Source organism: Panthera tigris, chromosome E1, assembly GCF_018350195.1.
Source record: "Panthera tigris isolate Pti1 chromosome E1, P.tigris_Pti1_mat1.1, whole genome shotgun sequence".
NCBI classification, from domain to species: domain Eukaryota; kingdom Metazoa; phylum Chordata; class Mammalia; order Carnivora; family Felidae; genus Panthera; species Panthera tigris.
The window spans coordinates 3,131,945-3,416,103 of record NC_056673.1 but is presented as its reverse complement, the minus strand read 5'-3'; the positions used below and the strand labels follow the sequence as shown (position 1 = coordinate 3,416,103).

Sequence of the window (284,159 nt, the reverse complement as noted above, 5' to 3'; positions counted from 1 at the left end):
AGAATTCTATACCTAGCAAAACTCTCCTTAAGATATTTCCAAACAAATATAGAGAACTCATCACTAGAAGATCTGCTCAGATATACTGAAGGGAGTCCTTAAGGCTGAAATGAAGGGGCATTAGACAGTAACTTGAATACATGTGAAGAAATAAAAAGCACTAGTAAAGGTAATTATATACATAATGATAGAAGATAATACCAATGTATTTTTGTTATAACTCTTTTCTTCCATCTCATTTAAAAACAACTGCATAAAGCAATAATTATAAAACTTTATTGATTGGCTTATGATGTATACAGATGTAATTTTCATGACAATAATAGCATAAAGAAAGAGTTAGGGATTGGAGGTATACTGGAGCAAAAGTTTTGTCGACTATTGAAATTAAATTATTATCAATACAAACTGGATTGTTTTCAATTAAAGTGCTAATCATAATCCCCAGGGAAGCCACTAAGAAAATAATTTGTTAAATGGTTTCGAAGAAAGTCTTGGGGCCCCTGACTGGCTCAGTTAGAGGAGCATGTGACTCTTGATCTCGCAGTTGTGAGTTCAAGCCCCACATTGGGTGTGGAGATTACTAAAATAAACAAATAAACTTAAAAAAAAAGCAAAGAAGGTCTTGAAGTGGTAAACCCCTTGAGGATATATGTGCCTGACAATATCTTTAGTTCATGGCCACGTTTAATAACAGCTAAAATGCATAAAATAATTCTAGGATTTGAAAAGTACTTTTTTTTTTCAAAGTTTATTTATTTTGGGAGAGAGAGAGAGCAGGAATAGGGGAGGGGCAGAGAGAGAAGGAGAGAGAGAATTCCAAGCAGGCTCCACACCGCCAGTACAGAGCCCAATGTGGGCCTTGAACTCATGAACCATGAGATCATGATCTGAGTCAAAATCAGGAGTCAGACCCTCAACCAACTGAGCCACCTGGCACCCCCAAAAAAGTTCTTAAGTCCTTTGAAAATATCACTCCATTGTTATCTTGCATCCAGTTTGATGTTAAGAAGTGTGATGTCAACACGTGTATTGTTTCTTGTAGGTGATCTGTTTTTTCTTGGGAAGCTTTTAGAATTTTCTCTTTCAACAACAAAATAATAGAATATAGGAGAATACATTTACAAATACAAGACCCATATAAAGAAAACTTTAAAACTCTGTTGAAGGGACAAAAGGAAAAAAAAGACTGGAACAAATGAAAAAGCATACCGTGTTTTTTGGTGGGTAGACTCAACATCACAAAGAGGCCAGTTCTCTCTATGCAGCAATGTCCCCACCGCAATGTGAGGAGGAGAAATGAAAGGCTATGACCCCTATTCTAGGTATCAGCTCTCTTCTGCTCTAGACTACCGAAAGAGACAGAGACAGAGAGAGATATATAGAGATAGAGACACCCGATCACTTTGTGCCTCCCTAGGGTTTTCCTCTCAGATTTTTGCTTTGTTGCTGTTTGGCTTAAACAACAGAAATTTGCAATAACGTCTGAGTTCAAGGTGTTGGCAGAGTTGGTTTCTTCTGAATCATCTTTTCGTGGTTTGCAGGTAGACTTCTTCTCCCTGAATCTTCCCTTGGTCTCCCCTCTATGCACACCTGGGTCCTGATATCCTGTCTTACAAGAACACCATCATCCTCAACTAGGACCCACCTTAATGACTTTATTTTACCCTAATCTCTTTATTTTTTATTTACTTTTTTTAAAATTTGAATAGTGTTGACACACACTGTGACTTGAGTTTCAGGTGTACAATACAGTGATTTGACAAGTTTATGTGTTATATTGTGCTCACAAGCATAGCTACATCTGCCACCATACAACGCTATGACAATACCACCGACTATATGCCTACGTTGTCCCTCTTACCTTTGTGACTTCATTCTTCCATCATTGGAAGCCTGTATCTCCCACTCACCCAATTTGCGCATCTCCTCAACCTCCCCTCTGGCAACTGTCAGTTTGCTCTCTGTACTCATAGGTCTGATTCTGGGTTTTTTTATTTGTTTGCTTATTCATTTGTTGTGTTGGTTTTTTTTTTTTTTTTTTTTTTTGGATTCTACATAAGATTGAAATCCTAAGGTATTTGTCTTTTTCTGTCTGACCTATTTCACTTAGCCTAATACCCTCTAGATCCATCCACATTGTCACAAATGGCATGATCTCATTATACACACACACACACACACACACACACACACATATACATAATCTTACACCTTCTTTATCCATTCATCTACCAATGAACACTTAGGTTGCTTCCATATCTTGGTTCTTATAAATAATTATAAATAATGCTGTAATAATCATAGGGGGTGCATATATCTTTTTGAATTAGTGGGGTTTAGGGGGGTTGTTTATATATATATATATTTTTTTTTAATATTCATTTATTTAAGTAATCTCTACACCAAACATGGGGCTCAAACTCATGACCCCAAGATCGACTTGCAGGCTCTTCCAACTGAGCCAGCCAGGTGCCCCTCAAATTAGTGTTATTGTATTAGTGTTTTCCTTTTTTTTTTTTAATTGTTTAATGTTTATTACTTATCTTTGAGAGAGAGAGAGCACAAGCAGGGGAGGGGCAGAGAGAGAGGAAGACACAGACTCTGAAACAGGCTCCAGGCTCTAAGCTATCAGCCCAGAGTCCCATGTGGGGCTTGAACTCATGAACCGTGAGATTGTGACCTGAGCTGAAGTCAGATACTTAACCGACTGAGCCACCCAAGTGCCCCTAGTGTTTTCATTTTCCTTAGGCAAATACCCAGTAATGGAATGGTCAGATCATATGGTAGTTCTCTTTTTAATTTTTTGAGGAAGCTTCATACTGTTTTCCACGGTGGCTGCACTAATTTACATTCCCACCAACAGTGCATGAGTGTTGCTTTATTCTCCACATCCTCGCCAATGCTTATAATTTGTCTTTTTTATTTTAGCCATTCTGGTACCTGCAAGGTAATATCTCATTGTGGTTTTGATTTTCATTTTGCTGGTGATCAATGATGTTGGACATCTTTTCATGTATCTGTTGGCCATTTGTAGGTCTTCTTTGGGAAAAAAAAAGTCTTTATGGGTCCTCTACCCATTTTTTAATCATATTGGGGTTTTTTTTGGGGGGTTGAGTTGTATAAGTTCTTTATATATTTGGAATATTAACCCCTTATTGGGGTATGTATATCCTTATTGGGGTATTGGTATATCATTTGCAAATATCATCTCCCATTCAGTAGGTTGCCTTTTTTGTTTTACTAATGGTTTCCTTTGCTGTGAAAAATCTTTTTATTTTTGATATGGTCACAATAGTTCCTTTTTTATTTTGTTTCCCTTGCTCTGGGAGACATATCTCTAAAAAATGTTGCTATGGCCAATGTCAGAGACCACTTTCTTATTGCAAGAAAGTGGTCCGGTTTCATACTTTTGCATGCAGCTGCCCAGTTTTTCCAGCACCATTTACTGAAAAGACTATCTTTTCCCCCTTGTGTATTCTTCCCTCCTTTGTCATAGATTAATTGGCTATATATGTGTGGTTTTATTTGTGGGCTCTCTATTCTGTTCTATTGATCAATGTGTCTACTTTTGTGCCAGGACCATACTTTTTGATTACTACAGCCTTGTAGTAGATCTTAAAATCTAAGATTGTGATACCCCCAGCTTTGTTTTTCTTTCTCAAGATTGGTTTGGCTATTTGGGGTCTTCTGTAGTTTTATACAAATTTTAGTCTTATGTGTTCTAGTTCTGTGAAAAATGTTGTTGGCATTTTGAGAAGGATTGCGCTGAATCTGTAGCTTACTTTGGGTCGTGTCGACATCTTAACAATATTAATTCTTCTAACCTAATTCTTCCATTTGTTTATGTTATCTTCAACTTCTTTCAGCAATGTTTTAAGTTTTCGGAATACAAGTCTTTTACCTCCTTGGCTAAGTTTATTCCTAGGTATTTTATTCTTTTTGGTGCAATTATAAATATTTTCCTCTTAGTTTTTGTGTTCAGTTTAGGGAAGCTTCAGCCTCCCTCCCACCTCAACAGCATTTCCAGGGCCAGGAGAAAAGACCTTCTCCTGGTTTTCAATCTTACGGGAAACATGAAGTCAGCCTCATTTGGAATCCTGGCTTTACTGTTGCTGAAAGTGAACGGAAATCTCCAAGTGTCCTTTTTTTCTTTTTTTCTTCTACACGATGAGAAGTTTGGAACAGATGATCTCAAGTGGTTCTAGCCTAACATTCTGTGATTCTGTGCAGTAAATGAAGAGGCGGCAGGTAAGAGACATCGGTATTTTAAGACTACGCAGTTTCCAAGGAGATAAAGAGGCGTAATGGGGGAACACCCAACGAGAGCATTATTAGCAAGAGAGGATGTCAAGTTTGGAGGCTGGAACGTCAATCACGTTTCAAGGAACAAGGGGAAGAGGGAGGACGCTGGCAGAGGTTCACAAGAGAAAGGGGAAATCAGTGATCAGAAAGGAGGTTAAGAGGAGAACCAAGTGTTGAGAATAACAAACACCATTAACCACCATGGGAGCAGAAGAAAAAGCATTTCCTTTCCAATTTATTATTAAAGGGGCACCCAGGTGGCTCAGTCGGTTAAGCGTCTGACTCCGGCTCAGGTCACGATGAGTCTGAGCCCCGTGTCGGGCTCTGTGCTGGCAGCTCAGAGCCTGGAGCCTGCTTCTGACTCTGTGTCTCCCTCTTTCTCTGCTCCTCCCCAGCTGGTGCTCTCTCTCTCTCTCTCTCTCACTCAAAAATAAACATTAAAAATTTGTAAAAATTATTATTACATATTTCTGACACAACAAAAGTACCCGGAATAATACAACGAACACTGTGTCCCCAGTGCGCAATCTAAAATGTTATTCTCCACCAATTTCTAGTAACCCTCCCTCATCAGCACCAAGAGGTAGTAACTGAATTTGTTGACTACCATTCCCCATAGTTCTTTATGCTCTTATTACATATGTATGTATTCAAAGGCAATTATTTTACCTCTTGAAAACCAAGTTTGACGTTTGAAGACGACTGAAATTCTTTTTTTTTTTTTAATTTTTTTTTAACGTTTATTTATTTTTGAGACAGAGAGAGACAGAGCATGAATGGCGGAGGGTCAGAGAGAGGGAGACACAGAATCTGAAACAGGCTCCAGGCTCTGAGCTGTCAGCACAGAGCCCGACGCGGGGCTCAAACTCACGGACCGTGAGATCATGACCTGAGCCGAAGTCGGCCACTTAACTGACTGAGCCACCCAGGTGCCCCATGAAGATGACTGAAATTCTTGTTTGAAGTAAAGCTAAGTGTCCTTGATGAACAGATCCCAGCAAGGAGGATAATAAAATGAGTGGCATAACTTGGATCCCAGCACGAGAACCTTCTTCCTACTCAGGTAGGTGTCTCCTAGGTGACAAGGTCACTGGGGAAGCTCCCACAGATGGACCAAGAGCATCGGCCGGCATCCCGCTGCAGGGAGAGGGCCACAGTCCTAGAACATCAAGGTCAGAAGGGAAGGGCCGATTTCAGTTACTGCCAAGCAGGGCTGTTGGTTTGGACCAGTGGGGATTCTGTTCTCAGAAACACAAGCGTTGGGAAATTGGGCATCAGAACACAGCAGGGAGTCATTTACTATTTCAAGGACAAGCCATGGAGCAGGCTGAGGTTTGGGGCTGGGCTCCAAGATCAGGGTTGGCTGGTGACTAGCCAGTGAGAGGCAGAAGCTCTCTGCAAGACTCACTTGAAACCTCCACTGTTGGTGCCCGTCACGCTCAGCCTCAGAAACTGCCAAAAGAGAGTAACAGAATCTCTCCTGGGTTCCGCGAGGCCGCTGCCTTGCACAAGTCTGTGAAGCGAAACCTCCCCCCCCTTCTTTAGAAACCCAACCCTACAAGGAACAAAACAATTAAGGCCTAAACCCCGCCATAGCAAACAAATTAAAACGCACTCCCGTCAACACTAAACACAATTTGGAGGAGGGGGGAAGTGAGAAGATCTTTACAATTTCCCTTCGGCAATTGTCAACGAGTAACCGATTTAGTTCGCAATTTGCTTTGATTTTTCTCCAAAAATCTGTGCATAATTGGACATTCTTGAGAAGTGAGAAAATCAGAGGCACAGATTACTTTCAAATGTGTGAAATGCTTATGGATGCTGAAGTCAAAAACCCATGAAGTTGGAATATTACATTTGTATGCTTTTAATTAAACATTTTTTTCTTTATTTCGTGGCTTCCTTTTTGTACTTTAGAGCCAATAATCATTTCCTGGCTTCAAGCATTGTTTAAGCTCTTGAAACGCTCCTAGACCCTGGGTTCTGTGTCCACGGGGCCTGGAGGATAGACAACGCAGTGGGGGAGTTTTTATGGGGCGTGGCTGGGTCTGTGGGCACTGACTGGTTCCTTTGTCCCACCTCCTCACCCCTCCTCCTCACCCACGGTCACCCATGGTGGTAGCAACGGAAGTGCCCTGAAGACAACAGCCCCAGATGTCATCACTAGAGTCCGTTTATTCCCTGCTTCCTGCCTCAACTGCTGTCACAGTGGGGACTTTTTATTGTTCACTGCTCTATCCCCCCCCCCCCCACCTAGAAGAGCGTCAGCCACATCACAGGTACTCAACATAAGTCTTCATTGAGTGCACGGTCCCTCTGCGAAACGAGGTTGGATGGTGGATAGATTGGGCTCCAGCTGTATCAATAGCATCGGAATGATGTCTAACAAGAATATACTCGTGTATTACTCCTCTAATTAACAGATGATATAATTTCACAAGGAGATATCACCTCACAGCCCGTCAGGGTGGCTACTATCGAAAAACCAGAAATAACAGGAGTTGGTGAGGATGCGCAGAAATTGGAACCCTTGTGCGCTGCTGGTAGACATGTAACATGGTGGGGCCGCTATGGAAAAGAGTACGGTGCTTCCTCAAAATATTGGAAACCGAATTGCCATATGACCCAGTGACCCCACTTCTGGATATGTACCCAGAAGAACTGAAAGCGGGTTCTCAAAGAGGTATCTGCACAACCGTGTTCATAGCAGCCTCGTTCGCAACTGGCAAAAGGTGGACCCATGTCAAGGGTCTCTCAACAGATGAATGGAGACATCAAGTGTGGTATATGTATACAATGGAGTATCATTGGTCCTGAAAAGGAAGGAAATCCTGTCACATGCTCCAATACAAATGAACCTTGAGGATATTATGCTGACTGAAATAAGCCAATGACAAAAGGACAATGCTGTATAATTCCAGTTATCTGAGGCCCCTAGAGTCAAATGCATGGAAACAGAAAGTAGACTAGTGGTTGCCAGGGACTGGGGAGGAGGGGGAACTGGGGAGATGTTGATTAATAGGTACAGAGTTTCAGTTCTGCAAGATGAAGATGTTCTGGAGGTTGGTAGCTCCATAATATGAATATACTTCGCAATCCTAAACGGTATACTTAAAAATGGTTACGATGGTCAATATTTTTTAAAAATTCAAAAAGACTTTTTTAATGTTTTATTTATGTTTGAGAGAGAGAAAGAGAGCATGAGTGGGGCAGAGGCAGAGAGAGAGGGAGACACAGAATCTGAAACAGGCTCCAGAATCTCAAGCAGCTGTGCTGACAGCTCAGAGCCCGATGCGGGGCTTGAACTCGTGAACGGTGAGATCATGACCTGAGCCAAAGTTGGATGCTTAACCGACTGCACCACCCAGGCACCCCAAGATGGTCAATTTTATGTGATGCATGCTTACCACGGTTAAAAATAACATTTCGTTTTATTATTTTTTTTAAATTTTAGCGGGGGAGAGGGGCAGAGGGAGAGAGAGAACCTCAAGTAGGCTCCACACTCAGCACAGAGCCCAACACGGGGCTCGATCCCACAACCCTGGGATCACGACCCGAGCCAAAATCAAGAGTCAGACACTCAACTGATTGAGCCACGCAGGTGTCCCCCCAAAGCAACATTTTAAAATAAGCATAATTCTAAAAGTAAATGGGTTGGCATACACTTGTAATTTTGAGTTTGGAAGACTTTTTTTTTAATAAGTGTACTTTTTTAATTTTTAAAATTTTTTTTCATGTTTATTTATTTTTGAGAGAGAGACAAGAGCACAAGTCAGGGAGGGGCAGAGAGAGCGGGAGACACAGAATCCGAAGCAGGCTCCAGGCTCCGAGCTGTCAGAGCCCGACGCGGGGCTCGAACTCAGGAACCGTGAGATCATGACCTGGGCCGAAGTCGGATGCTCAACCGACTGAGCCACCCAGCCACCCCTGAAAGACTTTTTTAAACAAAAGATCAAAGCCCTCCCCACCCCCCGCCAAAATAAATGATCGACAGATTTGGCTGGATAAATGTTTTAAATTTCTATGATAAAAAACCCCCAGCACATTAAAAAACAACCAATAAGCTGGGAAAAAAATATTTGCATATATATGTTGGGCAGTATTGGTCCTAAGAGGAAGCTATTGTATGCCAGGAGGGAATTGACTGTGTATAGTCAGTAGATGTTGAATGACCAAAGTCAACGAATTCAGAGGAGAGACTGAGAGACATAAACAAGATGACAAGGAGGAGGAGAAGACTACAGAAGGTTGAGGTTTCTGTACCCACCAGAGTGGTTGAGCCAAGAACCCGGTTATTCAAGCTGGGTGGGTCCCACTCCAGCCTGGTTCCATCACAGGACCCCTCCCGGAGTCCCTGATACCATAAACCGCGTGCTGAGGAGGCAAGTAAGGTCTCACGGAAGTTTGGGAAGAGTCTGTGCGACGCCAACGAATGAACTCACAAAGGAGTGGACTTAGGCTTGTTAATAAAAGGGTCCGCCCCGAGCCTAAGCGCTCAAAACGTTCTTGGGGACTGCACATCTTGTACCTCGTGTGATGGGGGCACAGGGTTGTCCCCTCCTCTCCTGCTTGGTGCTGTCTCTGCTTTTAAGAAAGTAGAGCTCATTCTCCTGGTGATTTGTAAGTCAGCTTGGGTTACTAGCCGTTGGCCAGCTGGGCCCTTCGTTGCCTTCCCTGCCTCTTGTTTTATCGAATGCCAATCCAACTGACTCGAAAATATTAGGATTGGTGGAAAAGAGCATCCAAAATGTAAGATCGCTATCCAGAGTTGATACAGCCTATATAGTCAATATATCTGAAATTTTACATATAGAGTATGTCCTATAAGCCAATGAAAATACAACACAACCATGTGCATCAAATGCAAGTAAGAAACACACAGAAGGAGAAATGGCTCTGTGTATGAGAAGGTGCATAGCCTCACCAAAAATTAGAGGAAATTAATTTAAAACAACAACGGAGTATCATTTTCACCCGGCTGGCAAACAATTCAAAGATTGGTAATATACGGTGTTGGTGAGGATGCGGGGAAATGAAGGCTCCAAATGCTTCTGGTCAGAACTTAAACTTACAGAGTGTCTGGAGACTTACGTGTGGCTTACGCATCTCACCGAATCAAGGCTACATTCTGGCAGACGCAGAAAACAGAGCCATGCCGCCTTCACTGGATATCCTGCTACGTCTCTTACTTTTACATTTAAGTTGAATAGCCATCTGTAACTTAAATTTGCAGACTCTTGAACAACCACTAGGTCAAAGGAGAAATCAAAAGGAAACTTAAAAATTATCACGGGCGCCTGGGTGGCTCAGTCGGTTGAGCCTCCGACTTTGGCTCAGGTCATGGTCTCGTGGTCTGTGAGTTGGAGCTCCGTGTCAGGCTCTGTGCTGACAGCTCAGAGCCTGGAGCCTGCTTCAGATTCTGTCTCCCTGTCTCTCTGCTCTCTCTCTCTCTAGAAAATAAATAAACATTAAAAAATTTTTAAAAAAAATAAAAAAGATAATGGCCTATTATGAACAATTACATGTATCTAAACTGGCTAGCCCAGAAATGGATAAATTGCTTGAAACATACAACTTACCAAGAGTGACTCAACAAAAAATAGACACGGGGCGCGTGGATGCTTCAGTCCCTTACGCATCCGACTCTGGGTTTCAGCTCAGGTCATGATCTCCCAGTTCGTGGGATCCAGCCCGGTATCAGGCTCTGCGCTGACAACACAGAGCCTCCTTGGGATTCTCTCTCTCCCTCTCTCTCTGCCCCTGTTCTGTTCACACCTTTTCTCTCAAAATAAATAAACTTATGGGGGGGGGGACATTAAAAACCTCCAAACAAAGAAAAGCCCAAGGGAGGAGCCAAGATGGCAACACAGCATGGAGGCTTTTCGTGTGTCTTGCGTCCATGAAATACAGCCAGACCAACACTGAACCACCCTACACACCTAGAAAACCTATTGGAAGATTAACACAACAATCGGCACAACCTGAACCACAGAATTCAGCAGGTACGCGACACGAAGAGCTGAACTTGGGGAGCGAGAAGCCCCGAAAGGTAGGGAACCCATTTTGTGGGCGGAGAGAGGACGGAGACTGGGGGGGGGGGAGCATCCGGGAAAAGCACCCCTCCCCAAAAGCAGCTGAAAGTGGAAAATTGGAAAGAAAAGCCCAAGACCCTCATGGTTTCATGGTTGAATTCTACCAAATATTCAAAGAACTACCAAACCATCTCAAACTCTTCCAAAAAATAGAAGGCAAGGGAACACTTCCAAACTCATTTTATGGGGCCAGCATCACGCAGATACCAAAGTCGGGCAAAGACACCACAAGAACACTACAGGCCAGTGTCTCTGATGCACGCAGATGTCAAAGTCCTCCATAAAATACTAGCAAACTGAATTCAACAACTCTTCAAAAACAGGGTCCCCCAAGACCAAGTGGGATTGATCCCTGGGGATGCAAGGTAGGTCGAACATGTGAAAATCAATCCGTGTGAGACACCGTATTCACAGAGCGAAAGATAAAAAAAACACAGGATCATCTCAACGGGGGGGGGGGGAGCACTGGGCAAAGTTGGACCTTGTTAAGCCATTGTTTATTACAGCAACTAACAAAAATATACTTGACCCATACAAGTTCTTCTGTAACAACCGTTTTGAAACATATTTAATACAATTCGCCCCTGTGATTCCACTTATAGGGAACCTAAGACACACATGGAATGGAATACAAGGTAGACAAAAAGTGTTTTCTTCCCATCCAGAGCTTGATTGTGCACCCAGCACTATGCTGTTCTGCCTGGCGGGATAACATTTTTTAAGACATTAACCTAGATCTTTTTTTTTTTTTTCTCCTGATATTTTCCTCCTCTCCTTTTCAAGCAGTTAATTGTCTCAGAGGGAGGATGGGACTTGACCAAAAACACAGAAATGCCTAATTGTTTTCCAACAACCTAAAGCCAACAGGAGATCCTGCCAGATGCCTCAAAGGCAAACATCAAGAGGGACGAGGGCTGGGCGCAGGGGGGAGGGGAAGCTGGGCTCACCCAGGCAAGGAATCTGTGAATCCCAGACAGCCCTGCATCTTCCCCAAGGCCCCTGGGAGGGCAGGGGGAGCCCAAAGAGGGATGGGTAGTGGAGAGGAAGATTCCCGTGCGAGGTACAGAGGAAGCAACCAAAAGGGCTCCCAGACAGGCGGGGTGCACGCGCAGGAGAGGATGCCTTAGCAGCTGCCTGTAGGCGCCGACCTGGCCCTGGGCCACCTGATGCCATAGATGCAACCAGGCACGTGCCCATATACCAGGGCAAACAGGTGACTCGAGAAACAGGCAGCCCTCGAGGAGGGGGAAAGAGGGTAAACCCCAAACGAAGACCGTGCTGGCTCTAGGAATAAACAAAGAGAGAAGCGTCCCCTTTTGCGAAGCGTCGCGTCCTTACTGGCGCTCTTGTCATCCTGCTGTGGGCCTGTTTCTTTGGGGGCGCTCCCGGTGAGAACCCGTATTGGCTGAGAGGCTGGTGGGGGTGGGGGTGCCGTCGTGTTCCCCCTCATCCCCGCCCCCACCCCCCAGCGGTCAGCGCCAAGGCGCTGGGGAAAAGGTGCGGCGTCAGGCGGCCAGCAGGGGGCACCAGAGGACCGGCAGTGCCGCGGGGAGGGCTCGCCCACTGGGGGGCGCCGCCCTTCCCTGGAGGGAGCCCCGTCCCCAGACCCGGAGGGGCCGAGTCCGCTGCAGGCGCCGGCGGGGAGCAGAGGGGACAGTGCGGAACCGGGAACCGTGTCCCGCAGCAACGACTCGAGGTCGCCGCTGTCGCCCCCCACCCCCACCCCGCCCCGGATTCCTCGGCGCCCGCCTCCCCACCCCCCCACCCCCCAGTGGGCCTCCTTGGTCCCCAGGCTCCCCGCCTATCCCCACGCGCATCCCTCCCTCGCCCACCACTTGGTTCTCAAGCTCGGGCCTCCTCCCACCCTCCTGCAGGCCCCCACCCCTGCCTCCTTTTCTTCTGGGCCATTTGTCCCAGCTCCAGTCCCTCCCTCACCCCCCTCACTCTCTCTCTCTCTCACACAAACACACCTGAACCCCCAAGGACACCCGTCTACCAAAACCCCCTCTTGGGCCATGGCCACCCAGACCCTCCCTCCCAGGCCTGGACACCAGCATCTATTCAGTCCTAACTTCTTCCCCAAGCTCCTCGGGGGTAAATGCAGGAGCAGGGGGGTGGGATTCCAGCAAGACTGGGGTCAGGGGGGACAAGGGTCAGAGAGCAAAGCCTGAGTTCCAATGGGTGGTCCACAGAACCAGGAGATCCGTTGCTAGGTAACCAGATCTCCCTTCACTTCCCAATACATCATCCTGAGCTGCCCACCGCAGGTGTCCAGCCGTCTTTCCGGGGTCTCAGACACCCACCCTCCGGGGGACCCTGACAAGCAGGAGGAAGGGAGAAGCAAGAGCCCAGCTACCGCCCCACCCCCCCCACCCCCCCCCAGCCACCCCCAGCCACCGGTTCACTGCGAGGATCCGGCCGCCTGGCCCATCGGGTCACACCAGCATGAGCCTGGGCATCATGGAGGAGGACGAGCTGGCCGAGTACTTCCGGCTACAGTATGGGGAGAGGCTACTACAGCTGCTGCAGTGAGTGCCCCCCACACCCCCCACGCCCCCCCTCCCAGCCCGTCCCCTCCACTTCCTACAACCCTGCGCCCCTCCCCCCCCCCCCCCCCCCCCCCCCAGTCCTCATCGCCCTGCCCCAGCGTGCTTCCCAGGCGCCAACACAGCCCTGTCCCCTCTCAACACACCGTCCCTTTCACTCCCGTGGGGGACAGGACCCCCTTCCCCCTCCGTGTCCACGGGTTACCGCCAGCCCCGGCCGCCCCAGGCGCTCGGAACCCACCGGCCTGTCTTGCCCGTGTCTTGGGCAGGAAGTTCCCCAACATTGAGGAGCAGTCGGAGTCCCCATCCATCCGGCTCCTGGAGAAGAAGAAAGAGGCCAAGATCATGCACATTGCTATGGAGCAGAAGAAGGAGGTGGGGGACTGGAGGCACGGAGGGCAGGAAGGGCCCCGGGGCTCAGAGCCCCGGGACAGTCCTCCTCTGTGTGGGCGGCCAGAGCTGGGAGTCCCGGCGAAGCTTCTGTGTTCCCAGGGAGGAGAGAGGAAGGACCTGAGCCTCGAGGGGAGCAGGGTCCCGGGACCCTGCGCTCCGAACCGGGCAGGCCTGGGGACAGAGGCGCCCGGGAGGGAGGGGCGGGGCGGGGGGAGGGGCCCTCCTGACCTCTCTGCCCTCCCCAACCCCCAAGACGTTCCGGCGCCGAATGGAAACCCTGAATCTGCGTTGGGAGGAGCTGGGTACCAAGGAGGCCCAGCTGAAGGCTCACATCCAGAAGTTCGAGCAGTTCATCCAGGTGTGAGGGGCCGGGGGGAACCCACCCTCGCAAACTGGCCTCCTCCTCCTTGCTCTTGCCCACTCGTCACCCCAGTTGAAAGTCTCTTCGCGGCTCAGCGACGCCTGGGGCTTCTCCCTTCGCGTCCTCAATACTGTTCGTAATTTCCTGTTTCCCTGGTGCACACAGTGTCTCCAGTGAACGAATGAATGAATGGATGGATGGATGGGTGGATGATGACGAATAAACGAGTGTGCGGCGGTCAGGGTGAGGCACATGGGGACACAAAGGGGAACCAGGCAGAGTTTTATTCCCCGCCACTCAGCCACCCCTCCGTCCTTGTACTGAAAGACCAGGCAGGGGTTGGTTGAAGGACCAGGTCCAGGCATCACAATCCAATTCCTCTCCATCCGTCCTCAGAGGAGGATTTAACCATCCGGATTTGTCCAGACCAGCTCCAGCCAGCACGAATGGGGCCCTGAGGGGCCTGGCCCAGCTCCCAGGGGTGATCCCACGGGGGACCCCTGCTCGTAAGCATTTCCAGTCTTGCTCTGTGCGTAATCCAGGTGGGAAAGAAGCTGGCGGCCTGCGTGTATCCTCCAGGGGTCCAGTCCTTCCCAGTGGCCAGAGAAAAGCTAGTGGCGTGTGGTTGGGGCGGCAGGAGATTTGGGGGTGAGAGGTCCTCCAAATGGCTGCCAGACGCTCCACAGCTTGGGAATCCTAAAAAAAAAAAATTGTTACAAATATGGACCCCTGGGTGTCTGTTTGCTTGCAACCCCGGGGGGACGAGGGGGATCCTGGGCAGCTGAGTTGGTTAACTTTGGCTCAGCTCATGATCCCGTGGTTTGTGAGTTCAAGCCCCGCGTCGGGCTCTGGGCTGACAGCTCCGAGCCTGGAGCCTGCTTCTGATTCTGTGTCTCCCTCTCTCTCTCTGCCCCTTCCCCGCTTGTGCTCTCTCTGTCTCAAAACGAAATAAACATGAAAAAAATATGAAAATAAAATAAAAAGCTCCCCAGGGGATTGTGATACGCAGCTGGACTTGAGAGCCGCTGGTTTAGGGGACCCTTGATCCTCTGGGGGGCTCCCGGGGCACAGGGCAAATGTCACGCGTGCCTTCACCTGCTTCCAAACACCTTCCATCCGTGTGGAATCCCGGGAGCCCCCGAGGAGGGAAAGGAGCCACATGGGGGCACTGGGAGGGGTGGGTGTGGCCCCTGATCTCTGGTGGGGGGGAGGACTTTGCGGGATGAAGAAGTGGGGTCAGCCGGATGGCCAGAGCTGAGCCTCGTGTCTTTCAGGGCACCACCTCCTGGGCCTCAGTGCCAGCTATAGGAGCGCGCTCTGGCCCCGCCCGGCCTGCCTCCTACCCCAGCCCCCTAGGCTTGGACCCCCAGCGTTTCCAAGAGAGGGGCGAGGGCCTCGCCGGGGGGAGGGCAGCGTCAGAGTGTGACAGGTGCCACCTCCCCTCTTCCCGTCCCCCCCCCCGCCCCCAGGAGAACGACCAGAAACGGATCCGCGCCCTGAAGAAAGCCAACAAGGAGCGCGAGCTGAAGAGGCAGCGGGTGCGCGAGCTGGCCAAGGTCAAGCAGGAGATGGGGGCCCTGTGGCTGCAGCACCAGCGGCTGAGCACCAGGATGCAGGAGTTCTGCGTCTTCAACAAGTACCTGGAGAAGGTGGTGGAGCACTCGGAGGTGAGGGGGGGCGGGAGCGGCTGGGGAGGGGTGTGTGTGTGTGTGTGTGTGTGTGTGTGTGTGATAAGCTTTGCCTGCGGCCGGATGTGGCCTGAGCCCAACCCTCCCTGCCCTCGCCCCCGGGTGCGTTTTGTAGACCCGAGAGGCGGTGGAGACGAGGGGGAGAAGGTAGCAGAGGCCAAACCCAGCACAGAGCTACAGAGGCCACTACCGGCCTGCACGGGGCTCCCCGACCTCCTCCTCGAACAGGGGCTCCCCTCCTGTCTCCTACTTTCCTCCCGCCTCTGGGCCTTCCTCCTCAGCCTCCTCCCGGGCTCCTCCGCCCAGCCCCTTCCTTCAGTGGTCCTCCACTTTTCTCCCTGGGCATCCCTGCCCCCCTCAAGGCCTCCCACGGATGCCTCCCAGGCCACCGGTCTTCCCACGCCCCCCTGGTGACAGCAGCAGGCAGGGCCCCCTCCCCAGAGGGAGCCAGTCCTGAAGTGTGTCCTCCGTGGGGGTTGTGGATCCGGGTCCTGAGGGCAGAGCCGGGAGGCAAAGGATGCTCCGCTTTTTAAAGTTCCAGCAGCTTCCTTGTAGAACTAATTTATCTGTGCGTGAGGCCCAGATCTGTGTTACGCCCTCCATTCTAAGGTGGATCCATTGTGTAGTAAATGGTTCAGTTCGTCCCCGGGGGAGGGGGGGAGGGGGGGGCTAGTGAGGGAAGACCACATATCAAAGCAGCAGATAAATGATAAGATAGGACTTATCCTCCCCCCTTCCCCTCCCCCCCTCCTCCCTGCAGCCATCAATCAGCAGATCTGGCCTATCCTGCCTCTGAAATATTTCTGGAATCTGGCCCCTGTCCCTTCCCCATCCAGACCCCCAAGGTACCTCAATCCCTCATCCAGAGGAGTTCAACACAGCCTTACTCCTGGTCACCAGCCTGTCCCTCTTTCTACAGCCAGCGTGACCCCCCTGCCCCTCTTTCTTTCTTTTTCCTTCTTCCGTTCTTGTTTCCTTCTTCCGTTATGTCTTCCAAAATATTCTAAGCATACTGAAAGTACAGAGAAATATAGCACCCAAGTAGGCATCACAGCTTTGCAAATCTTAATATTCCCCCCCAGTTCTGTTTCCTTAAATAAAACCCTGTCTTTAATTGAAAGCCCTTGGGAGCCCCCCGCTCCTTCCAAGCCCCATCCTTCTTCCCCTCTTTGCGGAGGTAACCAGTATCCTGATTTTTAAACTGCTCATTCTCATGCCTGCTTTTATTATTTTGGTGACGTATTACGTATCCAAAGATCCAGGGGGCTCAGTTGGTCCAGCATCCGACTTAAGCTCAGGTCATGATCTCACAGTTCGAGCCGCAAGTCAGGCTCTGTGCCGATGGCTCTGAGTCTGGAGCCTGTTTCCGATTCTGTGTCTGCCTCTCTCTCTCTGCTCCTTCCCCTGCTTGCGCTCTGTCTCTCTCAGTCTCTCAAAAATAAATACACATTAAAAAATGTAAAAATAAGGGCGCCTGGGTGGCTCCATTGGTTAAGTGACTTCGGCTCAGGTCTTAATCTCGCAGTTTGTGAGTTTGAGCCCCATGTCGGGCTCTGTGCTGACAGCTCAGAGCCTGGAGCCTGCTTCGGATTCTGTGTCTCCCTCCCTCTCTGCCCTTCCCCTGCTCTCTCTCTCTCTCTCTCTCTCTCCCTCAAAAATAAACATTTAAAAAAATGTAAAAATAAATATAAAATTAAAAACCCTAATCTTTTTAATTATGGAAAATTCTAAACGTATACAAAAATAGTCTACTGAATGCCCGTTACTCACCACATAAGTCCAACAATTATGAACTCATCCTATCATCCCCCATACCTTCTTCCCACCTCCGCCATTTTGAAGCAAATGATATTTTTTTTAGCCTCTAAGTATTTCAATATGTGACTCTCCAAGATAAGGGAAATGCCATTGTCACACCTCGTAAAAATGTGACAGTAACTCCTTAATATTAAATATCCAGTCAACATTGAAATTTCCCCAACTGTTGCACACGTGCTTTTTGTACAATTGGTTCGTTCCAATCATGGTCCAAACAAGGTCCCCACACGGCATTTGGTTGGGATGTTTGTTTTTCAAGTGTCACATACATGATTCTGCTGATCAAAAGAATCCAAACTGGGGCACCTGGGTGGCTCAGTCAGTTGAGTGTCCGACTTTGGCTCAGGTCATGATCTGGCGGTCCGTGAATTCAGCCCCGCGTCGGGCCCTGTGCTGACAGCTCGGAGCCTGGAGCCTGCTTCGGATTCTGTGTCTCCCTCTCTCTCTGACCCTCCCTCAGTCACGCTCTGTCTCTCTCTCTTTTTCAAAAATAAATAAATATTTTAAAAAATTTTTTTAAAAAGCCGAACAGAAAAGAGGACATACGTATGATCCTGCTGATATATTTAAAAAGAGGCACAAGTGAATCCTTGGTGATAGAATCCACAATTCTGGTTTCTCTGATAGTGGGCGGGCAGCTACTGAACCATAAGGGGGTGGTTCTGTTCTGGAAGGAGCTGGAAATGTTCTGTCTTCCCTTCTTCACGTATTAGTGAGAAAACTACCACCGGGAGAAAGATATCATAGACGGGCTCTTCCTTTCATCAGCTACCTTTGATGACCTCGTGAGTCCTAAGGGAAAGGCTTGTTAAGTGCCGGACTCTATATTCCAGTTTTCACCTTAATGAACGGATTCTCTGGCAGCTTCCAAAAGTGACCTGTAATGTTGTCGGTATCGTTACAAATTCGTGGGTTGTTGACACATTTGGTGTGCTGTGATCCTTTGCGCTCACTCTGGCTGATGTTTCAATGTCCTGTCTTTACTTGTTTATTTTTTAAGTTTATTTGTTTATTGGGGGAGGGGCAGAGAAAGAGAGAGAGAGAGAGAGAGAGAGAGAAAGAGAGAGAATCCCAAGCAGGCTCCACACTGTCACCACAGAGCCCGACGTGGGCGGGGCTTGAACCCACGAACCTCGAGATCACGACCTGAGCCGAAATCCAGAGTGGGACGCTTAACCGACTGAGCCACCCAGGTGCCCCCAGAGCGTCCCATCCTTGAACAGCGGGAGCCTCTGCAGGTGGGCACCCCAATCCCTTTGACATCAGCACTGAGTACCCTTGGGAGCTCCGTTCAACTTAACTGTCATGTGCTCTTGGGTCGTGGACTCGGGGAACTTCCGGAAATGCAGACGTAACGTTCTCTCTCTGCTTCTTAGAATCCTTGAATGGAGGAAGTCCACTCTCCTCTTCCGGGTTCATGGGGCACTTCTTTTTTTTTACTTCCTGCAGGTGGACCTCTCCGTCCCCACCTTGAACCCAGGCTATTCGTCCTAAACCTGCCACACACCCCCGCCCCTCCCCTGTCATCGTTGGGCTGGCTGCTCCCTTACCTGTCCTCGCCTTCCCCCACCTGCCCCCGCCTGGCCGGCTATGTTCATACCTCTGGCCCCACTTTGGCCACCCCAGGAAACCTTTGCTGGCTGTCCCCGCCTCCTCTAATGCCGGGTTGGGTGGTCCCTCCCCCACAGGGGCATGCTGATGGAAAGGCCAACAGGGCACTTCCCGGAACGCCAGTCTGTCGCTGGGAATGTCACGAGATGGAGAAGGCGCTCAGGGCATGTCCCCTGGGCAGCCGGAAGGCCCACTCCGATAAACCCCTGGGGAGGTGAGTTGGCATCCCGGATCGGGTGCCCACGCCACCTTCTACGGAGAGAGGGCCACAGGGCTTCTGTTCTGCTGCCCGTGGTCTGCAGGGTGGGGTCAGAATGTCACGGCCCGGCACCGTGCTGGAGGGGACAGCCGAGCCCGGCAGGCCACCCGCCCCACCGGTGCCCTCTCCAGCCCCCAGCTGGAGGCGGACCTCAGCAAGTGTGAACAAATACCAGAGAGCCTTGGGCTGAAGATACTACCCTACAGTCTTTGGCCGGCCCCATCCTCCAGTCCTAGATAGGGCTTATCGCTCGGAGTTGTAACTCTTTCCCTGTCTGTCTGTCCTCACTCTGTACCACCCCGAGTTTCAGGCTTCCCAAGAGCAGGGTCTGCCTTTCTTATCTCCTGCTCCGGGCCTAGTGCTTAGCATCCGGCCTGGCTTACAAATGGTTCTGGGTACATTCTTGTTGGATACGGTCATTACTGCCTTGGGAGACATCTCAAAATGCATTTCCCCGCCCACCCCACCCCCCCCAAGCCCCAGCCACCAGGTCCTCTAGAATCCAGCTGTGGGACCTTTGTGCAAAATTCGGGTGCCAGGGACCCCCTCAGACCCCCTCGTGTTTATTAAAACGAACATCTTGGTGGAAGGGAGCCTGGGTGGCTCAGCCTGTTAAGCCTCCGACTCTTGATTTCGGCTCAGGTTGAGATCTCACGGTTCGTGAGTTCCAGCCCCACGTCAGGCTCTGTGCTGACAGTGTGGAGGCCGGTTGGTATTCTCTCTCTCTCCCTCTCTCTCTCTACCCCTCCCCTGCTCGCACTCTGTCTCTCTCTATCCCTCTCTCTGAAAAATAAAATAAACATTTAAAAAAATGTAAAGCTCCCAGTGATTGCAACATGCAGACCGAGGACCTTAGCTCCCGATTGCACGTGCCCCCGACACCTGTCCCATGGCCCATACCAACCCAGGAGGGCCAGCGGGGGGACTCCTCACGGCCTCTGCCCTTTGCCCTTGGCCGAGGGTCTCCCCACTAGACTGAGGCATCCAGCCAGGGACCTAGCAGGCGGCCCTGGGGGGCGGCCGTGCCGTGATGGGAGCCCCCTCTGCAGTTCGAGGAGATCCACGAGGTGATTTCACGCTACAAGACGCTGATAAGCATGCACCACGACCTCATGCAGTCGGCGCAGGAGGGCCAGGAGAAGATCGAGCGCGCCAAGGCACGGCTGGCACGCTACATGGAGGAGAAGGACGACGAGATCCTGCAGCACAACAACGAGCTGGCGCGTCTGCAGATGCGCTTTGACCGAGCCTGCAGCGACGTCATCGTCTGGGTGAGCGCGGGGGTGGGGGCTTCTGGGTGAGCAAGGGACACACACGCACACACCTGCTCATGTCCCGGCCCCGTCGCCTCCCCAGGAATCTCGCTGGGCACACATCCAGAACACGGCCGCCAAGAAGACCCTCTTGCTTGGCACCATCAAGATGGCGGCACTGAACCTCTTCCAGATCGTGAGCAAGCAGCTGAAGGAGACCCCTTCCGTGTCCCTGGATGACACCCACAAACAGCTGGACATGGTAAGAGGGGGTGCAGGTGCCCTGGCCAGCTGCCCCGACTGAGCTAAGATGGCTGTCCATTGGTCCAGTGGAAGAATGAACCCCACAGAGCAGTGGTTCTCAAATTTAACAGGATCAGAGTCACCAGGTCAGGGGGGGTACTACTGGTCACCGCCTCCAGAGTCTCTGACTCGGTGGGTCCGAAATGAGAACCCAGGGATTTTCATTTTTCAGCAGGTTCCCAGGTGATGGTGCTGGTCTGGCTTCCACGCTTTGAGAACCACGGCGTTAGCGCTGAGACCCTTTTGGCCCCAGTGAACGCGGGCCCCAGCAGGGACCCACGATTGAATTCATCGCTGGTGCAAAAACAGTCTTCTTAGATTCTAGAGACGTGCTGAAAGCTCCGTGCCTGGGGCCCACGCTTTGGGAAAAGAGGAAATTGGGGGTGGGGGGAGTCAGCACGTCTAGGAAAGTGTTGGTGTCTGTCTTATTAGGGGCACCCTGAGATTTTTCTCTTTGAAGTAACTAAAAGGAAATTGGAAAGGAAATAACTTTCTCACTATGCTTCAAAGCCGTGTGATGCTGTGTCCGTGTGCCACCCCAAATCGTCTCCCTTCCGTAAATTTTTTTTTTAACGTGTATTTATTTTTGAGAGAGAGAGACAGAGCGTGAGCCGGGGAGGGGCAGAGAGAGAGGGGGACACAGGATCCGAAGCAGGCTCCGGGCTCCGAGCCATCAGCACAGAGCCCGATGCGGGGCCCGAACCCACGAACCGCGAGATCAGGACCTGAGCCGAAGTCGGACGCTTCACCGACTGAGCCACCCAGGCGCCCCAGAATCATCTCACTTCCCACCAAAGGCACAGATATCCCGCACTTTGGGGAGCTCTGTACCAGAAGACGGGTTAGCCATACTTCCTGTCAGATGCACAGAACCATGACTAATTATTTGTTCCTTTGGCAAAAGCCTTGAGTGCTGCTGTCAAATAACAGAAAGCTCCTCAAGACTGGACTCTGTTTGTTTAGTTATTTGCTGTATCTCGGTGTCTAATACAGTGCCTGGCACACAGTAGGCGCTCAATAAGCGTTTGGTGAATGAATATCAAATCCAAGCCAACGAAAGCAATGGGCCAGAAGGCATCTCCCCTATTTAACAACAACAACAAAGTAAAACCCGTGAAATCTAAAGATTTCACCCCGCTGACCAGCCAGGAGGAGGGATTTATTTCCTCAACCCGGAGAATCAGCCTGCAGCTCAGAGCACATAGAACAGAATTATCGACAGTTCAAAGACTTCGAAGGCAGTTTGTAAGAAAGCTTGCTCCGGAAGCCACAATTCTCAAATTTTCTGCGAGCAGGAGGCTTGTGCACCCTTCACATTTGTTGAAGACCCTCAAAGAGCTTTTGTTTGTATGGGTTATAGCTGCTGATATTTACCGTAGGAGACATTCAAACAGAAAAATTAAAAATCCTTAATTCATTATTCAAGGACAAGAAGAAGCATGTTAACGTAAATGGCGTTCCTGACGCAAAGCACATTTCCAAAAGAACGCTCTGTGGGACAAGGAACATTTCTGCAAATCCACTTAATGTCTGGCTTCCTGGAGGACAGGTGGGTTCTCCCTTCAGCTTCAGCATTCGTCTTGTTGTGACAGCCTATGTCACAGAAACGTCCCGCTCTGGTAAAAGCCACTGTTCGCTCGTGAGCGAATAAGAGAGACAAAGACAAATGATGTCTTAGTGTTATTGAAAAAGGAGCTTAGGGGCTCCTGGGTGGCTCAGTCGGTTAAGCGTCCGACTTCGGCTCAGGTCACGATCTCGCGGTCCGTGAGTTCCAGCCCCACGTCGGGCTCTGGGCTGATGGCTCAGAGCCTGGAGCCTGTTTCCGATTCTGTGCCTCCCTCTCTCTCTGCCCCTCCCCCGTTGATGCTCTGTCTCTGTCTGTCTCAAAAATAAACATTAAAAAAAAAAGAAAAAGAAAAAGGTCGTGACACACAGGACTTTGCTGGGGCTCTGCCCCAGCCTCTCCAAGCAGATAACATTTCCAAAGTTTACTTGACCACAGAACCCTCTTGGGGGGCGGAGTGTGATCGCTTATGATAAGAACATAGTTGGAGGAGTGCTGCACTTGTCTTCTCCGTGATCTTGGGGAAGTTACTTTCCTTCAGTGACTCTGTTTCCTCATTTGCAAAACAGGAATTGTATCTGCAATAGTAACCGTATGGGGAGGGGAAGGGGGCTGTTGAGAGTTTTGGACGGTCCGCGTGGTCCCATCCCCAGGAACATCCTTGAAAAGGAGACATTTAATTCGATTTTATTTTTAACGTTTATTTATTCTTGAGAGACAGAGAGAGAGGGAGGGGCAGAGAGAGAGGGAGGCACAGAATCCGAAGCAGGCTCCAGGCTCTGAGCTGTCAGCACAGAGCCCGACGCGGGGCTTGAACCCACAAACCATGAGATCATGACCGGAGCCGAAGTTGGACGCTTAACCGACTGAGCCACCCAGGCGCCCCGAAAAGGAGAGACTTTAGAACTGAGATCGTAGAGGCCATCTAGGCCAACCTGTTCTCCCCCTTCCCTTCTTAAAGATGAAGAAGCTGACTACCAGAAAGATGAACCGATTTCCCCAGGGCCGCGTGAGGAGGCCAGGTGCCCACGTCGCACGCCTTGAAACAGAAGCTTGCGAATAGAACTCAAGCTTCCGTCGATGACTCAAGATGATCATAAGGGGCGTCAGTTCTGGGTTCCGAGCAAACGCCCACCGTGAAGGCTGTTCACTTGTGGAGAGCCGTCTCCCCCCACGCTGCTGGCCTCTGCCCGCCGGAGGCTTCTAGTACCAGGGTCTGCTCCGGCATCCCCTCGCCCCTGCCCTCCCCAGACGGTCAGCTGGACTTCGTACTTTCACCGTGTGTGCCTCCAGGAGTTCCCTGTTTGTGCCTTCTAGTCTGCCAAGCCTGAAGCTTCAACTAGAATAATTGTCAAATAAGGGAAAGTGGCCCCGAGAAATCAGTCACAGGGAGACAGTGACTCCTTACAAGCTCTGCCCGGCCGTGCTCCGTTTGGGGGTGGGGTGGCCTGCCGCTGGCTGGGCTGAGCCCCGGTCCCCTTGCCTTGTTAGATCCAACAGTTTATCCAGGATCTGTCAGACATCTGGACAGAGGTGAGGAGGAAGGAACAACAGCAAGTCCGGGTTTAAGGAGCACCGGTGGTTCCAGAATGTTCTGAGACAGAGACTGAGAGAGCATAAGGCCCTGGTGAGCTTGTGGCCCACCCAGTCAGCTCCGTCTAGCCCTCTGGGACCCCAATGCCTTCCTGCTGGCGAGCACCCCACCATTTACCCCTTAAGGCCTCAGTCCCTCCCATCCCCAAAAACATTAAATCCTATAAGACGTTTGTTCCTAAGCTCTGTCTCTTTTTGGTTTATTCAGGGGGGAAGAAGGTCCACCGAGGGGAGAAAGACACCCCCTCTTGAAGCTGGCCACTTAGGCTGCCCAGGGACCAGAAAACGAATCTCAGGTCTGGCAGCTCCTAGGCTTTGGACTTGCACACGGAACTAGACCAGCACAGGGTGAGAACGTAGGACCCTTCTTTCCCCTATCACTTCAAAGAAAAGATTCTTTTTTTGAAGTCGGTGTTTCTAACCGGGGTGCAAAGATTCACTAGAAACTATGGAGGCAGCTTCCCGAGTGGGAGTTCAACAGGTGGGGAGTCAAGAACCCTCCCCAACCCAGGGAACGAGCCCTGCCCTGCTCCCCCTGAGGACCCACAACACGCAGTGTGGTACCAGCAGCACTAACGTGGGTATCGCAGGCAGGCTGCCCGAGGACGCGTCTTAGCGGACTGGAATGAGAGTTGAAAACCAGCAAAAACTGAACTAAATGCGGACCAATGCAAAGTCTTGCACTCGGGGCCCCAAACTCAAAACCATCAGGGCAGGTCCGAGACCAGACAAAGAGAGCGTTTACGGAGCCTAGACTTGGCGCACATCATCCGGGTGAAAACCCCGTGTGGCACCACCGTCCCCGTCCTACGGGACAGCACGCTTGCTCAGGGACAAGGTCGCCATTCACATTCGGTCTGCCTGCCCTGGGCAGGTGCTCAGCTCAGCCTGGCGCCTCTCAGAAAGCCAGAACACCGATGGCTTCCCCTCCGAAGCGGGTAGCAGAACAGGACTGAACAAGGTGATGGGGGGGACGCTGGGATCCCCAACTGTCAACACTTCGGCAGCCTCCTCTCCGCTGGGGTCCTGCGGGAGGCCCCGGCCAGCCCCGGATTTGGAATCACCCTCTGCATCGGCCAGGTGGTTCTCAAGGCACGCTCCCCAGACCCGCAGAACCAGCAGCACCTGGGAACTTACTAGAAATGCAAATACTCGGGCCCCGCCCCCAGACCCGAAAATCAGCAACTCCGGGGGGCGGGACCCAGCCACGGAGGGGGTTTAATAAGCCCGCCAGGTGATTCGGTTGCCCGCTCCGGTTGATTGAGGGCCGCTGCTGTGCCGGGAGCCGCTTTCAAGGACCTGGGCTCCTTCCGGCTCCTCCCGCGTAACAGTACCGGGGATCCGGCCTGTGCCAGTCGGGGTGCGAGCAGAGCCTAGAGCCCCCGGAGGATGCTCACGGATGTGTGTAAAGGGCTACAGTACAGGGATTTGACGTCAGGCAGGTGTCAGTGGCCTGTACAAAGCTGACGCTGGGGCTCGGAGCCCACAGCGGGAGGCAGCCGGGGAAGAGACGGGGAGGGTGAGTCCGAATCCACACGCACAAGCCGGAGTCCGTGAGGACGGACAGAAGCCGCATCCCGCCTGGGGGAGCCGAGCACGCACACCTGGCCCAGGGACCGAGCCCAGGAGCCGGAGGAGGGGGGCCCGGGGAAGGGGGGCCGACTGCCGAGCTTCACTTCTGCTCCCCCAGGCCTCCCACGGAGTCTCTCTGGGACCCCCAGGCCCCCTCCCCAGAGACACCCAGGGAGAGTGGCTCCGGGAGCTCCTGCTGCCCGGGGCCCCAAGCGCCCACACGGCCATCCCCTCCGTGTCACGTGGCCCCGGCCAAAGGGACTTCTCCGTGGGAGGGGCGGGGGGAGAGGCCATCTGGAAAACCCAGGGCGGCCGGTTCTGGGGGTGGTGCTCGGAGGGAAAGGGTCCAGTCTCTTACTGGAGGGACATGGGCGTCAAGGGCCCTCCCGGAACGGGTCTGTGGGCAGAGGCCGTGCCTCTAACCCAACTTCCCCGAACCTCTGAGCCTCCTGGGCTGTGTCCGGGGAGGCGGGAGAGGGTGTGGGACCCACAGTTCCCCCAAAACCCTGTGTCTGTGAGGTGGGGGTTGAGACAACCAGCCGGCAAGGACTGAACCCAGGTCCTGGGTGGCCTAGGACCCCCTCAGCCCTGCCCCAACCCCCTTCCCCTCTCTTCCTCTTCCCCTTCACCCTACCTTTCCCATTCCCCCTCCCTCTCTCCTCCCTCCCTCCCTCTCTCCTCCCTCCCTCCCTCTCTCCTCCCTCCCTCCCTCTCTCCTCCCTCCCTCCCTCTCTCCTCCCTCCCTCCCTCTCTCCTCCCTCCCTCCCTCCCTCTCTCCTCCCTCCCTCCCTCCCTCTCTCCTCCCTCCCTCCCTCTCTCTCCTCCCTCCCTCCCTCTCTCCTCCCTCCCTCCCTCTCTCTCCTCCCTCCCTCTCCCCTCCCCTCTCCCCTCCCCTCTCCCCTCCCCTCTCCCCTCCCCTCTCCCCTCCTCTCTCCCCTCCTCTCTCCCCTCCTCCCATTTCCCCTTCCCTCCCCGTCTTTCTCCCCCTCCCCTCCCTCCCCCCTGCTCCTCATCTTTGGACTGTCCAGTTTCCTGCTTAATTGAACACGCTCAGGTTTACCTCCCCCGCACGTGTGTGCACATGTGTGTACAAATCACTCCAACACTACTGCACTTTTCAGGTTTCCAAACGGGCCCAGCCCCGGCCGGGGAGAAGAAATTCTGTGGGTCTAGGCAGATTTCTTGATTACGAGCAAAGCCACAAACCCACAAACTCCTTCCCAAGCCCACAGAAGGGGGCAGAGCACATGTAGAAAAGCCCAGGGATCCTCACAAGGACTCTCTCACTGAAGAGCCCCTGGGGCAGCCAGGGACAGGCCCTCCCCCCTCCCCCAGCCCCTCGGCACCAGCTGCCCTGGGCCCTGGACCCCCAGAAGGAAGTCCAAGGCCTGCCCGATTAGGGGAGAGCTGGGCTCCCAGATGCATGAGATCACCTTCCAAGGAAAAGCTGGAGTAAAGGGCCTGATTAGAGCGCTCCCAACCAGAAAAGACACCAGCTCGTTAAAGCAGAAAGAACGGATTGGTTCCAGAAATGAGTGGTTCTCATCAGCCAAGGCAGGAAGCAGGGCTCCCCGTGTTTTCTGGGTAAAGGGAGGCAAGAGGAGGGGAGACCTTCACAGACTTCCTCTCAATGCTACAACACCCCGATCCCCATGGAGCCTGTTAGCCCTTCCAGCCGGAAAAGGGGGAGGGGGCTGGAGGGGCTCTGGAACCTTCTTATTTCAAGCCAGCTGTGGGTGGATCACTCAGGTACCTGAGCAAGCTCCCCGACTCTGGCCTGGGAAACTCCCTTCCAATGGCCTGATGTTCCCACGTGCTTTCCCCCTTTGAAACTTTTTTTTTTTTTTTAAATGTTTATTTACTTTTGAGAGAGAGACAGACAGAATCTAAAGCAGGCTCCAGACTCTGAGCTGTCAGCACAGAGCCCGATGTGGGGCTCAAATTCATGACCCTTGAGATCATGACCTGAGCTGATGTCGGAGGCTTCACTGACTCAGCCACCCAGGTGCCCCTCCCCCTTTGAAAATTTAACATTTTGACATTGAGACCGCTCCCCATGTAGACCAGGAGTGATCGAGGGCACAGGGCCATGGGCTGGATCCAGAAACAGCCAACGGAGCGAAAGCCAGCAATCTGTGCACAGGCCGGGAGCCTTAGACCAACATACACTAGTGATCTCACAGGTAGACCAGGAGTCCGAGGACGCACCGGGTTCTGCCCTCAGGACTGTTGTCACAATGTTGGTTGGGCCAAGCTCTTTCCTGGACAGTCTAGGGAACAACCCACTTCCGAGCCCGTTCGGGTTATTGGCAGAATAACTGTGCAGCCGGGAGCCTGAGGTCCACATTTCCTTGCTGGTTGCTGGCTCTCTGACAAGAGGCTGCCCACATTCCTTGTCCTATGCCATGTCCTCTATCTTTGGAGCCAGCAGCGGAGTCATTGTCCTGCTTTCCATCCCTCTGGCTTCCTCTTCTGAACCCAACCAGAGAAACTCTGCTTTTATAGGACTCGTGAGGGGCACCCCGGTGGCTCAGTCGGTCAAGCGTCAGACTTCGGCTCAGGTCACGATCTCGCGGTCCGTGAGTTCGAGCCCCGCGTCGGGCTCTGTGCTGACAGCTCGGAGCCTGGAGCCTGCTTCGAATTCTGTCTGTCTCTCTCTCTCTCAAAAATAAACATTAAAAAAAAGTAAAGGGCTCATGATATTAGGTTAAGTGCATCCAGATCATCTCCCCCTTGCCATGTAACATGGCAGTTACACCAGGGGGTGATGGTCTTAGCAGCCGTGTTAAAACTTTGTCTTCCGCACTAATCAAGAAAAGACCTCAGAACAAGAGGGACTGTGACAAGGCGGGGTGTTGAAGGCCCAGATGAAGCACGGAGGGCAGGAACCCTTTCAGATGTGGACCTGACCTCCCATTCATGCGCTAGTGATAGCTTTGGGGTTCCTCTGGGGCTTATTGCCTTCTTGGGGGGGGTCAACGAATGGACTTGAGTCAGTCTGGGAATTCCTGACATTTCATGAAACTTTTACATACATGTATGGATTTTTCATGAGTGAGGGATGGGGAGGGCAGGAGAAATTCCCTACCTTTCGATAGATTCTCCCAAGAATCTTAACAAGACTAGGAAGTACTTTTTTTTTCTTTTAATTAACAGTTTTATTGAGATAGAATTCCTATACCATAGAACTCATTCACTGAACGTATACATTTCAGTGGCTCCAGTCGTGGAGCCATCGACACAATTTCAGAACCTCTTCATCACTGCGCCCCCCAAAAAACCTCCATAGCCGTCAGCAATCTTTCCCATTTTCTCTCAAACCCCCAGCCCTCAGGAACTACTAATCTACTCTTTGGATCTCCTATTCTTGGCATTTTCTGAAAATGTTTATTTTGAGAGTGGATGAGGGGCAGAGAGAGAGAGAGAGAGGGAGAGAGAGAATCCCAAGGAGGCTCCACACCGTCAGCGCAGAGCCCGGCACGGGGCTGGATCTCACGAACCGTGAGATGAAGACCCGAGCTGAAATCAAGAGTCGGATGCTCGACCGACGGAGCCACCCGGGGGCCTTATTCTGGGCCTTTCGTATAAGTGGAGTCACTCTATTGCCTTTTGCTTCATTTACTTAGTATAATGTGTTCAAGGTTCGTCCACGCTATAGGATGGGTCGGTACATCACTCCTTTTTATGGATGAATGATATTCCATTGTATAGACACAGCACGTTTTCATATCCAGCCAACAGTTGACAGACATTGGGATTGTTTCTCCTTTTTGGCTTTGTGAATAGTGCTGCTGGGAACATTCTTGTGCAAGGTTTTCTGGGGACATCGGTTTCCATCTCTCCTGGGTTACGTTCCTGGGAGACAAATTGCTGGTTCCATGCAGGAACTCTGTTTAACCTTTCTAGGAAGGGCTAAACTATTGGGAGCTACTGCATCTTGAGATACCGGGAGTGCTTTCGTATCAAGGAGTAATGGAAAATTAGCAAAAAGGAAGACCAGCTGGCCAGGAAGAGTCAGAAGAAAACCCAGAATTTGGTGAAACAATGGCCCAGGACACAGTTGGAGATCAACGAATGAGATGCCCAATTATGTGCCATCCAGAATCCAAGGAAGGAGGCTGGACTGTGAGTTAGGGACCCGGAAGCCACCCTCCCCTACCCATAATTCACTTCACAGCCACCCCAGGCAGCATCCCTGCTCCCACCCACCTCCCCCCTCACACCTGGGCTTCTGTCAATCAACAGTGGTGACATTGAGTGCCTCCTATGTGCCAATCCCAGATAGAAGTGAAGGGGACAGATGGGGAAACAACTGATGTGGGTTCTACCTCTTGGAGCTTATGGTCTGTTGGGAGGGACATTAAACCAGTGGTTAGTCACACGACGGTGAGGAGGAGGAGGAACAAGGAGAAGAAGGTTGTCCTAACACAACGTGGGGACACCCTGGGTCTGGAAGGGCTGGGGTCGCTGGACCAGAGACAGCCAGGACAGAAGACAGGCAGGGTGGGATCGCGCTGGGGCTGGTGGGGAGGTCTTTCCAAGGATCTTGTGTTTTATTCTAGCCTGAAGGGCACGTAGAGGGTCTTATTAAAGAAACACAATAAAGAATACGAGGCCAAAGACTGTGCTCTGAGCAGAAGTTTGCTTGTTTTTTGTTCTAGAGTGACAGGCTCAGAAACCCAGTTTGGCACCCAATCTAGGATCTGGGGAATGAGGTTTGGGCAAGGAGAAAAGGAGTAGGTCTTTAAACCTGAAAAACAAAACCAAAACTCACAAACCATCTCTGTCCTGTGCCGGGAAGGCAAGTCTGGTGAGATCCGAGCTTCGTCAGGTGGGCACGGGGTCCTCACCATTTGATGGCACGCAGGGCGCCCGGCCCAGGGTGACGGCTCACACTCGTCTCAGCGCACGCCAGACCTGCACTTCTGTGTGTGGTCTACACAGCATGTCAGATTTAAGCTGGGGAAGAGCATGGTCGGATTTGCCCTCGGAAAAGATGGCTCTACCTCCCGAGTGTGTAGAATGAACTGGATGGGGCACGAAAGGAGGGGGCCCAGGGGGGCCCGGGTGGCTCCGACAGGTCATGAGCTCACGGTCCATGAGATCCAGCCCACATAGAGCTCTGTGCTGACAGCACGGAGGCTGCTTGGGATTCTCTCTCCCTCTCTCTCTGTCCCTCCCCTGCTCATGCGCTCACTCACTCTCTGTCTAAATAAATAAATACACTTAAAAAAAAAAAAAAGGTGGCTCGAGTGGCCGCAGGAGACCATGTTACTAAGGGATAATTGTTTTTAACTTAAAATTTTTTAATGTTTTTATTTTTGAGACAGAGACAGAGCAGGAGCAGGGGAGGGGCAGAGAGAGAGAGGGAGAGAGAATCCCAAGGACTTGCACGGGAACAATAATGCGACAGATCCAAGTGGGGTGTTGTGGGTGGACCGGGGTGCGGAGGGTCCACAGATCTTCCCGGCTCCCGACAGCAGCTCCTGAGACGCCTCAGGAAGACTGGGGCTCTTCAGAATCCAGTTGGAAACTCTTGGCTTCAGTATTTTGAAGGCTCCTGCCTGCTTAGCATTGCACGTTACCTGGGATCTCTGGGTTCCCAAATCTTAACTTTCGATTATTTATATACTATTTAAGTTCCATCTCCTGCTTGAATTTTTATTACTTACAACGTTAAGAATGCAATTTTGGGGGTGCCTGGGTGGCTCAGTCAAGTGTCCGACTTCGGCTCAGGTCATGATCTCACGGTCCGTGAGTTCGAGCCCCGCGTCGGGCTCTGTGCTGACAGCTCCGAGCCTGGAGCCTGCTTCCGATTCTGTGTCTCCCTCTCTCTCTGCCCCTCCCCTGTTTGGATTCTGAACCTCTTTCAAAAATAAACATTTAAAAAATTTTTTTAAAAGGATGCAATTTTTAAGAGGCAATCTAGCATCGTGGTTTTAAATGCAGACTCATAAACTCTGAGCGCCATGACCTCGAGCATGTTTCTTAATCTCTCTGTGCCTCTGTTTCCCCATCTGTAAAATGGAGAGCCTCGCAAGCAGCTCATAGGATTGCTATGACAACCTATGCTATGCTGTGCTATGACATATGCAATTATGCTATGCCATAATTGACATAAATCAATTAATGTACGTACATCGTATTACGTACCTGGGACGTAGGAAGTCTGGAATATTTTCTGTCATTGTGATTCCAGTGATTGAAAGAATTCACGAGCCATCATTCTGTTTCACTCTGCTCCAGAGGAGCCAGGAGGTTGGGACCAGGATGCCTGTCTCCATCAACACTGTGGTCCTTCACTAACAAGCGAGCGTCAGGAGTGAACACACAGATGGGAAGATTCAGCCGCGTCAACAAATAGCAAGGGTGAGAACTTCCAGCATCGTTGCCATCATACGCATGTTGAGTGCCTGCAGTCCCCTCCAAGTGTGGGTCTGAGGCACCAGAGAGGGGATGCTGGAGACAGTGAGCACCCACCTCCCCATGCTGCCCCAGCCCTGCTGGGGGAAGGAATCACTGAAAACGTGAAGGTAACTCCTAGTGGCCTCTTCCTTCTTGAGACACAGCAGGAGTGATGAAGACAGAGGGTAAGGGTGGTATTTATGCCAAGTTTTGGCCCATTCTTTTCTCCTTCCCCACAATTTTTTCCTGCATGTGCCCTCCAGGATCCCCTCTGCCTCTTAGAGAGAGAGAGCAAGCTGAGGACTGGTTAGCGGATGGTCCACACAGTGCCCCTCCTCATGGGAGGTACCAGCAGAGTTTAAAATACTCCTTCTAATAATCATTATAGATACAAAGCTTGTATAGCACTTGCAAAGAGTAGGCTTTGATACTCTGCTCTACAAAGAGGTGGAGCTAATTCCCTTCCCCTCGAGTGTGGGCTGGGCTTCCCAGCTCTCTTGGGAAGAAAGGAATATGGCGGGAGTAAGGGTTTCTGCCATCCAAGAGTAGGTCATAAAGAGCACTGTGGTTTCCTCCTTTCTCTCTCTCTCGGTTCCATTCAGTCTGTGGAGAAGCCAGCTGCCATGTCACAAGGACACTCAAGCGACCCTGGTGGAGAAGTCTACACGGGGAACAAAGTCCTCCCCCACCAATAACCATGTGAGTAGATCTCGGAAGTGGGTCCTCCTACCTCAGATGAGCCATCAGATGCCCGTAGCCTTGGTCAATATCTTGACTACCCTTCATGATACACCCAGGGCCAGAATCACGCAGTTAAGCTGCTCTAGATTTCGGATCCTCAGAAATCATATTATTGGGGTTTGGTTTTTTGTTTTTCTTTTGTCGTGATCTCCCTTTCTCAGCCCTTTCTTGGCTGACAGCCAGTCTAAAGCAGCCACTCCATCACTCTCTACTATCCAAATCCCATATACTCTTTTATACCACCTATGACTACTTAACTTTCCTCTTTGTTCATGGTTTTTAGCTAGCTCCAGTGTAATTTAAGTTCCACGAGAGCAGGAATAGGTTTTGGCGTATTCAGAGGTGTGTGCGCATTGTCGGCAGCCGTGCCTGGTACACAGTAGGTACTCATTAAGTGTTTGGGGGGGTGAATCAAATGAATGAAAGGTATATTCTTTCACGGAAGGATCTGTGTTGACCTTCGCATCTCCACGATTCTGAACGCAGTAGCTGGAGCGTGATCAGAGCTCGCTTAACGTTCCAGGACAAAAATAACTTTGTAAGACAGTAACGAAGTGAAAAATGAACAGTGGTGATCCGCGAATCCCTCATAAAATACGTGTGATATTCTTTTACGCCCCTAAGTCTGAGGTAACGTATTACCTAGACCTACCGCAGATAATTATGACAAAGAAGTAGTTTTCTTTTTCTTTTTTTTTCCTACTCACTTGAAAACAGGTTGCGGACATCGTGACCCTTTGGGCCCAGATACTTTAGCGTGTTTTTCTAAGAACAGTAACACTGGATAATTTTATTTCAGTTTATTAGGATTTATGACACCCCTTGTACTTGCCACGGCAGCACATACACTAAAAATAGGAATTATCGCACCCATGAATTCGATATGGGTTAATATCTAATATACAGTTGATGAATTTCTCCAACTATCCCAATGGCTCCCGGCGTCATTTAGAGCAAAAGACAAAGTCCTCACGGAGGCCACAAGGCACCACCAAGGTGCGTTGGCTGTTCCCTGTGTGTCCAATTTGCTCTCATCTCCTTTAAGTCTTGGCTTAGATGGCTCCTCCTCTAGGGGGTTGACCATGACTACCCGTTCTTGAACTTCAGTCCCCCCCCCCCCCCCCCCCCCCCCCGGCTCTCCCATCCCCTTGCCCTGTAGATGTTTCTATACAAAGTATCCTCTTGGAACCTCTTCAATTCTGAGTAGTGTGTGTCTCCCCCACTAGCATGGGAGCCCTGGGAGGTCAAGGGCTGTGGTCTGTGTTCTCTGCAACGTTCTACCGCCTAGAACGGCGCCTGGAGCAAACATCAGCGGCTGGTTGCAGGCTGGGTGCGAGCCTAGAGATGTGCCTCCCACCGGCTCTGGCAAAGGGGACCTTGGGTGGTGTAATGATAATGGGCCACGCGCCATCTCTGCTGGAGAACTTGGCCACATTTCGGGGAGACCCGGACAGGATGAGGGCGAGCCCTGCTAGCCAGAGAGGGACTGAGGGATGACGGTATTTGCTGGACTCTTATCCCTGACACCACGATGTTCTGCCTCACATCCTGTATCTCAGAACATCTCTCTTACCCCGGAACATTTTTATACTCCCCTTTAAGAAAGAGTTAATAGGGGTGCATGAGTGGCTCAGTCCGTTAAGCCTCTAACTTCAGCTCAGGTCATGATCCCACAGTTTGTGAGTTCAAGCCCCACGTCGGGCTCTGCGCTCGGAACCTGGAGCCTGCTCCAGATTCTGTGTCTCCTCCTCTCTCTGCCCCTCCCGCCCCCCCCCCCAAATAAATACACATTTAAAAAAAGAGTTAATAGTACTAATAATCAGTGGCATGTCATAATAAATGCACCCTGTGTAACAGTCATGATGCCAAACCCTTTAAACCTGGTGTCTCTAATGTAATCCTCTTAATAATCCTGCCAGGCGGGTTTTACGGTAAATCTCATTTTCTGGACAAAGATGATTCAGAGGTTTAGCTGACTTTTAAAATTCGTATTTAATTTACTGAAATTACAGTTCAAAACATCTAGCTCTCTTCCTTAAGCTCCGGCTTACAAATCTCATTCTATTTATGTCCAACATATTTTAACTCTCACTTCTAAAAGGAGTTTGAACGTTTGATTCCAGTGACCAAGTTAGGCTCCCGTAAACATTTTAAATTGCAGGCAAACATCTATTGTGTTCGGTTTCCTCTTATGTACTTTAATGGTGTGACAAGACAAAACCTTTCCAAGTATTTAAATTTACATTATTCACCCAATAAATTAAACTCAAATCAATAAATTTGAGTTGTCAGAAATGTTCCAATACTATGTATAAGTTTAAGAAATTCTCAGTTTAAAATTCTAAATCCAGAGGTGCCTGGGTGGCTCAGTCGGTTAAGCATCCAACTCTTGGTTTCAGCTCAGGTCATGATCTCGGGGTTCGTGAGTTCGGGCCCCACGTCAGGCTCGGTGCTGACAGCTCAGGGCCTGGAGCCTGCATCTGACTCTGTGTCTCCCTCTCTGCTCCTCCCCCACTCGTGCTCTGTCTCTGTCTCTGTCTCTCTCTCTTTCTCTTTCTCAAAAATTAACATTAAAAAATGTTTTTAACAACAAAGAAATAAAAATAAAAAAAGATTAGTCAGGTCATTTCTAAAGCTAAAGATCTCTGAGCCAGATGGAATCCAGCATTCTTCCCTACTTGACGGCCGCTGTGGACCAGGCAAGGCTTAGAGATATTAAACTGATGTGTGATTGAATCATGGTTTAGGAATCAACTGTTTTTCCACCGAGTGGTGGAAATTCAGGCGTCCGCCAACAACGGGAGGGGACCTGGGGAGGCCGCCAGTTTCTTCCCAGGTCTGTGACATCACACCCCATTCTTCTGCCACCTGGGAGGTCAGCCAGCAATTAGGGCAGGAAATGGGGAGACTTCCGTCAAGAATCCTGTGCTGCCTTCTCTCCTGCCCTAAAGGATAAAGGTCACACGGGTGGGACCAGAAGACAGAAGCAGCAGAGAGAGGTTCCTCCCGAGGCAGCACAGAGACGCCCAAACACCTGTTTATTGATCTCCTTTCGAGTTCCATTAAGCCCAGGTAGGCTGATAGGGCGGATGGATTGTTCCCATTTTTCATTCATCCAACAAGTATTCATTGCGCGTGTATTACGGGCAAGGCGTTGCCTTCAAGGAGCTCACGGTCCCCATCGGAAAGCAGTGGCCGGAGCTGGGGCCGAATGTAATCTACGTCACCGGAGGCTGGGGAGGGAGGGTCATCTCCCTCCGGTGGAAAGAGATCGGAGCTGGCTTCGTGAAGGAGGGGACATTCGATATTCGGCTGTGTTTGCTGGGCACCTACTATATGCCCGAGGGGCTTGGGGACGGACAAGAAAGAGCTAAGCAAGGTACTGCAGGTTACGAGGAGCTAATGTTCACTGAATGCTTCCGTCCCGCTGACCCTGTTCTAAGGGCTTTACCCAGACTGACCTGTTTAGTCCTCCCTGCCCTCTGTGAGGCAGGAAACCCTCGACGCCCCCATTTTGCGGGTCAGGAGACTGATTTCGCTTGCCTGTTGCCGCACAGCAGTCCCCTCCCGTCCGAAATGTAATGGCTTCGCACAGCAACCGTTGTATCTTACTGTTTATTCGGCGGGTCAGGAACTCAGGGCTCAGCGGGGACAGCTCATCTCTGCTCCACTGGGTGACACGGCATCGCGTCCGCCACATTCACAACGCTGGTCAGCGACTGGCGCAGAGCCAGCCCGGGTTCGAGGGGAAGGGATTCGGTCGACAGGCCAGGAGCGGCAAAGTCACGTGGCAAAAGACACGCGGGATGGAAGGGATTGCTCTGGTCGTCTTTGGAAACAATCTTACGCCAACGTGGGGTTTAAGTAACTTGCTCGACGTCCTACCGCTAATAAGCAGGCTGTGGGCGGTCAGCGGGGTGCAGGTGAGACGTGCAGAAGCGTGGAGAAGCTTCGCATACGACGGAGCCTGGAGCGTAACCGTTCAGGTCGCTGCTTGACGAGAATGAGGCAAAAACGCTAGGCCGCGGATGACCTTGAGTGCCAGGCTAAGCTGTCTGGACTTGACCGTGTAGGCAGTGGGAAGCTGCGAGAAGGTCCGGAGCGGAAGGACTTGTCCAGGACCGTGCCCTGGGGACACTGGGACACTGCCGGAGTGATGCTCTCTGATCTGACCCGGAGAGCACAGGAGGGAAGAGAGGGGCGGGTGTGTATGCAGGAGACATCCGGGGTGGATCCCACCTAACCCTGCAACTTGGCATTTAACAGGTGAGGAAATCGTGACTCCGAGAGGTCAATGCTCCGGGATGTCCTAGCAAAGCCACCAGCAAAGGCAGAGGGTGAGAGGCCCGTGGGTGAAAGTGTAAGCGGAGGGTGGGGGCCCGGGGTCCAGGTGTCACGACCCCTAATGCATTCAAGTGCAGTGGGAGCGTTCGTGGTGGGAAGCCGGGAAGTCGCGGCTCCGTTGACCTCAGTGTGGGACACGTGGCACCAGCCTGGCATGGCTGTCGGTCCAGTGCGCTGTCCAATGAGGGGGTGACTCGGCTTGAGTCAACAGAAAGAACCCGCCCCGGGGGGTGACAGGGTACCCTTCCGTGCTGGCAGCTCGGAGCCTGGAGCCCGCTTCAGATTCCGTGTCTCCCTCTCTCTCTCTCTGCCCCTCCCCGACTCGCTCGCTCTCTCTCTCTCAAAAATGAATACATGTGTAAGAAAATTTAAATAAAACTTTTTCAAAGCAGCAGGGAAGAGACAAGAGGGGGTGGGATACACAGGGCTTGCAAAGCTCTCACTTTGAAAAGATACTGACTTTAAAAAAAAAAAAAAAGGGAAGGAGCCTGGTTGATCTCATTCTCAGCATCGTTGGCTGAAAGGGGGTTCCCCACCCCCCTCTGTACCGGTCGCTCCCTGGGATCTGTATTTTCTATTCTCCTGACACACTTTGTGCACAGAGAGTGCATTTTGGCTCCCTCCAAAATCGGGCTCTAAATTTAGAACTGGCCTCAAAACTTCTGATCTTTGAGCTCGACTCGTCTGGCTCGGCCCAGCCTGCAACAGCCACTTCTTATCGCCATTCACGTTCCTCCTATTTGGTTCTCCGGTTGTCTTAGAAACGGGAACGGGTATGATAGGTCGTGGCCAAGAAGCCTCAGCCAGAGCCTCACCAGGCTACCCGGGTCGGACCCGGTGCCTGCTCTTCGAGTAAAGAACCTTCTCTCCGAGCAGAAAGCGTGTCGCCCTCACTATCTCCGAGCTGGGCCCCTTGGGCGCCTCCCAAATTCCTCTGGTCTCTCTTCCATCTGTGGCAAGTTCCTGCCCTGTCTTCTCATCTCTGCAATCGCCGGGAAGGGGAGGAAGCCGTCCTTGGTTTGTGCCTCGGCCAGCTGCTTGCCGTCTGGACTCAGGCCGATTAACCCCCGACCTCCAGCCAGCAGCCTTTCTGTCGCCTCCTTCCACGTGCCCAGGCTGGGAGAAGGAGCTAAGAACCTCCTAGTCCCTCCTAGTCTAAAACGAAGAGTGGGACGGGTGGGTCTCCACCCCCACGGTGCGCCCCGCTTGAAACGGCCCGTGCCTGCGGGGCGCCTGGGTGGCTCGGTGGGTTAAGCAGCGGGCTCTTGATTTCGTCGGCTCAGGTCACGATCTCACGGTCCGTGAGATCAAGCCCCACACTGAGCTCCACACTGGCAGTGCGCGGAGCCTGCTTCGGGTTCTCCCTCTCTCTCCCCCTCTCTCTCCCCCTTCTCTCCCCCCTCCCCTGCTCACATTTGCTCTCTCTCAAATAAACTTAAAAAAAAAAACTTCCATGCCTCTACGAGCGTGCCCATTTTTACCCAAGAAATGGTCCTTTAATAATTAAAGAGAGGAGCATCACAGAATGCCATCCACGCATCCCTGAGAGCAGCAGTGATGTCACATACCGAGTTCCAGCATCCCTCGAGGAAATCCAGAGGCATAACCCTCCAAAATCAACCCAGAACAATTCTGCAGGAGACCAGGCCCATCTGGATCCCATCTGCAGTCGTTCTGAAGGTCCGTCCTAACCTTCTAGAGCAGGGTTTCCCGAATTGCTCTCCGCGGAACACCAGGATCGCAAATGCACTTGGCCTTCGTCAACCTGTTGTCCGATACGTTTGGGGAAAGCGAGGTTGCTTTGCTGCAGGACTTCTCAGAGCCTTTAAGGCTAAGGTGCCTTGAGTACAGAGCCACAGACATTTTGCTTACCCTTCATAGCACTGTGGTTTTGCCATTGTGCTATTTCCATTCTACAGATGAGAAAAGGCGTCTCAGAGAGACTCGCACGTGAAGGAGTTGGGATCTGAATCTAGAGGCCACGTGCCTAACACGACGCTCCATTTTTCCTCCCCATGTTAGTAAGTTCCAGAAAGAAGTTACGGGCCCTGAGAGGCTGCCTTTGTCCCAGCTGAAACATCTCAGAGGAAACCGAACAAAGGGCGGGTTTGGCGGGAAGGAGAGGAGAGAGTAAGGGGACACGTTAGGCATATGTAGAGTCAGGTGTAAAGGCTCACAGCTGTGACGGGGACGGGGACTCACACACATCTCCGCTGCTCCTCACGACCGGAACCAGTCTCTGGGGCCGGTCAGGTGGAGGTCACAAAGGAGAAAGACACACAAAGACTTGTGGAGGTTCAAAGATGCCCATTCTAGAAACATCCACCGTGCACCCAGATGCGTACCGCTCCACTGCCCTCCCCAGCGTCACCCCCGGGTGGCCAGACTGCTCCTAGGGCATTCGGAAAGTCTGGATCACTGAGGCAACACAACGCCCTGCCTGGGAGACACGGTGGCAAAAGAATCTATTGTTCTCTGGGAGAGACACGCCTTAAAAATAATGCTCCCGAGTGGTGTCGTTGCAGCCAAAGTAAGTCCTCTGAAGGGAAAGGACAGGGTTCTGTGACGGTACGTTTCAGAGGAACATGATCTAGCGTAGGGAGCCGTGTGGCCACGGAGGGGAACCACTCGCCTGTCCCTTCCAGAGGCCCTCTTGCGAGGGACGTACTTGGCTGGTGGCCCCCAGCTGCCACACCTTCAGCCTCAGTGTTCATACCGAGTGCTCCCTCCCCAGGCAGCTGCTAACCAAGGAGGGAGCACAGGGGGGGGACACCGTGGCAGGGCCACCTGCCGGCGGGGACGCTCTCAAGGCTGTAGTGTAATCTGAAGCTCATCCTTCCCTCTCCCCACTTAGAGGCTCCCCACCCCTCCCTGCCCCCTTCACATCACTTGGGGATCTGCCTTTTGGTGAACAACAGAGTTCAACGGAGTAAATCTGGAAGGTCTCGTTGGCTGCAGTCAACAGTTCATGAATCCAGCAGCGTCCCATCTAGCAGAGAGAAAGGAGCTCTGAGTTGCTGTACAAAATGAAAGACTTTTATACGCAGAGGAGCGCAGGCAAAAGGAAGTTCTGTACTGGCAAAAAATAAATAAATAAAAAGTGGGTTGGTTATTACCGGGTCACTTTCGTTTAATGGATGGCTGGGATCTACCAGGCAGATGACCATCGGTGCTGATTAGGTGGTTCTTGGCTGACTGGCCCAAGATTCCATTTCTGGGAGAGCCGAGACTGGAATTAAGTTGAATCTTGGGGGGCACCTGGGTGTGGCTCCGTCGGTTAAGCGTCTGACGTCGGCTCGGGTCACGATCCCACGGTTCATGAGTTCGAGCCCCGCGTCGGGCTCTGTGCTGACAGTGTGGAGCCTGCTTGGGATTCTCTCTCTTTCTCTCTCTCTCTCTCTCTCTCTCTCTCTCTCTCTGCCCCTTCCCCACTTGCACTCTGTCCCTCTCTCAAAATAAATAAGGAAACTTTAAAAAAATTCTTTAAAAAAGTTGAATCTTGGTTCGGGGACGCGGGGCTTAGCATAAACGGCTCAGTTTGGATGGAGCCTGTTGTCTTGTGTTTAAGACAAGGAAAATAAGAAAATAAATATTTTGAGCTGAGTGATACATGGAAAGATAGTCCATCAAAATTTGTAGTAGAGAGCTCAAGGGGTGCTTAAGGGAACACACTTGGCTTTATTAAAAAAAGAAGAAGAAAGATATAAAATCAGTAGTCTGAGATTCTACTTCAAAAAGCTAGAGGATTTGATGAAAAGCAAAGTCAACCCACAGTAAGTAGAAGGAAGGAAGCAAATAATGATAAGAGCAAATATTTGTGACATAGGAAACAGATGAACAGGGGCGCCTGGGCGGCTCGGTTGGTTAAGTGTCCAACTTCAACTCGGGTCATGATGTCGTGGTCCATGGGTTCGAGCCCCGCGTCGGGCTCTGGGCTGACAGCTCAGAGCCTGGAGCCTGCTTCGGATTCTGTGTCTCCTCTCTCTGTCCCTCCCCTGCTCTCTCTTGCTCTCTCTCTGTCTCTCTCTCAAAAATAAACATTAAAAAAAGAATTAAAAAAAAGAAAACAGATGAAAAGAAAATTAACAAAGCCAAAAGTTGATCCATTGAAAATATCAAGAAAATTGGTAAATTCCTAACTAGATGGATCAAGGAGAGAGATAGGAGGAGATCTCGCGGTTTGTGGGTTTGAGCCCCACGTCGGGCTCTGTGCCGACAGCTCAGAGCCTGGAGCCTGCTCCGCATTCTGTGTCTGCCTCTCACTCTGAACCTCCTCTGTTCATGCTCTCTCTCTCTCCCTCAAAATAAATAAACATTAAAAAAAAATTTAAAAAACAACAACAATTTACAATCTCTCAAAACTGATACAAGATGAAATTGAAAATCCAAATAGTTTTATCTATCGAAGAAATTGAATTCATGATCAAAACCCTTCTCACAAACAAACAGAAACAAAGAACAACTTCAAGCCCGGATAGTTTTACTGGTGAATTCTCTCAAATATTTAAGGAAGAAATAACACCAAACTTACACAATCTGTCAAGAAAAAAAAAAAAAGGAATAGGAGGGAGCACTTCCTGATTTATTTTTATTTCCTTTCATGTTTATTTATTTTGGGGGGGGCAGGATCAGAGAGAGGGAGATAGCAGTGAGTCTAATGCGGGGCTCGAACCGGTGAACTGTGAGATCCTGACCTGAGCCAAAGTCGGACGCTCAACCGACTGAGCCACCCAAGCACCCCTTCTGAATTTATTTTATGAGGCCAGCAATACCCTGACACCAAAACAACAAAGAGATTATAAGTAGATAGATGGATGGATGGATGGATGGATAGATGGATGGATAGATGGATGGATGGATAGATGGATGGATGGATGGATGGATAGATGGATGGACAGAATCCAGGTCTCCATATCTCAGTTCAATAAGATTTATTTCTTCCTATGCTACCTATCCAGAAATAGGTTATCAGGAAGGCTGTGCTTGTCATAGACACTCAAGGATCAGGTTGATGAAACATCCATCTTGATGCCTGCTTTCACGAGGATCATGGCAGAGAAAGGAGACATGGTGAATTGCATACCGATTCGTAAAGCTTCTGCCCTGAAATGACCTATTTCACTTGTGCTCATGTTCATGACCATGTCCCAAGGAGATGGGGAAGTCCTCACATGTGCTCAGCCAGGGAGAAAGGACAGTGACTCTCTTAGGAGCCACAGCCCTATACATAGTGACAGAAGAGCCTAAATAACCCAATGAGAGTGACTCGCCCAGTGAGAGAGGACAGAGTGGACAACACGGGGACCCTGGGACCTGGCCTTAAGAAATGCCACCACCCTGAGAGAGGGGATGAGCCCATGACAGAGGCCGAGATGGGGTAACCAGGGGTGGGGTTGGGACCGGATGTGTTCGTGATGAGATGGGCCAACTGCGTCCGATGTGACCCAGGGGTCACGTAAGACGAGGGTGAGAACAATGAGGACGTCACCAGACGTCACCAGTATGTCAGTGGAGCGACAGAGGAGGCAGCCAGAGTGGAAGGGGTAAGAACTGAGCGTGAGGCGGAGACAGGAGCGCGGAATATGTTCGGACACCCTTTGAAGACGCTGGCAGGGAGGGGAAGAAGGCTGTCTACCTAGAGGGGAACGATGTGTGTGTAGAGACGACTCATGTGCTCTTTTGGCGGGAGAAGCTAGAGAACGTTCAGATGTTGACGGCAAGGGCTGAAATGCACAAGAGAAGGCGGTCAGGGACAACGCGAGGTTCCTAGAAGGCGGGACCTGGAAACGGGGGGTGGCAGAACGAGGAGGGAGGCGCCGTGCGATGGAGACAAGCCAGCAGAGGAAGCAGGGGAGAGGCAGTGGAAAGGAGGGAACAGAGCGGGGCAGCGGCGGGAGGGGGAAACTCTGCAGCGGAGTCTTGGTGGTCCCTGGGGTGGCTTCCAGTTCTGGAAGCCCTTCCAGTTCCATTCGGACTTCCAGTTCCGGACCCTCTGGAGCCTCACAACCCCCTTTTTCTTGAAAATATTTCATGCATCCGTCCAACAGATATTTATGGAGTATGTGCCATGGGCCAAGCCTGGTCCTGAGCATTGCAGGTAGAAGAGTCAAGAAGACAGATGTCATCCTTGTCCTCAGACTCTGTCCCAACCTCTTTGGCGAGGCAGGTGCCCTCGGTTTGGAACGATAGACGTGACGGATATGGGGGCCAGGGGGGAACGGACTTCCCATATCAGGAAGAGGGCTGTTGGGCAGGGTTTGTCATGGGGAACATCTTGGGGACTTTGGGGAAAGGGGGTGTGTGTGTCCAGATACGTCTCTGGGGGCAGCTCAATGCAGAGAACCTCTCTGGGCTTTGAGGGCTGTGACCTGCAGCTGAGTGCGGTCGATCATATGCGTGCAAAGCAAGAGAGACGGATCGAGAAAGTGACGCCCTTGTAGGAAGTGTGCCCTCTCTGATTTCTTGTTGCCCCTTTTCACTTTCGTGATAGACGCTTGAACACGCGGAGGACGACGGAGAGAGTAGCGCCGCGAACTTCTGAGAACCCGTCATCCTCTCTAGGACTGACCCCTCCTTCCACCGCACACCTCTGTCTGTGCGCGCCCACCCCCCGACGGCAGTCCATCGTGCGTCTTGTCACAAAATCTCAGTTTCAGCTACTCCCGAAACCACGACTACATCTCTGGGCTCTTCTGCAACGTGAATCCATAGAGTTCTCTCGAAACTTCATTTCGAAGTGAATTTTCTTCCTCTGGTAATGGAAAGAATCCTGCCTAATTATAGAGACCCAGAGTTTCACCCCACCCAACCTTATCTGCCTGTCACCCTGGGCCCAAGTACCCTTTCAAGGGCATCCCGTTTGCTTATCTATGGCTGCATAAAGAGTTATCCCAGACTTAGTGACCAGCCTCTAAGATGGCCCTTAAAGATCCTCACTGGCTGGTAACCATGCCCCTGGTGCAGTCCCCTCCCATATCCTATCAAGGTGACTTGCTGAGGCCAACAGAATACAGTGGAAGTGATCACGTGCGACTTCCAGTCGGGGTCGTAAGAGACATCGCGCTTTGCCCCTTGTTCCCGCTGGGTGTTTCCCACTGCACAGCCCTGGGGGGCTTCCTGGAGGAAGCACCGATCGAACCATACCCTAAAGTCTTATTCTCCTCTCCGAATGCTCAGTGGACACAGGTCTCTGAAGGCATGTTCGGTGATGAGACTCACCCCTCAGGACGGGCTCTCGTGCTTTCTAGGATGCCCAGGGACACTTCTCGTCAATGTATGCACCCCCGAGGGCAGAAAGCCAGCCAAGGCCCCCAGCCCCAATTTTCCTGCAGGGCCACACCAGAGCAGCTCCTCGGGGACCCCCTGCCTCTGCGGTAGCTCAGAGAAGTGGAGCTGAAGGAGGGGCCACAGTCCTCAGGGCCAGGAGCGGTGGCCGTCCCAAAGCAGGTGCCCACACACAGACACACACGTCCTGAGCTGAACCGTCAGTGTCAGGAGATCGAGCTACTGGCCTCCGCTCGGGTCCCCCACCCCACCTCTGCTGACCAGCTGTCTCCCTCCCTGTCTGTGCCTTCTCCAAAGGGGGAGCCCAGAGCCTGCTGGCACGTCCACCCCCTTCCGACGACTCCTGGCCTTCCCACCCACACGCCCCGTTTCCTGGCAGAGCGACTCCCCCAGGCCTGCCTTCTCTCCCGTCCTCATTTGGACTCCAATGTCCTCTTCTTCCCTTCTGCTAAATTTCCTTGTTTGTGTCACGGGCAGTGGGAGGGCAGGCGCGCCTGTCTCTGCGCGTATGCCTGTGTGCGTGCGCGTGCCGGAAGCCGGTGTGCGGGTATGTGCCCGTGTTGCGGGGGGGATGGGCTCAGATGCCACAGGAGGCTGGGGCCGGAAGGGGCCTCCCTGCTCTGGCCCCTGCCCACCCCCTGCCTACATCACCCCACACTCCCCCAGCTCTTGCCCCTAAGCCTGGAATTTCTGTTCCCAATCCCCAGCCACTATTAGGCAAATTACTGCTTGTCCTTTAAGGCTCTGCTGTGTGTCACCTCCTCCCAGGACCCTCCTTGAGCCCCTGAGTCTGGGCTGGGTGTCCCCTACAGCAATGGCTAGGTTCGGGGGGGGGGGCGCGCTGCTGGAGGGCCATGCTGTAGCCTGTGCTGGTGACCGTCCCCCCCCAGCATCCAGAACAGCACCTGGCCCAGAGTGGGAACTCAGGGCACAGGGGGTGAACGTAGCTGTGGGATTTGGCTGCTGGGGACAGGGCACTGGGATTAGAAAGAATTGGAGAGGGTAAAAAAAAAAATTTATATATATATTATATATATATTATATATAATATATAAATATATATAATATATATCTATAAATATTTATATTTTATAATTAATATTTATAATTTATAATATTTATAAATTTATAATATTTATAAATTTATAATATTTATAAATATATATAATATATATATATACATATATATATATAATTTTTTTTTCTTTTCTTTTCTTTCCCCCCACTAAACAGTCTAGCCTAAACTTTCTCCTGGTGTGTTAAGGTCAAGGCCACCGTAGGGATGTCTGAGGAATGAGGGTTCATTATATCCTTGGAGATGCAGGGGGACTGTGCCCCCCACCCCGCTACCCACATACACACCGGCACCCTCTCCCTCCCCCCCCCCCCCCCCAGGCTGCTTTCCGGAAAGAACGTGGGTTTATCACTCCTAAATTCTAAACTTGCTGGTTTGGGGCCAGGATCAAACGCACTGCAGCTCGGAGCCTCCCCTAACCGTCCTCAATCCCACCCCAAACTCCCGGGGAAGTCGGCCCCCCCCCCCCCCCCCCCCCCCCCCCCCCCGGGGCCTGGGCGAGCGGGGCGGGGCCTCCCGAGCCCCCGCCCCGCTCCCCCAGCCAATCGCTGGGCCCCTGGGGTTTCCGGAGCAAGGGGTGGGGGCAGGAGTCCCAGAGCCCGGCCGCGAGGGGTTCGAGCCAGGCAGGCCGCATGCTCCGGGGGCTGACGCAACTGGAGAACTTGGCTTCTTTTTATCACATATATCATTTTGCCATATATGGTCACCAAACGCTACTGGCAGCGAGGCTCGGGCCCAGATGGTGGGCTCCCAGAGCGAAATGAGCTACATAGCAGCTCAGAACAAACAGACCATCGCTCACTGGGCCGGACAGGTGGGTGGGCCAAGAGAGGGGTTATATATAGTTCTGGTCACATTCCTTCACTAATGCATGTTGGCCCCCAAATGCGCAAACAATCTCCATTTCTGGCTCTTTTTACTGAATTTGCTAATTGCTATTCTATAACCAAGGGAACTGAAAAAAAATCCCGGCAGGAATGTGGGGGGAAGAGAGCCGCGGGCCATTTCCCTTCCTTGATCCTGTGACCCTCCCCGCCTCCTCTCGCCTTCTTCCCTCCTAGCCTCCTGAAGTCTTTCTCACGCAGCCACCGCCACCGCAGAGGGGCCCCCCTCTGCTGACTCTCCTCGTTCACCCCCCACCCCTGCCACTCCCCACCCCTCCAGCCCAGGTGAGGCTGGCCAGGTGCAGAGGAGCCCAAGGCTGGGCAGGCTTCAAAGTGTGGACACAACCCCCCCAGCTCCCAGAGCCTGCCCTTGCCAGATGTTGGAGGCTGGTCCCCCCCCCCGCCCCCTCCCCCCGCCCCCAGACTGTCTGACCAAGCAGGAGGTGGCACTCCAGCCCTCCTAGGGACCTGAAGGTCGCTTTAAGGCCAGCACAGGAAGCCAATCCCCGAAATTCCAAGAGACCCAAATAAATAAATACTGGGATTCCCCCAAAGCCAGTGTCAGGACTTCACTTTCTCCATCCAGCCTGAGGTCTCTGGATTTCTGAGGTTCGCACCTCCAGCCCGGATCTCCTCCGGGGCACCAGGCTCGCGTCACAGGTGGGGACCCAAGCCTAAAAGCCTAAAGCAAAGACAGACGGATCAAGGTTAGACCAGCTCTTGAGTGGTGGGTGCACGTTTGAGGGTGTTCACAGGAGTGGCCGAGCCCCCAGTGTGAAGAGACTAGCTTCAGAGCACATGCACTCTGGGTGAAGTGTGGCTTTGGTGACCCCCGTCTTTAAATTCGCTCCAAATCCCAGGGACGTGTTGTTCCAGGATATAAGCACTGCCTTCTGCATGTGAGAAACCGGAGGCAACTTTTATAAACCGTGGGTGTCCAGGCCCGATGCCTTGTGACGTAATGGTCTGGGGTAGGTCTCTGGCGTGTGATCTGATATATATCTGTTTCCCCAAGCTGTCCTGGTGACCTGATGTGTGCGTGCCACAAAGCAAGCTGGCACTTCCTGGGGCAGGAGCCCCTCCACCCCCAGCTCCTGATCGCGGGCCAGGCCATTCTTAGGTCCCCCAAGCAAAGCCACTGACCAGGAGGCAGACGGGACCTAGCTGGTCAGGAAGGACGAGCCCCAGCCTGGGAGTAAGAATCCTGACTCCCGCCCGTCTCTTCCCTAAATCACCAGAGCCCATTCCTCGACCCTCCCAGTTTCTTAAAACCCCAGTCTCTTCCACCACAAGGTCTGGAGCCAGGCGAGTTTTACAAAGACCAGTGAGATCATTTACGCAGTAGGGACGTAACTGGACAACGACGATGCTGGGTGCTGAAGACGTGTTATTTCACTTGCTTCTGCTACCCTGCCCACTTTAAAGATGAGAGAATTGGGGCCCAGAGAAGCTAAGTCCCTTGGCCAAGGTCACTAACCGCATGCGGGAACTGGAATACAATTCCAGAGCATGCGTGCCTATAAACCACAATTGGTGGGCACCCACCAGACTTATTCCTGGCCGTCTTTGGGGGATGTCAAGGCCAACCCAGGCAAGACCAGTTCTGGGAGAGTGCTTGATGAGGCCGTGCAGAGAGATGCCCTCCGAGACAAGTGGGTCTCAGAGTCTGCTTCTGAGTTGTTGTTTTTTTTTTTTTTTAATGTTTATTTATTTTTGAGAGAGACAGAGACAGAATGTGAGTGGGTTAGGGGAAGAGAGAGAGGGAAAGACAGAATCCCAAGCAGGCTCCACACTGTGAGCCCAGAGCCCGAGGCGGGGCTCGAACCCACAAACCGTGAGAGCATGACCTGCGCGGAGATCAAGAGTCAGACACTCCACTGACCGAGCCCCCACCCCCCCCACCCCCCCCCCCCCCCCGGCCAGGTGCCCCTCTACCTTCTTTTGAGCAAAATCGGAAGGAGGAGGAATTTAGGTTGGGGGAGGGTTGGCAGTGAGCTTCATGTCAGGAGGGGGTGAAGGTAGCGGCAGTCTGGGGGGTGGTAACTAGAACGGGCTATTCCAGGAAAAGCCAAGGGGCCCAGGGAGGGAGGTCAGAGGAATGGTCTTGACTGAGTGGACTTAGACGTGACAGACAGGAGTTCAAGAGGCTGATGATGGTCGCTGAAGGGCTTGGCCAGAACGTGGGGTGAGCCGCCACAGCGGGACCTTCGTCAGGGTGTTCGAACGGTCCGGTTGTGAAACCAGCACCCTCCCCTCTCATCGTCTCTATGAGGCATGCACACACACACAACAACACTTACGCTAAAAATCAAGAAAACCAAGTTTTGGGGCGCCCGGGGGGCTCTGTCGGTTAAGCATCTGACTCGATTTCAGCTCATGTCACGGTCTCACGGTTCGTGGGTTCGAGCCCTGCCTCGGGCTCTGGGCTGACAGCGTGGAGCCTGCTTGGGATTCTCTCTCTCTCTCTCTCTCTCTCTCTGCCCCTGCCCCACTGGCTCTCTGTATCTTTCTCAAAATAAATAAAAACAAACTTTAAAACAACAACAACAACAACAAAAAACCTGTTCCCGTTTCATGGAGGCCAGACTCCCAGGGTTCTTGCCTTTCTTCCCTGTGGTGAACCCTCGAGCCTCGAGATCGTGACCCGAGCAGAGAAGGAGAGTCAGATGCTTAACCGGCCGAGCCACCCAGGTGCCCCTTTGGAATTTTCAAACATGGACAAAAGCAGAGAAAACAGTACAGAGAACCCCCTCATACCAACCACCCTGTTTCAACACTTAGCAACACTCGAGCTCTTGCCTGATGACCCCCTCACATGCGGGTTGTTTGTTTTGGTTTTTTTTCCTGGAATATTTAAAGGGAATTTCAGATATATTATTTCACCCATTAATACGTCAGTTTTTATCTCTAGCAGATAAGGACTTTGTTTTGTTTTGTTTTGTTTTTAACACAACCATCATACCATCATCACATCCAACAAAACCAACCGTAATTCCTTCAGATAAAATAATCTGTGTTCTGTTTCGTCTGGTTGCCTCAGAAATGCCTATTTTGGCCTTGTTCGGCTCGGGGTCCAGACAAGGTCTGCACGCGGCCTCAGGGTGACATGTTTTGGGTCGTTTCATTTATGACACTTTCCGCCCTCCTGCTCTGGTTTTCATGTCGTTCTGTTGTTGTCGTTGAAGAAACCGGGTCATCTGTCCTGTAGAATTAGCCACATCGGCTGACTGTATCCTCACTGAGTGCCTTAGCTGTCCCTCGAGGGTTAAAGCATACGTTCGGATTCAGGACCTGGGTTTTCTCAGCCCTCGAGGCACATCGGCGTCACCTGGGGAGATGTGCAACATTTCAGAATCCCTGGCCTTGCCCCTGGTGGTTCTGGTTCGGCAAATGTAGGGTAGATCCCGGAGCCTCTTTTTTTTTCAAGTTGCTCTGTTGATTCTGCTGTGTATCCCCTGGTTGAGAACCACTGACCCCATAGTTGGGCTTTTCTCAAAAAGGGCTGCTGATTATCCCAGAGGAGGAGAGAGAGCAGGGAGAGGAGGAGGGAGGAGAGGAAGGAGGAGAGGGGGTGGGAGGGGACACAAGAGGGGAGGAGGGACAGGAAGAGGGATGGGAGGAGGGAGAAGGAGGAGAGGAGGTGGGAGGAGAGGAGGGAGAGGAAGAGGGAGGGGTGGAGGGAGGGGAGGAGGGACAGGAGGAGGAGAGAGAGGAGGGAAGGGAATAAGGAGGAAAGGAGGAAGGTAAGATAGGAGGGAGGGAAGGAGGAAGGAGAGAAAGAAGGAAGAAAGAGGGCAGGAGGGAGGGGGGCAGGGAGAGGAAGGGAGGGGGAGGAGGAGTTGTTACCAGATAGCTACTGAGCACCTAGCACTAAGTTAGACTAGAACGGCATTGTTGGGGGGGAAATAAAAGAGGTTCAACTTGCCGGCTTAAAAGTTTAGACCGGGGAGCCAAGAGTCTAACTGTAAGAGAGAACAGACTTCTATTACAAGACCTAAGCCTGTTGTCCCACAGGTCACTTTCATCCTTTGTGAGTCTATCCGTGAACAAGAGAGGACTAACGGACAGATGATGCTTAAAGACAAAGGTGCTCTATGACATCGGGACCTAGGATAAGTCCCTTACGTGGTTTATAAAGCAAGCCTCGTTCCACTGCAATGAAAAGAAAGAGAGCTCCTTTCTGCCCTCTTAAGTAAAAGTCTATAGTCAGTATTTAAAGACTATCATCTGTGGGGAGCCTGGGTGGCTCGGTCGGTTGAGCGTCCGACTTCGGCTCAGGTCATGACCTCGCAGTTGACGAGTTCGAGCCCCACGTCGGGCTCTGTGCTGATGGCTCGGAGCCTGGAGCCTGCTTCGGATTCTGTGTCTTCCTCTCTCTCTGACCCTCCCCTGTTCATGCTCTGTCTCTCTCTCTCTCAAAAATAAAGATAAACATTAGAAAAAAATTTTTTAATAAAGACTATCATTTGAAAACATAATCTTTATGACTGAGTGTGAAAATATTTTTTAATTTTTTTTTTTTAAGAGAGAGAGTGAGCAAGGGAGAGGGGCAGAGGAAGAGAGAGAGAGAACCTAAAGCAGGCTCCACACTCAGCATGGAGCCCGATGCAGGGCTCCATCCCATAACCCTAGGATCACGATCTGAGCCGAAATCGAGATTCGGACGCTCAACTGACAGAGCCACCCAGGCGCTCCCTGAGTATGAAAATGTCTCGTTATCCACAGCGGTGAGTCTGATATTAGGACAAGATGCAAATTGGGGGACGGGGAAGCGTAAAGGAAAAACTCACAAGTTTGACTCATTAACATAGAATGTATTTAATGCGGCGAAACAAAATTAAGTTAAAAGCTACAGGTTAGGAGCAAATGCTGGCCACGTGTTTTTCCAAAATAAAGAAAAATCTCCAAGTCCGTAAGAAAAGTACAAGCAATTAACAGGGGGAAATGGGAACAGTAGTTCGCAGATAAGGATTTCCACGTGGCCAAGAAATAAAAATATGGTCAAAGAAGAACAAGTCAGAACAGCAGTAAGATACCTTTTTGTTTTTCACTCATAAATTGAACAAAGAGTCAAGTGTGTTCATGGCAAATGTTGGCCAGAGAGGAAGCGAATTCTCTCAGGTATTACTGGAAGTGTAAATTGGTCGGACTGGGGGGTCTGGAGATATTGGACAGTATCTACTGAAGTTGTAATGCCTGCCCCCCGCCCCCCACCTTGAGATCCCCGCCGCTTGGTACGTAATCTGAAGAATCTGTTCATCCAAAGAGCCGTTTACAAAAATGTCTTTCGTTCATCTGTTTATTCCGTGAATATTTCTTGAGTGCCTACTGTGTACCAGACACAGTTTTAGACACAACAAGAACAGGGCATCAGGAAAAGCGTTTTCAGAGGCGCCTGGGTGTCTCAGTCGATTAAGCGTCTGACTTTTGATCTGTCGGCTCGGCTCATGACCTCGCAGTTCGTGAGATCGAGCCCTGTGTTGGGCTCTGTGCTGACAGTGTGGAACCTGTTTGGGATTCTGTCTCTCTCTCTCTCTCTCCCTCTGCCCCTCTCTCCCTCTTGCTCTCTCTGTCTAAAAATATGTATATTAAAAATACCCATACTATAAATTATCCTAGGGATGTCTGGATGGCTCAGTCGGTTAAGTATCCAACTCTTGATTTTGGACTCAGGTCATGATCTCATGGGTGCGTGAGTTCAAGCCCCAGGTCAGGCTTCGTGCTGACAGCACAGAGCCCTCTTGGGATTATCTCTTTCTCCCTCTGTCTCTGCGTCTCTCTCTCTCTCTCAAAATAAATAAACTTAAGGGGCACCTGAGTGGCTCAGTCGGTTGAGCGTCTGCCTTCGGCTCAGGTCATGGTCTTGCAGTTCATGAGTTCAAGCCCCACGTTGGGCTTTGTGCTGAGAGCACACAGCCTGCTTCAGACCCTCTGTCCCCCTCTCTCTGCCCCTCCCCTGCTTACACTCTCTCAAAAATAAATATTTTAAAATAAATACATATATTCTATAGAATCTTAAAAGGATGAAATGGGTCTCTATGTACTCACATCATGATGAGTTCTCCAAGATATAATGTTGTTAAGTAAAAACAAACAAAAAAACACATAAAACCTAAAGCCTACAATCCAGTATGTAGAATTTAATCCTATTTATGTAAAAAAAAAAAAAAAAGGCACCATGTTATATATAGGTACATGTATGGATGGAAATGAAATGTTCTGGAAGAAAACCCAGCAAATGGGTAATGTGGTCACTTCTGGCAGGGGCTTAGGATTTGAAGGGAGAGTCAAGGAGAATTTTTGCTTTTTCTGTATGGTTTGAATTTTTCACAGTGGGAATGTTTTTACAAATGCCTCGCATATTAAGAGGAAAAGAAAGCACTGTTACAGAACATAAAAAAAGATGGAAAGCTTCCCAATTCAATTAACAAAACTAGCACACCCCTGATATCAAAACCCAACAACGTTAGCACAAATACAGAAGGCTAGGGATCAATGTCACTTCTGAATATGGATGGAAAATTCCTATGTCGAACATTAGCAAATGGAATCCAGCAGTATATAAAAAAGCATGACTAAGCAGGGTTCATTCCAGAATCACAAGGATGGATGAATATCAGGAAATCTATTCATACAATCTATCGAGACAATCAGTACTGCCCTTGGGCCAAGACAACAGCCCCCCCCCCGCCCCCCACCAACCTCCAGCCCTCCTCCCAAAGGTTAAAGGATTCCTCTCAGCCAAGAAGACTTGTCCTTCCCTCCTCCCTAGTAGACCACACTTTCGGTACTGGGACTCCAAAATGACCCGCCCAGTTGGCCCCAAGCCCACGTCAAGGACTGCCTGGGTCCGTGCCCTCAAGGGTGGCACATATTTTATTGAACAGTTTGACATGCTGGTTTACAATTTCTTTTTTTATTTTTAATTTAAAAAGGGTGTTTTTTAATGTTTGTTTATTTTTGAGAGAAAGAGAGAGACAGAGCATGAGTGGGGGAGGGGCAGAGAGAGAGGGAGACACAGAATCCCGAGCAGGCTCTGAGCTGTCAGCACAGAGCCAGACGCGGGGCTCAAACTCACGAACCGTGAGATCGTGACCTGAGCCGAAGTCAGACGCTTAAGCGACGGAGCCACCCAGGCGCCCCTGGTTTGCACTTTCTAAATAATTAGACATATAACAGACCAGGCCTCCATTTATACTCTTGGCCCAGGCCCCAACAACAAGGGCCACCCAACAATAACAGAACCCAGGAGAAGAAAAGGGTGATACCAAAAATAGAACCGACATTGGAAAGATGGATTGAGGGGAAGAAGGGACAGACAGTGGGATGGGGGGTGGGGGTGGAATTAGAGACATTCTAAAACTCAACCACTTGGTCCTTGATATATGTTTGCCATTGCCTTCCCTCTGCTAGATGCAGTGAGGAATACCAGGGTAAGGAGGGGTGGAGAAGAGAGTCTATGAATTTAGAAACTTTGAGGGGGTGGCAGCGGGGACTGCAATTTAAAAATTGGGAACAACTTTTCTGTTACCGAAGAGGGACTTTGCAATTTCTCTTTAAGACCAACTGCTTTTTATCATCATTTGTCTTGGCCAAACAATGCTAGAATTGACCCTTTGTCGCACGACTATGACGCAGGTACGCACCCACTCTTCTTAGACATGCTGTGCGGTCAACATGCCCTGAGTGCCTTTGTTAATTGTGGTGGGTTCCTCGTGCCATTCTCTTTGTCTGCTGAATCAGAGTGTGTAAGAATGTGGTAGTATTCTGGCCTTTTCTACGGAGAGGTGGTTTGGGGCTTAGTTTTTAAGGGAGATTGACTTCTGGAGACGAGAGTCTAAAGCACCAGAGAAGGTACTCTGAACTCTGAGACTTCCAAATCGTCTTCTATCTTTAACTCTGCCCCCCAATGATTTTTAAATATTTTTTCTTTTTAAGTAGCTTTATGAAGGCATAATTTACATATCGTAAAACCCACCCATTTTAAAGGGACGGTCAGACAAGTTTTAGTATAACTTATACAGCCATACAGCCATCACCAGAGTCCAGTTTCTAGAATTTTTCCCGTCACCCCAAAGATTTATTTCGTGCTTTGCTCCCGCCGCCAGCCCTAGGCAACCACTGATCTGCTTTCTGGCTCTATAGTTTTGTCTTTTCTAGAAATTTCATATCAATGAAGCCGTACCCTATGTAGTCTTACATAAGTGCGGTTTCTTTCGGTCAGCACCGTATTTCTGAGGGGCCTCTGTGTTGTAAAATACATCAGTCCTTCACCCTGACATCGTGTTCATACCATTACTGAGTCGTCTCACATCGTATGCTTATCCCACGTTTTGTTTATGTTTCATCAGCTGACGAACATTTGGGTTGTTTACAGTTTGGGGCTATCACAAAAGTCGTTGCCATGAACTTTTGATACGAGACTTTGTACGAGCACACGCTTTAATTCCTCTGGGGTGTATGACCTCAGAATGGGATTGCCAAGTCATCTGGTGAGTTTGTTAAGACTTTTAGGATCTGGGGTGCCTGGGGTGGCTCAGGCAGTTAAGCGCCCCACTCTTGATTTCGGCTCAGGCCATGAGCCCACGGTTGTGGGATCGAGCCCCACGTCGGCCTCTGTGCTGAGCATGCAGCCTGCTTGGGATTCTCTCTCCCCCTCTCACTGCCTCTCTCCCCCGCTATTACTCTCTCTCTTTCTCAAGATAAATACATAAACATTAAAAGAAGAAAGATGTTTAAGAATCTGCCCAACTGTTTGCACAAGTGACTGTATGGTTGTAATTCTCACAAGCAAGGACTAAGGGTTTCATTTCCTTCACGTCCTTGTCAGCACTTGGTTATCGTCACTCTCTTTCATTACAGCCATTCTGGTGGAATATTTCATTGTTGCTTTAATTTGTATTTTTGTAACGCCTAATAATGTTGAGCACCCTTTCATATGCATTATTTGCCATCTACGTATCTTCAGGGAAGCGTCTGTTTAAGTCTTCTGCTCGTTGTTAAAATTGGGTTATCTTCTTATTAAGAATGAGGGGCGCCTGGGTGGCTCAGTCAGTTAAGCGTCTGACTTCGGCTCGGGTCACGATCTCACGGTTTGTGGGTTCAAGCCCCGTGTCGGGCTCTGTGCTGACAGCTCAGAGCCTGGAGCCCGCTTTGGATTCTGTGTCTCCCTCTCTCTCTGCCCTCCCCTGCTTGCTCTCTGTCTCCCTCTTTCAAAAATAAACAAACATTAAAAAAAAAAAAAAAAAAGAATGACCTGTTGTGGGGCGGAGGAGGGGGGCGGTGCGCCTGGGTGGCTCAGTCGGTTGAACATCAGACTCTTGATTTCGGCTCAGGTCATGATCTTACGGTTTGTGAGATCGAGCCTTGCATCAGGCTCTGCACTGACAGCATGCAGCCTGCTTGGGATTCTCTCTCCCCCCTTCTCTCTGCTCCTCCCCTGTTCATATTCTCTCTCTCTCTCTCTCTCTCTCAAATGAACATTAAAAAAAAAAGAACGATCTGTTAAAAACATAAATTGTGTCAGGGTGCCCGGGTGACTCAGTTGGTTAAGCATCCACCTTTGGCTCGGGTATGATCTCATGGTTTGTGGGTTCGAGCCCCGCGTCTGGCTCTGTGCTGATAGCTCGGAGCCTAGAACCTGCTTCGGATTCTGTGTCTCCCTGTCTCTCTGCCCCTCCCCCACTCATGCTTGCCTCTCTCTCTCTCTCTCTCTCTCAAGGATGAATAAACATTAAAAAAAATTTAAAAAGGTACTTTTAGGGGCGCCTGGGTGGTTCAGTCGGTTAAGCATCCGACTTCAGTTTAGGTCATGATCTCAGTTTGTGGGTTCGAGCCCCGCGTCGGGCTCTGTGCTGACAGCTCAGAGCTTGGAGCCTGCTTCGGATTCTGTGCCTCTCTATCTCTCTCTGCCCCTGCCCCTCCCCTGCTTGCATTCCCTCTCTCTCTCTCAATAAGCATTAAAAAAACATAAATTGGGTCACGTAACCTTCTTTGTGGAAAACCTTTTCAGCGATTCTGTGTTCGCCTCCCTCTCCTACACCCCCCGGCTAACTCCCCATCATCCTTCTTCCCTCCCTTCTGATGTCTCGTCTTCAACCTAAGTCAGGAGCCTCTCACATGATACTTTGTCAGGGCACCGGCTACCCTGGTAATGAAATATTGGAATGTGTGGTTTAAATCTTGGCCTCCCGTGCCCTCCAACAGGCCCCATGAAGGGGCCACGGCTACGGGCGCCATCTTGTTGCCCTGCAGCAGCCTCAGCATTTCGCCATCGCCAGGCACGCAGAGGGCTTCCCGAACACATTTGCCGAATGAAAAACTGAAACAAAGAGGCCCTGCTTCCCTGAGGAGCGAGGTCCCTGAAAGGCCAAGCTGGTTCCCAGCCAGGGGATGACAGCAGAGTGAACTGGCAGGAGGGTCAGCCATGATGGGGGCCGCAAAGAGGAGCCGTGCAGTGGAAAATCACAGGACGTGTCTGAGAGGAACTCGTACACCAGGAAGCGTCTGTACCAAGAGCCTGACCTAGAGACGGGCCTCTGACGGGAGAGAATTTGCACACTAGGCATTCCTTCCTGAGGAATGGTAATTTGGCTCTTGAACTGGGAGTCAATGAGACATCACCACAGATGAGGTACAGAGAAAGCTCTACTGTGGGAGAGGCTGTGGGAAAGGCCTCCGTGACTCAGTCTCAAAAGGAGAAATTCCCTCTGTCCACACCCCAGGTTACGGCACAAGAAGCCAACGGGAAGCCGGTCCTGTCAGGACAGTTGACAGGGCCGCTGGCCTCTGCGGATGTGCCGGAAATTTTCTCTCAACCTTTTTCTCTCTCAGCCCTGTTTCCTTCCTTGTCTCTCTCTTCACTTGGAGTGAAAACTTGTTCGTGGGTGACTCTATCTGTTTCAAGCAACCTAATGTTATTCAACGTTTGGATACGTTGAACCCTTTGAAATATCACACTCAAAAAAAAAAAAAACTAAGTGTCCCTCCGTGTCCCCAAATGAGGTTCTTCCATGTTATATGTTTCCCGTGGGCTGGTGGCCTTGAACCGATGAGCTATATGAGCCGGAGTCCCTTTCATTTCTGCAAAGCTGTGTGACTTTGGATGACGGAGGAGAGAAAGAGCGCTAACCAAGAGTGCAGGGTGACTTGGAAAGGGTCAGCTGTGAGCCAGATGTTTCACACGCCACATTGGGAATCCCCAAGGGCCATGGGGATAAGGGACAAGGTACCCAGGACTGGGTCTTGAGCCCCGGCAAAGTTTTAAGACCCTCTAGCAGATTGTGATTCAGAGAACCTGGTAGCAAACAGTGCCTCTTAAACCATGGGCATTGACTTCTTCATTCTTACATGTACAGGAGAGAGAAGATCTCTAGAGAATACACCAGGATATATGGTTACCTACTCTTGGGGAGGGGGAGGGGGTCAGGGATCAGAGGCCACATTTCTACCAGGTAGCTTCAAACAATTGTTTTTATTTTGAAACTATCTCCATTTTATATGAAAGCGGCAGGTATGGTAAAAACGAAAAACAAATGAACAAAAAAACCAGAGCAAGACAAAAAAAATCAAAAAGCAAAAAAACTTTTTTTTTTTTTCCTGAGCCATTTGAGAATAAGTTGCCGAGGGGCGCCTGGGTGGCTGAGTCGGTTGAGCGTCCGACTTCAGCTCAGGTCATGATCTCGCGGTTCCTGGGTTCGAGCCCCGCGTCGGGCCCTGCGCTGACAGCTCGGAGCCTGGAGCCTGCTTCGGATTCTGTGTCTCCCTCTCTCTCTGTGTCCCCTTCCTAGCTGTGCTCTCTCTCTCTCTCTCTCTCAGAAATAAATAAATGAACTTAAAAAGAAAAGAGAATAAGCTGCTGATAGGATGCCTCCATCATTCCTGGTGGATCCCCTACAGCCGGGACCTTCTCTGACATAGCCACAATACGATCAATAAAAACCAGAAATTAACATTAGACCCGTTTCCGCCATTCACGTTTCGCCAAGGGCCAAACAACGTCCTTCCTAGAAATGAAAGGATCCGGTTCATGATCACGCATGACTGTTTAGTTGTCTTTGGTCTCCTTCGGTCTAGAACAGTCCCCGAGAGCCTAGAACAGTCCTCGAGAGCCTTCTCAGCCCTCGAGGACGTGGAGATTATAGGCCAGTAGCCCTAGAGAAGGTCCTTCAACTTGGGTGCGCCTGACGTTTCCTCACGATCAGATTTGGGTCCTGGAATCTCCGGCAGGGCTGTCACCGAAGTGATCTGTGATCTTCTCACATCTCATCCCATCAGGTGGCACGTGATTTTGATCTGTCGCATCGCTGATGATGTCATCAACTCTAACGGCTTCATTAAGGTGTTTTCTGCCAACATTCTCCTCTGTAAAATTACTCTTTATCCCTTTGTAATGAACGGGTGTTTTGTGGGGAGGTCCTCTGAGACTGTGTAAAATGTCCTGTGCCATCTCAGATTTTCAACGCATTCGTTTTTTAACGTAGAGACTCGTAGGTCCCTATTTTATTTTCTTTAGCTTCTTAAACTTTACTTTTTTTTCGAACCGTGTGAATGTATTAACTATTTGAAAACTATTTTTTATTTTTATTGTTTTTAAGTAATTTCTTTTTTTTTTTAAATGATGATGTATTTATTTTGAGAGAGAGAGCAAGCAAGGGGGGAGCAGAGAGAGAGAGAGAGAGAAAGAATCCCAAGCAGGCTCTACACTGGTAGCCCAGAGCCTAACTCAGGGCTCAATCCCACAAACCGAACCACGAGATCATGACCTGAGCTGAAATCAAGAGTCGGATGCTTAACCGACTGAGCCACCCAGGGGCCCCTAAAAGGGAACTTTTTTTTTTTTAATGTTTATTTTTGGGAGAGAGAGGGTGGGTAAGGGAGGGGCAAAGAGAGAGGGAGACGAGGAATCCAAAGCAGGCTCCAGGCTCCCAGCTGTCAGCACAGAGCCCAGTGCGGGCCTCGAATCCATGAACCATAAGATCATGACCTGAGCCAAAGTCAGATGCTTCACCAACTGAGTCCCCCAGGCGCCCCTAAAAGGGGACATTTAAAAAAAAATTTTTTTTAACGTTTATTTATTTTTGAGACAGAGAGAGACAGAGCATGAATGGGGGAGGGACAGAGAGAGAGGGAGACACAGAATCAGAAGCAGGCTCCAGGCTCTGAGCCATCAGCCCAGAGCCCGACGCGGGGCTCAAACTCACGGACCGCGAGATCGTGACCTGAGCTGAAGTCGGACGCTCAACCGACTGAGCCACCCAGGCAGCCCCCAAAAGGGGACATTTTAAAAGAAAGGACCTGAAGTCTAAAACCGTCACTGATCACACGCCTTCATCGAAGCCATCATTAATCCTTTGACCAGGCTGAGGGTGTGTGCCATCCAAGGTGCCTGGGCATGTGCGTGGGGTTAGGGGCGGGTGTCATCAACCCCAGTGGGACCCAGGGTTGAGAGTGGGAGGGCTGCTTTTCTATATGGAGGTGGGTGGCTGTCACCAAAAGCAGGGAGAACAGAAAGTAGTCATGAAAGACAATAGCGGGTGTGGAAACAACAACATACAGACAAGGGGCTGGGACCGGAGGCGGGAAGTAGGGGAAACAGAGGAATAGAACTGAATGCCAGCAAGTCAAGCAACAGGCCCCCAGGGCCGGACGGTGTGGGGGGCCCGGGAGGCCCCTGCTTGCTGGTGTTTCGAGTTGCATGCTGGGTGACTGTCCCTAAAGTAGGGACCCAAGCAGGGCCAGCTGACCCCAGCTGGCTGAGTGGCCTGTTTGGGGGGCCGGGGGATCAGCTCCTGGGAAAGCGAAACACGTCTTCAAAACAAAACAAAACAAAACAAAACTGAGCCTCGGTAAAAGACTTCCGCTGACGGGATGACCTGGTGAATCTCCTAGTTGTGCTTCCCAGGGGTGGCCGTGAGCCCAGCGTTTGACCTTGGGACAGATGCCGGTGCGGAGAAAGTCATCGGCCGCTGGGCTCTTTGGGAGACCCCGTTTTGTAAACGCAGGAAGTATCGCCACATTACGCGAATTATGCTTAATGCCGCTTACTGTGTGCCTCTCCCCCACCCCGGCTTTTCTCTCTCCCCACCTCCCAGCCGCAAACCCGTGTAGTCTGCTTATCATTCCTGCATGCACGGATATTTTAGGAAACTGTTTGCATGTTGGCGGCTGTCCCTAGTCTGACCAGCACACCTCCGCAGACAGACACATTCTGCAGATTTCTAACAAAGCAAATATGTTGGTTTTGGCACAGGTTAGCCCCAACTTATCAGACTATATTGCTTGGTTGACTAGGAGAAAATATCTAGGGAAAACACATTTTATGATTTTAATTGTTATTATAGGTACTCTCAAAAAATAAATCTGTGATCTGCAATATATTTCAGTGAAAGAACTCACATCTGGTTCCGATTAGCTCTGGAGTCTGTTGGCTGACTTAGCACGGGAGTCTTTTCTGGAAGTCAGCTCTGTGTCTCAGGGATTTTGTTTTCACCCAGAGAGGCACAGTGGAGACCTTGTTCCAACACAAAGGCATTAACTGTGTGACCCCCTCAAAACATGGCAGTGCTAACCAAAGACCTTAACAGCGTCAGAGTCCTGTCCCGGAGGACTGAGACAGGCAAGTCTGAAGGCAAGGGCAGAACGGATGGAGAGTTCCAGAATAGCTCCACAGAGTCTCTGACGTTTGAACCTCCGTTCACAAGGAGGGACCAAGAGCAGCTTTGATCAAGACAGTGGCACCTCTCACCCTTGTTCTGGGTAAGAGGACAGAATCAAAACCCTGTGATATGTTCACTTTTGTCATGAGCAAGATGGCGGGATTAATGGCGGGTTGGAAGAACGAGAGGGATTCAAGTTCCAGTTTCTCCCTCTCAACTCACGTTGGGAGGCTTGCCCATTGGGAGCCATGTGGAAAAAATAGCATCCTGCCCTTCCTCTTGGGACATGAGTGGCTCTTGCTTGGGGTGGCCTCCTTTCTCTCCATCTATGTGGCCTTCAGTCCCCCAGTCACACCCTTCAGAAAGCCTTGGATGAGTTGCCCCATGCAAGTCTCCGGGAGCCACTGAATGACTAGTCACTTTTTGTCACAAGTAGGGAGCTACGTAGATACAGGGATGAATGGGGGCCTCTTGAGATGGAAATGTGTGAATAATAATATTTCAAACAGCCAACAGTTGTGGAGCATTGACTGTGTGCAAGACGCTGCTCCAAGAGCGTCCCAAGGGTTAACTCACTGAATCCTTACCACAGCCCCCCGGGGGAGGTGGGGGGCCACCATGATGATCCCATTTCACAGGCAACGAAACAGTGACAAAGACTTGGCTGAGGTAACTCAGCTGGTTCTACAACAGTCGTCGGCGACACTGTAATAATTCGTCTATATTTCACAGGAACATCCCTTGCGATGTTTGCAAATGACACAAAACACGTAAAAGCATTGAAAATTCCATGAGAGTTCCCGGCTCCTGGTCACAGTTTCGGCTCTGTCCAACCGCAGCGTCCTGATCATTCTAACCGTGCGTCGTCCCTCAACAATGTGCCCTCCTTCCCAAGCCTCAGCCCCCCGCCCTTATTCAGACCTGCCTCTGTCTGCCCCGAAATGTTGTCATGGCCTCTTATCCGGTTCCTGGCTTTCTGTTGCTTCTGTCCTCCAATTCAGGTATCGCTTCAACTTTTCCAGCCTTGTCCGAGTTACGCTCTTTGACGCCCTACATTCTCTTGGGTGATGACCTTGAGCCCAAGTACTGTGGCAGGTGATGGGAATTCAAAGTGGGAAGGTCACAGTCCTCATCCTCAAATTGTCTTCCATAGTGAGAAGACAGACTTGTTAACAGATACACAATCGCCATCATAGGAACATAAAAAACACGGCAGTCGGTGAAGGGTCTCCATCTCCCCGTGGGCTTCAGAGAGGGCTTCACAGACAGGGAGCTTTGAGCTGGAAGAATGAGCGGGAGTCCTGAGAGGATCAGGGGAGCAAGTTCCAGGTAGAGGAACAGTGCACAGTGATAGGGAGCAGAGCGAGAGCCTGGGTGCACAAGGGTGAACCGTTATGTCTGGTGAGAGCAGAGTTTGATGGGAGATGGAGGGAGTTGAGAAAACAGGAGCCAGATAAGGTCACTCTGTGATTGTATGGGCATAAGTCCAACTGCAAGGGGGCGCCTGGGTGGCTTAGTCAGTTGAGCATCTGACACTGGCTCAGGTCACGATCTCACGGTTCACGGGTTCGAGCCCCGCATCAGGCTTGCGCTGACAGCTCAGAGCCTGGAGCCTGCTTCCGAATCTGTGTGTGTGTCTCTCTCTCTCTGCCCCTCCCCTGCTCGTGCTCCGTCTCTCTGTCTCTCTTTCAAAAATAAATAAACATTAGGGGCACCTGGGTGGCTCAGTCGGTTGAGCGTCCAACTTTGGCTCAGGTCATGATCTCACAGCTCGTGAGTTCCAGCCCCGTGTTGGGCTCTGTGCTGACAGCTCAGAGCCTGGAGCCTGCTTCAGATGCTGTGTCTCCCTCTCTCTGGGGAGGGAGTCTCTCTGGGTCTCCCTCTCTCCTCCCCCACTCATTCTTTCCCTCTTTCTTTCTCTCTCTCTCTCTCTCAAACAAAAAAAACATTTAAAAAAATTCAGATTACTCATTCTTGGGTCAAATTCCAGGTACCCTTACATCCCCCAAGTTTATTTTACTGGAAAACCCACAAATTAAGATCCCCAATGGCCTGTGTGTGTGCAGTGAGTTTTTACTTGATGGAATCAATTACTTCCGGATGGTCATTACTTAGGCTCCGTGATGGCCACAGTCTAGCTCCCGTCTCGTCGTACTTGGTGGCATTCCTCGTGGCAAAGGGGAGCCGTGGAAAAGCGAGATGTGTTCCAAGAGCTCAAGGAAATAATCATCGCTGGCGTTTGCTGACATTCAGCAGGGCGCCCAGCACGGGACACACAGCCTCTCGTGTAATACGTCGTGAATCAGATAGCATTATGCCCATTTTCCAGATGGGAACCAGCCCCAGACCGTTGCAGCGCTATCCCCAGGCAGCCCGAAAACCAGGGTTGAAAGCCCGGTCTGTGGCTCCTAGCCATGTCCGTCTACCTGGCAAGGACCCCAGGGCTCCGTGCAGCATTGAGGCCCTTGCGGGGGGGAAGCCCACTCAGGGAAGACCCTGCGGGCAGAGCCTGACCCCAGGCTCCCCGGCCCCAATCGGGAGCAGAGCGTCCCCGGCAAAGGCAGGCGGACAGTTCCTAGTTCCACAGCATCAGTGATCTATGGATCTAGATCTCAGCTACGCCGCTCCTGTGACCCGAAATAAAGAGAACTGGTGTAGATGTGCGTGGGGAGGAGCTGGGTTTTAACTCGTTTGAAAAGACTCTAACTTGCTGAGGCTCTCAGAAGAGGAATTTGGGGAACTGAGTGTCCTCAGACTTCTCCACCTGCTCTCCGGCGGAGCCCTGCCAAGCGGCCGCGGAATGCAATGCCCTGCGTGTGCCCAGCCTCCCGAGGCTCATCCAGCTCGCTCATCCTGCTGGGGCACAGGTCCTGCAGCCGGGGTGGGTGGGGGTGAGCTCCTCGGGGAGGGAGAGCTCCGGGCTGCCGGCCCCCTCTCGCCGCATAGCTGGAGCCCCAGATAGCCGTGCGCTCAGAAGGAAGTCGGTGGCACAGCTGAGTCAAAGACCGTGTGGCCTCCATCAACACGCAGGAAGCAAGTTGGGTCAGGGCTCCAGGCAGGGTTGGGTCTCCAGCAAGGAAGATGGCGGCCTGGATGTTCCCCGCGGTGGCTGGACCTCCCGAAAGAGCAGGGAAGAGGCAGGGAAGGTAGAGAGAAAGAGGGTCTCCCCCTGGGCCAGGAGGGATGGAACGGGGCCGGTTTGCTGGGAAGGACAGAGGGGAGCGTACAGATGCATTTTTTCTTTAAAGACTAAAAACCCAGGGCGCCTGGGTGGCTTGGTCAGTTAAGCGTCCGACTCCGGCTCGGGTCATGATCTCACAGTTCGGAGGTTCAAGCCCCGCGTCGGGCTCTGTGCCGACAGCTCAGAGCCTGGAGCCTGCTTCCGATTCTGTGTCTCCCTGTCTCTCTGTCCCTCTCCCCTTGCGCTCTGTCCCTCTCTGTCTCTAAAGGAAATAAATACACTTAAAATAAAATCACAAAACCCTAACAAACCCGCATCTTTTTCCTGGAGGAAAGAAGTATTTTGCTTCTGTGTCTGTTTTAAAAGTTAAAAACAGTAGCTGTGTGCATCTGGACGATCATTTCAGCTCTGCTGAGCCTCCTACCTGTGCAATGGGGAACGAAACCAGAGGATATTCTGTTACGATCCCTTTAATGTTTTTAACGTTTATTTATTTGTTTATTTGGGGAGGGAGGGGAGACGGCAGAGAGAGAGGGAGAGAGAGCAGCTCTGTTTTGACCCCATTTAGTGTGAAGGTCAGAGATACTCAAACCTTCCCAAGTCCTGCCCCAGACCTACTGAGAGAGTCTCCAGGGAATGGGCCTGAGAATCTGTATTGTATTTTACTAATTATTTAATATTTTTTTAGAGAGGAGGAGACTGAAGTCTTACTTTTTTTTGATTTAACTTTATTTTTTATTTTTTTTAACTTACATCCAAATTAGTTAGTATATAGTGAAGCAATGATTTCAGTAGATGCCTTAAAGCCTTATTTTTTTAATGTTTATTTTTTATTTATTTTTGAAAGAGAGAGAGAGCACACAAGAAGGGGAGGGGCAGAGAGAGAGAGGGAGGGAGAGAGAGAATCCATCCCAAGCAGGCTCTGAGCTGTCAGCAGAGCCTGACATGGGGCTCAAACCCATGAACTGTGAGGTCATGACCTGAGCCGAAGTTGGACGCCCAACCGACTGAACCACCCCGGCGCCCCAGCATTATTTATTTATGTACCCAATTTTATTGAGATATAATTAACGTACAGCACGGTATGAGTTTAAGGGGTACAGCATAATGACTTGATGTCCATATATGTTGCAAAATGATAATTGCAGTGGGTTAATATTAAGCAGTTACCAAAAAATTCTCTTTTCCTTGTGATAAGAAATGTTCGGATCTACTCTCCTAGCGACTTTCTTTCTTTTTTTTTACATTTTTAACATTTTTATTTATTTTTGAGAGAGAGAAAGACAGAGCACAGCAGGGGAGGGGCAGAGAGAGAGAGAGAAGAAGACACAGAATCCCAAGCAGGCTCCAAGCTCCGAGCTGTCAGCACAGAGCCCGGTGCGGACCTTGAACTCACAGACTGTGAGATCATGACCTGAGCCAAAGCTGGACACTCACTTGACTGAGCCACCCGGGTGCCCCTCCTGGCAACTTTCAAATATACCATACAGCATGGTTGACCACAGTCACGCAGTATTTATTTACCTTACAGCTGGAAGCTTCTACCTTTCGACACTTTCGCCCGATCCCTCCCACCCCCAACTGTGGCAACCCCAAATCTGATCTCTGTTCCCACGAGTTTGCTGAGGTTTCTGGATTCCACTTATGAACGAGATCGTGCGCCATTCGTCTTTCCGTGTCTGGCTTAGTTCACCGGCATCTCTGTTTTAGTCGGTACCCTGATGAGTCTTCCCTCAAGAAAATTCAGGAATTACTGTAGGGGACGGGACCTCTCTAAACTCCCCCTGCCCTATTTTGAAGAAAGGAACAGAGGAGAAGAGCTTGGGAGCACGGGCCTTTCAAGGGCTCTGCATTGTGAGGGACAGGAGCCCGCAATCCTGGGGTCTTTCCGTCACCTGTGGTGTCTTCCACCTGACCTGCCGTTCAGCAGCCCCGGGGTTCAGTGTCTCTTGGGGGGACTTGCTACACATCCGGGCACCCAGAAGGGGTAGCAGGTGACGAGCAGGGAGCCTGCGGGGCTCTCTCCAGATCCAGGTTTCAGAAACAGGGCTTCTGGCTCGTCTCTGCCGCTGATCTTGAGCCAGGACTTGGCTTCTCTGAGCCCCAGTTTCTTTACTGCTGAAGAAATCAATAGACTGTAATATTTTCGGTAATCGGGGAACATCACCCGGGTCTAACTCTTAGGCTTGCCAACAGCATCCAGCGAGGCATCGATAGAAGGATGTTGAACAGTATAAAACTCTTCACCAGCGGCTCCCGGAGTGTGCACCGTCGTGCGGGCTATTAACAGTCTTCCGTGAAAAGAAAAGCGTCTGTACTCAGTGGAGGAAATGCCTGACTTAAACTGAATTAAACAGCCTTCAATCTAGGACTTCTCTGAGTCCTTTATGAATGCACTGCGCTCCGCCAGGACCAAGGGGGCGTGTGGGGGCTGGAGGGGGTAGGACTCACACGTCCTCAGGCCGGTTTGTTTGGTGACACCCCGAAAATGGTGGAAACGGCGCTTTCTGCGTGTGTGAGGCGAGGCACACGTAAGGCAAAACGCGGCTCGCGAGCCTTAAGCGCGCTCACACCCTTGTGTGACGACCATGACCTTCTCTCTCTCCAGGACGGTTTCGCCTTCCCGGCTGGCAACGCTGCTCGTTCAACTCCCGTCCCCCTCTGAGTCCTCTAGGGACCTCACGTAAGTGGGATCATACGATATTTGTCCCCTTTCAGTCAGCCTCGTGTCCCTGATGTTCATTGACGTTCGTAACATAGACCCAGAAGCGATGGCTAGAACATCTCTTGGGCGAGGGTTCTGCAGAACATGCTTTGGAAACAATGCTCTTTCTAGATCTGAGGGAGCCCTCTTAAGCGAGAAAATTTGCCAGGGACATTCCTGCCTTAAGTGATTCGGTGGGAAAGCATCCGGGTCAGGAGTTAGTACTCCCGCACCTTCCTGAGGAGGACCCCTGCGGTCCCTACTTTTGGCCATGGTTAATGAAGTGTGATGAACCAGATGAGCTTTTGCCATTTGGGCCTCTCGGACTTAATGTGGCCTCCCTCCCACACGAGGTGACAGCAGCATAGAGAGTGAAGGGAAAAGGAGGGGGCGGGTGATCTGGGAAAGAGGTCTCAGCAGGCAAGTAGGGGCGATTTAATGCCATTTTCCTTCAATCTCAGTATTTTGATTTTTTAAAGCAGAGATTTCCTTGTATGGGGGGAAATGATATTTAGCTCCTTCCAGACCTTCATGCTTTGGGATCCAAATGCTTCTTGGACAGTTCTCTCTCTCTCAGAATTGTCCCTCAAGTCTCTAGAGCTGGATGGCTCAGTCGGTTGAGCCTCCAACTCTTGACTGCAGCTTGGGTCATGATCCCAGGGTCGTGGGATCGAGCCCTGTGTCAGGCTCTGCACTGAGCGTGGAACCTGCTTAGAATTCTCCCTCTCCCTCTCTGTCTCTCTCTCCCACTGCCCCTTTCCCCTGCTCATGCTCACACTTTCTCTCCCTAAAAATAATTTTGAAAACTCTGTAGACCAGGTGTCATAGCTCCAGACGGTCTGCTTTCAGCCTTTCCCACCTCAATCAGCAAACTGCTAACAGGGAAGACAGGGCTGCTGATGTTTCCTCCTCCACGTTCCTACGTTCCTACCGGAGGCGTGGCTTCCCTTCTCTTCCACCATTGCAATTCCACCATCATTCCACCTTTTTTTTTTCCACAAAGAGAAGAGTAGTCACCTAGTTTATTCTAGGCCACAAAAGATGAGCCTCGGGGACAGCCCTGTTCTATGAGAGAGGAGTGATTTCCTACTTTCTTCTTCAAGAGCCGACTTCTCTCTCCCGTTAGGAAACTCCAGCTGCTGCTTGAATTTTAAATATAATAACCAGGTTTATACACGAGGCAAGCTTTGCCTGGTTCCCTTAGCAACGGCTCTAACTTTTACAGCCTGCTCGGAGCTCGTTCTAAAGGAACTTGTGGATTTCATGAAAATAACATCTCCATGATCCTGAAGGGAAGAAATTTTAACCTTTCAAAAGGATGGAAATCTAAAATTAAGCCACAAGGCAGAAGGAAACCCTTGGAGCCCCTAGAATTACCTTCATAAAGTCTCGCGCTAAAGACCAGAGCTGTATTTGTGAGAAAAGTGTTTAGCCCTGGAAATTCTGTTTACTCTTTTTTAATGCATCCTTCTCAACAAACGGATAACAGGGAGGGGGCTACTAAAGACAGACAGTTAGCAACAGTGCTAAACCATCTGATCGCCTGGGGACAAAGGAGACAGAAAAACTAAAAAAACCATGATGCACTGCGCCGTGACACTTCTGACAGACCCCCAATCAAAACGGCCAGAATAAAGTAAGCGTCCAGTTTTTGTAAAGATGAGCCTCAGTTACCTAGAAAGCTTACTGTTTTTGAAGAATCTGATGTCAGCAGAGCTATTTATAATTGAAATGTCAAGCGCCGTTATGTTTTGAATCAAAAAGCCTAGCAAGGCATTCAAAGATAGATTAAAAAATCTATCAGTTGGATGAATCACCACTGGTGTGTTCCCCAAGCAGGGGGAGCAGGGGAAGTCTTGGGTAAGACTAACTCCTAGATTTCCCAAATGTTGGGAAAACCACCATTTCAAATGCAAGGGTGGTCCTCTTGTGTAGGCAGAAGCTGGCATTTTAACCCAACGGCACCTTGCTGCATTCGTTTAAGGAAACCCTCTAAAGGGTTTTTGATTCTGTGAACGTGTCCCCTGCTAGGGAAACGGGGGGCTTTGCTTCTCTGCATGGTAATGTAAACTAGTGTCTTCCCCAAGGGCAGGGCTGTATCAGGGCAGGGCCTCAAATTGTTTCTACTGGGACCACGTGTGACGGATGTGGTCTTGTCCAAGACTGGGGACACTTATCAGAGGGTCCAGGAAAGATGCCTACAGGCTTATCTTCACTGCCAGCTAGCAGAGGTCCCCTAAAGGCAGACAGATAGGTATGACCTGAGTCAATCCTTAAAATTCCCCCAGGCCACATTATTCTAGAACAACCGTGTCATCTAGACTTTTGGAAATGTGCTGATTCCAGAATATTGCTCAGATGCCCTTTGGGGACAAAGAGCAGGACCACATTCTTCTGGGTGTGGGTGGGATTTACCCAAAAAGGAATGGATGTTCCCATAAATGTCACCCTGGGGTCCCCGAAATAGGAACTTGGAAGGCGCCTTAGACTCTCCAAGGGAAAAACCATTTCTCATTCTTGGAGCCTTGTGGTCTGAAAAGCCTAGACTCTAGGGAGGGAGAGTTTCCCCCAGTTACTCCCGCAGTGGGAGATTAAGTTGAAATCTGCACGGGGGGACGTGACAAGGCCCACAGAAAGACACCAGGAGGGGACAGGGTTCCCAGTTCAAATGCCGGACGCTGTGGTACAGTTGCATTCCCGATAAACAACAGATAATATTTTAGCATAAGTACATCCCAAATATTGCATGGTTCCTAATATTGCACAGGAAATACTTACACTGCAAAACCATTTGTTGTTTATTTGAAGTTGAAATTGTGTAGGCTCTTGTGCGCGTCTCTTCTGGAGTTCCGGAAAACTTGCAGAGGAGAACCCAGGAAAAGTCTGTGGTCAGGGAGGCGGTGATGGGGCGGGCGGGGCGGGGGCGCCCTGGGCTATTGGAATTTGGACATCAAAGGGTGAGGTGATCTCCTGACCTGAAGTCTGTCACACTTGGGTTACAATTCCAACATGAGGCATCAGGGTTAAGGACTGAGATACCGTTATGTATAATAAAAATGTATGTTTGGTCTTTGACCCCATTTCTGGCACAGAGCTCTTAAATTTTTTTAATGTTTATTTATTTTTGAGACAGAGACAGGGCTCCAGGGGGGTAGGGGCAGGGAGGGAGGGAGACACACAATCCGAAGCAGGCTGCAGGCTCCGAGCTGTCAGCACCACAGCCCAATGTGGGGCTTGGAACCCATGAACCGTGAGATCATGACCTGAATCAAACTCGGAGGCTTAACGGACTGAGCTACCCAGGTGCCCCTGGCGTGGAGCTTCTTAAACCTCTAGGAATATCCTAAATGAAGAGAGCCATACAAGGTGCCTTTCCTTTTGTTAATGAGGTGACTCTCTCGGGATACACCTGTGGGAGGGGGCCGGTTGCCAGGACAACCAGTCACGTGATTAGGGGGTTGGCACTTTCATCCCACCCCCACCTTCTGGGAAGGGAAAAGGGTTGGAGCTCCAATCCATTGCCAGAGGCCACTAATTTAATCAACCGTGACTCTCATGACTGTGCAAGGAATCCGCTATAAAAACCCAAAAGGACGGCTTCTGAGACCTTCCAGGTTGGTGAACACGCGGAGATGCGGGGGAGGCGCTGGTGCCTGGAGAGGACACAAGCTCTGAGCCCCTTCCCCCGCATCCTGCCTGTCCCACTTCTTTCCCGCTGGCCCTGAATTACATCCTTTTATAATAAACCGGTAATCCGGCAAAACAGACGTTTCCCCGAGTTCTGTGAGCCTCTCCAGCAAATTAATGGAGCCCAAGGAGGGGGTCGTTGGAACCTCCCATCTCCAGCAGGTCCGGCAGAAGCGCAGGTGATAACCTGTAGCTGGTGACTGAGTTGAATTGTAGGAAACCCAGCTGGTTGGGGTGGGGGGTGGGGGCCCCCTCGGGGCCCCCTCCCCGCTCGCACACACCCCGATGTTGGAATTGGGTGCAGAACCCTCATAGGGGCGTCTCTACACAAGGGCCTCCCTGAGCCTCCGAATTATCACACAGGGTATTGACATGAAACTTACCCTGTTGTCTCTGGTTCAGCCGAGCCGCCCACGCTGAGAACACGGGATGTCAGGTGCCCACGTACCTACTAAAGACAGGCTCGGAACCATCTGTGTGGAACTCCCTAAAGTGATCCAAGAAACTGGTGGGGGACCCTCGGAGCATCAGCCACTGAAGGTTGTGCAAGGGAAACTGAGGCGTGCACAGGAGACTGGATAGGGAAGGCTTTCCCTGAGTCGTCCCGCGATGAGGTGCAAAGGAAGGGAGGGGGTGATCTTCCCTTCCTGGAGCCCCACGAAAGGGACCTTCAAGTACTTGGAGAGCCTGGCTTCGTCCCAGGGGGTGGCCTCACGCCACAGCCTGCCACACCTGGAAAGTAAAGGGGCTCAGGACAGCGTCAGTTCCACTGAGTGACCGGACACAGGTGCAGGGACCTTCCGGTGGTCCCTGTGCGCCCATGGAAAGTGGCCAGGCTTATGTTATTTGAAAAGGGCCTCCATGAAGAAGCGAAAAAGAATGATGCTGAGTAGACGTGGCCCACTTAGAGCCCACACTGTGTGGTGCCATTTATATGAAATTCTAGAAAGCACCATATTATCTACAGTGCGCTAGAGAGCTGGTCAGGGTTCCCCCGGGGGGTTGGGGAGGGTGGAGAGGAATCGCCAAAGGTCATGAGGAAATTTGGGGGAGTGATGGAATGTTCATTGTCTTGATTTTGGTTTATAGGGCTGCTTCAGAAGTGAAAACTTATTTGGGTGCCTGGGGGGCCGCTCCTTCTGCTCAGCATCTGCCTCTTGATTTCGGCTCAGGTTCTGCCTCTTGATTTCGGCTCAGGTCATGATCTCACGCTGCTTCGGGAGTTCAAGCCTCGCATGGGGCTCTGTGCTGACAGCCTAGAGTCTGCTTAGGATTCTCTCTCTCCTTCTCTCTCGGCCCCAACACCATTCTCTCTCTCTCTCTCTCAAAAGAAATAAACTTAAAAAATAAAACTTAAAAACTTAAAAAAAGTCGAAACTTATCATGAACTCTAAATATGTGCAATCTGTTGTATGCCAGCTACACATATCCAGATACAGTTGTTTAACCAAAAAAGGACTCCAGGATGAGAGAACCTTCTGCGGAGAGCCCGTCTACTCCAGCAGAAAGAGGTTGGATACAGAAGCTAGTGGGGAAGAGGGCTGACTTAGCCCTGAGTGGTGAGCCAGGTGGATCATTATCCAGACCACAAAGTAGTGCTGTGGGCTGTCCCCAGTGGGAGGCTCTCTGGGGAAGTCATAAAAGAACCCCTTGTCACAAGGAGCCAGAATCTGACCAGCTGCCACATGCAGAGAGCGTTCAAGCCAAGAAAAACTTGCCCTGCCCCTCATTCCCCATGCTACCCTCAGCCCTAATTCTACAAGAGCCTGAGGCATTGAAAGTAAGGAGCGAAATCAGGGGGACCCCCCCCCTCACCTCGGTGACCCCTTCCCTGTTGCAAATTTCCAAACCTGGGGCGGGGGAGATCAGAGAGATCAGATGGCTGAGAGATCAGAGTTCTTTTCTCTCTTTTTTTTTATGTTTATTTAATTTTGAGAGAAACAGAGCACGAGCAAGGGAGGGGCAGAGAGAGAGGCAGACACAGAATCCGAAGCAGGCTCCAGGCTCCCAGCTGTTCGCACAGAGCCTGACGCGGGACTCGAACTCCTGAATCGTGAGCCAAAGTCGGACGCTCAACCGACGGAGCCATCCAGGCACCCTGAGATCGGCGTTCTCATGCAAAATTTGATTTCAGAGTTTCTCAATTCCTGAGAGACTCCGGTGTGGGAAAGACAAAATCGTTTCCTGTTTACGTACCAATGAGTCCGGCTCACTCAATAACCAGTTGTGTTTGATCGTGCAGAGTCTGTCTACCTGGTCTATTCTACTCCCGAGGGCCAAACAATCTGCTGATTTTTCTTCATTAACTCCATGGGAGATGAAGAAAAACAGAGCCTACGTGGGGATCTTGTCAGCTAAAGGGGTCTTGCGGGAAAATGACAAGACGTTTTCGGAGGGGACGTGGTGAAGTGGTCCAGAGCATGGACTCTTAAGGCGGGGCCGCCTGGACGGGAATCCTGGTTGTAGGATTTCAGGCGACACCCACCATAAGTGACACCATAGGCTAAGTTGCATTGTAGTAGAGAACATCTCCGAACACTCAGTGGCTCAGGAAAACAAAGGTTTGTTTCTTGCTCATAGCACATGTGCATTCTGGGGTGACTTTGGGTCTTCCCCCGGGGCCGGGACTGAAGGAATGTTTCTTACCGGGAACATTGCTGGCATCGGGGCAGCCGGGAAAGGGTGGTTAAGGGTGGATCCATTTAATGGCTCTTAAGGCTCGTTCTTGAAAATGGCGTATGTTACTCTCTGCGAACACTTCCTTGGCTAAGCTTGGTGTCAGTGTGGTGGGGGAGACAGAATTCTCCCACAAGGAGTAGAAGGCAGAGACTATTTGAGACGATCCCAGCAATCTGTTGCAATACCTACCTGTGCAAAACGCTTAAAATAGTGCTTGATGGGGCGGTGTAAGTGCTAGGAAAGGACTGTTACCAGCATCTCCTTTTCCTCTTGACTATCTTGGTGGTTTTCCTAAGGAGGCCGGCTGCTCTCAGACACTCAGTCCGTATGTCAACCGCCCAATTCTGCAAGAACCACCAAAACAGCAGCGCGGAACCCTAACCGAGAGGTTGCTGGAATCCGGGTCCCAGAACCTGATTCGGGGTCCGATGGAAAACAGTCCAGTGAAGAGGCGGAAACCGAGCTGTTCTGCCGGGCCACTGTCTGCAAGCCTTGCCCTGAAAGACAGGCGTCAAGGTACCAGGCGATGATGTCTCAGTTATTTCAGGAGGCGTAGGACTCCACAGTGTTATTCTTGTCTCCAGGCAGACACAATGCCTCCAACTGCTGTCAGTGTTTACCCCACGGGGGGGTGGGAGGGAGTGCTGCTGGGGGCCGCACCATCGGGGCTCAGTCACTGGCCCATGGGTTTCCGGAAGCATCGCGGGATCCGCGCCGCCCCATCGGGCAGGCTGGCACAGAAGGCTTCCCGGTGGGCGTCTGATTTGGGGTTTTTGACGGGGCCGTCAGAGTCTGGGGCTGGAGGCTGTCACGGAATGGTAGGGAGCGAGGGGATTCTTGCCTGTCTTGGAGCCTCCAGGCTGCTTCGGGCGTGGGACAGGGGCCACTCCTGGGTCTCAAAGACTCTTCTCGGGCCTCAGAGCATTTCAGAACCCTCCCATCTAGAGGGTGCCAGGGCAGATACGCTGCCTGTTACAAGTGGGAAACCGAGGCAGGCGAGTTGCCTGCAAAAGAGGGATAGAGACACTGAACCCACGTCAGTCCTTAGGAGGACGGCTTTACCTTTGTTCCCTTCTGGTGGCTCAAAAACCATCCTGGCATGCTCACGGTACAGCTACCTTCTGTCTCATTTTACCGCGTTTCTGCTTACCGGTTGGCCAAGGGCTTTGGGCCGTACGGACGAGGGTTGAAGTCTTGTCCTGTGGCTTGCGAGCGCCAGGAAGTTCACAATTGCCCGTGAGGCAAGGCTGCGAGCTTCTGCAGGTGGATTCCAGCTGGGCTTTGGAGGGTGGCGTCCCCCAAAAAGATTTACGCAAGTCCTAACGCCCGTACCTGCGAATGTGACCTTATGTGAACTTCGGGTCTTTGTAGGTGTGATCGAGTGGAGGGGGTGGGGGTCACACTGAAGCAGGGTGAGCCCCCATCCAAGGACTGGGAAAAGTCGGACACAGACGCAGGTATGGAGGAAGAACACCATGTGACAACAGAGGCAGAGGTTGGAGTGATGGGTCTCCGAGCCAGGGAACTCCCACCATTCCCGGCAGCCACCAGAAGCCAGGAGCGGGCATGCAGGGATCCTCCCGTAGAGCTTTTGGGGCGAGCACAGCCCTGCTGAACCCCTGATTTCAGACGTTGAGCCTCCATAGCCACGAGAGAACAAATCTCTGTCCACGTAAGCCACCCAGCTAGTGGTGGTAATTTATCATCAGCCCCAGGAAACCAGTGTAGATGGGTCGGAATGGTGCCCTTACAGAATAATTAGTAATTGGATGTGGCTGGAGGCAAGGCGGTAGAACGGAGGGAGCCTGGGATGGTGGGAGATGGGGGAAATACGGGCTGGGGCCTCAAGTGCAAGGTTAAGGAGTTCAGCCTTCATCTTGTATGAGACGGGAAGCCATTAGCATTTTTTATCAGAGTCGAACTGTCCCTAGTGACTTACTTTTGTTAATCAGGGGGTAAGAAATTGCCTTCCCAGTATGGCACTGGATTTTTTTTTTCCCCCGTCCTCCTCACTAGTTTGGGCCGCAGTCATGTCAGACGGTGCTGGGCTTAGTGCCGCAGGAAGGATGACCCAAAGGTAGGGAACAGGGTCTAATCTCCTTTGCATCCTTACCCCACAGAGTAGGTAACACGGATTATTTAGGACATCGGCAGCAAGTGACGGAAACAGTTTCCTTAGGCAACCCGGCAATGCATTGGTTCGCAAGACAGGGGGAGAAAACGAGGAGGCATGTGATTTTGCTAGCGCTGCTGGGACATTGTGACGTATAATAAGAAATAGACATTTGGTCTTCTTCCCAGTTCCTGGCACAAAGCTCCAAAAACCCTTGGATTTACCTAAGGGATGAGAATCATAAAACGTGTCTTGTTACGGTCAAGAGGCGTCTTCTGGAAAGCTCCTAGGCCACCTCGGGATGGGGACTGGTTGCCAGGACAACCAGTGGTGGGATTAGAGGGCGGGAGCTTTGGGGACGAGGGTGGGGCTGGAGGTTGAATCAATTGCCAGAGACCCGTGATGTCATCAATTGTGACAGCGTAATGTAGCCTCCGTATATACCCCAAAGGAGAGGCTCCGGAGCCCTTGGGCACTTGGGCGGGGGGTGTGCACTTAGGGCATGGAAGCTTTGAGCCCCTTCCCCATACTCCACCCTCTGGATCCCATCTACCTGCTGTGTTCCTGAGCTAGGTCCTTGTATAACAAACCAGTCATCTAGTAAATAAAAGGTTTCTCCAGTTCCGTGAGCCGCTCTGGCAAATCACTCAAGCCCGAGGGGAGGTCGTCAGAACCTCCGATCTCCAGCAGGCCGTTCGGAAGCACAGGTGACAGCCCGGACTTGGAGTTGGTGCCCGAGGGCACACCTGCGGGACGGAGCCCTTGAGCTTGGGGGGGCTCTGATGTGGACGGTGCCAGAACTGAGCCGAGTCCTACGATGCCCAGTTGGTGCCTGAGAAGTGCTTGGTGGGAGAGAAACCCCCCCCTCACCGCCGCCCCGCATCTGGAGTCAGAGGTGCGTGAGTGCGGTAGTCGTGAGAGAGTCAAGGAGAAACACAGGAATAGGTTTCCTTCGCAGAGACCCCAACAAATGACCACAAACCAGGTGGCATAGAACCTCAGACACTCCTGTCTCACAGTCCCGAACGTTAGAAGTCTGAAGTCAAGGCGTCAGCAAGGCTAGTTTCTTCCAGAGTGTCTCTCTCTCTCTCTCTCTCTCTCTCTCTCTCTCTCTCTCAAAAACAAATAAACATTTAAAAAACATTTTTTTTAAGGTTCGAGAAATAACAGGTACCTGTACACCTGTAATTAACATGACGTTGGATGTTACCTAGACTTCAATGATCAAAATTTAAAAAAAAAACAACAAGAAAAAAGGCAGGTGCCCAGCATCAGTCTGAAAGAAAATCACTCTTTTTGTGCAAAGCTTGGTATCTCCTTCTAGAACAGGTGGGGTGGAATCTGTTGGTTTCCCTATCCTGCTTTTTTTCTCCTTCCCTTTGGTAACAACACCGTCCTATTCCTTTAGGGTAATCCCCCCACTACCTCCGTTCCAGCTCTGGGGGGGCCAGGGTGGTCTCCTGAAAAGCCGGGACTGGCCATCAGCACACTCCGTCATCCCCTTGGCCACGGTGATTGGCACCGAGAAAGGCCTCCGGTGTGTCTGGTGGGTCCTCATTGCTAGACTTTTTCTAGAACTACTGGTACAGAGAAGCGTTCTTTTCCGCGGGGGTTGCTAAACTGGTAGGATGTGAGGCTTCCAGGGACCATCTGTACCCCTGCCTGGGACAGCCTGCCTCCGAAAGGAACCAAGACGGAAGAAAGCAGGGCTGAGACACAGAATCTGCGGCCTGGTGACATATTTGTGGCAAATGGATCTCCCACCAGACTGAGGGAGAGGTTTACAGGGGTGCATCAGAGTGGAGTTGTTTGCTGCTGACCTGTGATAACGGAGGAATGAGACCAGGCCCCGTTCATCCATTTATCCACCTGTCTGTCCAACAAATCCTTATCAAGGATCTACAAAGAGCCAGGCTCTTTGCTAGTTTCAAGAATGAGTTAAAATAAATACAGTAAGACAGAATCCCCATCTTCAGGGCCTTCCTGGGCAACGAGGAATGCTAAAGGTGTGTTTCCAAATTATAATGTGGAATGGAAGGGCATTCCCAGAGGAGGAACTTCTTGAATAAGGTAAAAACTATAAAGGGACAAGGGGACAGGCCAAAAATTGCACAGTTGTAGAAGATGAGAAGTCTGACGGGGGAATCAGGCAGCCTTGAACGCTGGGTTCACAGGTAGCTGGGTGGTACAGTTGGTTGAGCATCTGACTTTGCCCCTGCGTGTGATCTTGAGGTTCGTGAGTTCGAGCCCCGCGTCAGGCTCCGGGCTGACAGCTCAGAGCCTGGGGCCTGTTTTGGATTCTCTGTCTCCTTTTCTCTCTCTGCCCCTCCCCCACTCATACTCTGTAGCTCTCTCAAAAATAAATAAAACCTTAAAAAAATAAAAAAGAAAGAAAGCTGGGTTCCGAGACAGGTATTGGAAGGCCAATGGAAGCCAGTGGAAGACAATAACTTTTTATTTTATTTATTTATTTATTTATTTATTTATTTATTTATTTATTATTTTAATGTTTACTTATTCTTAGAGAGACAGAGACAAAGCATGAGCAGGGGAGGGACAGAGAGAGAGGGAGACGCAGAATCTGAAGCAGGGTCCAGGCTCTGTGCTGACAGCTCGAGTGGGGCTGGAGCTCACGAACCGTGAGATCTTGACCTGAGCTGAAGTTGGACGCTCAACCGCCTGAGCCACCCAGGTGCCCCATAACTTTTTGATTTTAAAACAGGAGCCCCGCACAGTATCTCCACGAAAGCAATCACGGTGTAGAACGTGGTTGGAAGGGCAGGAGACAGAATGCGGGAGCGGTTTTCCAGGTAAGACGTGACAAGGTCCCGAGTAGGGGAATGTGCTGGTTATTAATTGCTGCGTTAACAAATGACCCCAAAACTTGATGGCTTAAGAAAAAGAAACAGAACCCGATGGCTAATAACAGCAGTTTTATTTATCTTCCAGTTGGAGAGATCAGGAGTTCGGGCTCAGCTACAGGTGCATACGTAGGTCAGCCCAGGGCTCAGCTGGATGGTCCTTCTGTCCCACGTAACACCAGCCCGGGTCACTCGGGGGGATTCAGCTAGTAGGCCTGGAGGGTCCGGAGCATCCGAGATGGTTTCACTCTTGGGTTTGATCTCTTTGGCGGGAAAGGCTGGAAGGCTGATGTCTGTTGGTCCCCTCCCCCTCTTCATGGGGTCCGTCCAGCAGAACACAGCTGTGAGCGTGTGAGTTTTAAGAGACAGGAAGCGAACATGGTCTGCCTCTTAAACCCTGGGTCTGGAGAGTAGCACAGTATCCCTTCTACCCTACTCTGTTGGTTCAAGTGGCACAGAGTGGGGACAGCTCGGAGCCCAGGGCCCGCTTCGGATTCTGTGTCTCCCTCTCTCTTGCCCCTCCCCTGCTCCCACTCTGTCTCCCTCTGTCTCTCAAAAAATAACACAAAAAAAGGTTTTTAATAAAAAAAAGCGGGGACATGTATTTTGTATCTCAGTGGGAGTGTGGTCTACTCCACTGATACGGAGGCCTCTGATGCACCCACTGACACACTCAGCTTGCACTCAGCTTGCTTCCCGCACGAGTGTTTCCTGGAGAACCTCTCCACTGACCCCTATTTTAAAGAAACAGAGGGGCGCCTGGGCGGCTCAGTCCGTGGAGTGTCCGACTCTTGATTTCAGCTCGAGTCATGATCCCTGGGTCATGGGATTGAGCCCCAAGTCAGGCTCTGCGCTGAGTGTGGAGTCTGTTTAGGATCCTCTCTCTCTCTCTCTCTCTCTCTCTCTCTCTCTTTCTCTGCGCCCTCTCCCACACTCATGTGCTCCCTCTCTCTGAAATAAATTTTTGGGGCACCTGGGTGGCTCAGTCGGTTGAGCGTCCAACTTCGGCTCAGGTGGTGATCTCATGGTTCATGGGTTCAAGCCCCCCGTTGGGCTCTCTGCTGATCGTTCAGAGCCTGGAGCCTGCTTCAGATTCTGTCTGCCCCTTCCCTGCTTGCACTCTGTCTCTCTCAAAAATAATTAAACGTTAAAAAGTTTTTTTAAATAAAAATAGATAAAGTTTTAAAAGATTTAAAGAAATAGACATTTCTGGCATTAAGAAACCAAGTTTTATTTCAAGGTAGACTCAAATGCTCATGATACATTATTGAGTTAAAAAATAATAATAAAATAAAAGCAGGGGCACCAGGGTGGCTCAGTTGGTTAAGCATCTGTCTCTGGAGTTCAGCTCAGGTCATGATCTCACGGTTCACGGGACCGAGCCCCGCATCTGGCTCTGTGCTGTAAGTGTGGAGCCTGCTTTGGATTCTCTCTCTCTCTCTCTCTCTCTCTCTCTCTCTCAAAAAATAAATAAGCATTAAAAACAAAAAACAAACAAAAAGCACATCGAAGAGCAGATTGTATAACATTTGGGGGAAAGGTGTATGTATAAATGCTTTGCAAAAGGTACAGAAGGATACTGTATCCACCAGGACAGGCGAGGGTATGTCTCTGTCTTCACTGTGGGATTCAGCTTTCTGGAACATCACTCCTCTTGTGACAGAAAAGGGAGCCACAAGCCAGTTCTTAAACAGTCTCCTCAGAAGTGACTCTGGTCACTTCTGCTCACGGTTCATTGGTCAGACAAGTCCATGGCTAAGCCTGACACGTTAGGGTGAGGGCGTGCATTCCCTGTGGGCAGGAATACAAAATACTCTCACAGAATCTACTGACCCGTAGCGATTACTTCTGAGGTCCTAGTGCGGGGGGGCGGGGGGTGAAAGAGAGGTGAATTTTCACTTTCTTTTTCTTTTTTTTTTTTTTAAAGATTTTTAAAAATGTTTTCTATTTATGTTGAAGGGGGGAGGAAGGGGCAGAGAGAGAGAGGGAGAGAGAGAATCCCAAGCAGGCTCCAGGCTGTCAGCGCAGAGCCCGACTCAGGGCTCGAACTCACGAACCCGGGAGATCACGACCTGAGCTGAAATCAAGAGTCGGACACTTAACCGACTGAGCCATGCACACGCCCCAACTTTCTACACTTGTATATTATTTTAATGTCTTTCAAAAAGCATGTGCTAGTTTTGTAATTAAAAATAACTTTCAGCTACCTTCTTTCTTTTTGACTTTGTATTGTGGAAAAATTGAAACGTAGGCAAAAGCAGAGAGGAATTGTATGATGAACTGCGCCCCGGCCACTATGACCTGTCACCTAGCTTCCAAGGATTCTTAACTCAGAGACAATCTTGCTTCAGTAATAACCACCCACTCCTCCCGGGTTATTTTGAATAAGTTGCAACATCGTATTATTGTGTCTTAAATATTTAAGTATGTATCTGTAGATTGCTTTTACAAATAACCATGGTATGATTATCATGCCTAAAAAATTAGCAATAATTGCTTTCTATCATCAAACATCCAACCAGTGTTCATTTTTTTCCCAATTGTTTTATATATATATAAAACATTTATATATACATAAAACATAAATATATATATATATATATATATATATATATATATATATATATAAAACATAAATATAGGTGCGCCTGGGTGGCTCAGTCGGTTAAGCGTCCAACTTCGGCTCTGGTCATGATCTCATGGTTTGTGGGTTTGAGCCCCGCATCGGGCTCTGTGCTGACGGCTCAGAGCCTGGAGCCTGCTTCAGATTCTGTGTCTCCCTCTCTCTCTGTCCCTCCCCTGCTCATGCTCTGTCTCTCTCTGTCAAAAATAAATAAAAATGTTTGAAAAAGCTAAAAAAAGACATATATTTTTAAACATATATATGATATATATATACATGTTAACATATGCATATAGTTAACATATATATATATAACATATGATATACATATGTTATATATATATATATATATTTGCGCAGTTTGTTTGACCAAGTTCCAAATAAGGTCCATACGTCAGGTTTGCTGATACATTTCGTCTCTTGATTTTGACCTACAGATCTCTCTTATAACCTCCCTCTCTCCCTTCTTTTTAATATCCTTGCAATTTATTGTTGAAGAAACTGGGTTCCTTGTCCTGTAAAATTTCCCGAACTTTTCAGATTGCTCTCCCCTGGTGATGTTTAACATGTGTGTCTGTTCTCTGGATTTGCCGTCAATCAGCAGTAGGGTCTAGAGGCTTGATTGGATTTAGGTTTGGTTGTGTATGTGTGTATATATTATGTTGGCTTATATACTTGCACCAGGAGACAAAAGTTCATTTGCTTTTCTTCTTGTGACTTAGCAAACGCTTCATGATGATTGCATAGATCCATTATTTTCAGGGGTTATAAAGCTATTCCAATTTCAATTCTATCTTTCCTCTGTCATTTATTCGCTGCAGTAACTTCTGTAGCGAAAGCCCTTCCCTTGTCAATTCTTAGGCTGTCCCCAAGGTGCAGTTCATATAAGGAAAGGCAAGCCTAACACTTAAATTTTTTTTTAAATCTCTATTTGCTTGTTTCCAAAATCATGACATTGCTCTGTTAGTTTCTTCACAGCCAACCCAATAATTCACTTTTTGCTGTTGTTGTTTTAGCCAGATGAACGCATGTATTTAAACCTATTTACCATGTTTCAATTTATTGTTACTTTTATCAGTGTGCCTGATAAATTAAATGGCACCTTCCTCTTTGGCCAGAGGGAGCTCCTTCCAGCAAGCTTCTGAGAACGTTCCTCACGGCTCAGCCATTGATATTTTGTTTCCAAGTTCATGTCCTATATTCCTGCCGCCCACCTGCGCTGGGCCATTTCTCCAAGGAGCCCTGGTTTGGTTAATGGGAAATAGTATTATTTACCACAATTTGTAGTCCCTAGGGGTACTCATTGTTTCTAGGCCTTTTTAAGTGGGCCGAGCCAGGAAATACAGTTGACCTTTGAAGAATGCGGAGGGTTAGGGGACACCCAACCCCCTCACAGTTGAAAATCCACATGTAACTTTTGACCCCCAAAAAGGTAACTCTGCTGATAGCCTACTGTTGACAGGAAGCCTTACCAATAACAGTCAGCGAACACATACATTGTATGTTCCGTGTATTGTATGCTGTATTCTTGCAATAAAGTAAGCTAGAGAGAAAATGTTAAGATCGTAAAGAAGAGAAAACACATTTAACAGAGCTGTGCTGCATTTATTGAAAAATTCCACCTACAAGCGGATCCATGCCGTTCAAACCGCATTCATCGTTCGAGGGTCGGCTGTAGTTTTTTTAATGTTTTTATTTTATTTTTAAGACAGAGGGAGCAGGGGCAGGGGGGAGGGTGTTGCAGAAAGAGAGGAGGACCGAGGGTCCAGAGCAGGCTCAGTGCTCACAGCACAGAGCCCGAGGCAGGACTGGAACTCGGGAACCTAACCGTGAGATCATGACCTGAGCCGAAGTGCGATGCTTAGCCGACTGAGCCCCCCAGGTGCGCCCCCCGCCCCTGGTCAGCTACGTTTTTTTAATGACAAAATATTATCATCAATTCTTGCCAAAACTTCTGATTCAAAGTCAGTATTACAAAGCTTTTACATAGCCTCATCTGTCTTACACTATGCACCTGCTTTCTCCTACCCAGAAATCCTGGTTCTGGACAATATAACGGAACTGTCCTTTCGCTTCCTCCCACAGCATGCACACAGCAGGATGAATCACCGACACTACCACCGACAGTGGCTCAAGATTCCTTTCCTTTCCTTTCTTTTTTTTTTCTTTCCTTTTTCTCTTTCTTTCTTTTCTTTTCTTTCTCTTCTTTTTTCTCTCTTTCTTTTTTTCTTTCCTTCCTTCCTTCCCTTCCTTCCTTCCTGCTTTGGTTTTTTTTTTCTTTTTCTTTTTTTTTTTTTTTTGGCAGTTCTTTCATTTTTAGGCTATCCCGCTAGGAATGTACACTCAAGTTTCTATGCTTCCAACTCACTAGGAATAGCTTTTCTCTGTGTGGTTATGTCTCAGTTTGGACAGAGAGTTAGGTTAATTTCTTTTATGTCCTTTAGATTTTTTAGTGATGATCCTTTCTTAAAACTTCAATTTCCGGGGGCACCGGGGTGGCTCAGTCAGTTAAGCGTCAGACTTCAGCTCAGGTCATGATCTCACGGTTCACGAGTTCGAGCCCCGCGTCGGGCTCTGTGCTGACAGCTCGGAGCCTGGAGCCTGCTTCGGATTCTGGGTCTCCCTCTCTCTCTGCCCCTCCCCTGTTCATACTCTGTCTCTCTCTCTCTCTCCCTCTCCCTATCTCAAAAAAATTTTAACTTCTATTTTGCATGGTTATATAAAGTAGTTACCTGGTTCCAAAGTCATATCTACAAAACAAAGTATATTTAGAGAAGTCCAGCTTCTATCCTTTTCTCTCTACCCAAATCCGTCTCTCTCCCTACAGGTATTTAAATATATAGAATATAACATATATATTATACATATATAAAATATACATACTGTACAAATATATATGTATATAAGGGTATATTTTGCCATTAAAAAAATTTTTAAAGATATACCCTTCTGTTGTGCCTGGGTGGCTCAGTTGGTTGAGCATTTGACTTAGGCTCAGGTCATGATCTTGTGGTTTGTGGGTTCAAGCCCCGTGTCGGGCTCTGTGCTGACAGCTTGGAGCCCGGAGCCTGCTTCGGATTCTGTGTCTCCCTCTCTCTCTGCCCCTCCCCAGCTCATGCCCTGTCTCTCTAAAAAAGGAATAATCATTAAAAAAAAATTTTTTTAAACGACACACCCTTTCTTACAATCTACTTTTTTCTTAAGTTTATTTATTTTGAGAGAGAGAGAGTGTGTGAGTGAGGGAGGGGCAGAGAGAGAATCCCAAGCAGGCCCCACCCTGTCAGCGCAGAGCCCCACGCAGGGCTCGAACCCACAAACGGTGAGATCGTGACCTGAACTGAGATCAAGAGTCGGACGCTTAACCGACTGAGCCACCCAGGCGCCCCCACTCTTTGTTCCATTCTAAGCATACTCTCCTCCATCTTGTTCTTTTCATTGGCAGTAACTCCAAGGCAGAATTTTCCTTAGAACCTGGGAAAAGGGGTTCCTACCCTGGGTCCCTGCTGCAGATCCCATGCTTTAGAGGGGACCCTCCCACCTCCATTTCTCAAACACGAGCAACACAGTCACTGAAGAAGCCCGGCCCCCAGTACTCAGCACTGGCACAGTAGAGCGTGATGTGGGGCCCAGAGCACACCGTCTCAAAGCCAACACCGTGCAAGCCCCGGGGAGACGCTTCTCCTGCCTCTCGCTCAGTGGCCTTGAGCAACGGTGACTGTGCCTGACGTCTGGAAGGCCTGTGGGCTGTGCTCCCACCCCAGGTAGGAGGGGGATCGACATAGCTTTGAAGTACGGCAACGGTGTGAGCCAGGCGAATGCTCAGGTTGGAGCAAAGGCAGATAAACGAAGGCCCCAGATCCCCCGAGAACAATCTGACTCCCCCTCGCGCACTGAAATAGACCCAATAGACCCGCGCAGCCGTGCCCGGGGGCGCCCGTTTCTCTACGGCTTTGCCGAGACTGTGTTGTCAAACGTTCGGGTTTCGGCCAATCGGATAGGTTGGAAAGAAGATCTGTGTAGTTGGTTATTTTTTATCGTCCTTGTTAGGAACGAGTTTGAGCATTTTTTCACAGCATCGGGGACCATTTCATTTCCTTTTCTGTAACTTACACGTTCATGTCTCTAGCCTGTTTTTCTGTGGTGGGACTGGATATTTCCTTCTCTACTTTCAGAAGCTCCTAGAAGGGATAGTGAACCTTTGTGTCTGCGAGCACCTGCAATCCTTGTCTAGACTGCACTCTGGATTCGATCTGGGGAATTCAACAAAACATAAGGCATCATCCGTGCCCCCAAAGAGCTTAAAAAATTCACTAACAACGCAATACATGAGCAACTCTGTAAAGCAGTAGGGAAAGAGAGATCTCACCAGACGACGGAATTAACTGCCAGATACAATGACCCCAGAAATTCAGAGAGGGGGAGTGATCGGGGTCTGGTGCCCAAAAGGCCTTAAAAGGGGTAGTTGGTTCTCAGTTGGGTCTTCAGGAACAAATTGGAAACATATCAGAGAAAGTTGAAGGTAGAAATCCAGCTCCTAGTGGGGAGGGCATTGAAAGCTGGGTGGAAAGTGTGGGCTTCTTGTGTAGACCACAGGACCCCAGACCACAGGACCCCAGGAGGAGAAGAAAGACGTGTCCTAAGATGGCAGATGAGAGAATACCATTGACCCAGAGGCCTGAGACACTTACACCAGCAACCCTCCTCCACATAACCCAGCACCATGGAGGGGGGAGAGAGAGAGAGGGAGAGAGAGAGAGAAAAAAAGAGAGAGAGAAGCAGCAGGGCTTGGGGGAGGGCGGTGGTCTGGAAGACGGAACATTACCTAAAAGGACTAATTTTTTTTTAAGATTAAAAAAATTTTTAAGTACAGTCTACCCCTCCACTCCCCCAACGAGGCTCAAACTTACAACTCCAAGATCAAGAGTCCCATGGTCTGCTGACTGAGCCAGCCAGGTGCCCTGTGAAAGCACTATCTATCTATCTATTTATTTATTTAAGTGTTTATTTCTTTTTAAGAGAGAGAGAGAGAGCACGAGCAGAGGAGGGGCAGAGAGAGAGGGAGACACAGAATCCGAAGCAGGCTCCAGGCTCCGAGCTGTCAGCACAGAGCCCAATTCGGGGCTCAAACTCACGAGGCGTGAGATCATGACCTGAGCCGAAGACGGATGCCTAACCGCTTAACTGGCTGAGCCAGCCAGGCGCCTGTGTGAAGGCACTATTTCAATAATCAGATCAGACAGAGGGTTCCCAACGAGGGCTAGCCATCATCATTCGGGGATCATAAGGGCGTGTGCAAAGAACGAATGACCGGCTGGCAACCGTCCTTGGCAGTAATGGTAAAGCTCCAAGGGGCAGGCAAGCCCAGTGCCCTGTGCTCTCCTGCTGAAGGCCATGAGCATCCACTGCCTGGACCCACGCTTTCCCCCAGCAGGAACCGGCCGCCTCTGGTCTGACAAACAGATTCCTTGGCTGTGTTTCTGTGACAGTTATAACTGAGGAATTCGGCTTATTTTGGGTGAAATCCCTGGAAGTCCAAGTTCAGATCTCAGTCTGGGCAATGCAGCCACATTTTCCAATGAGTAACTCCGTCCAATATAACTCCTGGCAGGGCGACCCTATCCGTCGCTGGGAGAATGTGCCGTCATGCACGGTAAATAGCAAGACCACGGTGTGTGGGGCTTGACTCATCTGTCAGAGAAGGGGTATTTTGAAACCTTGACCTCACTTGCAAACATGTGTTTGCACATACCTTTTGTCAGATGCAGATTTTCTGTTCCCAATTTAGCTCTTCCGAATTTCTCCCACCCCACCCCCCGCAATGAAAGATGTGGCTATGAAGAGAGATAGAGAAACTTTTAATAGATCTTGACTCCAGGTATGTTTGGGGGCGGGGGGGGGGGGCTCATCTGTCTCTAGGCCAGCTTCCTGTTGACTCAGGAGCCAGGACTAGGGAGACAAGAGAGCAAAGTACCAGAATGATAACAGCCTGTCATTTACTGAGGGGTTACGTGCATTCCAGACCCCAGGCTCGCGGCTTCGTGTACGGCCGTCCCCGAACCTACGTCGTGACCTGACACGTGGGAAGGAAATGGAGACCCAGAGAGGCTAAGGGACTTGGCTAAGGTGGAGTCTCTCCTGACTCCTTCTTTGGGAGAAGAATGGGCATGCCTCTATTTCGGTCTCCCCCAGACTCCCTGTGGTCTTGACGGCCTTTGCCCGCCTGTCCGTACTTCTGTCCAAGCTGAGCACAAGCCCCCCCGTTTCCGTGAGTTCTTTCCCACCCCTCCCCGCCCCCCACCCGAACACGTTGGCATCTTTGGAATTCTACGACCCGTCCTGAGATGCTCTGAAATATTTTTCTCCGCACGCAGTAGGAGCTCTGCACACAGTAGGCACGCCACAAGACTGCCGCGGCCAACCGTGCTGATAACACGGACAACCCCGGATGGAGAGGGAGCCGGTGACTTAGGGCAAATCGTGGCTCCGCCTGCCTGCCGTGTGCTCTTGGGCGAGTGTCCGACTCCGTGCGTCATCTGTGAAATGATGACGGGGTGGCTTCTACGGCCCCTTCCGCCTGCACAGGTCGAGATTCTGTGATTTCCCACACGCCTGTCTGAAGGTCAGACGCGGGGTCTGGAGCTCCTTTGTGGAAGCTGGGTTCCTGGGCAGGGCCTCGGCGTTGCCCACCTGCCAGCCAACATTCACATACGTTCTATGGAAAATAGTGCTGTTATCAGTTGGCTCAGAGCCACAGACGTTCTCGATAGAAGGAAATTGGGGAATCTCCTTCTATGAGCGCATCAAAGGGCACCATTTCCTCATATGCCAGAAACACTGCACAACTGTGAAAACTTGACTTTAAAATAGGGGGGAGCCGGGGCGCCTGGGTGGCTCAGTCGGTTGGGCGTCCGACTTCGGCTCGGGTCACGATCTCGCGGTCCGTGAGTTCGAGCCCCGCGTCGGACTCTGGGCTGATGACTCAGGGCCTGGAGCCTGCTTCAGATTCTGTGTCTCCCTCTCTCTCTCTGCCCTTCCCCCGTTCATGCTCTGTCTCTCTCTGTCTCAAAGGTGAATAAACATTAAAAAAAAAAATTAAAAAAAAATAGGGGGGAGTGTAGGCCTTTGCTTGAGCTCCCCCAGTGGTGTTTCTCACATCAGACAGCTTCCGCAAGGCTCCCTGGGGGACGCACTGCACCGGGTGGTCCCATCGCTGGCTTCCCAATCCCAACCACTTTTGGCCAGACTTCTTTGAAGAAGAAAATGAGCTGGGGAGCCCGGGTGGCTCAGTTGGTTAAGCATCTGACGTCGGCTCAGGTCATGATCTCGCGATTTGTGGGTTCGAGCCCATCGTCGGGCTCTGTGCTGGCAGCTCAGAGCCTGGAGCCCGCTTCGAATTCTGTGTCTGTTCCTCTCGCACTCTCTCGCTCTCAAAAATAAAATAAATATCAATTTTTTTTTTTAAGAGGAAGAAAATGAGTTAACTTGACTAGAATATTCTTGCTCATCTGCCAGTGGGATCCTGGAGAGTTTCTGACAAATGTCTTTCAAACACCGATGATGGCTGCCACGTCATATGAGGTGCCATGGGGACATGAAGTCAGGCAAGATGTAGTTTTCCCCTTAAGATGTTCGTAATCTAGAAGAACAAGTCTCGTCTACAGGTCACCTGAGCACCAGAAGAATTATGATCAATGTTATAAGGAAGGGACCCGGGCGGGAATGTAACCTGGTTCCATGAGTGCCCCTCACAAAGTTAACTGAGACATTGTGTGTGTGCACGTGTGCCCTCAGGGCAAGGAGAGAGTGTCCATAGTTTCCATGAGATTGTCAAAGCTTTCGGTGATTTTTTTTTTTTTTCCTGTGTAATCCTTCTAGAAATTAAAAGAAAAGAAGAATCACATTTGGTTGGGCTGGAGGAGGGATAGGAAGCAGAGGTGGAGCCTTTTGGAGGAGGGAGGTGCCTGAGACCAGCCTCCAAGCGCAGGTAGAATTTCAGTAGGCACGGATCTGGGGAAGGCCCTGGCAGAGGAAGTGTTGTGACCGAATCGGGGTGGTGGCAAAGCCTGGGGGCGCGTTCAAGGAATTAGGATTAATCCAGTTTGTGGAGTCACCGGGACAGGGACTAGAGGAGAGTGTAAAAGTAGCAGAGGCGGGATTTGGTATCACAAGGTGACCTGATACTTGCCATTGATTACCTATTTGTCAGCGGTCCGGCTCTGTGCCCTGCCTTCAGGGAAGGAGGAACTGTGCCCCCCGAAGAAGCTCATGTTTTAATTTAGAGGGAGAGGTGTGAACAGGCAGGAAACAAAGTCGGTTTAAGTACAACAGGAACTCAACGTTTTGGCCAGAGTATTGAGTGAAGCTTCAGAAGGAGGTGAGTTGACTCAGCCTGCACATTATGGGGGAACCCGGCCAGGTGGGTGAGTCGAGGAGGGGCCTTCCCATGGGAAACAGCACCAGCAAAGGGGAGAAGATGTGGCCAGAAAGAAGCAAGAGAGGCCGTTAGCGGGAGAAACCACTGTGTTGAAGGGACAGGAGACAAGCGTTTCCGCGAGTAGGTTGAGACCCCATGAGCATCACGCGAAGGAATTTCTTATTTTCGCTAGGATCTCATTGCCTTTTCCCTAAAATCCAGCCCTCCCGGTAGAAATCCTACCGACAAAAATGATTTTGGGGGGGGGGGCACCTGGATGGCTCAGTCGGTGGAGCATATACCCTTGATCTCGGGGTTGTGAGTTCGAGCCCCATGTTGGGTGTAGAGATACAATCTTTGGGACACCTGGGTGGCTCAGTCGATCAAACGTCCGACTCTTGATTTTGACTTGGGTCATGATCTCATGGTTTGTTGAGTTCAAGCCCCGCCTCCGGTTCTGTGCTGACATCACGGAGGCTGCTTGGGATTCTCTCTCTCCCTCTGTCTCTCTCTCTCTCTCTCTCTCTCTCTCTCCCTGCCCCTCCCCCACTCGTCCTTTAAAAAAATCTTAAAAATCTTTAAAAAATGAATGCTCTGTCATGGAATATTTCAAATATTTGCAGAAGTAGAGAGACCAGTTACGCAATGGAATGAATGTTTATGTCCTCCCCCCACCCCCCCCCCCCACCAAATTTGTATGTTGAAATCATAGCCCCTAATGTGATAGGAAGTGGGCCTTCGGGAGGTGAGTAGGTCATTAGGATGGAGCCCTCGTGTGTGGAACTACTGCCCTTATTAAAGAGACATCAGAAAGCTCCCTTGCCTTTCCAATCGTGTGAGCACACAGCCAGAAGATGGGCTTCTACAAACCAGGAAGAAGCCCTCACCAGACACTGACCCTGAAGACACCTTGATCTTGGACTTCTAGCCCCCAGAACTGTGAGAAACGAATTTCTGTTGTTTACCAAGCATCAGTTACTTGGAATTCTTTTATAGCAGCCTGACTGGACTAAGGACAATGATGCCACGTCATATGACAACAGTCAGGCTTGATTTTGAACTCGGGCCCTCTGCACCATCACATGATTCTCCAGGCTCCCACCAGGTCCCATCTACCAGGGACCAGCAGACGCTCGGAGACCAACAACCTTGCTTTCGCTTCAGACCATTGACCAGACTCCGGGTTTCTCCAACGGTTTGCCTCCGGGGATCCACCGGAGTCCCCGGAATGATGACAACCTAGGTTCTCCAGTAAACCTTCCGGTGGCTTGTTTCCTGCCCACGTGAACCCCAGTAATGGTTATCCACATTGCTAACATTTTCCTTTCTCCTGTTATCCTTTTCTGCCACCTCTTTCTCTTACTTTTCTGTCCATTTGCTCCTTAAATATTTACTGATTGGCAATTACTCTGGACGCTTGGGAATCCCCGGATGTATAGGGTATGGCGTTGGCTTTCGACAAACTCCAGGACCACTTCCCATCTTGTTTTCTGCTGCGTGCAGTACATCCTGTAGTCAAATGCTGTTATTTCCCACTGTTTTCTGGTATCACTTTTCCTTGCCTGGGTTTTGGTCTCTTGCACCCAGCCCACCATCCTTTAAAAAAAAAAATTTTTTTTTATGTTTATGGGGCACCTGGTTGGCTCAGTCGGTTAAGCATCCGACTTGAGCTCAGGTCATGATCCCATGGTTCATGGATTCGAGCCCCACGTCAGGCTCTGTGCTGACAGCTCGGAACCTGGTGCCTGCTTCCCATTCTGTGTCTCCCTCTCTTTGCCCCTCCCCCACTTGTGCTCTGTCTCTCTCTTTTTCAAAATAAAACTTCTAACGTTTATTTATGTTTGAGAAAGAGAGAGACAGAGCACTACCAGGAGAGGGGCACAGAGAGAGACACACACACACAATCCCAATCAGGCTCCGGGCTCTGAGCTGTCAGCACAGAGCCTGATGCGGGGCTCGGACTGACAAACCGTGAGATCATGACCTGAGCCAAAGTCGGATGGCCAACCAACTGAGCCACCCAGGCGCCCCTAGCCCACCATCCTTTTCTGCTGCGATCCTGCTCACCTTCTTGGGCTGGGCTAAAATGGCATCTGGAAAGCTAGAAGGGATCTCCTCATCCATCCATCCACCCACCCATCCATCCTTCTACCCAATAGTTCCTGGGCTTCTGTTATGTATGAAGCATGGAGCTAGTTCCTGGGGATACCAGCTGAACAGACTGGACTTGCCTGCAAGGTGTTGACCGTCTAACTCTGTGCCCTGTGCTCTGTCCTCCATGGTAGCCACCAGCCACGTGTAACTCTTGAGCATTTAAAGCACAACAGGTCTAAAATGAAATGTGCCACAGGTCAAAAACACACTGGATTTTGAACACTTAGCACAAGGACAAGAATGTGTAACATCTTATTAATGATTTTTAACTGATGACGTGTCAAAATGTACTATTCTCTCTGCCTTGGGTTAATACGTTGTTAAAATTAATTCCAGGGGCGCCTGGCTGGCTCAGTTGGTTAAGCGTCCGACTCGGTTAAGCGTCCGACTCTTGATCTCGGCTCAGGTCATGACCTCACGGTTTGTGAGATCGAGCCCTGGGTCGGACTCTGCACTGACAGTGCGGAACCTGCTTGGGATTCTCTCTCTCCCTCTCTGCCCCTCCCCTGCTTGCGCTCTTTCACTCTCTCTCTCTCTCTCTCTCTCTCTCAAAATAAATAAACATTAAAAAAATTGATTTTGTTGATTTCACTTCACCTTTTCTAAATTTTTTAAAGAAGTTTACTTATTTATTTTGAGAGTGACAGAAAGAGCACAAGTGAGGGAGGGGTAGAGAGAGAGGGAGACAGAATCCCAAGCAGGCTCCATGCTGTCAGCACAGAGCCCGACGCGGGGCTCGAACCTGCAAACCGTGAGATCTTGACCTGAGCGGAAACCAAGAGGCGGATGCTTCACTGGCTGAGCCACCCAGGCTCCCCATCACCATTCACTTCTACGGGATGGCGCTGGTCTTGATCGAGGCAAAAACATGTAAGGAGTTTTAGACAGGCGCTTCTATAAAAATGTGTGCATAGGATTCAATGGGTGATTATTTTTAATTCAGGAGGCCAGGAGACCCAGGAGGAAAGGAATCAGTGTATGTGTTAAGCGTTGTGCTAGGCACTGTAGATATGCTTTTGTGCCATGTAGTATCTTCGTGAGTTGGCTTGCCACAAAATACCTCACTTAATCCTTGCACAAGTAATCCCCACATCTCTCCAGCCTGCTGGGACCACGTGACCAGCATCTCTCAGCTGGACTTTTGCTGCAGCGGTCTCTTAAACAATCTTCCCACACCCCGCTTCAATCCATCCACTACACTATAACCAGTGGGATCCTTCTAAAACGCAACCCCAGGCAAGTCAGTCTTCAAATGAAAACTCTCCCGTGGTTCCCTGTTGTCTTCCGGATAAAATCTGAATTCCACCTCGGGGTCTACAGGCACGATCTGGCCCCTGCCTACCTCCTTGGTCCCAGAATTTCGCTGCCCCTCCTTGCTTGTTCTCTCGGCTCTGGCGACTCTGAACTTCTTTCTGTGCTCGGAAAACCCTGCGCCCTCTCTTCTCTGGGCTGTTTTCTCAGAAAGGATTTCCCCCCTCTCTCTGGTTAACGTCTTACTCTTCAGATTACATTTTCAAAATTACTTTCTCTAAGAAGAGTGTCTGGGACATCCCCGTCCCCACCCCTGCCACCATTGGAGTTAAGTGTCCCTGTGATGCGTTCCTGACTCTTGCTGTAGTACTGTATTTATCATACTACATTGGATTCCCATAACCTTTTTTGGATCAGGGGACTCTATGAGAATCCGCTAAGACCTGTAGATCTCCTCCCCAGAAAAAAAAAAAAAGAAAGAAAGGCACGCAATAAATTTTGCATGCAATTCAAAGGTTTTATAGAATTAAAATTCTTTCTTTTTAAATGTGTATTTATTTAGGGAGAGAGAAATCGAGCAGGGGAGGGGCAGAGAGAGAAGGAAAGAGAGAATCCCAAGCAGGCTCTGTGCTGTCAGCTCAGAGCCCACTGCGGGGCCCGATCTTATGAACTGTGAGATCGTGACCTGAGCCGAAATCGAGCGATGGAAACTTAACCAATGGAGGCACCCAGGTGCCCCTGGCATTAAAATGCTTTACATTTCCATGGACTCCAGACTCAGATCCCCTGCTCTAAAATTATATAGTTATTTATAATTATAGGCCTATTTGCTTATATCTCCTGCTAGACGTATGCTTCTATAGGGCCTGATCTGGCCCCTGCCTACCTCCTTGGTCCCAAGGGTAGAGACTATGCCTATGTTGATATAGGCATTTCCTCAGCACCTGGCACAATCTAGACACAAAAAACACTCAATAAGTATTTGCAAAAAAAAAAAAAGCATTTACAGCAGATGTGACTTGCTCTATATTAGGATGCAGGGACTATCAACTATCATGCCTTAGTGTTTCTAAATCACCTGAAATCTGACTTAGCCTTATCCTACATAGTTGGCAAGAAGCCTTACATTCGTGCATTTCAGGAAACTCTTCTCATGGTTCGTTTGTATTTTTTTTTTTTTCTTCCCAGAACCCCAGAGCTTAAGAGGCCCAAGAAAATTCTGGAAGGTTTTTTCCTTTCTCAGCTCACTGGAGTCTCTGTTTTTAGCATTACTCCTGCTGATTCAAGATGTCAACAGGTGGGCACTGATCTGTCAGGCTGGTCAAATGTGATTGCCCCTGGCAGGCTGTAAGTTGGTCATTACCGTTGTCTGCGCCCTGGGGTGCCTGGGTGGCTCAGTCACATCTGACTTTTGGCTCAGGTCATGATCTCACAGTCTGTGAGTTCGAGCCCCGTGTTGGGCTCTGTGCTGACGGCTCAGAGCCTGGAGCCTGCTTTGGAAATTTTTAAAAACAATTGTCTGTGCCCCAAGGCCCTCCCAGGAACCATGTTGAAAGGAGGCCCCTCTCTGTACTTGTCACAGACACTCTAAACCTCTGACTCCTTTCCACTGTCAGGGAAACTGTTCTTTTCTTTTCTTTTTCTGTAGTCTCCATGCCCAATGTGGGGCTTGAACTCAAGACCCTGAGATCAAGTCAGTGTTCCATTGACTGAGTCAGCCAGGCACCCCAGGGAAGCAGCTCTTCAACTCAAAATTACTACCCTTTTTATCTCTCTTGGATGATCTGGCTTGAAATTCCTCGACAGGCATAACAAGGACGGAAAACTCAAATAAATGGCTAGAAAGACTAGGCAAAGAATGCCAGTGAGGGTGGCTCGGTGAGTTAAGCATCTGACTTGTGATCTCAACCCAGGACTGGATTTCAGGGTCGTGAGTTCGGTTCTGCGCTGGGCGACAAGCCCACTTAAAAAAAGAAAGAAAGAAAGAGGAAGGAAGGAAGGATGGATGTCAGTGAGTGAAGCAGGTCGGCTCTAAGAGACTACAGGGCTCAGTGGTGACTGAGGCATACTGGGGGACACATGCTTTGTCTAAGAATGAGTGGCAGCCGAAGCATCACCAAATTGCTGTTGAATTTCCAGATCTTCCAATTTTTTTTTTTTTTTTTGAGAGAGAGAGAGAGCACAAGTGAGCAAGGAGCAGAGGGGGAGAGAGAGAGAGGCAAAGAGGGAGGGAGAGAGAGAAGCAGGGCTGGTGCTCACCCAAAGTGGGACTTGAGCTCACCTGACATGGGGCTCGAACTCACGAACCATGAGATCATGACCTGAGCCAGAGTCCGATGCTTAACCGACCGAGCCACCCAGATGCCCCCAGATCGTCTAATTTTTCAAGGGAAACCAGAAATCTGGATTTTCATGTGATAGCTCTTTTAAAAAAAAATTTTTTTTAATGTTTTATTTATTTTTGAGACAGAGACAGAGCATGAGCTGGGAAGGGGCAGAGAGAGAAGGAGACACAGAATCCAAAGCCGGCTCCAGGCTCTGAGCTGTCAGCACAGAGCCTGACACAGGGCTTGAACTCACGAACCCTGAGATCATGAGCTGAGCTGAAGTTGGACGCTTAACCGACTGAGCCACCCAGGCGCCCCTCTCTTTTTCTTAATTATTAAGGTGTATTTTGCAAATCATGTCATTCACAGTATAAAATTCAGTGATTTTTTTTTTTTTAGTAGATTTATCAAGTTGTGCAACCATCACCATGAATCAGTTTTAGAACATTTCCATCATCCCAATAAGATCTCTCATGTAGGGGCGCCAGTGTGGCTCAGTTGGTTGAGCGTCCAATTTCCGCTCAGGTCATGAGCTCCCGAGTCGGGCTCTGTGCTGACGGCTCGGAACCTGGAACCTGCTTCGGATTCTGTGTCTCCCTCCCTCTGTGCTCCTTCCCCGTTCATTCATTCTCTCTCTCTCTCTCTCTCAAAAATAAATAAAAACATTTTTAAAGTAAAAAATAAATTAAAAAATAGAAAATAAAATTAAAACAAAAAAGATCCCTCATGTAAATATACCGTTAATCTCTGCGCTGTCCCTCCTCCCCCCACCCTGGCCCTCACCCCAGGCAACCATCATTCTACTTTCTATGTCTATCGCTCTCCTTTTTATGGATATTTTAGATAAATGGGATCACACAAAATGTGGTCTCTGTGTCTGACTTCTGTCACTGAGTGTAATGTTTTCGAGATTCACCCATGTTGTTGCACATACATACCTATCTGTAGTTTGTTCCTTTTTATTGATGAGTAGTACTCCGTTGTATGGATGTAGACATTTTGTGTATCCATTCGCCAGTTGACGGAATGCCTCTTTCCTTTTCTTTTTTCTTTTTTCTTTCCTTTTTTCTCTCTTTCTCTTCTCTTTCTTTCTTTCTTTGTCCCTTCCTTCCTCCCTTCCTCTTCTCTTTTTCTTGATTCCTTCCTTCCATCCTTCCTTCCTTTGTTCCTTTCTTTCTTTTCTCTCTACTGTTGTGAATATTGTCACTGCTGTGAGCATTTGTGTGCAAGTCTTTGGGTCCATATACGTATTACATTTTTGTTGTTGTCGCTTGGTAGATACCTAAGGGTAGCCTCGTGGATCGCTTTGTGTTGAAGTTTTTAAGCACGTGGCAGATGATTTTTCAGAGTGGGTGCTCCATTTTATATGCCCACGGGAAATGACTGAGCTTTCCTGTTTCTCTACGTCCTCACCAACACTTGCTATTGTCTATCTTTTCGATTCATTCCCGGTGGGTGTGGAGTGGTATCTCATTATGATTTTGATTTCCTTTTCCCTAATGGCTAATGGTGCTGGATAGATTTTTAAATGTTGGAATTCATTCAAGTAAAAAAAAAAAAAAAAAAAAAAATTCTTCGTATCAGCCCTGTGCAGATACAAAACAGGTTCATGGGCCGGAACCACCCTGAGGGAATGAGTTTGGACTTCTGACCTAAACAGTGCAAAACAATGGTCTGTGAACTTTCTCTTCTGGGGGTAAAGCAGCCTGGACTGTCAGCAAAAATTACTATGGAGAAAGAAGGGAAAGATTTCTTTCACTTGTAATGAACTTGTAGACTGAAAAACAATTGTTAATCTACTATATTTCGTGATGCCCCTTTTCCCCCCTGGTACATCATCCTGTTATGTATCCACTGAATGAGTCCTTAAAGTATCTATTTATATCTCCCTTTTATTACTTTTTGAGAGAAAGAGTGCGAGCAGGGGAGGGGCAGAGAGAGAGGGAGACACAGGATCCAAAGCAGGTTCCGGGCTCCGAGCTGTCAGCACAGAGGCCGACGTGGGGCTTGAACTCACGAACTGCGAGATCGTGACCTGAACCAAGGACGCTCAACCGGCTGAACCACCCCGGCACCCCATATTTATTTCCCCCTCTTAAAGATGAGGTTAAAGAATTGATCAAAGTTTAAACACCCAGTAATGGCCGAGATGGATTCAAAACCAGGTTTATTGGGTTGGAAGTCCTGTGTTTTCCTCATCAAAATGGCAGCAGATTCTGGAATACAGCTCCATGGGGGAGGAGCCTGGCTGGTTGGATGATAGAGGTAGAGAGGGACATGATATTGGAGCCAGGGAGAGGAAGGGATCAGGGGTTTCAAGGCTGCTTCCATTAACAAAGGGAAGTTGGAGAGAGGGTGAAATGGAAATAGGAAGAAAAGAGCTTTAAGACTTGCTGCTTTGCGGTTTCCCTCTCACCCAGGTAGAGATTTCCAGCAGGCAGTTAAAAACATCAGATCTAAGTGTTGGGAGAGTCGCCGGGGCTATAGAAAGTACATCTGGGAACATTCTCTTTGATACTGATTTCTCATTAAGACTAACATCCTTGTGACGTTTAATTCTGGTGAGTTTCCTGCCTTCTTCTGACGAGGATCCACTGAGTTTGTTTTAAAATTGTGGGAAGCGGTACCTGGGAGGCTTAGTCCCTTAAGCGACCGACTCGATTTCAGCTCAGGTCATGATCTCTCTGTTCATGAGATCCGAGCAGCGAGTCTAGGCTCTGTGCTGACATCGTGGAGCATGCTTGGGATTCTCTCTTTCCCTCTGTCCCTCCCCCACCCCCGCAAAAAAAATAAATTAATTTAAAAAAAAACGTGGGGGGGCGCCTGGGTGGCTCAGTCAGTTGAGCGTCCGACTTCAGCTCAGGTCATGATCTCACAGTTTGTGGGTTTGAGCCCCGCATCGGGCTCTGGGCTGACAGCTCCGAGCCTGGAGCCTGTTTCAGATTCTGTGTCTCCCTTGCTCGCTGCCCCTCCCCCACTCGTGCTCTGTCTCTGTCTCTGAAAAATAAATAACGTTAAAAAAAATTGTGGGAAACTACAGACTTGGTGGCTAACAGGGTTGTCTGTGCATGAATGCTCTAGGCGTGGCACACTGCATTCAGAAATGACCAGTGGACTCTTTGGTCCTCTCTGAACACCCTTAAACATTTCAGAAGAGGAACGTCGTTCGCGCGTATTTTGTACAGTTAACCTGTACTCCCCGTGCAGACTGCAATAAGGGCAGACCTCTTCATGGAGCCAAGTCACAAGTCACCTGGACAAGGAGCTGCTTACCCCAGGGGCCTGGTGGGGGGTGGGGAACCAGATGCACTAGGACAAAGGACACAGGACCTGATTCCGACTTCCCCAGGAAGGACTGCGCTCCGAGGCCTCTTGGAGCCCTCTCTGAATTCCACCAGCCAATCCTTCCTTATCATTTCCTGCCTTGTTTTTTTTTTTTTTTTTTTTTTTGCTTTATTCACTTTTTTTTTAACCAGACTGCAAGTTTCCTAGGCTTACCCACTTACATCACACGTATTGCAACGCACCATCGCCAAGATTAAATAACTGCATTTTGCTCTAAAAATTTGGGAAAGGGCTTTTGATGATTTGCACTTTTCGGCAGAACAAGTAATTCGTTTCGCTCTTGTGACTTAAACTCTGTTACATGTAATTATGTAAGTCATGTTACAGTTGACTGGATGCTGCAGATATCTCAGATATTAAATATTTATTAGCTTCAATTTTTCCAGTTTCCTTTCCTTATTTTGGAGCCTCCCCCTCCCCCCAACCCGCCCCCTCCAGTTCTCCAAAGTCTTCTGAGGCCTCCGAAGAGCTTACAGGCGCTAGGGGATTGGACAGGGGGCTCCTTGTGATGAATGAATGAAGCAAAGAACGAATGAGTGAGGTGAACGAACGTCCTGTTCCCGAGTCTTCTCTCCTAGGCGGGCTCGCCTCTCGTTCTGGGATCTCGGCCCAGCCAGGAGCCCGGGTAGGGAGCGAGGCCCCTCCCCGCGCAAACACCCCAACTGCGGCAGCGGAGAAGGCCGCCCGGGATCGCGACGGCGGCTGCGGCGCGGCCCGCGGCCCCCGGCGGCGCCCGCGCGCATGGGCAGAGCCGCCCGGGGCCCCGCCCCCTCCCCCCACTGCAGGTGAGCCGCAGAGCCGCGGCCCCCGCCCCCCGCAGCAGCGCCGGGGGTGACGTAAGGCCTGTGGACCGCGCTCGGGCCCCGCCCCTGCAGGCAGCGCCGGGGGCCCGCGGTTCGGCGGTGGGAGCCGGTGCGGCTGCGGGGGCACGCCGGCTGCGGCACGGAGAGGGGGCGGCGAGGCGCCCGAGTGGGCTGCCGCGTCGGCCCGACGCCGGGCGAGGCGCGTCCGGGCGCGGCTCGGGGCTCCCCGCCGCGGCACACCTGCCCCGGCGTCCGCACGGCCCGGGCCCCCGCGGGGTCCGCAGCCGCTGCTCCGCGGGCTCGCGGGCTCCCGGCCGGCCCCGGCTGTCCGTCTCCGCGGGCGCCAGCCAATCGCCCGCGGCTGCCCCGGCCGCACCTCCCGGAATCTGTGACGGGCGTGCGGGACAGCCTATGAGACTGCGGCCCCGGCGGCCTGGGCTGGGAGCGGGAGCCAATGAGCATCATTCCAGGTGGGTGGAGGGAGCGGACCTCGGGAAGGTAGCTTCGTTCGGGTTGCTAACGTCTTCCCTTGGAGATGGGCGCGCAAACGGACCAGTGGGTCTGGGGGCGGCGGTGACGGGCGTGGAGCTGGCCCAATGAGGGTGGGAGTGGGTGGGGCAGCCCCGAGCGGCAGTGCTAAAGGAGCCCGGCGGAGGCAGCGGTGGGTTTGGGACTGAGGGGCCGGATCTGTGGTCTCGGCTGGGGACGTGCGCCGGCGCCACCATCTTCGGCTGAAGGTGAGAGGTGCGGCGGCCCGGGTCCGAACGCGGCGGCCGCGGGCGGGGGCACGGCGGTGGGGGAGGGAAGGGTCCCGGGCCGGGGGAAGGGTGCGGGGCGCCTGTGGGAGGCAGGAGCACGGAGAAGACCGAGGGGGCGCTGGGTGGAGGGCTGGTGCTGCGGAGCCGGAGATTCGTGCGGGGACCGGCCCTGGCGGGGGGTGCGGAGGGAACCGACCCCGGTGGGTGGAGAGCCCTCTGGAGAGTCGAGGAATAGAGTCCTGGAGCTTCAGACCCCTGCAAGGATCGCGGCCTGGGTGTGCCGGGGGGACGACCCTTTGGGGGGGGGGCTGGGGATGGCAATCCGGGGGTGGGGATGCAGGGACCTGGTCCTCGGTGTGTGGGATCTGTGGGGCAGGGGGTCGGGAGGCCTAGTGCTCCGGTGGAGGCCCCGGGGGTCCCGCGAGGGGAGGGAGCCGCGGTGCGGGCTGGAAAGCGCGATCCTGGGTGTGGGTGGGGGGCGCCGGACAAGAAGGGCCGGCTCCTGGGTGGGTTCCCGGGCGGATTAGGCCGGCCCGGCAGCCCGGGTGCGGTAGAGGGTTCGCAGGGCTCGGAAGGCCGGCGGCGCTCCCGGCCCCGAGGGGTGGGGGGCCCGGAGGGCAGGGGCCCCTCCGCACGGCCCGGGCAGCGCGCGGCGGGCGAGGGTCCGGGCCGGCCGCCGGCGCGCGGAGGGGGTGGGTGGACTCCGCCGGGGCCGTGGGGCAGGAGCGCGGGCGGGGGGCCGCGGGGGGCCGAGGCCGGACGCGCGGCGAGGCCCGGGGCGGGGTGGGGGGCGAGGCGGGAAATGCGGCGGGGGCGCGCTGCGGCAGGGCGGCCGGGGGGAGGGTCAGCCCTCGCCTCGGGATCCCTTTATTGTGTAAGCGATCCGGGCACGGCTCGCCGCGGACTCTCTGGCTGGCCTTCTGCAGCTGGGGTCACACCCTGAGCCCATGAAATGGGCCTGGAATGGGGTCGGAGGGGAGTGGAAGCCGCCGAGTCGCGGCGTTCGCGGGGGCTTTGTGGGCCTGCGGTGGGCGGGTGCGGCCCGGGGGGACCCGGGAGGCCCCCCGGCCCGGCCGGCCGGCCCGGGAGCCGGGGCCTGGGGAGGGAGGCTGGTCGCTCGGCGGGTCTGGGCTCAGCTGGGTGGCGTGGCCTCTGCCTGTGACCGTTATCTGTTTCTGGGGCCTCTGCGGCTCCGTTCAAGACCACTGCGGTGGATGCAAGGGGGTGGGGTGGCTGGGGTGGGGTGGGGTGGGGTAGGGGAGAGCAGGCGGGGTAGCTCCAGCCTGCGAACGGAACAAAGGCTGCTGTTTTTGCCCAATAATATAATATACTAAATATAATACTTTGGCTTTGCTGAGATTTTTTTTTTTTTTTTTTTTTTTTGGGAACTGAAGATTCTCTGAGGCAGGCTTCATTATTCTCGATAGTACCTCACTCTGGAAAACTTTAATCTATGTATTGTTTTATTTCCTTCATCAGTCTGCCCATACCAAGTATTCTCTTAGTCCCCTGCTTTTGACGTTGAAGTATGCCCCCGTCTGTCTCGGATTCTGAAAAAGTGGCCATTTTATTTTATGCATCCTTTTACTTCTGTGTCTCAAATTCGGTTCTTCCCTGGCCTTATCTGGAGAAAGCATATGGTGTAATCGGGCGGTGTGCAGCCCGAGCTTTTGCAGCAAAGGGATGTGACCCCAGAGGTTGGCTTTTTATTTGGGCTCCTTGGGGAAATCATCACAATGAAGACAGAATGAAAGGCGAGCTGGAGGAAATTCTGAAGGGCACGTCGTGCGGGGAGGGGGAGACTGTATGCTTCAGCATTTGGTGGACCTTCTCAGCGAACGGGAAGCATTGAAATTCCTGGGGTTGCCTCCACACCCAGCGGGAAGATGTTAGCAGAGAGAAGGTGCGGGCCACAGATAGCGGGTGCCCTTTTGCGTTTGGTTTGGGGGCGTGCTCATTTGGTTCCGCAGCATTTTTGGCGCATTAATAGGTTCCCACGTGCCTGTAAGGTGAAGTCGCCTCAGTGGGGGTGTTAAACCAGGTGGGACAATTCTGTTTTAGTTGATCTGTTCTAGAGGGATGTGCTGTCACGGATAATGTAGCCATCGTTGTTTGGCTTGGCGTGCGTAAGATCTTCACAAAATTGAGTTGTTGTTCCCATTTCTGTGCCTATAGTAGGTGCCCGGAGGCAGCTGAGAAGTTTGCTGGGTGGCATTTCGCTGGAAGTAAAAAATGGCCGTGGGAGGGGGTGTGTGTGTCTAAATCCAGTCAAGGGGATGGGGCTTTGGCTCAGTAGGGGGTTCCTTCGTCTACAATGACTTCGCTACAATTAGCCAGTTATTCCCGATGATACCAAACACTTTCCAGTTATCTTTCTGTCTGTTGCAAAGAGCTTCCTCTTTATTCCCTTTTCTCCTAAGTATAAGTGGTTTTTTCTTTTCCTATTAAACGTAAAGCCTTTGCGGGATTGTGCTAGTGTGTTTGCTCATTGCTGAGCCTGCCTTCTCGAAACCGGAATCGATAGGATTTTTATTTAGTGGAGAGGCAGCGTGGAGCATACTTCACGCCCTTCAGAACACCCCCCGGTCACCTGGCTGGGACTCTGAGGTTAACCCCAGCTCTGCTGCTTGTGACATCCGCGACCTCGCACTGGTTATCGGCTTTCTCTCCACCTTAACGTCTTCATCTGTAAAATGGAGATATTGATAGTTGTGAGGATTGAGAGGCGGTAAAGGTAAACCGTGTAGAAAGAATAGTGCCCGGCCGTAATTAACGATAGAGAGCAGTGTTTGCTATTTTTAAAAATTGTGCTGTTCTCCCTGCCATAGACTAGGCTTTTGGGAGTGGGTTCACCGTTAAATAGCAGGATTCTCAAGATCGGGGACCAAATGTACGAAGGAATGGAGTTAAAGCGAATACAGCCTCCTCGCTGGCCGCGCGAACTCGATCAGACTCAGCAGCCTGAGTCCCTACTACGTGCTCAGCCCTCTGCTAGCGTGCAGGGAGAGCACGGAGAATGCCAGGAGAGCAGTCGAAAATGTGAGGACGAGAAGGATTAAGTTGCCAGGTTGACCTGAGAAAGAACTTCTCAGAGGGCCGCGTTTGGGTCAGGATTGGGAGGAATGGTAGGTTTTGGGTTGTGGAGAAGGTGAAGGTCACGATGAGAGTAGGGACCACGCCTGTGATACTTGGTCAGTGTCCTGTGGCCCCTGGAAGCGGCCAAGTGCTCACCATACAGCCAGGAACAGGAAACGGTCCTGTCCGCTCAGTGTCTAATTACTTGTAGGAAACTCTGGAAAAGTGGAAGTAATTTGTAATCTCACTATCCAGTGAAGATTCAATGTGTATCTGTTCCTATTTATCCACTTACTGTTTTTAATTCGTTATCTGTTCCCTTTAAAAAAAAAAAAAAAAGTTTGTAAATTTCCCCCACAACGTCAGGAGCATTTTAAAATTAACATTTTTGTGATCTATTGTTTTCCCCCACCTTAAATGACAATCATTTCCTCACCTAGAAAAAAATACAGATAAATTTAAAATGTACCAATTTGGGGTGGCACTTGGGTAGCTCAGTCCAGTAAGCATCTAACTCTTGATTTTGGCTCAGGTTGTGATCTCATGGTTCATGAGTTTAAGCCCCGAGTTGGTTCTCCCTCTCTGTCTCTGCTCCTGCCCTGCTTGCGCTCTCTCTGTCTCTCTCAAAATAAATAAACCTAAGAAAATAAAATAAAATGTACCAATTCGGCAAACTAATTTTTAAGTATATAATTTACTTTAAAAAAAAAAAAAAAAAAGGTCTGCTGCAGAAATGACCTGTTAAGCTATTCTAATTTATAGCCACCCACTCAACTTAAGCATATAATTACATGCCCAATGTAAAATTACAGAAATTTGTGCATGCACGCGCCTACGAGAAGCGAGACCACTTCCTAGGTGTCATGTGGGATATACAGTTCATACCTCTTAATCATGAGAGTAACTTGTTGCCATATTTTGTTAGGGTGGGATATTTTCTCTTTCAAAAGGCTGCCATTTGTAAAGGTGGGGTGTGTGTCCTCTTGTCCGGGTCCAGATTGACCTTGGATGATTCCCCCCTCAGTGCCATGGCTCCCTTTTTAGCGGTTTGCAAAGTATACGTTGCAAAGACAGAAAGCGTGTTACTGGTCTTACGAAAGCGGGTCCCTGGAGGTGATGATGGGAGTTGGAAACCATTCTTCAGACTGTACATGCTCCCCGTGAAAAGTTTCTGTACTGTATGGCCCGCCTGCACATGAATGCCAAAGAAGGCAAATACAAGTTGAACTCTAAAACATGTTAGCATTTTTGTTTGGAGAAGTCTTAATGCTACATCTTTTGTGATTTTTTTTTTGTTTGTTTGTTTCATCTTGTTTTCTGAGTTTTGTTTTACTCAAGTCCATGATTTTCAAAACGGTAGCATATACGTTTTAAATCAGGTTAAGAATTAGTCTAGAACATTGGGTGTCAACCTTTGTTTCTATGCCAGCATACCTGTTAACGCCAGTGGCTCACCATGGCAACCAGAGAACTAAGGAGTGATGGTTCTCAAAGGGGTGGGGGGTGGGGGGGCGGCCAGGACCGGCTGCGTCTGAGAAGTTGTTAGAAATGCAAATTACCAGGCTCCGCCCCGGACCCGCTGAACTGGAGACTCTGGGATGGGGCTCCAGCAAGCCTTTTGCGTGCTGCACCCGCCAAAGTTTGAGAACCAGGCTCTGGGGCGTGCAAGTTTGTGATGCGTGGCCTTAGGACAAATAATTTCTGAAATGTACGTTTTTATACCATTTCAGTGATTTCACGGAGCTTGAAATTTGTGGACCCGAGGTTAAGAGCCTCTTAACAACTTTGGACTGCTTTTCTTTTAAGATTTTATTTTTAAGTAATCTCCATACGCAGAGTGGGGCTCAGACTCACAACCCTGCGATCAGGAGTCGCACGCTCCACCGACTGAGCCAGCCAGGTGGCCCTGGACTACTCCATGATTGGTCTTGCAGCTTTCTGTCTTTTGCCTACTAAGAACCCCCATCATTTTGTGGGGGAGGCAAAAACTGGGAAGATGTGATAGAGCAAGAGGAGTTACTCAGTTGGCTTCTTGGGTTGATTTGCACGAGGTCACAGAGACCATACTTCTGGGATTTGTAATAACCTGGAATTTGGGGTAATAACAAAAGTGTTTAATGATGGCATCAGATTCCACAAAGATATTGTCAGGCAGGAGTGATGAGTCACATCGGAAAGGTGAGTGATGACTGTAAAATCCTGTCATTTGATCCAGAAAGTCAGGGGCACAAGGATAGGACGAGACGCAGCTGAGAGGGGCATGTATGGAGCCGTGGCCGACGGCTCAGTATGAACCAATGGCAGATGGGTGTTGAGTCAACCAGTTAGGTCTTAAGATACATTAATTGTGAAAATCACGAATGTTCTGGACTAACTCCTAACCTGATTTGAAAGAACATGCTTTTCTCTTTAAAAAAATTTTTTTAACGTTTATTCATTTTTTTTTAAATTTATTTATTTTTTTTTTGAGAGACAGAGACAGCACGCGAGCAGGGAAGGGGCAGAGAGAGAGGGGGACACAGAATCCGAAGCAGGCTCTAGGCTCTGAGTGGTCAGTGCACCGCCAGATGCGGGGCTCGAACTCCCCGTGAGATCGTGACCTGAGTCAAAGTCAGACACTTAACCGACTGGGCCGCCCAGGCGCCCCTTGATGGTTTACTGTTTAGCAGCTACTGTGCCTTCTGTAGCTCCGCCCCCGTGGCCACCGTAATTCAGGCACCACCTCCGTGACCTTTCATCAGGAGTCTCTGCTTTCCTTGTCTTCGTTCTCCTTTGCCTTCTTGACTCCCTGTTTAATTTGTGGCGGGGGGCGAGAGAAGAGATGAGGTGGGGCGGGGGGGAGAGTCCCGCAGGAACTCGGCCTCTTCCCCCTGCTTGGTTTTCAGCCCTTGGTAACAGAGGGCATGTCTTGAGGGCTCCTAGTTTGTGGTCACCCCTGACATTTACTTTGGATGCCCGGTTAGCGTGGCCGTGAAGGGGATGACCCCAGCGCCTCTGCTACCGTTGATGCTTCCTGTCGGCCAAAGGTTTTGATTTAAGTTCCTCAGAGGAGTAAAATCTGTGAGTTGTCCAGTATTTGTAAACACCTAACCTTGTCCTCCTCCTCGTCTTCCTCTCCTAGAGGCAATTGCTCTTGGATCCTTCTGTTTACAATGGCCCAGAGAGCCGGACTCGAAGACCCAGAGAGGTACCTCTTTGTGGACAGAGCGGTCATCTACAACCCCGCCACTCAGGCCGACTGGACGGCTAAAAAGCTAGTGTGGATCCCGTCGGAACGCCATGGTTTCGAGGCAGCCAGTATCAAGGAAGAGCGGGGAGACGAGGTCATGGTGGAGTTGGCCGAGAACGGAAAGAAGGCGATGGTCAACAAAGATGACATCCAGAAGATGAACCCACCTAAGTTTTCCAAGGTGGAGGATATGGCGGAATTGACGTGCTTGAACGAAGCTTCTGTGTTACACAACCTGAAGGACCGCTACTATTCAGGACTTATCTACGTGAGTATTTCCGGCCACGTGATCGTGGGAGGTGGTGGCTGGGAATTCAAGTAAATTGCACCTGCCGTAGTGGGAGCCAAATGAGAACGTGCAGTACCCGCGCTCTCTGTTTAACGTGACTGTCCGTGTTACAGATAGAAAGGCCACCTCTTGCTTACCCAAGTCTCCCATTCCTTTGTATCTTAGCGTGTAATTTTACTTTATTATTTTTAATATATTCTTTAAAATGTTTATTTTTGAAAGAGGGAGCACAACCAGGGGAAGGCTAGAGAGAGAGGGAGACACAGAATCCGAAGCGGGCTCCAGGCTCCGAGCTGTCCGCACAGAGCCCGACACAGGGCTCGAACTCACGGACCGTGAGATCGTGACCTGAGCCGAAGTTGGACGTTTAACTGACTGAGCCACCCAGGCACCCCTTAATGCGTGATTTTAAGTAATCCAACCTGCGATTAAATATACTCACGTGGTAGTTGAAGACTTTCGTAGTGGTTTGCTGGAGTATGATGAGATCAGGAGAGCGTGTGGGAGGAAGACCAGGGCGTTGGATGTGGGGTGAGAATTGCGTTACTAGTAGGATCCAGACCGCAGACCCACAGGAAGTCCGTGTGTGTCCAGGAGCGTGGAGCACAGAGCCCTGCCAGCACAGAGGATTCCATGAGGAGTGAGGGCAACTGAGTTACCAAGTGCAGGCTGGTGGGAAAAATGGAGACTGAGGGGTTTTGTTTTTGTTTTTTGTTTTTTTTTTAATGTTTTATTTATTTTTGAGAGAAAGAGAGAGCACAAGCCGGGGAGGGACAGAGGATCCGAAGCAGGCTCTGTGCTGACAGCAGCAAGCCCGATGCGGGGCTCGAACTCCTGAACCACGAGATCACGACCTGAGCCGGAATCGGACTGAGGTTTTTAAGAGGAAGCCAGGACGAGACTGAGGCCGGGGTTGCCCTGTGGTCAGCAGTTGACCAGTTGACACGTGTGTTGCAGTTACCGACGATGTCACTGACCATGTGGAAAGAGTTACTAAAAATACTAAGGGATAAGGGAGAGCAGCAAAACGGAAGCCAGATACCCGAAAAGCTCTAGAATGACAAAAAAAAAAGCTTGAGGGGATAGTAGACACAGGGCGGCAGGTCTGAGTTGGGAAGAGAGCGGTTGAGTTTCTTTTCTTTAATGTTTATTTTTAGGGGGGAGAGAGAGCACGGGGGAGGGGCAGAGAGAGAGGGAGACAGGATCTGAAGCAGGCTCTGAGCCGTCAGCACAGAGCCCGATGCGGGGCTCAAACTCACAAACTGCGAGATCACGACCTGAGCCGAAGTCGGATGCTCAACCGACGGAGCCGCCCACGTGCCCCACGGGGGCCGTAGTTTTGTGCGAGGGGTGTGGGTGTGCTCCCGGGGCTCTTGGTCACTCAGAACTAGTTTTCCCAAAGAAATTGGTTTATTTGGTGACTATTTACTGAACACTGTGTTCTAGGTGCTGGGGAGAGGGTGTGGGGACGGGCCGGGTCCCTGCCTTTCTGACACATCCCAGAAGGAAATGAAACCGGACTGGGGATAGAGTAAGTCGGGAGAGTGGCTTTCCGCAGTGGCTCCATGAAGGGCTCTTCAAGAAGGTCGCGTTAGGGCTGGAACCTTTCTGATAGGAGGGAGCTGCCCAGGGAAGGATCTGAGGAGTGGATGGTTCTCCCACAACCTTTGCCAGAGTAGTACAGTCAAGCCCGACGGCCCCCCATTTCTGTTGTCTCTGTGAGGTAAGGCGCAAAGTGGGGGACACCCACCACGGTCGGGAAGGCGGCTTGAACTGGAAAAGGTTTGGGGAAGAGAAGTCACCAGTAAGAGCATCACGGGAGAGCAGCATCGAGGATCTGGCCAGGATTGCACAGCAGAACGTGTGAGGCCACCACGTCCTGGCCCGGCTTGTGGTTTTGCCAGGGCGCAGGCCCGTCCCGCCCTGGGAAGGCAGGGGACCCGTGGCCATCGTACCCATTGCCCGCACGGTCCCCCTTCCCTTCCTCCCTGGTCCAGTGGGCTGAAGGGGTCTGGGGGGAATAAGGGAGCGAAGGAGGGAGGTGGGTCGCGATGTGAGATGTCAGATGTCACCTGTCAGATCGCCAGCTGACATCTCAGATTTGAGCAGGGGTCAGTGTCGGGTGCGGTCTGGTGCTGGAAACGTGACACCGGGGGTGCGGGGAGCTGCAGTGTGGAAGGGAGCCAGCCGCCTTTCCTGCCAGCCTCTTCACCTTGATTCCCCGCCTCCGACCTCCTCGCGCTTCCTCCAAGTGGGAGAGAGGAGGGACATTCAAAGGGGAAGAAGATTCTGGGTAAAAGAGAAGGAATCGAAGAAAGGACACCTGAGTTCCTCTGTAGTCCTTCCTGGCCGTGATTCTAAGAGTTTGCAAGTGTCTTTTATCAAGTAAGTTTGATTTTTTTTTTTTTTTTCCCCAGCTAAACTCAGGGACAACCTGAGCGAGGTCTGGATTTCTTTTCCAAGCGTGGCCCCCCCTTGGTCTTTAGAGAAGGACAAGCTGAGTTCATCTCGAAGCAGTGAGGTCCCAGCGGAGCTCAGAATTTGGGACAGTCGTGTCTGCGGTTAGTGGGGTGGAGGAAGGGCCCCCGCCAGTGACAAGCTGGAGTACTTGACCTTCAAGAATCCTAGTAAGAGGGGCGCCTGGGCGGCTCAGTCGGCTAAGCGTCTGGCTTTAGCTCCGGTCATGATCTCCTGGCTCGTGAGTTTGAGCCCCGTGTCGTGGAGCCTGCTTGGGATCCTCTGTCTCCCTCTCTCTCTGCCCCTCCCCGCTCTCTCTCTCTCTCTCAAAATAAATGCATAAACTTAAAGGATCCAGTAAGAAAGTGGGGCTGCAGGCATCCACAAGGGTGAGGAAGGTGTCCTTGGCGTTGGGATTCACCAGTGGGTGGGGATTGAGCCGCTGAGATGCAGACACTGTAGGGAGTTGGGAGCGACCTTTTGGACGCATTTCTGGAGACCGGCGGTAACGCACATTCACGTGAGTGAGTTACGTTGCCAACAGGCTTAAGTCATTTCCTTGTATCTTCGTCGAATGTACCCTCCCCGGCCTCCCGCCTCCTCAGGCCACATATCTTCGTCCTCTCTCCTAGTAAAACCATCTGAAACCTGTAAATGCCTCCTCTGCTGCTGGTTTAGCTCACCTCACACGCACCTTTTGATGCGTGGTATTTTTATTCACCAGCCCTAGATATTTCCTGTTTTCCGTTACGATTTCTTGTCCAACCTGTGAACCACCTAAAAGGAGACTTTAAAAATTTCGCAAGGTGGGGTTTTTAAGTTGTCTTTTTATTACTGATTTTTAAACTGCGTGCATTGGAAAGAATACGGTTCACATAATACCGTTCCTTGTTTTTTGTGGAGACTGGCTGTGTGCCTTGTGTATCATCAGTTTCGATGAGCGTTGTCTGGGCCTGGCGAGAGCGTTAATTCTGTTATTGTTCGGTGGGGGGTTCTGTGTGTGGCCCTTGGACCAAGCTTTTTAATTCTGTCTAAATCTTCCTTACTAGTTTTTGTCTGCTTTGTCTGTTAATTCCTGAGAAGTGTCTTAAGATCCCCCGGTGTGTTTTATCAACCAAGCCTACATCCCCAACCAATATAGTGTAGTTTTTGCTCTTTACGAACTTGTACCTGAACGAATCCCATGGGAGATGGTCTTTGTGTCTGTGTCTTCACTCAGCATCACATTTTTAAGGTTCATCTGTATTGCTTTGCGTTGGTGTAATCCAGAAGTTCTCAAAGCACGGCCTGTGGACCCTCAGGGTCTCCCTAAGACTGTTCCAATGGATGAGTTACAATGGCTCTCGTGATTATTTGAAGACGTTACTTGCCCCTTTCACTGTCAGTGTTGGTACTGAAGGTACAGAAGCGATGGTGGGGGAAGGCAGTGACCCCAGACTGTGCTAGCAGTCCTTATAATCCAGTGTCACGTGAGGCTGCCCTTGAGAAAGCAGGAGAAATCATTGATTTTATGAAATGTCAACCCTGGAGTCTTTTGAATATACCACGCGATGGGGTGGTAAAGCGTGCATAAAACACTTCCATACTGAACCGCGGGGAAAGGCAGGGGCGTAGTTCTATGGGTTGCAAACTGAACTCGCTATTTTTTTTTTTTTTTTAAGAGTGCACAATTTTTATCTGATAGAGTGACTGTGACTCACAGATAAGCCACCGTTACTCAAACTGGGGTGTTCGGCAGACACATTTAGAGAAATGAACAAAGCGGCCCCGTCCCTTCAGACGGAACAATTGATCGTCTTTGTTGCCAATGCCAAAATCTGAGTTTTCACATGAAAATTCGGATTTGGGGAAACTCCCGTTTACCCCTGTGGACGTGACGGCCTGTCGGCACTTGCAACCCTTTCCGATGAGACAGAGGGTGATATTAATGACAGATTTTTTTTTCCAATGGCATACGATGAAATGGCATCGTCTGGAAGGCCATCATAACTCACTGAGCCAGCGTTTTCCAAATGATGTGTACATAGTTACAAAATCACGGATGGGTTAAAGATTCTTTCAACAGGCAAGATAAGCTGTTGGATTTTGACGTAAGGAACAGGATGCAAGTTCGTCGATAGGGATACGTGTGCCACGTTGCGTCTGATCTTGAAGAAATTCTCACTTGTCGAGTCTCGGGGTAGCATCCAGGGGGAGTCTCCACGGTAACTGGGAAAGGCAGTTAAACTCCGGCTCTCTTTCCCAAACCAGCTATGTGTGTGAGGCTGATTTTCTTCATTTGCTCCAACCGACACAACATAGCACCACAGATTGAATGCGAAAACAGATTTGAAAACCGAGCCACTTTCTCTGGAGCCAGACAATCAGAAGATTGGCAAAAATAGAAAGCAGCACCACCTTCTCACTTTCGTTGTGGAAAACGTAAGGTTATTTTCGTAAGAGATGTTGTTGATGTTAACGAGTATCGTTATTTTAAAACGAAGAGATTTATTTTAAAATGGGTATTTTGAAATGAACAGGTATATGTTTATAAAAGCTTGGTTATATAAAATGAAAGGTTTCTGGGGTCTTTAATCATTTCAAAGAGTGTAAAGGGGCCCGGAAATGAAAAAGGTTGGGATATTTCGTTCATCCTGTTGTAGCGTTATAGCATAACGTTCCACGGTAAGATTTCTGGCCCACTTTATCCACTCAGCTACTTTTGGACATGGGTGTTTGCCAGTTTGGGGCCAGTACCTGGGGCCCACAGGCGTGCCTTTCTGTACGGTGTGTGAGGAGTGGGAATCCCGGGTGGTCGCGTACACAGATCTGTAACTCCTACATGCAGTGTTTCTAGATAAAGCCTGATTTCGGCAGATTCCAGCAGGAGACAGAAGGCCCCGGTCTGAGAGGGGAATGTAATGGTGTATTTCACGGGGTTGGCCTCGGCCCCATTTGGAGTCGGATTCTGTGTGTGGTGTGAGATGGCTGTCCAGTTGACCCAGTGCTCCAGAGTGCCACCTTGTCACATATCAGGTGCTCCTAAGTGGGCTCTTAATTGTGTCGGGGGACTGTGTGCCCCTCTTCCGGCTAAGATCACATTGTCTTTAGACTAAGTGTTGGTATTGGGTGTGGTAGGTGCCGTCATTTTTGTTATTCTTTAGGGTGGTTTTGGCTGTGACATCTTTTGCATTTCAGTATAATTTTAGAACCGTATGTCAGTTTTACATACGCACATGCACACACATGCACCCTCGCTGGAATTTTCTTTGGGATTTTGTTGAGTCTGTAGATCAGCTGAGGAGAGAAGTACGATCTTGGCAATATGTGATCTTCTAGTTCATGGCTGTATCTGTTTACGTAGTTCTTCAACTTCCATGATCTGTTTTACGGCTGTCTGTGGAGGCCAGGATGGCTCTTCTTACATTTATTTTGGGGTATTTGATTTTTTTTTGGATGCTACTTAAATGGTGGTTTTAGCATTTTCTGATGGATGCCATGATGTAGAAATACAGTTGTCATGTTTTTAAAAATTTTTTTTAATGTTTGTTTATTTTTGAGAGAGAGAGACAGAGCATGGGCAGGGGAGGGGCAGAGAGAGAGGGAAACACAGAATCCGAAGCAGGCTCCAGGCTCCAAGCTGTCAGCACAGAACCCGACATGGGACTCGAACTCACGAACCGCGAGATCATGACCTGAGCTGAAGTCGGATGCTTAACCGACTGAGCCACCCAGGTGCCCCTGTCATATTTCTTACAAATAAAATCTTACTAAGATTGTTTATTGGTCATGACAGTTTAGCTGGTGATTCTTTTGGATTTTCTACGTTTTTTTCTACTTTTCTATGGATATTCCTTTTTTGTTTACCTATTTATTTTAAAAGAGAGAGAGAGAGTACACAGGTGGGGAAAGGGCAGAGAGCAAGGGAGAGAGAGAGAATCCCAAGCAGGCTCCACACCATCAGCACAGAGCCCAACGTGGGGCTCGAACTCATGAACCGTGAGATCATGACCTGAGCCAAAACCGAGAGTCGGACTCTTAACTGACTGAGCCACCCAGGCGTCCTCTATGGATATTTCTATTGGATTTTCTATATGTCTACAAATAGTGACAGTTTTGTTTTTTCCTTTCTAATTCTTGCACATTTCTTTTATTTGCTTTATTGTGTTTCCTAGGACCCTCAGTAAATATTGGTTAAACAGCAGTGGAGATCATCGGTGTCTGTCATTCCTGATCTCAGAAGTGTCATCATTTCACCATTAAGAATGATGGTTGCTTTGGGGTGCCTGGGCATCTCCGTCAGGGGAGCACAGGACTCTTGACTTCAGGGTTATGAGTTCAAGCCCCATGTTGGGTGTAGAGATGACTAAAAAAAATAAACTTAAAAAAAATGATGGTTCGCTTCCATTTTGTTTTGTTTTTAATATTCTTTATCAGATTAAGGGAATTCTTCTATTCTTAGTTTTTATCCTCAATAGATGAATTTTTAAAATCCTGTTTGGATGTCACTTGTCAAATGTTTTTTCCAGCATCGAGTGAAATGATAGTGTGATTTTTCTGGCTATTTTGTTATGGTGGTGAATTACATATATTTTTGAGTGTTAAATTAACCTGGCAAGGACTAAGTATTCTTTTTATATACTGGATTCTGCTTGCTAATATTTTGTGTAGGATGTTTGCATCTATATTCATGAGTGAGATTGGCTTAAATTTTTCCTTGTTTTGTAATATCCTTGTCGTATTCTGCTCTCAAGTGATGCTGGTTTTATGAAATGAATCAGGGAATATCTCACCTTTGTGTGTTCTCAGATATTGCTTGGAGAGGGTTTGTGTTATTGCTTTTTAAAATAACTATAGTTTTCTTTGTAGGCAAGTTTTTCTTTAATAGATGTAGAACTTTTCAGGAGCGCCTGGGTGGCTCAGTTGGTTGAGCGTCCGACTTGGGCTCAGGTCATGATCTCATGGTTCGTGGGTTGCAGCCCCGCGTGGGGCTCTGTGCTGACAGCTTGGAGCCTGGAACCTGCTTCGGATTCCGTGTCTCCCTCTCTCTGTCTCTGCCCCTCCCCTGCTCGCACTGTTGTCTATCTCTCTCTCTCTCAAAGATAAACCTAAAAAAAATTTTTAAAAAGCCAGATGTAGAACTTCTCAGATCTCTAGTTTCTTCTGTTCATTTTGATAATTGTGTTTTTCTAGGAATTTCTCTTTCATCTCAATTTTCAAATTTATTGGCATAAAGTTGTGCATCATACACTCTTATTTTCTGTAGAATTTGTAGTGACACTCTCTTTAATTCCTGATCTGCTACCCTTTTTTTAAAAGAAGTCTAGGGGCGCCTGGGTGGCTCAGTCAGTTGAGCATCCAACTCTCGATTTCGACTCAGGTCACGAACAGGGTCGTGGGATCAAGCCCTCAGAGCATTGGGCTCTGTGCTGATCCTGGAGCCTGCTTAACATTTTCTCTCCCTGTGGGGATGAGCACTGGGTGTTGTATATAAGTGATGAATCGCTGGGTTCTACCCCTGAACCTAATACTGCGCTGTACGTTAACTAACGTGAACTTAAATAAATCATACACTCTAATTTTTTTTTTACATTTATTTTTGATAGAGACAGAGCACAAGTGGGGGAGGGGCAGAGAGAGAGAGGGAGACACAGAATCTGAAGCAGGCTCCAGGCTCCGAGCTGTCAGCGCAGAGCCCGACGCGGGGCTCGAACTCACAAACCGTGAGATCATGACCTGAGCTAGAGTCGGACGCTTAAACGACTGAGCCACCCCGGCGCCTCATAAATTATACACTCTTAAAAAAAAAAAAAGATTCTCTTTCCTTCTCCCTCTGCCCCCCTCCCCCGCTTTCACACTCCTTTTCTCTCTCTCTCTCTCTCTCTCAAGTAGAAAAATAAAAAATAAATAAATAAGGAGTCTCCCCAGAGGTGTAAGTGATAGGTGTTTAGCTGTATTCTGCAAGTCCCAGTATGTTGTATTCTCATTACTGTTCAGTTCAGAATACTGAGGGTGTCTTCATGGACATTGCAAGTTATTTAGAAGTAGGTTGATTAATTTCTAGACATCAGGGGGTTTTCAGGGGCGCCTGGGTGGCTCAGTGAGTTGAGCGTCCGACTTCGGCTCATGTCATGATCTCGCGGTTCATGAGTTCGAGCCCCGCATCATGGTCTGTGCTGACAGCTCGGAGCCTGGAGCCTGCTTCAGATTCTGTGTCTCTCTTTCACTCTGCCCCTCTCCTGCTCACACTCTCTCTCTCTCTCTGCCTCTCAAAAATAAATAAACATTAAAAAAAATTTGTTTCAAACATCAGGGGGGTTTCAGGTTGATTTTGTTGTTTCTAATAATCCCTTTGGTCAGAGAACAACATACCCTGAATGATTTCAGTCCTTTGAAGTTTGTTGGACTTGTTTTATGGTCCATCATGTGCTTGAGCTGGGTAAGAGGTCAGCACGCTCTTGAAAAACACACACATCCGCTGTGATTGGATGCAGGGTCCCTCTTGTGCAGTGTATATCCTCATGGTTTTCGAGTTTTATTTGCTGTTCTCTATCGGTCACCATTAATCTGTTCCTCTTTTCAGTCCTGTCATTTTTGCTGTATATGTGTTGGAGCTATGTTGTCACATGTATCCAAAGGTAAAATTTTTAGATCTTTCTGGTGGATCCTCATGAAATGGTCTCTTTTTTAATAGAGACCTGTGTGCTTCTTTGCACTGGCGGTTCCTACTTCTCGGGGCGCCTGGGTGGCTCAGTTAGTTAAGTGGCTGACTTCTGCCCAGGACATGATCTCATGGTTCGTGAGTTCAAGCCCCGCGTCAGGCTCTGTGCTGACAGCTCGGAGCCTGGAGTCTGTTTCGGATTCTGTGTCTCCCTCTCCCTCTCCCTCTGCCCCTCCCCCACTCGTGCTCTGTCTGTCTCTCTCTCTCTCAAAAAGAAAATTTAAAAATAAATAAATAGAAGTAAATACTTCTCTTGGAAAGTATTAGCTTTTTTCCCCTTTTGCTTAGTGTTTGCACGGCTTGTTGTCTTCCAGACTTTTATGTTCAGCCTTCCTGTGGTTTTCTACGGAAGAGGGTAGGTGGACAGCCTGTAGTTGTTATTTTTGGCCCTAATCTGACAGTATTAATATTTTAACCAGAGTATTTAGCTGATGTACGGGTACAGTAGTAACTGAAAAATTTCAGTTGAACTCGGCCATCTGACCCCTTGTTCCCTCTTGGTCCCCCCGTTCTGTGCTTTTCCTTTTTTCTCCCTCCCTTTTTGATGAGGTAACGTTTATTGTTACCATTGTACCTTTTCACCTCTCACCCTGTGATGGGTATTTTTGCTCTCGTCTTCGTCATTCCTTTAGCGGTCACCTGCTCTCCAGCGCAGCCTTGACCGACCAGAGACTGACCGCCACTGCTGCTCTTTACCCGCAGTGGACGCAGAGCGGCCCCAGAGCACTTGAACTCTGTCCCTGCTGCCTCCCGGCCCGCACGCTGCTGCTCAGTATGTTGACGTGGATTTCTGTGTCTAGATTAAAAAAAAAAAATTTTTAATGTTTATTTTTGAGAGAGAGAGAGAGAGAGCAAGCATGAGTGGGGGAGGGACAGAGAGAGGGAGGCACAGAATCCCAAGCAGGCTCCAGGCTCCGAGCTGTCAGCACAGAGCCCGATGCGGGGCTCAAACTCACAGACCGCGAGATCATGACCTGAGCTGAAGTCGGACGCTCAACCGGCTGAGCCACCCAGGCGCTCCTCAATTTTTTTTTAAGTAAGCTCCACGCCCAGCATGGGGCCCGAACTCACAACCCCGAGATCAAGAGTCACATGCTCCATTGGCCTGGCCAGCCAGGTGCCCCTCCTCCTTCATTTCTCACGTTTCTTCCCCCCCCCCCCCCGGATTTAGAGTCCAGAGCTGGTGGCGATTTTCCCACCGCGCTGTGTGCCGTTGAGAACCCAGCCTGCGGTTTCGCTCTCGTACCTTTGACGCTAATCTGTGCTTCTTTGCACTGGCGGTTCCTAAAATTTTCTCTTTGTCTTCGCTTTCCAGCACACTCACTCCGAGGTGCTTAGGTGAAGTTTGCGTCTCTGTATCAGGCGTGGAGCTTGGAGCATTTTCGTCTGTGCCTTGATGGCTTTGGTTGGTTTTGGAAAATTCTCAGCCATTGCCCCTTCCAAGACCACTTCTGCCCCACGGTCCCTTTCCTCCTGCTAGCACTCTTGTGCCACTGAGTCCAACCTTGTCACCGCGCCCCATGCAGCCTTCCCATCCTTCTGTATTTTAATCCCCATCCCCCACCCCGCACCCCTGTGCTTAGCTCAGATATTTGCTTCTGCTAAAGTGTGGAAGAACTAATTCTTTCTTCATCTGTATCTAAATTGCCTTTAAACACACCCGGTGAATTGCTAATTTCCATTACTTTATGTTGCATTTTTCATTTGGGTTTTCTTTTTATGATTTTTTAAAGGCTTTTTATGTTTGGTTTTTTATGGTTTTTTTTATGGCTTTTCTTTTAATGGTTCCCGATTCTCTGGCAGAATTCTCGATCACGTTTTTTAATCACTGGAACATGCCACTGTCCAAGGTAACAATACGAGGCGATGCAAACAGACTCACAGGGGTGCAGATGTTATCCTGGATTGTAGGTGTCTCATGTGCCCGTGATTGTACGGAAAGAAGCGCGGAGGCAATGACATTGAGCTGTGTCTAGAGTCCTGCTCTGGGCAGGCGGGTAGGCGAACGGGTCTAGCACGCGTAGCTCATCATGGATCAGGGGCTCAGGTGAAAGCCTGGGACGTTTCCCCTCCTCCCAGCGGGCAGGCTCCTAGTTCTGTGCTCCTGACCTTGCATGCTGCTCAAGATTTCACTCTGCTCAGCCTTCTGGTCCTCAGCCACCGATTTTGGGATTTGTAACTACCGTCTGCGTGAGCAGGGCTTAATAATTCTGTGTCATCATTCGCTCACGTTCACACTGCCCTTAGGTCTCATAAATGTTTATTGCAGCTGGTCTAGTCACTTCAGGGTCCAGAGACGGTCACTATATGCTAAGTAGTTGTTCTGTCTCTCCTGATCTGTCCGTCTCCCCTCTTTTAGTTGAAGAAACAGAGTCCGTTCTGTAGAACCTCCCATAGTCTGGATTTTGTTGATTGCATTTGCGTCCAGAGGCTTGATCAGATGTGGATTCAGGACACGCTTAATGCCCGCTCGCCTCTATCTGTGGTGTTGAGATTGACAAGTGAGTCAGCCCGGGGTCTGGGGTTTTGTTCGGTGGACGTGTGTATGGGGAGTGTCCTTGTCTGCCATTCACCTAAGGGTTTAGCAACCAGTTTGTTTTCGATGATTGTCCTTTTTTACAGAATTTTGGCCTTTCTTCCCCCAAAGAAGCAATAATGATTATTCTAGTGTTTTTACCCTTGTGCCTTCTTTTGTTATTGTACCTCTTGTCCTGTTCTCTAAGAGGGAAGCGCTCTCAGAATAGATGTGCCCACTGGATCGCTTATTTCCTGATATCCGTTCTGCTCTTTATTTTCTCCACTGTGGGGTTTTGGGCTTTCGTGTCAGAGGACTGCTTACAGCCGTTCCTTGCCGGCTGACTTGTCCAGCTCTCCCTGGGCGCTCTCCCGGGCACGCCTGCCGTAGCACATCCCCATTCAGCATCGCCCAAGCTCCGAACGCTCAAAGGGGATTCATGATCTCCCCCACATATCAGACTGTTCTTCCTGTATGTACATCGGTTGAACGCTGGGGCTGTTAGCTCGCATCTTTGGTGGTCTTTATGTGCAGACCTGTTGAGCGCCATGGAGTCTCCCTCCCCCCAGCTCTCTCGTGACCCACCTCTTCCCTCTCATCTGAGCCCCGGCACTGTGCTGGGACTGGGGCAGTAGCAGTCTCCACTCCCCGCTCCTCACCTCTTGCCCTCCGGTCTCTTTTCCGTGGGGCTACCCGATCGATCCTTTTACAAACATGCTCCTTCCCTTCCGTCGCTCTTCTCCCCTGAACCTCTGGTACCTGATCGCCTGTGCGGGCAGAATCTAAGCGGTTGAGTCCGCCCTTCTGAGCTCCCACCGTGCACGTTCCGTGCTCGGCGAGGCCGAGCAGTTCACTGTGCCTTGCCTATATCCTGCCACTAAGTTTCATGCACTTTCTATTTTATTTTGTTTTAAGTCTATTTATTTATTTTGAGAGAGGGGAGAGAGAGCAAGTGGGGGAGGGGCAGAGAGAGGAAGAGAGAGAGTCCCAAGCAGGCTCCTCGCCATCAGCACAGAGCCTGACGCAGGGCTCAGTCTCTCCAACCGTGAGTTCATGACCTGGCTGAGCCACCCGGGCGCCCGGCTCCCCCTATTTTCATGGCAACTTCTTTATCCCTCCTTTTGCCCTTTAACTAGTTTTTAAAAGGACATCAGAGACCATCTAGTCTGAATTTTGTACCTCGTTTTGCAGTTTCTGACCAGATGGCCTTGACTTTCGGGGCCTGGGGTTGGTTGCGTGTGCGGCTGCAGAGTTTCTGTCCCATTTATAATCGCGTTCATCTTTCTCCTTCTCTTTTCTTACCGCTCTCTTTTTAGTGTCTCACGTGTGTGTTTTGTCTGTTGTCTTCCTACCTGGAGGTGTGTGTTTCTTGAAGGCGTAAAATGTCTCATGTGCCTATTCACACACTGAATGAGGTCTAATTGGAACTTTGGAGTCAGAGAGACAGGATTTTAACAGCATATCGCCCTCCTGCCACGTGCCCCGCGGAAGATAAAAGTAACACAGCATCGCTTCCGTTACCATTTCTACAGGAGCCCGGAATTGGAGCTCATTTCCAGAGAGTTCAAAGTCAGCTCTTCAAGCACTTAAATTGAATGATGTTCCCACATAAACATTTTTTTTTTACTCCTCCTCTCTGGCAAGCACAGGGTACTGATGATTATTTAACCTTGTTTTTAGATGACGTACTCATACTTGTGAGACTGAGTCATTTTGTGATCCTGAGTCCTCAGAAAAGCACCCACCGCATGGGAGACACATATGTGGGAATTATTTCTGAGTTAAATGTCGCTGTTAGGATCTTGTTACCATGCCATACGTGGTTATGGGATGTTAAACTGAATTTCCGTGTTTTAACTTTCTTGCGTTTATTTGTTTTGTTTTCTTTGTGGTCGGTCTATAATTTACCTCTTATAAAAGTGAAGTGTAGAATCCGTAGCTTCATGATAGACTCCGATCTAATTTTTGAATGGAAAAGTGGGGTGTATATAAAAATTCATCGAGGGGTGCCCGGCTGGCTCAGTCAGAAGAGTGTCCGTGACTTTTGACTTGATCTCGGCGTCATGAGTTCAAGCGCCAGGATGGGTGTAGAGATTACTGAAATAAGTAAACATTTTTAAAATAATCATTGAGATGTATAGTTAGGATTTGTTCACCTGTCTGTATACAGGAGCCAGCCAGGCTTGTCTGGGACCTGAGCTGCCCGGACGAGAGAGGCGACAGTCAGAAGGCCCGAGTGGCCAGCGAGGGAGGGGGCAGGCGCCTTCTCTGGCCTCAGGCAGACAGGGGCGATGTCCCTCTGGCCAGCTCAGAAGTAAGGCCAACAGCTCCTAGCCGTGAACTTGGGGCAGAGCCTTTTGCCTCTGCCTCCTCTCTGCCCACACCCGCACCTCCGGTTGTGACTTAGGAAAGCTGTGGGGGGCACAGCCTGAGACGAGGTTCTGACCTGACCACTGCCCTCCTTCCAGCAGGCTCCTGTCCCCGCCTTAGCACTGGTCACTGCAGTGTGCGCCTAGAGCCGTCTCGAGGGTGCCTTCTGGCGGCAGCTGCCAAGGTTTCCGCCTTCACAGACACAGCTGTTGCTGAGACACCCTTTAGGGTCCCCAGGGAGCGGGCCACGCAGCTGAACGCCATCAGCCCCGGCCTTTGTAGCGTCCTCTTGCCTGTGGACTCAGTCTCCCAGATCACCTTCATTAAAAGGCCTGCGGGGCGCTTGGGTGGCTCAGTCGGTTAAACATCTGACTTCTGGCTCAGGTCGTGAACTCGTGGTTTGCAGGTTCGAGCCCCGCGTCGGGCCCTGTGCTGACGGCTCGGAGCCTGGAGCCTGCTTCGGGTTCTGTGTCTCCCTCTCTCTCTGTCCCTCCCCCGCTCCTGCTCTGTCCGTCTTTCTCTCTCTCAAAACTAAATAAACATCAAACATACTAAAAAACAAAAAAGGCCTGCATCACAGTGCCACGGACTGCCACTTCCACATGCCTCGGTCCTCGGAGGACTGGGGCGCCTGGCAGCAGCCTGGCGGTTCTGTTCTTCCCTGACCCCCACGGTCAGTTTTGTACACTCTTAGAAATCATTCTTAGCGAATTAAGAAAACCCCCAAATCAAAAGTGTTCCTAGTATCGGTTCTAATAATGGTGACTGTGCTGCCCAAGAAGGGTTCATGTCTTCTAGACTAATGGCTCTTAAAAATTGTTGAGGACCCACGGGGCGCCTGGCTGGCGCAGGGGGTGAAGCATGTGACTCTTGATCTTGGGGTCATAAGTTCGAGCCCCATGCTGGGTGTAGAGATGATTTAAAAACAAAGCCTTTGAAAAAAAAATTGAGGGGGCGCCTGGGTGGCTCAGTCGGTTAAGCGTTGGACTTCTGCTCAGGTCATGATCTCACGGCTCGTGAGTTTTTGAGCCCTGCGTCGGGCTCTGTGCTGATGGCTTGGAGCCTGGACCCTGCTTCACATCCTCTGTCCCCCTCTGTCTCTGCCCCTCCCCTGCTTGCACACTGTCTCATAAATAAATAAAAACATTAAGAAAAATAAAATAAATTGAGGACCCTTTTGTGTCCTTTTGTGTTTGTGTAGTTTATATTTATCGGTACTTACTGTATTTGAAATTAAAATAAATTTTAAAAATATGTATCAATTCACTTAAAAATAGTAAGCCATGTATTTATTTAAATAAATTCATTTAAAATAAGTGTACAACAGGCATGCCTGGGGGGCTCAGTCGGTTGAGCGTCCAACTTCAGCTCAGGTCATGATCTCACGGCTTGTGAGTTCGAGCCCCGCGTCGGGCTCTGTGCTGACAGCTCGGAGCCCTGAGCCTGCTTCGGATTCTGTGTCTCCCTCTCTCTACTCCTCCCCCACTCATGCTCTCTCTCTCTCAAAAATGGATAAACATTAAAAAAAAAATAAGTGTACAACAAGTTAACATAAATAATCTTTCACAAAACAAACGCTGTTTTCCACAGCAAAATACTTAGAGAAGTTTTATGTTTTTGCAAATCTCTGTAACAACCACGTTTTCAGGTAATTGTGGGTATTCTTCTTTGATTCTACACACAAACTTAACACATGGCATTTCCTAAAGGATTAGCTGCAGTGTGGAATCTGGAACTAGATTACTGACCTTTTCGTACCGTGCACACTCGGAAAATAGCCCCGAAAACATGAATCACGGGCTGCTTGAGCCTTTCGCTGGTAGCCCTGTGAGGTTGGGAAGCATATGTTGTTATGGCCATTTTACAGATGAAGGAATTGAGTCCAGAAGAGTGCCCCTTAACAAATGATCTGTGGGAGAACTGCCTGTGGCTTGGAATCGTATATCCTCGGCTAGATTTAATTAAGAGAAGAGATTAATTATTCTAGGGATGAAGGCTCCTGTTCAGATTACTGTATGGTCTCTGGCTGTGTGATATATTCAGGGATTGTTTTTTTTCTTTTTTTTTTTTTTTAACGCTGTATTTTATTTTTCTTCTAGACTTATTCTGGACTCTTCTGTGTAGTCATAAACCCTTACAAGAATCTTCCAATCTACTCTGAGAATATCATTGAAATGTACAGAGGGAAGAAACGCCACGAGATGCCTCCACACATCTACGCTATCTCTGAATCTGCTTATAGATGCATGCTTCAAGGTAACTGGGAGGGTTAGAGTTCTAAATACTCAGTTTCTTACATGTGAGTTAGTGGTTGTGTTTGTGTCTCAAAGGGCTTTAAGCTTAAACAATCTTGAAACGTAGTTAAGTGTTTATTGTGGAGGAATTATGAAGTCTTTTTTTTTTTTTTCTAATATGTTTATTTTGAGAGAGAGCACGGGGAGGGGCAGAGAGAGAGGGAGAGACAGAATCCCAAGCGGGCTCCACACTGTCAGCGCAGAGCCTGACGTGGGGCTCGATCCCACAAACTAAGATCATGACCCGAGCTAAAGAGTCAGATGCTCAACCGACTGAGCCACCAAGCACCCGTAAAATTTTTTTTTAATTAATTGATTTATTTTGAGAGAGTGAGAGAGAAAGAGCATGAACGGAGGAGAGGGGCAGAGAGAATCCCAAGCAGGCTCTGCAGTGTCAGCACAGAGCCTGACGTGGGTCTCGATCTCGTGAACTGTGAGATCATGACCTGAGCTGAAATCAAGAGGAGGATGCTTAACCGACTGAGCCACCCAGGCGCCCCTGAATTAGGAATTTTTAAGAGGGCAATGGGCAGTGTGGCCCTTTTCTAGAAGAAGTAGGTAAGTATGACTGTTGCTTCATAATTAGTTCACATTAATTTTTTTCGTTAAAAAGCATCTAGTTTTTATATACGTTTGCTGTCCATCACAAACCGGGATAACCAGAACTCTCTTGGACTGGGTTTTAGCACCCGCAGGAAGAGCCACAGGAGGGATGATGGAAAAGGTAGAGGCTTCATTGGGGAGCAAAAGGTCATATAATATTTCTGTCGTAAATACGTAGAAGAGGGGACAACAGAAGTTAGAAAGCACTGGGCCGGTTGGTGGATCGCAGTGGCTTCCTTTTGGGCTTAGGATGAAGTATAAATTTGAAGAGTCATCCCTTTGAATCCTGGCTTTAGACACAACGGTGTACGGAGGGACATTTTCCTGAAAACCAGAACGTGGCCATTTTGAACGCATTTCCCTCTTATTGCTCAAAAAGACAGCATTGAACACGGGACCTCCTAGTGCTCTGTGAGCTCTCCTGTAATAACGCTCCCTCTCGTTTCATCTTTCACAAAATAAACTCGGCAAAGTACGATAAACTCTATCGGCTCTTACAAAATAGTTCTGTGGGGCGCCTGGGTGGCTCAGTCAGTTGAGTGTCCAACTTCGGCTCAGGTCACGATCTCACGGTTCGTGGGTTTGAGCCCCGCGTCGGGCTCTGTGCTCACAGCTCGGAGCCTGGAGCCTGCTTCGGATTCTGGTGTCTCCCTCTCTCTCTACCCCATCCCCATTCATGCTCTGTCTCTCTCTGTCTTAAAAATAAATAAAACATTAAAAAATTTTTGAAAAAAAAAAAAAAAAGTAGTTCCGTGATCTTCAGGAACCGGGGTGTGATCTGTCCACCTGTCACTGCATTGCAGGCCTTGGGGGCTGGGTCTGAAGGGTAGCGGGAAGGCGTTCGTCAAGTATAGCGCCCAGCCCCCGCTTTCACGTTTCGTTGGGACGCTTATGTACCAGGTCCCTGGAGGCAAACAGGAAGGACTTCAAAGCTAGAAGGGTGACTCTCCAGAATCCGTTTAGGCCGAGAAAAGATGAGATTTAATATTAGTTCTTAGTTTCAGAGCCAGAGGATACTAAGAAAATGGCTACCGCTGGGGGGGCTTGCAGACCACGGAGAGACAATGGCCAGCTTCTTTGGTTTTGGTTCTGTGTCTCTACGAAGAAGAATCTTTATATGCAGAAAAGCGTTTGTATGAATGAGCACGCTCTGCCTCATATGGGAGAAGCCATTGGAGACAGGACACTCCTTCTCCAGTTGAATCCATATTTCTGCATCCAGACAAGTACGTTCTCACAGTTGACGTGGCTGACCCTCTGGTCTCTGAAGTATCATCTAGAAAAGGGGGGTTTCCGGAGGGCAGTTCCAACTCTGAAAAAGGGGCAGAGGCTTCAGACTTCTGAGCTTCACGTACCTGCCAGGGAGGGTTCTAGAATCTATTGTTGACAGTCTAGGAACAACGTGGCAATACACGCCACATACCTTTCGCTTAGCGGGAAGGAAAAGCACAGTGGACGGTGTTAACGAGCATCAGGACCGCCACACGGCGTTCCAGAGTGTCACAAACGTGACGTCCCCAGGGCTGTTCGTGGCAAAGGTGCCCGTGGGGTGCTGGTGGCTAGCTGAGGTTGTCCAGGTTTGTCCGGGTGTGCACTAAAGGCCATTTAAAAACGTTGCAACATTCTTATCAGCATGCAGGACGCATGCCCGTGAAATTTGTAGATGACGTGAAACTTTGCAGGGAAAATAAATACATTTGACGAAAAGAGAGAGTTTTTGAAATTATCTTGACAGGTCGATTGGAAAAATTGAATCGAACGAAATAGTTAACAGTGATTAAATGCGAATCATGTCCCACGACCGGGTTGCCAGACCAGCCCTGTGCGGATAGAACAAGGAAGAGGTGGCTTACCAGCATATCGTGTCATTACCGCTATCCTCATTAGTGCTGGAGTGAACATTTATTGACTCTTCCTGTGTGCCGGGCACTGGCGGGATGTTTCATGTGCATGACATAACCTACCACAACCATCCTATAAAGTAAACAGAGTTGCTGTCCCTGTTTTACTGGGGCACCAAACAGTTAAAAACTCGACCCAAAAAAATGTCGGTCGTAACGGGTTATGAACTAGGATTCAAAGCCAAGGCAGTGTGACACATTCGCATCCACAGTCATGAAATTCCACGTGAAAAGCAGAAAGAATTAGTTGATAGTTTTGGCTACATAACAACTGAAAGTTGTTCCAAAACAAAACAAAACACCTGTCAACAACCCTATCACATTCCGTTCTGTAGGTAGGGGCTACATGCTGATGTACCGCACAGCTCCGTGGGGCTGGGCTTGCACTCGGGTAGTCGAGTAATAGCTTACACTGCCTACCAGTCCTGGTCCGTGTAGGTTCTCAGTTACCCCTGTGAGCAAAACCTCCAAATAACCACGGGGGCCCATGAAGAGATTGGTAATCATAATTACTGGTCAGAGTTTGTGTCTTTAATGCAAAGAACCAGAGGAGAGCTTACCTTTCTTCCTAAGTTTGGATTCTAGGGGACACTGTACCAATAAAATGCAGAGTGGGTCTGGCACAGAGTAGTTGCTCAAGAAACACTGGCTGAATGAATGAATGAATGAATGGCAGAGTTCTTGGACATAAACTTGATTTCAAAAATCTCAACTTCCCGTTCTTGTCAGATTTGTATCTAAGTAAAACACAGACCGCTACATAAGTGCTTCATGCTTTCTAGTGTTAAAGGGAACTGAAAATTTAAACGTTTCCAATCGCACACTGTTGATGTAAGAGATTTTTTAAATACATGTATTGACGTATTTTGCAACATTGTAAAACTCACTTCTTCTGGAAGGTATTTTTGGTAGATTCTTTGGGATTTTTCTGTGTAGACCAGCATGTCTTCTGCAGATAGAGACATTGCTGTGTCCTCCTTCATATCTTAGGCTTTGGGTTTATTTTCTTGCCTTGTAATAATGTTCAGTAGGTGTGGCGACAACAGACATCCTTGCCTTGTTCCTGGTCTCGGGCCCACCTTTCACCTTTTCACCATGAAGGATGGTGTTCATGTACACGTTTTTTGTTCAAGAAATTCTTTTGTATTCCTAGTTTGCTCGGTTTTTTTTTTTCTTCTTTTAACACGAGTGAATGTTGAGTTTTGTCAAATGCATTTTCTACATCTATTCAGATATTCTGTGGTCTGTAGATAAGGTGAGTTAGATCATTGGCCTTTGGGTGCTGAACTAACCCTCCGTGGCCAGGATGAAGGTCACCTGCTTCTCATGTGTGTACCCCCTTTGTCTGTGTCGTCGGATTTGATCTGCTCACGTGTTGTTGAGAATTTCTGTGCCCTTGCTGATGACAGAGATTTGTGTGTCATTTTCTTGTATTGTAACGTCTCTGTAGCCGTAGCGTCAGAGTCGGGCTTGTCTCTGAGAATGGATTGGGAGGGAGAGGTTTCTTCCTCTTGAATTTTCTGAAAAGTTTGGTATGGTTATTTTTCCCCTTAAATGTTGTGTGGAATTCACTAGTGAAATACGTTTTCTTTGCAGGAAGGCTTTTAATTACACATTCAATTTATTTTTACCTGAGGTGTAATTGACATGTAACGTTATATTAGTTCCACAAGATCAAGTTCTTTTACAGATATGGGGCCAATCAGGTTATTCATTCTTCTGAAATGAGCTTTAGTGGTTTACAAACGTCTTTTTAAAAAGTTCCTTTTTTTATCTTAGTTCTCAGACTGTGTCTGTGGGATCCTAGGTAGCTGTTCTCTGTCTTATTCTAGACTTTGGCAATTTGTGTCTTTTTCCTGATCAGTTTGACTGGAAGTTTATCAATTGTATGATTTTTTTCAAATAACCAGAATTTGGTTACATTTTTTTTCTTCTTTTTCCTGTTCCCCATTTCATTGATTTCTGTTCTTTCCCATTTCCGTTCTTCTTTCTAATTTGAATTTGATTTGCTCTCGTCTAGTTTTTTAAGGTAGGAGCTGAGGTCATTGATCGGAAACCACTTCTGCTGTTGTATTATGATTTAACTCAGTATGGATTCACCGAGTACCTCCATGTGTGATTCTTGGGAGGTGCTTTGGGAAACACTGAGCTAGGAAAGGACTCCATAGTCTTTAGGAGGCTGGATGCATTTTTGAAAGCGAAATGGTTTCCCTCAAATATCAGTTCAGGCTCTGGTTACATTTACAGGTGTTTAGAGATGGAGGTCGTCGTACGTTGTTATAGTTCTTTAGTCGGCAGGGTGAGGAGGATTCAGTGAGGCAGAAGGGAGGCGTGGTCGGATCACGGCTGGCGAGCATCTTAGAGGTGATCAAGCCCAACCCCTTACTGCATGGATGGGGAAACTGAGGCGCAGAGCCAGCACAAGACCAGACAGACGAACATGGAGGACAGAGAAGTCTGGTGAGCAGAGCTGGCTCGGGCTGCGGCGGTGAGAAGCACAGGAAATGAAGTACGGGGCAGATTGGAACAGTAGGTGGTGGTTGTGAGGGTCTCCGGTTTCGAACAACGATAGCAAGTGTGTGCAGATGCCCGAAGGGAGCCGTCCTGAGTTAATTCGGAGGCAGTTGAGTTTTGGTTAGTTTTTGTATGTGTGCACCGGTTCAGAAAAGCCGTAAGAAACTTGGTGTGGTGAGGTTCTCTGGAAGTTGCTCAGACCTGGAGAATTTAGGGCTCTGGGGGCTCCTATTTACAGTGAATAAATACGGATTTGTTAAAATCCTAGCCGCATGGGTGAAGAACACGGGAAGAGCAGGGCATCAGTGGCGCATTTATAGATGCGGAGTCAGTTCGCGGCAGAGTGGGAACCAGGGCACAAGCTTGCAGAGCCCAGGGCGGCACCCGGCACTGACTTTGAGCCACCGAAGGTGCTGGCGTAGGGAAGCGAGCCGGATCTCACGCAGCACCGCCTCGTGGGCAGGCACTGGCGGTATCGTGTGTCGAACTCCAGAATATGGCTGGTGGAAAGGAGGACGCATCGAGGAACCAGAGGGGCCCCAACTGAGCTGAGCACGGAAGGACACGTGGGGACACACGGTGGCCGTGGGCCTGGGGCAGCGCGTGGAAGGAGGGGCATGTCATGACCCCTGCGAGAGCAGACCAGTAAAGGAGGCAGGGGTCAGCCTCGTCCTGTGAACGTGGCCTGCGCAGCCGGAGGGAGGGATGGGGCGGTGGTCAGGGACCGTTCCCAGTTCAGTGAGACTTGAGGCACTGGGCAGTAACGCGCTCTTTGTAGAACTCAGTTTATACACAGAGTGTACGAATGGGTTAGTTTATTTTAATAATACCGTGACATTTATTTCTCCTTGACAAAAGCTACTTATGCTGGCGGGGGGTGCCTGGGGGTGCTTGTGGGTTAAGCAGCTGACTCTTGATGTTAGCTCAGGTCTTGGTCTCAGGGTCGTGAGTTCAAGCCCCACGCTGGGCGTGAAGACTACCTTAAAAAAAAAAAAAAAATGCTGTCTGTGCCTGAACTACTGTGAGACCCTTATTGGGTCCTGATGTAGCCACCCAAGGGCGAGCAGCCTCTGCATAGGAGTGACGAAAGATCCACCTGGGCCGGTCCCTGCGAGCACAGGCCCGGGTCGTCACCCCTCAGCGGCTGCGGGACCTGGGTGGATTACCTGACCCCCTCCAGGAGCATTTTCTCATCTGCAAAAATGGATATCCACGCGCATAAATGATTAGAAATCATACATCCCACACTGGGGGGCCGGGAGGGGGCCTGTCCGTGGGCTCGCTGTGGGTTTGAATGTCACCTCATTCGAAAAGATTTAGGTCGTTCGTCACTTTAACGTCATGTGCGATTCTGCTTCTGCTGTACGTTGTTTTGTTATTTTTGGTGCCTCTACCATCGCGACCTGAGACGCTGGTTACGCTTCATTTAGATGTCTGTCCACCTTCAGCCTTCCCCACTCAGGGTTTGATTTTTTTCTCTCTCTTTTTCTAATAACGATTCCTCCCTAGTTGTGAGTGTTCTCGAAGCCTTTCTGAAACCTCACCCTGCCATCGGAGTCACCTGGGCAACTTACTGAAACAGGGAATTTCAATCCCAACCCCCTGAAAATGATCCCGTGAGGGAGGGGCCCTGGGGGACACGTTTTTTATAAGGTTCCCCAGGTGAAGTCGTTATGCACACGGCTTGGGCGTCAAGGTTGATTAGGCACATAAAGCCTCCGAAGCCGGGCTGTTATTCCCACCCCCCCCCTCCCCCCAAAGATCTGGCCTTGTAAGGCAAAACAAGGGTGACTGGATTTAGGGCCCTGTAAGGGTTGGGGAAGCAGCGGGGCAGGAGCGGAGTTACTAATACTCTGTGGGCCGTTACTGCAACGTTATTGTATCAAGTGTTTAAAACACCAGGCAAATGGTCACTTTCTTTTTTTTGTTTGTTTTGTTTTGTTTTCTAGATCGTGAGGACCAGTCAATTCTTTGCACGTAAGTAAATTTCAAACGTTCGGACTTGTTTTCGATTCTGTTGGAAACTAAAGCAATTGGGGGAGGGGGTGGGGGGTGCAGAGTAGTAATTTTAAGAATTTGACGTAAACCTTGGCAGTTACCATTTTAAGACTAAGATGATGTGAGTTGTGTAAATTGGGGGTTCACTGTTTGGCCGTCAAACCAGGCCTTTCCCACGTTTCTCAGCGTTGATCTGTGACACTTCGGGCTTGAGTTTATATGTGCGCCTGTTGGGCTACTGGACATTTTACCCGGTGAACATTACCGACGGTCGTGGGCCTTGTGTGCTGAGTGCTAGAGAGTCGGAATTGGACGAAGCCGTATCCACAGCAGGACACCATTAGATCTGCTTAGAAAAGGATTGTTAGGAAGACCGGACTGGCTGCGGTGTGGATGGCAGATGGACTGGAAGACCGGTGGGGAGGCTGTTGGGAGTTGCAGGCGAGAGGCAGTGACCTCAGGCAGAGGTGTGACCGCATCTGGAGCCGAGCAAGGAGACCCGCTCAGTGAGGAGGGGGAGTTAGTGAAAGGGTCCTCACAGCCTCAGTGGGGTCATTTGCTGTGCTGTGCGCCTGAATGTGGAGCTCAGGAGAGGGCTGCTCCAGGCGCCGAGACCTGACCCATCCGCGCAGCCCTGTAAAAGGAGGGGAGCGAAGGCCGGGTGTGGAGCCTTGAGGAAAAAGTACATTCAGGGGTCGGGCGGAGGTCAGCGAGGCTGAGGGGGCAGAGTGAGCCCCACGGAGACAGGTGCAGTGGGTGTGACCAGGGCCAAGAGAGAGGCCGGGCCAGGTGCACTTGAATGATGGGGAAGTGGAAAAGTTAAAACCGAAAGCCTCCGGTGTAGGCCTGCTCTCCGAAACAGAGTGAAGGCTGGTGGGCAGGTCAGCGGTGGAGAGTTCTCTGTGCGAGAGAGTAAATGCTGATGAGAGACCCGGGGGCTGGAAATCCAGGAGGTTCTCCTCGGACGGCTTCTCTTCTGTGAAGCGGCAAGTCCGGGATCTAATGCGGGGACAGCGGTCGGAGCAGCTGACACGGGTCTGTGGGTCGCATACGTTTTCTCCCGGCGGGGCTTAGCCTTTGGGTTCTACAAGTTAGCTTTTCCTGAGCAGCAAACCACCCTGAAACTTGACGGCTTAAAATACCCTTCCCAGCAACTGGGTCGGGCTCCTCCGGGTGGATCTGGGTCAGGCCGAGCAGCCCAGCTGGGCTGGCCCTGCACCTGTGCAGATGTGTGTGTGTGGAGGGGGTTGGGGGGGGGCAGGCGCTTGTGGCCGAGTGCTCTGCTCTCACCTCTGCATCCCCTCTCATTCTCCAGCGGGCCGACCCGGGCTTTTCACGGGGCGGCAAGGTTCCGGGAGTAGCAGATGGGCGCATTGTTCAGGTGCCTGCTTGCGTCCTGTGTGCTGCCTTCCCACTCCCATGTGAGACATGCGGCCCAGGCCAGAGTCAGGGTGGGAGACGACAGGGAGCAGAGAGAACGAGGCGCGAGACAGTCGGGGCCCTTGTTGTGGACCATCTACCAGCAGAGCGCCGGACTCGAACCAGGTCCAGTCCGTCAAAAGGGGAGCGATGGCCGGTTCGGCCAGTGGGGACCAGTGGAGCCAGAGAATCGAGAATATTGGCAGGAGAAGCTACCGCCGCGGACAGTGGGACGGCGGCACAGGGGAGGGGGTGGCTGGGAGGAAGCAGAGCGGTCGGGCGCGAGCGCTGGGGTCCGGAGGGATCGAAGATTAACGTTCGGGATACTGGTGTGTGCACAGGAAGGGCGGGCGGTGTGGCCACAGGTGTGAGTAGCTGGGGAGGGAGGAGGGGTCCCAGAGGCCGGGGCGTGGGATGTCACACGCACACATCACGGAGCGTGTAGCGCCAGCCATTCATAACGTGGCATGATTTCACCTAGAGGGTGTCCTTCGTCCCAAGATCGTCTCCCTCCCAGTTTTTTGGGAATAAAAAGTGCTTTCTTTTTTGAAACAAGACTGGAGGTTTTTGTTTTTAATGACCTTACTGGGGGAGATAAATCCGATGCTGTGACCTCAGAGAGGAGGGGTGGGGCAGGGCAGGGGCTTTGTCTGGAAACAGCATCATGGTAAGTGAGGAGGATGCCACTGACTTTCTTCCAGACGTGGGTCTGGGGCAGGGTTGGGGGGGCGGGGAGACCAGGGTGGTCCTCCCCTGAGAGGGCTGCCTGGGAGTGGTTGGGGACGGCGGGGGGGGGGGGGGGGGGGAACTAGGGCATTCAGGAAACCAGCCAGAGGAGGGAGCAGAGCACTCGAGGAAGAGGTGGGCAGTGTGGGTGACTTGCTTCCTCTGGAATGGGGGTCCCAGAGTGTGCAGAGGAAAGGGGGGAGCAGAAAATAAGGGGGTTTGGGAGCAGGAGAAAGCACGAGCAGACCTAAGTGACCAGAGGAGCCAACGTCTTGGGCGTGAACACAGACGAGGATGGCAGGGCTGTGAGCCTGAGGGACCCCTAGACTCCGTCTCTGGGGGGCGGGCGGCGGGGTGGCGGAAGGGGGAGGGGACTTGGGTCTCTGCAGGCGGCGGCCGCGGCTGGTACGTACTGGCTTCCGGTGGATTCTTAGCTCAGGTGGGCAGGTGCCCACCGGCTTAGTTTCTAGACCCTGTTCCTTCTCACGATCCCTGGCGGCTTCTTGAAGAAGCCCGGTGCCGGCTGCACCAGGGTGGTCCAGCGCAGCCTCCAGGTGTGGAGGAAGGCAGGTGAGAAATGCACCAGGCAGTTTCCAAGGATTTGGTGTTACCGGAGCGTATGGTGTGAAGCAGAGAACCGATGGCAGCTTGAACTCAACATACTGCAAAATTGACCTTCGTGCCTGTGTGGACGGGATGCGTCGCCCAGCGTCCTTACTTGTCTCATCAGCTTTTAGGACTCTAGGCCCCAAGAGCTTACAGTGTCCCCTCCTTCTCTCAGGCCCCCGTTTCTAGTCACGTTGTTGGACATTTCTGTCTTGTCCTAGCCGGTCCCACACCTAATACCTGGCCCATTTTAGTGGATCCTGGCTGACTTCTGTGCCTTCCCTCCAGAGAGCAAATATGCCCAAATTGGGGCACTTGAGTGGCTCAGACGGTTATTTCAGCTCTGGTCATGATCTTACGGTTCATGGGTTCGAGCCCCTGAGTCTGGCTCTGCACTGACAGCACAGATTCTCTCTCTCTCTCTCTCTCTCTCTCTCTCTCTCTCTCTGCCCCTCCCCTGCTCTCGCTTTCTGTCTCTCAAATAAATAAAAAAAGAACTTAAAAAAAAAAAGAAGGAACATGCCAAAATTGGAACCCCCCCCTACACAGTAAGGTCCAACCCACATTGATTTTTCTCTCATCGGGCCCTTTTTTTTGTATATACTGCAGTTCTTGTCTACTTATTTCTGTCCTGTGTATCTTGTTTTGCAATTTATTAAGGTAGGAACCCTGACTTACCGTGACTGCTTTTTAATAATCCCTGAGAACCTGGCATGGTGTTCTGAACATAGTATCTACTTAGGAAATAGATAAAATTTCAAACAAAAGAATGAAATCTCTTAATGAAGGAGGAACCAAGACAACGGACTAACGAACAGATTAAGAACTTTTAGGAACTGGTGATCCTATATGTTTTCAAAGGAAAAAACCTTTCTGGCATCATTTTTAAGAGGCATTTTACGTTGAAACTTAAAACTCATATGGATGTAGAATGGTGTATTGCCCCCATGAACCCATCACCCAGCTTCAGTGATCTTAATTTTTTTTTTTTTAATGTTTATTTTTGAGAGACAGAGCGTAAGTGAGGAGGGGCAGACAGAGAGGGAGACACAGAATCAGAAGCAGGCTCCAGGCTCTGAGCTGTCAGCACAGGGCCCGATGCGGGGCTCGAACCCACAGACCGTAAGATCATGACCTGAGCTGAGGTCGGAAGCTTAGCTGACTGAGCCACCCAGGCGCCCCTCAATGATTTTAAAATGTTTACCACATTTCCTTCATTTTTTCCCTTTTTTAAACTTTTGCTGATGCATTTCTGCCAGTTTTTGTGTTTAAAAAATTCAAACCTATAAAGTGGAAAGAACGATGCCTTAAATGGCTATATACCTTTCACTCTGAATTCTCTGCGCACACAAACAACTTTTATGAGTAACCATTTTATGAGTCAGTTGCAGACCTCCTGACACCTTGAGATACTTCAGCAGGTGTCTCCCAAGGACGAGGGTGTTCCCACGGGACCGCAGACCGCTAGCTCGCTTAGACCAACGTCCGTTCCATCCTGTCTACTGCAGAATCTGTGTTTGATTTTCTGTGCTATTTCTCAACCTATTTTTTGTAACTTTTAAAATCGATGATCCTGTCGAGGCTCACTCCTTGCGTTAGTTAGGTCTCTTCAATTCAGTATTTTGGAATAGTCTCACTTTTCTTGCTTTTTTTTTCCTCCATTGGCTTGTATTCTCCAAAAAAGCCAGTTACTTAGAACCTGATCTGCAAGCGTCTTTTAAAGATTATCCATTGCAGGGGCCCCTGGGTGCCTCAGTCGATTAAGCAGCCAACTCTGTGATTCTCACAGTTAGTGAGACTGAGCCCCACGTCAGGCTCTGCGCTGACAGCACAGAGCCTGCTTGGGATTCTCTCTGCCTCTTTCTCTCTCTCTCTCTCTCTCTCTCTCTCTCTCTCTCTCAAAATAAATAAATACACTTAAAAAAAAATCTTTAGGGGCACCTGGGTGAGTGTCCGACTCTTAATTTCAGCTCAGAAATTCCGCACGGTTTGTGAGTTTGAGCCCCACATCAGGTTCCATGCTGACAGCTCAGAGTCTGCATGGGATTCTCTCTCTCTGCCCCTCCCCTGCTCGTGTGCTCTCTCTCTCTCTTTCAAAATAAATAAACTTAAAACTTTAAAAAAAGAAAACGGTTATCCATCGCAATGCAATTTTGACACGGATTACCCAGGGTGCACTCCCCCACACAGGGCCCTCACTGCAGACCCCAGCCTTAGGGGGTCCCAGGCTACCTGTACCTCTGACCAGCTGGCTATACATTTGGGGGTTGCTACCCCCTTGGATTTGACACTTCACTAGGATGACAAATCAGAGCCAACCAAGAGAAGAGACCGCGAGGGTGAAGTCTTGGAAGGTCCCCAATGTAAAGCTTCGTCTCCTCTGGCTCTTCCCCTCCCCCCCCCCGGCATGTTGTCATTGCTTATCCCCAACCAGGAAGCTCACCCAAGCTTTAGAGCCCAGAATTTTGGGGTTTCGTTAGTAGGCACGATTGATTGAATCGTTGGCCATGCGATTGAATTCAGTCTCCAGCCCCTCTCCCCTCCCAGGATGTTGGGCTGGTTTCACATGGCTCACATGCCCGAAGTTACAACCATTTGCTTGGTCTTCCAATTATGGCCAGTGCCCGTCCTGGAACACCGTGAGTCACCTCATTAGCACAAGCTCTCTGGGCCCACCATGAATGACAGAGACTTTCCAAGGACTCACCAGGAGACAGAGACCAGGCTGATTGTCGATTGTGCAGCATCTGTTAATAGTCACACAGGAATCTAGGCATCGGAACCCCACCAGATGTGTAGGAGAGGTGAGCTACAGCCTGCTTGTGGGCCAGCGAAGAAGAGAATCCGTGTGTCGTCTGTCCGCAGTGTCGGGACGGCAACCCCACGAACAGTAAGCAGGGAGCCAGGTGCGAGACCTCTCCTCCTTGACTGGGTGGTTTGGGAGCTTGGATGACCATGTTCGACGAGGCTTTGTGTAATGTCTGGAAGCAGGAGACACTCGGGATGACCGCTGTGGACTTAATGAAAGCTTAGCGAACGCTAATTTACTTTGTCACCCAGAGTGCCCTCTGTGGGCACTTGTAATTAGTATCATTTTAGACTCGTTTGTCATCAATTAATAGGTTTGGATTTAGGAGCTGAGGCTCCTAGTCTCTGGTTTTCTCTTCTTGAGCACAGAGTAGCCATCAGCAAGTACCTTCTCTTTTCTTCTAACTTTTCCAAGCATCTTATTGTGGATATTTCCAAACCTAAAGCAAAATGGGAAGAATTTTGAATCCAGGATCCTAGACCTACCACCTAGATTCTACCAGTAATATTTTACTGTATTCTGTGATACACTGACCTGCTCAGCCTTCTGTCCATGCATCAATCCATTTTCTTGTTTGTGTTGGGAGGAGATTTTTCCTTTCCCACCTCGCGTCCAGCACCCGGGGATTGCACATTAATTGGCCGTAGAGTAACAGGAGAAAAGACTTCTATATTCTGTACTAAACTTGACGGAAAAGGAGGACAAGGGCTTCAAGGAGAGAGCATGAAGGATTCTGTCGGGCTTCATGATGCTAACAGACAGCTGAATTTGCACTTCCTGGTCTGTCTGAATTTGCACTTCTTGGTCTGTCTTTTTCCAATCCAGAGACTCCCTGGGATGATGGTCAGTGGCAGGTGTATTTTCAGGAGGCTCTGCTTAAGGTTAGATCCTGTTTCCTTCTGTGGCTGCTGATTAGAAATAAAGCAATTTTGGGGCGCCTGGGTGGCTTAGTCGGTTGAGCTGCCGACTTCGGCTCAGGTCATGATCTCGCGGTCCGTGAGTTCGAGCCCCACGTCGGGCTCTGTGCTGACAGCTCAGAGCCTGGAGCCTGTTTCAGATTCTGTGTCCCCCTCTCTCTGACCCTCCCCCATTCATGCTCTGTCTCTGTCTCAAAAATAAATAAACGTTAAAAAAAATAAATAAATAGAAATAAAGCAATTTTTATGCCACTTTGATGGGCTATCAGTCCCTTCCTTTGATTTATCTCAAGTTCAAGTGTAGATATCCGCACACTTCCCCTGAAACACTGCAGTGTAGGTAACGCTAACTAAAGCCCAATATTTATATCTTTATCTTTGGAGACATGATTTGCACGTGGTGAAATACATGAGGCTTAAATCTGCTTCTGCTGAGTTATTCGTATCGTCTGAACCTCTGTCAAGATGGAGAATGTTACCGTCGCCCTGGAAGAAAGTTCCCTGGAAATCCCCACCCCCACCTCTTTCTGCCTCTTTCAGGCTTTCTTTGTTCTTGGATACCACTGGTTGTGATATTTAATAACCCGTTTCTTGTTCATATCTACTATAAGCTACATTGTGACTTTGAGAAATATAAAAATGGGAAACAATGTATCTCAGATCTGAGAGGCTAGGAGATGTTCCGTAGCATGTTCTGTGGTGCCTTTGAGTGTCCACCACGTAAAGAAGTCCAAGGGCGTGTAACTGGCATCCTTTCAAATTTAGCACCCAGCCAAGCTGGTTAAGTTTCCTACGTGAGATTAACGAGTCAATTTTACGTAATAGTTATTTTATGTTGAGTCCTTCTGTGTACATAGTATCCCAGAGAAAAACACAGGTGGAAGCAACATTTTTTTTTTTTATCTACTACCTAGGTGGTTTGATAGCCACTCTTTAACCTTTACTGTTTTAATCATTTACTCTGAACTTACTTTTCCACCAAAAGGATGAACATCTTAACTTCCCCTTTGGCCTCATCTGCCTACAACCACCTGGCCAGCCTTTTTCTGTGCGGACTCAGGCCGGGCATTGTGGCAACGTAACCATTATAAAACCGTGGTTGCCCAACACTAGCCTTCCATCAGGATGTGATGAGACTTTTTTCTTTTTTTTTTTCCTAAAGACTTTTTTTTTTTTTATAACTTTTTTTAACATTTATTTCTTTTAGAGAGAGAGAGACACACACACACACTGAGAGCAGGGGAGGGACAGAGAGAGAGGGAGACACAGAATCCGAAGCAGGCTCCAGGCTCTGAGTTGTCAGCACAGAGCCCAACGTGGGGCTCAAACCCACAGACTGTGAGATCATGACCTGAGCCGAAGTCGAATGCTTAACCGACTGAGCCACCCAGGCACCCTGACTTTTTTCTTACTGTTAAGGAATTTCATGTGTCCTATACAAATACACTAGGTGGTGCTGACCGAGCCCGCCTAGATTTAAAACAATTAGTTCTTGCCTAGGAGTAACCTGTGTTAAAAATTTAAGATCAGCAAATTGGTAGAATTGATTAAATAGCTAAAACCCCAAAATTCAGTCAACTGATCTTTGACAGAGGCTCGCAGGTAACATCATGGGGCAGAGAGAGGCCCTTTAATAAACGGTGCTGGACAACTGGACAGCCACATGTGAAAAAAAAAATGTAGACACAGCCTTTACACCCTTCGCAGAATGAACTAGAAAACGGATCATAGACCTAAACGTAAAACCCAAACTATAAAACTCGTATACGACAGGAGGAAATGTGGAGGCCCCTGGCTCTGGTGATGCTTTTTCTGATATTTAAAGACGTGACCCATGTCTAGTCCTTCAGACTAAAGACATGACCCGTGAAAGAAACAATAAGCTGGACTTCATTAATATTAAAGAAGCTTCTGCTCTCGAAAGGACAACGTCAAGAGAATGAAAACATGAGCTAAAGACTGGGAGAAAATATTTTCAAAAGGCACATCGGCTAAAGGACTGTTACCCAAGATGTACCAGAAATATGTAAAATAAGAAAACAAACAACCTCATTAAAAAATGGTGCAGAGACCTCAGCACATGATGTGGATGGCGAAGGAGTGCACGAAAAGATGCCCCACGTCACATACTAGCCGCACACACCCGCTAGAACGGCCAGAGTCTGCGGCGGCGACAACGCCAAATGCTGGCGAGGGCGTGGAGTGACAGGAACGGTCATTCGTCTCTGGTGGGAAAGCGAAACGGCGCAGCTTTGGAAGGCAGGGTGGTGGTTTCTTGCAAAGCCAGGCGTACTCAGCAGGATCCACCGGGCACACGCCTTAGCGTTTCCCCATCGGAATAAAACTTAGGTCTGCATGAAAACCTGCTTCGTACACAATCACCCGAACTAGGACGCAACCAGGGTGCCCTCCAGCAGGTGAATGGATAAAGTGGTCCATCCAGACGCTGGAATGTGATCCAGCACTAAAAAAGAAATGAGCTCTCAAGCCTCAAAAAGACACCGAGGAACCCCAGATGCGTATTAGTAAGTGAAAGCAGCCACTCCGAGAAGTTCCAACTATATGACATTCTGGAAAAGGCAAAAGCATGGAGACAGTGAGTAGATGAGCGGGTGCCGGGGGTGTGGGAAGGGAGGGGCGATGACTACAGGCAGAGCACAGAGGAACTTGATCGTCCTTTGCATGATATTCTAGTAGTAGGTACGAGTCATCACGTGTTTGTCCAAACCCATAGAATGTACCACAAACACCTGGAGTGGAGTGAACCTTAACGTAAACTATGAACTTTGGGTGATGACGATGTCCCGTTTCAGTGATGTTGATAATAGAGGGGACTATGCGTGTGTGGGCACAGGGGTATATGGGAAATTTCTGCCTTTCTCGATTTTGTTGTAAGTCTAAAACTGCTTTAAAAACAAAAATTAAAAAACCCCCACACATCTAAGGCGACAGTGCGGTACACACTTGAAAAGCCATTGTGTTGTCAGTGGAAGTCTGGTATTCTCTCTTGTCTCCCGTGAACTAGCTCCACGACCCCACAGCCAGCTTCTCTGGACCACAGTGTGCTCTTTGTGCCCTCTTTAGAAGATCCTTTGTCTTAGAAATGCTCAAGTCTTAAAACTGTGGGGAGTTTTGGATTATTGTAGGTGCATCTCAATGGGAGCTAAATTATGGGGGAAAGAAGTATGCAAATCAGCTTGTGAATGGAAGTTTAAAATGTTCTTGGCAAATACGCCAGGAAAGGGCACTAGCCTCTTTGCAAGTGTTAGCGCCATTAATCTTTGCAGTAGCCCCGTTAGCCCCAATTACGTGTCCCGTTATCCTCGGCTGACCCTGCCTGGTGTTAGCGCGATGGAGGACCTGAACTCAAGCCCTTCTTCCTTTTTTTCTTTAAAGTATATTTATTTTGAGAAAGAGAGCAAGCCAGGGAGGGGCAGAGAGAAAGAGAGAATCCCATGCAGACTCTGAGCTGTCAGCACGGAGCCTGATGTGGGGCTCGAACTCATGAACCATGAGATCATGACCTGAGCCGAAAGCAAGAGTCAGATGGTTAACCAACTGAGCCACCCGGGGACCCCGAACCCAAGCCCTTCTTGACCATAAAACCTCTGCTCTTGCTAATAAGCTGCTTTCTAACAGAACAGAGCTTTGGAACTACAGGAAAACATCAGCTAGTGTGTGGGCGGCAGGGGGGTGGGGGGGGGAGGTACATGTGTTGTTGGTTTTCAGACGGAGGTCATCTGAAGCAAGAATTTCAGGCAGAGGGTGTTTTTGAAACTAGATTGGATTTGATGTCACAAACATCCAGAGAGAATAAACACAGAAGCAGTTAAGATCTGGGGGAGGAGTCTCTCGCTGGAGAAATGTACCCGTGGTCCATCCCCCTGCTTCTCAGTACTGTTGGTTTTGACATTTTGTTTTGGATGGCACGCCTCTTTGAGAAGCCAGTGAAAGCCACAGACCTCTCTAGAACACTCGAACACCTCCAGCCTAGAGGCACCCCGGGTCTTATGTGTCCCGATGTCCTGCGCAGGACACAGGGCACCCCCCCTCCCCCCAGCAGGCTCCTGGCTGTGCCGCGTGTGTCGTTGGCCTCGTACTTGCACCCCGTGGGCCGGCAGCGAAGCCTGTGGCATCTCCAGGGTAGGGCTGCTTCGTCGGTACATACCGTTCGTGGGCGGAAATGAGGTCAGATCCTCGTGTCTGTCCTCCTCGCTCTTCGAGGTCGTGTTCTGTGCTCTCCTCCCTGAGGACTCTCCTGACCCCTCTGAGTTCCGTCACATCTTCACTTGTGTTCAAGCCGCTTTTATTCCTCCGCTTCTGGCCGGGACAAAGGTGCCGCTCGTTCCCCTTTATAAAAAGTTGTTTCCAAGAATTCTGTGCCGTGGATCCTGCCTCCTCTTTCACACACACATTCGGGTTCCTTTTTTTCTCTTTTTCATACTTCTGTGGATACCCTCGTCTTCATCGTTGCTGTTAGCACTCTTGCCACTGAGGGAGACCCCTTTCGGCCGGGGCAGCGCTAGGCTCCTTCCGTGCACTTAACCGGAGCTAGAAAGGGGTAGACAGGATTTGAACGTAGGGTAGGTCATTTTCATACCGTAAGCCACATTCTTAACCATTACGCTAGCGTTATAGAGTCATAAAATAATTCGGAGTCCAGAAACTCAAGGTACTTCGTGAACGGTGGGTGAAGGGTGCACAGTAATGGGTGATGTTCACGGGATACAAGTTATGTGCCTTAGATGAACTGTATTTTTTCTTCACAGCAAGTCTTCCATGTGAGAAGCTACCGTCCACATTTGAAAATTTTTTAATTCTATTTATTTTGAGAGAGAGAGACAGCAGGGGCGGGGCAGAGAGAGGGAGAGAAAGAATGAGGAAGAATCCCAAGCAGGCTCCGCACTGTCAGCGTGGAGCCCGACGCGGGGCTCGAACTCGTGAACCGCAAGATCGTGACCTAAGCTGAAAGCAAGAGTCCAGTGCTTACCCGAGTGAGCCTCCCAGGCGCCCCGCTACTGTCCACATTTTAAGACAGGGAATAGAAGGTTCCCCACCTCCCCTCTTGGGACCTCAGTAGTGAGGTATTGGAATACATTCGTCTTTGCAGTGATAGTTTCTATGTCAGAGTTACCTTAGACCCGAAGTAGAAAAAATGTGGCAGAGTTTATATAAGCAGTTGAGAGGCACAGCCCGGGGAGTGTGACCGGGAAGGAACAAAATGCTTTAAGGACACACCGAAGCCTGTCCAATAGAGAGGAGTTTGTGGAGAAACCACAGAGGCAAGACTTAGCTGAAAAGGAACAATCATAAGTATTTTCGAGACAAGTAATGATCACTCTAAACGAGAGGCTCATTTCTGGGCGTAAGGGAAAAGTTATTTGTTTGAAAACAGCCGCCAGCATCATGATTAGCCTTGAAGCACTAAGTATTTTAAACAAAGTTAACCAAACAGAGAAAACCACTATCCTAGCTATTGAGCAATTATGCTTGAATAAAATCCAGATTCTTTGCCGTGACTTGGGGCACCCCCCCCGACCCCCGTCCCTGCTGCATCCGGAGCCCCCGCGGTTCTCTGCCTCGCTGGTTGCCTCAGCTCCTACACCAGCCCCGTTCCTGGCAAAGATACTCCTTTGTGTTTGGGTCTCCATCCCCCCGCCCTGAACCTGGCGCCCCCGGATTTCACTGGTCTGTTCTCCCCCATTTTGGAGGCTCCCCCAACCATCGAGTCTCCAGGAAAGTGTCCTCTGCTCCTCTCTGCCTCCTCCCCAACCCCAGCTGCCTCCTTGTTGCCCTCATGGCGTCCCTCATGTCTTACGCTTCTCTTATTTGTTTTTTGTGGTTTATTTTACGTCTTTGCCCCTGAACTTGAGCTCCCCGAGGACGCAGACTTTGTTCACCACTCTAGCTCTTGCCCTTAGAAGAATGCCTAGCCTGGGTGGCTCAGTCGGTTAAGCGTCTGACTTCGGCTCAGGTCATGATCTTGAGGTTTGTGAGTTCGAGCCCCGTGTCGGGCTCTGTGCTGACAGCCTGGAGCCTGCTTCGGATTCTGTGTCTCCCTCTCTCTCTCCTCCTCCCCCACTTGTGCTCTGTCTCTCCATCAAAATTAAATTAAAAATGTAAAAAAAAAAAAACAATTAAAAAAAAAAAAAAAAGAAGAATGCCCAGTACACAGGGGTTGATTTGTATTTATTGAATGAGTGAATTAAAATGTATTACCTTATCCAGGTGCCAGCGGTAGCCAGGTAGAAGGTAAAGGACGTTAATAGCAGGAATAAAAAATATAAAAGGGAGCCTAGGAATAAACTTAAAACATGTGCAGGACCTGTATTCATTTATTCATTGGTATTTACGGAGCCCCTACTGTGCTGGGCACCAGGATTTCAAAGATGTATAAGACCAACACAGTCCTTGATAGTTGCGAGCATAGAAAACACAAAATTTACCCGAGAAACAGAACACCTTTTCCCATTAAAAAAAAAAGTATGTTAATGTTACTTAATTCAAAATTCTGTCTCTTGTTTTTTTATTTATTGGGCAAGAAATGAGTGAGGCGTGACAAAACAATTATCTGAAGTTTATCTGAAAGAATAAACTTCAGAGACAACTTGATTTTTTTTTTTTAAGTGTATTTATTTTGAGAGAGAAAGTGAGAGCAGGGGAAGGACAGAGAGAATCCCAAGCAGACTCCACACTATCAGCACAGAGCCTGACGTGGGGCTCGAACCTACAAACTGTGAGATTGTGACCCAAGCCTAAGTCGGGGCGTTTAACCAACCGAGACCCCCTGGTGCTCCCAGTTCCTCCACTTTACAAATGGTGGCATGGAGGCCCGAAGGAGACCGTTTCCTTCCTCAAAGCCATACAACTAGTTGGTCAGTGGGGCTCCCTTTACCCAGAGCCTCTTCAGTTGAGATTGTAGGTGTCTGGGTGCAGAGAAAATAATGCAGCCAGTAAACCCACTGACATACTTAAGTTGTGGACAAAAATAGTGCAATTCAGAGCACACTTTCCAGAAAGGGTCGGAGCTTGTTAGAAAAATTAGACTTCCAAGGCTTGGGTTGGGTACAACGGGTTTAGAGGATTATTAGTCGGCCATGTGTGTATTAACATTTTGGGGTTTCAGGAGGGTTTTTTTTAAGTTTGTTTATTTTGAGAGAGAGCAGGGGAAGGGCAGAGAGAGGGAGAGAGAAGAGAGAGAAAGGATCCCAAGCAGGTTCCACGCTGTCAGCTCAAAGCCCAGTGTGGGGCTCAAATTCATCAACCGTGAGATCATGACCTGAGCTGAAACCACAAGTCAGATACTTAACCGACTGAGCCCCCCAGGCGCCCTGGTTTTTTCTTTTTTTGTTTTTTTTCCCCCTGAGGCTTTTTTTTTTTTTTAATCTAATTAGATAATGAAATTTTTTGTTTTATTTACCTTTTTATACAGTTTACCAGTGATTTAAGAATCACTGGGGCTTTTTGGGGTGTGTGTGTGTTTTTAGAGTTTAATTTTTTTATTTTGAGAGAGAGAGAGAAAGAACATGAGCAGGGGAAGGCCAGAGAGAGGAAGTGAGAGAAAATCCCAAGCAGGCTCCACACTGTCAGTGGAGAACCCAACATGGGTCTCGAACTCACAAACCGTGAAATCATGACCTGAGCTGATATCAAGAGTAGGGATGCTTAACCAACCTAGCCACCAGGCACCCCCAAAATTTCTACTTCAATCCAAATTGAGATTTTTATCAATTGTGAAGATAGGTTTACTTTGATCCGATCTTAGGGACCCTTTGATATTTGAACAGAAAGGCCAGAACTCAGGTAGCGCTGTGTGTCCAGAAGCTTCCCTGAATTTCAAGATCGGTACTTGAGTAGAAATCAAAAGCAGCCTTTGAAACGTGCCAGCCTTGTTTTAAAATGTAAAGCATACAAAGTGGTGGCATCTGTCCCGGTTCATCACAAAATTAATTCACGGTGTTCGTTCACTGTCTGTACACCTTGCGTAGCGGCTGTGGGTCAGCACTGCACGAGGTTCCGTGGATTAAAAAAAAACTAACACAAATAAACACAAATGCACAGTAAACAGACGCACATGCCCGGGGTCCTGCCCTTTGCCCCAGGAGCCCAGGATGCGAGGCCGGCAGGTGGCTGAGGAGATGTGACAAAATATGTACAAGGTGCTGTGGCTGTAGGAACACTCGTCCGCTCCTTTGGGGGAAGAGCGAGAAAACCCTGCCTGGACCTGAGCGGCAAGGGGCAGCCCAGAGGTCTTCAGCTCCTTCAGATTAAATCCCCAGCGGTGGATGGGTTTCTGGTGCTGAGGAATGTTTTCATGACCTCTTACGATAAATGCTGCCTCTCTGGTGGAACCCCCAAACTCCTTGAAAAAAAAAAAAACACAGCACTCTGAACATTTCCCTGTGTCTCACTGGCATCTCCAGGGGGTGGAAAAAGTGTGTGGTAATTTAATACCATTTAAAAATGACAATTTTCTGACTTCTGCCGATCGGTTTTTATCCTACATCCCCTTTATTTCCTACCAATTCTTGTTCCAACTCCGTTTAATTTTGTTAATTACAACTTTGGAAGGTGGACGCCCTGCTTTCTTTAAGACAGCCCGTGTTACTGTTTCTTTCAGGGGTGAATCAGGTGCTGGGAAGACAGAAAATACTAAGAAAGTCATTCAGTACCTTGCTCATGTCGCTTCTTCGCACAAAGGACGGAAGGACCATAATATTCCTGTAAGTTTTCGTTCTGTTGTTCATTTAATGCCTCGGTTTATTCTTTTACGATTGCAGAAACCAGAATAAGGAAGCACAGCTACTCAGTGTCCTGCTGGAACTGACCGCCCCCTTGTCTCCACGGCTCCCACCCAGAAACTTCCTCCGCTCAGGAGGGAATTGTAGTACCTAGGTTTTCTAACAGGCCAACCAGAATTACGATTCCGGCTTGAAGCCTGATTTCTTGCAAAGCTTTGGGAGGAATGGTTAACGATCGAAGAGCAGTGTTTTGAAGATTGCCTATTTCCACCAAAAGATGGTCCTCAAGGGTCTTTAGCTGTCTTTTCTGAGCATGGACACAGGCTGTTGCCACTGGCCATAGAAGCTTGAGACGAGGATGGAAATTTGGGGGCAGTCGATGATAGAAAAGGGGTACAAATAAAAGGGGGTCAGTGATCCTGAATCTGCCCAAGTGGCAGCTGATCCCTGAGGAACGCCAGCCAGATCCGCTGTCACAGCTCTGAGATGGACGGTCACGTGGTGCTTTAGATGTGGCTCACCGCTTAGGGAAAGGCCCAGACTCGCTAACGTTTGCGTTTATCTGTTTGTAACAAACAGCAGGAATCGCCAAAACCAGTGAAGCATCAGGCAAGTGCTTTTGTTTATGCTTCTTAGTCTTGAATGTTTGCGCTAATTTCTGTCTCTAGATCGAGTCTCTATTAGAAACAAATACCGGGAGTTGTGAGTGAAATTTACCGCAAAAAAGAAAATTTGATTTTGAAAATGTGTTGCTTAGAGACATCATCTTTTGCGAGCAGCAGCATGCCCTTTGGCTTTAAATGTGTTTTCGAGACAAGTTTGAATATTTCTCTACCCTTTTTATCATGACATTGAATCACCTGCTGATGAAGCCTTGAACCCTCAGGGTTTCGTGTGTCAAATGCCAGATGGAACGATTTCAATTTTTCTTTAAATACACAGAAGCCTCGCTTTGGGCCGTACGTTAAATTTTTGAGTTTGGGGCTGCAACTCTAAAGTTGTACCTTTTTGGATTTACACATTTCTAATAAAGTTTTTTATGGCCCGTATGTATTTTAAGCTGAGGGCCTTGTTGATATAATATGTAAAGTTATCCTTTGTTTATCCAGGGCAAGTGGTGGAGGAGTGTTATTCTTACTGGTTATCGAATGCTCCCCCCTTCAGGCTCCACAGAGCACAGCCATAGACAGAGCCTTTCCTGCTACCCTGGAGGAGAGGGACATCTGTCCTGGACTTGACACTTTCCCTGGCACTGGATGGCTTCGGTCTGGCTGTCTGCCACAAGACAATGAAACAGAGCTAATACGAAGCAGGAAAGGATAATGTTCTAGAAATGACTTACTAATATAAAGAAATTCTTAAGTGTCTATAGGAATAGTCCTATAGACAAGATTTTCAGAAACCCTCAAAATTCTCAAGATGTTCTCAGACAGCAAAGCTGTGCTAAGGCCCTATGACGTTCTGTCTTCTCCTTCAGCTGTAGAGAGCAGATCATTCGTACAAATAGGAAGGGTTCACGGAATCACTGTTGTCCTAGAGGACATTTAAAGGCTCTTTTGCCGACTACAGAAGGAACCTCTAGACCAGAAATTAGCTTTTCTCTGTGTCTTTGAGGTACTCGCTAAAATGACCTGTTAATGTGCACTTGGGTCACTAGTGAATTAGCATTAAATAACTACTGTACAGATCGGGGTTTTCCAAATTCCGCCACGGAATCCGTACACCATTACTGTTAACGTTTTGTTTCGATGTCATTTTAAACCACAGAATGGATCGCTGTTGTGTGAGTAGCATGCCTACCCCTGGACTGTACTTTGGGTCGGCTCCGTCGACAGGGGGCACGTTTTCCCAAAGACGGGCAGCGACAGCTTCTCTGGCCATGCCTCCCTCCCTCCGTCATTGATTTGCATGTCCTGCTGCATGAACTCACTCTGCACAGATCTCTGGGGCTGCTTTTCCCATGTTTATTGTAATAGTAGTCTAGTCCGGTGGGGGCTGTGCTTGTGTTTCTAGAAGACTGAGAAGAACACTGGTCCTCGGTTTTTCCTCCCAGCCCACTTGAGGACTAGGAGATGCTTGTGGGCGGCAGTGACCCTGCAGAGGGTCCCGTCGAGAAATGACTTCTTTGCCCACAGTCGCTCCCCCTTCCCGGGCACCCCCTCACCCCATTTTGAGAATGACTGCCAGCAAGCAGTCTGTACTTTGCAAGGTGTTTCATTTGGTTTGACATCCCTGGTTTGTGAATTTACATTGAACGTTACAGGCAAAACTTAGGCACCCAGGAACCATTTGTATACATTTCTAGCCTTTTGTCACTAGACACAGTATGTGGTGTAAGAACAAGGGAGGGGAAGGCGTTTCGAGGCTCCTGATTTGGGGAGTCCTTTGTCTCTCTCTCTGCTCATTCCTTGTTTTTTTTAACAGCTTCATCAAAATTTAATTCACACGCCATAAACTTCACACATTCATACAGTTCGGCGTTGTTGTTTTCACTGCACTGAGTTACACAGTTATCCCTGCAGTCAACTTGAGCGCGTTTTCATCCCCCCAAAAAGAAAGCCATTTGGAATCACCTTCCATTTCCTCCCAGTCCCCAGAAATCATCAACATACTTTGTCTCTGCGAATCTGTCTGTCGTGCATAGGATACATGAACGGAATCCTGGCATTCTTTCCCTTTGCATGATGTTTGCACGGTTTATCCGTGTCGTAGCATGTACAAATACTCCATCCCTCTCCTTGGCCGAACAGTATTCCCTTACGGTAGGTAGGTCCCACTGTGTTTATCCATCCATCCGTTGGCAGACATTTTGGATTGTTTCCACTTGGGGGCCATCTTGGACAATGCCCCAGGAACATTTGTGCGTAGTGTTTGTGTGGACCTGTGTTTCCCATTCTCTTGGCCAGGCACCTGGGTGTGGGCCAGCTGGGTTACCGTAGTATTCGGTTTAACGCTTGAAGGAACCGCCCTCCATTCCCACCAGCAGTGCATGAGGGTGCCCCCATCTCCTCGCCAGCACACGTCCATGTCTGTTTTAGCCATCCGGGCAGGCTTTTGTGCTTACCTTTAAAACTTAATCATTATTGTGGAAATAGGAATAGAAACCACTTTTTAGAATTCGGGCCACAGTGGTTAAGCAGTAAACGTGAAGTGTTTACCTGCAAACTTTGGATACACTTTTTATGACCAAGTTCAAATCCTACTTGGCTTTGTGCCCAGCCAGCTGGAGGCAGTCTGTGTGCTGGGCTCCCTCACCATAGGTCGCTGTTACAGACCCTCAAGAGTCTGGCACAGCGTTCAGTGCTACGCCAGAGCCTGTATCTAGGGCAGAGTTAAACACCAGTCAGTGATTTCTAAAACCTAACCGTCCCCGAAGAAGGACTCCTCCAGGCCAGCCCGCCTGCCCCTCCAACTAGCGAGTCCCCCACCTCTGGATGGCAGCTTCCAGATGACCTCCTGTCTGCTGCTCTGAACGGCCTCAAACTGAGAGGATGGTGACAGCAGGCCCAAGTGCAGAAAGTCGAGCCTGCCAGTTGAGACGAAGTCTGGTTCTCAGCGTGACGTCGAGCTGTTGCCACCCACATTCAGCCCTCTTGTGGGCCCTGGGACACCTACATCTGTACCCAGTCATGCCCGCAAAGCCCAGCACAACCCCAGCCTTGCTGGCTCAACTAGAGTTTTCAAAGGGCTCTCTCTTTTTTTTTTTTTTTACCAACTTCAAACTCCTTCTCTATCATATCATAGGTAGATATTAATATACCATATAATAAACGGAAGGGTATAGTTTTCATCATGATTGGTAGACCTTTAAAGCATCATAGAATTAATTCTAAATACTTAAAACTGTAAAAACAATTTCAGTAGCTAATTCTGATTAGTTTCCCCTACATTCCCAAAGACCTTTCTCGTTATCATATAGAATAATCGAAACCAGGGCCACTGCTCCTCCAATTCTGGTGGAAGGGTTAGCACTTAGTCACTGTCCCCTGATGGTTTATAACCGGCTTCATAATTTGGTTGAGAGAGGTTAGCGCCATTTAATCAAAATGTGAAATTGCACAGCACAGAAATGATCAAATTCAGCGGTAATTTCTTAATTTAAGACCATTTTTGTGTGCTTACGATGACAGTTTTGTGTTCCAAGCTTTTTGTGATTCCTTGAGGAGTTACTGAGAGCTTTGCTTGGTCCCATTGATGTCACCAGCCCATTAGGAGAAAAGTAATACCACAACTCTGCTAATAACATAGTGACCCCAACAGCAGAGACACAGAAGCGGCCCAGTCGGCAGGTTCTATGGAGACAGTGCGGACCCTTCACCCGATTCTTCCTGCCAACTTTGGCTCCGCACCATCCCCTCCCGAATGCTGCTAGAATATTTCAGGACCTCTGCTGCCACAATCATTCAGCAAACACTCCCGGAGCATCCTTTTGACCTGACACTGAGCTAGGTTCAGGGGATACAGCCAGTTTATTAAAAGCCAGCAGGAGAAAGGATGGAATCCGTAAATCACACACATGAGCACACCCACATGCACTCACACACAGAGAAGAGACTCCTTGTAGCCACATCTAGGGAGTATTAAAATGGGATATGCAATACTTTACCTCCAAGTTAGGAAAACATTTGAAAGGTGAAATGTCACTGAAATTATTTTTATTAGGATTTGGCGGGATGATAGTGTGTAATTCTAAGGAATCTATATTCTGTCTAGTTCCTAGATCTAAGTAGCAATAGATCTTCAGTGCAAAGGTAGTGCCCCACTTAGGAAAATTCAGTGTTTTTCTGACGGTTTCTACATTCTGATCACAGGCTGAGTGAGGCAAGAAGCATTCTAGAGCCTGATTTTTGCAGAGCTCGTACACCCAGGGCTTTGCAAGATGCCAGCCGTGGGCACAGTGATGTGGGCGACTGCTGACCAGGGGAAGGGCACTTGTTAGATTACAGAACGATGCCCCTTAATGATGCCTCTCAGTTGTTAAAAATGGTTGCCGGGATACCACGTTTAAGAACCCTGGGAAGACTATGATGTTTAGGAAGCTTTACAGCAGAAATGTGAAGTCCATAACCTGGGAGACTAACGCTACAGGGAGCATATTATCAAATGCCAGGAAAGGAAGTTCATCCCGCAGGTCTTAACGGGACTGGTTCCTGCCTGGTTTCAGTTGAACACCACTGCAGACTGCACTCAACACCTGTGAAGATCTGGGCAGTTCAGATCAGTGCTGGAGGGCAGACCTGTGGGGGGAGCGTATCTCACTGGGTCCTGTGCCTCCGGAGTACTTTCCCACCCTCGTAACGGAGCGAAGGAGTCCAATTCCAGAGTTAAACGCCAACTCCATGTATGGTGTTATATTTGTTCTTTTTGGATCTCATCATGCAACGCTCACATAGCAACTGGCCGGTAGTTAAGATCCTTGCAGGAGGATCCTTTTCTCCCTCTGCTCAGAGAATCACATTTGCTAGTGGTTTGACATCCCGTCTTTAGGTCTAGAATACTGACTGTGGTATTTTAAAATACAGGGGTAAGCTTTGTGTTTGGAAAAAGCAGATGTATCGAAGTTCCTATGATACACTCTAAAATTACGTTCCAGGAACACACCACCACTTTGTAGTGCTTTCCGTGGCCAGAAATAGCATCTTGCTTTCTCATGCAGCTTCTTACTGTGTGTCATGATTAAAGCACATATTAATATACTTACATCTTTTGTTTGTGGAACCTATTTCCTAGCCGAATTTGCACATAAGTAAAGACACTGCATAAAGCCTATATTCTATCACATACTCTATAGTAAGCGTTGTTAAATTTGAGCAAAAGTCAGCAGCATCCCCATCTCCATCCTCCCTGAAAGTGTCAGTGAGGACATCATCCTGTCGGCATCATTAGGGTATCATGTGCAACCCTTGGAAAAATGGCACATCTACCACTAGGATAGTGGTTATTAGAATTGTCTGCCTTCAGTCATTGGAGCAAGGCAGTATAAAAATAAACAGAAGTGTAAGTATTAATATGTCCTTAATTGAAGTGTCAAGCTGAATTTCATTTCATGAAAACCAGTTTGTTTTCTTTTCAAAATTCTCTGCCTAATTTACATGCCCTGCCCTCAAATTGATCTGCTGTTTAATGTGACTTTTTCTTCCCCTTCCGATCACTTTATACATGCTGTTTTTCCCTTTAGCAGAGCCTAATATGACTGAGAATAAAGCCACAAAGGTTACAAGATGGCAAACAGAATGAAAACACTGAGGAAGAGAGGAAGTTTATTGTTTTGTCCACTCCACCCCCACCCCAGGATTGGAGTCAAGATGTTAGATTAACCTAATCTGCTTTTATTTGTGTGTGTGTGTGCGTGCATACGTGTAATGTCTTTTAGGGGGAACTCGAACGGCAGCTCTTACAAGCGAATCCAATCCTGGAATCATTCGGAAACGCGAAGACCGTGAAAAATGATAACTCATCTCGTTTTGTAAGTATAAAAGCACCCGAAACTTATAATTTCTCAGATTTTTAGTGAAATGTCTACTGTGATCCAACAGAGTACTTGTCTTCCTAGATTTTAGGGAGAGGCTAATAAAGGATGTGGTACAGAATGATACAGTCCTGTAGAAATGTGATTAGTCACATGTAATTTGCAATCTTCTAGTAGTTTTGCATTTTAAAAAGGAAAAAACGTGAAAGTAACTGTAATCCTGTATTTGCATATGTAATTATGTATTGTACGGGTAGATGATCAGGTAGCCTCTCGGAACTTCTTCGTCTTTGGGGATGGTCTACAATACGTGCTGCCGAGCGGGCACAGAGCTTACATGAGGATGCATGTGGAGTACTTAGCACAGTACCGGGAACGTAAACGCTCCACAAACCAAGTTGGCATTCAGTGTAGTCAGCTGTCCTTTTCATACTTGTTGTTTCTCCGGGGATATGGATGTCAGAAGAATGCGACAATACGATTACTTCTCTCTCAAAATTACTTCTCTATAAAAATACTCCTCTATGAAAATAGGGCTTTCTTAATTCCTGGAAAGCTCTCCCCTCTTCCTCCGTTTGACCAGCTGTGACCGTTTGCATGAGGCTGTTCTCCTAAGCGGTATGTCCCCTGTCCAGCTACGCCCTATTGACGTGTCAGTGCCAAATCTTCTCTAAAATCATATCCAGCAAAATGGGCGTGCCTGCTGTAAACTCCTTGCCTTGAATTATAGTCCTCAAGATTCAGTTAACCATTTTCCACAGATTGGAGAGGGTCTTCAATTACAGTTATTTCTACTTAAATCATTAGAGTTAATTCTATGTTTTTCCTCCCTCCTCCCATCCTAGAAGTATTTGTACAATTCAAGGCCACATCAAAAGAGACTTTACTAATGACTCCTTCATGGATAATCTGGGGGAATCTAGTATCACGGTGACATACTGTTCTACTCTGAGTATAATGTGAAGTCCTGGCATTCATGTTGATTTTCTGATGGCCTGGGTTGTGTGATTAGTGGAAGCAGCCAGATATGGAATCACAGAGGACCCATTGAGCCCGAAGGTAGCTAGCTAACCCTCTGTATGAGTTGGTAGGACTGCCTTGATTTTCTTTGAGAGGCTGGAGGTCCAGGGTTAAGGTGTGGCAAGGTTGGTTTCTTCTGGGGTCCCTCTCTGTGGCTTATAGATGGCTATCTCCCGGTGTCCACGTGGTCCGTCTTCTGTGTGCATCTGTGTCCTGTTCTTTTCTTGTGAGGACACCAGTCGTGTGGGACTAGGGCCCCAGTGACCTCATTTTAACTTAATTATCTTTGTAAAAACCCTCTCTCCAAATATAGTCCTGTTCTGAGGCAGTGGGGGGCACCTGGGTGGCTCATTCAGTTAAGCATCCAACTTTGGCTCAGGTCACGATCTCGCAGTTCTTGGGTTTGAACCCCATGTCGGGCTCTGTACTTACAGCTCAGAGCCTGGAACCTGCTTCAAATTCTGTCTTTCCCTTTCTCTCTGCCCCTCCCCCGTTCATCCTCTGTCTCTCTCAAAAATAAATAAACATTAAAAAAAAATTTTTTTTTTAAAGAATTTGAGATGGGACACGACTCAGCCCATGGCACCCAAAGAGGTAGTTCGAGTGCGAGAGGCTTTCCACATTATGGAGGAAACAGGAACCTATTTGTTTGGAGTATTGTTTATTCCTAGTAAGATAATCGCTTCATCCAAGTTCATTAGGTCATTATTTTAGCTTTTTACGGACAGAGTGGAGTAACAAATACGCCTGTGTCAGGAAAAAGCATAGCTGTGACTTTGGGGTTTGTAAAAGATCTGGGGAAGCTGAGGTTCACTTATAGGGTTTTATCATCCCCTGGGCCATCAGCACTGAGCCTGAGCCACATTTAAATCTTCAATTCTTCCTCCTGAAAGCCCTGCGTTTAGCGGCTGTATCACGGGATAGAAGACACAGTGAGCTACCAGCTTTGGTATGTGGATCTCCATGCAGATTTACAAGGATTTCTTAGTGGAAAATGCTTTATTTTACTACATAAATCAAGTTACCAGTCTTTTCTGATTTCCCCTGCCCCAAGCCACACTTTAAATTCAGGAGAAACTGTTTTGTGCCTGTTTGTCTCATCTTTGCCTGGAAAAGAAATTATTGGGGCACCAGGGTGACTCACTTGGTTGAGCATCTGACGTGATCTCGGCTCAGGCCATGATCTTGTGGTTCATGAGTTCAAGCACCATGTCGGGCTCTGCACTGATGGCATGGAGCCTGCTCGGGATTCTCTCTCTCCCTTCCCCCCCCCCCCCCCCCCCGCCCCTTCCCTGCTTTGTCTCGCACTCTCTCTCTCTCAAATCCATAAAAACCTAAAAAAAAAAAAAGATAAATTGCTGCCATCCGGTCCTTTGGTAAAGACTATAGTGAGTGCGTTACTAAGCAGTAAGGACCCATGTGCCTGCCAGCGTTTGTACGTTTGGGACATGTGGAAATATGATTCCGTATTAGTTACCTGTTGCTGTGTAACAACTTACCCTAACCCTGGTGACTTGAAACCTGGATCATCTCCGCTTCCATGTGATGGGTGGTTCTGACTCGGCATCTCTCGTGAAGGTGCCACGAAGGTGCTGTTGTTGAGGGCTGCGGTCACGTGAAGCTTGATGAGGCCGGAGGCTCTTCTTCCAGACTTACCCGGGTAGCTTTTGGCAAGAGGCCTTAGTTCCTCCAAGGCATTCCTCACCTCAAAGACCTCTCTATAGGGATGTGTGCTCATGACATGGCAGCTGGTGGTCCCCAAGAGCAGATGATCCAAGAGAGCAAGACAGAAGCCACACAGTGTTCTTTCCCATCTTAGAAGTCATGGGCCAACGCTCTGATGTAGTTTGCTGGCCACAGAGACCAACCCTGATACAGCGTGGGAGGGGACTGCGCAATGACAGCGGTACTGGAGGTTGGGGGTTACTGAGGCCATCTCAGAGGTTGGCTGCCGCACATACATCATCAGAGAGATTTCCGTATTGACAAAGGCAGGTTATAATCTGTAATTTGCAATACTCTGGATTAGTGGTTCTCAATTGGAGACCCTCAGGGGACATTTGGTAGTGCCTGGAGGCATTTTTGGTTGTTTGGTTTCGGTGATGGGTAGAGGCCAGGGATGCTGCTAAACATCCAACAGTGTACAGGATGGACCCCACGACAAAGAATTATCCAGCCCCAAATGTCCATTATGTCGAGGTTGAAAAATCCTGCTCCAGCTTGTTTCTTGAAATTAGAGTCTGAATCAGGGCGCTTGGGTGGCTCAGTCGGTTAAGCATCCAACTTCGGCTCAGGTCATGATCTCACGGTTCATGAGTTCGAGCCCTGAATCAAGCTCTGTGACAGCTTGGAGCCTGGACCCTGGTTTTGGATTCTGTATCTCCCACTCTCTCTCTGCCCCTCCCCTGCTTGTCCTCTGTCTCTCTCTCAGAAATAAATATACCTTAAAAATGTTTTTTTAATTAGAGTCTGAATCAAAGTAATTGCTTGTCAAAATTTATTTGCAAAGTAATTACTATACACAAGTCTCCTTAAAGCTTATTATTTATGCATCCTGTTCCGAAAGTGCATGTAAATAATTCTGGTAGGAACTTGTTTTACATCCTACTGGCAGGAAGAACTTCTTAGGTTGTTTTCTAGCAAGATCCTTCCAGCAAGAATACCCACCCAGTCTAAATCCTCAATAAACCCTGTTTGAGCTAGAGTTCCACCTCCCAAAGGTCTTATTCTGCCTATTCTATTAAAAGTTAATCTCCTGGGGCGCCTGGGTGGCTCAGGTAAGTATCCAGTTCTCGGTTTCAGGTCATGATCTCATGGTTTGTGAGTTCGAGCCCTGTACGGGGCCCTGTGCTGCGGGTGCAGAGCCTGCTTCAGATTCTCTGTGTCAAAAATAAATAAACTTAAAAAAAATTTTTTTTAAAGCTTATCTTTTAAAATATTTTTCATTAAGGCAGTGTTCCTACACATAGCTAGTTCAGCTGAGAAACAAAAATGTCTTTAAATTGTTGACTTGGTTGAGTGTCTGATTTCGGCTCAGGTCATGATCTCCCGATTTGTCGGTTGGAGCCCCACTTTGGGCTCTGCTGACGGCACAGGGTGCGCTTCGGATCCTCTGTCTCCCTCTTTCTGCACCTCCCCACTCATGCGCTATTTCAGTAAACATTTAAAAAATAAAAATAAAATAGTTGACTTTGGGCTGTAATTCTTAGGAAGTCAACTTCATATTGATATTTATAGGATTTTTCAGAGAAATAGCATAGCCAGCTACTAAACTGTCCAAAGGCGTTAACCGCACCAAGCTACAAAAGTAGTTGATTTTAGTGGTTCCATAAAAAAATAGCGGAGTGAGTGGCCGCACGGGCTGTCGGGAGCTCAGCTAAGTCGAAGCCTCCCTGTGAAGGTTTCTGTGGGCGCTGCCGCCACCAATGCTTTGCTTCTCGCGGGGTCAGCGGGTGGCCCCGTGTAGGCCCGTCTTTTAATCACATGTTCCGGAATTTCCATCTTGTGCACTTCGGCTCATTACTGAGCTCCTGCCCTTTGCCAGGCCCTGTGGTGCCGCCTCGTTCTTGCCGTTTGGCGGTCTTCGTGGTTTTCGCACCTTTAACGTGTTCCAAATGGAACCTTTTCTATTCAGAATGTGCTCCTTCCGTCTTCTGTCACTCTACGGTGCCATCAAACCTCCCGGCTGCGGGGGCGTGAAACGCAACGACGAAAATCCTCCCGGACTCCGCCTTGCCTCGTGGCCGGTGTCCCGACTGGAGTGAGCCCTGTGGGTCGCTCTTCCAGAACGTACTCCCGGTCTGTCCACGGTTGCCCATCGGTGTGTCTCCCGAGCACCTGATCGGGTTGTTCGGCCATCGCTGCCACACAGCGTCCTCGCCACCTGCCTCACCGCGCTCCTCGGCATCTGTGGGCGGCCGCTGTGTGTCGTGCGGGAGCACGCGGAGTCTCGCGGAAGCGCGCGGAGTCTCGCGGAAGGACGTCAGCCTGTTCTCGCGATCCTTCGTTCCTGGCACGGCGCCTCGCACGTGCGCGTACGTAGTGGGCGTCTCGTAGTTACGGAATGGGCTCGGTTAGGCTGCGGCGGCCTGCTAGGTGCCGCCCGCTCTTCCAGGCCCCGGGGGCGTATCCGAGCCCCTGGCCTCCTCAGGCTCCGCTGCATCCGGGCCTTCAACCTCCGGGCACTGGTGACCACGTGCGCCGGGCCCTCTGGGAACACGCGGGCCCCGAGGCTGGGTGCGTGGGCCGTCTGAGATCCATGAAGGGACGGCTGTGTGGCCAGGACAGGCGGGGGCGGCGCCCCGCGTCCCGCCGGAGGAGCGACAAGTCGCGGAAACGGCGGGTGGACAGGGGAATTGCGCCGAGTCGTTATTTGCGGTGAAAATGCTTGAAACTACAAACTCCCATCAGCTTTTAGAGTCCATTTGTTTCCATCTCTTTGATCTGATAGAGACGAATCATTTCCTGAAGATGATCTTTTTCTTTCCAAGTTGCGAGCACATGGTCCGTATTAAAGGGGATTCTTTGAGGAGAGCATTACCCTTAGGAAAATAATCGTTCACGGTTAGCCCCGGTCTGTTTGTGGAGAAGTCAGATGCATTCCAGATGGAGGCGGTTTGTGTGAGATGAGTCTCTCGTAACGGAACTTTTAAAACGGGGACTTCACTTTCTGCCTTGTATCCACAGATACATCTTGCATCTAGCAGGAAGCCCTCTGTATTTGTGCAAAAATCTTTTTTTCTCCCCCAAACGGAATTAAGCCATTTTGGCAGTCCCCAGTTTCATGTGCCTTTTTGGTAGATAATGAGCCTCAGTAGCGAGAGCCCGGTAAAGGCCCCGGTGCCCTGCCTACCGCTGGGTTACCAGATGACCGTGAAAGCCAGCCAGGGTTCTGCACCCCCACGTGTGCTTCTAAGCAAGCAGACACTAAAAACAGTTTGTAAGTAAATTGAATGCACTCACTGCTGTCTCTTTAGTACTCCCAGCCCTTCCCTAAAGATTCCCCGGGGGCGGATGTGACCATGTCAGCGACAGAGGACAGTTTGCAGCGGGAAACCAATCTGGCATCGAGCCCAAGGCAGCCTTCTCGACAGACACGGCAGCTTCCGGGCCTTTCTGGAGTCTTAGCACCTTGTTCACACCAGACCGGGGGTGTCTATTTCCAGTCAGTCCACGTTACCCCTGGAATCTTTGTATCCGTTACATACTACGCAACAAGACCCCTTAGTTCACGTGAAGACCCATCTTGTTAATTAACGAGCTTCTGGTATAGTTCGGGGGTCACCGTAGTTGAAGCCGTGGACACCGCCATCTGGCCTCTGGATTAAATCTCGCTCGTTACTCTAGATCAGGCACTAAGGGAACCTGTCGTCAGGGGAGCATAAAGGGGCCTGCAGGTGCCACTTTGAATAGCTGCTAGCCCAGAATGCCGTGTCTCTGGAAAACAATGGAACCGTTTCCCTTGTAGCCAGGAGGTCAGGATCCAGTTGTGGTGTGTCAAGGACCAGTGTTGTTCGTGGTAGTTTTACTCCAGAGAGCTTGCAGATAAACCAGCACGGAGCCACCCTTTAATTACCCTGTGGCTTCAAGCAAACTAACATACTTAGAAACTGTAAGATTACTCGGCTCCAGTGGTACTCCTGCGAAGCTTTCTCTGTCCTAATCGCGTGACGCTGTTCTCTGTGTCCCCATAGCCCCTCTCTGTCCTTTGGAGGGGCCCTGCCACCGTGTCCCTCAGGTGTCGAAAGAGCACAGCCTCATGATTCTGCTTCTACTCGGGGCCATTAGGTCAGCATCTCTCAGTGCCATGGTCGTACGATGTGTGCAAAATGGTCATTTGTATAAAAGTAGTACTCGTGTAACCTTACAAGAGCCTGTCTCAAAAGAAGACAAGTTTTCTCCTGTTAAAAAAAAAAATCTACGCAAAACTTCCTGTCCCCACTCCCCCCACCCATAACAGAACCCACCACCCAAGTGAGCAACTTGTCATTTTTGTTTTGTGACTCTGAGTAGCAGGAAAATGCTAAGTGTTCTCTAGCAAGCCCTAAAAGATGGATTTGCATTGTGGTTTTATTTATTTATTTATTTATTTATTTATTTATTTATTTATTTATTTATTTTAAATGTTTATTTTTGAGAGAGAGAGAGAGAGAGAGAGACAGAATGCCAGCAGGGGAGGGGCAGAGAGAGAGAGAGGGAGACATAGAATCGGAAGCCGGTCCAGGCTCTGAGGTGGCAGCACAGGGCCCGACGCAGAGCTTTGAACTCACCAACGGTGAGATCATGACCTGAGCCAAAGTTGGACGCTTAACCGGCTGAGCCACCTGGGTGCCCCTGCGTTGCGGTTTTAGATGGAACGGAAAGTGTTGTTAACCTCACGAAGTTCGGTGATTTAACATCAGCTTTTAGGCCAGTGGGCGTTGTGGGTGCCAGTGACAGACGCCATCTTGATTTCCTAGAAACCTGTTTTCACGTGTTCTGTTCTGTTGCCCACATACGCCCAGTCATAACTGTCAAACTTGTGGTTTAGCCTGTGTTGGAACGGTTTCTCGTGTAGTCAGAGGCATTTTCTACATGGCCCTGCTCTTGGTCACAAAAGGCCTTTGCATCCTACAGGAATCGTGCTTCTCCCCTCCCTCCTGAACACTCTGGGCATTAGTAGCATCTGAAGCAGACCCTTCGTGGAATGTCCGTTGTGGTGGGTGACATGGCACCCCTGGTGTTACTGAACCAACCGTGCATTCCCAGGCAGAACAGGGCTTTCAGATAACGTGAGGCAGGATACTTCCATGGTGGTGGGAGTGGAAGACCCAGGAGGAGGGCGCAGGGGCTCGAGGTAGAATTTACTTGCCTCCCCCATCATTTGTTGGTCCTCCAGCAGGAAATAGCATTAGATTTCCCCACGTGCATTCTCTTTTTCACCTTGTTTTCCTCACTTGGTTTGCAATTTTTTTAATTGGAAAATTGGGTGAGTTCTCTGTGAATACGCATGATATTGAACAAAAAAAAATAATGGGGACACTTGGGTGGCTCAGCAGTTAAGCATCCAACTCTTGATCTTGGCTCAGGTCATGGTCTTGCAGTTCTTGGGATCGAGCCCTGCGTTGAGCTCTATGCTGACAGCTCGGAGCCTGCTTGGGATTCTCTCTCTTCCTCTGTTTGCCCGTCCCCTGCTCTCTTGTTCTTTCTCTCGAAATAAAGAAATAGACATTTAAAAATGAAGTATGATTTTAGTGAATTATCCTCTTGTTTTCAATTGCAAAAGTCAATATTACTGAGGTATAATTTGCACATAATATAGTTCAAATTTTTCTGCGGTAGCATCCCAATACTTAAGTACTCGTTTTTTGTACATAGAGCAAATATTTATGTGATAAATGTAGGCCTAACATGGGAAAGGTGAGAAGGGTCCTGGTGGGTAGGAGCATGGGTGGGTGGACTGGACACCCAGCAGAAGGGTGTGGGCCAACGTGTAATCTATTTGTAGTAAATAGAAGGGACTAATTATGTTTTTTAAATTTTAAATTTTAAAATTATCTACAGGATCCTAAGATATCTTCCTTGGTGATTTATAAAAATTAAGCTGAGTTTTGCATCAAATAAAATTCAGCCTTTTTAGGTGTACAGTTGGACAGGGTTAGACAAATGTGTATTGTAGGGAGCCCAACACCGTAGCCCAGAGAGAGTATTTCCTTCCCTTGGGAAAGCTTCCGTTTGCCTTTGTGTAGTCTGTGTAGCCCGGCCCTGGGAACCACTGATCTCTTTTGTTTCCATGGTCTGTTTTCTTCAGAATGTCCGGTGAATGGGCTCCTACAGTATGTAGTGTGTTATGTCTTGCTTCTTTTGTACAACGTCCGTCCACGTTGTTGGGTATTTCACTGGTTTGTTTCTTTTTATCACCCAGTAATATTCCACTGTGTGAATGGACCACGATGTCCTTGACCATTCTCCACTTGGTGGGCATTTGGGTTGTTTCCATTTGAGGGCTGTTGAGAGTCAAGTGGCTTTGGACATTCATGCGCAAGTCTTACATTTCTCCCGGGTCACTGGGATTGGGATCGCTGGCACATACGGTGACTTAGGTTTCACTTTATACGAAACTGGCAGACTTTTCCAAAGTGGCTGTACCATTTTGTATTCTTGCCAGGGTGATAGGAGCGTTCTGGTTCTGTCTCCTTGCTGGTCTTGCTTCAAAATGTCATCCATTTTAGTGGGTGTGTGCTGGTATCTCTTTGTGCTCATTTTATTTTGCTTTTCTCGAATAACCGACAACGTTGAGCATCTTCTCATAGACTACTGACCATTTACGTATCTTCTTTGACGAAATAACTGTATAAATATTTTCCCCAGTGTTTCCCTTGGGCTATTTGTCTTGTTAACTGAGTTGTAAGAGCTTTTTAGTTATCGTGTGAACAAGTCTTTTATCAGGTAGGTGTTTTGTAAATATTCTCTGCCAGTGTGTGGTATCACTCTTCATTTTCTTTACAGTGACTTTTGAAGAAGTTTTAGATTCTGATGAAACCCAGTTTATCTGTTTTTAATTGATAAGCCCTAAAGGTTCATGCTCTTTGCATTCTTTCTAGGACATCTTTTTCTGCTAAGGTCATAAATGATGGTCTCTTATTTTTGTTTTGGAAGCTTTACAGTTTTAGTCCATCCTTTTAGGTTTGTGATCTCTTTTGTGTTAACTTTTTTACGTGGTATGAAGTGTCTAGGTTCTTTTGGTTTCATTTTACACATTTCTCAAGCACTGTTTGTTGAATGGATTGGCTTTCTCTATTAAATTATCTCGGCGCCTTTTGTTGAAGGTGAGTTGACCGTTCCCATGTGGTCTATTTGTGGACTCTCTTCTGATCCCTTGATCTGTATCTCTAGCCTCCCACCAATACCAATCTATCCTAATAAACACAGCTTTCTGAATTCTAGTAATGTGAGTCCCTGAGCTCTGGTCCTCTTTCTCAACATGGTTGTGATTTTTTTTGTCCTTTCCGTTTCCCTGTAAATCTTGGAATCAGCTTGTCCATTTCCCCCCAAGGAAAGCCCTCCAGTCCCTTGACCATTTATTTGGGTGATGAGCGAGTGTATAGTGTTTACATCATTGTCATTGTTAAGTTTCTTTGTTTTGCAAAGGGTTTAATTTGGCCTTTATATCTGTATTTATAGGGGAGATACTTGCTTTTATTTTTGCTTTCTTGTTTTTATGACAGCTTTACCGTTTGGGGTATTCCATATTACAGGAACTTTATGAAATGAGTTACAAAACAATCCGTTTTCCATTTCCGTAAAACAGTTCTGTGTGTCGTGGGGAGACCAAGTATTCCTTAGGGATTTGCAAAACTGTTACACCAGACCAATCCATCATTTTTTCAAGAAGTAATTCTATTAGGGCCGAATGCAGTGTTCCTTTAATGCTGTCAAATGTCTTTTATCTCAGATTATGTGGAAGAGCTTCTTAAAAGTTCTAAATGATTAGGGTCTCGGGGCGCCTGGGTGGCTCGGTCGGTTAAGCGTCCGACTTCGGCTCAGGTCATGATCTCACGGTCCGTGAGTTCGAGCCCCGCATCGGGCTCTGTGCTGACCGCTCAGAGCCTGGAGCCTGTTTCGGATTCTGTGTCTCCCTCTCTCTCTGCCCCTCCCCTGTTCATGCTGTGTCTCTCTCTGTCTCAAAAATAAATAAACGTTAAAAAAAAAAGGAAATTTTTAAATGATTAGGGTCTCATTTTTACTATGTCACAGTCCAGGAAGGTAGCCTATCTGATTGCTGCTTTTTTGGGAACTTATCCAGGCTTTTTCCTTGTCTTTCTATTCGGGGCAGTAATTAAGACCCATGTTTGCAACCAACTGATGGATACTTACCGGGAGGCACTGGCTTGTTACTTTCCTACGGTGTTCACACCCTCTGTGTCCTTACTTACTTTCAGTTTTCTCCTGATTTACTTTCAGGGCAAGTTCATCCGCATCAACTTTGATGTAACCGGCTACATCGTTGGGGCCAACATTGAAACATGTATCCTTTTCCATAACTGCATAATCCAAACCGGAGAGGCGGTTGATCTTCCTCCGGCCCAGGGCAGCCCCGTGTGGCATCACTCCCACTCCCCAGGTGATCAGACTGAAGCCCAGAGGGAGCACGACGTGGTCAGACACTTCCAGCTACTGAATGTTAATGCCAGAGTGTGGTGGTGGCGGTGGTGGTGGTGGTGGTTTTTCATGCCAGTCCGTACCGTGTTCACACAGCCGGGGTAGAGGAGAGTCCCACTGAGGGGAGAATCACCTGCACTTGAACCCAGGAAACGTTGGCGCGGTAGGAGAGCCTTGAGGTGAGCACCTCCTATTGAACTCCTGAGTCCATGTTGGGTTAGCCCTTGTTTACCGTCTGCTCACGGTATTAGTGGGATGGGCATATACCCCCCCGCCCCAAACAAGCCTTCTGCAAGGGCACAGTTCCAGTAGTTTCAGTTGGCGTTACGCAGAATATAAGTAGAGGAGAAACAAATGTCAAATACAAAGAGTAGTCCTAGAAGTTGTCATCTGCGTAGAAGGGCCTTAAGAAAAGAGAAGTCTGTGTAGAATTACTTCGATTAAAGAGGTAAGGGGCACCTGGGTGGCTCAGTCGGTTAAGTATCTGACCTCAGCTCAGGTCATGATCTCCTGGTTCGGGAGTTCGAGCCCCGCGTCGGGTTCTGTCTCTCAAAAATAAATAAACGTTTAAAAAAATTAAAACGGAGGTAATAAAATGGAAAGGATTCCAAATGATAGTGTCCCAATTAGGAAGGATACAGGTGACAGTTCTCTGCTACCTCTGACAAGTATCAGGGACCCTGTGATAGAAGTACAACCTTTCGATCCCTCGGGTAAGGGATAATTCAGAATTGTATTTTACATCTCCAGATACACTCAGAGCCAGAAAGTACAAGAAACACTTGGAAATGACCGGGGAATAAATCTCGAGTTTCTTCACCTTGGTCCTGCCATGGCAGCTTTCCTGTAAACGTATTTTCCACCAAACGTGGACGATGTGTTTGGGATAATCTAATTTACAGAACGGATTCACTTTGGTGAAGTGAAGGGAGAGCTGACTTCAGAAGAGGTGGTCATCTTCCAGAGCAGAGAAACGGAGATTGTGTGACAGCCCAGGGTGACTGTCGACCGGAGACCCCACACGGGTCCCAGAGATGCACCCCAAACGCACAGGCGGGTGTGCTGTGGTCTGAAGTGCAGAAGCAGGTTGGGGGCGAGCCGCTGGCGTGTGGGAAGCCCGGGCAGAGGGGTTGTGGCCGGCTCTGGACAACCAGCATAGGGGGCCGGTGGTCAGTCTGGTCAGGGCCATCTCGGGGTATTTGGAAAGTGGATGTAGAGGGACCGGAGCCACTTGTACGAGGCTGTGTGTGCCAAGCTCTTGGGGACCACGGTGGCCAAGCACACGTCCTGAGGTCCACCTGAGCCCTGAATTCTGTCCCTGCACTCATGAGCTATGTTATTTTGAGCAATTTCCTTTGTGCCTTGGCTTCTTTGTTCATAAAGTTGTGATAAACTCCCAGAAGGCTTTTTCAGCCTTCAAAGGCTTGAGCTCATTTTCTATAGCTTCTTAGAGTTCCTTGTTTAGTGCTGTGTTCTTTGACTATAACCCAGATGAGGGGTGGGGGGGGGGGTTGACATGAACACCCTCTCTGTCCATGATTCCCGAAGATTAGTGAGGAACGTGAGTGCATATATTTTCTTTCCCTTTTCACTTATAGGTTTTAATCATTCAGAACGGTTCATCGCAGGAGGGTTAGTATATATCAGAGAAAGAAAACGTTTTACAGATTAAATTCGTACAGTCACGGAGAGAGGGCCACCTTTTCAATTCGATCCTTAACCATCTTCGCTCAGACCTTCTGGAAAAATCTCGTGCTGTCCGTCAAGCAAAAGATGAGCGTACTTTTCATATCTTTTACCAGTTGTTATCCGGAGCAGGAGAACACCTGAAGTGTAAGTTCACAAAGTTTCCTACTATTTTGTATTTATTTGACTGTCTTTTCAGTATTATGTTTTTTGTTGTGTTTTTTTTGAAAGAGAACATTTTGGGGAAACAGTACAGTTGACCCTTGAACAAAATGGGGGTTGGAGGCCTAACCCACCCCCCAACTTGTGAGTCCCCAGAACTGAACGACTGATCGTTGGCTGCTGCCTGGGAGCCTCACCGATAACCAGTTTGTTACACGTACTTTGTAGGTTGTATACACCATATACTGCGTTCTTACAACAAAGTAAACTATAGGAAGACACACTAAGAAAATCACAAGGAAGAGAGAATACATTTATAGAACTGAACTGTCCCCCCAAAAAAAAAACCTGTGTGTAAGTGGACCCGTGTGGCTCCTCCCTGCGATGTCTGGGGTCGACCGTAGTTTCGTACACACCAAAATGAAAATGAAATAGAACTTCCGTGCCACGGGTAAATACTTTTTAAGTGGCGGTTCTATAGATGGTGTTACGTCATCTTCTGTACGTTTGTTTCTTTTCTTTAAAACACTTTTAAATTAGGGGTGCCTGGGGGGCTCAGCTGGTGGAGCATCCCAGCTCCTGATTTCAGCTCAGGTCGTGATCTTGCAGTACACGGTGGCAAGCCCTGTGTCTGGCTCTCGGCGACAGCACCGAGTCTGCTTGGGATTCTTTGTCCGTCTCTCTCTCTGTTTCTTTCTTTCTGTGCTCCTCCCTGGCTCTTGTGCGCACACTCTCTCTCTCTCGAGATGAATGAAATAAGCTTTATAAAGAAAATAACATAAAAAACGAAGAAGTTTTAAATTAGAAGATACGCATTTTTATACAAGTTCGGTTTCAACATTTATGAATATAAAAAGTAAAAAAGAATAAATTGATAAAATCGAGTAAATATTCTTATTCCCGGGTTTATAACCAACATATACGTTTATGCTTCCACTCGTACTAGATGGAGCTTATGGTGGACTTTTATGCATTTATTTTGTCGTGAATCCTAAGGGCTGGAAGCATAGGACTGGCTGGGGTAAAGTTCCGAGTCAGAGGTATCTGAGGGAGAAGGAAGGACGTCCGGCTTCCTGGTCTCCTCTGAAATCGGCACTGAAAATTCGGCGCTCCTCCTGTGCGAGAGCAGACACCTGCGTCGTATCCCCTTTGTCACCTGGGCTGTAGGCTTTTGCTCACGCAGACATCTGTGGAAGCGTTGAGCCCAGAAGTGAGAGAAAGGACCCGTAAGGGGAAAAAAACATCAGCAACAAATAAAGAGAGTAATTGCACTGAGAAATTAAACATCCGAGACGATACGGTCCGTAATGCCGAAGAAGAGAACTCTCGGGCTTTCAGACCGGCAGTAACTTCAGTTGCAATGAACCAAAAAAGTAAGATCAAAGTGTTAAGAGAAGGAGAGAGGAAAAGAGAGCAAGTGGTACCCAGTAGAGGTTAAATGTGAGGTAGGTGAGAATTCAGTGACAGGACAGAAACTCTCGGCAGAAACTCCTGGCAGGAGAGCACATAACATCGAGTGTGAAGATAAACAGCTGTATCTATTCTGACCCCTCCTGAGAAACCTCCTTCTGGTCTCCACACCTTTGGCAAAAGGATGCGTTAAGTTCTAACTCAGGGCCCCTAAAGTACAGGTAGTCGATGGGGGCGGCTGCTTTGATACTCTGTCATAAATATGGGTTGCACATCACTCTGAGAAGCAGATTTACCACCAGACAAACGGGCTCAGAGGGTTTCGGGGCACTGGCCTGGCTCAGGACCTACCTATTCCACATTCTGTACCTTCTACATCTGGATCTTTACGTTCGTGTCATCTTCCTATTGACCCCGTAACATCTGCTGTAAACTACTTCGCTAAGATAAAATTACAGATTATAGGGCTTAAAAACTTTCCCTCAAAAGATGGCTACGCTATTTAAATGTGAAAACAGTAAGGCCTAGTTATCTGGAAAATGTGCATCATTTCCCGGCTACCGATTTCTTTTCTTTTTTTTTTTTTAATGTTTATTTTTGAGAGAGCAGGAGGGGCAGAGAGAGGGAGACAAAGGGTCCAAAGCAGGCTCCACGCTGACAACACAGAGCCTCATGTGGGGCTCGAACTCACAAATCGCGACATCGTGACCTGATCTGAAGTCGGGCGCTCAACCAACTGAGCCACCCAAGTGCCCCGGGCTACTGATTTCAAATATCCTATAAGCCACTGTCCCAGAAACTGCAGTTGGAATGTTTGCCGTTTCCACCCTCGTTTTCCCTCCTTGATAGGATGGAAAACTGTATGCTTTTGAAATGAGCCTATGAAGAAAAAGTGTGACAGGAAGAAGTGGAGGGTGTGGGCCACGTCTCCCGTGATCGGCCCAGCCCAGCGTGAAGGTGGGGGTGCTTCGTCTGTTGATGGTTATTTATTAAACCGTATCCGTTATGTTTTCTCCTAGCTGACCTGCTCCTTGAAGGATTTAATAACTACAGATTTCTCTCCAATGGCTACATTCCCATTCCGGGACAGCAAGACAAAGATAACTTTCAGGAGACCATGGAAGCAATGCACATAATGGGCTTCTCTCACGAGGAAATTCTCTGTACGTGGGTTTTCCCCCAATTCTGCTACTCGCTTAAATAAGACTTTAGCACAGCCAGCGGGGCAGGGGGAAGAGCGTAAACTAGGAAATGACAGAGAATCATGAGAATCACCCATAATTGTACAAATTCCTGAGACCTGTGTTACTGAAGAGCTCTTTACAGCTAATTTTTAGCATAGAATAAATGAGAATACGTCTCTGCTGCAATTTGATGCAATAATTTTATTTTATTTTTCTCTGTATCCATGTAAAGCAATGCTTAAAGTGGTATCTTCAGTGCTGCAGTTTGGAAACATTTCTTTCAAAAAGGAGCGAAATACTGACCAAGCGTCCATGCCAGAAAATACAGGTAAGCTGACCAATATGGTTTTATTTGTTTACGTGGTTCGTTGTTGTGCCACGGCCACAGTTGTGTCGTGCGGTTTGTCGTCATGTTCCCAAGCACAAGTTGCCAACTCTCCGTAACGTAAAGAAGTTCTCTGTTGTGTCTGTTTAAACATCCGGCCGCATTTCTTCACAACAACATCATAAAGCTCAAGTTGTACTTCTCACGCGCCAGGTGACCAGTAGATTTTCTCTTTCCTAGGCTGTGTTTCATTTTACTTCTGGAACTTTTTGATTGAGCCTGGCCCTTTGAAGTAGATAGAGTCTCAGAAAAGGGAGTAAGACAGACAAAACACACATCATGCAAAAAGATGTGTTTGTCAGCATTTTAATGGGGAATGGGGAACCCAGGAACTACTTTGAAATATCCAATCAAATGAAGTAAACCAAGATCTAACCCCACCATCAGGTATATTTTTTTAGGCTCTGAAATGTCATTTATCATTTTAGCAAAGGGGTGTGGTCCGTTGGCTTTTTGTGCTTCTTTGTGTTTTTCAACTTCCCGTCCAGTACATACACGCATGCATTCGTACACACGTTAACTAAAAGGGGCCAGGACCTAGAGGTCGAACCAGAGCAGTTGGTAAGAGCCAGTGGCAAGAGCCACAGACCGAAGGAAGAAATGCCCTCTGCGGCACGGCCTGTCCTGCCCACACAGGACTACTGTCCAGTTGCTGACAACACGTGTGGATTGGTGGGGAGGGGGGGTTCAGGTCTTTGCCAGTAAGAACTTGGGTAAGTTCTATTCCCGGTGTAACTTAAAATGTGCTTTATCCTTATAGAATTTTCTTATTTTAACACTTAATCAAAAATTAGAGGGGTGCCTGTGTGGCTCAGTCAGTTAACCATCTGACTTCGGCTCAGGTCATGACCTCGAGGTTTGTGAGCTCAAGCCCCACGTCAGGCTCTGTGCCGACACAGTGGAGCTCGCTTGGGATTCTCTCTCTCCCTCTCTCTCTCTCTCTCTCTCTCTCTCTCTCTCTCTCTCTGCCCTTCCCCCACTTGCACTCTCTCAAAATAAATAAACCTAAAAAAATGAGAATAATTTTCACACTTGTTAGAACTTGGCGGTGTCCCCAGTGAGCGCGTGAGGAGGTACGTGCCCGGCTGCCGAGAACAGTAGTAACTGAATGAGCTGTTTATTGAGTGCTCGCTGTTGGCCATGCAAATTTTTAAAAACCTTTAGGTTTCTTGCCTACTAAATATTATTGGGATCATTATGCACGACCAGTTATCCTGGTAACATGATTTAAATTAGCATAAATGCTATTTTTCTCATTCTGTGCATCATCCATGGGTTCTAAGACTCCGTAACTTACGCTGAATTACCCAGAGTAAGTAACTGCTGCCTGTTCCTTCTTACCTAAGGATGAGTGGTATTCATTAGAAAGGATGAAGACCTGAAACCTGTCCTTTTTTAAGACTTATTCAGTTTATTTCTGGAGGTTTCTTATCGAACGTGTTGTGACTAGCTCGTAGGTAGAAGCCTAGTACTTAGGAAACGTTTTATGCTCTAGTTGCACAGAAACTCTGCCATCTTCTGGGGATGAATGTGATGGAGTTCACTCGGGCTATCCTCACCCCCCGGATCAAGGTCGGCCGAGACTACGTGCAGAAAGCCCAGACCAAAGAACAAGTGAGTTTCACATTGTTACTGCACATTTGTTTGAATGACAAGCTATCATCAGAAGACCTTCCTATTGGCAGGTAACAGACCTTAACAGAAACTCTGTAACAGGTGTTTCTTGGTACTGTGTGTTGTTTTTTCTCTTGTATGGTTTTCTCCAGAAAAAATTTTGAAGTGTTTTTTTTTTCTAAAGTAAATTTGAAATATCACCTCAGGTTTTCCGCAGGTAGGTAGATCATCCAGCAGGACAAAGCTATATAACTTCGGAAGCCCGCTCAGCCGTAGGGCGCGCTGCTCCCGGGTCCCCGTGTGGGTGGCCCAGCACCAAGAATGTGGGCGTCGGATCCACCCGTTTCGTGGCAGACTCCTTTAAGGCTGGGCAGACGGGCTGCACAGAGCCCCAAGGGCCCAGGAAAGAGTCTATTTTTCCTAGGCATCTTCTCCCTTTTCGTCAGTAGATCATCTCCAGTTTGTTTACCTGTACCTTTAACTGCCGCTGTGTCAAATGGAGACAACGTTAAGTAGCAAAAGCTATTTGAGTTCTGGGAACATTATAGAGCATTAAACTCCAGATAACCGCTAGTCATGCTTTGTAGGCGGTTTCCAGAATAAAAGGTTGTCGTCTAATTACAGGCAGATTTTGCAGTAGAAGCACTGGCGAAAGCTACCTATGAGCGGCTCTTTCGCTGGCTTGTCCACCGCATCAACAAAGCTCTGGACAGGACCAAGCGTCAGGGCGCGTCTTTCATCGGAATCCTGGATATTGCTGGATTCGAAATATTTGAGGTAGGTCTTTCTCTCTCCTGCTCTTCTGTTTATTCTTTTAATAAACACGAAGGCTCGCTCTGTACCGGGTGCACTGCAGGCACCGGGGCTATAATGGCAGATGAGCAGATGTGGCCAAATTAGGGTGCCGTGAGGAGGAAGTGGGGGGCCCAGTCACAGAAGGTGTCTCGGGAGCTACAGGTAAGCATACCTGAGGAGGAGAAGCCCCCGGCCTCTGCGAGTTTTCCTACGTGATGGGAGTAAGTCAGTGATCTTGTATGGGAGAGAATTTGTCAAGTGTTAGAAAGTGCTAGAAAGCCGGCATGGCTACACCTAGCTGACCGGAGAGCGAGGGCTAGCAGACACAGACGGAGATGGTGCTCTGTGTCCCGAAGATGCATCACGGGGTCTGATGATAGATTTTGGCGTATTTTGCTGTTGCTGCGACTGGCTTTCTCCACGCCCTCTGCATCCATCCCGTCACTGGTTTGTGGTCACAAGTCTGCTGTGGTTGTGCCAAAACATTGATACAATTTCAGTCTCCTAAAAATTTACATCTTTATGTCTCCTTTGATGGACTGACTCCACGGTGAGGCACAAATACTAAATTAAATACTCATGGGACCAGTGTGATATCCTGGCCACCACGGGGTATGGAATTGCCTTAGCTTTAAAATGGACAACTCAGACGATCAGTCTGGCCTGAGCAGATCTGAGATATGTCACTGGGGGGCGCAGTCTTAGCCACTGAGCTGCCGCTGTCGCTGTAGGAGATTGCTTGAATATGTACTGATCTGTGGAAAACTTGAGAAATCATGAGAGGTGGCTGGGCATGTGTCGCATTAAAAAAAAAAAAATTTGTCGCCTTCTTCTACATAATCAGAAGGTACAATGAAAGAAAAGATCCCTGATTCCAGCCGCAACAAAAACGGATGAGAGACTGAAGAATAAATTTAAGAAGAAACAGCATAGTTTACCGAAGGCAACCTCCCAGTGCTACTGTGAGAAACAGAACCACCTAGAAAACGTACCATGTTCTCAGGGAATTTCCACCTCATAAAGCAGCAGCTCTTCCCCAAGTTACTTCTCAAGCAAACATGTCCGTTCAAAACCTACCGATGGGAATTTTAAGGGTGGGGGGAGACTAGGCAACCTTCTTCTAAAACTAATTTGAAAGTTGAATTAATGGAAAATAAAGAACAGATCGTAAAATTCTGAAAAAGGAATGAAAAAGATATTAAAAGAAGTGAAACATTATGTAAAGTTAAACTGTACTTCAAGAAGTATGGTCTTGACCTATGAATATATGGACCATAGAAAAATGGAGAAGGTAAAAATGCAGGGTTGTGGTAGCGAGTGTTATTTGTGCTGGGGAAAGAATGGAAAAAACCTAAATGTCCACCATTAGGAAATTGGTTCAGGGAATTACAGTATATCCATACACTGGATATATTGGGTCCTGTACACCCAGTATGAAGAAGGAGCTGGCTTTATATCCTCCTGTGGAAAGACTCCAGGACAGATCAAGTTAAAAAAAAAAAATCAAGGTAACACACACATGTGAGTGCACAGAACATCTCTGGAAGGATCACGAGAAGCAGGGGACAGTGGCTAACCAGAGAACAAGTAGGTGACGTGAGTGAGACTTCTCATTTGGCTCTTTGCCCATTTTTTTAATTTATTTACCTTGAGAGAGAGAGAGAGAGAGAGCAGGGGAGGGGCAGAGAGAGGGAATCCCAAGCAGGCTCCACACCATCAGTGCGGAGCCCAACACGGGGCTTGAACCCAGGAACTGTGAAATCGTGACCTGAGCTGAAATGAAGAGTCAGAGGCTTACCCAACTGAGCCCCCCAGGCTCCCCTCTTCGTCCACTTTTAATTGTACACCACGCATTACCATTTTAAGTACTGATTATATGAAAACGTAGTTGTAGTTTAAATGTGGAAGACAAGTTAGGAACTCAATTTTAAAAAAAAAAAAATGCCATCCCACATAGTTGCCCAAGCTGCATAAAGCAGTAGGGTCTCCTCATCCCACGGTAGAACAAAATCCGTTTACCTAAACGCGAATACGCACAACCGGGCAGTCTGCAAATATTCCTGGGAAATAACGGTGCTGAGCAGGACGAACACCGCGTCCCTGCCCTCCAAGTGTGACCGCATTCTCAAGCAGTAGAACACCCCCACGGGGAGAGGATTGGAACAGCTTTTTCAGACTATAAATCTCCTTGGAGACGGAGTACACGTTCCCTAATTGAAGATCACTTTTCATAATGAGAGCAGTTATTTATGGACACGTGCTTCTCGCGAACAGCATGGAGGCTCAGGGGAAAAAGGTTGAGAACTTCTAGCACCTAAGGTGATTGTGCTTAAAAATTCTTCCTATCCACCCATCCATCCGTCCTTCCCCTCGGCAGCATGATAGACAAACCGGCGAGTTCCCGAAGAAGGAAACAGCGGTGTCTGGAACGTGTGAGAAGACGACCCAGTTCCCGTCCTGACATCTAATGAACACGCGAGGTGGCGTCCCCGTCGGCTGTGCGGCTGTTGATTCGACGGTTCTGTGCGCTCCGTGCTCGCCACGAGGAGCGTGGTCCCCCTCCGTCACCACTGTGTTGACACTGGCAGAGGGCAGACCCTTGTTTAAGAGGAGGGAACGCGCCGCCAGGCGGCTGGAGCCTCCCGCTCCCCGAGCACCCTCATCGGGCCTGGCCAGGGTCTCGTCCACCACCCCCCGAAGCCAAGAGGACCTAAGTTGCTCCAGAGCCTATGGCTGAAGAGAAGAGCGGGAACAGGAGTCCGTCCACAAGGCTTCCGGACACTCGGCCCCGTGGCCTCTGACCTTCCCACGCCTCTTTGATTTTCTGCCTTTTCTCTTTCTCCCTGTCTCGCTTATCCCTTCGCTTCTGTTTGGTAACCATTCAGAATGGCACGGAGGTGTTTCCCACGTAGATGACGCGCTGAGCGCACAGAGTTTAGTGTTTCCCTGCTCTGCGCATTCCGGGAAGGTCCCCCGCGGCTGGTGCGGTGAGAGGCCGAGGCCCCTCCACTCAGGGCCCCTCCTCACACACAGCCCATGCTGCAGCTGGTCCCTGAGAACTTCCCGTGGCGGGTGTCGGTAGCGGCTGATCGGTGATTCCCGTTCTCTCTCTCCCCCTCCCTCCCCACGTCCCACATCCCGCCCCGTGCAGCTGAACTCCTTCGAGCAGCTCTGCATCAACTACACCAACGAGAAGCTGCAGCAGCTCTTTAACCACACGATGTTCGTGCTGGAGCAGGAAGAGTACCAGCGGGAGGGCATCGAGTGGAGCTTCATCGACTTTGGCCTTGACCTGCAGCCCTGCATCGACCTCATCGAGAGACCCGTAAGGGCGCGCTCCGGCAGCGCGGCGGTCGTTCCCACAGCGTCGTCCCCGAGGGCACCTAGCCCACCTAAGGGGTCTTTTCTTAAGTAGGCTCCACGCCCAGTGTGGAGCTCGAATTTGCGACCCTGACATCAAGAGTCGCGTGCTCCACCGGCTGAGCTGCCCGGGCGCCCTCAGCCTAATTAGCTTTAAGATAATTTTCTCACATAAACGTCGTAGAAAAGAGATGCTTTGATGAAATACCTGTTTGAAAAGTAAGTAAGCAGCCAGGGAAGGCCCTTCCTCCGCCCTCTCGTGTGTGAGCCTGCCGCTTGCAGACCCCCCTCCACCGTGCCCTCACCCCCTGCCCGGGCCACACAGGGCCGCCCAGGTCATCCGGGAGCAAGTCACAGCATTTAGACCCCTTGTTCCCATAACTAAAGCTCATCCTTGTGAGCACAAGGATGTTCTTATTTGGGCAGGGTTTTTCCTGATTTGACTCTTCCAGGGGTTTGGGGGTAGATGTACTTTTAATAGCAGTCCTAGCACGTAGCAGAGGTCCTTTTCTTCTGGTTTAGTGTTCCCGCAGAAATACACAAGACCATGCGTAACTCGTGCGCTTATGGTCTCCAACAGATGTCCGTGACTCGGCCGTGTGTTCTGTGTTTTCCCTGGCAGTCCAAAAGCTGTCTCCCAGACTTCCGGCTCTTTAGAAACCCCCGACCTAAAGGAGCAGTGATAACACAGAACTTGACATTGAGGGATGAAGTAGCAGAAGTAAAAAGGAGCCATAATCGTGGATATTCATAGTCGTGCTGTCACTGAGCCATTTAGAAAAGGTTAAATTACATTGGGGATCCTGTTTCAGAATTTAGCAGTGTTTTCACTGAAAGGGATTGAAACGTAAGAACTAGAGTACAAAGATGGATGTGTCCTCATTAGTATTAATGCGGAACCTCAGAGTCGTCCAGTGAGTGGGGTACGTTCAGTCACCTACGGCTCTGAACCTTTGCTTCTGGAAGATTACCTGATCCTGCTTGCCTTCGATTCCAGTGTTCCTTTAGCTGCTCCAAACCCTCCGAGAGCCGCAAACTAGTGAGCCCTTGGTCGGGGCCCATTACAGGGTTCTCCCAGCTTCTACCTGCTGGCACTTTGTCCGGCCACCTTCCTCTGACCATGTGGTTACATGTTTCCCGTATGCTTTAATCTCTGTCACTTTTTAAGCAGTATTTGTACAGAGCCAGCTTTCCCGATAAACGTAGGAAAGCTGCTCCTGGATATGGATTCCCAAGGCTGATCACGTAGGCTCGCCCTAGACTTGCCGCATTCAGTCTCATGTCACTGACGTGTACTTGCGGTGTGGTGTGGCAGTGTGGGATGACCCAGCAGCGGCGACCTAGGCCAGCACGTTTGGAGTGTCTCATGTCCCTTTCCTGGGCCCTCCGCCTTCCTCCAGAAGGGAAGTCCGTGCACCGACTCTGGGCACTTTTTCTTGATTGAGACCTTCTCACGTGCCCTGAAATCCACCGTTTTGTGGGATACGGCTCAGTGGGTTTCGATGCTCACAGCATCGTACATCATCTCCACTGCCTGACTCCAACGCTGTCATCGTCCCAGAGACCCCAGGCCTCCCACAGTCCACTATCTGCCTTTGTTTCTGGGCCTTTCTTCAGTGAACCAGTTGAGTGAAATAAAGTAGCGACTCTTGCGTTGGTCAAATACATAAAGTAACTGATAAATTATTTGTCCCCCTTTGATATTTTCCGCTTAATGCTTACTAGTCTTGCCGTTTGACCGGGTGCTAACTGATACGTTTTATTTAACCGTCCCTTAAAGAGGAACTTAAATCAGTTAGGATGTGAGATGTCAGAAGCATTCCATCCAGTTGAGGTTCACTTTCGTTCTGTTTCTCTTCAGTTTTTTGTTTGTTTGTTTTTTTTTGAGACGGAGAGAATCCCTCCGCTACCTTCTGTCCTAGCAGTTTGGTTTCCATAGCTTCAGAAAAGTCTTCCTCATCCTGGAAACTAACCTGCCAAGTGCAGAGGGGCATCCTGGTGTTGAAAGTGAGTGACGGTGAACTTGTCCGTTCTCATTATCAGGCCAACCCCCCCGGCGTGCTGGCCCTTCTGGACGAAGAGTGCTGGTTCCCGAAGGCCACGGATAAGACCTTTGTCGAAAAACTAGTTCAAGAGCAAGGCTCCCACTCCAAGTTTCAGAAACCCCGGCAACTGAAAGACAAAGCAGACTTCTGCATCATCCACTACGCGGGGAAGGTACGGGCTGTGTAACGGTTAACGATAGCTTGAGATTTCGCTGCATCTGATGGCGCTGGTGACAAACGTGCGGGTAGACGTTCGCAGACCCTAAACACCGTGTGCGTCACCACTGCGTGGCCCTCGAGACAACCCACCTTTCAGATTGTCCCCGAGAACGTTCTGGGTTAAGGCTGAAAGCGTTTCTTGTTTTGTGTGTGTGTCCGCGTTTCCCCCCTCGTGTGGCCCGCCACGGCCAGGTGGACTACAAGGCAGACGAGTGGCTGATGAAGAACATGGACCCGCTGAACGACAACGTGGCCACCCTCCTGCATCAGTCGTCGGACAGATTCGTGGCAGAGCTTTGGAAGGACGGTAAGAACACGCTTCCGCCTGGAGTTCAGCTTGTCCCGAAACTTTTCCAGGGAAGGCTCCTATATGGTCCTTTTACATTAGATCCGTGTACGTATATTTTACTTTAAAACTTGCTTTCCCTAGAGCAGGGCTGCCGCTACATCGGAATTTACCCTGGGAAACAGAACGTCTGCCTTCCTGGTCAGATGCTGTGGGAAGTGTGGAACATTCTAGGCACAGGGCCGGAAAGAACTGCACACGTGCCTCAGGCCACCCAGGGCCCAGTGTGGTTCCTATCCAGGGGTACTGGGGACGCAAAACCAGAAAGGCCCTGTACACTCGCTCTGGGTCGCATACAGGTCCGTGAGCTGCGCCCCCCCCCCCCGCCCCAACACACACGCAGTAGCTGGTGAACAGTTCAAATGCCCTGCATAGAGAGTAGTTGTTTTTATTTCCGTCAGCCCTCCGAGATCTTGTATTTACATGAGCCTCGGGTGTCTCGTCATAGACTAGAAGGTGCTACGAGTACCAGGGAAACGAAACGTCCGCGTGTCCGTGCGCAGGGGGGGGCCGGTGCTTTCCAGAGCTTTGCTCTCGCTGCTGCCTACATCCTGATTGTACCCCACGTCTTCACTCGGCCCCAGGCCCCGCGGGCCCTTCACCCTGGATCTGGCCCGAGGCCAGCCTCCTCAGGAGCCTGGCTCACCCCCACCTTCTCTGGAGTATCTCCAGACCTTGTCATCCAGCCCCCTCCTCGGAGATAGAAAGAAACCCAGGAAGCAAAAAAGAAGGGGCGAGGGGTATTGAGGCAGAAGGAACAGGAGAACGTGAGGAGGGAAGGATAGGAGCTCCGGTCCGGAGCGATCACGTCCGGCAGCTGCAGTGAGCGTGAGGGCCCCGCCGGCGTGGGCTGCTGCTCGGCACACGTGGGTCCCGGGAGAGATCGTGCGCCCGAGACCGGGCGAAAGGAGGGGCTTGGGGGGAGGTTAGATGGTCTTGGTGCCTGTGGGGGAGAGTCTTGCACCAGATGCTGAGTGCTCCCGGTTAGCGCAGTGGCCTGGGCGGTCGAGGCCGCACCGAACAGACGAGGGGTTCCCGGGCCTGTCGCGAGGAGATGGTAGCACAGGACACGAGACTCCAGAGCCGGAGTGGACGGACCCCCTCCGAGCTCTGGTTGTCACGAGGCCCGCGAAGGCCCGCACTCGCAGGGGGTGATGTGCGAGGGACGCATCCCAGAGAGACGAGAGGAGTCGGGCCACCCGTCCCCTCGGCGGAGACTGACCCGGGCACCACGGCTGGGGGAGCGGAGCCACTGTGCCCTCCTGGCGCCCCCGTAAGAGCTCTGAGCACAGGAAACAGAGACAGATGCACCCAGACCACAGCTGTGACGGATGCCACGCGAATGGTAGGGAAGGAGCCTCTGGGCACGTTCGGTACAGGGAAGGGGTCCCTTTGGCATGTGCTGAGGCAGATTGTCACGGAGGAGTTGTCCTCGTCCTTGGAAGGGAACAGCGTGTTGAGTCACAAAAGCTGACACGAAGGGAGGCTCATGGCTGCAACCGGGCCACAGAGAAGCCTGACCTCCAGTCTCAGGAGGACTTGACTCCATTGGGGAAGTGGCTTCCATAGGTTTGTGAGCCAGGGGTGACAGCGTGGGGGTGAAAGCACGGAGGTGAAGAGGCAAATTGGCAGTGGTCTGTGGGTTGGGATGAAGGGCCCTGGGGGCAGGGAGCTGAGTGTGAGGAGAAGAGCACAGAGGAAACCAGCATTTCTACCATTGAAGCCTCAAGAACTGATTTTCTCCATTTTGAATGAAGAGAGAAGGTGTTTAGGGAATAATGACCGTATAACAAAAGAAATTAGGTCCTGGGCGAACGTACTGGTCCTGATGTTGCAAACCACTTTTGACTCTTTATTTACTTCTTTACTGTAAACAATTTTAAAATTTATTTTAACATCTATTTATTTTTGGGAGAGAGAGAGGGAGACACAGAATCTGAAGCAGCTCCAGGCTCTGAGCCGTCAGCACAGAGCCCAGCGTGGGGCTCGAACCCACGAACTGCGAGAGCATGACCCGAGTTGAGTTGGATGCTTAACCAACTGAGCCACCCAGGCGCCCCCTTGACTCTCTTATTTTTTTAAATTTCTTCTTTTCGTTATTATTTTTTGAGACACTGAGAATGAGTGGGGAAGGGCGGAGAGAGAATATCCCAAGCAGGCTCCACTGTCAGTGCAGAGCCCAGTGCAGAGCTCGATCCCACAACCCTAGGATCGTGACCTGAGCCAAAGCCCAGAGTTGAATGCTCAACATACTGAACCACCCAGGCGCCCCATTATTTAATTTCTTAACCAGAAATGATATCGTGGGAAACACCTGGCCCATTCATACAGGACTCCCTCCCACCACATGCTTACCGTGGTCGTCCGTGAGGTCCGTGTGGAGACGATGAGGGACATGTCCCTGCCTCCAGAGCTTGTGACCTCATGGGAGAGTCAGGATACGCACAGATGCGGTAACAGGATGCGCGAGCCTCTGTCTTGGCTCCAGCTTCCTCCCTGGGCTTCCTCCATCCATCTTTCTCCTTTAGCTCTGCGCCTCGCCGTCCCCAGGTGGGGGAGCGTCGGGCAGTTGTGGGTCAGCGGTGTTAGGAGGGTAAGATCTGGCAGGGCCTGGACCGCAGGCGTCCACGCGTGTTCCGTAGCCCAGGTGGTGTGTCCGACAGGTAGGACCGTGTCTGGAGGGTCCTTACCTGCCTCTGTGTTCTCTGTCCATGGAGAAGTTAGGGTATTTAATTCCAGAAACGCCAGCAGCCTCGCAGACTCTTCTGGCCCCGGCCCGAACCCCGTCCATCTGCACTCGGTCCGTGGCTCGGAACCCCCGGGAAGGTCAGGTGTGCCCCAAGCTTGATCTGGCCATGCTAGCATCTGCTCTGGAATAATCCCACGTGTTTGGTGTCCTGATGATGCTGCTGTTAGCATAAGTCGTGTTGTCCATCGGCTTAGATGGACGGCGATGTACTTTAATCTGAGCGACGGGATCGCAGAAGTCTCTCGCTGTCGGTGGTGAAGGGGAGCCGATCTTCCGGGTGAAGGTCAGGCAGGACGGCGGAACCGTGTTTGTCCGGTTCCGAGGTTTGCGTGTTTCGTACAAAAAGTCAGCACCAGGCACAGCGTTTGACGGGGGTTCTAGGGCAGAAAATTCACCAGTGCTCACTGTGGGTGTAGGGATCTCGGGAGAGGGGAGCTTTTCTGTAGGAAAAGAAAATAGCCCTGGAAAAAAACAAGTCCTTGTTTTTTCTCTTTTCGTAGCCACGTTAATGCAAAAGCAGACAATGAGCAGCCGACCATGAAAGCAAGATGTATGAGTCGAGCTTGCCTGTGAAGGCACAGTCCCTAGGGTATAGAATATTTTGGTTAAAATAGGCTTTTAGGCTTTTATGGAGTTCACTCAAGGCCAAACCAGGAGCAGTGTAAGATTTCTGACGGCAGCCCTGCCCTAGAGATTCCTAGCGCCCTCCTTTTTGCTAAAAGATGTTTCGGGATTTCTGTACCAGCTGCACGCGACTTCTTGCCACTCCTTGGGGCTTGTATCCAGAAATTTAAAAAGCTAATGATTGCATTTTCATGTAAATGTGCCTCCTGGGGTATTTTCCGTGAGTAATGGGTATGATCCAGAAGTATCACCTTATGATTTGAAGTTCTTTTAACGTTTTGCTACAACAGAACTTGAATTTTGTTTTCCTTAGTAACTATTGCTAATTTGTATTTGAAGCCAATATGTTTCCAAAATCTGCATTGGAAGTCAAATTACGCGGCGGTGTGCATCTTTGACTGTAAAAGCCGCTTAACGTGTACACTTAGCAGAGTGCTCGAACTTCCGCAGTCTCGTCCCGATTTGCTAATTGCAAGATAATTTTATGAACAATTCCAGTACTGCCTTATTTCTTTTAAATTTCATCCCGCGTTTACATAATCCCGTAATGCTGATACGATCTGATGCTGACCCTCGGGCGTGGGGACGTTTGGAAGATTACTTAGTAGAGAACTTTGTCCAGAAGTGCAAATTCTCTGGGCAGTAATGTCACAGGGGCCGTGTTGTAGCCCGATTTCAAAGTTGACTTGTGATGTCAAATGTCTCTCACACTAACTGAAGTATTTGTGTATCTGCTCTTCTGTTCTGTTTTTGCTGTTTCTCTGCTTTAGAGATTCAGAATATTCAGAGAGCTTCTTTCTATGACAGTGTTTCTGGTCTTCATGAGCCACCAGGTGAATGTATAAAGCCTGTAGGTCTTCTCAACAGAAGGGTTTTAAGTCCACAGGAAGAACTCTCGGGGGTGGGGGGGGCCTGGTGGGGGGGGGCGGGGAGGGCAGGGTAGACGTGGGCGTGGGGCTGGTTTCTGGGTTTCTGTTTCTGTTTTGCTCATAGACCTGCATGAACCTTTCATTTCATGCTCATTTTTATTATACTTCAAGGCAGCTGTTTGAGTGCACAAACGATACAATTGCTACCGCATACACATTGCTTCTGACTTTACGCATAGCACTTCCAGCCCTGCACAGTAAAAGGTACGTCCCTACCTTTTCCAGTAGTGCCGTTTTGATACACAGTCCTCCAGGGGAATGCTGGGAGCCAGCAGTGTCTCCCCGGTCTCTGAGCCACCTCTGCACCTGGGATTCCAGAAAGGGATTGTTTCTCTTCCTAAGCCACGAACTTCCGGAGAACAGATAATTACACCTTCCTCCCACGTGCTGGTCTCAGCATTATACCTTCTGTTTGGAATTTATGTACATGTATAGTTGCCTGGCTTTTCCGTTGGAACTGGAGACCGTGGAACCATCCACGAGGCCCGACGGCGCAACTGAGACCAAGATGGAGTGCGGTGTTGGGTCGAATTTGCACCTGGAACCCAAAATTGAGCTCCAGACAGCTGAGCCTTGTGGTCTGAACCCTCGGCCCTGGTTTCAAATACAGCCTAGCCACGGCTGGAGGCCCTCCAAAAGCCCTGCCCGGAAGGAGTATCCCCAGCCTGGTGATCACACGGTGAAATTGTCAAGTAGTGAAATCCCAAGATAGGTTCATCTCGCACAGTTTCCGTTAGTGATTCTTGAAGCGTGTTAATGCTGAGACCTGCATGCATGTCGAAAGTTTTTTAAAACTCAGTTCAAGGAGCATGCCCATCTTTACCCAGGTCACGATCCGCACCATCAGCTCTGGGTCGCATCCGGTGAAGGAAGTGTGTGGGGAGCGCTGGGTGCCGGGGTGGGGGCCGGACTGTACCCGAGCCGGAATGCGCCCTCCACGGGAGAGTCCAGAGGAAGACACTGTCTGATGCAGTCCCCCTTGGCCTCGGGGAGTCCTGCCCGAGTCCAGGACATGGGGCGAGGGAGACAGAAGTGGGAGGTAGATTTGAGCTAACGGGCTGAAAGGTTAGTGCTTGATCTTTCGGACTTTGCCCCAGCATCGAGGGCCCTCTTGAAATTCCTCCCCACCAACTCTTCTGGATTCTTGATCGCTTTAGAGAGTTCCAGACTGAGCTCTTTGAGAGCAGGGACCGTGCTGGTCCGCACACGGTCAGTAAGTTGTGGGGTGAGCGACTGAAAGGGGACGGGGCGGGTCTCCCCTCGCTGGCAGCACAGATGATCTTCTTGTAGGACCCTGATCTTCATGATGTGCGGACCAGGTGCGTTTCCGTGCCAGCAGCGCCCCGTACAGAGCCACCCCTAGGTGACCTCACACTGGCAGGGAGCGAGCTCGTTCACCTCCCCGTGGTTGGGTTAGTCGGCAGAACCAAGGGTCAGGGTTCTCCATCTCTCCCTGTCCTTACAGGGCCTTCCGTCCGTGCACCGTGGCTAACTCTGGTCTCGGCAGCCGTGCGTGGTGTTTCTGCAGCAAAATGTCTTTCTCCCCGATAAGTGTTACGGGTTCCAACCCCAAGGAGGTTTTGAGTGAAAACGTGGGGCTTTAGTGTTTCCAGTGACTTCTCAGAAGAACGGATGCAGCAGTTTCTAGGCTTCCAGGTGTCTCTGGCGTGCTGACACACAGCGCGTACCCTCATGGTGAGAGAACACAGAGCTAGGGAGGACGTGCGCATCCAAGGGCCCCGGAGTGTTAGGGAAGCAGCACGGAGAATCCATGCAGGTTCTGGGGTTCAAGGGGAGAGGCTGGGGTAGAGAAGGGCTTCCAGAAGCATCAGAGGAGGAGCAGAGTTCCCAGAGGCTGAATAGAGAGTCTGCTGTAATCCAGAGGACAGTTTTCTTCCAAATCTGCTTTGACAGTCTTGACCTTGTGAGATACACCAGCAGCGAGCCAGCTACGGGGGACTGTAACCTCAAGTTCTAGGCAGCGTGTCTGGACTCCCAGGGGGCGGACGGCGGGCTGTGTGTCTGCCGAAGGGCAGTGCGTGCCCCCCTCCCCCGCCCCGGCCGTGACCCCGGCTCTGTGCCTTCCGTGTCCTTCTGACCACCACGAGCACCAGGTGGCCACTGACAGCTCTGGAAGGCTGGGCTCCACCAGAGAAAGCGTGAGAAGTGCAAGGAGCAAGTTCTAACTGTTGCTAGAGGACCCTCCCTCTACGCGCCCCCTCCCCTCCCCAGTCCTGTCTTCATAGAAGCCGCGCTTGAACTCGGTGGCCACCGTTGGCTTGGACAGATTCACCCAGGGGAGGCTGGCCAGTGCTGCGGGAGGGCTTCGGGTCCGTCACAGGCCCATGGGGGTCTCCCTCCATCTTCTCAGAGCCACCGAAATCTTCCTTCCTTGTTGTCGTAACTGAGGGGGAAACTTTTCCCTTAGCCAGGCCTCCAACCGAGATGACGATGTTCTGGCTTCAGAAACGCTGAATGGGTTTTGCTTTGGTCCCGGAAGTTCCATGTGGATGCGAGCATCGTGTCTGGTAGATGGTAGTTGTTTAATCTCCTTGTAACTTTTATCCACCAGTCATAATTTCTGTGTTTAGTGCTGTTTTAGGACCTGTGGGTCGGGGCTGACGCAGTGCGTATGCGGAGTTAAATCGTGGAGGGAGGTGTTTTGTTGTGCAGAATAGTCTTGTCCTATTTTGTTTTGTTTTTATCTTGAGTCTTTTTTTTTTTTTTTAAGTTTATTTATTTGGAGAGAAAGAGAAAGTGCAAGCAGGGGAGGGGCAGGGAGAGAGGGAAAGAGAATTCCTAGCAGGCTCCAAACTGTCAGCACAGAGCCCAATGCGGGGCTCAAACCCACCAACCATGAGATCCTGACCTGAGGGCGCCCCTTGTCTTGAGTCCTCACAAGAGCTGGGAGCTCCAGGAGAAGCCGCTTGTGACCCTTGGCTCTACCAGGGTTATCGCGAGTGTCACGCGTGAGGGTCTGTGAGCCTGCATCTGGCCGCACCCATGTTGCTGCCGCTGTAATTACGAAACCCGGAAGATCAGTGTATGTCTAGGTCCTCGGCAGTTACCTAACGCACGTCCCCTTTCTTCACCGAGCACCAGGGCCCAGCCGAGGGCAGGCGGACCGTGCGCCCAGCGAGCCCGTCAAGGTGAGAGGGGAGCAGGTGTGCGGGAGAGGCTGTAGACAGGAGGGGGTCCCCATCTGCCCAGACCACTCCAGGCCCTGCCGGGGCAGTGAGCCGCAGTCCCCTGGAGGAGGAAGACCCAAGGATCGCATGCTCCCTGTCCACCTGTGGACTTCCTGGAATTTTTCTGAAAATTTCCAGACGCTCTAGAACAATGAACAGATTGGTTCCACCACCCAGTAGCGGAACCAGCACTAATGTGTTGTTACCACGTGATGGAGGTACGTGGAGACACCTTTCGATGTTAAAGATTGTTTCTGGGAATTCACGGCTGTTGAATATTTGTTTCCGAGTCTGCTCTTAACTGTCGGCAACGTTTTAGTGCGCGTTAGAGTAGGATTGTCTTGATTTGTTCCGATGAGTGTTGGGACCGTGCCGCATGCCTAATACGGGGCTGGGTCTCCGACACCTTTCGTAGGTACACTGGATACAGTTCTCATTCATCGTCTGGCTACCGATGTGAACGTGAAAACAAGTTCCTCCCCCCGTTTTGGTTCCTGCAAGTGCGTTTCCAAAGAACTGACTCAAATACAGAAGTTAAATTTAGTAGCACCCGTATTTTGCCCCACGCAGATGCGAGGGATGTGAGAATCTCTTAGACCTCTCGTGTCCTGAGATCATCCCCTGGAAGAGCGGGTCAAGCATTCTGGCACCAAATGGTACAGTTGTTACTTTTCAAAAAAAACTGCCGATGGCAGTTTTAAGAGATCGATGATTATAAATTCCATTTTTGTGCTTTCAGATTCTAAGTGTGCCCTCACGGACGGTGGGGCTGCAGGCCCCCCCTGACTTCTCACCGTCCACATACGTTTGTATGGACGAACAAATTAAACATTAGGGTAAAATAGTTCAAGATCCTTTCAGGATCGTGGGCGACCAGATACTGTGAGACGCCCACCAGCGAGCGGCCCCACGCTCTGCCGACACCGCGGACCGAGGCCGGTGGCAGGGATCAGCAGCCATAACGGGCCTCGTCTCAAGTTGCTGAGAAGCTCATGTGTGCATTTTCTGCCTTTCTCTGGCGCCTGCCTTTACCGTTTTAGACGAGAACATAATCTTTTTTTTTTTTTTTTTTAATTTTTTTTTTAACGTTTATTTATTTTTTTTGAGACAGAGACAGAGCATGAACGGGGGAGGGTCAGAGAGAGAGGGAGACACAGAATGTGAAACAGGCTCCAGGCTCTGAGCAGTCAGCACAGAGCCCGACGCGGGGCTCGAACCCACAGACCGCGAGATCGTGACCTGAGCCAAAGTCGGACGCCCAACCGACTGAGCCACCCAGGCGCCCCCAACATAGTCTTTTTAAATAGAGGTCTTTCTAGGCCTTGATTTGGAAGTGAAACCCTGTGTTACTAGTGTGGCCCTGACCATTGAATGAAGTTCCCCAAGTGTCTCTTGTCCCCTCGAGATCATTTTGCTCACTTAAAACCTGACTCTCAGTTTAAGTTTTTGAATTAAAAGACAGGTGAACTGAAAGTCCAAAGCATCAACGTTTTAAAAATTCTGAACGTTTAGCTTTGGGTTACCTTTACTAATACCAAATTTGAAAACTCAGGTTCATGAAAATGATGTTGTTTGTTTTTAGTTTAAAAAGCAGCCCCCACCCAGAACTGCGTGCTTAGACACCAGCATGACATCGTGTTGAACAGCTGCCCTTACAGGTCAGAGAATTGGCGGGACCCGTGCGGCCGAATCCCCGCAAAGTATTGCTCACACTTGGCTCGCCGCCTCTTTCGTTGTGGGCGTGACCCGTCCTTGCGGGTAACTGTCTCACTCACTGAGGGGGTGTTTGCTACCTAGTTTATTACACAGTTGCCAGGCACCGTTTTCAGGCCAACACGGGTCGGAGCGATGGGGGGCGGGGGGTGGGGAGCAGAGGAAATCGTCTGAGCTGGTGGTCACAGGGTCCAGAGACACCAGGCAGTGGCTCTGAGGGTCCTGCACGTGTGCCAGATGCTGGGGAGATGTGCCCAGGGGCGCTCTGCACTCTGGGAAGAGACCCAGAATAGAGGTAACATTGTCCCAGGATCTGGCCTAGACGATCTGAAGCCTAGAGGAGGGGCTGGCCCACCGAGTGTGGAGGCAGGGTGGACACCGGGACCTAAGAAGAGGTAGTCAGGTGAAGAAGTGAGGACTTATTTTTTTAACGTTTTATTTGCTTCTGAGAGAGAGCCAGAGTACGAGCAGGTGGGACAGAGAGAGGGGAACAGGGGATCTGAAGCAGGCCCCAGGTTCCGAGCTGACAGCACAGAGCCCGATATGAGGCTTGTGAGGCTTGAACTCACAAGATCATGACCTGAGCCCAAGTCGGACGCTTAACCGAATGAGCCACCCAGACGCCCCAGGAGTGAGGATTTTAAACGCCAAGAGGTGTTTGCCAGGATGGCTGGAAGAGGGCCGGCTTTCCGGGCGGACAGGAAAGGGCAGGGACCTGAGGGCCTTGTGTCTTTGACGAGGTGCACCTGTTCTGTAGTTGGAGCTTCAGCGGGAGGGAGGGCCAGAGGCCCCTTCATTGGCGCTGGAACGTTCTCCAGGCACCTCCTGCTTCTCTGAGGTCGGTCACGTCTACAGGGGAGGCAGCCGAGACTTGCAGCAGTCAGGGGAGTGGACTCCGTCCGGGTCACACAGCTCGCAAGTGGTAGGAGTTTCCGACTCGGGCCTGAGTTCTGCGTCACCGGCTATACTCCTGGGCTGAGGGATCTGGACCACGGCCTACAAGCTGCAGGAGAAATGGAACAGTCTGAAGTATAGGAACAAGGAACTTGTCGAGTAGGGTCTTTCAGAAACACCCATTAACCCCCACCCCGGGACCACGGGCCAGTGTGGGAGGAACACTGGGGGTGGGGGGTGGGTGGCAGAGGGAGGCCGCAACCGGCAGGAGGTTACTGCAGAATCCAGGTGAGGGCGCCCTGGGTGCCCAAACCGAGCCACGGAGCGGGGGGCCACGCGGAAGACGTGTCCACATTTGGCTTGACCGGTTTTGGTGAGCGGCTGGTGTGAGGACAGTCGAGGTGACTCCTGGTCTCTGGCCTCGGTAGCTGGCGGTCCCTTCTGCACGGGAGGCACAGGAGGAGGGATGGGGGTAGATGGAGCGCGTGGCCAAGAACCTGCTCCACTGTGGGATTTTGATTCCTCCCACTTCTGGCTTCTTCTCATCTTCCTGTCTGGTTCTTCCTGTCTCCCCATCTTGGCCCCAGGCCCTCGTCCTGGGCATTCGCCCTGGGGTGGCCCATCCGGTCCCGTAACCGCTCCCATGTCCCTCTGTCTGGCACAGACCGCCATGGCCGGGTGTCCGCTGGCGTCTCGTCTCGGGTGCCCCAGGGTTACGGAGTTCGGAGCCTGTGCCCCCACTCACAAAAACCCCTTCTCCCCATCCTCCGGGGGCACCATCAGCCCCTCGGCTGCTCAAGCCAAAGTCCCAGGACTTGTTCTTCCGGTCTCTCTGCCATACTTTCCACATCGGCTTGATGGTTAGAGCAAGTCAGTTCTGCCACCAGAACGTCTCGAGTTTCCCTTCTCGCTCCCTCCCCTCTGTAATCGCTGGTTCAGCTGCCATCATCCTGCTCGGGACCTGGACGGGCACCGCGTCACCTCTGGTGACCCCTCCCCAGCCCCTTCTGTGTGTGGCCACCGGCAGGGGGCGCCCCAAATCTCTCTGCCCGTAACGCTTCCTTGGCACGAGCTTCTTTCACACCTGCTGCCCCTGGGCCCTCACACATGCTGTTCCCACTGCCTGGAACCGTCTGCTCTCCACTGGCTCATTCTTACCCTCCGGGCACGAAATAGAACTGCTTCTGAGAGATCTCTAACCACCCGTCTCCCTTATAGCACCTTGCTCTTTCTTTTCAATGCTTTTCTCACTGGTGGTAACTGTAAACGTACTTAACCTTTGCTTCATCTAGTCGCTAACCTATGCGTCAAGCCTGCGACAGGCCAGACTTCTGCTAGGTATGAGGGATGCGGTGTTAACGAGAGCGTGTGGGAGGCAGAGGCACCTCTGTGACTTTCGAGCGGAGAGGAGTGACACCTGTTTGGTGACTGGTGCCGGGTAGTCAGGTAAAGCTAGTTCAAGTCGCAAGGGAGGTCACCCAGGACGAGAGCGTGCCTTGAGAAAAGCAGGTGGAGCAGTGTGTGCCTCTGTTTGTAGACCGCCTTGTTCTGAAAGGGTGTCCGAGGTGAGTGGAGTTTGGGCCCCAGTGGGTGCCGTGGCACTCAGGACGAGAAAAGAAGTCGGCGGGACCGGAGTAGCCGTAGAGGTAGGTGGAGGCCCGGAGGAGGCGGTGTGCAGAGAAGCCGGGGTGGAGAGGGCCGTCAGAGGCCGCCGTGATGGCCCCCGGCAGATGGACCAAGGTCAAGGGCAGGTAGACGCTGCTGGCGGTTGGCCCGTTGTTGCCCGAGCAGCGTCGGGCAGGGGAGGCGGGTGGGCCGGAAGCCAGCCCGCTGCCCAGGGAGCGGGCGGTTGGTGGAGAGCACGACGTGAGGTGTGGCCGGCGTGAACTACTCTAGAAAGAAGCGTGGCTCTGAGGAGACAGGTGGGTGGACACGACGGGGTCAGAGGAAGTTCACGGTTCCGTGGCGCGTGCCGGGCTGGGGCTGGGCACCGTTTTCCGCTGGAACAAGTGAGGAGGGACAGGTTGGAGGCACAGGAAAGAGAGGGGGTAGTGGACAGACTTTGGGGCACAGGCGGGCGTGGCTTTGACCCCAGCCTCCGAGTGTGGTGGCTCTGCTTTGAAGACATCGTAGGGCAGTGCGCACGTAGGCTGCAGGTGAATCGGGTTTTGTCCGGCCTTTACCAGCTGCGGTTGAAGGCCTGCATGGTAGGAACCTTACCTCCCGGGTCACGGTGTCCTGGCCGTAAAAGCCTCACTGGACGCGGGGCCTCGAGTGGGGTCTTGCTCACAAAGCCCCCTCCCTGAGCACCAGGTCTGGGGAGCAACCAGCAGGAGCGGAGGGGCCGTCAGGAATGAAAGGGCATTCCTGGGGGGCTCGGTGGGTGTTGTCCATGCTCTTAAGACATTCCAGAAACACGTCTGACTTACTTAACAGTTGCTTTAAACGAGAGCACTTCACGTGCCGAAAGTTCTGGCAGCCGCCAGAGCAAACCTTCTGGAAGTTTCACCATCGCTGCCCTCAGCTGAGGCTCTGCTTCCTGTCCGGCTCCTTCCCGCCCAGCCTTCTCCTCCCTTTTCAAAAGCACGCTCGTGCCTGGAGGACAGAGCTGGAGCTCGCTCGCTCCTGACCCCCCCGGGTTGACGTAACCCGGCCAACCACTTCAGTGATTTTGACTGAGAAGCGGGACTCTGGTCCCCGACCCTGGGCGCCACCGTCACCGATGTGCTCTGAGCCCGGGTACATCTTCTTAAGCCGCTTCCCAGTAGACACGTCACAGCATCGGCTTGTGTATCAATAATGCCAGCAGCGATCTCGCATTTCCCAAGCGATGGCGGGTGTGACAGGCAAGATGTCCCACAGACCGCGCATTCCTGACGCCAGCGCAGCGGGAGGCATCTGCTGGGATGTGGTACGGGGCTGTCCGAGCACTGAGTTCCCTGCCATGGGAGTGTGTGGCTGTTAGTTCCACGGCTTGTGCGGTGTCTAAATACGCTGACTGCCTTACCTCTCCGGCATCTCCTCATCTGTCCCCACAAAGCTTGTGCTGCTGCACTATCACTGTGTCTTTTCTCGCCCCGCGAAAGAGGTCGCCGGGCTCATTTTCCTCTTCTCTTTTCTCTTCACCAGTGGACCGCATTGTGGGTCTGGATCAAGTTACTGGCATGACGGAGACCGCTTTTGGCTCTGCCTACAAAACCAAGAAGGGCATGTTCCGTACCGTGGGGCAGCTCTACAAGGAGTCCCTCACCAAGCTGATGGCGACGCTCCGAAACACCAACCCCAACTTTGTCCGCTGCATCATCCCGAATCACGAGAAGCGGGTGCGTGTTACGCGGAAGACGGGCCGGGGTTCAGAATCGCCCTGGGTCAGGTTACGGAGATGGAAGGGTGAACGTCTCGTTTGCTTGATTAGGCTGGAAAACTGGATCCGCATCTGGTGCTGGACCAGCTTCGCTGCAACGGAGTCCTGGAGGGAATCCGGATCTGTCGCCAGGGCTTCCCCAACCGGATAGTTTTCCAGGAGTTCAGACAGAGGTACGGCAATACCTTTTTCCCAGGACGTATCACGGTGCATCTTGATGTGCTTTGGAACACTGATAGCACAAAAAACATTTCCCGGTCTCTCGTGTAGTTGCAGTTTGATTTTCATACAGGAAAGGGATAATCCATTATTACCTTTATTATTGCCCAAGAACGTTGAGTGCCTTCTCTGTAGCGCTGACATGCCGGCAGGTGCCACGGGTGCTCGGAAGGCTAGTTCCTGGCCGTGCGAGAGAAATATCCGAGGCTGGGGATTGACCTTGCACTTGTACACATAGCTCTGCCCAAGACGTACACATAATTCCTTTTTAACTGGGTTTTTAAAATACATGAGTAAGGAGCGCCTGGGTGGCTCAGTCATTTGAGCGTCTGACATTAACTCAAGCCACGATCTCATGGTTCATGGGTTCAAGCCCTGCATCGGGCTCCGTGCTGACAGCTCAGAGCCTGGAGCCTGCTTCGGAGTCTGTGTCTCCCTCTCTCTCTGCCCCTCCCCTGCTCACGCTCTGCCTCTCTCTCAGAAATAAACATTTAAAAAAATATATAGAATAAAAAAATAAACGACTAACGTATGTTCCTTTTAGGAAAACTTGAAAATACAAGAGAACTAAAAAGGTAAATAAAAATCACCCAGGAGTGACTCTTGAAAACATTTTGGGATATTTCTTTCCATCTTCTCTCGATGACTGTATGTGCATAGGCGTGTTTATGTGTAAACGTATGTGTATTTTTTCCACCAGGTACTCACATGTAGACTTACAGTCTTTTTATCCGGAATACGGAGTAGGGAATAGGATAGATTAGAAAAGGATTACAAACAACAAAAGGCAGGAGATAACAGAAGGGGATGCAGTCGAAACGAATGAAAACGTGAGAAATAGTTAAATTGTGGACTTAGGTCATTGGCTTTTTCCAGGAGAAAACCTGGAAGTCGGAGTTTCGATTATGGCAGCCTTGGCCGTTCCATAACCGACGAGTCTGCAGGTCAAAGAAGGGCGCTTTCTGCTGCCATTGCAGATGGAATCCAGCTGAGAAACTATTCTAACCTTTATGGGTTTGGGGGAGACCTTTCTGTGGCCCCAGCTGTATGATAAACACTGGGTAGAATTTCACTTCTTGTTGACAGAAGAAAGTGCCACGCTGGCATCCAGAATACAAAGCTGATGGAGATAGCCAGGATTCGTCCTTTGATACGAGCAACGTCTTTTTGGTAAAATTCACTTTTATTGAGGTATATAGTCTGCATAAAGTGCACAGATCTTAAAAGCGCAGCCCAGTGAACGTATGTCCCCCCAGACCAGTGCTATGTTGAATGTCACCCTGGTCCTTGCTAAGCAGAGCCCTCTGGGTAGTGCTCTTGCAGCCTCTTCTGTTACATAATAAATGCCTACAAGTCACCCGCAGGGAGCCAGAGTCGTCTTGTGTTTTAGGCCTGAAAACACGTTGGGGGGCGCATGAAAAAAGACTTTTTCAAACACTATGCTTTTACTCTTCTCTGGCACAGCTGCTTAAACCTAGTGTTTGTGCTTGGAGGATTAACCTCGTGTTCAGTTTGCCTCCTGTTTCAAGAAACAGAGGGTAGATGTGCAGAAAATCTCAGATTACTACCCCCTGGTTGTTTCTTTATTGTTACTTTGACACGATTCTTGCCTCTTAGAGAAACGGAACTCAAAGTTTCTTTTTCTTTTTTTTAGTATTTGTTTATCTTGAGAGAGAGAGAGAGAGAGAGAGAGAGAGAAAGAGTGCGAGTGGGGTGGGATGGGTGGGCAGAGAAAGAAGGAGACACAGAATCCGAAGCAGGCTCCAGGCTCTGAGCGGTCAGCACAGAGCCCGACATGGGGGCTTGAACCCACGAACCGCAAGATCATGACCTGAGCGGAAGGTGGAAGCTCAACCGACTGAGCCACCCAGGCGCCCCGGAACTCACAGTTAGTAGGCAGACATGTCCACTGATGTTAACAGGAGATCTTTGGGCTGCTTTTCTTACAGATACGAGATCCTGACTCCAAATGCTATTCCCAAGGGTTTCATGGACGGCAAACAGGCTTGTGAGCGAATGGTAAGCTTCCCTCGACCTCTCTGGTTTGCAGACTGTCGATACGGTGTGTCCCATAACAAGCTGTGAACGGACTCTTCCCTCTTTCAGATCAGGGCTTTAGAATTGGACCCAAACTTGTACAGAATCGGACAGAGCAAGATATTTTTCAGAGCTGGCGTTTTGGCGCACTTAGAGGAAGAAAGAGATTTAAAAATTACCGACATCATCATCTTCTTCCAGGCCGTTTGCAGAGGTTACCTGGCCAGAAAGTAAGTGGATAATCGCGAATCCGACACTCGTGGAGCGTGGGCGGGTGCCGAGCGCTGTTCTGTGCTGTAGGTGCAAGGGCACCTTGGCCGTGAGCAAACGGGCCAAGACAGAAAATAAAGGGCTTGGGGGTCTTGCTTCGGCGTGGGTTTCTCCGAGGCTCTGAGATCCGCAGGATGGGGAAGGTGCCGGCCCTGGGCAGGGGAGCTGGGAGGAGAGCAGCTTTCCAGTAGGAGCAGCACAGAAGCAGTTCTAGAAGGCGTGCCCGGAGCCTGGCGGGTGAGGGAAGCAGGGAAGGAGAAGCAGGAAGGACGCTGAGGGGTGAGCTGAAGACCGTGGGTCTTGAGGGTCACCCGGCTACCGCGACAGGACAGGCTGGGGCCAGAGAGCAATCGGGAGCGCCGTGGTGGGAGACCCTGGAGTGGAAGACGGCCGTCCCCGGCCCGCGGTGGTGACAGAGACAGACCGGTTGCCGGATCCGGATCCGGTTGCTTAGGACCGGAGTGGAGCCGGACGCAGTGATGGTGTTTCCTTCACCTCCTCCCGCAGGAGCCCGGGGCCTCGGAGGGGAGGGTGGGCCTGCTCCGGAGGCTTCGGTCCACAGCCCGACGCTCCCCGTCGGCCTGGCAGGAGGGCAGCTCCGGGCGACGGCAGTGTGCCGCCCGACGCTGTCCTGAGGGATTTCAGCTCGGTGAGGTGGAGGCGGGATCTGTGAGTCTTGGGCCACACGTGACAGAGTCTCGAGTAGAAGAGGCGGCTCGGAAAGTCCAAGAACGCGTGACGTCCTCAACGATTCACACCCAGGCAACGGTGCGCAAGGACAGAAGGCTTGGTTTTTCCGTGCCCTCGCCTGCCGCGTGTCCCCGGTCCGCAAACACCGCTGTCACCGTATCTGCCGCAGCACAAGACGCCTGACAGAACAGGAGTGGACACAGGCGGGTGCCTTCCTCATGGCTGCCAGAAGCCTACAGCTGTCAGGAACGCGGGACGTTAACTATATAAATTGTGCAAGCACGTGCCGCTTCCTCCCTGAACTCTGAACCCTGCAAAATTATCACCAAGATCCATAATCAGAAAGATCTTTTTTTTTTTTAATTTTTTATAATGTTTATTCAGTTTTTGAAAGAGACCGAGCACAAGTTGGGGAGTGGCAGAGAGAGAGAGAGAGAGAGAGAGAGAGGGAGGGAGAGAGAGAGAGAGAGAGACATAGAATCCGAAGCAAGTTCCAGGCTCCAAGCTGTCAGCACAGAGCCCGACACGGGGCTGGAACCCACGAATCGTGAGATCATGACCTGGGCCAAAGTCAGACGCTTAACCAGCTGAGCCACCCAGGCGCCCAAGATCTCCTCTTAAAGACTAACAGCTAACACAAGCGTGTGACCGCTACATAAGGCACTGTACCTGTCATTTGCAGCTCCAAAATCAGGCCTTCGAAAGAGCCAGACTAGAATTCGGAAAGAGGCAGAGCAGTGCGTACAGGTCAGACACACAGACGTGGACAGAAGCCCGTGAGCTGGCAGCCGGAGCACCCTAGAGGCCACTGGCACCGGTGGACAAAGAGGGAGGAAACAGGGCTGCGGCACGTCGGCCTCCTGACACCGGGACACCAGATGACGTACTTCAGAGGCGGGTCCCGGAGCCCCCGGCAGAGAGCGCGGTGCGCCCGGCAGACAGGTTCAGCTGAAGGCAGTGGCGGGTGGGGGGAGCCAGCTGCCTCGTTCAGACAGAGTGGCCGGCATGTTCTTGACTCATCTTCTCCCAGAGGCCACGGGGACATCAGGGCGACGGTCCTCAGTAAGGAGGTTGAGGGATTTTTACGGCAGCCTTGAAGGAGCCTGCAAGAATGGGAAGGCAGATGCTGTTTTACGGTGCTAAAAACTGCATTTGAAACGGTTGTTTTTGCAGCAGAAACTATTAAAGTTAAGGCTTGGCCGAACTGGCTCAGCTGGTAGGAATAAGAAGGAAGAAGATTTGGTAGGAGCGACACTCAGGGCAGGTACACGGCCACAGCCGGGGGACATTTAAGCGGCGAGTTGGCGACACAGAAGTTCCGGGGTCCTGCGAGGGAATGGGACCCGCAGGGCAGCAGAAGGGGCAAGAGAAGCCGTCCGTGCTCCTGAACCGCGACCGTCTAGTCTTGAGGCCGTCCCGCGTGAATCCAGTGGATACTGGTCGTTGCTGGAGTGAACGCATAATTCTAGATTTTTCTTACTGTCTTTTCCGTTTCCTTCAAGTGCATCTCTTGCCCCGGAGAACCCCGTAACCGGTCTTACAAAGAGTTATGGAAAGGCTGCCGGAGGAATGATCACAGATCTAGGGGCGCCCGATGGTTCTTTTGTTCACCCGGCACATATTTTGAGGGGCCCTGAGTACGTGTCTCCCTGGGTCGGATGCTGGAGCACAGGAGTGACTGGGCCGTGCTCTCTGCTCCCGAGGAGCCGAGCCTGGTTGGGAAGGGGGCCGCGTTTGTGGACAGGGTGCAGCCAGCCTGGGGCTGCGACAAGGTGAAGGAGGCCACGAGGTCACCTTGGTGACCTAGTTTTCCGTAGTGGGTGGTCCATAGGGGCGTGCAGCAGACAAGGCCATACAGACCTGCCTGAGGGAGAGGCTCAGAGCGCAGGAAGCCCTTCGACAGTTCAGGAGGTGATGGGGGCGGAGCCAGAGTGCTGGGCCACAGGGGGCGCAGGGTAGGGCCTGGGGAGCCTGTGGGTCCCGAAAGTGTCGTCGTCAGTAGAAAGATAAGTCACCTACCAGGAGGAGGGGCAGCACAGTGACCTGGGTTGGGGGTTGGGGTTTGTTTAGGCCAGAGAGGGGGGTCGGGGCTTCAGAAAGGGGGCTCCGATCCTGAAGGCGAGGGAGAAACTGAACATACTGCGAAGGATGACCAGTAAGTGGGTCTGGGATCATCGGCCACTGAAGGCAGCACAGGGGAGTGGGAAAGCCCGGACTTGGTAACGAGGAGACCGGGGCTCGAGAGGTGTCTGCGTGTCCTGGAGGGACGTGGCCTGGCCGATGAACGTCTGTCTGTCTGTGAACAAGAGGCATCGGCTCGACCGTCCGCGGGTCCTTCCGGCTCCGGGATGCTGCAGGGCGGAGGAAGGGCGGGCAAGACGAGGCTGGAAGGGGACGATGCCGTGTCCGTGCCAGGTTGGAAGAGGAAGTAGTTAGCGATCAGGGGCACCAGCCAGGGGAGCGTGAGGAACCTGGGGAGGAGGGGGTCTCTTCGTGCCCGGGAACGTGCGGACACGGGCACACGGCAGGGGACGAGGGACGCTCGGGGCAGCGTCTGCGAAGAAAGCGGCCGGCCGCCATCAGGACGCGTTTTCTCTGCGCACTAACCGTCCTCCCGGTTGTCCAGGGCCTTCGCCAAGAAGCAGCAGCAGCTGAGCGCCCTGAAGGTCCTGCAGCGGAACTGCGCCGCCTACCTGAAGCTCCGTCACTGGCAGTGGTGGCGCGTCTTCACCAAGGTGGGCTTCGCGGCGTGGGGGGAGGGGGAGCCTGGACGAGGCCGCGGTCCCCGCCCGGGCACAGGGTGACGTGCGATTTGATCCCGTCGCAGGTGAAGCCGCTCCTCCAAGTGACCCGCCAGGAGGAGGAGCTTCAGGCCAAGGACGAGGAGCTGCTGAAGGTGAAGGAGAAGCAGACGAAGGTGGAGGGCGAGCTGGAGGAGATGGAACGCAAGCACCAGCAGGTGCGCCCGGGTGCCGCTCACGGGGACCCACCTGCCGGCGGCCGCACCCGCCACAGTTGGGTTCACGGAAACCGCAGTCCGCCTCCCCTCACGCGGTTCCGCCTCGGCCCTTCGTGGACACGTAGGTGTCCCATTTGCCGCCAGGCACGCGTTCCTGACACCTGCTGCCCGTGGGACTCCCACCGTGTCCCCTGCCTGGGATGGCTCCCGAGGGCCTCGAAAGTAAAGACGAGACCACGCCGGGCCACCCGAGTCCTGGGTCAGCGTCCTTCGCCGGTGGGGATGCTTCACAGACCAGGCAGGGGCTCGGGAAGCGTGTGTAGACGACCGGGTTCAGGGTTCAGGGCCTGAGAGACTAACGATGAAGGCCAGGGGTATCCCTTGATCCCAGACGGCCGTAGCTGGCCCCCTGAACACACTCGAATAAGGTTTTCCCTCCGCCTCTGTCAGTTACCTTAATGGAAGAGCAGGAGCTCCTAAAGTCGCGGGAACTTAGTGTTGTTCAGGATGACCTGAGACGACAGAAACCAGCGGAGACGTTCTCTAGCTCGCTTTGCCGTAAAGGATATCGGAAAGTTTTGCCAGTGACGTTACCGATACGTAAGCCTCCATTTCTCCGGTGATGAGCACGGCCGCTGAAATCCGAGTGACCGTCTGCGGCGGGGGGAGGCGGGGCAGCGACCGCACTGACGCTCGGTTGTGGTTGCAGCTTCTGGAGGAGAAGAACATCCTGGCGGAGCAGCTGCAGGCGGAGACGGAGCTCTTTGCCGAAGCGGAAGAGATGAGGGCGAGGCTCGCCGCCAAGAAGCAGGAGCTGGAGGAGATCCTCCACGACCTGGAATCCAGGGTTGAGGAGGAAGAAGAAAGAAACCAAATCCTCCAGAACGAAAAGAAGAAGATGCAAGCGCACATTCAGGTACGTAGGACGGTCTCCGTCCAGAGCCGGGTTGGGTTTTCCGAGCGGCCCTGCCGAAGAAACGAATGGAAGCTGTGGGTTCGCGTTGTGTCCCCTGAGGGGCGACAGGAGTCCACGTTCCAGGTCCTGCCCTTCAAAGATGACCGGCCATGGGAGCGCCCGGTGGCTCAGTCGGTTAAGCGTCCGACCCTTGGTCTCAGCTCGGGTTGTGATCTCACAGGTCGTGAGTTCGAGCCCTCCGTCGGGCTCTGCACTGACAGTATGGAGCCCGCTTGGGATTCTCTCTCTGCTCCTCCCCTGCTCGCTCGCACGTAGCGCGTTCCCTCTCTCTCTCTCTCTCAAAATAAATAAACTTAAAAAAATTAAGGCGTCCAGCACTAAAAGCACACACATAACAGACTGTCTTCGAGCGTCTTCCAGAGTGCAGAGTGATTCAGAGTAGGAGCATCGCAGGGTCTGGAACACTTTGTAGGGGACCCCGTTTGTCCTTTGTGTTGTCACTAATGACGGCACTGCTCGCTCCGTTCACTAGATAGATAGGCCTCTGTTCGGGAGTTTGGTTCATAAGAAGGGCTCAGCTCCAACACAGGAGGCGGCCAGGAATCAGAATAAAACACTTACCCCTTCCCAGGAGTTACCATGTTACGGAGACACAGGCTGCCCTCCCGCGTCGTGCAAATACACGGTTCAGACAGTGCTAACTCTGCCCACGGCCTAGGACACTCCCTTCTCTTTTTCTCCTTGTCTCCCACACCCAGCCTCCCGAATATGTCCTTGAGTGTCACGGTGTCTGTGTCTCAGCCACCGTTGCTTCGTGGGTCCAGCACCAGACTTTCGTCCAGGTCTCTTCTTGAATTTTCTCTCCCCTGATAACTTACCTTGGCAAAGCTCAGACAATTCAGACGATTCTCAAAACCGCAGAAGATCTCACGTTATTTCCTTGGCAAAGACCGCGTGCAGTAACTCATCTGGACACTTTCCATCCTTCAAGGCACTCAGCTTCCCGGTGCCTCCTGATAGGTTAGCAGAAGATCACGAGACCTGTAAAAAGTGCGCTTTCATTCAGCAATTCCAGTTCTGGGACTTTATTCTAAGCGTAAATCGATGCAAGCCATCTGATGATGTGCCAGTCAGGAGTGTTAAGCCACGGCAGTTCCGTGCAGTTACAGGTAAAAAGAGGTTTATTGTCACGGGGATCCCTAGTGCATTACTAAGGAGTGTGTGCGGGAAGATCGACGTCAAAATACGTTTCTGCAACTTACGAGTTTATACGCGTGATTTTATGTGGGACCATACAGGGACCTAGAGTTTCTGCCGGCAATAGTGGGCTCTCCTTGGTGGTGTTGTTACCCATAGTAGGGACTTTCTTTTTAAGAGCATGTGCTCGTTTGGGAAATAACGTGTATTCGTGTGGGGGAAGGGTGCCCAGAGTCCCTCCCCTCCAGTGTCCCCAGGCCTGGTTTTGTACGCTCCAGCTGTTAACACCCTCGTGTGAAATGCCTGTGTTTCTTTAGCGTGTGCAGAAAAACAGCTCTGTCCTGGGGGAGCAGAGTTAGTGTTGTATTTTGCTTGTTCTGTACTTCCTATCCTCCCCTTCCCTACTAGATTCCTTTGGGGCTTCTCGGGTTTTGGCACTGTTCTCTGAATTTATTATCTCATTGTGTGACATCTAAGTTCATTCAAACACATTCTAAAAATATTGATGGTAATAGGTTTTGTTTTCTGTTTTTTGTTTTCTTTTTTTTCCCCATTTTCCTCCATCTGAGGAAATCCTATCCAGAAGTCAGAATATCAGAGGTCCTACGGTCCCCACATGGCCCCTGGGAAAACTCAACCTCGTCGGTCCCTCCTCTGTTCCTTTCTGACCTGTGAGCCTTTGAGGGATTTCTTATGTGTACGTTTTTCAACCAAACATCTGGAGCTGTTTTTGGTTTGATTTTAAGATGAATTTCCTAATTACGGTATCAAATAAACGCTTATTGTAGAAAACCTAGGGAACACCGCACCTCTGGTCTCCTCCCTCCCATCACCCCCATTACCGACATTATTTCTGCTTGCCTGTATTTCTAACCAGATATACAGATATAGTTGAAATTATACTGAACGTACTGCTCTGTTCACTGCTTTTGTGAATTTAGGACTGTGCGGTACAGGGATGCACCTGACCAAAACCAGACTGTGGGAAAGAAACCGTATGACAAATGACCTGTTTTATTCTGTTTCAAAAACAAATAAGTGGCAAGGAAGGGAGGCAGAGATCCACGGGAGCCTAGAGAACAAGGAGTCTCTAGAGGCTTTGGAGTCACAGTGTGTGAACCTTACTTGGATTCCAGTTCAAATAAACAAATGTATTTTTTTTAAGTTTATTTATTTTGAGAGAGAGGATCCCAAGCAGGGTCCATGCTGTCAGTGCAGAGTCCAACGTGGGGCCGGAACCCACGAACTGCGAGATCGTGACCTGACCCGAGATCAAGAGTCAGACGCTTAACAGATTGAGCCACCCAGGCGCCCCAAAAACGTCTTTTTAAGCAGTCTTTATCTTTTAGAGGTACAGCCTGAAGGTTTTACAGTAACACGTGAGGTTTGGGATTTGCCGCAAAATAACCCAAGAGGCGAAGGGGGACCGCGGAGGTAGAGAGGGGAGGACACTGGCCGTGAGTCCGACGCTTGGCAAAGCTGGGCTGACGGGTGCGCCCTTCCGGCTCGTTCTGCTGCTGTGTTTGAAGTTTTCCCACGAGAAAATGACCATCTCTTGCATGGGTTTCATTCCCGAGTCAACCACGACAGGTTTTGTAAACAGACCGTTTGTGGATGTGTCCGTACAGCCCTGGTCCATAACGTACATGTGTACTACGTATGATGAGGCAGGGCAGGACACGGAAGTGTGTCTTACCTTAGAAACCTGCACACGCCAGAATCCCACCCACCTGGGGATGGGCTCACGCGGTGAGCTTGGCTTGAGCCGAGACCGCCCCTCTCCCAAATACGAATTTTAATTCCTATGTTATTCCCCTTCACAAATACACCCTCTACTCAGCAAGAGATCTTGTGGCACGTTCACCGTCCTTCGATGTTATAAATGACCTTTTTACGTACATCGCACCTGTGGCTATGTCCCGAAATTGCCGGTGTGAAAGGAATGCTGGTTTTCGGAGCTTGCTGTCCTCTGCCACATCGGCTTCCAGAAGGATAGACCCGGGCTGGGCTGCAGCCCGCAGTGGCTGCAAACGTCTGCTTCTCTTCCCTGTGCTTCACGTCTGTAAAAACACCCCTGCCGTTCGGCGTTTCCCCACGCCTCAGCGTTTCACTTCCCTGCGCCGTCACGGAGGGGCGCGTGGTGGCGTCCTGTGGAGGGCGGGGGGCGCTGACTGTGCGCGGTGCTTCCCCAGGACTTGGAGGAGCAGCTGGACGAGGAGGAAGGGGCTCGCCAGAAACTCCAGCTGGAGAAGGTGACGGCAGAGGCGAAGACCAAGAAGATGGAGGAGGAGATCCTGCTTCTCGAGGACCAAAACTCCAAGTTTATCAAAGTAAGAGACTGCTGCTGAGCTGGTTGGGGGTGCCTGGCTGGCCCGGTGGGTAGAGCCTGAGATCGTGAGTTCAAGCCCCATGTTGGGCGTGGAGCCTCCTTAAAAAGTGGATTTTTGAGGGGCGCCCGGGTGGCTCAGTCGGTTGAGCGTCCGGCTTCGGCTCGGGTCACGATCTCACGGTCGGTGGGTTCGAGCCCCGCGTCGGGCTCTGTGCTGACAGCTCGGAGCCTGGAGCCTGCTTCGGATTCTGCGTCTCCCTCTTTCTCTGCACCTCCCCTGCTCGTGCTCTATCTCACTCTCTCTCTCAAAAATACATAAACATTAAAAAAATTTTTTTAAAGTGGATTTTAGAATGTGGGAAATCCGTATGTTGACAGACTCGCTGAAAGGGGCTTCCTTCAAGAAATTCTCAAGAGTTCAGGTTCATTTACTTACTTTTTCTAACACTCAACTTCTATAGATTTGTAAAGGTAGAAAGTCTTTAGTTTTTTAGATCTTGGGACCAAATAGCCTCCTGATCCTTCAGATGTGTAACGTGCACGTTCTGTGTGCATCGGTCCCCCCTCGATGACCAGGTCCTGCCCGCGCACACACCGCTTCGCTCCATGCGGGCTGCGGGACCCGGGGGGGGGGGGGGGGCGCAGGGGGGGCCTACACGAGTGAACCTCCCACCTTGCGGGAGCGATCGGAGCCACGGGGGGGACGTGGTGCCGCAAGCCCGTTTCCTGAGTGACACCACACCCCACGCGTGGTTGTGCGTGCCTTCGCTGAAACGGTGACTTTCTACTCAGGAAAAGAAACTCTTGGAGGATCGCATCGCGGAGTGCTCCTCTCAGCTGGCTGAAGAGGAAGAAAAGGCCAAAAATTTGGCCAAAATCAGAAATAAGCAAGAAGTGATGATCTCCGATTTAGAAGGTTAGTATTTGGGGTCAGAGAAACGTGGGACTGGGCTTGTGAGTGTTTAGATTTTACTTAAATCAGAACATGTGGTAATGGAAAATGGGCGTGCCGATTACTAATCAGTTTGCATTCAATTACATGGGCGTATTTTGAGTTGTTATCTGCTGCCTAGTCTCCAAGTATTTATGATGGGGTAGCGCTAACCTAAACTTTGATTTTATGAAGTTAGATCCCATGGTGAAACGCCTTGCCCCCTTGATGGACGCAGCGGGGCTCTAAGTTTGAGTCGTAGAAGCCAGTGGACTTTGTGTTTAATCTGACAGCTGCGTGAGGGCGTGTAGGGTTCACTTCACAAAGAGACTGATGGCTACTGCCACGGAAAGTGTTGGGGACAGAGAACCCGCTGAGGGGAACCGCGTCGCACGGAGACGGCAGAAGCTGTGTTGGGAAATCCCAGGGTGTCTACAGAGCGGACCCTGGCTTTCTACACAAGAACCCGGGAAAGAGGGTGGAAGCTGGGGAGGCATCCACGCATCTGCCGTGTCAGCGGCTCGACCCTGTGTCTGTATCAGAGCAGCGCACGGCGCTCAACGCCCGGCTGTCACGTGTCCCTACAGCACCTGCGTGGCCGTGACCGCGCTCTCCCAGCGCACTGCTTTCGCAGTAGGGAGAAAACGAGAGGGTTTGTCAAAACCTATCTCAGGTTTTGTTGTCTCGCGGTTGCTTAGCACAGACGAGAGAGGATGGCAGCGGGAGAGATTTTCATAAACCATTTTTGCCAGCGCGTGGCTCTTCCGCTCAGGGGAGCACAGAGCGCACACGTGCCTGCTCTGTCTCGGCCGTGTGATCAGCCCGCGGTGCCCAGTCTCCACCTTCCCACACGCTGGCTCTGCTGGAGGACAGTCCTGGGAAGGGAAGGAGCGCCGGCGTAGTTGAAGGATCATCGCGGGACTGTGACACCTGCCCCCACTCTGTCCTCTGCCTCAGTGCCCAGGACCTGTAGTCCTGGGTCCTGCCAGCAACTCCCAGGGAAGGGGGATGGGGCTCCGGGCACACTGCCCTCGCCTCTGCTGAGCCCCTCTGCAAACCTGGGCCCAGCGATGGCTGTGGGCTCCCTTCCCACGAAGTGACAGAATCCACCCAGTTTCTTCCTGAAAATACCATCCTCCCACCGACCGCTCTTGCCTGCAGCTTGATCTCCGCGGGTTTCTGACGGCTGAGCTGTAGGCACGGTGGGGTCAAGGCGGTGGCCGCTTTTCAGTGAAATGGCGTATTTTCAGCTCGGGTCGGTTTCTCTCTCGAATTCGTTCATGTGGCCTGTCACTTGTCGGTTAAAGAGCTTCTTGGCCCTTGCCTTTCAGAACGCTTAAAGAAGGAAGAAAAGACCCGTCAGGAGCTGGAAAAGGCCAAGAGAAAACTCGACGGAGAGACCACCGACCTGCAGGACCAGATCGCCGAGCTGCAGGCGCAGATCGACGAGCTCAAGGTCCAGCTGGCCAAGAAGGAGGAGGAGCTGCAGGGCGCGCTGGCCAGGTCCGCCCCCCGCGCGGGGCCGTTGCCGCGGGCTGTGCGTCTGCCGCGGGCAGAGCGTCTGGGGCCGGGCGCCGACGAAAACCCCGAGACGGGGACACGCGGTCTCCTTGCGGGTGTGGCACAGGAGGCTGAAAGAGCCGGGAGTCCACGGCTCGTGTCAGGGCAGCAAGAAGCACTCGTGAACCACCATCGGTGTCCGCGCCTAGCGATCGCCGGTCACCGAGGTCCCTGGAAACTCCCCCCAGAAGTCCTGTTACCGCACCCAGCGTTTGGTTTCCGTGTGTTAGAGAGTAATTCCACAGCGTGTTTTAGAAGTTGAGGGGAAACCCCTTTTCAGAAATGATCCCCTGCCAGGGGCACCCGGGCCGCTCTCGATTGCGGCTCAGGTCATGATCTCACGGTTCGTGAGTTCAAGCCCCACGTCGGGCTCTGTGCTGACAGCGTGGACCCTGCTTGGGGTTCTCTGTTTCCTTCCCTCCTCTCTCACCCTCTCTCTCAGTAAATAAACATTAAGAAAAAAATGAATCCCCCTCGCTCATGGCATGATTTCCTATTGAGTTTTAAATCATTTTAGAATGGAAATCGTGCCTAGTAAATATATTTATATCTGATGTTTCTAAAGAAGAATTACTCGGTTACACGGTCATAGAACTTAAACTTTACCATTTATCATAAGCGAGTAAATCTCGTAACAGACCTCTTTTTCTGCCCTCTATCACAGTTGGTCTCATTTTGGCCAGACGTTCTGCTTTTCCTCTTAGAGGCGAGAGCTGGAATTCTGGATTCCTGTCTCTCACCCCAAGTATCCCAGCTCCTCCAGTCAGAAACTCTGCCAGCACTGAGCTAACATGCACAGCAGGTGTGAAGGCAGCAGGCCTCCTACTGACTTGCAAGAACTTCGGGTTTGCTGCTTCACCGTAGGCTGGACTGGACTGCCGCCCTGAGCAGTGTTCTCTTAACCTTTTACTCTGGAGCGATTTTTTTAATATTCCGATCATTAAAATGAGCTTGTCTGTCTTTTTAATGGAAAACCCGCAGCTCTCTGGCAAGGGGGCGGGGTTCCATTCCGGTTCTGACGCTGCCAATTCTGGTTCTGGCTCTGGGGCCTTCAGGTCGTCGACCCCCGTGCCTCCTCCCCCTGCCCAGCGGGCCCAGCCCCGGCCACGGGCAGAGGGACGTGTGACTGGGGTCCGCTCGCAGAGGGGCACGGCGGGGGTGGGATCCCCCCGGGATGCCGGCGGCCGCCGGCTGAGCCCTTCTCGTGCTGGGCGATTTCGCAGGGGCGACGACGAGACGCTCCACAAGAACAACGCGCTCAAGGTGGTGCGCGAGCTGCAAGCCCAGATCGCCGAGCTGCAGGAGGACTTCGAATCGGAGAAGGCTTCGCGGAACAAGGCGGAGAAGCAGAAGCGGGACTTGAGTGAGGAGCTGGAGGCCCTGAAAACGGAGCTGGAGGACACCCTGGACACCACCGCGGCTCAGCAGGAACTTCGGTGAGTGGCGCGTAGGTGGGCACCCCCTGGCGTCTGGCAGAAATGCTTCGGGCGCGCTGGCCTCCTTGGGGACACGGGGCTTTTCCTTTCGTTGCTGTTCTGAGTATTTCTTTCCCTCCGGGAAGTAATGGGCAAAGAAACAGGGACGGGAAATAATGGCCAAGGAACGGGGATGAGATAGCTGTGGTTAGAAACAAACCCGTGCCCGGTGGGGGAGGGGCGGCTGGCGGGGAAGGACCGGCAGACTGAGGTGTGCGGGCTGGGATGGGATCGGGGGAAAAGCCACACTCCGCGACGGACGTCTCCAGGCAGGCCCCGGGGCAGGTGCACAGAGAGTTGGTCGGAGGCTCGTACCAGACCCGGAAGCCCGGAGGGGCGGGTGGGTCAGACGGGATGGGCGGGGCTGTGGGCGTGGTTAGCAGAGAAGGGAGGTTCACGTTTACCAAACGGAAAAGAAGGCAGGGCAGAGGCACGTGCCGGGTGACAGGCAAGGCCACAGCCCAGCGCAGGCGGGAAGAGTCAGGGGCGTGTGGAAGCCTCGGCTGCCGCCCCCAGAGGGTCGCGGAGAGCTGGAGCAGCGAGCGGGAGGCGGCCCAGTGGAGGGGCCGACTGGGGCTCCTGCCGGCACTCGGTCGTGTCCTCACGTCAGCCGCTGGGTTGTGACCTCCCAGACCGCTGCCCCGGCCTCTTCCCGCCCGTCTGTTCGCTCCTCAAGACTCCAGCTTCCCCGGGAGGGCGTGCGGGGCTGGTAGATGCGGCCGGCTGCGTGCAAACAGAGGCATGCACGCGCGCACCCACGTGCGCACACACGGCCCTCTGCTCGCTGCTCCGGGGTGTCCTCGCTCTCACGTGGCAGCTGAGCTAAGGCCTGGAATGAAACACAAAGGGCGGGAGGGGAGTCACCTGTGAAGACAGGTGTGGTCAGGGAGGTAGGGAAGGACCAGCGTGTGTTCACCCGGCGGGGTCGGGGGGTGGGGGGGACCTGGAGCGGGGGGCGTCACCGGGTCTGCGGAGAAGGCCGCTCTGAGGGCGAGGTGGCCGTCAGGTGGTGTCGGCGAGGGAGTGGTCGGTGACGGAGGAGCCTCGCGATGTGTCTGTGGGGCTTTGCCCATGAACACGTAAGACCGCGGCAGGGACGACAGGTCACGTCCCCGGAGAGAGCCGGAGCCCACGTGAGCCAGGCCGGCCCAGGCCTCCTCCCCCTCTTCAGAACAGCCCTGCTGTCAGCGGGTTAAGTCCCGGCCTTCCCAGTAGGAGGTCTGCTTTTAAAAATCTGGCAACGGGGGTGCCTGGGTGGCTCTGCCAGTTAAGCGTCCAACTTTGGCTAAAGTCATGGTTTCACGGTCCGGAGTTCAAGCCCCAAGTCAGGCTCTGTGCTGTCACAAAAGCTCAGAGCCCGGAGCCTGCTTCTGATTCTGTGTCTCCCTCTCTCTGCCCCTTCCCCGCTTGCACGGTCTCTCTCTCAAAAACCAACGTCAAAGAAAAGTTCTTTTTTAATCTGGAAGCCACTGAACTAGACCTTACTGAATTGTCAATTCTCAATTCTCAGCTGGTTTTTTGACCACGATAGAAAAAAAGGCTCCGGTCCTTTTCTCCCACTCCCCTCTTGAAAACAATTCGATACACGCGCACGTTTATTAAAACCACAGACAGGCTCAAACGTAGTGCTCGTGGGTGCCGTTTTGTGAAGACTTCCGGTTGCCCGCAGCTCCAGGGTCTTGGTGCTGGCGTGAGCCGCTGCGGCCAAGGACCCCCCTGCCTCCCCACCGGCTCCTCCCCGTGCGTGTTTCCCCGGGTCGGTGTGAAAGTAACCAAACTTGGCACAAACTCTCCGGAGGACTTCCCGTGAAAGACGAAAAACAGTTGGGTGGCTCAGCCTGGAGGGGGGGCCGTGCAAGACTCCTGGTTTCATGTAGGAATTCGTACCCGGAGGGCCGTGCCCCGCTAGCGGGAGAAATGCCGTTGCAGTGTGACGGCCGACAGCACGGATCATTCACGGGGCCAGAGTGGCCGGATGCGGTGTCCGGCCTGGCCGGGCTGACGCTTACGTCCGGCGACCTCCCCCCCCCCCCCCCCCCACCAAGTCCTTCCCCTCGAGGAGACTCAGGGACAGGCCCCCACCCCCCGGGTCGAGCCCAGTGAGACCACATTGAATCTTCTGATCCCTTCTGTCTGGCTGCCTGTGAGCACCGGTCAAGGGAGGAGAACGTGCCCCGAGTCGGCACCCGAGTCCCCGTCCTGACTGCTGACGCGCTCGAACCTCGGCGCGAGTTTGCCGGAGTTCTTCAGGCCGGTCGTAAAGCCCCAGCCACTTTGACCCCTGATGTCTGCAGCTTGCGCGGGGCTGGGATCTGCCGAGCTTCAGCAAGGGTTTCGGGCTTCGTCAAGCTCTACGCTTCTGGTAAAGGTGGCGCTGGGACGGACGGCCCTGTGAAGTCTTCCTCCAGGTAGCGAGGTCACCACCCTACACCTGTCACAGCAAATGGCAGAAACGCTGGAAAACCACGTAAACATATTTAACATTAACATGATCTTCGTTCCCTAAACGCAGGTTAGAGCAGACCTCGATTTATCTCAGGATCCTGACTACAGCTATGTCACAGGGACGGGGAGAGTCCTGCCTCCGTCGGGACGGGCCGTCCTGTGATGCGGCCTGCCCCACCCTTAGCTCTGGAAAGCCACTTGGGGACCCACCTTTTCCGGATGCAGTGAGACGTCCGCTGGGGTTGTGGCAGGCAGCTGGCCATCTGGCCTTAACCAGCTCCTGCCCCCCCGCCACCGTCTGGTGACCGTAGGGACGAGCACTGTGTCTGACCGTACGTCAGACGGAGGAGTTGAGGGGAGCTGAACTCTCTCTGGAGGGATCCCCGGGGTCACAGCGGACACACGGCTTTCCGGGACCTACCCGACCAGATAGTTATCAAAGGAACCGAGGAGATATCTTTCACGTGACGATGGCAACACCCCAGATATAGTGAGGGCTGTTCTAGGCCAGGGCCTGTGCCCGGTACTTCCCCCGTGTGACCCTCACAGCCTCGTGAGGCCAGGGTTCGGTCGTGACCCTCGTGCTGGGGGTGCAGAAGCCCAGGTTGAGGGTTAACGTCGTGCGGGGTCGCGGAGTTGGGAAGCATCACACCGTGTCCGTCGCCTCGGGGGGAAACTGATGTCCTGCGTGAAACAAAACCACAGCTTCGCCGTGTGCTTGATCGTGTTCTAAGTCGGTCCGTCGGTTAATTCTGAGCCGCTTTCTCTACGATGTGTCCGTCTAGCACCAAACGTGAACAAGAGGTGGCAGAGTTGAAGAAGGCTCTGGAGGAAGAGACGAGGAACCACGAAGCCCAAATCCAGGACATGCGACAGAGACACGCCACAGCCCTGGAGGAGCTCTCGGAGCAGCTGGAACAGGCCAAGAGGGTGAGAGGGGCAGGCGCGTGGGCCCGTGTCCTGCAGGAGATCGGCCATCGGGCGCACATCCGTCCAGTCGGTGCTGAGCCCGGCCTCGGCACGGCCGTGGGGGCTGACACGGCCAGCAGCTCGCAGGGCGCTGCGTACCCGAGGGGTCACGGGCCCTTCCTTGACTTTTTGTTGTTTTTTTCAATAACCGGGGGGACCCGGCGGCCGCCCTCCACCAGCCCCCCACCCCCGATGGCCACGCTCAAAACCCTTGAGCGCTCTGTGCCTGTCCCCATCTGCGGCCAGCCAGTCCCCTGGCCCCACGGCCATTTCACGTGGCCCTCACGCTCTCCTCCTTCCTCCCGCCTCTGGCAGTCTGAAGCCACCACACGCGGTGTCGCCCTCCTTTCGCCGCCATCCCCGCCCCGAGTCTCACACAGGCTTCCGTCCTGACAACACAGCAGCTCGTCCCCCCGCTGACCCCGGGGCAGACGGGCGTCCTTCCCCATTACGCCCCGTCGCCCTTCCTTCGTGCCTTCTGCTCCCGCTCCGGGGCCCCCTTCTGTCCTCCGCGGGTCCACACGTGCGCTCTCGGTATTAACGTTGACTGGACGTGCACATTTGCACGTGTCTGTCACCATGCTCAGTACACCGCGTGCGTTGCCTTTAACCGTCACCACAACCTTGTGCGGTAGACTCTCGACTGTCATTTCCGTTCAGAGGATGAGGAGACTGAGGCCGGCAGGGTCAGGAAACTAATCGAGGGTCACACAGCCAGAACGTGGAATGGCAGAGTGAAGCCGGGCACTCAGGCCCCAGAAGCCCCCACGTGACCCCCAGCTGCACCACCTCAAAAGCCCATCCCCAGGCCCAGGTCCCCCACGAGGCGATCCCTGCAGCCGTGCGACCTGTTGTGGTCACCCCTGCGCTGACACCCCTGTGTTAGTCTTACCCCAGCAACAGGGGTCTCAGCTCCTCACTGAGAATAATTTTCTCGACGGAACACGTTTTCTAGAAAGGATAACCCGAGTGGATGATTACATGACGGGACGTACCCCGAGTCGCCCCCACGCTGACCAGGATGAATTCCGTGGTGTACTGAGCCCCCACACGTCTGGCTCTCCTACCCCGGGCAGGGAGTACAGGGCGTTTCCTCCACAGAGATCTCCGTGCTCAGGGGAGAACGGAGGTTTTCATTCGCTCACTCCGATGCCGAGTGCAGCCCGGGTATCGGGCACCGTCCTGCTGATACGAAAAGCAGCGCCTTGTATGGAGTGTTCTAAAAATACTGGCAAATTTCTCTTCCCTCCCCTCCTAGTTCAAGGCAAATCTGGAGAAGAACAAGCAGGGCCTGGAGACTGACAACAAAGAGCTGGCGTGTGAGGTCAAGGTGCTGCAGCAGGTCAAGGCCGAGTCTGAGCACAAGAGGAAGAAACTGGACGCGCAGGTGCAGGAGCTCCACGCCAAGGTCTCGGAAGGAGACAGACTCCGGGTGGAGCTGGCCGAGAAAGCAAACAAGTTACAGGTGAGCCCGGAAAACCCAACTCGGGACGCACCCGCGGCGGCCCGTCCGCGACCGTCGAGCCCCTTGGGGACCGCTGCCGTCAGGGGTGCGTGGTGTGTTTAGGTTCAGTCCTACTAGGTATCTCAGGGACGGACAGCACGAGTTGGCCTTAATTGTAGTAAATCCCACACTGAACAGTGGGTATAGCTTTGGGCTTTAAACACAACTTCACTGCTCCATTAGACCAGTCAGTAAGACAAGTGGGGCAGTGGGCACAGAAACGGGTGCCTAGTGTCGGTGCTAACTTGCGAAAACTGGATTTTTTGTACGCTGCTGGTCCAAGTATAAATTGAGACGACGTTTTCTAAAGAACAGGTCAGCAGTTTTGGTGTCACAGGGCTTAAAAATATGAATACCCCGGGGTGCCTGGCTGGCTCAGTGGGTAGAGTGTGCGACTCTTGATGTCAGGGTTGTGAGTTCAAGCCCCACACTGGGTGTAGATATTACTTCAAAGTAAAATCTTAGGAGTGCCTGGCTGGCTCAGTCAGTTAGGCATCTGGCTGCTGGTTTCGGCTCAGGTCGTGATCTCATGGTTTGTGAGTTTGAGCCCCTCTTTAGCCCTACGCTGATGGTGCAGAGCCTCTCCCTCCCTCCCTCTCTGCCCCTCCCCCACTCGGTCTCTCTCTCCCTCTCCCCCACCCCCACGCTCTCTCTCAAATATTTACAAAATTAAAATCCTGAAAAAGAGAAGACAGTACGTATACATACAAAAGACAAAGACACGCGTATGTATAGGATACCCTACAGTCCAATAAGGTGACGTCTAGTAACGTAACCCAGGGAGATAAGGATCACACACAGACTCTGCTTCTGAGAATGCTCATTGCAGAAATACGTACGAAAGAGCGTAACTGGAATAACTTTCATGTCCAAGTATGGACTCCTACGCCACCAATAAAAACGAGACGATAGATGAATGTCTGTGGGCGAGAAAAGACGCACGTCCCGTGGTGCTGCACTAGAAACGGCTTCCAGAGCCGAGCTATGCCAGACGCCCAAGACCACCGGGCGGACTCCCAGGACTCCGCACGCGGGCCGGCTCACGGCCATGTTTATTACAGTGAAAGGATACAGAGCAAATCAGTAAAGGGCAAAGGTGGGAGGCCCTGAGGAAGCCAGGTGCGAGCTCCCAGCAGGCCCCTTGGGGGCAGGGAGCTGGGCCAGCACGTGGGCCGTCCTTTCCACGGGCCCGCTTGGAAAGGCTGGTCCCTTTGGGGGCTGGTCCCGACGGCCCCACTGCCTGACTCCCAGAAGGAAGGCACGCGTTCGGCATACAGCACGGTGTTTACACAAACCGCTTTGTGTAAACGGCACGGGGAGCCATTCTATTTTAGGGAATGGTAGGCGCTCTCGCGAAATCCAGCCGAGGGCCGGGCGGCGTTGCCAACAGGCCTTTCTAAGGGGAGCGGTCTCGGGCCTCCCCTGTTAACTCTTGCCTGTCCGGGGAGGTGTTCTCCAGAGAGAGGCCGTTAAACAGTGTTACTAACGTCATCATACCATTACCATCCGGGTGGCAAGGAGGCGAGGCAAGTGACCCTCGTGGGCGCCTGTGGCCGCTCTCTCCTTCCGTCCTTACGTCACCCCCTGGGCGCGTCGGGCTGATGAGGAACGTGAAGCTAAAGTGAGGAGCTGGCGGCCCTCTGGCCGCTCCCCTGCGGGTGAAGGAGCCCGAGCTGAAGGCCGGAGGTCTGTCTCTGTTGAGTCCAGAGCCTTCCGCTACCACACTGTCGCCAAGACTGTTGGCACGTGCCCTCTCCAGAGGATGTTGCTAAAACGAGTAAAAACAGGAATGTCGTTGGCTTGCCTTACGTGTACGGAGACGCCCTCTGCGCACCTTCCCTTCGCTAATGCGACCGAGGGTCAAACCGGAGTGAAGGGCCACCTGTCGTCCCTACCCTTCTCCCCACTACCTGCTCCGCTCACAAAGAATTACAAAAGGTCTCCTACCGTGGGGATTTGGTGGGGGAGGAGCAGGTTAGAGCCGTCAGGAAGGAGGAAAAGGCAACAATGTTTTTACCACGTCGTTCATGAAATCTGGCCTTAAGACTATAGCTAAGCATTCCTGATAAATCTATACCACCAGATTTTTAAGCTTAAAAAGAACTTTAGATGGGGTACGAGAACTTTCGCTCCTTTAAATCTCTGTAACTCTAGAAGACTAGGAATTTACTTGCACCCCTAACGCAGGGTTAATGCATCTCAGTGTGAAAAAGGATTAAATAACAGTGCCTGCTGAGCCGGGAGCCTCTTCACATAGCGGAGGAGCCACAGAGAATTTAGTGCAGTCTTTGTTTCTTCATGATAAAAAACAAGACGGTGAGCAGGAATGCGGAGAACCGCGCTCCGTGCACGGGCTCTGCCGTTACGTTCCTCCCTGTCCTTCCAGCAGGGACTCTGACGTGGTCTGCGGCGGCTGGCACGGTGCCTGCCTCTGTGGGCACTGTTGGGAGGCAGCGCCTGTGATGGAAGTGCTCCTTGGGTTTGGGGGTTTCAGGATCCCTCCTCCTCCCCCGGAAACACTGCTGTATTTGTGTGCGTTGAAGGGTGGTGAGGCCGGACCTTTCTGTCTGCTTCCTGTCGCATCACACTGAATCTTGTATTCCTTCCTCCTCGCAGAATGAATTGGATAATGTCTCCACGCTTCTGGAAGAAGCCGAGAAGAAGGGTATTAAATTTGCCAAGGACGCAGCCAGTCTGGAATCTCAACTACAGGACACACAGGTATTCTGGGGGGTGAAGGCCCTGGGTCATAGCTCCGCCGGTTCTGTAACCTACAAGTCCGTGAAACAGGCCAGCCCCACAACTGCTTTCTTACCATCTCTGATTTTGTGCTCAACTTTTATTTGGAACCATCTTGCATCGTAACGGGCCTTGACGCTCAGGAAGTCTCTGAGGCTCAGTTATCTGGACGCAGAGCCCTCAGCGTCTGGCAGGCTTGTGGGCACCAGCGGGCACCGCCTGGAACATGGTTCACTGAGCAGCGGTCCTACTGCGCACACAAGTATTGCCGGCTGTTTTAAATGAGATTTTTTTTTGTGGTTGAAATTATATTACACTGACCCAATAGTCCATTTCGTAAAAAGGTAGGTTGAGGCCTTCTTGGCAAAACATGTTAGGGATGTCTTCATGTCAGACAGAAGTTAGGATGACAACTTTGATATGAAAATAACACAGCACTTTCTTCTTGGAGTTTTACATCTTCTTTTTATTAAATTTGCTAACTTTATAAGAACGTTGATTTGCTAGGTGCCGGGGATACAGGGGTAAACATCTCTTAGAGCTTCCACTATGACAGGGCACGTCCTGGTCAGTGAGACTATGGGAGACCAGGGGCGGGTCACGGGAATCAGTCTGGCAGGAAGTTTGTAAAGGACAGACAGCTGACGGGTTGCCCGATACTGGAGGTAAGCATAGTGAGAAATGCCAAGTGCCTCAACTAAGGGACAGAGGAGTGGGGAGACAGGTCTGCCAGAAGTACGCAGATGCTGGAGACGGAGGCGTCTCGGGCCACTGAGCTCCTGGCCTGGGTGCCTGCGGTGAACGACACTGCCGTTCCTCAAGGACACGTTGAAAGCGGTATTTTTGGGGCGCCTGGGGGGTTCAGTTAAGTGCCTGACTCTTGCTTTGGGCTCAGGTCGTGATCTTGCAGTTCATGAATTTGAGCCCCACGTAGGCGCCTGCCTGGGATGCTCTCTCCCTCTGCCCGCCCCGGTCGCTCACCGTCTCTCTCAAAACAAATAAACATTTAAAACAAGATTTTTAAAAAGCAATATTTCTGTTAAGATCGTCTGTAAAATTATCAGGCGTGTTTTTAAATCATTTCTGTTTCTTAAGATCACGGGGTAGTTGTGACCCACTGAGGCGCTGTGTTTTTTGTGCCGTGACTTTGTTTTTAAGAAAGGTGTTTCTGCTCAGTGATCGATGTAACTCCGGTATCGACCTCTTGTGAAATAAACAGGAGCTTCTTCAGGAGGAGACGCGCCAAAAGCTGAACCTGAGCAGTCGCATCCGGCAGCTGGAGGAGGAGAAGAACGGCCTCCAGGAGCAGCAGGAGGAGGAAGAGGAGGCCAGGAAGAACCTGGAGAAACAAGTGCTGGCCCTGCAGTCTCAGGTGCGCGTGTGCCCGCGGAGGCCGCGGAGGCCTGGATGTGTGCGCTTAGCGACTAACGTCCTCTCCACTTGGCACAGTTAACTAGGTTGTACGAAACTAAGCCCCGTGAGCGTGTGCTCTGACCCAGCCAAGTGCCGGTGCTCCGGTGAGGGTGTGGGGAGCCTCGACAGTGACCTCGGACTGGGTCCGCCGTGTAAGGACTCAGACCAGCCATCCTCATGACCATGATTAGCTAAGACGTCGTTACAGTCTGAGCCTCGTTTGCTCGCAGTCACGTATTGATTTATACGTCTTTTCTCCAAATATGGAAAACGAGCTTTCTCTGTTCCTCACCTGTAAAAGTCACTGGGGTGGTTTAACGTGGGTCTCTCTTCCCGTACAACCAGCTGACGGATACCAAGAAGAAAGTAGACGATGACTTAGGAACAATTGAAAGTTTGGAAGAAGCCAGAAAGAAGCTCCTGAAGGACGCGGAGGCGCTGGGCCAGCGCCTGGAGGAGAAGGCTTCGGCCTACGACAAGCTGGAGAAGACCAAAAACCGCCTGCAGCAGGAGCTCGACGACCTGACGGTGGACCTGGACCAACAGCGCCAGATCGCCTCCAACTTGGAGAAGAAGCAGAAGAAGTTCGACCAGGTGGGCCCTGCGTCCCTGCGTCCCAGGGCCAGTGCCACACGCTGCCGCCTCCTGGCAGACGCTCTTGTTGTCGTGGTCTAAAATAATCTTCGTGTTTATACGTATTTGTAGAAAATTGGAAAGGGAGAAAAGCAGAAAGAAATAGCACCCATGAACCACAGTAGGGGGCTCAGCAGGAAGTCAGACACACAGCGAATGAGAAGCGTGTTTGTCGCTTTCGCGTTGTCTCTAACGTGTCCCGACACCGTTCCGTGCAGCTGTTAGCAGAAGAGAAGAACATCTCTGCTCGCTATGCAGAGGAGCGAGACCGCGCGGAGGCAGAGGCCAGGGAGAAGGAAACCAAAGCCCTGTCCCTGGCGCGGGCCCTCGAGGAGGCCCTGGAGGCCAAGGAGGAGTACGAGAGGCAGAACAAGCAGCTTCGAGCGGACATGGAAGACCTGATGAGCTCCAAGGACGACGTGGGGAAGAACGTGAGTATCCCAGGGACCCGGCCCCCTGCAGGGGAGGATCTGGGAAGGCGTCTCCCGACAGCGCAGGAGCATGGCGGCGTCCTGGCCTGTGCACGGATGGGGACTGAGGTCTCCCGGGACAAGCTGTCGGACCCTGCGGTCTGTGCTCGGTTCTCGGTGCCTGAGCCATGAGTTCTCGTAGTGGCCCTGACCGATGGTGACGCTTGGTTTATTCCTGTCACCTTCACACCCCTCCCCCCCCCACCCTACGTCCTGGCAGGAATGTCACTGTTCCCGAGTCACAGGGAGTTCCCAAGCACAGGCACCACGAGGTCCCCTCCGGGCCAAGGACAGCGGCCCCTGTCCTTCCTGGCCCAGGCCTTCCCAGCTGAGACTCTTGGTTTTCCCTGAAGGCTTCAAGTGCTTTGGGGACTCGTTGACAGTCTGGAAGTTTCTGTGATGCTGTCCTTTACTGCATACACGCTCTACAAGAGCCGGGGTGATGTTCATTTGTCCCACACCCCTCAGGTGTGTGAGGTGTGGAGGATAGTGAGGCCGGGCTGGGGCCGGAACCAGTCCGTTCTCCCCAGGAGGAGCCACTTAACCTCCTGATCTGTATCGTCTGCCAGACAATGTTGCACTTGCCCTGTCTCGGGAAGCTGCGACATAGGGGCTCTCTGGCCACATCATAAAGGAGGGAAGACTCTCCTCCCTTCCTGTTGGGTCTCCTAACAGGAGGTGCCTGGAGGGTCCGCCCCATGGACAAGAGGCTGCCTAGACTAGAAGTGGCCATGATCGCATAGTCGTACGCAGACAACTCCACAATGACTTTGTTTTATTTCTTTTCTTTTTTTTATTAAGTAACCTTCTGTGCCCAGTGTGGGGCTCAAACTCACAACTCCACAATCAAGAGGTTCACGCTCCACCGACTAAGCCAGCCAGGCACCCAGTTTTCTCGTTCCTCTTAGTTTTCACTAGAATAATGGACATGTTCATTCTACAGACCTCACTTTTGTGCCCTAAGCGGCAGCAGGGGCTGCGGGGCCTCCCCTGCCACGTCTCCTGCTGCCCCTGGGAGAGGTGGCGTGGCCGCCTGAGAGGTGTCTCGGGGACGGATCAGAGGGGACGCGGGGCAGACGCGCTCGGCACCGAGAACTAGGTGGGGGTGTGGGGTGGCGAAGGTCAGGCCACTTCTCACGCGTCCCCCGCTCCACAGGCCTGACGCACCTAAGTAGCTACAAGTTCCCACGTGCATCTGCAGCACAGGTGAGGTTTTCACGGCAAGACGGGATCTCCCACAGCACCTTTCACACGCAGACAGCAGGCAGATGGCCAGTCCACAGATGGGCTCCTCGGACACCGTGCTCTGTTCATCGTTCTTGGGCTTTTAAAGGCGTCTCCACTTCAAGGTCACCGGAGAAGGCCTTACTGATGATAGAGCACGAGTGATCCATCAGGAGCTCCGTGCCGCCATCTGAATAGCGTGCTCCAAAACGGGGGACGGCAGGGCCGTAGCAGGAGCGGGGCCGGGAAGCTGGCCCAGGAGGGACCGGAGCGGCCTTCGTGCCCTGCGGGGGCCTGTAACCGATGAGGACACAGACCACTGTCCTCGTCCGTGCCTCTGCCAAGGCTCAGGCCTGTGCCGCTGCTTCCTGTGGTTTAGGTGCACGAACTTGAGAAGTCCAAACGGGCGCTAGAGCAGCAGGTGGAGGAGATGAGGACCCAGCTGGAGGAGCTGGAAGATGAACTTCAGGCCACGGAGGACGCCAAGCTGCGCCTAGAGGTCAACATGCAGGCCATGAAGGCCCAGTTTGAGAGGGACCTGCAGACCAGAGATGAGCAGAACGAGGAGAAGAAGCGGCTGCTGGTTAAACAGGTAAGCGGAAGGACGCAGGGCCCCCGGGGACGAGCCTGTCTGGTCTCCACGTCCGGTTGTGGGTCCATCTGCTGCTGGTTCGTGTCGGCCCACGTCGGCTGGAGCTAAATCCATCTATGTCCTCGTTTGATTAGCTTATTCTCTGAAATCTAATGTAATTATTTTTGGTTTCCTGTTTCTCAGACAACAGCACTGCTGTTGCCAAACCGGGAGACTTACGGATGACTCAATAGGCCTCGTGTGGTGGGATGTCCAAGAACGTGTGGTTGGGTGCAAATTCCGTGACTGTCAAAACGTGCGGGCGAAGGAAAGAACCCGGACGCCCCTCGCAAGGGGAAGTTCGCGTCACATCCCTTGTTGGGAAAAGGAAAACCGGATGCTTACGTTTTTTGGTTTTAAAAAGTTGCTGGGCATTTAGAATTTTGTATAGTTTTCCGAACATATGTCAAACTTCTAATTTTAAAAGTTTAGTTTAAAATCTAATTGTGGATATTTTGACAGTCCCTTGGAGTTCGTGGTATCGGGTCTTGGATCTGGAATACATTGGTCTTTGTTATTTTCACTGCACCGGCATTGAGCACACTAGTCACTTCTTGCCAGATAATTAGTCACCTCCCGCTTGGTGACTTCAAAGAGCACGTATTTTGCTCCCAGTTTCTGTGGGTCAGGAATTCTGAACCGACGGGGCCGGGTGCATCATCCGAAGGCCAGGCCTGGGCTCGGGGACCCACGTCCGAGCTGGCTCCCCTCGGGTATTGGGGCCGGAGACCTCGGCACCTGGCCGCCTGGGCGTCCCCGGATGAAACCACCCCAAGAAAGTGTCTCCTGGCTTTCCACTGTGTGGAAAGCTCCGTGCCACCTCGGCCGGGAGCTGGAGATTGGAGGGGAAGGGCTCTGCCTCCTGTGTGCCATCACGTGGCGGGGGGGCGGGGGGGGCGGGGGGGGCAGGGTGCGTACAGGGTTTTCGGCTTAAAGGCCTCTTTGAACAAACTGCAGCTCCTGGGCTTTGCTCTTATTAACGACGGCTGCTCCGGAGCAGAGAGCACCTACGATGACAGGCTGCCGATCCCCGTGCGGGGACACCTGGGTCTGGCCAGACATAACCCCGGTGCCTCCGTTAGGTGCGGGAGCTGGAGGCGGAGCTGGAGGACGAGCGGAAGCAGCGGGCGCTGGCGGTCGCGTCCAAGAAGAAACTGGAAATAGACCTGAAGGACCTGGAAGCTCAGATGGAGGCCGCGAACAAAGCCAGGGACGAGGTGGTCAAGCAGCTCCGCAAGCTTCAGGTGCGTGCGGCCGGCGGGCTCTGACGGAGCACGCGGTGGCCGGGTTGCGGGCCACAGAGGCGGCACGCGTGTGCCTCGTGTCTGCGGGCCGCGCGTGGCCCCTCAGCAAGTCCGGGACACGGCCCCTGGAGACGCTGAGCTACGCGCAAGCCACCCAACAGGAAGGTGGTGCTTCCCCCCCCCCCCCCCCCCACTGCCGCGGGCTCTCGTCCTCTTTCCAGCCGTGGCTTAGCACTTCGGCCGCTCGAGTGATGTGCCAGTTTTCACTGTCGCCGTGACCGATTTCCAGAATATCTCCCGCTATTGTGGGCTATAACGGACCCTCTCTCGTAATAGGCCCTTTTCCGGGGGGCTCAACGGTTATGACAAGCTTGAGAAAATTTCCATTTCTCTGACCGTGGTGATTCCACATCTTAAGAATGTCTTCTAGGGGCGCCAGATGGCTCAGGTCACGATCTCCGCAGTTCGTGGGATCGCGTGCCCCATGTCGGGCTCTGTGCGGGTAACGTGGAATCTGCTTGGAATTCTGTCTCCCCCTCCCCCGCTCGCGTGCACTCCTTCTCTCGCTCTCCAAATAAACTTAAGATGAATGTGTTCTAACAAAATCTGAGAAGAAACATCTGTGAACAAAGATCACAGCTGAAGTGGTATTTGTGACAGCAACAGAGGGAAACCACCTAAATGTAAGTGGACTGCCAGCCATTTACATGGTGGGGCTATGGATGCGAGGAAGGGGCTCGAGTCCATAAAGGAAGACAGAGCGCAGGCGGCTTCTTTCACAGCCACACACGCAGAAAGGTGTTCGTGGACAGACATAAACATAGAACATTTAAAAGGAAAAGCCAACTCTGGGTAATAAGTTTAAAAGCAACTTAACTGCTTCCTTATATATTTTTTAAAAAGCCAAGCACAAAGCTCTCATTCTGACGAGCTTATTACAAAGATTATTGAGCATATTACAGAGACTATACGTAACTGTGATTTTGTTTACAAAACAGCTGTTAGGGAGTTTTAATTCACAGACCATACAACTTACCTGCTTATTTTCAGTATATTTCAGTACATTCACAGGGTTCTGCGAACATTACCACTATGCAATTCTGGCCATTCAGATCCCTCGAAAAGAAACCCCGCACCCGGCAGCCGTCCCTGCACACCATCTGCCACGTGTGGCGCTGATCGACCATTCGTCTGCTTTCTGTGTGTCGAGATTTGCGTACGCTGGACATTTCCTATAAACGGAATCGTAAAATAGGTGGCTTCTGTGCCTGGCTTCTTTCCCTTAGCGTGTTTTCAGGGTTCATCCGTGGCGTGGCATCCATTAGGACTTCATTCCTTTTTGTTACCGTATGACGTTCCGTTGTATGCATTGCCCACAGGGCATTAGTCCAACAGTTGATGAATATTTGGGTGGACTTTCCGGCCGCTCTGAATACTGCTGCTATGAACATCCGTGAACGTTTGTGTAGACGTGTGCTTTCGAGTTCTCTTCGGTAGATACATACCTAGGAGTGGAATTGTTAGGTTATGTGGGAATTCTGTTTAACTGCCTGCCCCGCCTCTCCACAGTGATGGTCCCATTTTACATTTCCTACCAGCTGTGTGTGGGGATTCGAGCTTTACTACGTCCTCACCAATATCTGCTATTCGTTTTTTATAGTCATCCCAGTGGGTATGAAGTGGTATCTCATTGTGGTTTTTGATGTGCATTTCCCTAATGACTAATGAACATCTTTTCACTTGCTTATCGGCCGTTATCTTATTTGCGAAAAATCTCTCTTAATCCTCTGCTCATCTTCCTAATTGAGTTGTCCTTAATAACTGAGTTTTGTAACATTTCTGTATATATTCTAGATGCTTCTTGCGAGATCTAGGATTTCCATACGTTCTCTTCCATTCTCTAGACTGGTCTGTTCACTCAGTGGTGCTGTGTACAGTACAAATTGTTTCTTGTGCTTTTGTTATCCCATCTGCGAAACTACTGCATGTGCCCAGATCATAAAGACTTATTCCTATGTTTTCTCCTAACAGTTTTACACTTTCAGATTTTTTTTAACCCGTTGAATTAGTTTGTTTGTTTTTTTAAGTTTTTTTCACATGAGCAGAGAAGAGGGAGAGGGAGGGAGAGAATCCCAAGCAGGTTCCACACTTGGGTGGGGGCTCAAACCCACAAACCAGGAGATCATGATCTGAGCCAAGGTCAAGAGTCAGATGCTTAACTGACTGAGCCACCCAGGCGCCCCAGAAGACTCTTCCTTCCCCCACTGAATTATCTTGGCTCTTGACACTCCTGTCAAAAATCTGGCCATTGATTTACATGTTTATTTCCGGACTCAGCTCTCTTCCGTCGATCTATGTATCTTTTCTTGCGCCAGTGTGACAGAGTCTTGATTGCTGCGGCTTCGTGAGTTTTCCAATTGGGAAGCGTAACATCTCTCGCTTTGCTGTTCTTTCTCAAAACTGTTTAGCTTTCCTGGTTTCTTACAATTCCCTACAGATTTTATGATCAACTTACCAATTTCTGCAAGCGGCAGGTGGGCCAGCTTGAGTTTCGATAATTTGTTGACTGGGTAGATTGATCTGGAGAGGACTTACCATCCTAATGATACTGTCTTCCAGTGTTTGTTCCAGTGTATGAACATGATTATCTTTCCATTTATTTAGCATTTCTTTTTTCAGTGATGATCTTATTTTATAGTTTTGGTGTACGAGTCATATATTTTAGCTAAATTGATACCTAAGTACTTTTGAGAAAGAGCGCGCGCACACAATTGAGCAAGGGGCAGAGAGAGAGGGAGGGAAGCGGGACTCACCCAGGGCTCAAGCTCACCAGATGCGGGACTTGAACTCACAGACCGTGATCTCGTGACCTGAGCCAAACAAAGTCAGATGCTTAACCAACTGAGCTACCCAGGCACCCGTATTTTTTTCGTTTTTGAGGCTTATACGTGTGATTGCTTTCCTGATTTTTGGAATGTTTATAGTATATGGAAATACAGTTGATTTTTGTATATTGATCTTGTAACCTTGCTGAACTGGCTTCTTCTAATGGTTTTTTGGTGGATTCCTGAAGATATTCAGTATGCAAGATCACATCAGCAAATCAAGCTAGGTTTTTTGCTTCCTTTCTAATCTGGATATCTTTTCTGGTTTTTGTCGTGGCCTAACTGCTTTGACTAGAACTGTTACAGGGTTAAACAGAAGTGGCAAAGTCAGACATCCCTGCTTCAATGCTAATCATAGGGGAAAGGCACTCAGTCTTTTCACCATTCAGTATGTTAGCTGTTAGTTGTTCACTGCTACCCTTTATCAGAGTTGAGGGACGTCTCCTTCTATTCATTTTACTGAGTTGTTTTTATAATGAAAGGGTGTTAGATTTTGTCACAGGCTTCTTCTGCATTTATTGAGATGATCCTACGGCTGTATTAATTGATTTGGGGTGTCAAATTAATCCTCAGATAAATCCCACTTGGATGCTGGGATATAATGGTGTATAATTCTTTTGGATTATACAAACTGATGGATTCGGTCCGCCACTATTTTGTTGATTTTTCCGTCTATTTTCATAAGGGATATTGTTCTAAATGTTTTCTTGCGATACCTTTGTCACTGGCATGTACTTTATTTTTTGAGCTTGCACGTGCACACCCCAGCGGGGGAGGGGCAAAGGGAGAAAGAAAAGAACCTCAAGCAGGCTCCATGCTGCTTGAGGAACCCAGCTTGGGGCTCGATCCCCCAAGGATCCCCGTAGGATCATGACCTGAGCTGAAATCAAGAGTCGGACGCTTAGCCGAATGAGCCCCCCCAGGCGCCCCGCCATATACTTTCATATTTACAGTGACTGTACTTGGACTTTTATAATCCAGAAACAATATGTTTAAAAACAGAGCAGAAAGTCCTCTAACACCTTCTTCCTACTTAATCTTAGGCTCAGATGAAGGATTACCAACGTGAATTAGAAGAAGCTCGTGCATCCCGGGACGAGATTTTTGCTCAATCCAAAGAGAGTGAAAAGAAACTCAAGAGTCTAGAAGCCGAAATCCTTCAATTGCAAGAGGTTTGTTTACTTACTTCCTCATCCATTTGTTCAAAAAATGTTTACCCTGTATATTCCTCTACCTGGCTCACGGCCAAGGGACTGGTTAGTCACTTTTCGAGCGACTTACCAGGCCGTGCTCCATGTGTTATAAAAGGCAGTGGTGTTGATTTAGTGTTGGGAAGCATCGGGATGGTTGAACTCTAAGTGTTCTAAGACCGCCCTGGTTTACACAGAAGCACTATTCCTGTGATACTTAAAAGGGAAGCTGCAGGTTTCATTGACTCCCCGAGCGATTCATCTTCTGATCATTTCTTTCATTTATCTGTTTTGGAAGTTCTCCTGAAGAGGGACTGACGGGGGCTTACGTGTGCTATGGGGTCACGTCCGCGGTAGACACACCTGACTGTGCAGGTTTATTTTAACAGCTTTATGGAGATGTGAGTGACGTACAAAGAACTGCACACACGCGATGTGTGTGTCCACACATCGCTGTGTGAACGGTGAGCACAAGTATTCCAACCTAGGAAAGGGAAGAGCAACTTGAGTTGAAATGTTCTTATCCGTTAATACGAAAACACGCCCACACAAACACCTAGCAGTGATGGATCCGTTGTCACCAAAGACCCTGAATGTAGAGCAGAGTTTGCAAGAAAGAAGGGTGTCGGGGATGGAGGAGGGACTAAAAACCAAGTGAGTCGACACTGAGCGGACCCCAAGGTCGCTGGGAGAGGCAGCTTTTGGTTTGGATCCCTCTTTGTTTTGTTTCCTTGATTTTTGCTCTGATCCTTACTTCCTTTGGGTTTTTCTTTTTCTGCTTTCTTGAATCGCACACGTTAATTTTCCATTTTTTCTCTTGTCCGGTTCTGCTCCTAGAACACTGCACATTCCCCTCCAAGTCCTGTCTTCACTGTGTCCTAAAAAATCTATGCTCTCGTCACCATTTAATTCCAGTTTTTTCTCATTTCAGTAATGGTTTCCTTTTTTCCATGAGCAACTTAAAAGTGTGGTTTAAATTTCCGAATGTGTGGATTTTTGTTCTTGTTGATTTCTGTTTTCTTGCACTGTGGCTAGAGAACAGAGACCAGAGCAGCTGTAGGGTCTAGAACGTGACCAGTCTTTAAAAATGCTCCACGTCTGCTTAAAAGAACACCTGCTCCTCCGTGAAGCAAGTGTTCAAGATCTGTGTGGTTCATCGTGGAGCTGACGGGGACACGCTCAGGGGAGGGGGCTCTGGGAGCCTGCCTCCCGGAGGCCCCCAGGGCACGAGCTGCGTACCCAAGCACACTCCCAGCCTTTTCAGCAAGTGTTTGTTTCAGACTTTAGATAAGGGAGAAGAGACCCCCCCCCTGGAAAGCTAGCCCTGCCCTTCTGTTTCTTTTTCCTTCCCTCAGGCTCCTCCCCTTTCTCCCACGGGTTCCCCGGTGGGTGTCCACGGCACGCCCGGCCAGTGGGCAAGGGACGGAGCACCAGAGGCCAGGTGGTAGAGCTGATGCCCAGTGTTTGTTGATCAGAGGCCCTGGGGTCGGGCCCAGAGCATCGTGGCTGCTGCCTCCCAGCTGGGCTCGCTCCACCCCACGGGTCAGGACGGCATGTGCCGGAACCCGGGCCTTTGGCCTACGTCCCGTGCGCTAACGTAAGAGGTGAACGCGCGTGCCAAGCACACGGGCGAACTCTTTATGCGGCCCTGCCCCACAGGCATCTTTAAAGCTGTGCTTTTGCCAAATCCGGCATTTTCAGGAAGCGCCAGCCGGTGGCAAGAGGCCCAGACGGGGAGAGTCAGAACCCCGAGTTTCTGCCGCCCACCAGTCTTGGCACTTGGCGGATCGCGTCATCCGTTAGGCCTCCGTTTCCTCACCCGTGCAGTAAGGGAAACGGTGCAGCTCTCAAATCTCGAGAACAGGATTTCAGTCTTGACCCACGTGGGCTAAGAAACGCACCCTGGCTGCCTCCGGTGGCGAACCCTCTTCCGAAGAAATTTGTGGAAAAGCCGCACCAGGCAGTTCTTCCTCCAGAGGACGGGCCCGGCCCGCGGTTCACAGAGAGCCCCGCACCGCCTCAGAGCCTGCCTCCCACCTCCTTCGGGAGCCAGGCCCTGCTTACTGCACAAGCCTGAGGGCTCACCCTCGCCCACACTCCCCACGGGAGCTGTGGTCCTCACTTCCCTGCACAACTACCGTGTTTCCTGGGACCTTGATGTTCACTGGTCAGTCCCGTGGACCTGACCTCCAAACTGCGCTACTGTGTATGTGACAGGTCCTTCAAGACCGTGAGCCGGTATAGGTGCGGGCTTGCAGGAGGTCTGTGCCGAGTTTAGGATTAAGAAACACCCGCTTTCTAGGGAGGGTGGGAACAGAGCTGCCTCTTCCGTTGGAAACGGCAGCAGAGCCCTCCCGTGGACCAGGAGTCCGTCTGGGGACAGTTGTGCGGAAGGACGTGGACAGTAGCACGTCACCCGGCTTGTCTTCAGCCAGGCCGTGGCTTAATCTCTCAGGCCCGGCAGCAGCAAGGGGGCCGGAGCCAGGGTGGCCGCGGCCGGCAGGCTTCACATCCGAGGAACCCGTTACCCGGGGCTTAAATCCCGCTCCGACCTTCCTTAGGAACTCGCCTCCTCTGAGCGAGCCCGCCGCCACGCCGAGCAGGAGAGGGACGAGCTGGCCGACGAGATCGCCAACAGCGCCTCTGGCAAGTGAGTCTCCTGGCAGCGGGCGGGAAGAATGGGCTAGAAACCGGCGACGGTGCGACCCTCCCCGCTCAGGCGCCTGCAGCCCATCCCCCGGGGGCACACCTGTCACACCGGGAAGGCCGGGTCGTCTGGCATCTAGAAGTCCGTAGTTGCCGAGCGTCCAGACTGCCTTGGCGCCAGTCGGCCGCACGACCCGGGCAGGCCCCACCCCCTCACCAGCCGTTCCTGCCGCAGGAGTGAAGGAGGCACGGTCGGAGCTATAGCCCGACTGGCGCAGGCCGTGCGGCCCGGCCGCGCAGGTCTTCACGCCCAGACTCGCGAGGTTTGGCGAGCAGATGCCTTAAGACTGTGAACGCGATTCTCGCGAAGTCCTAGTTTTTTCCAGTGAAGACTCCTTCTCCGTTTAATTACTGCCCTGAGGATTCATCACGGTCCTCTTCTAGCACAGTCCAGGGTAGAGGGTGCCAGGATCACGTTGGAGGTGGCCCCGGGCCGTGGAGGACAGAGGGAGGTGCGGCAGGGAGAAGGGACGGGGCCCGGGCTGGGGTGGCGGGTTCGGAGGCGTCCTCGCCGGGGCTTGTGGACAGACTGGGGGGCGGGGAGGGGGGGTGCGGGGGAGAGACGAAAGCCCAGAAAGCTCCAGCGGCGGGGAGGTGAGCTCCCGGGGTCGTGCCGCGGCCCCCGCTCTGACCGCTGTCCCCTCCCCGCCCGGCCAGGTCTGCGCTGCTGGATGAGAAGCGGCGTCTGGAGGCGCGCATCGCGCAGCTGGAGGAGGAGCTGGAGGAGGAGCAGAGCAACGCGGAGCTGCTCAACGACCGCTTCCGCAAGACCACGCTGCAGGTGGCCCGCGCCGCGGCCCGGCGCCCGGGAAGGGCGGCGCCGCCCCCGTGGCGCGAGCGACTGAACCCGGCTCTCCTCTCCAGGTGGACACGCTGAACGCAGAGCTGGCGGCCGAGCGCAGCGCCGCGCAGAAGAGTGACAACGCGCGCCAGCAGCTGGAGCGGCAGAACAAGGAGCTCAAGGCCAAGCTGCAGGAACTGGAGGGCACCGTCAAGTCCAAGTTCAAGGCCACCATCTCGGCCCTGGAAGCCAAGATCGGGCAGCTGGAGGAGCAGCTGGAGCAGGAAGCCAAGTAAGAGGGTGCGGCCGCCCTCACCCCCAGACCTCCCTGCGTCTCCACTGCGGGCCGGGTCCGGGCCGAGCCCGGGAGTCGCAGCCCAGACCGCCACACGCCCCTGGCCCTCTGGTGGCACGGGGACACCTGTCACCCGAGCGGGAGACAGAAGGTGGTGTCAGCCCGTGCCGGGGACTTCCTGGTGCCAGACGGACCCCGGGCTTCCCGCTGTCCGGACTCCACCGCATCTGGATAAAAGGGCTTGTTGGCGGCCGCCGTGATGAACGTGACTCGCCCTTTCTAGCTAACTCCCTGGCTGTCCATTTTTGCATCACGTCTGCGAAGGAACAAAAGAACATTCCCTGTTCTCGGTGCAGTTCTCCATGTGGCCTATCAGGGCCTGTGTGGGCCCGTCTAGAAGCCTGCTGATTAGCTTGGCTCCAACAAGAGTCACTGTTAGAGCCGCACTAGCCCCTAGCGTCTTGGTAGGCAGTCCGTCAATTTTAAATTGAAACGGTCAGTTAATAGGGTGGGTCTTGGTTTGCTTGGTTTTTAGGCTAAAAAGTTAGGTAATTAGAGTAACCAAAGTTTTGTCCTCAAAAAGTCTGAATTCAGTTTATGGGACAGGTAGCTTTGCCCTTGAGAAGATCACTGAATAAAGCGACCGATAGCTGTGTGTCAAGCCCCGACACATGCACGTCTTCCGCCCGGCGCCGTTAGGATACGTGAGAGGGAACCCGTACGTTAAGCAGAGGGGAAACCAAGGTTTCCGGGCCACGGTAATTACACCATCGTTCTGGTCAGAGGTCCTGGAAAAAGTCAAGCTTGTGTCCTCTCCCGGACAAAAAGGACCTTAAAAACACTGTCCTCGTTCAGCTATCGTTTCTAGAGCTGCAAACACTAACGCGTTGGTCACTTGAACAGGGAACGGGCAGCCGCCAACAAGCTAGTCCGCCGCACGGAGAAGAAGCTGAAGGAGATCTTCATGCAGGTGGAAGACGAGCGTCGCCACGCGGATCAGTACAAAGAACAGGTAAGGGAAGAAGGCGGGCCCGGCGTTCCCGACTGACTGGCGAGGATAAGAAAGTGTCACAAACGTGTGCCGTCCTCCCCCTGAAGGCCCAGAGCAGCTCCTGGGCACTGGCTGGACTCAGGCTGGACACGGACAAAAGAAACGTGCCGTGTGCGGGACCTGCGGGGTCTTCTCGCCTGCACCCAGGCACCTGTCTCCGCATCGAGGGGAAGCGCTAACGGGACCGGTTGCCGCGGCCACGTCCGCTCGGTCTGCTGCCTGGGGAGCCCTGCTCTCCCTCTGGCTCTCCTCTGCCGTGATGAGACTCGTCACCGCAGACACGGGGAGGGAAGGCGGGCTCCGCTCGGGCTCTCCCTCCATCCCCCACCTTCAGGACCTAGCGACACCCAGGGCAGTTCCGGGAGGGGGAGACCCGCGAGGCACTGGCGCGTGTCTGCGTCACAGAGTTCCGGTGTCCGCTCTCCGGACGGCTCTGCACTTGAATCCAAACGTACCCTCCAAGACACCCGCATTGAACGGACTGTAGAAACTGCCACCTGTTAGGGCTGGAGACCGTCCACATCGTTGGCTGTCGTACTCTGCAGGAAGAGGGATCCCTCCTCATGATCCCACGGGGCACTCCCGTGAAGACCCTAAACTGTGTCGTTTCTGCAGAAAACTCGGGGGCGGGGGGGGGTAGGATCTTACGTGTTTTAAGTCTCCTTTAGTTTATGGTTTGCTTGGTAGACACTGGCTTTGCTGAGAGTGGCAGGCTGACCAAGAGGCTCCGCCCATCCCCCGTGTGTGTGTGTGTGTGTACACGGACGGACGTGTGTGCGCTCACGTGGCTCTCGGGGTGGTGAGCTGTGCTAAATGCTCAGGATGTGGCCGTGCTGACTCTGATCTCCCCGCTGCGGCCCGACTTGGCCCCGCGACCTCCCCAAGATGGAGAAGGCCAACGCCAGGATGAAGCAGCTGAAACGGCAGCTGGAGGAAGCAGAAGAGGAAGCCACGCGTGCCAACGCGTCTCGGCGTAAACTGCAGCGGGAACTGGATGATGCCACGGAGGCCAACGAGGGCCTGAGCCGCGAGGTCAGCACTCTGAAGAACCGGCTGAGGTGAGCGACCCCGGGGGCTTCCGGGACAGGCGCCGGGTGCCGGGAGTCCGCGGCGGGAGCGTGGCCAGCAGCCGCGTCTGTGGGCCTAGCGCCCGGGCCGGAGGCCCCCTTAGGTTCACGTGCGGTTACTCGTTCTCGCCCCCGAATCACTTTGCGTTCACCCCCTCGGGATTCCCGACCTTCAGCGGTCCCGCGCCCCCGACTGGCGGACGACACGAATCCCCGGCACGAAGCCGCAGGGCCGGGCCGGGTGTCCGTCCTCGTCCGGCCGTCCGCAGCAAGGGGGCCCCGGTGCCGTCGCCCTCCTCCCCACACGGACTCTGACCTGCGCCAGAGCCCAACGCTCCCCCTCAGAACGCGCCAGCACGGGCGTCAGCGAACAGGCCGTGCGCTGCTTTGTGCACAGCAAGCTAAGGACGTTTTTACATACGAAGGGTTCTAAAAAAAAGCCAAAACGAGAACGTGCCCCGGAGGCCTTCCTGGCCCCCAAAGCCTCAATAAAACACGGCCTGTCCGGCCGCGGTAGAAATGCTGCTGCTGCTGCTTGGTCGGCAGGTAGGACCCCGCCTCTGTCCGTCTTCCTTCCCGTCTCTGTCACAACAGCTGGCTCGGGCGTCGCAGACCGGGGCCCTCCCGCTGGGTGCACCCCGTGCTGGCGGGGGTGCAGGAGAGGCGGCCGCGGAGCCTTTCCTGACCCCGCCCGCCCACCCCACGCGGCGTCCTGAGGAAGGGCGCCCGGCTCGAGCCCGGAGATGGCGGAACCACCGCCCAGCCCCGTCGTCTGCTCTGTGTCCTCTCCAGGCGGGGCGGCCCCATCAGCTTCTCCTCCAGCCGGTCTGGCCGGCGCCAGCTGCACATCGAAGGGGCCTCGCTGGAGCTGTCGGACGACGACACGGAGAGTAAGACCAGTGACGTCAACGAGACGCAGCCGCCCCAGTCCGAGTAGAGCCCCGGGAAGCCAGCGGAGGCGGTACGGAGGGACAGTGGGGACTCGGCCGGCGCCAGCCTGCCTCGGGGCCTCGCACACGTTGAGGAAACTGGCGAGCTCTGGGATTCCTTCCCGAAAGATCAACTGTGTCTTAAGGCTTTCCGGCCTCCACATACTGTATCCTGCTTCAGATTTAAGTACAGTTGCTCCCCGTTTTATATATATACGTCCACAAGACCTACACCTATTAAACAGACTGTCTCATCCTTGCATCTATTTTCCATATATCCACCAAGAGACCATTTTATAATCCATGTTAAGAAGAGAAATCATTTTCCAGACAAACTCCAGACCCTCGTTGCCAGTCGCTGGGTTATCGGCGGGGGGGCAGCCCTCCCCTTCTTCCCCACACACACACCACCACTCCCCTCCGTGGCTGCCCAGTCGCTCTGCATGCTCTCTGTCGACAGACAGGTAACTTAGTTCTGTGTTCATGTGGCCCCTGACTCCTCAGCCACATCCAGTCTCTTAGAACATTGTGGAACGTAAGCTGCACTCGTATCTCCTTGTATTTCCTCCGAATAACGATCGACACTATTTCAGTGAGCAAACTGTGAAGGGGGCTTCGGAAAGACCAGGAGGGTGGGTCGCGTTGGGGGGGAAAGCGGCATCCGTTCGGGGTCACCGTGAGTTGGCGACGTCGCCACATCTCTCCCTGTGATCGGTCCCCGGCCAGGGCCGGTCCGTGCGGCCGCGGGTGGCGGTCCCACGCGGACCCTGAGCCCCGCAGGCCCTGCCCGTGCGATCGCTAGTCCCGGTCCAGGCGCAGGCGCAGCCCCGGGCAGAGGGTGGCCCAAAGCCCCCCCCTCCCCCCGCCCCCCAGCCAGGCTCGCATGCCGACCTTTGCAAATTCAGCCGCTGCTTTGAGCCCAAAATGGAAACAGTAGTTTTGTGTCCCAGACTCACTCCAAGTTTGTCGAGGAGGTTTTACCGAACCTCGGGAACCGATGCCATCTGCCTGAATGTTGACATGCCCGTGGACGCGAATCTTTTTTCATTTCTCCTCCTCCCTGCCCCCCGGACAGTGTTACAGTGAACATTTAGCATTCTGTTTTTGGTTGATAGTTAAGCAAACTGACATTACAGAAAGTGCCTTAGACACTACAGTACTAAGACAACGTTAAATACATTATTTGCCTCTGTAACAACTTACTGTATAAGTTCTGACTTTGCTTCATATCATGTACCTCTCTAGTCAAAGTGGTATTATAAACATTCAGTGACAATGAATCAGTGTTAATTATAAATCCTTGATCCTCTGCAACGTGCTTGAAAACACCAACCTTTTGGGTTAAAAGCTTTAACATCTGTTAGGAAGAATTTGTCATGTGGGTTTGGAACCTTTGGTTTCCCCCCCTTTACGAATTGTACTGGCTGTTGACCACCAGACACCCGACTGCAAAGAATCTTTTTTCTTGTATTCCCATATTTCTAGACAATGATTTTTGTAAGACAATAAATTTATTCATTATAGATATTTACGCCTGCTCTGTTTACTTGGAGGAAAAAGCACCCGTTGAGAATAAACAGACCTCAATAAACGACAATAATCGTGTAAACGTGGAATCTGTTTTCATCTTCTGTTCTCAACGTCCCACCCGGGCTCTGACTGGAGGCTGTGAACTCCAGACTCTAAACGCGGCCGGCCAGGCCGCCGTTTCCGAGGGCGCTGTGCTCCCAGAAGCTGAGGGGTGACGGACTAGCTCTCTGGGCAGGCTTGGCTAGGAGTCCTGCTCACACGGTGGCCCCGGCGTGTGGACACGTGGTGGGGGGGGGGGGGGGAAGGGCCGCTGGGGCTGGAGACCCAACGGTTAGTGGAAAAGGGCGCACTTCAGGGCTGCGAGATGAAGCCTTCAGGAGGGTTTCGGGCACCAACCAGTGCTCGTTACCGGATTCCGCGTTTCTAGCGGTTTCAGACCATGGCTTCGGGTGGGACGTCCGCACATGCTTCGGGTAGAGGCGCCCGGGTGGCTCGGTGAAGTGTCCCAACTTCGGCTCGGGTCACGATCTCCCAGCTTGTGGGTTCAAGCCCCACTTCGGGCTCTGTGTTGACAGCTCGGAGCCCGCTTTAGATTCTGCATCTCCTGCTCGCTCTGCCCTCCCCAAATCCTGCTCACGCTCTCAAAAATAAAAAAACAAAAAAGTGGGGGGGGGGGGCGCGCCTGGGTAGCTCAAGTCGGTTAAGCGTCCAACTTCAGCTTAGGTCGTGATCTTGCACTTTGCAGGTTTGAGCCCCGCGTGGGCTCTGTGCTGACAGCTCAGAGCCTGGAGCCTGATTCGGATTCTGTGCCTCCCCTCTCTCTGCCGCTCCCCTGCTCACGCGCTTTCTCTCTCTCTCTCAAAAATAAACGTTAAAAATTTTTCTTAAAATGCTTTGGGGAGGATTCAGGGGTGAGATCCAAGGGCAGCCTCCCTAGTGTGGGCCAATGAGGAGAGGCTGAAATGAAACACGAGGGAACACACAACCCCCTAGAGAATGTGGATTTTTTTTTTTTTTTTTCTATTCCGTGACAGTCTCCGGTCAGGCCGGTTCTGGTTGGCCAGGCTGCCTGGCTGTGGTGGGGATGTAATAAAAAAAAAAAGGCAAAAGCGCTCCCTCTGTCCTGTGTCACTACCACACAAGAGGAGGAGTGCAGTACATGTTTCACGCGTGTCCTCACCCTCACGTTCAACATCCTACCCAGGCGTCTGTGGACTTGGAGCTTTTCGCAAAAAGCAGGAACCCTTGCCTGGCGGCCGGCTTAACTGGTGTTACGTCGACAGCGGTAACGGTGTCTCCCACACCGCTCGGCCGTCCCGCGCCAGCACAATCAGGAGACACGTCACCTGCGTGGACCGGTCCCATTCCAGATTCCACAAAGACGTTCGCCAGAAGGAACCTCTCCTAACAAGCCACCGCTTTGTAGTCCAAGGAGAGGCAGCCCAAGGAAGAGGGTGTGCGGGAGCGGGGCTCCGAGCGGGTCAGAGACTCAAGCCAGCCAGCTGCCACCCAGCAGGGGCCTGGCACGTCGTGCGGAAGATTTCAGGCCGGACCGGGGAGAAGCCCTGTCCTTTGCCGAGATGAGGTTGAGACGCAGTCGGGCTCTGCTGGGGTTTTACCTCCGAGCTGTCATGCAGAACACGGCAGGCGCTTCCTTTTTTAATGCAGATGGCCCAGAGATTATTTTAATTTGCTTTAGTGGGGATAACAGACCTGTCCCTAGCCCGGCTGGCTTGAGAGTATACTTTCTTTTTTTCATGTTTTTATTTTATTTTTGAGACAGAGAAAGACAGAGCATGAGCAGGGGAGGGGCAGAGAGAGAGAGAGGGAGACACAGAATCCGAAGCCGAGGATCAGCCGAGGACCCTGCACGCCCGGCTGCCATTGGGGAATCTAGCAAATCGCGTGAAGGGTCTCGTGCAATTCTTGCCAGAAATCAAACGCGAAACTCTCTAACAAGGATGCGGAACCAGAAATTCGCATCTGAGTAAATCAGCGAGGTCTGTTTATTTTTTGAGTAGCCTAATGGCTCCCTCCCTGCTGCCCGGATGTCATGAAACCTTATTTAATGATGTCACGTGACACAATCAAGACCGTGAAACACTGGCTCTGACAGAGCCCTCCCTCGAAGTGCTGTGCTGCACAGATTCTGAGATGCCCATGTTCTCACATATGGGCATCATCTCCCACGATCGCCATCAACAAGGGGCAACTGTGACCTTGTCATCGCCAGGCTCCTCCTGGTCAGGTCGGGAAAGCCCGACATCAGACCTTGCAGAGTAAGTATCGGCAACTTAGAAGAAACTTCTGGAGCCAAGAGCAAAATAAAGCTCTTCGGTAGTGCTGAACGTCACCAACGCCCACCATGGCCCAGAGGACGACGTCGTTTGGGGAAACACAACAGAACTCTGGGCGGTGACAGTTCAGAGCGCCGGAACCACAGTGCAAAATTTCAAGAACACCTCTTCTGTTTTACTTTTTATTTACGAACCGTGATATGGAAACGTGCCTAACGTGGTCAGAAAGAGCTCTTTCAATAAATATAAAAAGTCTAAACGAGCATTTCCCTTGGCGCAGTTTTCTTAATGGGTCACAAAATAAAGGTGTATCTTACGGGTGCTGGGTTTGAGATTCTAGGAGATTCTGGGGAGCCTGAGGGGTATGTGTATTTTTAACTTGCCCAACAGGGACGGCCAGTCGGCCGGCAGAGGTCAGGGAGCCCCTGCTTTGTGCTCCCGGCCCGAATTCTCAGCACAGAGGTCTCCGGGCCAACTTGGCCCAGGAAAGAAAATCTGTTTGGTCGCTTCCATTTTGAAAAATGAATTTGGGCAACTTCACAGGAAACTGTAGAACAAACTATTTGCATCTTTTTCTTTTCTTTTTTTTTTTTTAAATAAAGCTGCAGACAACACGCTCATCCGTGTCCATTTCCCAGTGGCTACTCCCATCCCCGTGTGTTAGCACGTCCGCACGCCCACATCTCAACGGCTCCGTGGTATCCCGTTCGGCTACGGAGTCCTCCTGACCACTCCCCGGCCATCAGACATTCACGTTAATGCCGCTGAGACTGTTTTATTCGTCCTTACTGCTATGGGCGATTTTCCCAAAAGGAGAAAGAGAAGAGTTTTCCTAGCAGATCCCACTGCTACACTGATCAAAAACCTACAGAGAGTAACTTAGTGACACCAGTAATGCAAAAGTGTACCTATTCTCCTAAATCCTAGGTGACAACGGAACTTGATTTTTTTTCCTCCCTGGCTAAAGCAATCACTATCTTTGGAGACAAAAAAAACCGTGTTTCTTGACTCCACCGACTACCTACAGGGAGCAACGGGGCTCTGAGCTCATTCAGACCTCCCTCTCCTGACCGTGAATCCAAGCGCGTGCCAGAGAACCTACTGCCCAGGCCTGCCAGCCGAGCGCCCTCCTCCCTCACCTCCCACCGACGGATCGTGACAGATCGTGACGGGGGTATCAGAAAACACCCCACAGACGGACAGATCTGGGTTCCGCGTGCCTCGTTTCCCTCGGGGAGGCTTCAGAGCGGACAGGAAACCCTAGCAGAAGACCTGTGGGGGCAAGCGTGACTCTGAATGGCCAACCCCACGTGGTCGCCCGGCCCCAGCACCTGCAAGCTGTGTTCTCGTTTCAAATTTGCCTCTTGACGCGCGCTAGCTGATAAAGGAAGTCCGCCACGTTAATCCTTACAAAAGGGATACCGCGCTCCCCCGTGTATCATGTTTTTAACTGCCACGGGACCAGTTTTCAGGTAAGACGCGTGAAGTCACAGGGAAGTGACTCACAAACACGCCTCCTCACCCGGCCCCCATTTTTAGGAAAGACTCAAGCAACAAGCCTCCGTTTTTAAGGTCCAGCTCATGTTCTCAATTTGCTTCAAACTTTGGGGCAAATATAGACAGGAACACAGTCGATGAAGTGAAGCTGGAATGATGAAAAGGCTCATCTTAGCGTCCTCTAACCTCACTGCTGGGACCCATCCCCGGGCTGGCCTCGTTCCCGCCAGCAGCCAGGCAGGACGGCTCTCCGCCCCCGGACACCTCCCCTTTCCCAGAGGTGCCAGTGTCCACGTTGGCCCTCGGAAGGGCCGGCTGGGAGCAGCAGAGTCGGTACCCGACCGGCACAGGCCTGGGAGACCAAGCTTGTGTGAGCCCCCACGGCTCGTCGTTTCCAAGCAGCCAAAACCGGCTCATCTCCTGAGACATGAAACAGAGTCGAGGCCAGCCAGCGAGGCCCCAAGCCTGGAAAAGTGGAGCATACAGCAGAAAAGACCCAAGCTGGTTTCCAGTCCCGGCTTTTCTGTGACCTTGCTGTGTGAGCTCAGGCCCGGAACGGAAACTCTGCGCCCCCTTCCCATCTGAAAGCTGGGCTGAGCCAGCTCTTCCTGCTCTCAGGCCACCTGTATCTCGTTCTCCCGTCCTCTCCTGAGCTCAGCATTACACCTCCGGCTTCTGCCCTTAACTGAGTTGATGGGGTGCAGTTTCTGGCTATTCTGGGCTGGAAGGAAGCAGAACACTGGCCCCTGCTCGCCTGTAGGAAGGCGTCTGGGGGGCAAGGGGTGGGCACGGGCGGTGAAGCTGCGTGTCACTACCTGGGGGGACCGGCGCAGGGAGGGCTCGCTCCTCAAGGGTTCGTGAGAGCCGGGCTAAGCAGGGCATCAGGAGTCCTGGCGGGAGAGCACACTGAGACGGGCGGCGGGCGGCTGACGGCTGGATGGGCAAACAGTCCGGGGTCGGGGCGCCTGGGGGGCTCAGTCGGTTAAGAGTCCGACTTCAGCTCAGGTCACGATCGCATGGGTACGTGGGTTCGAGCCGCGCGTCGGGCTCTGTGCAGACAGCTCGGAGCCTGGAGCCTGCTTCGGATTCTGTGTCTCCCTCTCTCTCTGCTCCTCCCCTGCTCACACACTCTCTCAAGAATAAATATTTTTTAAAAAGTCCGTGGTAACTTTCATGCCTGGTGACATAACGTACTATCTGGGCAAGTACAAAGTAGCCTCTTCAGCCAAATGATCCAAACGGAAGGCGGAGGACAAGACCAAGAAGTCGGCCGGCTTCCTCAGGGGCTCCTGTGCCAGGGGCCGCCGCAGCTACAAAAACACCCAAAAATACAGGAGGGTCTCCTCCTGAAGCCTGCAGCTTACACGGCCCTTTCACGGACCTGGCCCGTGCTCTCCTGGACCCAGAGGTGGCAACACGTGGTAAATGACAGACACATGGGTTCCTGCAGCCAGCGCCCCCCCACCCCCCAGTCATCACTGACCAACAGTCTGCAGGGGATGATCCCAGGGGCGTCTAGCTGGAAGGGAAATCATCTGGGAGCCAGGGGCCAGGATTCAGGGCTCAGGGACTCATCCGTGCCTTAACTGCATTAGTTCTACTTCTGTTTTCCATCTGAGGCTCCTGCATGAACACAGAGACCTGCTAGGTCCTTCAACCTCTGATCGGATCCAATCCTTGCACAGATGGTTGGGAAAGAAGTTGGGAAAGAAGCTGGGAGCAGAGACGAGTTCTCTCCGCAACTGCTTGGCCAGCGCACCCAGGCCCGGCACACCCAGCACCCCGAGGGTCTCTCGGTGAGTCCGCTTACAACACAATCTCTGAACCGACTAACAGGGTATTTCTGCCCCGTACTAACAGAAGAAATTTTTACAAAGGTATCGGACTTATTCATGTTTCTTATTTGCTTACAAATTGGATTCGCTTTTATTCACTTACAGTTTTAAGACTACAGACCATCTGGTTTATTTTCACTCATCATTACAAGCGTTAGGGTTCAGAACCGGACCCACTCGTACAGCCGCCCCAGTCTCCCCGTCCCTCAAATCCAGTCACTTTGCGTCTTTGCTCCCAAACACCCGGCATCTTCCCTCACTTGCCAACATCAACCTGAGGGATGAGGACAGAAGCCCAGAGCCAAGTGACATCCAGCCCCAGAACACGGACACATGTCCTAAAAGCAACACATCCAGAGGGCCGGCTCCTGGATCCACCACCCTGTCCCTCCTCCCTCCTCCCTCTTCCCAGACCACCACGTGCAGCCCCAGGCCTTCCTGGAAACTCCTGGAAATCACAGCTACGAGCAGAGACCGGCACCAAGAACCAGCATGAGAACACCTGCATCAGACACCTCCTCGGGAGACCGCCCAGCTCTTCTTTGCACCGCCCCCCCCCCCCCCCCCAACACACACACAGCTGCCATCTGTCTGCACACCTCGAGTCAGAACCCAAGGGACATTTCTGAACCTGCCTTGCAACTCTGGTCTTCTCTCCCAGGCTGGCAGAAACCCAATAAAGCAACCTCAATCCGTTTTGTTTTGTTTTTTTCTGTGAAATTTATTGTTTCCACATTAAAAGATTTTTTCAGGGGAAGTATTTTCTTTTAACCACATGATGATCCTATGCCGCTGCCCAGAGTAGGACACCATCGTAAGTCATTAACATGCCGTGTGAGTTCTGAATAAATAAAAGCTACAAAGCCCAAGTTATATACAAATATCTTAGGCGATAATGTTTACAAACCTATGTACAATAAAACAAATGTAAACAGTAAATGCAGCATGAGAGTAATCAAGATGATCGGGAGCAACCACCTACGGCCAGTCTGCCCGCCAGAAGCCCCCTGGATGGGGCCGCTCGACGCTTCCTAACACAAGTGGACAGGCCCTCAGAGGACAAAACAAAACGCCCCGAAAGATGTCGCTTAACTGAAGGACCAGAGAGCTGGCAAGGAGGCTGCCGCCCCCGCCCCTCACCCCGAGTCTGAGGCACACGGATGAGGAGGAGACGGTGCCCCGGCCCCAGAGGCTCCCGCTAGCTGGGGTCCAGACGGGCATTTCGCTGCTCTGGGAGGCAAGTCTATGGAATGATAACCGCTAAAGTAAAATCAGAAGGTGCAGAAAATGTTCCCTAATTCAGTGACCTTCCCGACCCCCGACCAGCAGCAGGTCACACGGTGGGGAGTGGAGCTGGCGAACACGCGATCATGAGCGCTGAAGAAGCGTGGGCGGGAGCCGGCGGGAGCTGGGGGGGAGGGGCGGGGGCACGTGTTGACCTGATCTGGGGGAGACCTTCTAGAAGGTCGGCGATGTCTTAAACACAACTAAACCCTATCCGTACAGCTGGGTGGGAGCTATGGGGCAGGCGTGATGATGATGGGTACTTCTGCATCCAGTGACCAAGGAGTACACGGACGTGCCACCTTGTGACCCACGAAAGTGCAATCATGTGAGACCAACGGCACCACGGCGAGAAGAGGAAATAGCCAGTATTGATATCGCGCAGAGTCCTGGGGCCAGGCAGGGCCCAGCAGCCGCCGCCGCATGCAGCCTGCCCTCTGCCAGCCGTGGGGAGGCAGACGCAGGGGCCCAGGCCGGGCCCAGGCACCGAGGGACGAGGCGTGGGTGTCCTGGGCTGTCGGAGGAGGGCAGGCGCCCCCACCCGGAGGCCGGGCACTCACACACTGAGAGGCAGCATACCCGGTGCTGACGACGGGCGCGAGGAGCCCAGACCAGGAGGAGGAGGCGCTGGGTCAAAGCCGTTTACTGCCCTGTGGGGGTGACCAGAGCACAGAGGGGAAGGGAAGGGAGGGGAGGGGGGAGAGAGAGACACTGTCATTTAAAATCACTCGACACCCGACAAGAAATGCACGTGCCCTCTACGGGCGCTCCCCTTCCGGCCCACAGCAGGATCGTGGGGCCCGGGGAGAGAGGCTGCCGGGAAGGCGCCAGCCGGTCAGAGCCTCGAGAACTCGGCGGTGCCGGAGCGAGATTACATGCTCCCCGCTCGGCAACTCCGTCCTGCCAGCCACAGCCCTGACCTCTCCCGTGCGGAGCTGGGCTGAGTGTCTGCCAACGGGGAAGTCGCTAAATAAATGATGGTGCAACTCAACAATGAATTCTATACGGCCATTAAAAACACATGCCACAGCCTTCTTTAACAGCACGGGCAAGTACTCAGAACGTAATTAACACTAGGTAGAATGAGCAGTTACCGACCTGTATGTGTTCAACGACGTGAAGGAAAAAAGTAGTTAGGTGCTAGATTCTAAACTGCAACCTCTTATATAAATGGATGTTACTTCTAGGCAGCTACATCTAGAATGTGCTAGAATGTGCGGGGAGGGGGACGCTACACATATATGTATATAAAATCATATATGTTACGGAAAGAAAATTTAACGAGTTACTTTTCCTCCATCTGGGTAGCGGGTAAATTTTAATACTTTATACTTTTTCTTTGTTTTCCCAATCTCCTACACTACACGTGAATATCTTCACAAGACGGAGGAAGAAGTAACTGTTAAACTGTTTCCCAAGCAGAGCCAGACAGGGGAGGCTTCTCTGCAGAGGCCTGAGTGCCGTGCCCAGCCCAGCCCAGCCCAGCCCAGCCCCCAGAGCCTGCAGCCAGCACCCGGCACCCAGGCCCAGAAGGCGCAGAGTGCCCCAGCCCCGCCCAGCGGCCCCCACAGCCACAGGAAGCAGCCGGCGAAGGAGCACAGGGCTGGGACCTCTCTCAGGAAGCCACGCAGCCCTTCCATACTGAACACGCTCCCGGGGAATCCGCCCCACTCGCGACCTGAGAGGCGCAGCCAAGCGCGGGGCCCGCACCGTGCCGCGCGTGCCATCGCTGTCCCCCCGCCACCACCTGCTCATCACAGGGGTCCGGGGAGTTGAACACGGGCTCAAGGAGAGAGGTTCTCTTCAAAGGAACGAGAACAGACACACACACCCTACAGGTTCATCATTTCACACACTGAAGAAGCAACTCGGAGAAACGGGCATGCACAGAGACGACAAATGACTCTGACCACTCTGAAGAAAGAGTTAACATCTGAACTCTGAAGTAACCAAGCTCAGAGCAGAGATGCTGCCTTTGGAATCAAGCCGGGTACACTCAGACCAAGAGCAAGAGGAGGGGCTCTGGGAGGGTGACACCCCCCCCCCAACTCCCTCCCCCAGCGAGCACACCCAGGAGCTCCCCTTTCCTTTCTGGGCTCGGGGAGGGTGGACATCCAGGCTTCATCACCTGTGAAAACTTCAGATCACCCTCTCCATTCTGCCTGTGACTCTCCTCAGGGCAGGGCCGCACCCCGCCTGCCCCTGCAGCCTCCACGGGACAAGCCCCGGCTGTCATTCAACCAGCCAGTCCCAGGGCCCCAGGACCCACTTCCTACTCCTAGACGCTCAGCAACAACGAGGCGGGCCTCCGCTTTAAACATGTGACCACCAGACTCCGGCCCCAGAGCATGGCACAGGCCCCGCTGGGCACCAAGCAGCGGCCGGCACCTGTTCCCCCAGGGACGTGCCAAAACCCCGGGAGAATGGCCCCACATGCAGGTTTAGGGCTGGGGTTCCTGCATTTTCAAGCTAGATAGACCTTAAAAAACGCCAAGTTCATCCCTATCGTTCTATTACTAAAGAGACCAAAGCAAGCCCAAGCCCAGCCTAGGCTCACCCCGTGAGCTTGTCAACGGGGGCGCAGGCCACATTATCTCTTCCCTGTCTGCGCCTGGTCAGAGGGCACCTGACAGCCCTCGGCAACAACTCCGGTGCTCCCGATGCCGCCCAGCTCTAACGGGGAAAGCAGCAGTGCAATCCGGAATATAAGAGGAAAACAAGTAGGTGGGCGATTCCTCTGTGTGGGCAGAAATGCGAATTCTTGATCTGAAGGCAGGATGATGCACAGAGAGAGTAACAATCTGCCAGGGCCTCTCTGGGCACCTGAGTCAAGGTGTGGGAAGTAAAAGGCCGGGTGGGGGTGGGTGGGGGGCGAGGGGGAAGAGAAGAAGAAAGAGGGAGGAAGGGAGGGAAGGAACGAAGGGGAAGAGAGAGAGAGAAAGAGAAACAAACCAAAGGAAGGGAAAAAGGAAGGGGGAGGAGGAAGGGAGGAGGAGCAGAAGGAGGAGGCTGTCTGCCGAGGTCCTCTGGGGAACAGAAAGCTGTGCAGTGGGGAAAAGGCTCCAAGAGAAGCAACACCCCCTGCCCCTCACATCTGGTTTCAGGAGCAGCAAAAGAGCCAAAGGGACATGTCCCAGTGGAGAGGGAATGGGCAGGGATGGAGAACCAGATCTGGGAATCACCTACACCAAAAAGGTTCCAGAAGCTATGAAATGTCATGGTCTTACCACCATAGTCTGGTTTGAGAGTCTGAAAAACGGAGAATCTAGCTAAGGGCAGATACCAAGGTCAGCTGTAAAATAGCAACAGAAGAAGTGAGAAGGCAGACAGAGCTAGTCGGGAGGGCAAGAAATCTCTCGTGACAGAGACAAAGCACGGAGACGGAACCCTTCCGAGCAGCAAGGACAGGACGAGAGAAGGCCGGAGGTGCTGCGTGAGTGCAGGCTCCCGGATGAACGGATGCTCACACAAGCCCCCGCAGCTCTGCGAACTGAAAGGTGCATTCCTGACAGGACAGATCGTACACACACAAGTCCGTCTAGAACATTCCGGCATACTTGGAGATACACGAGTGAGTGTGGAGGAGAGAGCCCCCACCAGCACTGGCGCCTGCCTTGAGAAAACAGAGGGCTCCAGGTAGCAGGAAGAACCCTAGTCCCATCAAGTCGAATCAGATGTGATCCCCGGGCCTGACAGGGACACTCCACCCCCTCGCCCAGACTTCCAGCGTCATCACCGCAGCCCCTGACCCTACGTCACAGGGGTCACAGGCCTGCTGGCCACAAGGGCCCCAGGACCGCCACCACCAACTGTCTTGTCCTGCGCGGCCGAGCCAGTACGAAGGGGGACAGTCGGCCCAACGGGAACCTGACAGGCCACTCGCGGGCTGTAAGTTGGTTAAAGCAGAGTCAGCCCCATGCAGTTAGTAACACCACTCTGTTAATGCGTCTTCCACCATATACCATGACTGCGAAAGAAGGAAAAGAGCACAGCAAACAAATTCAGTTACCCATGAACAACGTGGGAAATATGACTTTTTCTTGCCTAATAAAAAAAAAAGGAAAAAACATTACACAGTAATACAAGTACGATCTTCACAGCGTGTCCTCAAAGTGGTCTAGTCTACACCCACCTACACACACCCCAAACGACACGAGCCGGCTTACAGACCAGGGTACATGCTACCACAGAGACGAAGCGAAAGCGGATGAAGAAAACACAACGTTTTCGAGAGAAGTCCGGTGGCTGTGCTACACGTGAGGTTTCGACACAGAGGGCCACCAGTGGCTGAGGACACGGAGCCATGCCGGGGAAGGAGGTCCAGCGAGCCACAGTCTAGAAACCGGCAGAAGCGACCAGACTAGATAAAACCCTGTTTCTGGGAAGCCCTCAGATCGCCAGAACTTACAGGATATTTTCAAATCACATGCACTACTATCTGGGGAGAGGGCGGTATCGTGTGGTTCCATGTGGTCAGGCCTCACTGCATCTCAGGATTCTGAGGGAAGGGGAGGGGCGGGGCGGGCACACGCGCTCGCACCTCCTCTACTGAAGCCCCTCCCTCACCGTGGGGCACTGGTAAGCTCAGTGACAGAGCCACAGGCACACTCCTCCGGAGCGGGACGCAGGACAGGCAGGTTCCAGAGCCAAAGGCTTTTTAAAATGAAGTTTTTCCTGCTGCTAAAAGTCCAACTACACACTTCTACGCTTCTGTAAGAAATGGTGTTTTTTCTTTTAACCCGCCAGACTGAAAAGTGGAACTGGGAGGTGGGCTATTCCCCCCCCCTTCCTTCTGCATCGTTAGATTTTATCTAGTCACTGCAGCAGCAGGAAGAAAGGCAGAGTTTAGAGCCAGGCAGGCCAGAAGGAAGCCAGAATCCAAGCAAAGGGGCAAGGAAGGACAAACACAGCAAAAGCACCAGAGGGAGCCTCGGGGATATGGCAACTAGACAAACCTAATTCCAGAAAGAGGTTAATATCGGGGTGTGTATGTACAATCCACATAAACTAAGCACTTGGGAAAAGGCAGGCCCACAATAAGCACATTTAATTCTTACCATAAATAGTTCTATTAAAAATGTGTACTATTTAAGCCAAAACTAAAGATCATCTGTAACTGTTTCTCTCGGGAGGCACGCCTCCAGGTTCGGTTCCGAAAATAAAGCCTACACTTGCATCCAGGATGTTCCTCAGGGGACAGGGGCTCCGCGACAGTGCCCAAAGCCCACGCCTGGTTCCAGGTTACTCCGAATCCTCCACAACTACCTTAGACTGGGTGCATCTCTGGGCATCCCTGCCCCGGGGCTCTGCATCAGCGCTCAGGAAAAAGCCAGGAGCAGTGACCCTGAACTGACCATGTTACCCCTCCCTCATCGTGACTGTTCTAAGGACCCTCTACATACAAAGGCATCCCTCCAACCAGTCCATTTCTGGTTCACACCTGTTCTCACGTCACAGGGCATCCGAGGCAAGAAGTATGATGCCAGATAAAGACTAATAACTACTCTATTGCAGGTTAATTAGAAGTTGCAAAAATCACAAGTTGGAAAAAAAAATTAGGTACTGTTTTCATCACTCAGGAAAACTACCCCTTAACTCCCCCTGTGAATGGCAACTTTCATGTAAAGTATCTATTTATTCCGCTTGCCATTACAGTATGAAAACAGGCACTCCTCAAGAGTGCCTGAAACCCCTAAACCTGAGGAAAATTAATTTTATACTTACGCTCCCTGAGGAATCCCAACGGTCAGAATGAAGCTCTGATTCATATACTGCTATTCTAGAATGTGCTCCTTACTGAAATGTGTATACTTGAAGGAAGAACTCCCGTAAGGGAGAGAGAGAACCCAGAACACTCCGCAAGGGTGGACAAAAGGCGCTGTTCACAGCGGACTGTGTGCCACATCCAGTCCTCCCTAAATGCGCCATAGTGAGGAGAGCTCCTTTAAGAAACTGAAGTTTCTAGAGGCGCCTGGGCGGCTCAATTAGTTGAGCGTCTGACTCTTGATTTCAGCTCGGGTCATGATCCCAAGGTCATGGGATCAAGTCCAGCGTTGGGCCCTGTGCTGAACATGGAGTCTGCTTGGGATTCTCCCTCTCACTCACTCTCTCTCTCTCTCTCTGCCCCTCCCCCAGTTCTTGTTCTGTCTCTCTTAAAAAAAAAAAAAAAAAAAAAAAAAGCTGAAAATCTCTAGACTTGCATCTGTATCGCTTTCATAGAACAAGAACAGCCTCTACGACTCAAAAAACAAGCAAGGGCTCACGGCACCTCAGCCGCTGTTCCAGGAACAGCTACATGAGGTGACGCGGTCAGGCTACCCAGACCACGGTCCTAACTGGTTGTAGCCAAATCAAGGCACATCCAAAGGATAACCGTGCAGCGTCGGTCTCTTTCACTCGAGGTACAACAATATGTGCTGACATGGAAAGATCTCAAAAGCCTAAGTCGTGTAGGGGGCAGCAGAGCAATATTTAAGGTACAGCCCCACAGACTCTCAAAAGCATGCGGCAGACGCAGAAAAACAGGACCCTATGTGCCCAGGAATAGGCGTAAGGATGTTTACTCTTTACGCACCTGTACCAGCTGGAACCTGCTGCACTGAGGGCGCACCACTGCTTCCAACTTACGCCAGTTTTTTTTTTTAACTCTCAACTCCCCAAAACCACCTTCTCATCATACTGAACCGGTGCCTCCTGAACTGTATTTGATCCAGAGGGTTCATATTTTTCTAAAACGCAGAGTCCGCACGGTCACGACCACAGTGCTCTCGTCCACCCTTACCACAAACTGGCCGAGAACGTCTCCCAACCTTGAAGCACCCTGACCACAAGGACAGTACCACGGCCATCCTGAATACCCAGAGCCTAACACTGCTGCCTGGCAAGAGTCTGCCTCCCGAGACGGAAGCCTCAGAGCTCCCAGGGCAACAGACTCCATGGGGACCTGAAGACAACAGATTTCGGGTCCCCTGAGATCTGGGTGACACCATCTCAGGTAGGCTTACCGGACAGAGTTTACCTTTCCGAAGTTCAATAAGCTCGCTTAATAACGTGCTACGTCACTGCTCCAAACTATCATTTAAAAGGTCCAAGACTTACCCTTTGTCAAAGAAAGACGTGTGTCCTGATCGAGGGAACTTTGTGCTGTCGCTGTTCATCAGCCCACAGTTAACATTCCCTGAAAGATAGGATTTTCGTGATGCCTGGTCCTTTGCAAAATTCCTGCAAGCCGCTAGTTTGGATTCTAAAGCCTACGGAAAGAAGGAGGAATGATCTGGTTGTCAAAACAGTAGCTGTACATAAAAATCTGCATTTTAAGACACTTCTATTTCAAGACTAAAATTGTACTTTCTCAGTGGATAATGGTAGCCATTTAAGCCACAATCACCTCACTAATAGAAAGAGGGGATATTTATGCTGACTCCAACATCACGAGCTCAGAACAAGTTATTCCCCTCAGTGTTACCAAGGATTACAGCTATAATCCTGACCTTCACTAAGAAAAATGTGGCACAAGTAGACAGAGACAGATGCCAGGTTCCTTTCTGAGTTGTGGACTATTAGAGAGCCATTCATTTCCTACATGCAAGACACTCATTCATTCAAATACTTGCTGAGTGAACACCGTCCTACAGCACGACCTGTGTCTGAGGGATCAGTAGTACAGACCTGCAGTCTGACACTCGGGAGAAGAGGGGTCTAGAAATGAAGATTGAGAAGATATTCACGCCAGGGAGTAGACAAGGTCATGGCTGTGAATGAGATCAGGAATTCAAGGACAGAACTCTGAGTAAAATCAACACTGAAAGGGCACGCATATGAAGACCCACCAAGATGACAAAGAGAACGAGCAGGAAGGCAGGAAGCAGACCTGACACAGGATCAGAGAAGCAAAGAAGGCATCACGTGCACATGCTCGCTCTCTCTCAAAGAAAGAAAAAAGGGGGGAAGTGCCTGGGTGTCCGGTTGAGCTGACTCTTAATTTCGGCTCAGGTCACGATCCCACTAGTGAGATCGAGCCCCCATGTCAAGCTCCCGCAGAGCACGGAGCCTGCTTGAGATTCATTCTCTCTCCTTCTCACCTGCTCGCACTCTCACTCTCTAAAATAAAACTTAAAAAAAAAAAAAAAAAGGCATTTAAAAAAAAGTCAGTGTTGAGTGTTTCAAGAAGTAGGGCAGAACAAAGAGCATCCATTGGGTTTGGCGGTGCTGAGATCATCAATGAGCAGGGGACAGAGCCCAGACTGGGCTGTCTGGGGAGCATGAACGCGGTAAAAAATGCTAACAATAAATGAAGACACACTTTCAAAAAGCCTTGCTGTGAAGGGAAGGGAGAAAGAGGGTGACCGTTAAAGAGAGATATAGGGTAAAAGGAAAGAACGGATGCTTTTACTTGGATTAAACACTGTAGGATTCGTAATACACAAACATCACATACAAAGTATGTACATGACACATAACGTGTAACCCGTAAAGATGACATACAAATATTACAACACAGTAAAACGCTAAAAATACAGGAGACACCGACAAGAGGGCTGGAAGACCTGGGATCCAAGGCACAGAGGGACAAAATCAGCCATGGGCAGAACATGATACTTTGACCACGGAGATAAAAAGGGAGAATGGCTACAAACACAGGCGATGAGAGGAGAGTAACAAAAGAAGGTAAGAGGGGAAACGAAGAAGTTGAAATCAGAGGGCCTTGATTTCTCAGTGGAAGAGGATGCAGGAGTGGGGATGGAGCTTCCAGTTCAAGTCAGCGGACAAAGGAGGACAAAGAAGTGGAAAATGAAACATCCCTAAGAGCACGCAGGGCTGGCAAATAACCGCAGACCAAAAGCTCTGGTGACGTCTGGGAGGCAGGCTGTCAACTCCATGGATAAACCACACAGGGACTCCCAAGGTCACCATTCGGGCACCATTTCTGAATAAATCACTTAACGTAATAAGCAAAGCAAACAAGGAACAAAGAAAGTTGCGGACAGGAAGTCCAGGAACACGCAGAGCCAACCCGGGGACGAAGGGCAGAGAACCACAGCAGAGAAGCCACGAGCCTATCCAAGCGCAGGCGGGAAGGGACCGTGAGAAGCTGCGAGACACGAGACCTGGCAAAGAAAGGCCTGGCTTCTTCCACCCACCAGAAGAAGGTGGTAATTGAGAGCGCCAGGAAAAGGAAAAAGGAAAAAGGTAATTGAGAGTGCCAGGAAAAGGAAAAAGGATACAAATAGGAAAAAACTGGGCATATTTTGAGTAAACCATAAAAAAACAAATGCTTGACACACGGTTGAGTCAAGAGCCCAGCTCCTGCTCTACGATGGACAGTACACGGGGCGGGGGGGGGGGGGGGGGGGGGGGCGGGGGGCAGAACACTGTAGACGCTACAAGTTTTCAGTTTTTACAACCAACCAGTGGAGAGTGCAAGATGGGACAGAGAACTCACAAACACAACAAGGAGCTGAGAGTGTAATAAATTGAGAAACAGAGGTTTAAGCATGTCATTTAAAGTTATAAAAATAACCAAGAGACCAAAAAATAAAAAACTGGGGGGATGTGAGTTAACTTCATCTTTTTGCTTAAAGCTGAGAAGTCAAGACACCAAAAAATAAACACATTATTTGAGTTATGGAGCTAAATACCATAATTCTTGTAACAAATGGGATTTTAAAAATGGTTAGGAGAAAACATTATGTACTGTATGAAATAATTTTTATTGTTTTTTATACTAGGCTAAAATGCAGATTTAGAATTACTCTGATGGTCAGAAAATCACTGTATCAGCCAGAAAAGGCAGACACGGGACCCTGTACCGTGGCCTCCCATTTCTTCATTATGTGACGCATAATGCAATTTCTGCTTTTTTCAGAAAATATCTCTCACAAAAAAGTATGTGAAGGGGCAGTGGATAGCAGGCAGTTTCAGGGGCAGATCACTGAGAAGGGAGGTAGAAGTCGCCGAGGGAAACAGGAAAGGGAACCAAAGCAGGAGGTGCTAACTTCACAGTGGCATAAATCCACACAGCTACGTAACTGCTTCCTGAGATCCAGGTTCAGGGAAGGAGAGGTCCAACTGCTTGACTGATCCAGACGGCAGGTCTCGTCCATGGCCAAAAAGATGACGAGTCAGCAGTGACAGAGTAAGCCATCTGTGGGATCACGGATGAGCACAAGAAATGAAAGCAAGAGATGGCTAAAAGGCCAAGAGGCTCCCACCACTGTAAGGTCAGAGAGTAGGTATTCTAGAAGGAAAAAACTGAATAAGCAGTAAAACGAGTTTAATATTTCAAAAGCCCAACTGTTCTGGAATACCGGGTTAGAGCCAAGGAGACAGCACAGAAGCTCAAGTGGCCAAGGAGCAGTAAGACAGACGTGACTAAGACGAGGAAGGCCCGTCATGAGCCAGTGCTGAGTCCTGCAGAGACAGCTGAGGGGGTGGTCGGGGGGGGACACTACAGCAGGAACAGGATTCAGGAGTGGCACAGAACACATAGCAGGCCACAGAGCAATCAGTGTAGAAAAAGATGGAGGGACCACGATGGGGAAACAGCCATGGGGACACACAGAACGCCCCCGGGGGTTGGGGGTGGGGGGCCAAGAGCTCAGCGCGCAGGGCCGTCTGCAGAAGCACTAGCGGGCCCGAGCCCCAACACTGTTCCCCGGAGCAGTCTCGGCTCATCACCAGATGCTTCCGTCTCTCTGCTTAATCAAGGCCTTCAGCACAAGAAGGTCCCCTTTTTTTCTTCCCTCCCTCCGAATTAAGAATTCAACACCTTGGCAGCTGAAATACGCGGGGGTAAATAATTGAATGCTTACCCCTACTTTCCGTAAGAGATCCCCCACGATGTTTAGTGCTGATATCCTAGCAGAAGGAGTTAGTGGACTGGTACCAAAACCGTTTGGTATAGCTAGAGAAAAAGAAGAGAGGAGTGGTTACACTTGTTGTTCCCTCTACATCTTGTTGCCGGTTTTGTTGTTGACGTTACAAAGCAGAATACGCGGAATGAAAAAGAATTCCAAACCGTGGACAGGAAGTACAAAGTGGGACACCCTCAATATGTTGAACTGTCTCCTTCAACTGACTGATATTTAGACTACACCTAATTTTACATTACAAATAATGCTAAAAGGACATATATCCTTCAAACATCTAGACAAGGATTTCTGGAGAAGCGATTCCTAAAAATAGAACTGCTGGGTCACAGGATATGCCCATGTCGTCCACCTTAGGAGATACTGCCAAAATGCTCTCTGAGAAGGTTGTGCCAAGGTCAGCAATCTGTATGGCAACGCCATCAACGATACGAGACATTATCTTTTTCTTTTTTTTTTTTTTTTTTGCCAATTTGATAGTCATTCTGTTGTGTTTTTGTTTCCTTGCTAACTAGATATGTGAATCTCTTCTTCTGGAAATCATCTGTTTATCCTCCACACTTCATCTACTGGGTGGTCTTTCCTTTAATCAACGTGCAAGGGCCCTATCGACTGTAGACGTTCACCCTCTCTCTTCTAGGTCTTACACTTCTCAGTGTGACATTCATCTTCCAAGCTTTTTGTTTTGGTGGGGAAGCCTGGGCTTCCTCACCTTGGTATCATAAATATGTTCCTCTTACGTCCTCCTTAGGTTTTCCTGATTTTTTTTTTAACATTTACATCAGTTGATCCATCAAATATCGAAGCTTTTTTCAAACGGATAGCCAAATGTCCTAATACCGTAACATGAAGACGACTCGTCTCATCTGAAATGGCACTTTTCATACACTGAATTCCCTATATATTTTAGTTCCATTGACTTATTAGTCTATTGCACCAGAAATAGGCTGCTTTCATTAAAACATGCTCTGCTGTCTTGAAGGGAAAAGCCTGTTGTTATTAGCCTATTTCAAGCTTTTCTTGGCACACTTACTCTTCCAGAGTAACTTTAAAATCAACTTGCCAATTTAAAAGACCCTCTTGGGATTTTCATTAGCAATTTAAATTACTCGTTGATTTGGGGAGAACGGATGCTCCCGCAGTCTCCCCACTCGGAATGGGGTTATTTCGTGGGACATTTACTCACACCTTCTTGCACGCCCTCAGCAGCCGTTTTCAGTCATGCACGTTTCTTCCGTTTACTTTTGAGATGGTGTCTACCAGTTACGAGCTCTTGGGCTAAACTGCTACATACGAATCCATCTCTGCCACTGAGTAACTGTGTGAGCTTTAGTAAGCCGCCCATATGTAGAAGAGGGCTAATAAGAACACTTCAAAGTCGTTGTGAAGTTTAAGTTAGCTAATACACTCTCGAAACACCTGCCCATAGGAAGCACTCAACGCTACGGAGCGCTGATCAGTACGTAAACGCTTTGTTGCTGCCGTTCACTGTCCTTGTCCTCCAGAATACAATCTAACTGAAGGTGGGGACGCGGTCCCATTCACCACTAGACTCCCAGCGTCTAGAATAATGCACGGCACAGGACAGGGGCTCACCAGGGTATAAACAAACTGCTGTACTTTTCTCGGCAGGTATTTCCAGACCTCGTTTTTCCCTATTACCCTCAAACTATTAAATCTGTGCTTTTATGGAAAGCTGTCTTAGATGCTTTTTGGAAACCGGCAGTGTTACTTCTAAAATACAATTAAAGACAGACCACTTCATAGAGGACGGCCCTTCAGGCTTGCACTGATTTCACTAATCTCCAGCTTCTCGTCAGGTCTGTGCTGACTCATCTGTCACACAAGTGCGGTGATCTGGCACGCAGCAGCTTTCAGGTTGGTTAAAGTGCACACTCTCAGTCCCAGTCTGCAAACGTCCCAGCCTACTTGGACAAACAGCACTGCCTCGGGGTTGACAATCTTAATCCTGTGCCAGAGCAAGCAAGCTCTGTGTCCCACTGACCTTGCCCTGCTCACCGCAGCCAAGTCCCTGAATTAAAACTCTAATGAGCTATGACAGGACGCGCACCTGTCTGGGTCTTACCTCAACTGAGCTCCCGATTCTTCTGATTAGGGCTCAACTGAAGAATTTTCAGAACTTAGCCACACAGTTCTATCGGTACCAGAAAGCAAACCTTTGTTCATTCTCAAATGTTAGGAATTCTGAGATCCTCAAATACACAAGCAGCCATTCTCCAAAATGGACAGTGAGAGTTTTTGACGCCTGCGACCATGTGCACCCCGCCTGCTCTATGTCCTCGGCAGCAACCCCAGCACAAGCGTAAATAACACCACCCTAACGACTCTATGGCATTTTCCCGTTCCTGAGCCAATTTCACCTTATAACTAAGTGAAGGTAGGAGAAGTTCTCTACTGAAGGGCTACTGAGCACTTGAAATGTGGCTACTGCAACTGGGAAACTGAATTTTAAATGTTAATTCACTGTAATAAAAACTTAAATGTGAACGGTCACACGTGGGCTAGCGGCTACTGTACTGGGCAGGACAGATAGAGCGAGCTTACTTCGCTGTCTGAAGAGAAAATCTTCTCCTATCACTCTGAAAGAGAAGATCCTTTATTTAAAAAAGGGATGGGAAGAAAGAGCTCCAGTCTGGGAAGAAAAAAGAATGGAGGAGTGGGAGTGGCCAAGTATCTGCAAGCTGCAAAAATGAAACAAATCTGAATGAAGCCCTGTGGGGGCTCCATTCTAAGGTTCTACGTAGTGGCCACTAAGTGGTGTTTCTGCTTAGCTGGATATAAAAAACCATACTGGCTGACAGCAAAAGGAACATTCTCACGTACTGCTCGTGGATTACTCCGAATGTCACCTCTGAAAACGGCAGCCACCAAGGCACGTAACAGAAAGCTCACGCCCACCTGAGCCGAATGGTAACTCAGGGAGTCTCTCTGTACACGCCGTGTGTAAAAGCCTCTAGTCTTCGGTGATATGTGAAGTGGCCCAAGAAATAAAACTGTATTTAAATACAATCCCCAAGCTTATGTGTAACAAGGTGTGGCACAAGCAAACACACACACACAGCGGAAAAAATTCCGCATTAACAATAGCTGCCCCCGGGAATGCAAGCTGGTGCAGCCACTCTGGAAAACAGCATGGAGGTTCCTCAAAAAACTAAAAGCAGAACTACCCTACGACCCGGCAATTGCACCACTAGGCATTTATCCATGGGATACAGGTGTGCTGTTTCGAAGGGACACATGCACCCCCATGTTTACAGCAGCACTATCGACAATAGCCAAAGTGTGGAAAGAGCCCAAATGTCCACGGATGGATGAATGGATAAAGAAGATGTGGTGTGTGCGTGTGTGCGTGTGTGTATACACACACACACGTATGTGTGTGTATATATATATATATATATATATACACACGCACACACGCACACACACACAATGGAGTATTATTCGGCAATCGAAAAGAATGAAATCTTGCCATTTGCAACTACGTGGATGGAACTGGAGGGTATTATGCTAGGTGAAATTAGAGAAAGACAAAAATCATAGGACTTCACTCATATGAGGACTTTAAGACACAGGACAGATGAACACAGGGAAGGGAAGCAAAAATAATATAAAAACAGGGAGGGGACAAAACAGAAGAGACTCATAAATATGGAGAACAAACTGAGGGTTACTGGAGGGTGTGGGAAGGGGGATGGGCTAAATGGGGGAGGGGCATCAAGCAATCTACTCCTGAAATCATTGTTGCACCATATGCTAACTTGGATGTAAATTTAAAAAAATAAAATTATGTTGAAAAAAAAAAAAAACCAATAGCTGCCTTGCAGCGGTTAGACTGCGGTGGGTCTTTTTTTTTCAACTTTTCAACATGAAGCTGTACTCCTGCTACCATCAAAAAATCAACGTTGCTTTGAAAAACCTGCAACTTCTTAAAGACTCGATGCATTAAGCTGCTCTTACTGCACACGCAGGCACCACTGCCCTGTGCAGGAGCCGCCTGGGAAACCAACCTCTTCCTCTGCTCCGCAGAGTGCTTGATTTCACCAACTTCTAAAGTGAAATCGCTGCTCACCCCACGGCGACCCCTGCTTCCACGGCAGACCCCCTTCTGTCGCTAATCCACCACAGGTGCAGAAAGAAAAGACAGCACAAACCTTTGGGTGAAGGAAAACTGTTCTCCGTCCCTTTGCCAACGGGAGTAGCTGGCAAAGAAAGCGATGCCTGCACGGCGGAGTCCATCTTTTCACAGTCCAGGGTCGGAGAGCTGGGCGCCGACTTTCTGGTGACTTCCTGCTGTCTCTCCCGGACTGCCAGTTCTTGTCTTAAATCTGCAAAATGTTGCACAGGGAATAACACTCACTCGAGGAAGCAGACACACCCAGCAAAGTCACATCTGAAAAGCCGTAAAGACGTTCCTCCTAAATGACTATTTCCCAAAAACGAGTTTCCTATTTAATGCTTTTTATTTCTTGGGGTATAAAAATGACAACCCTACCGTCTAAATGATCTTTTAGAACTAAAACACTTGGGAGGGCGCTTGGGAGGGCTCAGTCGGTTGAGAGTCCGACTGTGGCTCAGGTCGTGATCTCGAGCCGATCAGTTCATGAGTTCGAGCCCCACGTCGGGCTCTGTGCTGACAGCTCGGAGCCTGGCGCCTGCTTCGGATTCTGTGTCTCCCTCTCTGCTCCTCTCCCACTCATACTGTCTCTCTCTCTCTCAAAAATAAACATTTTTTCTTAATTTTTCTTAATGTTTATTTATTTTTGAGAGGGAAAGAGAGAGACTGAGTGCAAGCAAAGGAGGGGCAGAGAGAGACGGAGATACAGAATCCGAAGCGGGCTCCAGGCTCTGAGGTGTCAGCACAGAGCCCGATGCAGGGCTCGAACTCACGAACCGTGAGATCATGACCTGAGCCGAAGTCGGATGCTCAACTGACTGAGCCACCCAAGTGCCCCTCAAAAATAAACACTTAAAAAAAAGAAAAAGGAAAAAAAAAGCCAATACAAATGCTATAACCTAAGAGGACAGCAAACTATGCTCATGTGCAAAAAGAAACAGGATGGAGGCCAAACCAAAACTCACACTGAACCTACAGGACACAAAAATAAATGCTCTTTTCAACTCATTTGCTTTTATTCTGTTCTTTTGGGATTACTGCAAAATCAATGAAGTACACTTTTAGAATTTTAAGTGGGTTGGTATGGTTTATTAATTATCAAAATGCAGTATTTTGTTATAGAAAGGAAGCATTCAAAACAGCCGCAATTTTTTTCTTGCTTTCAAATCTAGAATTTTTAAGCCCAAATTAACATTTCCTTTTCCAGTTATTCAACTGACCTACAGAACACTGACGTTAAAAAAAAAAAAAAAAAAAAAAAAAAGTATACAAAGTTATCCCATTCCTGGGTATATACCCAAATGTCTATCCGTGGATAAATGGATAGACAAAATGTGATCTGTGCATGTAACAGGGTCTTATGCAGACTTAAAACGGAAGGAAATTCTGACACGTGCCACTACAGGGATGAGCCCTGAGGACGTTATGCGGAATGGAAACAAGCCAGTCACAAAAGGACAAATACCGTACGGCCCCACCTCTGTGAGGTTCCTAGAAGAGTCCGATTCACAGACACAGAAGGAAGAACGGCGTTGCCAGGGCCTGGGGGCAGGGGGCCGGGGAGTTACACTGCTGTACAAGCATATAGTGAATACATACTTTCCTTTTAAAATTCTCCCTCCCTCCGTCTTTTGTTTAATACTTGGTAGAATGCAGACTACAAAGAAAGCAGTCTCTTCTTTATCATATGTGCACACACGCAGTGTCATTATGTGCGTAACACAGGAGAAGACCCAAAGAAACCAAGCAGGACGCGCACAGTGGTAGCAGTTAAGGTTCTGGAAAACAGACCAGGGTTTGAATCCCCACTGAAAAGCTCTAAGACTTTGGGCACAACTCCACCTCTCTCTGCTCAGTTTTCTGACCTGTAAAAGGGGGATAACACTACCTACTTCTTCGAGTTGATGATGTAGGTGCTGAGAGACTAAAAGCAGCACAGTGCCTGACAAAAGGATCGTGCACACGGCCTTCAACCTTGCTCCTGGAGCTGGCTTAGAACCAGGGCTTAGGGACAGTGGGGTAGAGGGTGTTCTTCAAGTTTTAGGTTTACCTCTGGCTTCATCCTTTAACCGCTGTACAGAGACTAACAAAGATTCCTTTTCATCAAGTTCACTTTCTAAAAATGCATTTCGTTCAATGGCCTGATTTAGCCTTTGTTCAAAGTCTTCCAGTGACACTATTGTTGCTCTAAAAAGAAGAAAAAAAAATTGGGAGTCCATGAATTAAATAAATAGCATGCAAACAGCTAATACAAAAGGAAACTGTCCGTTTAGCTCATGCCATTTCCTGACCTAGAAAGCCTGGCCCAGTTGAAAGAGAATGGTCTCCACCCCCTTGTGACCTCTGGTGGCACTTAGTGTCTCTGTGGCTAGTTTGGGCCATTCAATGTATTCTCTTAAATGCCCACCGAAAATCCTTACGGTTCCTTAAAGGCAGGCCACCTATTACACACTTTGTCTCCCCCCCCGGGTTGTAAACACAACAACCAAGTTGACACATTTCCAAGAAGACTTTCCAACAATTTTAGAGCACATTAAGAATTAAAAATGCGTTTAAAACACCAAGTCCCAGGTCCCGCTCCATTTACTCCATGTCTTCTTCCTGCATTTCTCGTCGTGCTCATTTATTCAACAGACATTAACACGCACCTACTACGTGCCCCCTGCCCACTGCGTGCAGCCTGCTACAGAAATAAAATTCCCTAACCTCAAGTTCGAACTCTTAATGCCTGTGGCCAATTTTACCAAGTCCTATCGGCTGTCAAAATGTCTCTCAACTCCACTCGCTCTCCCCCAACCTTCTGCCCCTGGCTCAATTCCTCATCCATCACCTGGATTACTCCTCAAGGGTCTTCCTCCCTACTGCCAGTTCCTCAGTCCTATCCCATCAAAGTCTGGTGTCCCTCCTTTGTTTAAAAAATTCTTCACGAGGCCCTCATTGCCTCTAGAACGGCTTTCAAACAGCACACAAGGTTCTTCCCAATCTGGCCCCAACCACTTTCAATCTCATGTTGTGCAGCCACACGGTCTCCACACGTCAATCGAAGTGAGATATTCCCACCTCCTGAGCCTTCCTGCCTCTCTGCCTTTACAGCTCTCTCTTCCCCTGGCTGGCCTCTTCCCTCCTCGCAGACTGCAGCTTCAGTGCCAGCGAAGGCTTCCCCAGCTCCCCCACGGTACGCCAGCAGCCGCCGCCTCTGTGCCCTGGAGCCGCTTGGACACGCTCTTCGCTCGAGTACTGACCGTGTCAAAGGTCCACGTCGGTCCCACCCGAAGGCAGCGGCTAGCTCACCTCTGTCATCCTCAGCTCTAGCATCAAGCCAGGCATGTAGGAGTCACTCAGACATTAAGGAAAGAACTACCAGACGGTAATTGTAAAGTAACAGGAATCAAGTTTGGAATGGTTCAGAAACAACTCATTACAGACTGCAGAAAAGCTCAGCAACAGTAACAACAGCAAGCCACTCTAGGCCGTGCGGCAGAATCGTGACGAAAGCAGTATTCTGAGAAAATCCATAGGTTAGCATTTAAACTGAAGAGAAGGAGAAGGAGTAAAGATGTAAAGACAGATCAGTGAGGAAGTCACTACAGAATTCAGGCAGAAGATGCGGGGCCTGCCACAAGTGTGGCAGCACTAAGAACACAGAGGGAAAGACAGAGGAGTAAAGGAGAGGTGTTTAAAAAACAAAACAAAACACCAACAGGACCAACAATGGTAATGAAGGACAGAAGAAGGACAAACAGGGAGAAAACCCTGGGAGGGCATTATCTGGAGAGAGAAGGATCGATTTAGCACCAATGCGATGAAATACCAGAAGGCAACGTTCTGGGACCAAGATCTAGGTGACAGGCTGAGCTGAGAGCTGACAGATCTTCAACCCTGATCGCCAAGTCTGCTTGTTGCAACCGAGTGCACAGCATCCATTTACCTCTTTGCTCGCTCCAGATCATCGTTGGCCTGCTCCAGCTCTCTCACATACTTATGCAACTGCTCCTTGATGGCCCGGGTCTGACTTAAGTCGTCTTCTAATACCGACACCTGCTTGTAGCTCTGTGCATACTGATGTTCTAGTTTCTCCTGAAGGCAATGGGTATAGGAAGGAAAGTGTGTGTGATTAATACAGAGTTGTCCTTAATGAAGGAAGCCACCCAAACCATGAGGGCAGGGATCCAAGGAAATTACCCGCAATCTGAGGTGATGGTACTCCTCTCCTCCTTACATTAAAAAAAAAAAAAGACATGCATTCCAAGCACCTTAACTCATAAATTTAAAGAGTCAACCATTCTCCCCTCAGAAAGAAATCTAATAATGACCTCTCTGAAAAGAGGTTATTTCCCTATTTTGTGAAACTACTGCCTCAACCCCACACTCGGGGAGGGGGGTGAACTCTGGGTTCTCAGGCTAAACGCGGCCCGGGTGAGCACAGAGAGGGAGACCACCACCCAGAGCCCCACTGCCCTAGCTCTCACCTGTGTCCCCCCCCCCTTCCCCAAACCATAACCCCACCCCACGCCCAGGGGCACAGAAACCCTCAAGCCCTTGGCTAAGGCAGGCGATGGACAGCAACAAAGGGGGTTAATCCTTTAACTCCTAGAAATCCCTTTTTAAAAAGGGATTTTTTTTTTTAAACCCCAAATGAACTTCAAAAGTAAAGAGGCTATGAATAATGGAATAAATGTGTATTTCATACAAAATAATTTTAAAGTGCCACCAAATGAGGCAATCTTGAGCAAATCAGGCAGCTTTGGAAAATGACAGAATGGCCACGTGTCATGAGAACATGATCGCTAAAAACCGGACGGCTACAGGGTTTCTAAGCGAACTCCTAAACCCCAAACCACCTTCCCCTTGGTTCCATGAAAGAAAAGTTTATTCCGAAAACTCACTTTAAGGCTTTTTTTTTTTTTTCTGCCTGCTGCTCTTAAGCTCCACCCAAAAACCGTATGTCTCATGTGAACACAGCCCAGCGCATTCGACAGCAGCTTGTAAAGCTGCCACAGTTACCTTTAGTGCTTCGACTTCATACTTCAGTCTCTGGTTATCGGCCTGCAAGTCTCTGTTCCTCTGTTCAGCCTGTACTAACTGTGCCTCCAGCTCTGCTTCTAATTCTCGGCTTCCCTCCTGGAATTCAACTAGCTCATCCCGAGCTTCCTGGAAGCTGATCACAGACAGAGTGGGAAAGAGGAGTCACAGGAGGAGTCCCAGGGTCCGCGGGAAGACGACTGCAGGTCAGGTCAATGACTGTGCCCGAACGCTGGTGCTACCACAAAATATACTACACAATAAAGACAGTCTGTCTTACATCACTTATTCTAGGCTCAGGGTTCAGTGAAAGTGACTTAAAAGGTCCAAAAGGACTCACATTTTACACACTCACCCCTAAATCTTTTTTTTTTTTAATGTTTATTTATTTTTGAGAGAGAAAAAGAGAGCATGAGCAGGGGAGGGACAGAGAGACTGGGGAACAGGGGATCCACAGTGGGCTCTACATTGACAGCAGACGGCCTGATGCAGGGCTCGAACTCATGAACCATGAGATCATGACCTCAGCCAAAGTCAGACGTTTAACCTGAATGAGCCACCCAGGTGCCCCACCCCTAGATCTTTCTTATTTAAGGTATTAATAAAGAAACACACATTACTATGCCACAAAGTACTGTTAAGTGTTTTTCGATACAACTGGTTTCCTTTGTAATTTTATTATTTAATTGTATGCACTGAAAAACATTATTTTGGGGCGCCTGGGTGACTCTGTCAGTTAAGCATCTGACTTTTAATTTCAGCTCAGGTCATGATCTCGTGGTTCGTGGGATTGAGCCCGACATCAGATCTGTGCTGAAGCAGGGAGCCTGCTTGTGATTCACTCCCTCTCTCTCAAAATAAATAAATATTTAAAACAAAACAAACAAAAACATGTTATTCTGAGAAGGGGTCCACAGGTTTCCCCAGCCAATTAAGGCATCTATGACACAAAAAAAGATTCAGAGCCCCTGCCATAAACAGACCCCTCCTATATCCATCAGCATAATTTACTTGGCTTCGCTGAAATAGCAATGAAAGGTTTGATAAGGCTTAACAAGCTTTATATACCAAAGTAGGAAAGTGTGTGTGTGTGTGTGTGTGTGTGTGTGTGTGTGTGTGTGAAGTTGCATTTTAAAAAGAAATCTAAGGGGCACTTGGATGGCTCCATCAGTTGAGTATCCGACTCTTATTTTTCAGCTCAGGTCACGATCCCAAGGTCATGGGATCAAGTCCTGCATCGACCTCCTCACTAAGCATGGAGCCTGCTTAAGATTCTCTCCCTCTCCCTCTCTGCCCCTCTCCCCCACTTGCACTCACTGCTCTCTCTCTCTAAAAATAAAAGATAAAGAACCAGAAAGAAATCTAAAGACAAATTTGGTGCTTAAAAGGTTATTAATATAAAAGGCTTCCTCAACTAATTAGACTAATTGAGATTTCCATTAAAACACTCCATTTCTATTAAAGCTCTCCTCCCCTCTCCAAAGCTTCGCTAGCTCCAAACACTGACAGCACTTGCCTGAAGAGAACTAGCGTCTGCTGGATGAAGCCCTAGACAGCTTATCAGAATCTCCCAAAGACCAAAGGATGAGACAGAATCGGCACACACACAGCAGGCCAAATGTAAAAGGAGGTCAGCTACCAGAAGAAATCACAAACGTGAAGTTTTCTTACTGTTTTAATAATTTGAATAAAATTTTATGGCATTTTTATACTATTTAAATACAAGCCATGCTCTATTTCCAGAATCCCAAACCCAACACCGAAACTCTAAATTTAGCTTTATGTTAAAAGATACACATATCTGCACACGCTGGCACTGGTATTCCAAACGCCTTCCCCTAGTTTCAGGATGCTTTTCAATATTATTACCTTTGTTTATACTTCAAGGAAAGTTCCTTCCAATAAGCAGTTTCCTCCTTTAAACTTGAAAAATTTGGTATATCTTCACCATCCATGATCAAGAAAGCCTGTGAAATATTAAAGACAAACTTTTAATGTTTATTTTTTTTGAGAGCAGGGGAGGGGCAGAGAGAGAGGAAGACACAGAATCCGAAACAAGCTCCAGGCTCCGAGCTGTCAGCACAGAGCCCAATGTGGGGCTTGAGCTCACGAACCGTGAGATCATGACCTGAGCCATAGTCTGAAGCTTAACACACTGAGCCACCCAGGTGCCCCTAAAGACAAACTTTTAAACAGAGAACGGGGCACCTGGCTGGCTCAGTGGGTGGAGCGTGCAACTCGATCTCGGGTCATGAGTTCGAGCCCCACACTAGGCAGAGAGCATACAATAAATTGATAGATAACTGACAGCTATTTTTTTTTTAATTTTTTAAAACAATAGAGAACATAGGAATCTAAATAAAAGTAGAAAATCTGGGACAACATGAAATCTACAGCATTTTGGAGGGAGTTAAACATGACAGACCCTGAGGGTGATTAACTATTAGAACTCGGGACACACAAATCATCTTACTGCCCAACCTCAGGGACCCCCAATGTTCTGGATAAAGTCAGGAGAGGATATCAACAACGTGCTCTGGTATAGAGGCACACGAGGCACTTTGGGTCAAAGCCCTAGGCTACACAGGAACTGGCCCCGTGGAATCATCCAGCACACCGGGCTCCGGCAGCTGCATTCCAGCCAGCTGATCTTCTGGGAATCGAGCGACAGAACCACGTTTACTGCCCGAGCTGAGGCTACTATAGCATGTCCCCCTCTGGGGTACAATTGCTTCAAAAGACCTATCTGGGACATGTCATTCCAGGCGACCATACTAGGAAATCGGGTACCACATTCTCAATAATTTACTATTATTACACTTCTTTTAAGTCCAAAGCTTCCTCCATAAGCTCACTAATCCCCCAACTTCAATGTTCTCTCATCTTGGTTGCTCACCCAAAGCATTGGGGGGGGGGTGGGGAGGAGATCTATTCAGTTAACTTTGCATGTGGACTATCTAAAAACTCCAACTGGCCAGAGAATGAAATACCAAGGTCATTGGGCTCACTCTACATTCATAACTAGAGTGTCTTACCTCCTACAACCCCCTCCCAAGTATCCCATTTTATATTCCAGCAATACTGTTCAAAACTGTCTTAACATGACATTCTGTTTCAGATCTGGATGCTTCCTCTACCTGGAATGGCTCTCCCGTCCTTGTGCATTTGGAAAGGGTCTACTTGTCCTTTCAAACCTCACTGCCATCCCTTCCAGAAAGCCTTTCCTATCCTACCCAGACAGCACTAAAAATCCCCTACACTCCTGTCTACCATTATACCCCACACTTGCTTTCCTGAATATACTTACCACCCAGTAATGCATTTGCTTAAACCATCAGGCTGCGCACTGTTCTTATTTCTACCCCAACACAATGCCTGCACAATAGCAAGATACTCAATAATGTTAACTAAATTAAACCGAAATTGGATCAACCTAATCCATTACTGGGCAGCAAGAACTAAAGACCAGCTTTAGAAGTAAACGAACAGAAACTTGGGGTTGCAGAGAACTTGGGAGTTCACAGAGCACGATCCACTCATAAAGGCTGAGCAAAAAGGCGTTCCTGAAGTCACGAACAGGAAACGCCAACTTCAGGGTGGGTGTACCAGACAGGTAGGTACAAGAGTGATTTCTCACGGAATAATAGTAACACATAACTTCACACACTTGGTTTGAGGCCAACTGCAGTGTTCTGTTTCAGTCCAACCTCTCCTAACCACACCACCCAGTATTACTTTCGACATGTTAGTCAATCTCCCGATTACCTGAAATCGCCAATCAGCCTAAGAGTTCTTTGAAAACAGATGGATTCTTGACACACTCCGCCTCTCTCATGGCACCAAGCACAACACTTTGCTCAGAGAAAGTACTTAGTGCTTTCTAGCGTTTCCTGAGCAACTGCTACGTGTCAGACATTGTTGACACTGGAGAAGCATTGAGTGCACCAAGTGCCCCCTCCTCTAATACGATCACTCCTCCACGGCACACTTCTGCCTGCGTTACCCTGCTCTTGGAGGTGCCCTTATGGCCCAACAGCACATTAAAATGTAGGCTGCACGGAGTGGGGAGTCCTGCTGAGACCGGCTTCCAGGGCTCCAATTCTGCCATTAAACTCCTTAAGCGATATGCTTACCCTCTTAACCGTTTTTTTTCATCTAATTAGAGTTTGAACTAGCTGACTTAAGGTTTCTTCAAGTAGGTGTACCGACTAGTAAACATTACTGATTAATTTTACAATCCTATCCCTTCGTCAAAGCTCCCCATCCCCACTCCATTTTCCCAGTTGTAGGGGCAATCTTATTTGTAGCTACAATATGCAGTGAGGTGTGAATGATGAGGCCAGTCCAGAAGTATCTGTATCCCAAAAGAGTATCTGAAGCCCCTGAAGGCATCACCATGTGCTATCAATAACTCTCGAGACTTCCTGCCTAAGTCACTGAGGGAAGGGACCTATTTCATATCAACAAGCCAGATGAAGCTATAACTTCAGCACACGAGAGCGAGCATCCAAACAAGAGGCAACAATCGCTGTGTCCTCTGAATGCTCTACGTAAGGTCTTTCCCCAAAACGCCCCAAAAAATGTGGATTACATTTGAAATCTATGAATTCGGCCCTACAGAAGCTCACAGGCACGGGGCTTCAATTTTGGATAGATGCACTGGTCACTTAACCAATGGCAACCACATACCAATGTGCAATTCAAATATTCGGTTTTTTAATACACAATCCAATAAATTGTGGTTTTGCAAAACGTTAAAGATCAGAGGAACACAAGAAGCAAAGTTTGCTGCTACCTGCTCTAGCTCAGATAAACATCTGTAGAAAAAGGAAAGGTTCCCAGCTAGTTCCTTGAGGGCAGGACCAGTGTCTCATTTATAAATCCTCCTCCATCACCAGAAACATGCGACACAGTAGAAATTCAACAAATATTCACACTGATTTATAACCTTTCTTTCGTTATTCCCTCTTTACTTTCCAAAGTACTGCTTTCCTTTATTAATATCTAAATTCCTATTCCAGGAATGGCATAAGTAAAAAGATTTGTGAGGAGTTTATTTCTACCATGTATTAAATGGGGATTATAAAACCTATCGTTCTTGGCTAGACAGACTAATCCGTCCGATGCATGCCAAGCCATGTTCGTAGTCACTTAAAAGCCTCCAAACAGGCTCCACATCGAAGAATATGGAGCTTATGGGACGTACAGGGGACAGCTTTGGAGACACCACCACAAGCTTGCCATCTAAAATGATCACTATCCAGGGGCGCCCGGGTGGCCCAGTCAGTTGAGCGTCCGGCTTCGGCTCAGGTCATGATCTCACCGCTTGTGAGTTCAAGCCCCGCGTCGGGCTCTGTGCTGACAGCTGGGAGCCTGGAGCCTGCTTGGGATTCTGTGTCTCCCTCTCTCTCGGCCCCACTCCTGCTTGTGCTCTCTGTCTTTCAAAAATGAATAAACATTTAAAAAAATATTTTTTTAATAAAAAAATAAAAAATAAATAAAATGATCACCATCCAGCCCTTTGGTCTTAAATATAAATGGACAACCAAGAACCACCAGACAAATGAGAAAACCCAGTGGTGTGAATAAGAAAACCCCAGGACCTACTGAACACAGAGGAAACAGATAAATTCAGACAATGAGAGAATTTTTTTCTCACATAAGAACTCAGGGGGGTCACTTCCCACACACTTCCTGAGACAGTTCCAGGGGAGAGAGAACCAAGACCTAGGCTGGACAGCAAAGGATACAAGAAATGGTGGCTCCAACGTGGGACTGCAAAGAGAGGTCCCCAGATGAAGCCTAGTCCATCAGGCCAAAGGAGTAACTCAGCCAGATGGACGGCTCCAGAAAAAACGAGGAATCCCAGGTAACAGACCATCTGAGTGGGAAGCTGGAAGAACGTAAGGTTGTGATGAACACACATCACTCCTATGTCTATAAGAAAAAAAGTAGGAGCACTGGCTGGCTCAGCCAAGGGAGCACGTGACTCTCAGATCTCAGGGTTGTGAGTTCAAGCCCCATGTTGGGGATAGATATTACTTAACATCTTTTTTAAAAAAGAAAAAAAGTAAAAACTTCCGAGAAGGGAAACACACGGTTAGAAAGTCCTAAGCTTTATATACGTTTTAAAAGATTTCAAGTCTACAATGTTTAATTTGTTGATTTACATTATTTTATGCAAATGAGACAAGTTCCATATTTTATAGCCATCAGTGAAATTCCTATTTTTGCCCTTAAATTTGCCATAACTTTAGGGGCGCCTGGGTGGCTCAGTCGGTTGAGTGTTCGACTTCAGCTCAAGTCATGACCTCACAGTTTGTGGATTTGAGCCCCACATAGGGCTCTGTGCTTGACAGCTCAGAGCCTGGAGTCTGCATCGGACTGTGTCTCCCTCCCTCCCTCCCTCCCTCTCTCTCTCTCTCTCTCTCTCTCTCTCTCTCTCAAAAATAAACAAACATTAAAAAAATTTTTTTTGTTTTAATTGCCATAACTTCTGTGTGTTGCTCCCTTGTAAGGTTCTAGGATTTGGTGAACAAGTTCGTATTATTTTTTAAGCCTTAATTTTGTAGACTTTGAGGATAATACTTCTTCTCAAAGTATTTCTTGTCTTTGCAGCTAATATTCACTTGGCAGCCATCTTGGCCCCTTCAAAATTCACTGTCATGCTTTGGACCTTCTCTAGATTACATATACGCCTTTCTGAAATTGAGTGATGGGTGCCCCCTCAGAATTTCAACATGTTTTTAACATTTCAGTACTCTCTCTGCTACAGGACAGCAATTGCTATGGGTCGACTGTGTGGTCCACGGGCCGGAGTCCTTACAGAAGTTCATATGACCATCAGATGCTGTCCTGGGCAACTGACATTTCTTTGAATGTGTTTTAATGAGGAGTCAATCCTTCTACAGTTGTTTTTAATCTAAAACTGTTACCATTCACATGCCAAATCTGAAACTTCTCTGGGGGAGGCTGTTCTGTTGTTTCCGGCCCATTTACACGGGTCTTAAGACCCGAATGCGGTTATGACCTTGCAGGGCACTTAGTAGTGTTCCCTGAGGAATCTCACTATTTACACTTGGGAGTGTGCTATAAAGTACCCATTTGTCCCTGATTTTTGGTTCTTAAATAGGGCCATATTCTTCACAAAACTACCAACGTTTCCATCAGTATTCTCTGGTGACTCAGGTTTTAAATAGACTTTCCTGAGAAACTTCTTGAACGTCTAGCTCTATTTCTTGTGTCCTCCTTGTCCAACTACTTAGTTCAGTGTCAAATGACACTAGCAAAATTAATATGCGTTTTTACTTCACACATGCGTCTCTTATTCTCTTGATTCTTATTTGAACTGAATGTTGACTACGATTTTTGCAATTAAAGGCTGCTTTTACAACGTGCTTATTGGCCCCTGAAACAGTATCATCTACACCTGAAACCTTTTACTAAAGTGACCATCATCTCTTTCGGAACAAACCAATTAAAAACATTTAACCCAGGAACATGGGGTAGAAACAACACAGCATAGTAGCTGAAAGCCCAGATCCTGGAGCCAAACTGCCTGGGTTTGAATCAGACTCCTCTATTCACTCACTGGGTGACTTTGAGCAAGTTACTCAACCACAGTCCCCCAGTTCCTCACCTGTACGATGGGGATCATAACTAAAATAAGGTTGTTATGAAAATTAAGTGAATTAATATGTGTAAAGTACTTAATACTGGGCCTGGCACATAGTAAATGTAGCATAAATTTTGTTAAATTGTAAAAAAAAAAAAAAAAATTGTTCAGTAGTGGACCTTTGAAATACGACCACAAAATAAATGTGCTTCAGAATTTATAACATACAAATGATTCCTTAAAAGCTAATCTCTTCCAGAAGGTATACACACAGTCTGGGGATACCACCATTACTGAAAACATTTTTAAAACTTCTTTTGGAACAGCCTTGAAGACCCAGATTAGAAACTAAAAAAACAAAACAGTTACTTCTTTGTGGTCACACCTCATTCTTACTGCTTCCTGATTGGTATTATCCAGTTTTATCATTCTGGTTTTATTCATGAGAAATAACCTTTTCCAGAAATCAGAATTTTTACAAATGACAAACACTTGCTACCACTGCCGATATTCAAAAGATCTTCTCAGGGGCTGTAAAGAGGAAGTCTGTTCAGTTTGCCTCAGGTTACAGCGGGAGGATGTGTTTACTGTGTTACTTGAAACTATGTAACTGGAGATACTAAGGCTATACAGAGTTAGCCAATATGGAAAACTACACTGCTAAAAAAAAAAAAAAAAAAAAAAAAAAAAAAATTTAAAGCTATTAATGACACGTCAATAATCTCAGGAAGCTGCAATCAAAGCTGATAAATTTGTCCTCTCCCCTGCTACCCAAATCTTCCCTCAATGCCGTGTCTCACACAGATGGGGTCCAGATCTCAAAAGTATGACAACTTTTACATGGGGGCAACATCATACTGTATGTGACCTTTGGATATCTAGTAACTGACAAATCAGCTCATCTGGGTATGAAACAGCCTGTCCAAAATGCTGTACTTACAGAGAACCTACTTTTTGTGCAATGGAATAAGAAAATTCATTTCATGTGATGTTGTCATCTTGTTAATAGTTGTATTAGGGACTTAATGAGATTGAGAGAGTTCTTTTGGAATTCACTATAGGTAATGTGCATGCATTTTAACCAAAATCTTGTACTTCTCCCAAAGGTGACATTTACAGTTTTTGGTTTTTGTTGTTTTTTGTTTTTTGTGTTTTTTTTTACTTTTCAAAGCTTATCATAAATATGCTCTCCCTTTCAGTCCTGTCAAATTTCTTCTCCTACCTCACGAAGTGGTCAGGAACTTCTGCCAGAAGTAATTTTAAGCGTCAGGAACTGCATTTATGTCAGCGCGATTTAAAATGAGAATAAAAATAAGTTTGTTTTGCAGATGTCGTGAAAGCAAGATCTAAGTTTTTACCGAGGTTCCTACTTACTCTGAATGTCCCTTATCCAACTTGCATTTATTTAACAAACCAAAACAGAACCGAAAAAGAACAGCTTCGGAAGAGTCAGCCACTGCCACCTGGACCGGGCCAACCTCTAACCAGGGCCAACCCAACTTTCCTCTTGTTACTTATAATCTCTCAGTCGTAGATGTGAATTTTAGTAAAAGTTCGGAAGAGAGATCTTGCTCAGCTCCCCACTGGTTCTCTTCAACCCACGAACTTAAGGCTGCATTTTACCGCACTTCGTGATTGAGCGAAGCCACTAATTACTCTGGTTCACAGGTGGAGGCTACAAAACGATTAGCCAGCACAACCCACGTACGTTCCAGAGTTAGAATCTTCTCTATGACTGGGCAGCAAGCAGGTAAACGTGCTCAAAAAAAAAAAAAAAAAAAAAAAACAAAGAACAGGTGAATGCACCTTCTCCTAGCTGTCGGCACAGTTTAGACAAGCCAGATTTTCTGCTCTGCTTTCTAGTTGAGAAGGGTATAAAAATCACACACACAAATGTGACTCCGAGCCCAGAGACGTGTCTACGGCCAGACCACCCTGAACACGCTGTGTGATCTCGGAAGCTAAGCAGGGTCGGGCCTGGTTAGTACTTGGAAGGGAGACCGAGCCCAGAGACGTAAATTCTGATCCACACGAAGCCTTTCACCACTTGTAGACTCCAAAGCCCAGGAGAAATCACTTACCACCTACCGCCCGCCACCCCACCCTCGGTCAATGACTCCCCTCGGTCGGCGGGGGTGCTCTCTGTTATCCGGCAAGAACAGAATCAGGCACAACAACGACTGGGCGATGAGGTTCCAAACAGGCAGCAACGAGGGTTCTGAAATGCGTCAGGGCGCTACAGAACTGGGATTTAATCACCAGCGCTCAAAGAACCCTCACTTCCTTGGCAAAACTTAAAAGGTTACTTTGTTGCTAACCACCAAAAAAAAAGGGGGGGGGGAGAGCGAGCACAAGCAACCCAGACACTTTTCCCAACTCCGGGAGGGGCGAGGAGTCACGGCAGTGTCACCCGAGCCCGACGTGGGCTGCTTCCGCTGTCGCCCCCAGCGGGGAGAGGCCACGCGAGCTGGGAATCCGAGCGCACAGCCCTCCAGGACGAAGGGACCTGGGGGGGCGGGGGGGGGGCGCGGTGAGGGGAGACTGGGCGCGCCGCTGCCACCTCCGACCCGACCACTCCTAGCGCCACCAGCGCCCCGGCCCCGGTGCCACGTCCCGGCCTGCGTCCGCGCACCCCTCACCCCAGCCCCACAGGCCGCCCTCGGGGGGCCGCACCTCGGACCAGGGCGGGCAGGGGGCAGTTGGAGCGGTTGGAACAGTTGCCCCGGACTGGCCGCCCCCAGAGCCCGGGCCCGGCCCGGCGGGGCCTCACAGCCGGCCCGTGGGCCGGGCAGGCTTCCCCCCCACACACCCCCACCCCAGGGGACAGGCCTCGGCGCCGCCGCCGCCACCCGGCCCGGCCCCCTCGGGAGCGGCCCCGCACCGCCGGCTCACCTCCAATGTGTCAAAAGCGCATGTTCGCCGCCGCTCGACCGACGTCTCCGCTCCGCTGGCCTGGCCAGGCCCGCCCAGCCGCTCAGCTCCGCTCCCCTCCGCAGCCCAGAGCTCCACTCCGCGCACCTCGGCGCCCGGCTCCTCCCCGACACGTCAGGGGCCGCCCGGCGGGCCGAGGCCATTCTGTGACGCACGGGGCGGGGCCCGGAGCATGCGCGCCAGGGCGCGGACGACCGGGGCGGGGCTGCGGCGGGGACGGCGTCACGAGGAGGGGGCGGGCCGGGCCGGGCGCGCTGACGTCGGGCTGGTGGGGGCGGGGGAAAGAGGGCCTCCGCGCAGGTGACCCCGCGGCGCCGCGGTTCCCCCGAGAACACGGTGAGGTTCGGGGAAGTGACGCCCGCAGGGGTGAGACCTTCCTGCCTCCCGGCCTTTCAGCTACCAAGGTCCTTCAAGTGTCTTGTAGAGCGCTCATTTGTAAGATGCCTCTCGGCTCAGATTTCACCACCGACCCCACCCGCCGACCGCCGACCACCTAGCAGATTAACAGGGGTATTCCCGTCCCCCTCGTCCTTCCCACTAAGTCCTGTGTAGTTTTTACGGCACTCCCCCCCCCCCCACCCACACCGAAATTGTACACCCGTGCTTGTCTTCCTCCGGCAGATTGTGAAGTTCCAGGAGAGCTAGACCCTCCTGTCTTTCTCATCCCAACAGGTGGCTTGGTCCCAGACAGAGTGGGCACTCAAATATACTTGCTGAATAAATGAATGGATTCTTTGAGGGGAATACAAATACATCCACATCTATTTTACGTACCTAAGCGTCGTTTTGTTTGTGTGTTTATGCCTCTGGAGCCCCCGAAGAATGGAATCCTAGGGGACTCGCGAGGGAAGAGGGTTGAGGGGGGCACTCGGCTCAGAAAGGGGAGAAATGAGGATGAGCAACCGCTTGGGGAGTGGAAACTTGAACAGAGCTGTTTCGAAAACAACTCTAGGAACCTTTACTGTATAATGTGCAGTGTAATTATCTCTCTGATGTCAGTACTGCTGGGATAGGATCCTGGGGCTTTTTGGACACAATAATGATGTGAAAGGCCTCGAGGCAAAGGCAAGGTGAGTCTGGGAAGTCCAGCTGTGTTTTGGGGGGAAATGGACATAAACTGGAACAATGCAAAATGGATTGTAAGAGGTGTCCAAATAATAAATATTGGAGAAGAGATTAATGGGTTAAGGTTAGTACCTTGAGCTAGGCTCGGAAACCTTCAGGGTTATTGGCTGTAAGAGTCGTTCACCTTCATTGTGCCATGTGTGTATACTGATAATTATGCAAAATGTTGATTTGCATACTCCTCCCAATGACCCTGCGACATAGGTACTGTTAGTATTCCCACTTTACAAATGAGGAAACAGAGACTCAGCAAAAGCAAAGTTGCCCAAGGTCAGTCAACTAGGAAAAAAAAAAAAAAAAGAGGACTTGAGATCCAAACCCAACTGATCTGGATTGTTTAATTCCAGAAACCACACTGTTACCCCGATTACACTGCCACTCAACTAGGGGGTCTATTAATAATAACTGCTGTTTATTGGGCTGAAGCACTGTGCTAAGTGCTTTACATCAATTCCCTCCCTCCGTCCACCCAAGCAGCTTGTGAGGCTGGAATTATTACCTTGAGTGTATATGCTGCAAAACTGAGGGTTTAAAGTAGAGTTTAAACCCACGCAGGTCTTTGTCCAAGCCCAGTGACCTGGGACACTGCGGAAGCTCTCTCAGGGTCTGGGGCTCTGCTTCCCTGGCTGAAGCTGTGCTCTGACCGATGAGGTCACAGGCAAAGAGCTAATTAAGCAGGCAGACCTTCCTGTGGACCTAGTGCCAAGACAGAGCAGTCCCAGCCCAAGAGGAAAAAATAAAGTCTGCAACTCTTGGCCCCGCCTCCTGGCTGAAGTCCTAGGAAATACACTGAGTCACCTAATAGCAGGCCAGGCCCTACAGAAAATATTGGCGTCATCTTGCAGGCCACCATCCCATCCTACCCGGTCTGGATCCTGCACTGGTGTTTGTCAGGACTCGTGCATGGGCCCCATCTTAATGAATGGGCTTTTCCTGGCACCTTCCCTGCCACCCACACACTCAGAGACTCTGGAAACAGAGGCTGATTTCCACTGCGGGGTAGTGGGGGTTGACCAGTTGCCTCAGGAGAGGTTTGGACACAAATGTCAACTCTAGCTAATGAGAGTGCTGGACTCCAGCCACATCACACACAAAGGTGACGCGGTGCACACAGGCCTGCCTTGAAAACTCTGAGAAGATGGGGTATATGCAGCCCTTTGTTGAGTCAGGTGAGCGGACACCTCAAAATCAAAGGTTTGATTCAGGTGAATCCCTCCATATTTTTGTGGCCGGTATTTTCCGTACCCAGGCTGGGCAAGGGACTCCCGATGGCTAGCTGGTTACTAATGGCCTGCTGGACACATCCACCAGATGTCCCACCACCTCCTCTACCTCCTGCCTACACCCCCAAAACACATCCTCCTTTGGCCCCAGCTGAAATTTTCAAAATGAGTTTCAGGTTTCTGCCAATGACATCCTCACTTTCCTGGTTACTAAGATACAAAGGCCTCCTCAAATCACCCTTAATTATCCCCTTCCCCGGCTTCCATTTTACTCTCGAGGGCACCAAACCCAAAAGACTCCCTCAAATCCATTTTCCCAGTATTTTCTCCCTGGATCTCCCCAGTGCAGAGTCTCCTGTGTCTCTGTCCCCTCCCTTCCCAGACTTCTCTCCCTTGAATTTCGTCTTGTTCCAGCCCATCAGAATCATCTTTCTAAAATCCCTCCTTGTACAGAGCACCACTGCCTCCAAAGCTTGTTTCAGCATCCTGTTGCCTTTGTGGTCAAGTACAAAGCCTAGCATTCAAGGCCTTCCCAAAGCAACTCCAACCCACTTCTACTGTCTACTTCCTACAGTTCACCTAGACCCTCCACTATGTCCCCCAAACAGCCCCCTGCCTCTCTGAGCCTTTTTTTTTTTAATGTTTATTTATTTTGAGAGAGAGAGAGAAACAGAAGCAGAGGGAGGAGAAAGAATCCCAAACAGGCTCCACACCATCAGCACAGAGTGTGACACGGGGCTTGATCCCACAAACCGCGACTCCATGACCCGAGCCGAAATCAAGAGTCAGATGCTCAACTGACTGAGCCACCCGGGCACCCCTCTCTGGGCTTTTACTGACTTCCACTGCCCTGCATGTGACTGATGCTCTCTAGACTTGGCCAGCCCACCTTCCTCTCTGCCTTTTGAAGCCTCATTCATATGCCACCTCCTCCAAGAAGGCTTCCCTGAATACCTAAAGCCCCAAAATGAATGCTCCTTCCTCTGAGTTCAAGTAAAACCTCACATAGTTCGCGGGGGACTTACTGAACACAGCTTTTTGGTCATAGAGGTGTCTGAGCTCCCCACAAAGAACCAAAGCTCACCGACCACAGCGACAACATTGATTGTCCTACTATCCCCCAGCAACAGGCATTTAGCAAACACTCAATTCAATGTGCTTTAATTAAAAGTGAAAGAATGAATCAATAGTTTGGTGGCTATAACTCCAAATGCAAGACCGACAGCACATTCTGGAAAATGCCCCAAATTCTGAGAAGAAAATACATTATACAAAGCTTCACTAATGTATAAAAGGCTCAACTTAGGTGATGTCAGGTTACAAAGGAATTGGACTCCAAGTTGTGGGCAATTATGGCTTTTCTGTAGCCCAAATCTTCTTTTTAACTTTTTAATGTTTATTTATATTTGAGAGAGAGAGAGACACACACACACACACAGAGCATGAGCAGGGGAGGGGCAGAGAGAGAGAGGGAGACACAGAATCGGAAGCAGGCTCCAGGCTCTGAGCTGTCAGCACAGAGCCCGACACGGGGCTCAAACTCAGAAATGGCGAGATCATGACCTGAGCCAAAGTTGGAGGCTTAACCGACTGAGCCCCCCACATGCCCCTGTAGCCCAAATCTTAAACCCAGCCTATAGTACCTACAATCCCCTTAATATGGTTATTAAGAATAACCATAATAATAATAGGGGATTTTATTTAAAAATTATACTCTTGGATGTACTCCTCACCTTGAGGTGAGGAGTAGCTTTCTAGAAGGTGGCAAGTCTTTCATTCATCAGCTCTGAGTGTAGTGGTTGCTCTGTTCTAGGCCTTGGGGATTCAACCACATCTCTCTAAAAAGCACCCCCACCCCCACCCCCATGGAATTTCTATTCTAATGGGGAAGACAGACAATAAGCAAGCAGACAAATTTATTTCTGTCAGATCACGACAGGTGCTGTGAAGAAACATACCCAGGGTGGGAGGACGCGGTGTGGCAGGGGCTGGTCCCTGAGTGAATATAGGGTTTGATGTCACAGGATTGATCGCCTTCCTCCATAAAATTGTCAAGGCCCTTAAGATAAAGGGCTGCTATATAAAATGCAACAGAGATATGAAAATAAAAACATCATAATATATGCAAATGCCTTGAATAGAGAAGTTTATCTTACTTTCTGGCCTAAAGTGGGGCATTCAATAAATATTGGTTGGAGGGGCGCCTGGGTGGTTCAGTTGGTTGGTCCAACACTTGATTTAGGCTCAGGTCATGATCTCACGGTTCGTGAGTTTGAGCCCTGCCTCTGTGCTTGGGATTTTTGTGCCCCTCCCCGTTCAAAATAAACTTAATTTTTAAAAATGTTTTACATAAATAAAAATTGGTTGGATGCATGACTGCTAAGGGGTCTGCAGAATGCCCAGCCTTCAACCAGATAAGTTCCCCCAAGATAAGGGATGGTAACCAGTTCACGTTTGATTCAAAAATGCTCCCTTCTGGTTGGTCCTTGACCCTGGAGCCCGAACAGCCGAGCCCGAGGTAATCCTGTACCACCTTGAAGACAAGAGGAAATTCCTTTGTTGCCTTTCTTGCATCCTCAGTAGCTTCTAGAACACACAGTGCTCGCCAACCACACAAAGCCACCGGGCCTTCCAAACCTCAGCTCTGCTGTCTGAATCTCTGTCCCCTAAATTCCAAACTCCAGGCGTCTGTGAGTCCACGGAAAGACAGGGATTGGGTATGATGACTTTGCTATGGTTTAGGTTCCAAACTCCCTTGCTGCTCCTTCCCTTTCCACTGTGTCTAAGAATGCCGCCTGCTTCCGGCCGGAGGACCACATGTCTCCAGGGCCCCCCACCCTCCGCAGGCCTCCGGGCTGGCTTGCTAAGAAGTGGCCCCGTGCAGGTGAGAAAGAGGACAATTCAGGTTGAGGTTGAAACAGGCCTTCCTGTCAGAGTCCAGCTCTGGTGCCTGGAGGGAAAGGGCCCTCGTCCTTATCCGGGGTGGGGTAAACTGAGGCTTGAAGAGTCTTTGCTTAGCCTCCCTCACCCTCCCCCCCCCCCATTAATAGAACCTGATATCCTGCCACACTCCCATGAATCTCTTGGAACTGCCCCAATTTCTTCCCCAGCAACCTACCTGAATGGCGGACTTCCTCCCATTCTGGAACCATCTAGAGCCTCCTGGTTTTCCTGGCTTCAGAGCCTCCCCCCGCCATCCAAGCCTCTGTCTTCACTGTCAGCCCCGGCTCCCACCCAGCCCTTTGTGTCACTACCCACACCCCAGAGTGCCAGCTGCCTACACAGAGAAGGATAGTACCACACTCTTAATTGCTAGCTTGGGTAACACCTAGCAACCCCAAGGGCTGTTGACATCACACCTACATAAACAGTGTGACTGTCCCCAGACAGAAGCAATACCTGCTCACATACCTTTACAGAGGCAAAGTGGCGCTGGTTTTGCTCACTCCCAAACCATTCTAATGAAACGACAGGACTTTAAGGAAATGGGAGTGTTTCTTACCAACTTGTGCTGATTGTACCAGGCAATTTCAGCCAAAACCCATTCCCAGGGAAGCCAGTGAGTCAAAGTTAGCCAGACGGGACGGAATGGCCGTTCAACAAATACTTACCGAGTGCCTGTCCTGTTCTGGGCTCCAGGAATAGAGCAGGTCATGAAACAAGCTTACAGAAAAGAAAGGAAACAGAAAAGAGACATTAGCATGTCGGGGTAGTGAAAGATACTGAGAAGAAACGAATAGGCTAGAACTTTTCAGTGTTTTCATATTTAGGGTGGCATTTAGGGCGACACCTGGCACGGAGCAGGCACTCAACATTTGCTGAATGGAGAAATAACCTTGCAACGAATGTTCTTAAGTTCTAACATATTTTCATTGCTCTCTGCTGCTGAGCACTTCCCCTTTTTTCTTCCTTTTTGTCGAAGCAGTTTTGCCATTTAGAACTCCGATAAAGAACTCTACCATAAAAAAAAAAAAAGAGTAACAAGCAGCAGTTGACAAAATTTAAAAATTCAGGCAGCTAACACACATACCGTATTTCCACCTTGCTCCTAATCAAACACATTCCAAGTAGAACAGCGTGTGTACAAGCAGGGGAGGGGCAGAGAGAGCAGGGGACAGAGGATCCACAGAGGGCTCTGCGCTGACAGCCCCACGCGGGGCTCGAACTCACCAACTGTGAGATCATGACCTGAGCTGAAGTCGGACACTTAACGGACTGAACCACCCAGACACTTTTCGGTACTTTTGAACCAAAAGTAATTAAACGTATATTTTTTATTAAAAAAAAAAATAAAAAGAATGCATCCAAACTCAAAGCAAGATAATTTCCTCGAAATTCCTTGCAAATGATTTTCTTAAGTCTGTGGCTTTTAGGACCTTTTTAAACTCCAGCCTTGAAGCCAAGCCACTCTCTCAGATACAAGAGTCAACGTGGAGTAAGTTTCAACAGGAAGGCTCCCACTTGCGTGGCACAGATCACAAGAATTAATTTCTTCTGCTAGGGCTCCCTAATTAGCCCCGTCTGATGGGGTTCCCTCCCGTAAACATAAGTTCTGCAGAAGTCTAGTTTCCACCCTACAATCTTTTCTTGAACAAAAATTTTTAATGTTTATTTATTTTTGAGAAAGAAAGAGACAGAGCATGAGCAGGGGAGGGGCGGAGAGAGAGGGAGGCACAGAATCCAAAGCAGGCTCCAGGCTCTGAGATGTCAGCTTAGAGCCTGACGCAGGGCTTGAACCCACCAACCACGAGATCATGACCTGAGCCAAAGTCAGATGCTTAACCCACCGAGCTCCCCAGGCGCCCCTCAACCCTACAATCTTTTCAGCTTCATGTCTTCGAAACACCTGTTAACTGACAACGTAATGATATTTGGGATTTTGAATGGTAGAACTATCTTGGAGGTCAACTATCGCTAACTTGGACTATCAGGATTGCTTTTCTGCAGCTCACGTATCTGGAGGCCACTGTCTCAATAAAGGGGAACAATACCCTGACCGTTGACGGTTATACCCTAACCTGAGTCCATGGGATCTCGGAGGACATTTCACACTAGCCTTTGTCGATTCCTACTCAGTATAATACGGGAACAGGTCCCCATGTCCACTTTGAAAATTACAAAAGGGGGGTTTGGGGGGTTTTGTGGGTTTTGAGGCGCTGTGACAGCAAGAGGCCCAGACAAATGCAAAAGGTGGTCAAAGGGTGGCAAGACCCACCCCCCACCCCCAGCCAGAGGGGAGGCCCCGCCCCTCCTCAGGGCTCCCCACCCTGGTGTGAGAGCCCAGTCAGCCTCTGCCTGGAGCCCTTCCCAACCACCGCCTTAGGAATTCAGGAACGTATTCCTCTTGGCCAAATCAGCCCCATCACATTTGATTTTGCTCATTACTTCCCTTCTCGGAGCCTCAGTTTCTTCCTCTGTAAAATGAGCAGGTTGAACCGGATGATACTTGCTGTCAGTGCCTGAGAGTCAGGATGGAGGTCCCAACCACCCTCTCTGGGGGACCTGAGGTCTCTGCCTCTCCTGGCCAGTCTGCCCTACAGTCATTCCTAGGTCAGTGGGGGCAGGTCGTAGTCTTGTCACGCTCCTTTGCGATGCCCTGGGGAGTCCCTGAACTTGCCGAAAGAACTATCTAAAGTCTGGTGTTGGGGCGCCTGGGTGGCGCAGTCGGTTAAGCGTCCGACTTCAGCCAGGTCACGATCTCGCGGTCCGTGAGTTCGAGCCCCGCGTCAGGCTCTGGGCTGATGGCTCGGAGCCTGGAGCCTGTTTCCGATTCTGTGTCTCCCTCTCTCTCTGCCCCTCCCCCGTTCATGCTCTGTCTCTCTCTGTCCCAAAAATAAATTTAAAAAAACATTGAAAAAAAAAATTTAAAAAATAAAAAAATAAAAAAAATAAAGTCTGGTGTTTTCGTCTCCTGTGGCCGCTGCCACTAATTACCACAAGCTTTCTGTGGCTTAAAACAACACAAGTGCGTGTGCTCTCCTACAGTTCTTGCCCAAAATGGGACCTACAGGAGGCAATCAACGTGTCAACGTGTCGGCAGGGGCTGGTTCCTGCTGGAGGCTCCAGGGGAGCATGGGTTCTGGCCACTCCCAGCTTCTAGAGACCTCAGCTGTTTCTGGTGTCACATTGTCTGATTTGGCCACACACACACACACACACACACACACACACACACACACGGCTTGCTCTCCTGAGGACTCTTTCCATTCCGTGTGACCCACCCAGATATCCCAGAATAATCTCCCTTTTCAAAAGCCTTACCCACATCTGCAAGGCCCTTTTTGCCCTAGAAGGTAACACAGTCACGGGCTCTGGAGGTTAAGGATGTGGACAGCTTTGGGGCACTGTTTTTCTAGCTGCCACAAACCATGTTCTCTGACTTCGGCTCGGGTCATGATCTCACGGTTCGTGAGTTCGAGGCCCGCGGCGGGCTCTGTGCTGACAGCTCAGAGCCTGGAGCCCACCTCAGTTTCTGTGTCTCCCTCTCCCTCTCTGCCCCTCCCCTGCTTGTGCTCTCTCTCTCTTTCTCTCTCTCCCTCAAAAATAAACATTAAAAAAATTAAAAATAAAAAAATAAGATAAAATACCAAGTGTCTGTGTCTGTACCATATAACATCACTTTGCAGGCCACCAGTCGTACAAAGCCCACCCGTCGGGGGACAAAAATAGAATCCGGCCTGCTGGCTTTACAGAAGAGGGTGATTTGTCCAAGAGCGCACAGCAGCAAAGAGCAAAATTTCAGCAACACCCACAACCTCTCTCCCCCGTCTCCGTGCTCATTAATCACAACTTGAAAGCATGTCAACGTTTTCTGAATAGCACTCCCACATTGGTGATTCATATCGTCTAATACTCAGGTCCCCTTCGGTTACACTCCTGGGTATTTTATATTTAGAAAGTGGAGCGTCCTATGGCTTCCCCTGTCGACCAACATTCCTGGCATCCTATTCATCTGTGTTAAACAGCTGCGTGTTAACTTGGTGCACATTTGGACAGCACCCAAGGGCCGAGGAAGAATGAGCTGAAAACGGAGGTCAGTGGCCAGTGGTGACCTTGGACTGCGCTCCCTGGAGTCTGTCCCAGCTGCAGGCTGGACCTCAAAAACCACTTTAGAGAAGACAGCATTGCTTTCCATAGGCACAGCGTGGGATGATATAATTACTCTCCTCTTACATAACAATCGGCGTGCAAGAAACAATAAAAATAGCTTTCATTTATTGGATACTCGGTATGGGACAGGCCCTGTGATAAGTACCCGCCAAACATCCATTCACAGCAACTCTGTGAAGTAGCTCTTCGTGTCCCCACTCTACAGATGAGAAAACCAAGTCTCAGAGAAGTTAAGCAACTTGTCCGGATCACAGGGCAGGCATGACAAAGTCTGTATTCATAGAGCCTCTGAAGACACGAGAGAACGAAGAAATCCACCTGAGATGAGGAGGAAGAGTGGAGAACCAAAAAGGCTGGGCAACCTGCCCGAGGACACACAGCTAACAGGGAACCTGCTTAGGATTCCCTCTCTCTCTCCCCCACTCAACGCGCACTCTGTCTCTAAAATAAAATAAAATTAAATTAAAATAAAATAAAATAAAATAAAATAAAATAAAATAAAATAAAATTCCTCCCAAAATAAAATAAAAATATATCCACACAATGGAATATCATGTTACCACTAACGATGACATCATAGAACAACGTATCATAATATGAGGACAAATTAGGATTAGTAAGTCAAAAGCATGACTACAAATTAAGATGACTCTGCTTTTATTTTTGTAAGTACATGGCTATAGAAAAATTGATTTATATTTTCTTTTTTGTGCATACCTGTAATTTCCAAATTTTCTACAGCAAATACAGATTACTTTCTTAATCCAAGGAAGGGAAAAATACCATTAAAAATTAGAATAACAATGAGATATAACTTTCTGCTAATCAGATTAGAAAACTGTAAAAGAAATGATAGTGTGGGAGCCCGGGTGGCTCAGTCTGTGAAGCATCCAACTTCGGCTCAGGTCATGATCTCACAGTTTGTGGGTTCGAGCCCCGTGTCAGGTTCTGTGCTGACAGCTCGGAGCCCGGAGCCTGCTTCGGATTCTGTGTCTCCCTCTCTCTCTGCCCCTCCCCAACTTGTACTCGCTCACTCTCTCAAAAATAAAATAAACTTTAAAAAAATGTTTAAAAAAATAATAATAAGATAAAATAAATGATAATACTCAGTGCTGCTAACAGTATGAGAAAGCCAGGGTGCCTGAGTGGGCTCAGTCAGTTGAGTGTCTAGCTCTTGATTTCAGCTCAGGTCATGATCCCAGTGTCGTGCGATCAAGCCCCACATGGGGCTAAGATTCTTTCTCTCTGTCTCCCTCTTCCCCTCACCCCCACTCATGTGTGCTGTCTCTCAAAAAAAAAAAAAAAAAAAGTATGAGAAAGCCAATGCTCTTGTACAACACTGGTCAGAGTGCAAATATAACTATCACAGTTACCAGGATGGATTGAATACTTGTATCTTTACTTCCTCTTGAAACACCACAACAAAGACAGGACAAGAATCCTAAAAGGCAGAAATCCACCAGGACAGCAGGACAGTGCACAGAAGAGAAGACAACGGTGGACCCAAGATGTTACCAGAATCTGGGGAGATGGAAGGTAGATTGGTGAGTGGTAGCCGTTGGAGTGGATCAGAGAAGTCTGGAAACTGAATGCCAACCAGAAGCAAGCAGTGTTGTGCCTCTGTCCTACCGACAGGCTCAAGAATTGGAGGTGACAGCTTATGTCAGAAGGTGGGGTGGGGTGGGGCTAAAAACAGGAAGATCTGTTGAAAGTACAGCGTGTTTACAAAACACTCAGAGGCTGATTTCACAGCCCAGGCAATTGATAAGCCAAGGTGTTTATCTTTCCCACCCTAGCAGGAGGAGGACATTTATTCTCTGGAGAAACTAAACCAGAGAAGCTCCAGACCAGAGGGCAAGGCTTAGTCACCATACCACAAAGAGAAGGGAGATAGAGGGAGGGCAGATCCTTCAAAGGCTGCATATTGAATGATGAGATCCCAGCTTCCTTCCCCTGACAGCCCCCCAAGAATGCCTACAGCCTAGCTTGTATCCTCCAGGCAGGAGATCAGAGACTCTCTCTCAACAGAACCCAACTGGCTCCAGAGAGGTCTCCCAACCACAGCACCTGGTCTGCCCACCAGATTGCCTCAGGGAGAGGCCCAACAGCCAACAGGATCCTCCACCCAATCCCTCCCCCCACACCCACACGGAGCCTCCAATCAGCTTCTAGTTCCTTGATCATAAAAATGAACATTTAGCAAGGAGCCCGCAAACATTTGAAAAAGCCTCCAATATAAAAGATAGAACAAAATCACACAAAGGAAACAGGAGTAGTAGATACAATGGAGGGAGCAGAGCTAAAACAGAAAAAGAAAATTTATCCTTACCTTTAATGTTTATTTATTTTTGAGAGAGAGAGAGAGAGAGGCAGAGAGAGAGAGAGGGAGAGACAGAATTCAAAGCGGGTTCCAGGCTCTGAGCTGTCAGCACAGAGCCCAATGTGGGGCTTGAACCCACCAACTGTGAGATCATGACCTGAGCCAAAGTTGGATGCTTAACTGACGGAGACACCCCAGAACCCCAAAAAAGAAAGACTTTAATATCTTCAGAGAAATAAAGATATCATCACATCCATAAAACAAGAACGTGGTGCTACAAAAAAGGAGCAAGACAAGAACCTTTTTTTTTAAATGAGGGTTGAGATTAAAATATGCAGTTTAAAAAAAGATGGCAACAGAGATGATCTGATGTGTCTGTTCCTAATGAGAAAATGTAAAAGCCCTGTTGGAGGGGAATCAGTGATACATACGTAAAAACTAAGAAAACAAAAAACTGAAGCAACCGTCAACTCCAGGGGGGAGAAATTAAACAAAAGGAAGGAAATAGTAACAATAAACTAGATAGCTCTGAGAACAATACTTACAGAGTTATAGCATAACATACTTCTATAATGTAAACTGAACACTGACTTAACCAAAATTTGTGATATAACCATACCAGGAAGATGTGGGAGCAATGATATAGATAGGGTGATGTATCCTTACCTTTCGTAATAAGTAAATAAATAATGACTACAGTAGAAAAAAAGAACAGCCATACAACCACTTTAGAAACAACAAAAATAATTGCTAGTGTTTATGTCTGGTAGGGAGAACTTGGGAGTGGGAAGATGAGACAGGGAAATGCTATTTTTTTTTTATTGTGCGGCTTTAATAAAAAAAATTTAAATAAATAAAAAGTATGACATTTATTAGAGGAATTTGGATGAATGAATTAAGACTAAATATATGCATAACCTTTCATCCAGCAGTCAATTTGTAAGAATTTATACTAAGGAAATAATAGGGCTAATATGCAAAGATGTATGCTCAATGGTGGTTACTGGAGAATTATTTCTTATTATACCAATAAAGAGGAAATAGCCTAAACATCCATTGGTAGAGACTGAGTTAATAAATTATGGTATGTCCACACACTGGAATACTACACGGCTGTTAAGAAAGACAAGCTAGAGGGGCGCCCGGGTGGCTCAGGTGGTTAAGTGTCTGACTCCTGATTTCGGCTCAGGTCATGGGTTCCTGGGATAGAGCCATGCATCAGTCTCTGTGCTGACAGCACAGAACCTACCTGGGATTCTCTCTCTCCCTCATTATCTGCCCCTCCCCACATACACACTCTGTCTTACTCGTTCAAAATAATTAAATAAACATTAAAAAAAGACAGACAAGATAGATATTTATAAACTAACATGAGGGGTACCTGGGTGGCTCAGTCGGTTGAGCATCCGAATTTGGCTCAAGTCATGATCTCGTGGTTTGTGGGTTTGAGCCCAGCATCAGGCTCTGTACTGACAGCTCAGAGCCTGGAGCCTGTTTCAGATTCTGTGTCTCCCACTCCCTCTCTGCCCCTCCCTGACTCTAGTGCTCTGTCTCCCTCTGTCTTTCAAAACTAAATAAATGTTAAAAAAAATTTTTTTTTTTAAACTAACATGAGATGATACTCAAGTGATATTATTAAAGGAGAAAAGGTTAAAGGACAGTAAGTAGAGTTGGACATAAGAAATATTTATTGTAGAAGTCTAGTTAATTTCCAGAATATAGAATATAAGAACTCCTATAACTCAACAACAACAACAACAACTCAGTTGAGAACTGTGTGAAAGGGGTGCCTGGGTGGCTCAGTTGGTTGAGTGTCCGACTTCAGCTCAGGTCATGGGTTTGTGGGTTTGAGCCCCTGCATCAGGCTCTGTACTGACAGCTCACAGCCTGAAGCCAGCTTTGGATTCTTTGTCTCCCTCTCTCTCTGCCCCTCCCCTGCTTGCATTCTCTTTCTCTCAAGAATAAACATTAAAATTGTTTTTTAATTTTTTTTAGTCTAGAAATCTATACGCCAAAAATGTCCATAGTCATCTTTGGGGATGGAATCATGCAAAAACTTTCACTTTCTCTGTATTATTGGGGTTTATAGCAACTATCATACCAGTTTAAAAAAAAAAAAAAAGGTCTAGCTCCATTTAGAAAATGAAATAAAAGTAGGGGCATCTGGGTGGCTCGGTCGGTAAAGTGTCTGACTTGTGATTTCTGCTCAGGTCATGATCCCATGATTCGTGGGTTTGAGCCCCAAGTCGGGCTCTGTGCTGTGCTGACAACATGTAGCCTGCTTTGGATTCTCTCTCTCTCTCTCTCTCTCTCTCTCTGTGCTGTGCTGACAACATGTAGCCTGCTTTGGATTCTCTCTCTCTCTCTCTCTCTCTCTCTCTCTCTCACTTTCCCCTGCTTGCACTCTCTTTCATAATAAATAAATAAACTTTAAAATAAAAAAAAAAAAAGAAAACGACCTAAAAGTAACCTCATGTCCTGAAGGATATCATCTTACAGTTTACAAAACACTTTCGTCATCATCGTCCTGCTTCAGCATCACAAAAATCCCACAAAATAGAGACACCATGTCATTCCGTAGACGAGAAAACAGGCTCATGGGCTCGGAGAAATCTACCCATGAGTGAGACAAGGAGCCAGGATTCGTGGCAATCTCCTAACTTGGTCAGCTCAGTGTGATTTTTAAGCATCACAGGGACCGTGTCTCAGTCAGTCCCAGATAAACCTGTCTGAACCCCGGAAACTCTCTCTGCACCCCAGGAAGAAGCTACCCGGGCAGCCCAGGAAATAGAAAAACAAATCAAGGGATCTTGGGGAGACGTGGACAGGCAGTGTGGTTTCAGGAAGCCACCCAAGCAAAACTCGCGTCACGGCCAGAGAAATAACCAGCTTCACATACTGACCTCAGCCTTTGACAGCTCCCCGCCCCCCAAACATGGACAAAGAGGGTCCACAGACCATCAGGACCCCTCGGCCCTGGTGTCTCTCGGGTCCACCCTCGCCTGGCCCAGAACTTCTCCCATCACACTCTCCCACCCCGCCTCGCGCGCCCTACCCTCCCAGTAGCAGGACGGTACCTGGTCCTGTGTCCCAGGGCTCACCGATCAGACCAAGAGCAGCACGCTGGAGGGGGGGGGGGGGCGGCTGGACCCGCTGAAACAAAGCGGAAGTCAACAGGAAGCGTGAGAATCACCTTTTGACAGAGGCACACGGGCACAGGAAGTGGGTTGTGGCCTGAAGGCTGGGGCCTGGCGTCTGGACGTGAGGCAACCCTTCCACCTTCCCTGGCCTCTGAGGAAGGGGAGAGAGAGATCAAGCCTCACTTACCTCCCCGGCCACACTTTTTCACGGCTCCCCATTTTCACTACACACGCATGCACGCCCCCGTCCCCGTGTTTGGACGGGACCGGAAGGGCAGGGGAAAGGCTGTCACTCACGAAGGACGGGAGACGCATGGAACACGGGAGAGGGTGAAGTCAGACTTGAGGGTCCGAGTCTCACTTTCCCCATCTACGAAATGGGGGTGATTCCAAGGCTGGCCTCACAGGTCATGTGTGCAGCGGGCTTCACGTATGTCCCCCTGGAGTCCCTTCAGTGGGTGCTGGTGTCCTTCCTCCTCTCTGCCTCTCCAGACCTGCCCCCACTCCTCAATCAGGACCAGATCAGACCACCCCTGGTCTGGGGACTCACCCTGAATGCTGCCTGCAGGCCTCACGTATCATTTAGTCGCACCATATGGGAGAAGCACTTTTTTTTTTTTAATTGTTTATGTATTTGTTTTGAGACAGAGAGAGAGAGAGAGCAGGGGAGGGGCAGAGAGACAGAGCATCCCAAGCGGGCTCTGTGCTGTCAGCGCAGAGCCCAACACGGGGCTCAGTCTCGCAAACCGTGCTATCATGACCTGAGCCAAAATCGAGAATCGGATGCTCAACCGAATGAGCCACCCAGATGCCCCTCTGCATCATTTTTAAGAATCGCTACTGAGGCCCTACACTGACCATTCCTTTCCCGGGGTGATGTGTGACCTCCCCGGGGTCACCCAGTGAGCGTAGAGGCTGCACGGATCTGTCTCTGTATCCCCAGGAACATTCAGCAGAACGCTAGAAGTTAATCCATAAGTGTCGCGAATCTTCCAGATGCTGTGGAAACACCACCGTATTTAAAGTGCGCAGGCAAACTCAGGAGCCTGGGCTGAGGACCCCACACCAGTGGGCAGGAGGCTGTGGCAAAGCCCTACATGAGGGCAGGACCAGGGTAAGCCTTGGCTCCTCTTAGCGCCTCTCTCACAACCCCCGAAAGCCCTAAAGATGTGAAATGGGGCAATAAACCAAAGCTTGATGTGCCAGGAAGTCTAGCTCCTACCCACCCTATCCATTTCCAGAAGGATCCCTGCTGAGCCCGAAGTAATGCTCAAATCCCCCTCAAAAGCAATTCTTAGGCTTGTCACCAGATCAGGAGACCAGCCCTCCTCCCAGCTCTCTGTCCCCACCTCCCAAAACTCCTTCTTTTCAGATGATGACACCTTCTTCAAGATTACCCCCTCCCATGTACCACTCCCCAGGGTGCCCACCTAGCTTATTCTTTTTTTAAAGTTTATTTATCTTTGAGAGGGAAAGAGAGACAAAGCAGGAGCAGGGGAGGGGCAGAGAGATAAGGAGACACAGAATCTGAAGAAGGCTCCAGGCTCAGAGCAAGTGTTCAGCACAGAGCCCGACGTGGGGCTCGAACCCACGAACCGTGAGATCATGACCTGAGCCAAAGTCGGTCACTTAACCAACTGAGCCACCCAGGCGCCCCTCTTCCCATTTTTTTAAGTTGCTATTTTTAAATAATCTCTCCGCCCAACATGGGACTTGAACTTCCAACCCTGAGATCAAGAGTTGCATGCTCTTCCGGCTGAGCCAGCCAAGCACCCCTCTTCCCATTGTACAGACGAGGAAACTGAGACCCAAAGAAGCCACACAGCTTGCCTAAGGTCACACAGTAAGTGGACTCACACTCAAACTTGCATTGCAGACATTTCAATGACATTTCATTCTAGGAGGCTGTAAACTCTGAGGACAGAGCCGAGGTTTGCTCCTCTCCCACCTCCCACGTGGCACAGAAATGGGACCTTGCAGGCAGTGTGTTCAAAACGTTAAAACTACTGAACATGAGTCATCGCCAGGGAGCTGGTTAGAAATGCAGGACCTCGGGTCCCGGGCCAGCCCTACTGAATCAAAACTCATGGGGTGCCTGGCTGACTCGGTTACTAGAGCATGAAACTCTCTTCAGGGTGTAAGTTTGAGCCCCACTTTGGGGGTAGAGATTACTTAAAAATAAAATCTTAGGGGGCGCCTGGGTGGCTCCGTTGGTTGGGCATCCGACTTCGGCTCAGGTCACCATCTCGTGGTTTGTGAGTTCGAGGCCCCCATCGGGCACTGTGCTGACAGCTCAGAGCCTGGAGCCTGCTTCAGAGTCTGTGTCTCCCTCTCTCTCTGCCCACCCCCCCCATGCTTT

General features: G+C 50.3%; 3 protein-coding genes across 15 annotated transcripts; 2 read left to right on the top strand and 1 right to left on the bottom strand.

Annotated features, from left to right (window-relative positions):
* Positions 1 to 12,776: 12,776 nt before the first annotated feature.
* CCDC42 (coiled-coil domain containing 42) lies at positions 12,777 to 23,968 on the top strand. 2 transcript variants are annotated; one of them, XM_042966455.1, is made up of 7 exons: positions 12,777 to 12,925; positions 13,213 to 13,318; positions 13,590 to 13,694; positions 15,167 to 15,364; positions 20,123 to 20,344; positions 20,430 to 20,588; positions 23,685 to 23,968. In XM_042966455.1, the coding sequence occupies exons 1-7, from the start codon at positions 12,843 to 12,845 to the stop codon at positions 23,760 to 23,762; spliced, it is 951 nt and encodes a 316-aa protein (XP_042822389.1). In that variant the 5' UTR covers positions 12,777 to 12,842; the 3' UTR covers positions 23,763 to 23,968. The 2 variants fall into 2 exon arrangements, with proteins under 2 accessions (XP_042822389.1, XP_042822388.1); XM_042966454.1 differs by lacking the exon at positions 23,685 to 23,968 and adding an exon at positions 23,155 to 23,678.
* Positions 23,969 to 99,263: 75,295 nt separating this feature from the next.
* MYH10 (myosin heavy chain 10) lies at positions 99,264 to 229,474 on the top strand. 5 transcript variants are annotated; one of them, XM_042966028.1, is made up of 42 exons: positions 99,264 to 99,359; positions 105,844 to 106,219; positions 122,382 to 122,538; positions 129,544 to 129,571; positions 144,690 to 144,792; positions 145,390 to 145,419; positions 151,184 to 151,276; positions 162,242 to 162,305; positions 164,174 to 164,272; positions 166,717 to 166,860; positions 167,114 to 167,209; positions 168,762 to 168,880; positions 169,505 to 169,657; positions 172,827 to 173,000; positions 175,079 to 175,252; positions 175,492 to 175,606; positions 188,872 to 189,065; positions 189,158 to 189,279; positions 191,275 to 191,344; positions 191,432 to 191,592; positions 194,949 to 195,057; positions 195,150 to 195,281; positions 195,991 to 196,197; positions 199,587 to 199,724; positions 200,516 to 200,639; positions 201,986 to 202,157; positions 203,438 to 203,650; positions 206,920 to 207,064; positions 208,362 to 208,568; positions 211,224 to 211,328; positions 212,566 to 212,718; positions 213,105 to 213,353; positions 213,611 to 213,823; positions 215,466 to 215,678; positions 216,800 to 216,961; positions 220,890 to 221,018; positions 223,598 to 223,686; positions 224,400 to 224,523; positions 224,607 to 224,815; positions 225,722 to 225,830; positions 226,755 to 226,927; positions 227,729 to 229,474. In XM_042966028.1, the coding sequence occupies exons 1-42, from the start codon at positions 99,301 to 99,303 to the stop codon at positions 227,871 to 227,873; spliced, it is 6,051 nt and encodes a 2,016-aa protein (XP_042821962.1). In that variant the 5' UTR covers positions 99,264 to 99,300; the 3' UTR covers positions 227,874 to 229,474. The 5 variants fall into 5 exon arrangements, with proteins under 5 accessions (XP_042821962.1, XP_042821963.1, XP_042821964.1 ...); XM_042966030.1 differs by lacking the exon at positions 99,264 to 99,359 and adding an exon at positions 99,477 to 99,626; XM_042966032.1 differs by lacking the exon at positions 99,264 to 99,359 and adding an exon at positions 110,948 to 111,118 and having other exon boundaries at positions 106,133 to 106,219.
* Positions 201,839 to 278,644, bottom strand: NDEL1 (nudE neurodevelopment protein 1 like 1). Of its 8 annotated transcripts, XM_015539192.2 has the most exons (11): positions 277,856 to 278,643; positions 272,842 to 272,893; positions 258,206 to 258,303; positions 256,319 to 256,472; positions 255,243 to 255,391; positions 253,365 to 253,501; positions 251,352 to 251,525; positions 247,120 to 247,211; positions 243,407 to 243,558; positions 240,318 to 240,352; positions 236,866 to 236,958 (listed from the first exon to the last, which is right to left on the bottom strand). In XM_015539192.2, the coding sequence occupies exons 3-11, from the start codon at positions 258,289 to 258,291 to the stop codon at positions 236,951 to 236,953; spliced, it is 987 nt and encodes a 328-aa protein (XP_015394678.1). In that variant the 5' UTR covers positions 258,292 to 258,303; positions 272,842 to 272,893; positions 277,856 to 278,643; the 3' UTR covers positions 236,866 to 236,950. The 8 variants fall into 8 exon arrangements, 5 of the variants coding, with proteins under 5 accessions (XP_042821969.1, XP_042821971.1, XP_042821968.1 ...); XR_006211057.1 differs by lacking the exons at positions 236,866 to 236,958; positions 240,318 to 240,352 and adding an exon at positions 201,839 to 201,989 and having other exon boundaries at positions 243,407 to 243,485; positions 277,856 to 278,644; XM_042966035.1 differs by lacking the exons at positions 236,866 to 236,958; positions 240,318 to 240,352 and adding an exon at positions 201,842 to 201,989.
* Positions 278,645 to 284,159: the final 5,515 nt, after the last annotated feature.

What these genes read in the sequence shown, in the direction of transcription:
- CCDC42 (XM_042966454.1), top strand. Translation starts at nt 12,843, where the DNA reads ATGAGCCTGGGCATCATGGAGGAGGACGAGCTGGCCGAGTACTTCCGG. An exon ending in AGTTCGAGCAGTTCATCCAG is followed by an intron (nt 13,695 to 15,166) that starts GTGTGAGGGGCC and finishes CCCCGCCCCCAG; the next exon opens with GAGAACGACCAGAAACGGAT. An exon ending in AGGTGGTGGAGCACTCGGAG is followed by an intron (nt 15,365 to 20,122) that starts GTGAGGGGGGGC and finishes CCCCCTCTGCAG; the next exon opens with TTCGAGGAGATCCACGAGGT.
- MYH10 (XM_042966028.1), top strand. Translation starts at nt 99,301, where the DNA reads ATGAGACTGCGGCCCCGGCGGCCTGGGCTGGGAGCGGGAGCCAATGAG. An exon ending in TTATAGATGCATGCTTCAAG is followed by an intron (nt 122,539 to 129,543) that starts GTAACTGGGAGG and finishes TTTGTTTTCTAG; the next exon opens with ATCGTGAGGACCAGTCAATT. An exon ending in CAGCTGGAGCAGGAAGCCAA is followed by an intron (nt 224,816 to 225,721) that starts GTAAGAGGGTGC and finishes TCACTTGAACAG; the next exon opens with GGAACGGGCAGCCGCCAACA.
- NDEL1 (XM_042966033.1), bottom strand. Translation starts at nt 258,291, where the DNA reads ATGGATGGTGAAGATATACCAAATTTTTCAAGTTTAAAGGAGGAAACT. An exon ending in CAGTTTTCCTTCACCCAAAG is followed by an intron (nt 247,212 to 251,351) that starts GTTTGTGCTGTC and finishes CTTTTTCTCTAG; the next exon opens with CTATACCAAACGGTTTTGGT. An exon ending in ATCTCTTACGGAAAGTAGGG is followed by an intron (nt 243,559 to 247,119) that starts GTAAGCATTCAA and finishes TTCTTTCCGTAG; the next exon opens with GCTTTAGAATCCAAACTAGC.